The 288,358-nt window shown below is 43.2% G+C and overlaps 2 protein-coding genes across 4 annotated transcripts; both read right to left on the bottom strand.

Annotated features, from left to right (window-relative positions):
* Positions 1–58,458: 58,458 nt before the first annotated feature.
* On the bottom strand, positions 58,459–204,250 carry UVRAG (UV radiation resistance associated). Of its 3 annotated transcripts, XM_067466464.1 has the most exons (16): positions 204,058–204,125; positions 191,049–191,164; positions 188,257–188,374; positions 184,366–184,400; positions 181,240–181,401; positions 179,882–179,956; positions 176,975–177,060; positions 137,795–137,900; positions 133,247–133,373; positions 131,002–131,086; positions 130,285–130,372; positions 128,518–128,578; positions 123,300–123,465; positions 105,048–105,126; positions 77,760–77,851; positions 58,459–60,502 (listed from the first exon to the last, which is right to left on the bottom strand). In XM_067466464.1, exons 2-16 carry the CDS (start codon positions 191,127–191,129, stop codon positions 59,815–59,817), a joined length of 2,049 nt encoding a protein of 682 aa, XP_067322565.1. In that variant the 5' UTR covers positions 191,130–191,164; positions 204,058–204,125; the 3' UTR covers positions 58,459–59,814. The 3 variants fall into 3 exon arrangements, with proteins under 3 accessions (XP_067322565.1, XP_060627232.2, XP_060627233.2); XM_060771249.2 differs by lacking the exon at positions 191,049–191,164 and having other exon boundaries at positions 204,058–204,250; XM_060771250.2 differs by lacking the exons at positions 58,459–60,502; positions 191,049–191,164 and adding an exon at positions 75,513–75,617 and having other exon boundaries at positions 204,058–204,250.
* Positions 204,251–218,332: 14,082 nt separating this feature from the next.
* On the bottom strand, positions 218,333–287,432 carry DGAT2 (diacylglycerol O-acyltransferase 2). Its single transcript, XM_060771251.2, has 8 exons — positions 287,267–287,432; positions 249,034–249,153; positions 242,083–242,190; positions 235,555–235,625; positions 224,347–224,551; positions 222,587–222,761; positions 220,186–220,388; positions 218,333–218,600 (listed from the first exon to the last, which is right to left on the bottom strand). The coding sequence occupies exons 1-8, from the start codon at positions 287,304–287,306 to the stop codon at positions 218,446–218,448; spliced, it is 1,077 nt and encodes a 358-aa protein (XP_060627234.1). The 5' UTR covers positions 287,307–287,432; the 3' UTR covers positions 218,333–218,445.
* Positions 287,433–288,358: the final 926 nt, after the last annotated feature.

Raw genomic sequence — 288,358 nt, 5'->3', positions numbered from 1 at the left:
GGTGCTTGGAGCAGCCATTGCTAGACAGAGTCAAGGAGCATCAGAAAGGGAAAGGGCTTCCCAGGTGGAGAGATCTAATGCTGACCAAAGGCAAGGAGGGAATAATAACACATGTATAAATATGTGAGAGGAAGCCACAGGGAGGAGGGAGCAAGCTTGTTTTCTGCTTCCCTGGAGACTAGGACGCAGAACAATGGCTTCAAACTACAAGAGAGGAGATTCCATCTGAACATGAGGAAGAACTTGACTGTGAGAGCTGTTCAGCAGTGGAACTCTCTGCCCCGGAGTGTGATGGAGGCTCCTTCGTTGGAGGCTTTTAAACAGGGGCTGGATGGCCATCTGTCACCCCTGCAATATTCCTGCTTCTTGGCAGAACGGGGTTGGACTGGATGGCCCATGAGGTCTCTTCCAATTCTTTGATTCTATGATTCTATGATTCTACAGTCATAGAATCAAAGAGTTGGAAGAGACCTCATGGGCCATCCAGTCCAACCCCATTCTGCCAAGAAGCAGGAATATTGCATTCAAATCACCCCTGACAGATGGCCATCCAGCCTCTGTTTAAAAGCTTCCAAAGAAGGAGCCTGCACCACACTCCGGGGCAGAGAGTTCCACTGCTGAACGGCTCTCACAGTCAGGAAGTTCTTCCTCATGTTCAGGTGGAATCTCCTCTCTTGTAGTTTGAAGCCATTGTTCCGCATCCTGGTCTCCAGGGAAGCAGAAAACAAGCTTGCTCCCTCCTCCCTGTGGCTTCCTCTCACATATTTATACATGGCTATCATATCTCCTCTCAGCCTTCTCTTCTTCAGGCTAAACATGCCCGGCTCCTTAAGCAGCTCCTCATAGGGCTTGTTCTCCAGACCCTTGATCATTTTAGTCGCCCTCCTCTGGACACATTCCAGCTTGTCAATATCTCTCTTGAATTGTGGTGCCCAGAATTGGACACAATATTCCAGGTGTGGTCTAACCAAAGCGGAATAGAGCATGGGGAGCATGACTTCCCTAGATCTAGACACGATGCTCCTATTGATGCTGGCCAAAATCCCATTGGCTTTTTTTGCCGCCGCATCACATTGTTGGCTCATGATTAACTTGTTGTCCATGAGGACTCCAAGATCTTTTTCACACGTACTGCTCAAGCCAGACATTGTCCCCCGTTCTGTATCTCTGCATTTCGTTTTTCCTGCCAAAGTGGAGTATCTTGCATTTGTCCCTGTTGAACTTCATTTTGTTAGTTTTGGCCCATCATCTCTCTAATCTGTCGAGATCCCTTTGAATCCTGCTCCTGTCCTCTGGAGTCTTGGCTCTCCCTCCCAATTTGGTGTCCTCTGCAAACTTGATGATCCTGCCTTCTAACCCTTCATCTAAGTCATTAATAAAGATGTTGAACAGGACCGGGCCCAGGACAGAACCCTGCTGATGGCACTCCGCTTGTCACAATGATATAATAACACTTTATTTATATTTTAGCCTTCTCCCTAAGGGGACTCAGAGCGAATTATAGTATATAAACAGACACAGACAAACATTCAATGTCTTGTTACATGACATACAATGAGAGACGAATACAGAGACAAAGGCAAAGGCTTCTCCTTTCATTTCCGGCTCTGGAGGCGATGCTCATCTACAACCCAATGGGAGGTGTTCTTTCTCCATCAGAAAGGGAAAGGGCTTCCCAGGAGGAGAGATATAATGCTGACCAAAGACAAGGAGGGAATAATAATACTATAATAACACTTTATTTATATTTTGCCCTTCTCCCCAAGGGGACTCAGAGCGGATTATCTATATAAATAAAAATGTAATGTTTGTTTGTGGGATTAACAGAACTCAAAAACCACTGGACAAATTGACACCAAATTTGGACACAAGACACCTATCAGGCCAATGAGTGACCATCACTCATAAAAACACTGAAAAACACAGCTGAAGGGACTTAAAAAGCCAAAGAAAATACATTACAACACATGGGCAAAACCACATATATGTTCACAAACATACATATAGACGTTCAATGTATTGTCGAAGGCTTTCATGGCCGGAATCACTGGGTTGTTGTAGGTTTTTTCGGGCTATATGGCCATGTTCTAGAGGCATTTTCTCCTGACGTTTCGCCTGCATCTATGGCAAGCATCCTCAGAGGTAGTGAGGTCTGTTGAAAATAGGAAAATGGGTTTATATATCTGTGGAATGACCAGGGTGGGACAAAGGACTCTTGTCTGTTGGAGCTAGGTGTGAATGTTTCAACTGACCACCTTGATTAGCATTTGATTGCCTGGCAGTGGCTGGAGCAATCTTTTGTTGAGAGGTGATTAGATGTCCTTGTTTGTTTCCTCCAGGCATGTAGCCGGGGGGGGGGGGTGTTGAGGGGCTTCAGCCCCCCCCCCCCCAAATTCTCATGGTGGTTCGCAAAAAGGTCTTACTGGTGCATTATTTAAACTGTTATGTTTATTCATATCATGATCTGATCACCATACTCAATATATCCCATATGCATGGGAGTATTGGGGTAATGATACAAAAGGTTTGCTAGGCTAGACCCTCTTTCACTCAGACTTAGCCCCCCCCCCCCCAAAAAAAAACTTACCCCCCCACCCCCCCGAATCGAAATCCTGGCTATGGGCCTGGTTTCCTCTCTGTTGTTGTGCTGTTCTACCAGTATTAAAAAAACTCTAATATTAGAGCTGTGGACAAGTCTGCATAGGGACCCCCAAACGCAGCAGCATTGCCCAAACACAAATCAAGGAACATGAAAGGCACTGCAGACTACTTCAACCAGAGAAGTCAGCCATAGCAGAGCACCTGATGAACCAGCCTGGACACAGCAGATTAACACAGAAATGCTGGACCACACCAACAACCACCATGTCAGACTACACAGAGAAGCCATTGAAATCCACAAGCATGTGGACAATCTCAACAGAAAGGAGGAAACCATGAAAATGAACAAAATCTGGCTACCAGTATTTAAAAACTCTAAAATTACAACAGCAAAACAACAGAGAGGAAACAATCTGGGACATCTAATCAACTCTCAACAAAAGATTCCCCAGGCACTGTTGGGCCATTGTATGCTAATCAAGGTGGTCAGTTGAAACATTCACACCTAGCTCCAGCAGACAAGAGTCCTTTGTCCCACCCTGGTCATTCCACAGATATATAAACCCGTTTTCCTAGTTCCAACAGACCTCACTACCTCTGAGGGTGCTTACCATAGATACAGATGAAACGTCAGGAGAGAATGCCTCTAGAACATGGCCAAATAGCCCGAAAAAACCTACACAACCCAGTGATTCCGGCCATGAAAGCCTTCGACAATACATTCTCTTTGTTGTCAAAAGCAGCTTGGCAGGATCTCAAGAAAAAATGTGGATAAAAATTCCTGTTCTCAGATCAAGCACATAAGGGGGGGAAAAACATCTCTCTTTGCTAAAATACTTAAAATATCCTGGAAGATATCCAGGTGATGTGTAAGACAGAGCTTAATTTCTACCTTGACCCCACTCGTTTTGCAGACCATGAGGAGGACTATTCTGGGAATGCTCCAAATTATGGGAATACTGACCTTGTTTGATCAGGTGTCTCCTTGATAGCACTCTCTCTTTTCCTTTTAACAACTGCTTGGAGGAAAGGGACGTTACATCAAGGTCTTGTATTTAAGATGGATTCTTCCTTACTTTTACATCCGAGACAAAACAATATGTCTAATTTCAGTTTTGTTCTTGCGGTAATTGAAGAATACAGCTCCACTGCTCAATAAATTTTCACGTTATTCCCTTGATCCATGGCCTGCTTTTCATCAGACACTTGGACCAAAAAGGGTGTCGTCCAAAAAAGCCCACAAGCCAATGTGTTAAGGCAGTGGTTCTCAACCTGGGGTCCCCAGATTGAGTCGTCCAGAGGAGGGCGACTAAAATGATCAAGGGTCTGGAGAATAAGCCCTATGAGGAGCGGCTTGGGGAACTGGGCATGTTTAGCCTGAAGAAGAGAAGGCTGAGAGGACATATGATAGCCATGTATAAATATGTGAGAGGAAGCCACAGGGAGGAGGAGGGAGCAAGCTTGTTTTCTGCTTCCCTGGAGACTAGGACGCGGAACAATGGCTTCAAACTACAAGAGAGGAGATTCCATCTGAACATTAGGAAGAACTTCCTGACTGTGAGAGCCGTTCAGCAGTGGAACTCTCTGCCCCGGAGTGTGGTGGAGGCTCCCTCTTTGGAAGCTTTTAAGCAGAGGCTGGATGGCCATCTGTCAGGGGTGATTTGAATGCAATATTCCTGCTTCTTGGCAGGGGGTTGGACTGGATGGCCCATGAGGTCTCTTCAACTCTTTGATTCTATGATTCTATGATTCTATGATTCTATGTTTTTGGCCTTCAACTCCCAGAGATCCTAACAGCTGGTAAACTGGCTGGGATTTCTGGGAGTTGTAGGCCAAAAACATCTGGGGACCCCAGGTTGAGAACCACTGTGTTAAGGTATTTTATTTATCGTGTCATCAGCAACCATTGTATCACAATTCTGACAGAGCAAAACAAACACAGAGATTAAAAAGAAAAAGGAAAAAAACAGATTTTGCAAACTTGGTATTTGGTTAAATGTCCTTTGACCAGTATCTGGCCACTTGGAGTGCCTCTGGTGTTGCCGCAAAAAGGTCCTCCATTATGCATGTGGCAGGGCTCAGGGTGCATTGCAGCAGGTGGTCAGTGGTTTGCTCTTCTCCACACTCGCATGCTGGGGATTCCACTCTGTAGCCCCATTTCTTAAGATTGGCTCTGCATCTCTTGGTGCCAGAGCGCACTCTGTTCAGCGCCTTCCAAGTTGCCCAGTCTTCTGTGTGCCCAGGGGGGAGTCTCTCATTTGGTATCAGCCATGAATTGAGGTTCTGGGTTTGGGCCTGCCACTTTTGGACTCTCGCTTGCTGGGGTGTTCCAGCAAGTGTCTCTGTAGATCTAAGAAAACTATGTCTTGATTTAAGTCGTTGGCGTGCTGGCTGATACCCAAGCAGGGGATGAGCTGGAGATGTCTCTGCCTTGGTCCTTTCACTATTGGCTACCACTTCCCGGCGGATGTCAGGTGGTGCAATACCGGCTAAGCAGTGTAATTTCTCCAGTGGTGTGGGGCGCAGACACCCCGTGATAATGTGGCATGTCTCATTAAGACTTTTTTAGTGTGGTGAGATGTGTTCCACACTGGGCATGCGTACTCAGCAGCAGAGTAGCACAGCGCAAGGGCAGATGTCTTCACTGTGTCTAGTTGTGATCCCCAGGTTGTGCCAGTCAGCTTTCGTATGATGTTGTTTCTACCACCCACTTTTTGCTTGATGTTCAGGCAGTGCTTCTTGTAGGTAAGAGCACGGTCCAAAGTGACTTCCAGGTATTTGGGTGCGCTGCAATGCTCCAGTGGGATTCCTTCCCAGGTAATCATCCTCAGAGCTCGGGATGCTTGTCTGTTCTTAAGGTGAAAGGCGCATGTCTGTGTTTTAGATGGATTAGGGATCAGTTGGTTTTCCCTGTAATAGGCAGTAAGAGCACCTAGAGCTTCGGAGAGGTGTTAAGGTGAGCTCTGAGTTTTGAATATGACTTTAATGGAGCTCTCCAAGTGACTGAACCTGGTTTGGAAACTTTGGAAAACTTGGACTGGATTCGTTGCCCTGCTGGCATGGAGCACTTAATGCCATTTCCCCCAAACACTGGTTCCTAAGGCATCTGAAAGCTAGGTAATTCCTTGGTTTCTCTATCATCTCCTCTGGATTGGCCAGATGTCCTATATTTGAGGGAGCAGTTATCTATCTGAAGGAATCACGTCTTCAAAAAACTATCCAGTGAGCTTGTCTGTTGTAGTAGAGTCCGTTGGCAATGCTGCAACTGGTAGTAGGAGTGGTAGAGGAAGGAAACGAGGCACCCAGGTGTTAGGTGAGGAGCAGCAAAGGAAGAGGATCCAGGAGATATTTATGTCACCCACTGATGAAGAGTCCTTTGAAGGTTTCTCCAAGAGTGAAATGAGTGAGGAGGAAGAAGGAGATACAGATGGGAATAGAGGGACTAAGAGGATTACTCGAGAGCAGGAATCAGGCGAGGAGTCTGTTGGCAACACTGCAACTGGTAGTAGGAGTGGTAGAGAAGGGAAACGAGGTGCCCAAGTGTTAGATGAGGAACAGCAAAGGAAGAGGATCCAGGAGATACTGATGTCACCCACTGATGAAGAGTCCTTTGAAGGTTTCTCCAAGAGTGAAATGAGTGAGGAGGAGGAAGGAGATACAGATGGGAATAGAGGCACTAAGAGGATTACTCGAGAGCAGGAGTCAGGCGAGGAGTGTCAGAGAAAGAAGATCTTACTGCTCCCACAGAGGAAGAGGATTTCATGGGTTTTTCTTGGAATGATGGGTCTGGGAGTGATGGGGATGAAGAGGATTGGACCAAGGTACAGGAGGTTCAGAATGTGTGTACTCAACCAACGTCCAGTGACACTTTTGTGGAGTTTTCTGGTGGTGGGGATTGGCAATCTGGTGATGCCATGGAATCATGGGGAGACCTAAGTCTTGACAAGAGGTGGAAGAGTTGACGGGATGGGCGTTGGTGTTCAGCTATAGAAGCAAAGCCAGCTGAGAGTGATGAGGATGGGGTGGAGGGCAGCTCATCGGATGATGAGCTGTAAGATAAATGATGGCACTGGAATGATAGAACTTTGCAGTAGGCAAAGTGTTGGTTTCATGCCTTGGCTCTTGTCGCTGCCACTTTCCTGTTGGGCTTGGGTCCTGGATCTGCAGGTTTCTGTTTTGCTTCGTGTGCTGAGCAGCTTGGATTCTCGTAAGTGCGGATTTCCCCTCTCCTTGACTTTGGACTGCTTTTGACGACGATGCTGCCTTCTGGACTTTGGAACCTTCAACTGGAATTTCTTCGAGTTTGGACTGCTTCTGGATGATGGCTTCGCATCACAGACCTTTGTTTGCTTACCCTTTATCTGCTGCTCTATTTTGGGTGACTTTGGACACTACTCAGTTTAATCTGGATTATATCTCTAATCCGGATTATATCTCTGTTTAATCCGGATTATTTCCTAAATTTGTTTTTTGAGCTAATCTTTGCAGCTACTTTTGAGTTTTGACCAGAGGCACTGAAGTAAGTGTCTCTGAGTCCTTTTGTTTGATTCAATAAACTGTTTCTTTTGGACATATTCCTGAGTCTGGCTCTTTGGATATAGGTGAACTACAATTCCAAAACTCAAGGTCAATGCCCATCAAGCCCTTGTAGTATTTTATGTTAGTCATGGGAGTTGTGTATGCCAAGATTGGTTCAATTCCATCGTTGGTGGAGTGCCTGGCTGCTGTGACGGTCTGGATGAGGGCGAACAAATTGAAATTGAATCCAGACAAGACAGGTACTCCTGGTCAGTCGCAAGGCCGAACAGGGTATAGGGTTACAGCCTGTGTTGGATGGGGTCGCACTCCCCCTGAAGACACAGGTTCGCAGATTGGGTGTGATCTTGGACTTGTCGCTGAGCCTGGAGCCCCAGGTTTTGGCGGTGACCAGGGGAGCATTTGCACAGCTTAGGCTCGTGCGCCAGCTGCGCCCGTACCTTGGAAAGTCTGACTTGGCCACGGTAGTCCACGCTCTGGTTACATCCCGTTTAGACTACTGCAACGCTCTCTACGTGGGGTTGCCCTTGAAGACGGCCTGGAAGCTTCAATTGGTCCAACGTGCGGCAGCCATGATACTAACAGGAGCGGGACGCAGGGAGCATACAACGCCTTTGTTGTACCAGCTCCACTGGCTGCCGATTTGCTACCGGGCTCAATTCAAGGTGCTGATGTTGGCCTATAAAGCCCTAAATGTTCCGGACCAAGATACCTATCCGACCGCATCTCGACCTACGAACCCACCAGGACTTTGAGATCTTCCGGGGAGGCCCTGCTCTCGATCCCGCCTGCCTCACAGGCACGCCTGGCGGGGACGAGAGATAGGGCCTTCTCGGTGGTGGCTCCTTGGCTGTGGAACACCCTTCCCGTGGACATCAGACTGGCTCCTTCCCTGATGATATTCCGCAGGAAACTAAAGACTTGGCTGTTCAAGAAGGTGTTCAAACAAGAAGTGCAATAATTGGTAATGACGACAGGAATGGAACAACGGAAAATGATACTGGATTGTGGTTTAGACGATGAGATGATGTGGAATGGCTTTTGTAGTACTGATGATGTTTTTTGATGATGATGTTTTTGGTTAATGCTGGACTGATTATTTTAGATTGTGTCTTGAATTTTGAACCTTGTTCTTTCTATGTTGTACACCGCTGTGAGTCACCCCCGGGCTGAGAACAGCGGTATATAAGCAAAGTAAATAAATAAATGAATGAATGAATAAATTCTGGGTGCTGTAGTCCCAACAAAGGACTCTTCCCAATTCCAAATCAAAGAGCTAACTAGGTATAGTAACCCCTTGCAATGAAAGCACCAGAATCTAGCAGATTTATGGTGTCCATAAGTTTTCTGGACTTTATCAGATGACTGTGGTGCATAAACACTTACGAACAATAAATCTGTTACATCTTTTAAAAGACCATAAGACTTGTTGTTTGAATTTGACTCTGATAGTTTATGTTTCGGCAAGAGGATTTGGAAATTTGTTTAATCTCGGAAAAGAGTTGATGCTACTTCTGATAAATGGGTTGCCGGTCAAATACGTTTTCAGTGTTACACTTTAGATCAGCAATTCAGGATAGTTAGTGAAAGGGAACCCCAAAGCACTGCCAAGCCATCAAATGCTTATTAAGGTGGTCAGTTGAAACATTCACACCTAGCTCCAGCAGACAAGAGTCCTTTGCCCCACCATTCCACATATAAACCCATTTTCCTACTTCCAACAGACCTACTTCCAACAGACCTCATGGTCTAGAGGCATTCTCTCCTGACATTTCGCCTGCATCTATGGCAAGCATCCACAGAGGTAGTGAGGTCTGTTGGAACTAGGAAAAAGGGTTTATATATCTTGGAATGGTGGGGCAAAGGACTCTAGATTCACACCTAGCTCCAGCAGACAAGAGTCCTTTGCCCCACCATTCCAAGATATATAAACCCATTTTCCTACTTCCAACAGACCTCACTACCTCTGAGGATGCTTGCCATAGATGCAGGCGAAACATCAGGAGAAAATGCCTCTAGAACATGGCCATATAGCCCGAAAAACCCACAACAACCTATATATTATACTTTATTCTCAGATAATTTCCCCTTTTAATGGCCTCATATGTTCACATTTATTTCACTATATTTTTATAGAAATAATATCCCCTATATTGTTCATATTTATGGCTGGGTGCCGACGACACCATAATACGTGCGGAAAGCAGGAAAGCTTTGGAATGACTATTGATGAAAGTTCAGAAATAAAAGGAGGAATGTGTCGTTTCCGTTGAGTTTTAAGAGGACTAAATAATGACTTACATGACTTTAAAGTGGATAAAAATAAAAATAAATAGTTGAAGTAGTTGAAGACTTCCAAAAGCGTGACTCAGACCTTAACCAAATCAATATGGTAGTCCAGAAATGGGGAATCTAAAAAGGAGCAAAATATCCAGGTGTTTGTATGCTTGGCAATGGAAGGACAATTTAAGGATCACCTCACTACCTCTGAGGATGCTTGCCACAGATGCAGGCGAAACGTCAGGAGAGAATGCCTCTAGAACATGGCCATATGCTACAATAACCCGATTTAAGGATTAGCTCTTGTTTTCCACCCTACAATGGGTTGCATCTACACTGTAGAATTAATGCAGTTTGATACCACTTTTGGGCCCCTTGGGGATTCAGCAGATTAAACTGCTGAGCTGCTGAACTTGCTGACTGAAAGGTTGGTGGTTCGAATCCAGGGAGCGGGGTGTTAGCCCCAGCTTCTGCCAACCTAGCAGTTCGAAAACATGCAAATGTGAGTAGATCAATAGGTATTGCTTCGGTGGGAAGGTAACGGTGCTCCATGCAGTCATGATGGCCACATGAGTTTGGAGGTGGCTGTGGACAATGCGAGCTCTTCGACTTAGAAATGGAGATGAGCACCAATTCCCAGAGTCAGACATGACTAGATTTAATTTCAGGGAAAATCTTTACCTTTACAGATACCACTTTATCTGCCATGGCTCAATGCCATGGAATATTGGGATTTGTGGTTTGGTGAGGTACAGTACTCATTGGTGGAGAAAGCTATAAACCTGGGTCTTTTAGCAATTATGAAAACATGGTACAATGCTATGCAATCATGGAAGTTGCAGTTTTACAAAGTCTTTAGCATTCTCTGCCAAAGAAGGCCTCACCAAACTTACTTACTTGCTTAGGAGATCCCTCGTAGTCCAAGTAGGATTGTCTTCCAAGAGTGGCATCAAACTTCATTAATTCTTCAGTGTAGGGGCACCCACAGTTACTTAGGTGATCCCTCGTTGTCTGAGTAGGATTGTCTTCCAAGTTCGGTGTCCTGGCGGTGGGTCCGTAGGTGACTCTGGAGCCCTATTCTTGATCCACATGTTCTCCTGCAGTGAGGGCATCAGTTTCCAGGTGGAAGGCAGTCCCAGTTGGAGATGACTTGATGTGCCGTCCTCTTGGCACATTTCTCTCTTTCACCCTCCTTTCGTGTCTTTTCAAATTCCACAGCATTGCTGGTCACAGCTGCCCTCCACCTGGAGCGCTCAAGGGCCAGGGCTTCCCAGTTCTCAGTGTCTATGCCAGAGTCTTTAAGGTTGGCTTTGAGCCCATCTTTAAATCTCTTTTCCTGCCACCAACAGGAGAGCAGTTGCTCTAAACCAGCAGTTTAGAGCAACTGCTTTGGGAGATGGTGGTCGAGTATCCAGACAACATGGCCGGTCCAGCGGAGTTGATGGCAGAGGACCATCGCTTCAATGCTGGTGGTCTTTGCTTCTTCCAGGATGCTGACATTTGTCCTCTTGTCTTCCCAAGAGATTTTCAGGATTTTTTGGAGGCAGCACTGATAGAATCATTCTAGGAGTTGCATTTGATGTCTGTAGATAGTGTACGTCTCACAGGTGTATAGCAGGATTGGGAGGACAATAGCTTTATAAGAATGCACCTTGGTATCCCAACGGATGTCCTGGTCCTCAAACACTCTCTGCTACATTCAGAAGAGTGCTTCACTCAAAGAGCTCAGGTGTTGTTGTATTTTAGTGTCAATGTTGACTTTTGTGGAGTGGTGGCTGCCAAGGTAGCGGAAATTGTCAACATTTTCTAATGTTACACCATTAATCTGTATTTCTTGCATTGGAGAGGGTGATGACTGCTGGAAGAGCTTCTCATATGCTTCTGCGAAGTTGTTTAGAGTGGCTTGTAGGTCTTCTACTGAATGTGCACAGATGACTTGGTCATCAGCATATTGGAGTTCTATAACAGATGCTGTTGTAGCCTTGGTTTTGGCTTTCAGTCTGCTGAGGTTAAATAGGATGCCATCGGTCTGGTAGATTATTTCTACTCCAGTGGGAAGCTTCCCATCAACAAGATGAAGTATCATAGTGATGAAGATGGAAAATAAGTTTGGGGCAATAACACATCCCTGTTTGACACCTGATTCCAAACTATAATTCCCGGGAGCCAATCCTTAGATTGTCCCTCAACTTTGTGGTATACAAACACTCAAATATTTTGCTCTTTTTTAGATTCCCCATGAGTTCAAAACCCTATTAAATTTAGGTGATGCCAAACTGCAGAAATCCCACAGTGTAGAGCCAGCCTAGTGAAGGGCTGGGTCAGTTTTGTGTTTGATGCAAAACCTCTACATTTCTCTAACCTTGGCAAAGGGGTGGACTAGGTGACCTCCATGGTCCCTTCCAACTCTGAATATATGGTTCTGGGATTCTATAAATTACCAACCTACGTAATGTACATCGGCATACATCTTGATAACCCCTTCTCCATTTCTGCAACTCTGAAATGAATGTGGATATCTTCCTCCCTTCTTCAAATTGTTATCTGAGTGTAAATAATACCTTCTGAAGCGAACTCAGTGCAAAAAGGAGAGGAAGCAGGAGGAGAGAAACTTGAACATTTTCAAAGCTGCGACAAGAACTTCCTGACTGTGAGAGCCGTTCAGCAGTGGAACTCTCTGCCCCGGAGTGTGGTGGAGGCTCCTTCTTTGGAAGCTTTTAAGCAGAGGCTAGATGGCCATTTGTCAGGGGTGATTTGAATGCAATATTCCTGCTTCTTGGCAGGGGGTTGGACTGGATGGCCCATGAGGTCTCTTCCAACTCTATGATTCTATGATTCTATGATTCTAAGGAGTTAATTGGGATTGTCCCTGCCAAATTGGAGCATTTGGAGAGTGCAGTTCTTCAAAGTCTCCAGACAGTCTGAATCGAAGCTGTGTAGGGCTTTATGGGTCATCCCCAAACACTTTGAACCTGTCTCCTGTTCCAACCCACCCTTTCCTCCTGCTGTTAAACAGCCCGCCTTCCAAAGCAGGTAGGAGGTAGAGGAGACCATAAATGTCAACCTTTCTGATGTGACCTGGTCACCAGGGCTTCCCTTTGTGTTCAGTTTCCTTCTCTATCCTGTCATCATACTGTCTATATACTGTTCCCCGTGGTATATATTGCATATGGCTGGCATATGTTCAGTGATATGAGTGGACGGTTGACTTTCTGACCTTCCTTGAAGCACACTGAGATTTGAAAGCAAGAATCCACCATGTTCCAGCTCCGTTTGGTCACCGGTGGAATCAGGAAGACCAGCAGCAGCTGGTGACTTGTCTCTCAATTGGGTGAGGTTTCCATTCTGGGTTTTAGTCCAGATTTCAATCACAGAATCATATAGAATCATAAAATAATAGAGTTGGAAGAGAACGCATGAGTCATCTAGTCCAACCCCCTACCAAGGCTGGATCAAAATTGCCATATAATGCATTTTGAAACTACATTATATGGTCAGTGTAGACCTATATCACAACAGCATCTGTTATAGAACTCCAATATGCTGATGATAACATAGTCTGCGCATATTCAGAAGAAGACCTAGAAGCCACTCTAAACACCTTTGCAGAAGCATACGAGAAGCTCGGCCTCTCAATGAACATTGAGAAAACCAAAGTGCTCCTCCAGCAGGCACCAGCCAATTCTTCTGCAATGCCAGAAATACAGCTTAATGGTGTAATATTAGAAAACATTGACCCTTTCCGCTCCCTTGGCAGCCACCTCTCCACAAAAGTCAATATTGACACTAAAATACAACGCCACCTGAGCTCTGTGAGTGAAGAATTCTTCTGAATGAAGCAGAGAGTGTTTGAGGACCGGGACATCCATAGGAAGACCAAGATGCTTGTTTATAAAGCTATTGTCTTCCCAATCCTGCTATATGTCTGCAAAACATGGACTGTCTACAGACGTACGGTTCAACTCCTGTAATGATTACATCAGCATTGCCTCCGGAAAATCCTACACATCTCTTGGGAAAACAGGTGGACAAATGTCATCGTGCTGGAAGAAGCAAACACCACCAGCATTGAAGTGATGCTCCTATGCAATCAACTCTGCTGGACTGGCCATGTTGTCCAAATGCCCAATCACTATCTCCCAAAGCAGTTACTCTACCCCAAACTCAAGAACAGGAAACGTAACATTGGTGGTCAGGAAAAGAGATTTAAAGATGGGCTTAAAGTTAACCTTAAAAACTCTGGCATAGACATCGAGAACTCGGAAACCCTGGCTCTTGAGCGCTCCAACTGGAGGTCAGCTGTGACCAGCAGTGCTGAAGAATTCAAAGAGGAATGAATGGAAGGAGAAAGAGAGAAACATGCCAAGAGGAAGGCACATCAAGCCAACCCCAACTGGGACCACCTTCCACCTGGAAACTGATGTCCTCACTGTGGGAGAAGAAGCAGGTCAAGAATAGGGCTCCACAGTCACCTACGGAACCACCGCCAGTACACCAATCTTGGAAGACAATCCTACTAGGACAGTAGTCGTAGCAGTAAGTAGTAGTATCAGCAACATACATATGCATCCATTTGGGTCCACAAGATCTGAGAGGACAATTGTTGTTTGTGTGGAGGAACTTTGAAGATGAAGAAGCACATCCTCTGAATGTCCCCATTTGGCCAGGGCAATCCCCATTATTCCTCTACCCTCCCATTTTTTCAACTGAGGACAGAAACAGTAGAGAGTCCCTAGAAGGAAAAAAACAGGTTCTCTGCCAAATGCTTGACTAAGGAAAGAGGAATAAGGAAGAATAATGGATAGTCTACTAAAAACCTCTGAGGTCATTCACCTTAGATTCCCGAAATTTCAGCAGCGGGATCGGCAGATGTGCCCCTTCTTGCTTCCATGCAAAGACCTCCCCTTGAACAGCCAGGATTTGGCCCCCCGGTGCCTCTGAAACTCATAAGTTTGAAGGAAAAGAACTGAAACCTATAAAGTTTGGGTGTAATACAATACGCTCCCGTTAACCGCGTAAACATGTGTGTGTAATAAGCCGATATTAACAAACCGCAAGCCGTTGCGTCACACGGCTAGGAAGGGCTGGCACGTTTGGGCTTGTTTAATTTATACATATATATAAATTAAAAAGAAGTTTCCATCCTTCCCAGAAATGGCCTGCCAAATGTGGGAAAGGCTCCAAAAAAAGAAAAAAATGTACCATGTTGGCGCAGGGCAAAGGACGCTTCGGGAGGAGACAGTTGTCGACACTCAGACATGGGAGATGCAATCCAAAAAATATGGATGTATTCTAGGGAGCAGGAAACTTTAGAGATAGAAATGCAGAGGGTGATGGCCATTTCTGAAGGACAGAAATCTTTCCGTTTGGACCTGCTCCTTTTTTGGACTGCAATTCCCAAAATTCTCTGGCAGCGCATGGGATATGACAGGTCTAGCCTGGAATCCTGTTGGTGACATAACCCTCTATAGGTTTACCTATCTATCTATCTATCTATCTATCTATCTATCTATCTAGTTGTGTTGTTGTTCATTCATTCAGTCATCTCCGATTCTTCGTGACCTCATGGACCAGTCCACGCCAGATCTCCCTGTCGGCTGTCACCCCCCCCCCCCCCCAGCTCCTTCAAGGTCAGTCCCGTCACCTCAAGGATGCCATCCATCCATCTTGCTCTTGGTCGGCCCCTCTTCCTTTTGCCTTCCACTTTCCCCAGCGTAATTCCCTTCTCCAGGCTTTGCTGTCTCCTCATGATGTGGCCAAAGGACTTCCACTTTGTCTCTTGTCTCCTTCCCTCCAGTGAGCAGTCGGGCTTTATTTCCTGGAGGATGGACTGGTTGGATCTTCTCGCAGTCCAAGGCACTCTCAGCACTTTCCTCCAACACCACAGCTCAAAAGCATCTCTCTTCCTTCGCTCAGCCTTCCCTAAGGTCCAGCTCTCACATCTGTAGGTTACTACAGGGAAGACCATGGCTTTGACTAGGCAATGGATCTTTGTTGCCAGTCTGATGTCTCTGCTCTTTACTATTTTATCAAGACTGGACATTGCTCTCCTCCCAAGAAGTAAGCGTCTAGTTGTATGTCTTGGCTATTGTGAAAAGTCATATTCAATTCATGGAGACGCAAATAGTTCCACAATGTTGACTCTCTATCCTACATACAATTCAATGTGTTGACTCGTCTTGGGAATATCGCACAGGATCCAAGTCATGCCATTGGGTGTTTCCAAATGCTATATATGTACGAGGGTGTGTCAAAAAGTTTTGCCTCCTGTGTCATAAAAACATTATGAATGAACATATAACAGCAGAAGTTGCTACAGAGACTAGCCTGAAGTGTCCTCTATGCAAAGCTACCATTCTCCATAGTCACTTATACACATTTGTGCCATTGCTTAGCCCAGGCATCAAAACCATTTTGGAAAAATTCAGGGTTTTGCTTCATGACTCATAATTTTAAAGCTGTTTTAATGTCATTCAAGTGTTTGAATCAGAAACCATGTAGGTTGTCTTTCAGAAGTCCAAACAGGTAAAAGTCAGAAGGGGCCAAATCACATTATGGATTTCCTTAATTGCACAACCTGCTTTTACCAGAAATTCAATGACGACTCTTTCTTTTAGCTTCATATTCATGGTTCTAATCAGTCAATCAAAAAAAGAAAGACTATATCAGTAGAGGAAGGTTATTTCTATCTTATCATACATAGATAGTCTCCATGTCTTGCTGGAGCCTTCCTTGCAGGATCTTGAGCATTACCTTACTGGCATGAGAAATAAGGGCCACTGTACAAAAGTTTGAGCATTTTTTACAATGGGTTTACTCAACCTAAGAATAACCCACAGGTTCCCAGCCATATAGTAGTGTGCTTCTAAATGGCACATAAGTATTTCTCCAGGTCATAGGTACACTACCTAAATGTTGACTCTATATCTCATTGATTCAACTCTATTTGGAGTAACCCATAGGATCTCACTGCCTAAGTGTTCGGTGGAAGTTTCTTCCTTGGAAGCTTTCAAATAGATGTTGGATGGCCATCTGTCAGGGGTGCATTGATTGTGCTTTTCCTGCATGGGGTTGGACTATATAATTCCTTCCAACTCTATGGTTGCATGAACTCGTCCAATCCCGTTCCTTTCTCCACGTTTTGAAGTTGTTTGGACTGGATTCCTTGACACAGCTGCACGGAGAGGCAAAGATCTTTTGCCATGACCCCAAAAAAAGAAAGGCTGTGATCTAAATGAATCCGGGAATCGAGTTGACTTTCCTGGCAGGAGGCTCCCGAGTGACAGATGTGGGCACCGTTTTGATGAAGAGAGACTTCTTCATTACTTTTTACTGGAACGCAGATGGATTTAAAGCCAACCGAAACCTTGCTAACCCTGGTCACAGATAAACATCCCTTGTGGTGCATGATTCAGCAACGCGGGCGGTGTGTTTTCTCAAGGAATAACCGTCATGCAACTTCGTCTTAAGACTGCATAAAACCCACACATGGACTGATTTTGTGGGTGCCTCCTTCTGCCCCAAAGGGACAAAGTTCTCTGGCAAGGAAAAAGAAAAAGAAAGCGGCCGATCCCATATGGGATGCTGGAGCAGATCTTCCTAGAGCAGTGGTTCCCAACCTTCCTAATGCTGCGACCCCTTAACACAAGTTCCTCATGTTGTGGTGATCCCCAACCATAACATTATTTGCGTTGCTACTTCACAACTTTCATTTTGCTACTGTTACGAATCGTAATGTAAATATTTGATATGCAGGATTATTTTCATTCACTGGATTAAATTTGGCACATTTACCCGATACACCCAAATCTGAATACTGGTGGGGTTGGTGGTGGGGACTGATTTTGTTATTTGGGAGTTGTAGTTGCTGGGATTTATAGTGCACCTACAATCAAAGAGCATTCTGAACTCCACCAATGATGGAATTTAACCAAATTTGGCACACATAACTCCCATGAACAAGAGAATATACTGGAAGGGTTTGGTGGGCATTGAACTTGAGTTTTGGAGTTGTAGTTCACCTACATCCAGAGAGCACTGTGGACTCAAACAATGATGGATCTGTACCAAACTTGTCAAGAATATTCAATATGCCCAAATGTGAACACTGGTGGAGTTTGGGAAAAATAGACCTTGACATTTGGGAGCTGTACTTGCTGGGATTTATAGTTCACCTACAATTAAAGAGCATTCTGAATCACACCAATGATAGAATTGGGCCAAACTTTCCACACAGAACCCCCATGACCAACAAAAAATACTATGTTTTCTGATGGTCTTTGGTAGCCCCTCTGACACCTCCCTCATGTCCCCCACCCCAGAGGTCCTGATCCCCAGGTTGAGACAACACAACTGGTGGGGACAAGCTTCACAAACACAGCTGGTGGGGACAAGCTTCACAAACACAGCTGGTGGGGACAAGCTTCACAAACACAGCTGGTGGGGACAAGGGACAGGGCCTTCTCAATGGTGCCCCCCCCCCCCCCCCCGTGGAATTCACTCCCCAGTGAAATCAGATCGACACCCTCCCTCCTTTCTTTCAGAAGAAAACTGAAGACGTGGTTGTGGAACCGGGCTTTTGGCTAATGGATATAATGGCTCCTGAACATTGAATCAGACCATTGTTGTAATGGAAAAGGCTTTATGATTGTTTAACTAATGTTGTTTTAATTTATTGTATTGTATGTTTTTATCTTGTTATTATAATTGTAATTATTGCGGCCTTGAATCGTTGCCATTGTTAGCTGCTCTGAGTCCCCCTGCGGGGGTGAGAAGAGCAGGGTAAAAATGTTGTAAATAACATAAATACAATAAATAAATGCTGTCCTAGAGGATTTTGCTGAAGAGATTATGACTCTGTCCTGAAACATTCTCTGATGTCATATTTGGATGTTTAATAGGGACCAAGTCTTCTTCGTGGTGATACCAGGAACTCAGAATTCATTTTCTTGGGGTCTCTTCCTTGCCAACCTTTAGAAATACATTTCAGAGAACTTTCATTGTTTTGGTGTTGCTTGATCCTGAAAGAGAGACAGGTTGCATTTTTTCAGCTGATGTATCCGTACTCCCGACGGTTGTTTTAGATACATTTATTTTTTATTATTCCTGGATCAGATTCCAAACTGGGCTTTCCTAGTGTAAATATGTGCGTGCATAAAGCATATCTACATTCCAAATTTGCAACACTTTGGCATCATTTTAAACCACTCAGACCTCCCTCCTATGGAATTTTTGAATTTCTAGTTTCAGATGTACAGCAGTCCCTCCAATTTTGTGAAATCAAAAGGCACAAAATTCCCATGAAAGCAGGAAAATCACTTCTCGTGGTCCAAGGCACTCTCAGCACTTTCCTCCAACACCACAGCTCAAAAGCATCTCTCTTCCTTTGCTCAGCCTTCCTTATGGTACAGCTTTCACATCCGTAGGTGACTACAGGCAATACCATGGCTTTGACTAGGCAATGGATCTTTGTTGCCAGTCTGATGTCTCTACTCTTTACTATTTTATCGAGATTGGACATTGCTCTCCTCCCTCTGTTCCTTCGCTCAGCCTTCCTTATGGTCCAGCTATCACATCCATAGGTTATTATGAGGAATACCATTGCTTTAAATATGTGAATCTTCATTGCCAGTGTAATGTTTCTGCTCTTCACTCTTTTATCAAGATTGGTCATTGCTCTCCTCCCAAGAATCATAGAATCATAGAATCAAAGAGTTGGAAGAGACCTCATGGGCCATCCAGTCCAACCCCATTCTGCCAAGAAGCAGGAATATTGCATTCAAATCACCCCTGACAAATGGCCATCCAGCCTCTGCTTAAAAGCTTCCAAAGAAGGAGCCTCCACCACACTCCAGGGCAGAGAGTTCCACTGCTGAACAGCTCTCACAGTCAGGAAGTTCTTCCTAATGTTCAGATGGAATCTCCTTTCTTGTAGTTTGAAGCCATTGTTCCGCGTCCTAGTCTCCAAGGAAGCAGAAAACAAGCTTGCTCCCTCCTCCCTGTGACTTCCTCTCACAAGAAGGAAACGTCATCTGATTTCTTGGCTGCAGTCTGTGTCTGCAGTCATCTTTGCACCTAGAAATGCAAAGTCTGTCACTGCTTCCATGTTTTCTCCCTCTATCTGCCAGTTATCAATCAGTCTTGATGCCATCATCTTGGTTTTTTGGACGTTGAATTGCAACCCAGCTTTTCCTCTTTCTTCTTTCACCTTGGTTAGAAGGCTCCTCAGCTCCTCCTCGCTTTCGGCCATCAAAGTGGTATCATCTGCATATCTAAGGTTGTTAATGTTTCTTCCAGCAATTTTAACTCCAGCCTTGCATTTGTCAAGCCCTGCACATTGCATGATGTGTTCTGCATACAAGTTGAATAGGTCGGTGAGAGTAGACAACCCTGCCGGACTCCTTTCCCAATCTTGAACCAGTCAGTTGTTCCGTGATCTGTTCTGACTATTGCTACTTAGTCCTTATACAGATTCCTCAGGACAGAGACAAGGTGATTTGGTCTCCCCATACATACCACCAAGAACTTGCCACAATTTTTTATGAACCACACAGTCAAAGGCTTTAGAATAGTCAATGAAACAGAAATAGATGTTTTTCTGAAACTTCCTGCCTTCCTCCATTATCCAGCGGATATTGGCAATCTGGTCTCTGGTTCCTCTGCCTTTTCTAAACCCAGCTTGTCCATCTGGCCACTCTCTCTCCATGTCTTGCTGGAGTCTTCCTTGCAGGATCCTGAGCATTACCTTACTGGCATGAGAAATAAGGGCCACTGTACGGAAGTTTGAGCACCCTTTACCATTTCCTTTTTTTGATATGGGGATATAAGTGGATTTTTCCAGTCTGATGGCCATTCTTGTGTTTTCCATATTTGCTGGCATAGGGCATATGGCAGCTCCATAAAAGGTGCAAATTTGCAAATTTTATATGGATCTAAATCAGGCATGGGCAAATTTCAACCTGCAGGTGTTTTGGACTTCAACTCCCACTATTCCTAACAGATGTTCAAGCTGGGTTTAGAAAAGGCAGAGGAACGAGAGACCAGATTGCCAATATCTGCTGGATAATGAAGAAAGGCAGGGAGTTTCAGAAAAACATCTACTTCTGCTTCATTGACTATTCTAAAGCCTTTGACTGTGTGGATCATCATAAATTGTGGCAAGTTCTTGGTGGGATGGGCATCCCAAGCCACCTTGTCTCTCTCCTGAGGAATCTGTACAAGGACCAAGTAGCAACAGTAAGAACTGACCATGGAACAACAGACTGGTTCCAGATTGGGAAAGGCGTACGGCAAGGCTGCATCCTCTCACCCAACCTTTTTAACTTGTATGCAGAACACATCATGCGAGGATGTGCGGGGCTGGATGAATGCAAAGCTGGGGTGAAAAATGCTGGAATAAATATTAACAACCTTAGATATGCAGATGATACCACTTTGATGGCCAAAAGCGAGAGAAGCTGAGGAGCCTTCTAATCAAGGTGAAAAAAGAAAGTGAGCTAAACATTAAAAAAAACAAGATTATGTCAACAAGAATGATTGACAACTGGAAAATAGAGGGAGAAAATGTGGAGGCCGTGACAGACTTTTTGTTTCTAGGTGCAAAGATGACTGCAGATGCAGACTGTGGCCAGGACATCAGAAGACACTTACTTCTTGGGAGGAGAGCAATGTCCAATCTCGATAAAATAGTAAAGAGTAGAGACATCACACTGGCAACCAAGATCCGCCTAGTCAAAGCCATGGTCTTCCCTGTAGTCACCTACGGATGTGAGAGCTGGACCTTAGGGAAGGCTGAGCGAAGGAAGATCGATGCTTTTGAGCTGTGGTGTTGGAGGAAAGTCCTGAGAGTGCCTTGGACTGCGAGAAGATCCAACCAGTCCATCCTCCAGGAAATAAAGCCCGACTGCTCACTGGAGGGAAGGAGACTAGAGACAAAGTTGAAGTCCTTTGGCCACATCATGAGGAGACAGCAAAGCCTAGAGAAGACAATGATGCTGGGGAAAGTGGAAGGCAAAAGGAAGAGGGGCCAACCAAGGGCAAGGTGGATGGATGGCATCCTTGAAGTGACTGGACTGACCTTGAGGGAGCTGGGGGTGGTAACGGCCGACAGGGAGCTCTGGCGTGGGCTGGTCCATGAGGTCACGAAGAGTCGGAGACGACTGAACGAATGAACAACAACAACATTGACTGTTAGGAATTGTGGGCGTTGAAGTCCAAAACACCTGGAGGGGCAAAGGTTGCCCATGCTTGATCTAAATCCTACTGTTACAAGGTAGAACTATTAAATTGTTTCAGATTTACTAGTGTTTGGTGCATCACTTGAAATGTACCTTGCAGAAGTCCCAAACAGAAGATTCTCCTCCATCCAGGATGCTTTTTAATCTCTCAAAAATGGTGATTTGACCTCCAAATATTTCCAAATATTCTTTCCATCCCTGTCCTCCTGATGCCTGATGAGTTGATCATCCAGGATGGACATGTTACCTGTCAGATGAACAGCTCCTTCCAACGGATGGTGACCTTCTTGCCCTGCCATCCTTCACGAAAACAGGGAGGAATGGAGCAGGAAGGAAGGAGAAGGAAACCACGACGGGAAGAGGCAGGTGGTTGCCTCGCAAAACGGGAGGCCTGACGCCTGCAAATTCATCCTCCCTCGACAAGTGATTTGTGATCCTTCAGGGGAACGTTGAAGCTTCAAAGTTGAGATTAATGCAATGCAAACACGTTCCAGGTGCTGCTGAAGTGGTGCGGAGGGAGGGGTGCCATACTTCGGGGTGAGAATATAATGCTGAAGCTTTGCTTGACAATTTTACATGAGTTTTGTCGGGGGGTGTATTGCGAATGGGAGAAAGTGCCTGAAAGAGGACACCACGCCAGTCAAGGATAGAAAACATCCTGTCACATTTTCTTGAAAGAAGCCATATTCACAAATTTATTAAGAAATTGGGACCAATTATATCATTTATAAAGGAAAAGGAATAGGTAGAATGCTTGTGGGTTTTGAAGAGGTTTTTTTTAAATCGTGTCAGGAGAACTTGAGAAATTGCAAGTAGCTGGAGCTGACAAATTGGAGCTCAACCTGCTCCCTGGATTTGAACTTCTGACCTTTTGGTCAATCATTGGAGATAGAGAGTTTCACCTGCATCTATGGCAAGCATCCTCAGAGGTAGTGAGGTCTGTTGGATCTAGGAAAAAGGGTTTATATATCTGTGGAATGACCAGGATGGAGCAAAGGACTCTTGTCTGCTGGAGCTAGGTGTGAATGTTTCAACTGACACCTTGATTAGCATTTGATGGCCTGGCAGTTGTTTGGTGTGGCTTGCTAGTGCCTGGGGCAATCTTTTGTTGAGAGGTGATTATGTCCCAGATTGTTTTCTCTCTGTTGTTGTGCTGTTGTAATTTTAGAGTTTTTTAATACTGGTAGCCAGATTTTGTTCATTTTCATGGCTTCCTCCTTTCTGTTGAAATTGTCCACATGCTTGTGTATTTCAATGGCTTCTCTGTGTAGTCTGACATAGTGGTTGTGAGAGTGGTACCAGAAAAGAAAAATGGGTTCCCCTAACACTGTGGAGACCAAAATCCACTGATTGTGGTAATATGAAAATAACTAAATTAACTAAATGTATATATTACACATACACATATAAAAAAAACCAGGACTGCTACATTCACATTAAGTAGAAACACCTCGTCTTCTCTTGAAATATAAAACACAGTCTTCGTGTGAGTAAATGTCCTGTTCTTTATTCCATATAAGCTCAACGTTTGAGGTGAGCAATTCACCTAGTGTCTTCTGGAGGTGTGGATCCTAAGGGGACATAGATAGTGGCTAAAGGTAATATTACATTACAACATGAATTATAAACTATAGAGAAATACAATATCTATGAAACAAAAATAATATAATACTCACAGCTATTTATTTATTATTTTATTTACTGCATTTGTTGACCGCCGTTCTCAGCCCTAGGGTGACTCACGGCGGTGTACAACATATAAAAACAGTTTACAATAAAGGCATCAAAATATCAACATAACTATCAATAATATAACAATAATACAGTTACACTAAATCATCCGCGCCGTCTCATCGTAGAATCATAAACCAATCTCATAATCCATATTCCGTTCCAGTCGTCATTGCCAATTGTTGTAGCACTTAATTAAACGCCTTCTCGAATAACCATGTCTTTAGGCTCCTGCGGAATGACATAAGGGAGGGCGCCTGCCTGATGTCAACGGGGAGGGTGTTCCACAGCCGGGGGGCCACCACCGAGAAGGCCCTATCTCTCGTCCCCGCTAGACGTGCCTGTGAGGCAGGCGGGATCGAGAGAAGGGCCTCCCCAGACGATCTCAAGGCCCTCGTGGGCTCATAGGCTGAGATGCGGTCAGAAAGGTATTTTGGGCCGGAACCATTTAGGGCTTTGTAGGCCAGCACCAGCACCTTGAATTGGGCCCGGTAGCAGATCGGCAGCCAGTGGAGCTGGAGCAACAAGGGCGTTGTGTGCTCCCTGCGTCCCGCTCCTGTTAGTAACATGGCTGCCGCGCGCTGGACTAGCTGAAGCTTCCGGGCCGTCTTCAAGGGCAGCCCCACGTAGAGAGTGTTGCAGTAGTCAAGGCGGGATGTGACCAGAGCGTGTACTACCGTGGCCAAGTCAGACTTCCCAAACTAGTCTTTGTTGAGCAATATACCCTGCAAGGAGTTTTATTTTGTGGCGAGTATAGGATCAAAATAACTCAACCCATTACTGATATAGCAAGTCCATCGGTCAGGTGATAGGTACATTGTTAACAGTTAAGAATACATTGGGGTAAAACCGACTCTTATTCTTAACTGTTAACGATGTCACTATCACTTGTTGAGCTTTTTGTGATAATTTGAATAAGTAGAGTGTCTGTATATATTCTTACAAACTTGATATAACAAATTGTTCAAATGTATGTGTGTATTGATGATATGCGTTGTTTGTAGACCCAACCACCTGACTAAGGCTCTTGCGAGTCGAAACCGGTCGTAGGTTGGAGTCAATTCATGTGACTACTGGGGTCTACTCATATGGAATAAAGAACAGGACATTTACTGACATGAAGACTGTGTTTTATATTTCAAGAGAATACGAGGTGTTTCTACTTAATGTGAATGTGGCAGTGCTGTTTTTGTGATATGTGGTTTTGACAGTGGTCCAGCATTTCTCAAATAATATGATGTGTCCAGGTTGGTTCATCCGGTGCTCTGCTATGGCTGACTTCTCTGGCTGAAGTAGTCTGCAGTGCCTTTTGTGTTCCTTGATTCCAACAGACCTCACTACCTCTGAGGATGCTTGCCATAGATGCAGGCGAAATGTCAGGAGAGAATGCCTCTAGAACATGGCCATATAGCCTGAAAAAACCTACAACAACCCAGTGATTCCGGCCATGAAAGCTTTCGACAATACAAAAGGGAAACTGGTTATATGCCTTAAAATATTTCAAACTTTGGAATATTGCTTTTGAGAAATGGATGCGATCTCTGACAAAGTCCACCTTTTGTGCAGAAACGATTCTTCTATCGATTGATTTGTGTGTTGTTGGTTGTTTTTGTTGTTGTTTTTGAGAAAGTGTATAGTTGAGAGAAGAAATACAGGTTAGGAATGTGAAAAATTCCCTCAAATTTTCACCCAGTGGTGCAGTGGGTTTAAGCGCTGAGCTGCTGAACTTGCCAGGTTCAAATCCAAGGAATGGCATGAGCTCCCACTGTTAGCCCCAGCTTCTGCCAACCTAGCAGTTCAAAAACATGCAAATGTGAGTAAATTAATAGGTATTGCTTCGGTGGGAAGGTAACGATGCTCCATGCAGTCATGCCGGCCACATGACCTTGGAGGTGTCTACGGACAATGCCAGCTCTATGGCTTAGAAATGGAGATGAGCACCAACTCCCAGAGTTGGACGTGATTGGACTTAATATCAGGGGAAAACCTTAACCTTTACCTAAAATGAATTCTCCTCTTACAAAAAGCTCACATGTATTTCTTTCAGCAGAGATGGCCCCATTGTAACTCTTCCAAGCTCAGCAAATAACATTCCTGTTGTATACGGCATTAAAATTTGAGTGATGACATGATAAGCAAAAATGGCAAGGCAAAAAAAAAAAAAGGACTGGAGATATTTTTTAGATAGACATGATCAAGCAGTTTTAAGATTATCATAGCAAATGCTGAATGGAGACATTCATTGCTTATTCTTTTTCTTTGTGTGTCTTTTCTCTCTCTTTCTTGGCATGTTAATATTTGATTATCTGGCAAGCAAGAGGAAGTGGAGTAGATGACTTGGTGATGTGAATTCACCTTGCCAGAGGCTGGTGAATGAATCTGCTTCCAGTTTTGGAAAGTTGTAAAGGAGATTTCCAAGGTCCTGAAGGTATTTTAGGGTGAAACTCAGTGGTTGCTATCACAGGACATCCAATTCTTTGTTTGTCACGCAAATCAGATGTTCCCATCTCAACATCTTTAAACTAACTCGCCCAACAACATACAATACTCACAACAACACAATTACCATAAACAGCTTGCATTCTCTGAGGAATCTCCTTTGAGGTGATACCTTCCGCTGTCAAAATTCAATGCACATTGCTTAAGTCACATTGACCGACTGTCTGTACAGGGTTCCATACTTCGCACTTTAACAACACAACCGTTCAGTGCTAAGGCTTCCTGCCAATTTAGAACTGTAGAGGAGAGTCTACTGAACAAGCCAGTACCTGCCGCATACCAGTACTGCTATCTGTTGAAAAGTTACAAAGGTGAAGGCATTACTTTTCATTCAACCCTCATATGTTTGAATAAAATTTAGAAAGAAAGAAAGAAAGAAAGAAAGAGAAAAGGAAAAGGAAATAAGAAGTCTGTGTAGAAATAAAATGTAACTAAGGGAGAAAATAACTTAGCGAAAGGAGAAAAGATGGATTGGGCAGACATTATGAATCAACACCAGGATATATAACATACCGGGAAGACAAACTGGGATTCATGTTGAGGTTAACAAGTTTGGTAAACAAGATAAGGGGCTGAACATTAAGCCTTGTTGAAATGGCTGTGCGGTATGTCTAGCCATTCCTCGTCAATCTCCCACATTCCACCAACTTCGAAAGCACATGAATAATGGGAGTCGGAATTGTTCACATTCCTGGTGCTATGGCACATTTTTGGATCCTTGCGCTCACTCCACGTACATAAGAGGGAAAGCGTTCTGATGCATTTGTGCAGAAGACAAATGGACCTTGAGATCTTTTCTATCCATACTTCAAAGCCCCAAACTGATTGGCCTTTCTTCGAATCATAGAATCATAGAATCAAAGAGTTGGAAGAGACCTCATGGACCATCCAGTCCAACCCCATTCTGCCAAGAAGCAGGAATGTTGCATTCAAATCACCCCAGACAGATGGCCATCCAGCCTCTGTTTAAAAGCTTCCAAAGAAGGAGCCTCCACCACACTCCGGGGCAGAGAGTACCACTGCTGAACAGCTCTCACAGTCAGGAAGTTCTTCCTTGTATTTAGATGGAATCTCCTCTCTTGTAGTTTGAAGCCATTGCTCCATTGCGTCCTAGTCTCCAGAGCAGCAGAAAACAAGCTTGCTCCCTCCTCCTCCCTGTGGCTTCCTCTCACATATTTATAAATGGCTATCATATCTCCTCTCAGCCTTCTCTTCTTCAGGCTAAACATGCCCAGCTCCTTAAGCCGCTCCTCATAGGACTTGTTCTCCAGACCCTTGATCATTTTAGTCGCCCTTCTCTGGACACATTCCAGCTTGTCAATATCTCTCTTGAATTGTGGTGCCCAGAATTGGACACAATATTCCAGATGTGGTCTAACCAAAGCGGAATAAAGGAGTAGCATGACTTCCCTAGATCTAGACACTATGCTCCTATTGATGCAGGCCAAAATCCCATTGGCTTTTTTTTTGCTGCCACATCACATTGTTGGCTCATGTTTAACTTGCTGTCCATGAGGACTCCAAAATCTTTTTCATACCTACTGCTCTCGAGCCAGGCATTGGCCCCCATTCTGTATCTTTGCATTTTGTTTTTTCTGCCTAAGTGGAGTATCCTGCATTTGTCATTGTTGAACTTCATTTTGTTAGTTTTGGCCATTCATCTCTCTAATCTGTCAAGATTGTTTTGAATCCTGCTCCTGTCCTCTGGAGTCTTGGCTCTCCCTCCCAATTTGGTGTCATCTGCAAACTTGATGATCCTTCCTTCTAGCCCTTCATCTAAGTCATTAATAACGATGTTGAACAGGACCGGGCCCAGGACGGAACCCTTCTGATGGCACTCCACTCGTCGCTTCTTTCCAAGATGAAGAGGAAGCATTGGTGAGCACCCTCTGGGTTCATCCATTTAACCAATTCCAGATCCACCTCACCGTAGTTTTGCCAAACCCTCATTGGACTAGTTTCCTTGCCAGAAGGTCATGGGGGACCTTGTTGAAGGCCTTCCTGACATCCAAGTACGCTACATCCACGGCATTCCCCGCATCTATCTGGAAACTGATGTTCTCACTGTGGGAGAACATGTGGATCAAGAATAGGGCTCCACAGCCATCCACGGACCCAAAAGCAAAACAACACATCTGGAAGATCATCATCCTTGAGCTACAAAGGATCACATAGGTATCCCGTGGGGCACCTTCTCGAAGGCCTTACTGAAATCCAGGTACACTACATCCACGGCATTCCCCGCATCTACCCAGCTTGTAACTCTATCGAAAAAAGAGATCAGATTAGTCTGGCATGACTTGTTTTAGATAAATCCATGTTGACTATTAGCGATCATCCTTTGTGGTTACCGAAGCCTCATTGATGTAGCACTTCGGCTCCCGTGCCATCTGGTTCAAGGCAATGGCGTCCTCCTTCCCTCGAACCCTCTCCTTTTCCACTCCAACCGCAATGAAACAGTCTGTTAACCCCAAGTTGTTATTTTTCATGAGAAAAAAAGTTTCAGATTGTTATGCTTTGCGACCTCAAGTGAGCACGGTGCCGGCCCCAACGCTCCCTTTGCAACCGCGAAAGGTTGATTTTGGCCCACGTTTGGGTTGACAAGGAAGCGATTCCTCACAAATATTATGATGGGCCTGTCATGTCGCAGCCCATGTGGAGTGATATATGGAACGGCCATCCAACGGGCCTGCCAGGCCCCCAGCGCGGCGAGACATCTCCGCAGCCTCAGACGATCGATTCCGCACATGCCGGCGCATTCCCAGAAGCCCAGGAGCAAAGGTATGGGGAGGCCCTTGGGGACCGTGAAGGCATGGCTGGGCACGAACCATAAACAGGTTTCATTGCAAGGTATGTAACGGTCCATTATGCCTCGCACAAAATCAGGGTTGTGTTCCCCTCTTTTGACTGGAATGTATCTGGACCTCAAATGAACCTGCTAGGTCTTTTTCTCCCTCACAAATTTCGAACAGTAATAGGTTCAGTCTCTTAAATCAGAGTTTATAAACAACGTTTTGGAGGTGCTTTGGTTACGGGTTCCAGCCCTGGCAAGAAGTTGGGTTGCATCACCCTTGGAGTCGCTCCCAGTTGCAATCACAGAATCCTAGAGTTGAAAGAGACCCCAAAGGCAACCCAATCCAACCACATTCTTCCATGCAGGATGTCAAAGGGCTCTTCCACACGGTCATATAACTCAGAATGTCAAGGCAGATAATAATTAAAGGGGATTCCATCTGAACATGAAGAAGAACTTCCTGACTGTGAGAGCCGTTCAGCAGTGGAACTCTCTGCCCTGGAGTGTGGTGGAGGCTCCTTCCTTGGAAGCTTTTAAACAGAGGCTGGATGGCCATCTGTCATAGAATCATAGAATCAAAGAGTTGGAAGAGACCTCATGGGCCATCCAGTCCAACCCACTGCCAAGAAGCAGGAATATTGCATTCAAATCACCCCTGACAGATGTCAGGGGTGCTTTGAATGCAATATTCCTGCTTCTTGGCAGGGGGTTGGACTGGATGGCCCGATGGCCCATGAGGTCTCTTCCAACTCTATAATTCTATGATTCTATGAAAGCAAGCATGAATGTTGCAATTAGCAAGCTTGATTAGCATTGAGTAGACATAAAACTGCAAAGTCAATCAGTGAGAATATCTTCATAGAGGTAGCTTGGCCTTTGCTGCCTGGAGGCATCTTCTGTTTAGGAGGTGTTAACTGGCACTCAATTGTTTGCTGTATGGAGTTCTGCTGTTTCTGAGTGGTGTTCTTTATTTACTGTCATGATACATACAGGGAGCATACCACCAGCTCCACTTGGCCAGCTCCACTGGCTGCCAGTCCATCTCCGAGCCCAATTCAAAGTACTGGTGTTGACCTACAAAACTCTATACGGTTCTGGCCCAGCTTACTTGTCCGAACACATCTCCTTCTATGTCCCACCTCAGAGTTTAAGACCTTCTGGGGAGGCTCTGCTCTCGGCCCCGCCTCTATCACAAGTGAGGCTGGTAGGGATGAGGGACAGGGCCTTCTCAGTGGTGGCCCCTCGCCTGTGAAGTTCACTCCCCAGGGAAATTAGGTCATCAACATCCCTCCTCTCCTTCAGAAGGAAGCTGAAAACATGGATATGGGACCAGGCCTTTGGGTAATCTGGCAGACTGACAAGGTAATGACGACCAGAATTTGGAAAGGACTATGGCAATGCTGAACGGACTTATGGATTTTAGAACTCGGTGAACGTTGGCCATTAGATTGGCTTTTTAGTTGCTATTGTATTAATTGATTGTTTTTAACTATTGTGGCTATTGCTGTTATGTATTTTATCTGTTGAATTGTTGGTATCTAATTGTGCCAGTTGTAAGCCGCCCTGAGTCCCCCCTAGGGGGTTGAGAAGGGCGGGGTAGAAGTGCCCGAAATAAATAATAAATAAATATGTCCCATCTTGTAATCTAAGATCATCCGAGGAGGCCCTGCTCTTGCTCCCGTCAATTGCGCAACTACGTCTGGAGGGGACGAGAGACAGGGCCTTCTCGGCGGTGGCCCCTCGCCTATGGAACACACTCTCAAAGGAAGTAAGATCTGCTCCCTTCCTCCTGGCTTTCAGAAAGAAATTAAAATCATGGCTTTGGGAACCAGGCCTTCGGACAGTAAATGTTTGTAGAGTTTAAAAGACATGGACTAGAATGACAATACTAGTGTATTGAATATAGGAACATGGAACAACGGATTATGAGATTGGATCTTGATTCTACCTATGAGACGGTAATGAGATTTTTTATAGTTATGTTTAACTGATTGTTTATTATATCATTGTTTTTAACTGTTTTAAAACTCTTTTTATGATGTTGAGCATTGAATTTTGCTATTGTTAACCACTTTGAGTCGCCCAAGGGCTGAGAAAAGCAGTATATAAATGAAGTAAACAAATAAATAAAATGATTCTGGTGTGTTTCAATTCTGTTTATTTTCATGGTTTCCCACATATTACTCAAGAACACAGAAGTCCTAGACTGCTCGGACAACCATTATATCGGACTATACAGAGAAGCCAATGAGATCCACAAGGACATAAACAATTTCAACAGAAAGGAGGAAACCATGAAATCTATCCTATTGATCTATCCCTCAAAAAATGAAACCGACAAACACGAAGGACCAACTGCACATTAAAATCTTTGGGAAGCTTTGGGAAACTTGTTTAATGAAGGAGGATTGGAGATGAAAAAAAAATGTTAATTATGTACTAATATAGCCTAGCAGCCTTATGAACCTTCCAGGACTTTAAAATCGTCTGGGGAGGCCCTGCTCTCGATTCCGCCCTCGTCACAAGCATGGTTGGTGGGGACGAGAGAAAGGGCCTTCTCAGTGGTGGCCCCTCAGCTATGGAATGCCCTCCCTAGGGATATCAGATCAGCCCCCTCCCTTTTAACATTCAGGAGAAAAGTCAAGACTTGGCTTTTTGAGCAAGCGTTTGCAAGTACAGTGTAACTGACATAGGAAAATGGAACGATTAGACCAGCGGTTCTCAACCTGGGGGTTGTGACCCCCAGGGGGGTCGCCTGGCCATTTCAAAGGGTCGCAAGGCTGCCTCCACGGGCCAGGCGCAGGCCAGGCGCGGGCTCCATTGCACGATGCCTGACCTCGCACAAAGCCTGCCTCGCCTGCCACACACTCTCACCATACGGTGAGGCGGGCGAGGGGATCTCAGCCCGAGGCCTGGCCTTGTGCAAAGCTGTTGCGCAGAATCAATTTGTTGCAAAGTAGCAATGTCCAACATGTCCAAAACCCAATGCCAAAGACACAGACCAGTCAGAAGAAATAAAACAGTAGAGCTTTACTCTTGGTTGCAGAGTTGAAAACAAAACAGCTTGGCACACTTACAGAATAAATCTTCTGTGTTATAAATTATAGAGCATAATAAAAGTACATAGTTACTTCACCATAGCATAAGCTTCTTGCATCTGCTCTCCAGCAAGTCAAACAGCCAACTGCTAACCGTTTGTAAAAGCCTCAAAACTGTTACATTCAAGAGGCGTGGCCTAGCCTTGCTTAGCTGAGCTAGTTTTGCAGCACCAGTTGATCATTAACATTTTGCAAGGCTTTTCTGCAAGGCTTTCTTTAACACACACACTGGACTTGCAACAATATACAGGCGCAGGCCAGGCACAGGTTCTCAACCTGGGGGTCGCCAGCGGTTCTCAACCTGGGGGTCGTGACCCCCAGGGGGGTCGCCTGGCCATTTTGGAGGGGTTGCAAGGCCGCCTCCGTGGGCCAGGTGCAGGCCAGGTGCGGGATCCATTGCACGATGCCTGACCTCGCACAAATCCTGCCTTGCCTGCCACACACTCTCACCATACGGTGAGGCGGGCGAGGGGATCTCAGCCCGAGGCCTGGCCTTGTGCAAAGCCCCCTCACCCACCTCACATTTTCGCCATCCGGCGAGGGTGCAAGGCGGGCAAGGGGTCCTCAGTGCGAGGCCTGGCCTTGAACAAAGCCCCCTTGCCCACCTCGCACTATCGCCATCTGGCGAGGGTGCGAGGCGAGCGAGGGGATCTCAGTGCGAGACCTGGCTGTACATAAAACCCCCTCGCCCATCTCATGCTTTCGCCATCCAGTGAGGGTGCGAGGCGAGCGAGGGGGATCTCGGTGCGAGGCCTGGCTGTACACAAAAACCCCTCACCCGCCTCGCGCTTTTGCCATCGTCGGGACCCCTGAGCAGATTGCAAGAGGGGTGTCAGACGGGTCACCAAAGACCATCTGGAAACACAGTATTTTCTGTTGGCCATGGGGCTTCTGTGTGGTAAGTTTGGCTCAATTCTATCATTGGTGGGGTTCAGAATGCTCTTTGATTGCAGGTGAACTGTAAATCCCAGCAACTATAGCTCCTAAATGTCAAGGTCGATTTTCACCAAACTCTATGACTGTTCACATTTGGCCATATTGAACATTCATGCCAAGTTTGAGCCAGATCGATCATTGTTTGAGTCCACAGTGCTCTCTGGATGTAAGTGAACTACAACTCCAAAACTCAGTTCCCATCAAATCCTTCCAGTATTTTCTCTTAGTAATGGGGGTTCTGTATGACAAGTTTAGTTCAATTTCATCATTAGTGGAGTTTGATTGTAGGTGAACTATCAATCCCATCAACTACAACTCCCAAATGACAAAATCCCCCCCCCCCCCCAACCCCACCAGTATTCAAATTTGGGCATATCGGGCATTTGTGCCAAATTTGTTTCAATGAATGAAAATACAACCTGCATATCAGATATTGACATTACGATTCATAACAGGAGAAACATTACAATTATGAAGTAGCAATGAAAATAATTTTATGGTTGGGGGTCACTACAACATGAGGAACTCTATTAAGGGATCGCGGCATTAGGAAGGTTGAATCATAGAATCATAGAATCATAGAATCAAAGAGTTGGAAGAGACCTCATGGGCCATCCAGTCCAACCCCATTCTGCCAAGAAGCAGGAATATTGCATTCAAATCACCCCTGACAGATGGCCATCCAGCCCCTGCTTAAAAGCTTCCAAAGAAGGAGCCTCCACCACACTCCGGGGCAGAGAGTTCCACTGCTGAACGGCCCTCACAGTCAGGAAGTTCTTCCTAATGTTCAGATGGAATCTCCTCTCTTGTAGTTTGAAGCCATTGTTCCACGTCCTAGTCTCCAGGGAAGCAGAAAACAAGCTTGCTCCCTCCTCCCTGTGGCTTCCTCACATATTTATACATGGCTATCATATCTCCTCTTAGCCTTCTCTTCTTCAGGCTAAACATGCCCAGTTCCCTAAGCCGCTCCTCATAGGGCTTGTTCTCCAGACCCTTGATCATTTTAGTCGCCCTCCTCTGGACACATTCCAGCTTGTCAATATCTCTCTTGAATTGTGGTGCCCAGAATTGGACACAATATTCCAGATGTGGTCTAACCAAAGCAGAATAGAGGGGTAGCATTACTTCCTTAGATCTAGACACTATGCTCCTATTGATGCAGGCCAAAATCCCATTGGCTTTTTTTGCCGCCACATCACATTCCTGGCTCATGTTTAACTTGTTGTCCACGAGGACTCCAAGATCTTTTTCACACGTACTGCTCTCGAGCCAGGCATTGTCCCCCATTCTGTATCTTTGCATTTCATTTTTTCTGCCAAAGTGGAGTATCTTGCATTTGTCCCCGTTGAACTTCATTTTGTTAGCTTTGGCCCATCATTTCTCTAATCTGTCAAGATTGTTTTGAATCCTGCTCCTGTCCTCTGGACTATTGGCTCTCCCTCCCAATTTGGTGTCGTCTGCAAACTTGATGATCCTGCCTTCTAGCCCTTCATCTAAGTCATTAAGAAAGATGTTGAACAGGACCGGGCCCAGGACGGAACCCTGAGGCACTCCACTTGTCACTTCTTTCCAAGATGAAGAGGAAGCATTAGTGAGGTTGAGAACCACTTGATTAGACAATGTGATTGGCCAATGTTTTCATCAAGGAGATGCTAATAATATATGTTTGTTATTGACTTGACTATGGTTTTATAATATTTTAATGTTTTTAATTGTATTTTATGGTCTTCTTACCAACTGTAAACCACCCCAACATGCCTGCGGGCTGAGAGGGACAGTATATAAATATAGTAAATAAATAAACAAACAAACAATACAGGAATCTCTGAAAGGCCATGACAAATCCAGGCCCTAAAATTATCTCCTTGGGTCACTGCTAGTGTTGGATCGCATGTCACTGAAATGGGTTCAAAACTACGGCAGTCCATCCTTTTGCAGGCCTCTTGCTAATTCATTCCAGGGAGAGTTTGTTGCCCTCCGAAACATCTCTCTTGCGGCCGTGGGGCGGATGCAACATCTGTTCCTTGAAATGAACCCCAGCCGTTCTCTAGCGGAGCCCTCTGATCTCTTGCAGACGGGTGAATCAATTTTGCACTGTGGGGGTGAGCTATGCAAGGTGGCAGGAAGGATAACCAGCCCCGAAAGAGAGAGAGAGAGATTTATCCAAATCGAGACATCCAACCGCGTTGTCAATGTCCAGCAGAGACACTTTGAACTCTTCTGTAAGGGAGGGGGATTTTGAGGTGCCTTCTATAGCTTGGAAAATTGAGCAGGATTGCATTATCTTATATAAGGTATAAACAAATAATATCTATCTTGAATGCTTCTTTCTCAAAGCATTATAATAAATTTGAAGTTGTTTTGCTGTCAATGTTATCAAAAGAGCATACACCCCAATGAGAAAACCAAAGTGTTGTTCCAGCTAATTCCTCTGCAATGTCAAAACTACAGCTTCATGGTGTATCATTAGAAAATGTGGACCATTTCCGCTACCTTGGCAGCCACCTCTCCACAAAAGTCAACATCAACACCGAAATACAACGCCGCCTGAGCTCTGTGGGTGCAGCTTTTTCCCGAATGAAGCAGAGAGTGTTTGAGGACCGGGACATCCGTAGGGATACCAAGGGGCTTGTTTATAAAGCTATTGCCCTCCCAACCCTCCTATACGCCTGCGAAATGTGGACTGTCTACAGATGTCACATGCAACTCCTGGAACGATTCCATCAGTGTTGCCTCCAAAAAAATCCTGCAAATCTCTTGGGAAAACAAGCATACAGATGTCAGCATGGTGAAAGAAGCAGAGACCACTAGCACTGAAGCGATGGTCCTCCATCATCAACTCCGCTGGACCGGCCACGTTGTCCGGATGCCCGACCACCGTCTCCCAAAGCAGTTACTCTACTCCAAAATCAAGAATAGAAAACGGAATGTTGGTGGGCAGGAAAAGAGATTTAAAGATGGGCTCAAAGCCAGCCTTAAAAACTCTGGCATAGACACCGAGAACTGGGAAGCCCTGGCCCTTGAGTGGTCTAGCTGGAGGTCAGCTGTGACCAGCAGTGCTGTAGAATTTGAAGAGGCACGAACGGAGGGTGAAAGAGAGAAGCGTGCCAAGAGGAAGGTGCATCAATCTAACCCTGACCGGGACCGCCTTCCACCTGGAAATCAGTCAACACTGCGGGAAAACTTGGGGATCAAGAACAGGGCTCCACAGCCACCTACCTACCCACCACCAGGACACTGACCTTGAAGGACAATCTTACTCGGACAACGAGGGATCGCCTAAGAAGATAGCACAAATATGGTTGTGCTGGCACGACTGTGCCAGGAGATTTGAATTTCTTTTTCCTGCACTGCTAGTTTGCATGAATTTATTTAGTCATGCTTTTGCAATCAGGTAGCTTCCCCAGGTTGCAGTCATAGGGCCAGCAACCTGTCTATCATTGGTAGAATCTTTAGACCCACTCCTTTTCCCAGGCTTTTGGAGGGAAAGGAGGGCTTTGTTCAGTCTCACAGTTTGGAGCCTTACAGCAGGACATGTGGGCTTTCTCTGTCCCACCTGCAAAAGGCTTCACTTCTTACAGCTTTCCCTGGGGAAAAAGGAAAACCTCTACAGCTTTGCTGGGGAGTAAAGTTACAGTTCCACAGCCTTTGCTGGAGGAATACAGCCAGCCTTTGCTGGACAAAAAAAAATAGTTCCTACAGCTTTCATGGAGAAACTAAAAGGACACCAACTTGGCATATCTACAGCAACCATTACCTGGTAAGGGACCACTCGGGCTATCCATAACGCAGCTTGGAGCCTGGAGTTGGGGCCTCACGCCAGCAGTCTTCTTTATGGCCTCATAAATCAGTTAATTTAGCCTCCCCACACTTTAAGGTGGTACTTTATTTTCCTATTTGGCAGATGCAACTGTCTTTCGGGTTGCAAAGGTCAACAACAGGCTACACACAATTGGTTGGAAATCCACTCCAACCCGAGCTGGCTTCGAACTCATGACCTTTTGGTCAGAGTGATCTTAATGCAGCTGACACTCAGCCAGCTGTGCTTCATTTGTTCGAAGAACTTTGTTGGACCTATTTTGAGCCTCTACAGAACTTTGTGTTGGGAAACCTATGGGACCCTTTAGCTGAGGCACCCCGGCATCCCATTGGTCATACAGAAAGTATGTCCTGTAAACAGATATTGTCATAGGCCCAGCGCGCGACAGTACAGACTCTGAGAACTGGGAAGCCCTGGTCCTTGAATGCTCTCGCTGGAGGTCAGCTGTGACCATCAGTGCTGTAGAATTTGAAGAGGCACGAATGGAGGGCCAAAGAGGGAAATGTGCCAAGAGGAAGGCGGGTCAAGCCAACCCCGACCGGGACCACCTTCCACCTGGAAATGAATGTCATCACTGTGGGAAAACATGCAGGTCAAGAATAGGGCTCCACAGCCACCTACGTACCCACCGCCAGGACACTGAACTTGGAGGACAATCTTACTTGGACAATGAGGAAAACCTAAGAAGACAGCACAAATATGGTGTTCTCTCGCACGCTGGGCCTGTAAAGAATTTCCTTTAAAATAGAACGTGCAACCAGCGGGAAGCCAGGGACCCCAAAGAGAAGTTCTCAGGGATTTTTCTGAAGTGATGGTCTTTAGAGTCTTTGATAATGCAACAAAGTCTTTATTATGGAACAAACAACAAATCTTCAATGGTTCAAACAACACTTTAAGGCTTTCTCAGTCTAGTCCTCAATGGACTGGCACCTGACTTTGATCAATTAAACTTTCTCTGTAGAAAAAATCCATTTTTAACTTCTCCCAGGCTGACTGTAATCTAAGTCTTACTGACATGGGCTCCACTACCGGGTCAAACTGCGTCTCATACACTGAGTAGACCTACCAGTAAAGCCAGTAGATTCTCCAGCTGGAATTCTTTGGTCTTCCAAAACTGTTTACCCTCCGAAATTCTTCAAAGCTTTAGGGCTGTTTCCCTGGTAATCTTTGAAGACCATTGGATGCTCTTAAGACTGTTCTCCCCCGGAAAGTCTTAAGGGTTGAAGCTTTTGTACAGGAGAAGCTTGAACACATCCTGTACATTAGCTTTCCTTACTGAGACTAACTAAAAATGGCTCTCTTCCCTTCCCAATTGCCCTGAGCAAAGGGCAGAACCAAACCTTAACGATAATGGACAGGTGACTTGCCCTACGCCTGCAACCAAAGGAAGCCACCTTTCTGCAGAATTCCTGGAACCTGAAACCTTGGACTGCAACCAAACATTTAATACAAAGCAAATAAAGTTGGAGCTCCTGGTACAGTCTACCAGCACATATGGTACAGTTCGCTGTTGCAATCCAGAGCAGGAAACGAGGCCCTAAGATAACTATCTACCACACTTGACTGTGAAAAAACAATCCTTTTTTATTGAAGAAAAATGGTTACAGAATAAAGGAAAAATGCAAGTCAAAAGCCACAGCAAAATCAGCAAACATGAATTTAAATGGACAAAAACAAAACCCAAAGCCACACTGTAAAATACTGGAACCTGTTAGCAATCCAATAACCGTACTTGGTATCCTAGACATCTTTCAAGACGATGGCCAAGGAAACCGGGAGAACTGCCAAGGTCTTCATCAATCTGAAACGATGCCTGAACTGAGAAAGTCAGCCCGGCGGAAAGCACTTAAAGCCGAAGAATTGGTTCCGTGAACCGCCTCTCTGCTTTCAAGCCGTTGTTTGTATTTCTTTTAATCGGGAAGACCTTCGCAAGCTGAGTGATTTACTTCTGTCTTGCCAGATCTGGCCCCTTCTGTTCTCATTAAAGTTACCAGGTGCAGAAGGGAGTGAAAGGTCATGGCTTCCAACTGAAACATTCTCATGAACACTGGTACTTTCATTTTCCAAATCTACAGAAGTTCCTTCCTCACTAATTTCAGGAGCATTGGCATCAAAAGGTACATTTCCATTAGCATCAGTAAATATACTTTCATTAGCATCAGGAGGAACAAACAGAGAATCAGGTTCAAGTTCAAACTCAGGCTGAACCCGAACATGAAATTTCTCTCTGAGTGATACGACGATCATCCTGAATCAATCTGTCAACCTTTTGCTTGTGAAACTCGGTGGTTGCTGTCACAGGACATCTAAGTCTTTGTTTGTCACACAAGTCAGATATTCCCACCTCAACATCTTTAAACTTACTATCACAACGATGCACAGTATCATCAAGAGGTACATTTTCATTAGCATCAGGAAGTACATTTTCATTAGCATCAGTAAATATATTTTCATTAGCATCAGGAGGAACAAACAGAGAATCAGGTTCAAGTTCAAACTCAGGCTGAACCCCACCATTCGCATTGGAAAAGCAAATGCATGTCCGTCCACCCCATCCTTTTGAGAAGCACTGCCTGTGCCATCTAGTGTCATCTTTGGGAACTGTCCCATTCTCAGCACCGGACAGGGAAAAAAAGAGAAGAAATACAATCAGCACCATTAGTGGGAAGATTAATTACAATCACAACAGCGTCTGGGCCTTGTGATGAAATGTTTCGCAGGCGATTGTCCCCAGGAGGGAAACTCTGTTTGCTGATTTATTTTAAACGTCACCTTGGGCAGCCATGTTGTCGGAGCTGCTCCGGAGATGTTGGAGGCCCCGCTGAACTTGTTCTTGACCTTAACCCACCTTTCTTTCCTTCCTTCTTTCTGTCTTTTTCTCCCCACAAAGATGCTCTTGGCATGAGCAAGGAAAAAGGTTGTGGGCCATTAAATGGCACGGCACAACAATTCCAGCAGAATGCAGGCTGGTTGGAAAAGACTCCCAGCTCAAGCGAAGGAAGGGGACTCGAATGGTAGCAATTATTGAAGATTCCCCGGGGCGCCTGTACATTTCATGATAATAGATCATTGTCCGCCTGATTGTTCCAATTGCGGGAAGGAGGGAGAGGAGGGAGATGCCGAAAGACAGGAATTCATTCTAAGCAAGCAATGTCTTCCCCAAAGACGACGAAATCCATCTTGTATCCTAGAGAAGAGAGCATTCTGCAGCTCAGGAGGAAGCAGAGACGAAATAACATCACAATCCTGTGGCCTAGTTGGACTGATCAAGGATCTGGAGAACAAGCCCTATGAGGAGTGGCTTAAAGAGCTGGGCATGTTGAGCCTGAAGAATGATAGAATCATAGAATCAAAGAGTTGGAAGAGACCTCAAACGCATTTGCGATGTTGACTGCAGCGAGCGCAGGGCCTCCCCGGATGATCTTAGGTTGCGAGATGGGACATCAGCAAGTCCAGAATTGATTCTTATTGGATTGGTCCTTGCGTTTCTATTTTATGTATGCAATATAGGACGTAAAAGTAATGTGTGGATGGATTGGGTGAAGGACAGCATGGCAGAGATCCCAAACCCATGGGCTAAAGCAAACTAAATTAAAGATATAGAACTAAAGCAAAGATATACAATGGGGGATGCCTGGCTCGAGAGCAGTACGTGCGAAAAAGATCTTGGAGTCTTTGTGGTCAACAAGTTAAACATGAGCCAACAATGTGATGTGGCAGCAAAAAAAGCCAATAGGATTTTGGCCTGCATCAATAGGAGCATAGTGTCTAGATCTAGGGAAGTCATGCTCCCCATGCTCTATTGTGTCCAATTCTGGGCACCACAATTCAAGAGAGATATTGACAAGCTGGAATGTGTCCAGAGGAGGGCGACTAAAATGATCAAGGGTTTGGAGAACAAGCCCTATGAGGAGCGACTGAAGGAGCTGGGCATGTTTAGCCTGAAGAAGAGAAGGCTGAGAGGAGATATGATAGCCATGTATAAATATGTGAGAGGAAGCCACAGGGAGGAGGGAGCAACCTTGTTTTCTGCTTCCCTGAGACTAGGACGCAATGGAACAATGGCTTCAAACTACAAGAGAGGAGATTCCATCTGAACATGAGGAAGAACTTCCTGACTGTGAGAGCCGTTCAGCAGTGGAACTCTCTGCCCCGGAGTGTGGTGGAGGCTCCTTCTTTGGAAGCTTTTAAACAGGGGCTGGATGGCCATCTGTCAGGGGTGATTTGAATGCAATATTCCTGCTTCTTGGCAGAAGGTTGGACTGGATGGCCCATGAGGTCTCTTCCAACTCTTTGATTCTATGATTCTATGAAATTCAGGACTGGTCCATTGTTTACAAGCCCCAAGCTAAAGTCGGCTGGGGCCTGCTTAAAAGGGAGGGAGGTTTCCTCTGAAATCTAAGTAAACAGGGACTCTTTTGGCAGGGAAATTAGACGTGTCAGGCTTGCGACAGGGAGGGATTCCAGCTGAGCCTGTCTCATCGGGGAGAGTGACAGCCTAGGAAGGCCCTGCAAAGGCCATGGGGAGGGAGGATGATGGGCAGCGCGAGGGAGGATTGTGTGGAGGGTGTTTTCACCACTGCATCATAACTCAGCCACTGAGAAGGGCTTCCCACTAAATCTCTGTCTGTGCCTTGGCTGTGAACTTTTGCCCTGCCTTGGATGGCTGGGAGTCCAGGTAAGTCATAGAATCATAGAATCAAAGAGTTGGAAGAGACCTCCTGGGCCATCCAGTCCAACCCCATTCTGCCAAGAAGCAGGAATATTGCATTCAAATCACCCCTGACAGATGGCCATCCAGCCCCTGTTTAAAAGCTTCCAAAGAAGCCTCCACCACACTCTGGGCAGAGAGTTCCACTGCTGAACGGCTCTCACAGTCAGGAAGTTCTTCCTCGTGTTTAGATGGAATCTCCTCTCTTGTAGTTTGAAGCCGTTGTTCCATTGCGTCCTAGTCTCCAGGGCAGCAGAAAACAAGCTTGCTCCCTCCTCCCTGCGGCTTCCTCTCACATATTTATACATGGCTATCATATCTCCTCTCAGCCTTCTCTTCTTCAGGCTAAACATGCCCAGCTCCTTAAGCCGCTCCTCATAGGGCTTGTTCTCCAGACCCTTGATCATTTTAGTCGCCCTCCTCTGGACACATTCCAGCTTGTCAATCTCTCTCTTGAATTGTGGTGCCCAGAATTGGACACAATATTCCAGGTGTGGTCTAACCAAAGCGGAATAGAGCATGGGGAGCATGACTTCCCTAGATCTAGACACTATGCTCCTCTTGATGCAGGCCAAAATCCCATTGGCTTTTTTTGCCGCCACATGACATTGTTGGCTCATGTTTAACTTGTTGTCCACGAGGACTCCAAGATCTTTTTCACACGTACTGCTCTCAAGCCAGGCATCGTCCCCCATTCTGTATCTTTGCATTTCGTTTTTCCTGCCAAAGTGGAGTATCTTGCATTTGTCCCTGCTGAACTTCATTTTGTTAGTTTTGGCCAATCATCTCTCTAATCTGTCAAGATCATTTTGAATCCTGCTCCTGTCCTCTGGAGTATTGGCTCTCCCTCCCAGTTTGGTCCTGTCTGCATACTTGATGATCCTGCCTTCTAGTCCTTCATCTAAGTCATTAATAAAGATGTTGAACAGGACCGGGCCCAGGACGGAACCCTGCGGCGCTCCACTCGTCACTTCTTTCCAGGATAAAGAGGAAGCCTTGGGGAGAATCACCCTCTAGGTTCGTCCATTTAGCCAATTACAGATCCACCTCACCGTAGTTTTGCCTAGCCCACATTGGACTAGTTTCCTTGCCAGAAGGTCATGGGGGACCTTGTCGAAGGCCTTACTGAAATCCAGGTACGCTACATCCACGGCATTCCCCGCATCTACCCAGCTTGCAACTGGTCTGCTGGCTTCTCCCATTGCCTGGAAAGCTGCATCCAGTGTGGCTCCCATATAGGAGAACCTGGCCCGCAAGCAGAGCAGGAAGACAATTAGATGCACATGGCATTCCTCGGCATCTCTGTCTGGCCTTTAGACAACACAATTGCATTTTTTCACTCAAACACCCAGGAGACGTGAGTCCACGGACGCAGCTCTGGCATGGGTTGCTCGTCCATGTTGCGGCGGCGGCCAGGAATGATTACGGCTTCCCCGTTAGGAATTTCCACTCCATCTCTTCTGCCAGGCTGATTAATACCAGGGATGGATATTTGAGCAATCAGGTCATATCCAGAGCGTCACAACCATTTCTCGGCCAGCTTACCATGAGGAGCTCGGACAGGTATGCGGACCGCTGCCAAGCCTGCGCATCGGAGCTGGGCAAACAGCAAGGCTATTTGAACCTCTGCACTGGCCATTTAATGCAGTTCGAAGCCAGCTTCATAGAATCATAGAATCCTAGAGTTGGAAGAGAACTCGTGGGCCATCCAGTCCAACCCCATTCTGCCAAGAAGCAGGGAAATAGCATTCAAAGCACCCCTGGCAGATGGCCATCTAGCCTCTGTTTAAAAGCCTCCATAGAAGGGGCAGAGAGTTCCACTGCTGAGCAGTTCTCACAGTCATCAAGGGAACCACTGACTGCAGAGGGAAGCTGATAAGGAAACACAACATACAAACTTTCTACAGACCCACGAAGAAAATCCAACAAATGCTACCTACAGCAAAGGACAAGAGCAGGCCCATAGCCAGGATTTTGATTCAGGAGGGGCTGAGTTTGATTCGGGGGGGGGGGGCAGTTTTCCATGCAGGACATAATACCAAGAGCTCCTGTAGAAAGCTTCATCTTCTACGGCTTTACCGGGGAGATATACAGCCTACAGCTTGGCCGGGGTTATACAGCCTTACAGCCTATGTTTAAAAGCCTCCAAAGAAGGAGCCTCCACCACACTTCGGGGCAGAGAGTTCCACTGCTGAACGGTTCTCACAGTCAGGAAGTTCTTCCTCATGTTCAGATGGAATCTCCTTTCTTGTAGTTTGAAGCCACTCCTAAAAACTGCCAGGGCATCAAATGCTAATCAAGGTGGCCAATTGAAACATTTACACCTAGTTCCAACAGACAAGGGTTGATTCTCCCTCCCTGGACTTTCCATAGAGATATATAGCCAATTTTCTGAGTTTCCAACAGACTGCACAACCTCTGAGGATGCAGATGAAACGTCAGGAGAGAATGCTACTAGAAGATGGCCATACAGCCCGGAAAACCTAGAACAACCCAGTGATTCTGACCATGAAAGCCTTTGACAATATAGAAACATAGAATCATAGAATCATAGAATTTTTCCTACAGGAGTTGGCTATTTGTTTGAATTCTTCTTTGGTGATTTCTTCCTTTTTCCACTTCTTGTGAATGTCTCCTTTGAGTCTTAGCATAGTTAGAAGTTCTTTAGACATCCATTCTGGCTTCTTTGCACTTGGCCTATTTTTCCTCTTTGTTGGCACTGTTTGCAATTATTACGGCATTTATCACGAAGAGCTCCAAATATTATCAACCTCCCCAAGAAATCAACAATAACACTTAAGTGTCCCCAAAATGTTAAAATCTTCGGTATTTGGCAAGGTGGCTGAAGAAGTTTCCTCTGTCTGGAAAGGAAAAAAGCCATTAATTTTAGGAGCAGGAAAGTGGCCCTCCAGTGTTTATTTTAATCCAGGCTTCCTGTTGGCTTTCCACGCTGCTTAATCCCTTCTACTCCTTCTTAAACTCAGCCTTGAAAGAGGGGAAGAAAGAATGGAAAGGGGGACTCTTCAAGCCATTCCTCTGCTCCGCTTCAGATGTTGGCCTGGTGATTTTTTCCATATGTTTCATTGCATTTTGTACTCACTCCCATGGCCTGGCCGTTAGCCTATTGTCCCAAGCTCTCCATATTCTCCCCACCCCCTTCTCTCTTTTTGGTCATGGCTCACATCCAAACAATACGGGGACAACACCGATTATCAACTGTAAAACCTGTAATACCGACACACAAACACACACAGCTGTGCCATAATGCGCTCAATCGTTTCCATCAGTGGAGGCCATCAATATAGGGTGACTTTCCCAAAATATCTACCATTCCAAACCTACAACTTTTGCAATTTTGTCTATTCCAGTGGTTCTCAACCTGGGGTCCTGTGCCGTCATGCCTGGGGGCTATAGCTCTTAGTGAAAGAGGCATGGATGTAAGATCTTTCCCCCGGGGGATTGCTTCTTGCCCTCCTTTAAGAAACTGGAACTCTCAAAGACCCAAAACACTGTAGATAACTCAAAATAAGATTTATTGTTCACAAATAGTTATCCCTTTAAGGCAATAAGCTGGAAGTTTCAAAGGGGTGAAGGAAAATGTACATTACAGTCTCTGGTTGTCTTGGGTCCAAGGAGTTTTGCAGCTGAGAAGCTTTTCCAGGTCCCTCTTTCTCAATGGCTGTAAATGCCAGAGCAATCCACAACCCCAGTCTAAGTGGCCTATGTTTGAAGACTCAGGGTCTTCTTCTGGTGCCAAAAGAACTGGTTTGAAGGCGCTTGTGACTGTTGCATCCCAGATCAAGAAACGAGACCATAAGATTAAATCCACCACACTGGACTGTAGGAAAAACAATCCTTGTTTATTGATGAAAAATTGGTTACAAAAGAAAGGTAAATGCAGAGTCAAAAAGCCACAATAGAAACACAGCAGTCAGTAGAATCTCTGAACTTGAGCAAAATTCCAAAAGCCACAATACAAGAACCAGGAACCTGTTAGCCTCTCGCTAACCATGAACTTGAAAACTAGAAGCCTCTGGGATTACCGGCCATGGAACAAAGGAATTCTTCCAAGGCACAGCCACAGTCCCAAACGTTGCTTGATCTAAAGAGACACCCGGCAGGAGGCCTCTTAAACCAAAGAAGATATTCTTTGAAATGCCCCTTGACTTTGAAGCCTGGGCCTGTCTCTCCTGTAAACTATTTGACCTTCGTAGAAACTGTGAAACATTTCTGTCTCTAACTATCTGTTCTCTTTGGTCCTCATTAAAAAATCCCAGGTGGAGAGATATCACGGCTAGCTTCCAAAACATTTTCCTCCAGCTGTTGAGTTTCATTTTCCTCGTCGCTGACCTCAGCATCAACAACAGATTCCACACAGATCAGGATCAGGCTGAACCCCAACAGAGACTTCCCAACATCGTTCAGGTTGGTCTGAACATGAAGCATAAGTCTCAAGGGTAAGAACCTCAGAATTGGTGCTGAGAGGTAACTTAATCAGGGGCTTTTGGAGCCAAGTCTCTTACTCACGTCCATCTGGTAGAAAATCTGATGGTGGAATAAAAAAGGAAAGAACTCCTTTCCTCCAGGAAGAGGTGGAGTCAAACAATTGAGCTGAAAAAGCAATTCAACTGGTGCAAACAACACTGATTAACAGCTATAAATAACCAATCAATCCAATTATATATAAGCAGGGTAAAAAGGCAGGATTAAGCATGATACAACAGTTTAAATCTTGCAACTAACAGTTCTACACATAGGTGGCGCCACTCGCACCGTCACAGGTCCCCAGATGTTTTTGGCCTTCAACTCCCAGAAATCCTATCAGCTGGTAAACTGGCTGGGATTTCTGGGAGTTGTAGGCCAAAAACATCTGGGGACCCCAGGTTGAGAACCACTGGTCTATTCCTTCTTCCTAATTCCAAATTTTGGAAATGGCTGCTGAGATGAACACAATTGCTCCTGAATGAGTAATCCTACAGAATGGGACCAGGGAGCTTTCCAGAGACCTAATAGTGTGGAAAACAATTGAGACGGAGACTATGCCCTCTTCTTTCCTTTCTCTTATGGTCCATCTACACCAGTGTTTCTCAACCTGGGTGGTGGGACTCCTGGAGGGTTCGAGAGGGGTGTCAAAGGGGTCACCAAAGACCATCAGAAAACATAGTATTTCCTGTTCGTCATGGAGGTTCTATGTGGGACATTGGGCCCAATACTATCATTGGTGGGGTTCAGAATGCTCTTTGATTATAGGTTAACTATACATCCCAGCAGCTACAACTCCCAAATGTCAAGTCTATTTTTCCAAAACCCCACCAGTGGTCATATTTCTGCATATTGAGTATTCATGCCATGTTTGGTCCAGATCCCACATTTTTTCAGTGCACAGTTCTCTCTGGATGTAGGTGAACTACAACTCCAAAACTCAAGATCAATGCCCAACAAACCCTTCCAGTATTTTGTTGGTCATGAGATTTCTGTGTGCTAAGTTTGGTTCAATTTCATTGTTCGTGAGTACTCTTTGATTGTAGATTAACTATAAATCTCAGCAGCTACAACTCCCAAATGTCAAGTCTATTTTCCCCAAACTCCACCAGTTTTCAAATTTGCACATATTGAGTATTTGTGCCAAGTTTGGTGCACATCTATCATTGTTTGAATCCACAGTGCTGTGTGGATGTAGGTGGACTACAACTCCAAAACTCAAGGTCAATGCTCAACAAACCCTCCCAGCATTTTGTTGATCATGGCAGTTCTGTGTGCCAAGTTTGATTCAATTCTATTGTTAGTGGAGTTCACAATGCTCTTTGATTGTAGGTTAACTATAAATCCCAGCAACTACAAATGACTAAATCAATGCCCCCACCTCATCTCACCAGTATTCAAATTTGGGTATATCAGGTATTTTTGCCAAATGTGGTCCAGTGAATGAAAATACATCCTGCATATCAGATATTTACATTATGATAACAGTTATGAAGTAGCAACGAAAATAATGTTATGGTTTAGGGTCCCCACAAAATGAGGAACTGTATGAAGGGGTTGCAGCATTAGGAAGGTTGAGAATCAGTGATCTACACTGTAGAATTAATGCAGTTTGACTGTTCTGTCACGCGCTGGGCCTGTAACAGCTGTACTTTTCTATAGGATGTATACTTTAAGCCCAGCGGGAAGCCAGGGGGCCTCAAAGAGAGGTTCTCAGGGATTTTTCTGAAGTGATGGTCTTTAGAGTCTTTAATGATGCAACAAAGTCTTTATTATGGAACAAACAACAAATCTTCAATGGTTCAAACAACACTTCAAGGCTTTCTTAGTCTAGTCCTCAATGGACTGGCACCTGACTTTAATTAACTGAACTTTCTCTGTAGGAAAAACCCTTTTTAACCTCTCCCAGGTTGTTTTCTATCTATGCCTCATCGGTGTGGGACCTACTACCGATTCCAAGTGCATCTGGGTATCGAGTAGACCTACCAGCCGAGGCTTGAAGATATTTCAGCTGGAGTTCAGTGGATCTGTAATGCTGTTCTCCCTTCGAGAATTCTTAGAAACTTCAGGGCTGTTCCCTCTGATGCTGTGAGGCTGTGAGCTCTCAGCCAGAGCTTTTGGGACCTTTCTCCTGGAATTTCTGCTTCTGTATCCCGGATGTTCTTTTTCTCTGGATGCTATTTTTCTCTGGATGCTATTGAGAAAGGAAGCTTTTCCACAGGACGAGCTGGTCTACATCCTATAGCTTAGTTACCTTTTGTGAGACTGCCCAAAAAATGGCTCCTTTCCCTCCCAGAGCCCTGAACAAGGGGCGGAACCAAAGCTTAATTATGATGGACAGGAGGCCTGCCCTATAACTGCAAACAGATAACAGAAAGAAAATAAAGTTGGAGCTCCTGGTATAGCTGTACCAGCACATTGACATCACTTTAATTGCCATAGTTCAATGCTATGGGATCGCAGGATTTATAGTTTGGTGGGACACCAGTCCTCTTCTGCAGATAAGGTAAAACTAGAGCAGAAACTAGATCTGGTCCCGAGACTTTCTAATTTAACCCAATACTGAAATCACTGCAATGCACCAGCTCTTCCATCTACAAAGAAGAATAAATGGTTTCTGTTTCATGGGCTCAGTGGCAGCTGGAGCATAATAGACTGTGGTCTGAGAATAAGATTTCTTTTTCTTGATGGCTTTCCATTTTCCTCCTGTTTTGAAAGCCATTTACTTTGCAAGAATCAATGCAACGGCTGGAGTGATTATCATTCCTCGCTCTTGCCATCTCCTCCAGGGCCTCCGACGTCTTGGCTAGCTGTCTCCCCATGTGGCAACTTGCGCTGATGGTACATCTCAAACTGCCATAATTATGCCTCGGCAGCAACGGAGTGGGACGGGGAGCCAAAAGGGGCTCCGTGATTATTTACAGAGGCACTGGGAGCGCTTTCCTTCCAAGGTCTATATTTATTTTGTCGTATTCCAACTCTAGCAGAGGCCCCCAATGCATTTCAGGAGCGACGTTGGACCTGCTTTAACTCAGCCACACATCCACACTTTGGAAGTCTCGAAAACTCCTACGTCGATGGGCTATAGCACAATAATGCGTTGGAAGAGATCCCAAGGATCATTTTAATCTGAACGACGTGATCTACTCTCTCCTGGGACAGTGTTTCTCTAGATATCTTATGTAGGGGACCAGGAATTATTATTTCCAGTGTGCTGTATTTGTGCCCATTGGCTACAACTCACAGAATCATAGGGTTGGAAGAGGCTTTAAAGATGGAGACTCCACACACACCAAGGCAGCATATTCCTGTGTTGAACAGCTCTTACCTTCAGAAAGACATGATACCTGTGTATAAATATGCGAGAGGCAGTCATAGGGAGGAGGGAGCAAGCTTATTTTCTGCTGCCCTGGAGACTAGGATGCAATGGAACAATGGTTTCAAACTATAGGAAAGGAGATTCCAGCTGAACATGAGGAAGAACTTCCTGACTGTGAGAGCTGTTCAGCAGTGGAACTCTCTGCCCCGGAGTGTGGTGGAGGCTCCTTCTTTGGAAGCTTTTAAACAGAGGCTGGATGGCCATCTGTCAGGGGTGATTTGAATGCAATTTTCCTGCTTCTTGGCAGGGGCAACTATGATTCTATGATTCCATAATATTTAGGTGGAATCTTTGATTCCAGTGGTCCCTACCCTAGTCTCTAGAGCAGCAGAAAAGAATGGGACATACCGTACTTTCAAAGAATAGGACATACTGTTGCTAAGTAGCTCTTGCCATTAGGAAGTTCTCCTAATGTTTAAGCCAGTGTTTCTTAAACTGGGGGTTGGGACCCCTGGGGGGGTGGTTGAAAGGGGAGTGTCAGAGGGGTCACCAAAGACCCTCAGAAAATACAGTATTTTCTGTTGGTCATGAGGGTTCTATGTGGGAAGTTTGGCCCAATTCTATTGTTGGTGAAGTTCAAAATACTCTTTGGTTGTAGGCAAACTATAAATCCCAGCAACTGCAACTCCCAAATGTCAAGGTCTATTTTCCCCAAACTCCACCAGTGTTCACACTTGGGCAGATTGAGTATTTGTACCAAGTTTGGTACAGATCCATCATTGCTTGAGTCTACGGTGCTCTTTAGATATAGGTGAACTACAACTCCAAATTCAAGGTCAAGCAAACACTTCCAGTATTTTCTCTTGGTCATGGGAGTTCTGTGTGCCAAGTTTAGTTCAATTCCATCATTAGTGGAGTTCAGAATGCTCTTTGATTGTAGGGTAACTATAAATCCCAGCAACTACAATTCCCAAATGATAAAATCCATCCTCTCCCAAACCCACCAGTGTTCAAATTTGGACATATCAAGTATTTGTGCCAAATTTGGTCCAGTGAATGAAAATCCATCCTGCATATTAGATATTTACATGATGATTTATAACTACCAAAATTATGAAGTAGCAACGAATACTTTTATGGTTGGGGGTCACCACAACATGAGGAACTGTATTAAGGGTCGTGGAATTAGGAAGACTGAGACCTACTGTGTTAGGAAGAGGTATCTAACAATGGAGTAGACATCCTCTTAGGTTTTTGGACTCTTTTTCATGTTAAGTTCTGAACATGAGGAAGAACTTCCTGACTGCGAGAGCTGTTCAGCAGTGGAACTCTCTGCCCCGGAGTGTGGTGGAGGCTCCTTCTTCTTGGCAGAATGGGGTTGGACCAGATGGCCCACGAGGTCTCTTCCAACGCTGTGATTCTATGATTCTAAGTTTTGAAACAGAGGTTGGATAGCTTCTATCAGCCATGTTTTTAGCTGTGATTTCTTGCAGGATCAGAATTCCCAACTCTTCCCAGTTCAATGTATTGTCAAAGGCTTTCATGGCCAGAGTCACTGGGTTGTTGTAGGTTTTTTTGAGCTATATGGCCACGTTCTAGAGGCATTTTCTCCTGACGTTTCGCCTACATCTATGGCAAGCATCCTCAGAGGTAGTGAGGTCTTCCCAGTTCTATGATCCTAACAAACATCTCAGGGGATGTCGCATAAGGTATCCTGAATGACTTAGAAAGAGGATGAAAATGAGAAACTCTTTAGAATAAGAGAGTCGCTATAATATTTTCACTGTCCCAAGTTGAGCAGTAAACTTCATGGGGGAAATGAAAAAAGACATACGGTTCATCACAGGAAGTAGCGCAAGATTAGCAAAACCTGCCTCCATGTGCGAACAAGCCATTTCCACACTCCATAAAGCTCTATAAACCGAAATGCTTCGTACGTCTTGTTATTCCAGCTGTGGAGCACCTCTGGCTCAAGAGAATCTAAAAATTTGAGTATAGATTGAATTCCAAGAGGAAATGTTGAAAAACCTTTTTCGAGACCTGGTCAGTGGTCACCAGATTGACCAGGCAATGGAAATAAATGAAGAGCAACCAAAGAAAGACAGAAGCAGTGGTTGTCAACCTGTGGGTCCCCAGATGTTTTGGCCTTCGACTCCCAGAAATCCTAACAGCTGGTAAACTGGGTGGGATTTCTGGGAGCTGTAGGCCAAAACACCTGAGGACCCACATGTTGAGAACCACTGCACATGAGGAAAAGAAGATGCATCTGAAGATGCTGAAATATTGGTCCTGGGTAAGCCTTTGGGGCAGTGGTTCTCAACCTGTGGGTACCCAGGTGTTTTGGCTTACAACTCCCAGAAATCCCAACCAGTTTACCAACTTATTGTCGAAGGCTTTCATGGCTGGAATCACTAGGTTCTTGTGGTTCCCTTGATGTATGAAGATCCACCCAGAGGAAAAGTGTTCCTGCCATACATCAAGGGAACCACTGACCGCATAGGGAAGCTGATGACGAAACACAACATACAAACAATCTACAGACCCACCAAGAAAATCCAAGAAATGCTACGTTCAGCAAAGGACAAGAGGGATCCTCTCACCTCTGCAGGAGTCTACCGGATACCATGCAGCTGTGGACAAGTCTACATAAGGACCACCAAACGCAGCAGCATTGCCCAGACACGCATCAAGGAACATGAAAGGCACTGCAGACTACTTCAACCAGAGAAGTCAGCCATAGCAGAGCACCTGATGAACCAGCCTGGACACAGCATATTATTTGAGAACACAGAAATGCTGGACCACTCCAACAACCACCATGTCAGACTACACAGAGAAGCCATTGAAATCCACAAGCATGTGGACAATTTCAACAGAAAGGAAGAGACCATGAAAATGAACAAAATCTGGCTACCAGTATTAAAAAACTCTAAAATTACAACAGCAAAACAACAGAGAGGAAACAACCAGGCACATATTAACACCTCTCAACAGAACATTTTCCCAGGCTCAGCTAGGCCTTCAAATGCTAATGAAGGTGGTCAGTTGAAACATTCACACCTAGCTTCAGCAGAGAAAAGCTCTTTGCCCCACCCCAGTCATTCCACAGATATATAAACCCATTTTCCTATTTCCAACAGACCTCACTACCTCTGAGGATGCTTGCCATAGATGCAGGCGAAACGTCAGGAGAAATGCCTCTAGAACATGGCAATATAGCCCGAAAAAACCTACAAGAACCTAGTTTACCAACTGTTAGGATTTCTGGGAGTTGAAAGCCGAAACATCTGGGGACCCACAGCTTGAGAACCACTGCTTTGGGGCTTTTGTCTCGGCAACTTCAGATACCTCTCCTTTTTCTCTTGTGTATTGTCGCACCTCATAGTAGATTCACCTTGCTGAAATCACCAAACTGCACATGGATTGAAGTCTTTGTAGTTTATTGAAAAGTAAAAGATAAAAAAGTTCTTAAAAGCAAGTAATATTCCAAAAGATCAATAAAACTTAGCTCTGTAAAGCAGGATTCCAAGAGTCACCAACAAAACGAAATCTCATGAGAACATGACAAAGTCCCAAGACCATGGACATAAGAACTACAAGATAATCCAGGCAAACGAGCCCAAGCTGCTTGGTTGAGCAAAAAGTTGCTCTGACAAATGTTTGTTTTCAAACACACTGCTTAACACCCTTTGCAATACATGAAAGCATTTCTTTGGCCTCTGACCTCCTTCTTGTTAGCTATTCTCACACTCCTTCAAACTCTGAATTCCAAACGGTCAGCCCGATCTAAGGTTCCCATTTCATCAAGGTGAGGCTGCTCATTAGTGTCAGCCTGGTTGCCTTTTTGCTTACTATCAGGCTGAGAACTGTCCTCCTTTTCTGAGTCAATGTGCACCTGGCTAGTTTCAGTACCAAAAACATCTTTCCCTGCTGCGGGAAACTGAACTTGCACACCCTGTTCCTCATTGCCTAGAACAGGAACATTTTGAACCTGAATCCCATCATCCTCGTGAGAGTCAGTCTGAGACCCCATCTGAGTCACAACACTATCAGTCTGTGCCTGTGGTTCCAGCTGAGTCACAACATGTATGATACATATATTGGTTCTCAAGTTGAGGTATCAACCAAGAGGTCATAGAATCATAGAATCAAAGAGTTGGAAGACACCTCATGGGCCATCCAATCCAACCCCATTCTGCCAAGAAGCAGGAATATTGCATTCAAATCACCCCCGACAGATGGCCATCCAGCCTCTGTTTAAAAGCTTCCAAAGAAGGAGCCTCCACCACACTCGGGGGCAGAGAGTTCCACTGCTGAACGGCTCTCACAGTCAGGAAGTTCTTCCTCATGTTCAGATGGAATCTCCTTTCTTGTAGTTTGAAGCCATTGTTTCACGTCCTAGTCTCCAGGGAAGCAGAAAACAAGCTTGCTCCCTTTTTAGTTCATCCAAGAACATCACCTCAGCACCTTCAGATTCAACTCCATTTTCTCTTGTGTATGACATTTACCTTGACTCTCATATTGAGGTGTCACACAAAGAGAGTTATCTTTGGTGTTGTGTGGTGAATGTTACAACTGAAATACATTTAAATGCATTGGACCGGGCTGTGGCACAGTTAGCTGAGAGCTAGCTGCATTAAATCACTACTGACCGAGAGGTCATGAAGTCGAAGCCAGCCCAGGTCTAGCTTACTGTTGACCTATGCAGCATGAAAGACAGTTGCATCTGTCAAGTAGAAAATTTAGGTACCGATTATGCGGGGGGCCTAATTTAACTAATTTACGATGCCATAAAACCTTCCAGCAGCATGCAGAGGAATGAGGAAGTACTCCATCAAAGCACTTGGTGTTACAATGGATGATGAAGTGGCAGCTCCCCCTGTGGCTGGAATCAAGCCAGAATCCAGCAAACCCTCATGAAGCCGGAAAAACTTGGGGCACAGCTGGAATGTTAAACTGCCTCTGCATCTGTCTATATATGTTGTATGACTAAATGGCATTGAATGTTTGCCATGTAACCGCTTTGAGTCCCCCCAGGGGTGAGAAAGGCGGTATATAAATACTGTAAATAAATGTATATACGCATTGCAATCTGCTCTGAGTCCCCTGCGGGATGAAAAGGGTGGAAGATAAATACTGTAAATAAATAAATGAATGAATAAATAATTTCCATGTTATCGGAATCCCCTAAAATTCAGCTCTACTAGTGTGGAATCCACAAAATTAAAGGGTGAATTGTTGGTCCTGTATGTATTAGTCACTTCCACACATTTTTTTCAATATCCACAAAACCATATTTGACACAACTACCAGTAGACTTTGGGCTACTTCTACAGTTGGGTTTTTGGGTTCCTTTCAAACAACATGGTGAGATTGGAATTTGGCAACCCAGGTCTCACCCACTGGAGAAACACAGTCGGTCCTCCTTATCTATGGGGAATTAGTTTCACGACTCCATTTGCTTCCTCCTCAATACAACTCAAATATTTAAACATGGGTTGTAGGTTTTTTCGGGCTATATGGCCATGGTCTAGAGGCATTCTCTCCTGACATTTCACCTGCATCTATGGCAAGCATCCTCAGAGATAGTGAGGTCTGTTGGAATTAGGAAAAAAAGGTTTATATATTCCTAGTTCCAACAGACCTCACCAACTCTGAGGATGCTTGCCATAGATGCAGGCGAAACGTCAAGAGAGAATGCCTCTAGACCATGGCCATATAGCCCGAAAAAACCTACAACAACCCAGTGATTCCGGCCATGAAAGCCTTCGACAATACATTTAAAGATGGCTCTCATGTCCCTTCTTGGTCTTCTCTTCTCCAAGCAGAACCTACCCAGATCCCTAAGTTGCTCCTCAGATACATCCATAGTTTCCAGGCCTTTGACCACTTTGGCCACCGTTATTTGGACACATTTGAGCTTGTCCACAATGGATTTGTGCCAAGCATGACACTTGCAAGAGTTAATTTTTTTGACATTCTTTTTGTATTGTTATAAGAATTCAAATTTCACAAAGCTGCCAGACTGCCAAGAAGGCTCAAGTGGCATTCTTTCTATATATCTTGTGATAAGTCAGATAAATACCAATGGTTTTCAACAAGGAATTCAAGCATCTGTCTCTTTCCTGATTTTTAGCCAGTTATCATGCCATTTATGATAAATCTAAAAGCAGATGCATTATTTTCCCCATTACCAGGCTAGACGGGGATAAGCCAGCATCTGTAAGCCAGTGATAAAAAAAATACCAGGACACATGTCATTTGGAAAAGAATTAGGGAATCATCATCTGGAAAACCGTCCAGCGTAAAACCCCTTCAAATGCTTGGCACTCTTGTGCATTTCCCAGCTATCCGTATGTATCTTTCACAGGTGAAATTGCTATAAGGGTAATCTTTAAAGGCATTATATGGCTCTTCTCCATTGAACTCAAGCCAGTAGGTATGGCTCTGTCTTCTTATTTTATGCCAACAAATGGAGACTATCCCATGCAGTATAGATATCAAGAGAGACCTTCTGATAGTGTTTATGGCGCCAATCTCTAGTCCATTTTCTGTAATCTGGATTTCCACAAAAGCTGCTTTGACGAGAGAAAAAAGGAGAAACACAGGTGGAATTTCACCGATGTCAAACTCATATACCTTTCCTTGTATTTCTTGGGCAATTGCTCAACAAGTATACTTACTTACTTACTTACTTATTTAGGCGATTCCTCGTTTGCCGAGTAGGATAGTCTTCCAGGATCAGTGTTCTGGTGGGTCCGTTGGTGACTATGGAGCCCTATTCTTGATCTGCATCTTCTTCCGCAGTGAGGGCATTGGTTTCCAGGTGGAAGGTGGTCTCGGTCAGGGTTGGCTTGGCGTGCCTTCTCTTGGCACGTTTCTCACTTTCACCCCTCCATTCGTGCCTCTTCAAATTCTGCAGCACTGCTGGTCACAGCTGACCTCAAGTTGGAGCGCTCAACTGTGCTGCTAAGAAAAAGATCTACACCAGTGCAAAAGCTGAGGTCCAAAAAAAGAGAAGAGAACTCAAGTTGGACAAAGAAGGCAGGAGAAATCCAACACCTGGCAGATAACCATGATGCTCAGGGATTTTTCAAAGCCACAAAGGTCATCTATGGACCAAGAAACCATGGCATACAGCCTCTACGCTCATCAGATGGAACCAAACTCCTGAAGGACCAAAAACTCAATTGCACTACCTTGGAAAGAAGACTACCAAAGCCTCCTGAATCGCAACTCCAATGTGGCCGAAGAGGTTCTCTCACAAATCCCGCAACAACAAACCAGGCATGAGCTTGCAGCACTGCCTAATTTGGAAGAAGTCAGCAATGCCATCAACCAACAAAAAAATAACAAATCCAGCGGACCTAATGGGATCCCTGCTGAAATCTTTAAAGAGGGAGGACCTGAGCTGACACAACAACTCCACCAGCTCATAGAAAAAGTGTGGGTGACCGAGAAAATAAGTATATTCCATTAATGATATGCCTGTGAAAAGTGGACTGTCTACAGACATCATACTGAACTCCTGGAACGATTCCATCAGTGTTGCCTCTGAAAAATTCTGCAAATCTCTTGGGAAAACAGGCAGACAAATATCAGCATTCTAGAAGAAGAAGCAAAGATCACCAGCATTGAAGCCATGCTCCTATGCCATCAACCTCGCTGGACGGAATGCCACATTGTTGGAATGCCCAATCATCGTCTCCCAAAGCATTTACTCTACTTCCAACTCAAGAACACGAAATGTAATGTTGTTGGGCAGGAAAAGAGATTTAAAGATGGGCCCAAAGCCAACCTTAAAAGCTGTGGCATAGACACTGAGAACTGGGAAGCCCTGGTCCTTGAGTGCTCTAGTTGGAGGTCAGCTGTGACCAGCAGTGCTGCAGAATTCGAAGAGGCACAAACTGAGGGCAAAAGGGAGAAATGTGCCAAGAGGAAGGCGCATCAACCCAACCCTGACCAGGACCACCTTCCACCTGAAAACCGATGTACTCACTGCGGGAGAACATGCGGATTAAGAATAGTGCTCCACAGCCACCTACAGACTCATCATCAAGACACTATACTTGGAGGACCATCATCCTCGGGCTACGAGGGATCGCCGAACATGTGAAACTTCACGTGGATCTATTGTTAGTTGACTAGAGCAGTTTTATTTACCTATGGTTGTTGTGGAGTCCCTTCAAGATATTCCTGACTCTTGGCTACCATAACATGAACTTGTCACTGGGTTTTCTTGGCAAAAATTGTTCAGAGGGGTTTGCCCTTGCTTTCCTCTAAAGCTGATTGTAGCCCAGTGGGTTTCAATGACCAAACAGGGATTCTAATCCTGTTTCCACGGTTCAAACCAGTATACCACACTGGCTCTCCAACCTATGTGTTGACTCACTATTAAACAAATGAATGGATTTACTCTAAACCCATTGAGCCCCCGGTGGCGCAGTGGATTTTAGCGCTGAGCTTATGACCGAAAGGTCGCTCCGGGGAGCGGCGTAAACTTCTGCTGTCAGCCCTAGCTTCTGCCAACCTAGCAGTTCGAAAACATGCAAATGTGAGTAGATCAATAGGTACCGCTCCGGCATGAAGGTAATGGCGCTCTGTGCAGTCATGCTGGCCACATGACCTTGGACAATGCCGGCTCTTCGGCTTAGAAATGGAGATGAGCACCACACCCCAGAGTCAGACATGACTGGACTTAATCTCAGGGGACAAGCTTTACCTTAGAATCATAGAATCAAAGAGTTGGAAGAGACCTCATGGGCCATCCAGTCCAACCCCCTGCCAAGAAGCAGGAATATTGCATTCAAATCACCCCTGACAGATGGCCATCCAGCTTGTTTAAAAGCTTCCAAAGAAGGAGCCTCCACCACACTCCGGGGCAGAGAGTTCCACTGCTGAACGGCTCTCACAGTCAGGAAGTTCTTCCTCATGTTCAGATGGAATCTCCTCTCTTGAAGTTTGAAGCCATTGTTTCGCGTCCTAGTCTCCAAGGAAGCAGAAAACAAGCTTGCTCCCTCCTCCCTGTGGCTTCCTCTCACATATTTATACATGGCTATCATGTCTCCTCTCAGCCTTCTCTTCTTCAGGCTAAACATGCCCAGCTCCTTAAGCCGCTCCTCATAGGGCTTGTTCTAGTGCCTCTATCATAGTCCACTATACCACACCAGCTTTCTATTGTCTTGTTATGCAACTTTACAACTCGCTAACATTGTTTTCTAGCGTATCCAGTATGTATAAGGTTACTGTGATTGAGACTTCCAGACTTCTTGAAATGTACGGTTTCCATCGTGCACACAATTACTTTAACAATTTTTATTTCTCATATTTCAGTTTTATTACAAAATTTGTTCAGGATGTTGGTACAAAAGTCCAAAGAGGGGCCAAGCTGGGGGAAAGAAGTTATCAGACACCATGAAGTAAATTAAATTTTTATTCTGTAATACATATTTATATATTTTGTATTTATATTTATATATATTTATATATTTGTATTTATGAGCTCACCACTGAGCCCAGACTTTCGGTAATACAAGGTAGAAAGCAAGAGCCAGACGCATCCGAACTCCAAAATGCATATCGTCAGGAATCTCAAGCAGACCACAAAATCCACTCGTTACGTTAGTGCAGTTGGAAACTCGTGCGCCAGTGGTAAACTACCTCATCTAGAGTCAGACTTGCCCCATGGATCAGTGTTTGAAGACAACTGAATGGATGGTTTGGCTGATTCTAAAAAAATAGTCAACCCAACAAGGTGTCAATTTGAGTGTGGCTGACACCAGATACAAGAGGCTTGGTTTGCATCTCCATAAATCGTCCCAACATGGAGGGCATAAAATAGTAGTAAGAGTAATCATAATCGCAATGTGCCTCGGGGCTATTTCATTGTGTTCCCATGAGGCACACCACTCGTATTCTTGAACTGTCCCCCAAAAGGGAGGAAAAGATACCATAAGTTGAAAAGCAGCATCTTCCATAGCATGTCTGGACAGTCAAGACAAATCATATTTTTTTCCTAAACTGGAGATGAGTCGGTGACCCAATGGTAAGACTGCATTGATTCTTTTCACATGGTAACCCTCCTTGTCGTGGCATAAATTTTCTATCTGGCTGCAATTGGAGGAGTTCACTGGGCACATTTTGCTACACAACCCCCTAAAATGCCATGGGGGATTTAGGCAAGAATTCTTTCCTGGATGAATTCTTTCCGTTCATTTCCTTGGTGTGACTGCTGGACACAAGAGCGGTGTAGGAATGGAGAAACTAAAACTGCATGGAGATACAGGATTTTGCCAGGGCTTTCAGAGCAACGGGTCTCCTTGCGAAGTTTACCACTTGTTTCCTAAACGAAGAAAACTGCTTGCGCATGCTCCTGAGCCAGGAAGAGTTGCAAGACCTGGCCAAATGCAGCGAATGACTGAGAAGGGTAAGATAACGTGCATGCTTGCATCAGGGTAAACGCTGGACTTCGATAACTTCCCCTCACCCCTCTTTGAAAGGAATCAAAACAATAAAACCAAAGCAGACAATACACAAAATGGCCCAGTGCAACTGCTGGAGCATTTGGAAAATAAAACCAGGGTAGAAAGCACTAATTGTTTACCTGCAGAGTGGATATATCATGATTGTGTTTAATCAAATCCAACTTCCCAAAACCATAGTGAGCGTTCTTCCCCAACCCTTCCTCAAGTGCAAGTTTGAATCTTCCTTCCAGGTACATAGTTTCACCTTTGCGATGTGCCACCCTTACTCCCACCACGGTGTCCAAAACTCATTTGTCGGAACCCTTCCGGGGCCTACGGAAAGTGGGGGCATCCTTGTTCAGTGCACAGATCCTCCGGGAGAACTCCTCAAATTCTCCTAGGACTTGGTCGTCACACTCCACCGCCACGGCGTGGTCCACCGGGATGTAGTTAAAGGCTTCCAGCTGGTCTCCAGTGCCAAACCCAGTGGCTTCCATGCCCATGATCTCTTCTGCTTGCTCAACCGTGCAAAGGAGGTCAGCCCCGAGGGGGCCGCGGAAGGTGCACGATTGCTCAAGGGTTGCGCCGTGCGGACGCTCGCTGGGCAAGGCAGCACCGTTTATTGCACGAGAGGAGGCCAGGAGGGATTCCTGCTGATCTCGGGAAAGCTTCGGGCTCCCATTTCCCCCGTTTAAACTGTTACACAGATCCTCCTTTTTGCTTTCCTTCGAGAAGTCAAGGGAGGTATCTAATGAGGAGGGTAAAGACCCGACCTTCTTCTCAGCGTCTCCTACGATGGCAATGGGCTGGGTCAAAGCGGAGTTGTAACTCGGAGGGGGAGTCTTGTACTGCAGTCTCTCGTTCTCCGAGTTGGCCCGTTTCCGGAGGCTTTTGTCTGGGGAAGGATGGCTGCTGGAGAAGCCCACATCCAGGCCCCCAAAGGTAGAACTTTGTCTCTTTGGAACTGGAATGGCACTGGAAATGTGGTGTCGATCACTAGGCAAAGAAATAAAAAGATTGAATGTTGTTAAAACAAATTTCAACAGAAAGCTTCATAATCTGTACTCTCAGAAAAGTTGCGAAACTTGAGAGCTTCAGATAAACATAACTTTAGCTTCAGTAAATTTGTGATCATTGTTTTCTTAACAGATTGCTGTAGTTATTAATACTATGACTTGCTATTGGTCCTGCCACAATCACAGGCTCACTGTAGATCTTAAGGTTCAGTTAAAGTGAGATATGATATTTCAGAAGTAAATATAAAGCATTGCAGGGATAGTATGAACACCCTTCCACTGGAAGCAAGGCTGGTCCCCTCCCTGCTTTCCTTTCATTGGCAGAAAGGCTTTTATATTATTACTAGCTGTCCCCTGCCAGGCGTTGCTGTGGCCCAGTCTGGTGATCTGGAAAATAAAGTAATGAGAAAGTGTTGGTTTCTAATATATGTAATTTCTTTATGCTTGTGAGTAAACAGTATTTCTTGTTGTTTCTTTGTCTGTGTTGATGTGGAGATTGTCTGGTTTGCCTACTCTTGGAACATGCAACATATCATTGTCCTTCTTTAGGGGTCCCTTTCAAATCTATGATACTATATTTGTGTGTGTGTGTGAATCATATCTATCTATATCGATGGCTGGATGGCTCTTTGTCAGGAGGGCTTTGATTACATTTTCTTGCCCTGGTGAAGGGAGTTGGATTGGATGGCCTTAAGTATTTTATGTTGGTCCTGGGGGCTCTGTGTGGGAAGTTTGCCCCAATTCTGTCGTTTGTGGGATTCAGAATGCTCTTTGATTGTAGGTGAACTATAAATCTCAGCAACTACAACTCCCAAATGTCAAGGTCTATTTTCCCCAAACTCCATGTGTTCATATTTGGACATATGGAATATTTGTGCCAAGTTAGGTCCAGATTCATCATTGTTTTGAGTCCACAGTACTTTCTGGATGTAGGTGAACTACAAACTCAAGGTCAATGCCCACCAAACTCTTCTAGTGTTTTCTGTTGGTCATGGGAGTCCTATGTGTCACCTTTGGTTCAATTCCATCATTGGTGGAGTTCAGAATGCTCTTTGATTGTAGGTGAACTATAAATCCCAGCAACTACAACTCCCAAATGACAAAATCAATTTTTTTGAGTGGAGGACTTAAATTGGGTTGTTAGGTGTATCGTGTCCAAATTTGGTGTCAATTCCCCCAGTGGTTTTTGAGTTCTGTGAATAGAATCATAGAATCAAAGAGTTGGAAGAGACCTCATGGGCCATCCAGTCCAACCCCATTCTGCCAAGAAGCAGGAACATTGCATTCAAATCACCCCTGACAGATGGCCATCTAGCCTCTGTTTAAAAGCTTCCAAAGAAGAAGCCTCCACCACACTCCGGGGCAGAGAGTTCCACTGCTGAACGGCTCTCACAGTCAGGAAGTTCTTCCTCATGTTCAGATGGAATCTCCTCTCTTGTAGTTTGAAGCCATTGTTCCGCGTCCTAGTCTCCAAGGAAGCAGAAAACAAGCTTTCTCCCTCCTCCCTGTGGCTTCTTCTCACATATTTATACATGGCTATCATATCTCCTCTCAGCCTTCTCTTCTTCAGGCTAAACATGCCCAGTTCCCTAAGCCGCTCCTCATAGGGCTTGTTCTCCAGACCCTTGATCATTTTAGTCGCCCTCCTCTGGACACATTCCAGCTTGTCAATATCTCTCTTGAATTGTGGTGCCCAGAATTGAACACAATATTCCAGGTGTGGTCTAACCAATATCACAAACGAACAATACATTTTTATTTATATAGATTATTTATTTACAGTATTTATATTCCTGCCTTCATGCTTTTAACATGAAGGCAGGAAATGTTCTTACAGAGTTGTTTTATTCTTTCTAAACATGTATGCTTTTTAAACATGCTTTTATACAGTTTTTATCTGCACTTATATGTTTTTAAAATTTGACTGTGAAAATGTTTAATTGCTTTGGAAGCTGCCTTGTGAGCAGCTTGTTTTGGAAGCTGTCTTGCGGCAGTTAAAAAAGCCAATGACATTTTAGCCCATATAAATAGAAGTCTAGTGTCTAGAACCATGGGAAGTCAAGCCATCCCTCTCTTCTGCCTTGGTCAGACCACACCTGTCCAATTCTGGGTATCACATTTGAAGGGAAACATTGACTCTAAGCTGGAATGTGTCCAGAGGAGGGAGATTCAAATGATCAAGGGTCTGGAGAACAAGCCCTATGAAGACCTAAAAAACCAAGGGGATTTTGGCCTGCATCAATAGGAGTCTAATGTCTAGATCCAGGTAAGTTATGCTCTATTCTATTCTGCCTTGGTCAGACCACACTTGGAATCACACTATGTCCAATTCTCGGTATCACATTTGAAGGGAGACGTTGACTCCAAGCTGGAATGTGTCCAGAGAAGGGCCACTAAAATGATCAAAGGTCTGAGAACAAGCCCTATGAGGAGTTGCTTAAAGAGCTGGGCATGTTAAGCCTGGAGATGGCTGAGAGGAGACATGATGAGGGCCATGTATCAAGAGGTGAGGGGAAGACATAGGGAGGCAGGAGCAGGCTTGTTTTCTGCTGCCCTGGAGACTAGGACGCAATGGAACAATGGCTTCAAACTACAGGAAAGGAGATTCCACCTAAACTTGAGGAAGAACTTCAGGAGAGGAAACGTCAGGAGAGAATGCTTCTAAAACATGGCCATACAGCCCAAAATACCTACAACAACCCAACTTCCTGACTATGAGAGAGAGCTGTTCAGCACTGGAACTCTCTCTTTGCCCAAGCGTGTGGTGGAGGCTCCTTCTTAAGCAGAGGCTGGGTGGCCATCTGTCAAGGGTGCTTTGAATGTGATTTTCTTGCTTCTTGGCAGAATGGGGTTGGACTGGATGACCCACGAGATCTCTTCCAACTATTTTTTTTTGTCATGTCAGGAGCGACTTGAGAACCTGCAAGTCACTTCTGGTGTGAGAAAATTGGCCGTCTGCAAGGACGTTGCCCAGGGGATGCCCGGATGAATTGATGTTTTTATCATCCTTGTGGGAGGCTTCTCTCATGTCCCCATATGAGGAGCTGGAGCTGATAGAGGGAGCTCATCCGCCTCTCCCCGGATTTGAACCTGCAACCTGTCGGTCTTCAGTCCTGCCGGCACAGGGTTTTAACCCACAGCGCCATCGGGGGCTCTTCCAACTATGATTCTATGATTCTATAAAGCCATCGAATTAATGGAATACATAAATATAAGTTCTTGTGGGGTTTTTTCGGGCTATAGGGCATTTCTCCTGACGTTTCGCCTGCATCTATGGCAAGCATCCTCAGAGGTAGTTTCGCCTGACGTTTCGCCTGCATCTATGGCAAGCATCCTCACTACTTCTGAGGATGCTTGCCATAGATGCAGGCGAAACGTCAGGAGAAATGCCTCTAGAACATGGTCCTATAGCTCGAAAAACCCCACAAGAACCTAGTGATTCCAGCCATGAAAGCCTTCGACAATACATAAATATAAGTTTTGCTTTCCACAAAACTATGAAAAAGTACACATAAAGAAATAGTGATTACTATGGCAGTCAGCTTTGCTATTTGGAGAGGTCTGAATACAGGTTTTCTACAAAAAAGTGGTTTATTTGCCTACCCTCTGTATCAGGCTCTTTAAAAAGAAGATTATATTTTAATTCGTTTTTTAAAAATACATTCTATATTGGACTTGTGGACTGTTTGCCATGTGAGCTGATTATGTCCATAGACTGTGCATCCCTCGCACATTAAGTCAGAAATACAAGCTGTCCCGAGTGCCAAGTTCACTTCTGTGCCGCTGCCCCCCAACACCCCAGAATTTATGGCCTTGGACGAAGAAATGCTCCGGACTACATGTCCGTTTGCTAGAAAAGAAAGAGGAAATCTATCAGAAAACTCAGTTTTATTCATTTGGGTCTGACGAGGTGAGCTGTAAACCATTAACGTTTGCTCCCTCATAAATCTGTTACTCTATAAGGTCCTCATTCCCACTCTCTACAGGTAGTAATGTACTCAGCAAAACCGAGGTGACTGAATTAACACCTATTGCTGCTGCTGTGCAGGGTCATTGTGCACACATTTGAGCTCTAACTGAATTTCCAGAGATTGTGCTTTTTTTAAAACACCATCACTCCACTCCAACCTTAATACTCCTAGCACCAATTACGCCCATATTTATGTGTATCTGAAAATCCCATTCTATATTTTTGATGAAATGGCTTTTGACCAACACAAACTTTGCCATAATTTTCTGCCATAAACCAAAACCTAACCCCCAGAAAAACAAGCGTGCTATCTACAAACAGGGGGTAAATCAGCTCTTCCCAACCCTCTGGGATTTAAAGCTTGGTACCATGCTTGTCATATTTTGAAATTCTGCTCCACAGCCCAGCTCTTTATCCAAGTTCCAGGTATTACTCATTAGTCGAAAGTACACCAATTGTTTCTGCATGCTCTCTTTAGAATTGGATCTAAAGATCTACTTGGACTTCAGTTCTCTCCCAATTCACTCCAAAAAACACCCAAACTGGAAAGATTAGCAGTGAGCCTCAGACATACATACTTTTGTTTCGTGAATCTGAAAAATCTAAAGTAAGATATCCAAAATTTGGATCTGCTTAGAACCCAAGAAATCATCTATTTAAAGGGAGGATTGTGCATTAGAATAATTAGTTTTGTTCAGGTTTTTGCCTAAATATGGCAGTGCTAAATGGGGTAACAGCGCTCCATGAAGTCATGCTGGCCACATGATTTTGGAGGTGTCTATGGACAACGCAGACTCTTTGGCTTAGAAATTGAGATGAGCACCAACCTCCAGAGTCGGGACACAACGGGACTTAATGTCAGGGGAAACCTTTACCTTTACTAAAACAGGGTAGACTCTATCAGGAAATCAATGGTTCTAAGTCTGCAAAATCTGATAGGAAGAGTCAAGGAGGTCTTTCATTAATAAGGTTTGTTATACACCAGTGGTTCCCAATCTTTTTTTTGACCAGGGACCAGTTTGTTGAAGCATGCAAAAATCAGTTGGTGAGTGTGTTAACTGAAAAATGCAAAGCACAAAACTGATTGGTTGGGCCACACCCAGAAACTAGCTGAGCCTGGGTGTTTTGGCAACAGTTACGTGTTTAAGTTAGTCTGTGCAGGCAATATAGTATAATACTGGGTGAGGCAGCATAACTTCCTTTTTAAAAATGCACGCCATTCAGTCGGTTGAAGACATAGCGGAGCGCTAGTGGTCTCATTTGAGACGCGGGAGTATAAAGTTTTGTCCTGACACAGTTCAGTCACCATCATGCGTTGGAACAGTGAGGAGCTTGCTTTTGCCGTTGAGGCCTACTTTTCGAGTGGATTTGGAGTGGCTGGCCCGCTCTCCAGATTTGGCCCCTTGTGATGTTTTTCTATGGGGTTTTGTTGAAATCCCATGTTTATGTGAAACGTCCAAGGACCCTACAAGATTGGAAAACCAACATCCAGGAAGAAATTGCCAACATAATGCCTGCTATGTTGGCAAGAGTAATGACAAACACCAGAAATCGGTTTACTCAGTGTATGGAGAATGGAGAATGGGGGATGTCATCTACCTAATTTGATCTTCAAAACTACGTAAAACAAAACTTTAAGTATGCGCCTACATTATAAAAAAATAAAAAAATTCTGATTCATACAATGGGTTTTATTAAGTTTTGAAAAAAAAGGACGTTATGCTGCCTCACCCTGTATTTTTGCTTCTTGGCTGCTGGAAGGAAATCCTTCACATGGACAACAAAGGACCATTTGAATCTCTCTCAAAGGACACTGTGTGAGTCAATGCAACTATTTTCATGACTGCATCTATGTTGTTCTGCACAACAAATATTCTTTACTGATCATCTGTGTAGCATATCTTTTCTCTAGCAAGACAGTGTGTGGATTGGTAAAGACGTGAACTATGCGTGATTTCATTCTGCCACACATTTGACCAGGGACCACTTTGACCAGGGACCATTCTCCAACATTAGTACCAAAAGGGTTATGAATCAGTTTTTGTTCAACTTCTGATTTGGTTTGGTTATTTTGGGGTGCTGATTCAGAAAATTGCATTGGATAGATCACATCAACTCTAGTTTCTGATACAGAACATATACCATCCCGTAGTTACCATCTCCTTGCCCACAGAAAACCATATTTAATAATCTAGAGTTAATGTGGTAGTAGTAATCTTTCGTGGGCTGTCAGCCTCTCTCTGACCAACATCCCCATTGCCTTGGCACTACATTCCCATTGTCTTGGCACTACCATCACCAGGCAGCCAGTCCTCCTAGCATGCGACCCCCAAGTGAGAAAGTTTGCCCATGCCTGATCTAGCTCAATAAGTCACAGTGCCCTCATCAGACCACTACCTTCGGCACACAAAGATCTCAGCTATACCAAGATGCTGGAAAATATGCCCACCCATGTACCTGCCCCAGAGTGATGAAGACGGCTTCTGACATGCTTTAATCGAGGAGGGGAAGAAATCTGGCAAGCCCACAATCTGTTCCCAATTCCTTCTGAGGTATAATTTTGGCAGAAAGTAGCCCCATTGTATTTCTACTGAATGTTTCAATCTGGACGGTGTTTGAGAGGTTCCAAGTTTGGGAAGCTTTGCCAATTGTCTGCATTCTTCTTAATATGCCCATAGGATTTCTATTGCCTACATGAAGGAATGTCAACACAGGGAAGCCAACAATGCCATCCATAAAGAACAGTGCTATTCGTAAAGCAGAAACCAGGAACAAGGAATATGAGATTGGTTATGATTCCACTATGAGACGAAGCGGATTTTTAGTGTAGTTTTGTAATTGTTATGTAGTTTATATGTTGTTGTAATTGCCTTTTTGTAAATTGTCTTTTATATGTGTGTACACCGCCATGAGTCGCCCTAAAGGGCTGAGAATGGCGGTTAATAAATGCTTCAAATAAATAAATAAATAAATAAATTAAAGATGTATTAAAACTGAGCAACACAAGATCTATGCACTGCTTTTAGACCTCTTGTTTTTGCCCCAATATTTTAAGAGTTTTTGTTTCCCAGACTTTCTTCCTGGTCAAAACCCACTCTCCATTAAAAAAAAAAACCCTTTAAAAAATCTGAAATTATATTACGAGGCGTGTGGACTGACATGGATAAAAGATTGGATGACCCTTAGTAATGCAAATTTTTTTAAGGATTTGACCAAAGAATGAGCTGGCATTCATACTTTTGGTATGGAAAAAGAAAAATAGAAAAAAAAATCGGCAATCATTTTATAAGATTAACACTAATCAAAATTTGACTACCGAGTTATCTTGAACTTCCAGCAGTGTTGCTGTTTTTGTTTTATATTCTGTGGCTGAGTGCAATCTTTATGTTTTATATTTGGACTATTAAATCAGCCAGAAAGTAAGTGCTGTTTCAATTAAATTGTTTAACACAAACTGGGTATCTGTTTGGTTCATCTCTACCTGAATAAGGCAGAGCCCTGGCATCGTGACATGGACAAACTAAGCCAGTTATTCGGCAACTATCAAGACAAACCAAAGAAAAGAATGGATTGATCACCTTTTAAAGAGTACATGACAGGAAAAAAAAAATGAAATTGATAATATAGTAAAATGTAAGAGGGAAAAATGCCACACAAGGAAGAAGGATGAAGAGGGGAAGCAGAAATTAAAAAGAAATTTACACCTCCTTTTTTGACTTGGATGATGGTTGGAGTTTTTATGTAGATATCTATCTGTGTGTGTGAGTTTTCTGTAGATGGTGTGACTGCATAGGGAAGCTAATGAGGAAACACAACATACAAACAATCTACAAACCCACCAAGAAAATCCAACCAATGCTACGTTCAGCAAAGGACAAGAGGGATCCTCTCACCTCTGCAGGAGTCTACCGTATACCATGCAGCTGTGGACAAGTCTACAGAGGGACCACCAAACGCAGTGCCCAGACACAAATCAAGGAACATGAAAGGCACTGCAGACTACTTCAACCAGAGAAGTCAGCCAGAGCAGAGCACCTGATGAACCAGCCTGGACACAGCATATTATTTGAGAACACAGAAATGCTGGACCACTCCAACAACCACCATGTCAGACTACACAGAGAAGCCATTGAAATCCACAAGCATGTGGACAATTTCAACAGAAAGGAGGAAACCATGAAAATGAACAAAATCTGGCTACCAGTATTAAAAAACTCTAAAATTACAACAGCAAAACAGCAGAGAGGAAACAACCAGGCACAGATTAACACCTCTCAACAAAAGATTTCCCAGGCTCAGCCAGGCCTTCAAATGCTAATGAAGGTGGTCAGTTGAAACATTCACACCTAGCTCCAGCAGAGAAGAGCTCTTTGCCCCACCCCAGCCATTCCACAGATATATAAACCCATTGTCCTAATTCCAACAGACCTCACTACCTCTGAGGATGCTTGCCATAGATGCAGGCGAAACGTCAGGAGAAATGCCTCTAGAACATGGCCCTATAGCCCGAAAAAACCCACAAGAACACAGTGAAGGAGATTGGGAGTCCGAAAACTTGCTCCACCCATTCTTTATCTTCCCACAACACAAGATCATTCCTTTTTTTACCCCTTCCCATTTTTTTTACCTCAACCCCCTATGCCCTTTTTCCTATTTTAAACATATTATGGTAATCAATAAAAATTATTATTAAAAATATTTAAAAATTCAAACAGATTGACCTGTTCTTTTAAATATATTTGTAAATACCCCATGAAAACTTTTGAAAAGATAGAATGCAATTCACAATCTCAAATATGTATCTTTCCCACAATTTCCTCCTAGGGATATTACTTGATAGCACCTGGTTAAAATACTAAATTGGGATTGCCTGGCCACCGGCCAAAATGCACAGCTATAACCCAGTGGGATGAAAAATGCTTGAAAGAGGAAAAGCAAGTAAATGAAAGATTTGTTTTGCTTGTTGCAAACATGACCTCATGGCAGCAAGAAAGGAAGGTGTTTAAGTGGGTTTATAGCCACCCGAAACTTCTGACACTTCGAGCAAACCCTTTGGCCGATAGCATGTCACCTCTACTGAAAGGAAGGGAGGAAAAGCCCTCACACCTCTTTAAAGATTATAGCTTAAATAATGCAAAATTGTGGTAGGGTCAGCAAAAGGTGCCAGGAGGAGATGGATAGTACATAATAAAGCAAGTGGAATTTGGGGGATTTTGGCAAGTTGATGAAATATGACTTATGCTTTTCATTTAAAAGATAGAATACATCACGCTCAAATTCCACAGTTTTATACATGCACATCACTTGGCCAGGAAATACTGGCTTTCTACAAAGGCACCTTAGAAAGACAACTCCAAAATCACAAGTACTACCAAAAATCACAAATGTTCACTTACGGAGCTGCCGCAGCAATTGGAGCTGCAGCATGTATGGAAAGGGAGAGCATGATTTTATACATTACTAGATGGCCCTTGGGGTTCCCTTCCAAACTCTAGGATTCTGTGAAAATGTAGAATTGGTTTCTATTGGTTAATATATGAGAGGCATTCAATGAGTTAACTTGTTGTGGCTTTAAAAAATATAGTTTTTGCCAAAACTTTTTTTAAAAATCCCTAAAAGCAGAAGATGGATATTTGTGAAATTTGGGAGGAATTATCCCATTATCTTGTGTCATTGGATAGAAAATTCAAGGATATAGGCTCTTGTAGTATAAGAAGTATATTATAAGAGGTGTCTATGAACAACGCCGGCTCTTCGGCTTCGAAATGGAAATGAGCACCAACCCCCAGAGTAGGACACAACTGGACTTAATGTCAGGAGAAAATCTTTACCTTTACCTTAGTATAAGCATACTATTTTCACTATTATATTACATTTACTACCTGTCCCCTGCCACACGTTGCTCTGGCCAAGTCTGTGTATATGTGCATTGTGTGTATATATATTTGTTTATATGTGGAATATACATGTGCTTGCGTATATATATGTGGTTTTGCGCATGCGTTGTAATGTATTTTTAATTTTTTGGCCTTTTAAGTCTCTTCTGCAGTCCTTTTCAGAGTTTTTATGAGTGATGGTCACTCATTGGCCTGATAGGTGTGTTGTGTCCAAATTTGGTGTCAATTTGTCCAGTGGTTTTTGAGTTATGTTTATCCCACAAATGAACATTACATTTTTATTTATATAGATTTACCAGGTGATTCAGAAAGTCCATGCTGAAGCCCCCATCAGTCATGGGCTGGAATGGATCATCCTTTTGGTTAAATAGTGCATGATCCCAGTCACTGCAGCAATGGGACTCTTGTGGAAGCACTAGCTCATTCTCCAAGTAGTTTCGAGCCAGAGCTACTGAATATTAACAAAAACACTCCACAATTCATTCTGCCCATTTTGCTAGCAAAGGAACCACATTTACCATGGATGCCCAGAGGCAACATGGCATCTTGGAAGCACTAAAGCAAGAATAGAAGCAATACTGGAACAATTCCATCAGCGTTGCCTCTGAAAAATCCTGCAAACCTCTTGAGAAGACAGGCGGAAAAATGTCAGTGTGCTGGAAGAAGCAAAGAACACCACCACTGAAGCAATGCTCCTACGCCATCAACTCAGCTAGACTGGCCACACTGGCCGAATGCCCGATTACTGTCTCCCAAAGTAGTTACTATATTCCCAGAAAGAGAAACGTAATGTTGGTGGATGGGAAAAGAGATTTAAAGATGAGCTTAAAGCTGACCTCAAAAATGGTCAAGGGAGTTCTTTGAGGAGAACCGTCAAAAACGGTTCTCCTCAAGGGAGAACTGGGAAGCCCTGGGCCTTGAGCGCTCTGACTGGAGGTCAGCTGTGACCAGTAGTGCTGCAGAATTTGAAGAGGCACGAATGGAGGGAGAAAGGGGGGACCATGCCAAGAGGAAGGCATGCCAAGCTAACCCTGGCCAGTACCGCCTTCCACCTGGTAACCGATGCCCTCACTGTGGAAGAACATGCGGATCAAGAACAGGACTACAGCAATGGTTCTCAACCTGTGGGTCCTCAGGTGTTTTGGCCTACAACTCCCAGAAATCCTAGCCAGTTTACCAGGTGTTAGGCCAAAACATTTGGGGACCCACAGGTTGAGAACCACTGGACTACACATTGTTGTTCATTCATTCAGTCGTTTCCAACTCTTTGTGACCTCATGGACCAGCCCACGCCAGATCTCCCTGTCGGCCGTCACCAGCCCCAGCTCCTTCAAGGTCAATCCAGTCACTTTAAGGATCCCATCCATCCATCTTGCCCTTGGGTGGCCCCTCTTCCTTTTTCCTTCCATTTTCCCCACCAAAATTGTCTTCTCTAAGCTTTCCTTTCTTCTCATGATGTGACCAAAGTACTTCATCTTGGCCTCTACTATCCTTCCCTCCAACGAGCAGTCGGGCTTTATTTCCTGAAGTATGGGCTGGTTGGATCTTCTCGTGGTCCAAGGCACTCTCAGAACTTTCCTCCAGCACAGTCACCTACATATCCACTGCCAAGACACTACATTTGCAAGGCCATCTTACTTGGACAACGAGGGATTGCCCAAGTAAGTAAGTAAGTAAGAAGCAATACTGCCACCATTCCAATATTACTTCTTTAAAAGGTGACAGAACTTTCCTTTTTGTCATTCCAGTGTCTTACAGAAGAAAGGAAGTGATGCCAACTGGTAGCCAAAATGGTAGTCAATCCTGACATGGTTGTGACATGGTATTCATTTGTGAGCCACCTTCCAAGTTCAATGTGGGAGAAAGGTGGGATACAAATAAAGTGTTGAATGAATGGATAGGCATTGAAGAAGTGTCAGAAATTATCACTGGTGAGTGTTTATACATGTTCACACACTTTAGAGGTTACATCTGCCCTACACCGGAGTGACTCAGCCATTGATGAGATGCAAAAGAAAATGAAGAAATGGTAGCTTCACCTCCCTCCTTAAATTGATTTTTTTCTCAGGGGTTTGTTTATAAGAGAGTATATTCCTTGCATGCAAGCTTACCAAAAACCACGCCAACAGATTTTCATATTAAAAAGTTGGATAACTGGGCTCATGAAAGCTGAAAGGCCTTAAATTACCATAAGGAACGTGAATGCTTCCACATTCAGGACTTGTATAAGTGCTACCAGTTAGAAAGAAATGTGTAATGTATCATTCATTTCTAAGAATCTTGGAGGCTGGTTGAGAAAAAAAAAAGATAGAAGCCATAGGGAAAAGAGAGACTTACAAGCAAAAGGCAATGACATCTGGACCCACTGGAAAATTCCACGAACAAGATAGAGTGATTGCACAATAAAAGCTTCACCTGGAAGCATTCTTAAGACATATTTATTTTGGCATAAGATGTTGTGGGCCAGAATGTTCTTTTTTGGGGATGGGGACAAATAGTCAAACTGCTCATTGTAACCTGCCCTGAAATTTTGGAATAAGGTAGGAATGCACCAGTGAAGTCTTCTCATTTGCCCACTTGATTCTTGGGGTTCTGGAGGAGACTGGTTTACCACAAAATAGGGGATGTTGTTGTTTATTCGTTCAGTCGCTTCTGACTCTTCATGACTGCCAGAGCGCCCTGTCGGCCGTGGCCACCCCCATCTCCTTCAGAGTCAAGCTAGTCACTTCAAGGATACCATCCATCCACCTTGTCCTTGGTCAGACCCTCTTCCCTTTTCCTTCCATTTCCCCCAGCATCGTTCTCTTCTCTAAGCTTTCCTGTCTTCTCATGATGTAGCCAAAGTACTTCATCTTGCCTCTAATATCCTTCCCTGCAATGAGCATTCCTGGAGTATGGACTGGTTGGACCTTCTCGCAGTCCAAGGCATTCTTGGAATTTTCCTCCAATATCACAGTTCAAAAGCGTCTATCTTCCTTCACTTAGCCTTCCAACTCTCACATCCATAGTTACTACTATGGAGTGTGGTGGAGGCTCCTTCTTTTGGAAGCTTTTAAGCAGAGGGTGGATGGCCATCTGTCAGGGGTGATTTGAACGCAATATTCCTGCTTCTTGGCAGGGGGTTGGACTGGATGGCCCATGAGGTCTCTTCCAACTCTTTGATACTATGATTGATTCTACAGGGAATACCATTGCTTTAACTATGCGGATCTTTGTTGCCAGTGTGATGTCTCTACTCTTCACAGCCACAAAATTAGAGATAGTATAATAGAATCGTGGAATCACTGAGTTGGAAGTGACCTGGTGGGCCATCCAGTCCCATTAGGACTTTTGTATCCAGATAAGTCACAGAAGAATTGTAAATGAGAAGGCTCATAGGGGGACACAGTCTCCCCAATTGTATTCTGACCAGGGCTGGGGCCATCTGGCAATGCTTTGTCACTCATGTGGATGAAGAGATTTCAGTCAGTCAATAGTATGACCTATCTTCAGCACCTAAACCACCATAACTCTTAGCTGTAATTGCCATTCTGACCAGGGCTGGAGGCATCTGGCAATGCTTTGTCACTCATGTGGATGAAAAGACTTTGGCCAGTCAATAGTATGACCTACCTGCAGCACATAAGCCGCCATAGTTGTATTTGCTTGGGCCCGGTGGATATCAATTTAACCATCTGTGCACAAAGGCTGACATGCACACATTCCAGGGTTGCACATCTGAACGGGGCTCTCTCAGTCAAGCATGCTTGCGCCTGGCTGCCCGCGCTGGAAACGCGGCCTCCTAATTCTTCCCCCGAGGAGGGATCTATGAAAAGCCTCATTACCATTTATACTGTAAGGAAGTACCAGGAGGTACTGTTCAGAATCATCGGGCCTATCTGAGCCTTGGAGGTGAGAAAGAAATGAGGCATTGATATGCCCAGGGGGCAAATGCGATAGTCCCCGAGAAGGGTGGTTAATATCCACACGTGTTTTGAAATATTAGCCAGGCAAAGAATGTGTTTTGTCTTGATAATGAGAACATGCCACTTCTAGGAAGCACCCAGGGACAACCGTCTACCTCAAGTCAGAGACCCCGAATTCAACAATATGGAAAGCCATGCCCTGTACGTTTATGTTATTTTGGAGAGGGATATGTTGCCTTTCAATCAAATGTGATTCTAGGCTGCAGTAATAGGAGCAGAGTGCCTAGGATCAAGGGACCTTTGGGTCTGGGCATCACAATTCAAGGAGGATATTGACAACCTGGAATGTAGCCAGGGGAAGGCAACTAAAGGTCTAGAAACCATGAATCCCTATGAGGAGTGGCTTAGGAAGGTAGGGATGTTTAGCGTGGAGAAGAGAAGGTTGAGAGAGAACATGATAGCAATGTTTAAATATCTTAAGCAATGGCTTGTTTTCCACAGCTCTGGAGACTAGGACAGAGAGCAGTGGATTCAAACTGAAAGAAAAGAGCTTTCAGTTGAAAATTAGGAAGAATTTCCTGAAAGTAGGAGCTGTTTGACAGTGGGATACACTGCCTCTATGGTGGTGTCTGCTTTTCTGGAGTATTTCTAGCAGAGACTGGATGGCCATCTGTCAGGAGTGCTTTGATTGTATATTCCTGCATTGCGAAGAAGGGTTGGACTGGCTTATCATTGTGGTCTCTTCCAATTCTATGATTCTATGAAGTAATTCTCAAATCTGCTTACAAGCTGAGATAATGCCCTCTTGATGGACAAATACCCTACACCATTGGTTCTCAATCTTTGGTCTTCTGAGTGTTTTGGACTTCAACTTCCAGAAATCCCAGCTGTTAGGAATCATGGGAACTGAAGTCCAAAACACATAGACGACCAGTTTGAGAACCATTTCCCTACACCATCCCTTAACCCAGTAGTTCTCAACCTATGAATCCCCAAGTGTTTTGGCCTACAACTCCCAGAAATCCCAACCAGTTTACCAGCTGTTAGGATTTCTGGGAGTTGAAGGCCAAAAAAAAGTGTCTGGGGACCCACAGGTTGAGAACCACTGCCCAGCACATCTAGCCATGTGGCTGATGGATAGGGCTGAAGCATGCCGCAGGGCAACTAGAGTTCAATGTTCGTCTAAGGAAGAAAGGTGGAAACCTGCAGCAGCTTCTGTGGCTGACGAAGCAGGGCCAGGTTGGTCTTCTCTATGCCATGAAGTTCTTCTTGAAAGTAGGGGAGACAGCATCTGGATGGTGGTCAGTCCTAGCAGAGGACAGACTAAGGGGTTTGGGGAAACAGGAGGAAAAACACACAGAGATGGAGAAAAAAGGAAAGAAAGAAGTTCCAGAATAATGTATGGACTGGGAGGAGAAGACATTTATACAACAGATTACAAGTAGGAATAGAGAGGAGATAAAGGGATGGAGCAAAACATCAGATAAGGACAGAAACAATGATAAAATAGACATAACAAAAAGATGTGAGGAAGACTGTGAAAGAAATGAACAGCACAGGAGTGATCAGGATAAAATGGTGTATTGGGGACCAAAAATACGGAATAGTATATTACGATACTATTTACATTTGCAGATGTGGTGAGAAGAGGTTTTAAGCAAGCCTATTTAGCTCCAGAAAATAAAGATTAGTATATTAGTAAAACTATAACTGAAGATATGACCATAGAATCATAGAGTTGGAAGAGACCTTGTGGGCCATCCAGTCCAACTCCATTCTGCCAAAAAGCAGGACAATTGCATTCAAAGCACCCCTGACAGATGGCCATCCAGCCTCTGTTTAAAAGCCTCCAAAGAAGGCGCCTCCACCACACTCTGGGACAGAGAGTTCCACTGCTGAACAGTTCTCCCTCACAGTTAGGAAGTTCTTCCTCATGTTCAGGTGCAATCTCCTTTTCTGTAGTTTGAAGCCATTGTTCTAAGTTCTAGTCTCCAGAGCAGCAGAAAACAAGCTTGCTCCCTCCTCCCTATGACTTCTCCTCACATCTTTATCCATGGGTGTCATAATGTCTCCTCTTGGCCTTCTCTTTTGCAGGCTAAATATGCCTAGCTCTTTAAGACACTCCTCATAGGGCTTGTTCTCCAGACCTTTGATCCTTTTGAGTCACCCTCCTCTGGACACATTCCAGCTTAGAGTCAACATCTCTCTTCAATTGTGGTGCCCAGAATTGGACCCAGTGTGATTCCAGGTGTGGTCTGACCAAAGCAGAATAGAGCATGGGTAGCATCACCTTCCCTAGATCTAGACACTAGATTCCTATTTATGCAGGCCAAGATCCAATTGGCATGACATTCCTGGCTCATGTTCCCCTTCCTCCCCACGAGGACTCCAAGATCTTTTTCACACGTACTGCTATCGAGCCAGGCATCGTCGCCCATTCTGTATCCTTGCATTTCATATTTTCTGCCTGAGTGGAGTATCTTGCATTTGTCCCTGTTGAACTTCCATTTTGCTAACTTGAAGGTTTTTTTCTTATAAGAAATATACATACTGTGAATCTTATTAAACAGAATTGTTTTTGTGAGCATTAAAGAGAATTTCATTCCAAGTAGAATAATAGAATCATAGAATCCTAGAGTTGGAAGAGACCTCATGGGCCATCCAGTCCAACCCCATCCTGCCAAGAAGCAGGAATACTGCATTCAAATCACCCCTGACAGATGGCCATCCAGCCTCTGTTTAAAAGCTTCCAAAGAAGGAGCATCCACCACACTCTAATTATTCCAAATAATTTAATTATTTGGAATAATTAAATTAATTATTCCAAATATAGCCAAGTCGACCTGTTCAAATAGAAATCAAAATATTACAAAACTACTTACATACAATGTGAAGATATATCTAATAGTTCTATCATTTTTATGGATTAACTGAAATAGAAACACAGGTTTTCAAGACTTCTCATGTATTTTTTATACAATGATGTAAAATTGTGGTTTATTTTTATGTGTCTGTAAGTATGGCAAAGATCCTGTTGGAGACTTAACTCTTAAGTTAAGAATTAGAACTGAGTAGTTCTGGGCTGCCATGATGTTACTATACAGAGGAGCTGGTAAAGTGACTGATATAGAATCACAGAACCCGAAGAGACCACAAGGGTCATGCAGTCCAGACACACCCCTCGCCATGCAGGAACACACAATCCAAGCACTCCCAAAAGATGGCCATAAAGCTCTCTTCTAGAGAAAGAGACTCAATCACACTGTGAGGCAGCATATTGTACTGCTAAGAAGCTCTTACCACCATTGAATAGCTCTTACCATTACATATTTTCACAATTCACTAACAAGGTTTCTTAGCACCTCTGCTAAGTACGTGCAAAGCTATGTAATGTACTACAGCAGCCAATTTTCCTTTTAAAACCATTCATTTCTACCCACTCTGGATGAAATCAGTATTACTTACCATCTGACCATGAGGCCATGTTCGAGGAAGTTTTTCAGATTGGGGAGCGTTTGCCTTAAATCCGGCGTTCCCAGCCCGTGTTGGTATCTAAGCTAAAGAGACAAAAGAGTGAGAATTAGCAGGGTGTCCTTCTGAGCATCCAGGCATGCCCCAAAGGATTCAAAGAGTGTCTGCGCCTTTGCATGATGAATGCCCAAGAAGGAAGCATTTTGCTCTTTAAAGGTTTACATCCTCAATACATTTGGAAGGAACTGGACACCACCAGATTCTTTTGAATAAGTATTATGCTATTACTACTTACGACTGCTTTGGTATCTAGACAGCTACAGCAAACATTATTTTGTACACTCTTAGAAAGATAACCTATACTGATATCTTGTAGTCCTACATAATTGGAGACCCGTGCAAACCAGTATTATTATCATCATTGTTGTTTATATATTTATTTGTACTCTGCCTTTTTTCTTCACCAGGAGACTCAAAGTGGTGGTTTCGGGTATGTCTAGATGGGTTCTCATAAAACTGGCCTTTTCATAGATCAATGGTTCCCAACCTATTTTTGACCAGGGACCACTTTGTCCAGGGACCACACTCCAAAATTAGTACCAAAAGGGTTATGGATCAGTTTTTGGTGAACTTTAGATTTAGCTTTGTTAAGTGAGGTGCTGATTCAGAAAATTGCATTGGATAGACCACATCAGCTCTAGTTTCTGATACAGAACATATGCTATCTAGCAGTCCCCATCTGCTTGCCCACAGAAAACCATATTTAATAATCTAGAGCTGATGTGGTAATAGTAAACTTTTGTGGGTAGTCAGCCTCTCCCCTCCTGTCATCCTCGTTGCCTTGGAGCTATAAGAGGGTTTCACAAGACCAGTCTCTCTCGTTTGCCGTGCAGTGTTGAGCCAATGGTGTAGTCATGGTGAGGCCAAGGACCATATTTCTGTTCTTGCAAACCACTGGCATATATCAATCCCGAAATGTGTTTTTGCTTCTTCCACAGTAAGCCAATTTCCTTGGCTCAGCTCATTAGAGTAAAGCAACCTGAAGGGATGGGTTGGCAGAAAGTCGTTCCATTAAAACAATACATGTTTGAAGTGACATCATTAGGGTTGGTGTCACCCTGTGTGGTAACTCATGGTGTTACTCCCATAAACCTTTTGCCACACCAGACCATACAGAATCCTTACAAATATTTTTGAACTAGGGGAAAAAAAGGGGGACCGCTCTTTGGTTGCGTAAGGGGTCCCAAAGGGTTGATACCCTCTGCCCACAAATGAGACACTGATGTAGGGTGAAGAAAGGAAGGCATTGTGCTGAAGGAGAAATGTCGCAATTGTTAAAAACTTAAGGCACATCACAATCAGTGGCATGGGAAAGGAAACATGGGCAATTCTAACGCTTGCTGAAAACCTACATGTAGGAGAGGAAGAAGACGGAGAGGCACCGTTGATCTATATATATAAAAGTCAAAGCATTTATCTTTGTCTGTTTGTACTACTAAGGCTATTGATAGGTGAAGTGTCCCTCTGGGATGTCACTAGGAAATAAAAGAAACATGTACATGAGGGAAGGGAGGAAGGAAAGAGTCAAAAATGCTATGGAGGGAGCTGGGCAAGGGAAAAAATAGGCAGACAGCAGTCCCCACGACACCCGAGCAATGCTGTGTATGTATTCTAGTGTATTTGTTAAAAATAGTAATTTTTTGCTGAAAAACCACACAAAATGTTCTGGTACCATCCCTTTAATAGTGTCACCCAAAGCAGCCCAAACCCCTCGCATCCCATAGCGGCCACAGCATTTTTTTAAAAAGGGTGATCAGCCATAGTTGTCCTATACACAAAGAAAATAAAAATTCATTGTACTGTTTTGCCTCCAGACACTCGCTTCACTCAGTAACAGAAAAAGGGACAAAAATACTCCTTGATCTTTTGCAGTGTTTATTCAGGAGCAAGCCTGAGATTAAAAGAAAATTGACAGAAAGCAGACATGAAGACACTCTTAAACCACTGCATTTGAGCGGTGCTCTAACTGAAGTGCTTGGGGAAAGAAAAGCAAAAACCATTATTGTGAAGCCAAGCTCTTTTTTATATTAGGCAGAGCTGTGCGTTGTACAAGAATTCGCACAAGAATCACACTCCTCAGATATTCACACCAACTTCAGAATTTTGTTTTCTCAAATTAAGATGAGTTCCACTCTCATGCAAACTCCAGGCATTGTACCCAGAAAGCTCAATTTTTGTTTATATTCATCATTAAAGTATAAAAAGTGTACAATCCAAGCTGCTAACTGTTGTGATGTCCTTTGGGTGATCCTTTAGTTTAGTTTTTATGTTCTTATTGTTGGATTCAGAAACTATTTGCAGAGACTGAAAGCTGATTATTCTGTTTCCCCTCTTTTATTGCCACTTCTTTGGTTAATGCCAAAACTAGAAAAAGGGTGTGAAATAACTTCTTCCCTATCTGTCTTTACCTCTGGGTGCTCCTTCTATTCTGCTAATTCATTATGAGCTTCCGCGTTTAACAATAGGAGCTGGCATGGTATAAAGGTTGAGTATCCCTTAGTCAAAATGCTTGGAAGCAGATGTATTTTTGGATCCCCCCCCCCCATTTTTTTGCAATATTTGCATATGCATGAAGTATCTTAGAGACAGGATCCAAGTTTAAAAGCAAAAAAGTTATGCTTCATTTACACCTTATACAAATAACCTGGACATAATTTACACACAACATTTTAGACTCCTTATTGGAGACCCCAGTGGTGCAGTGGGTTAAACCCCTGTGCCAGCAGGACTGAAGACCGACAGGTCGCAGGTTCGAATCCGGGGGGAGGTGGATGAGCTCCCTCTATCAGCTCCAGCTCCTCATGCGGGGACATGAGAGAAGCCTCCCACAAGGATGATAAAAACATTCATTCATCCGGGCGTCCCCTGGGCAACGTCCTTGCAGATGGCCAATTATCTCACACCAGAAGTGAATTGCAGTTTCTCAAGTCGCTCCTGACACAACAACAAAATCAGGAAATCAAAAAACCTGGAGCAAATTATAGAGAGCATGCAACGCCCCTATTAAAACAGCTTCATTGGCTGCCGTTAAGTTGCCAAGCCAAATTCAAGGTGCAGGCTATGACCTATAAAGCCCTAAACGGTTTGGGCCCCACCTATCTTCGTGATCTTATGAGGAGTGGCTTAAAGAGATTGGCATGTTTAGCCTCAAAAAGAAAAGGCTGAGAGGAGACATGATGAGGGCCATGTATAAATATGTGTGGGGAAGTCATAGGGAGGAGGGAGCCAGCTTGTTTTCTGCTGCCCTGGAGACTAGGACACAATGGAACAATGGCTTCAAACTACAGGAAAGGAGATTCCATCTGAACATGAGGAAGAACTTCCTGACTGTGAGAGCTGTTCAGTAGTGGAACTCTCTGCCCCAGAGTGTGGCAGAGGCTCCTTCTTTGGAGGCTTTTAAGCAGAGGCTGGATGGCCATCTGTTGGGTGTGCTTTGAATGCAAATTTTCCTGCTTCTTGGCAGAATGGGGTTGGACTGGATGGCCCATGAGGTCTCTTCCAATTCTAGGATTCTGTGCTAGTGTTCGACCTAAGGTGACACCAAGATAATTAGGATGATTCTTGAGCTTTTCAGGTAACTTTCAATTTCCTGTTTGTTGATTAACTGATCAATACTTTGTTACTGATTTGAAATGTGGAATGGTCTGGAGTTTGTTGTTGTTGTTGTTGAAAAAAAAATACAAGGGCTTCTTTTTAAACGGAAAAGAACAGAGGTTCCATCTTAAGAAACAATTCCTCTTTTGCCTCTAAGGTAATGCCAGCTATGGCACACATGCAGAATAAAAGAAAAAGCATGCCATTTGTTTGAGTCACCAGATGAGATTGAGCCTTGCAAAATTTCATTGTATATTACAGCGATCTACACATTTGGCAATCAACTGCTCACTTATTTTAATAGACCCCTGGTTTTAAGTTACATGAGGCTAGATTTCAGCTAAACACTGGAAGGAACTTGACAGTAAGTGTAGCTTGGCAAAGGCACTAACTACCTGGAGTGATGGTGGGGTCTGGAGATCTCTGGAGATCTCTGGAAAGCTATCTTCTAGGCTTGCTTTAGCTGGAGACCCTGCATTGAGCAGGAGAGGGAATGGACTGAATGCCCTATTGGGCCCCTTCCTACTCAATGATTCATCTTTCCTTTACCCTTACCGGACTTGCTGCTACTGAGTATGCATGCCCAGTGTGTTCTACATCTCACCACACTAAAACAGTAGATGTGGCTCTTAATGAGACATTCTGCATTATCACGGGGTGTCTGCGCCCTACACACTGCTTAGCCAGTATTGCACTACCTGACATCCTCTGGGAAGTAGCAGCCAATAGTGAAAGGACCAAGGCAAACACATCTCCAGCTCATCCCCTGTTTGGGAATCAGCCAGCACGTCAACGACTTAAAACTAGAAATAGTTTTCTAAGATCTACAGAGACACTCGCTGGAACACCTCAGCAAACGAGAGTCCAAAAGTGGCAGGCTCAAACCCAGAACCTCAACCAATGGCTGATACCAAATGAGAGACTCCCCCCTGGGCACACAGAAGACTGGGCGACTTGGGAGGCGCTGAACAGACTGTGCTCTGACACCACAAGATGCAGAGCAAACCCTTCAGAAATGGGGCTATAAAGTGGAATCCTCGACATGCAAGTGTGGAGAAGAGCAAACCACTGACCACCTGCTGCAATGCACCCTGAGCCCTGCCACATGCACAATGGAGAACCTTCTTGCGGCAACACCAGAAGCAATCCAAGTGGCCAGATACTAGTTAAAGGACATTTAATCAACTACCAAACTTGCAAATTTTGTGTTTTGTCTGTTTCTTTGTTTTGTTCTGTTAGAAATGTAATACAATTGACTGGTTGCCCTGACACGACAAATAAATACCGGACTTGCTCCTTCTCTGTTTTCAGAAAGAGAAAGGCATCCGGAATTTGACACCTTTAGAAGCCTTTTTTCTATCAGGAGTGTATGAGAGATTCCTCTTCTCTATATCTCTCTGACATTTGGGTTATGAGCAAAACTATGTTTTGGCACGCCACAGGGCTGAGTCTGTTAATAAATATACAATACTATTATGGGGCCATTAAACTATTCCTCAGGATCTGGCTGCCTCTCGTTTTTCTGAGATGTTTGCCTACCACCAACTATGATACATATACCCATTTTTCTGACAGATGAAAGATAATCAGAACAAGAACATGCATCTTTGCAAGCCAGGTGAGAAAGCATCCATGAGACCCAGTCAGGGCCTGCATGTGGGGAACCCGAAAGGGGATTTCCAAATGTGCAAATAAATCCATGTTAGTGAGTCCTCTGGTGGGCGCACAGCTCAAAAGTCAATGCTCTTGGGGAGCTTAGATCAAGGAAGATTTAGTATGATTTAAGCAACTGTGCCTGCAGAGTGGTTACTGTTCAGCATGACTAATCCAGGGCTGCTGTTTGCTTACATTTCACAGACAGCAATTCTTACAAGCCACTCCTGTCTTGTGTAGATCTGCAGGAATCTAATCTCCTGTAAAAATTTCAGGCTGGATCTCAGAAACTCCCATAGACAGAAAGATTTGTGCAATTTAGGTGACCTCAAATGAAGTTCAGAGGATCTCTGGCCATTTGGTGTGTTTCATAAGCTCCTAGGAAAGGTAGTCTACCACTTTCAAAGGCAGCTCTCAAGCTTCTCTTACAATATTTAGTCACACATTTTTACTTACATTTTGAATTGATGAATTGATAAATTTATTTACTTATTGAGAAAAACGAAATGCAAAGATACAGAATGGGGGACGATGATGCCTGGCTTGAGAGCAGTATGTGTGAAAAAGATCTTGGAGTCCTCATGTACAACAAGTTAAACATGAGCCAGGAATGTGATGTGGCGGCAAAAAAAAAAAAAAAAAAAAAAAAAAAGCCAATGGGATTTTGGCCTGCACCAAGAGGAGCATAGTGTCCAGATCTAGGGAAGTCATGCTACCACTCTATTCCGCCTTGCTAAGACCACACCTGGAATATTGTGTCCAATTCTGGGCACCACAATTCAAGTGAGATATTGACAAGCTGGAATGTGTCCAGAGGAGGGCGACCAAAATGATCAAGGGTCTGGAGAACAAGTCCTATGAGGAGCGGCTTAAGGAGCTGGGCATGTTTAGCCTGAAGAAGAGAAAGCTGAGAGGAGATATGATAGCCATGTATAAATATGTGAGAGGAAGCCACAGGGAGGAGGGAGCAAGCTTGTTTACTGCTTCCTTGGAGATTAGGATGTGGAACAATGGCTTCAAACTACAAGAAAGGAGATTCCATCTGGACATGAGGAAGAACTTCCTGACTGTGAGAGCCGTTCAGCAGTGGAACTCTCTGCCCCGGAGTGTGGTGGAAGCTCCTTCTTTGGAAGCTTTTAAACAGAGGCTGGATGGCCATCTGTCAGGGGTGATTTGAATGCAATATTCCTGCTTCTTGGCAGGGGGTTGGCCCATGAGGTCTCTTCCAACTCTTTGATTCTATGATTCTAGATCAAAATTATGCTTGGCTTATCTACGGATCTGCTATGATCTGTGAATTTTGTGTGTGTGTGTGTCAGGAGCGACTAGAGAAAACTGCAAATTGCTTCTGTTGTGAGAGATTTGGCAGTCTGCAAGGACGTTGCCCAGGGGATGCCCAGATATTTTACCATCCTGTGGGAAGCTTCTCTCATGTCTCTGCATAGGAAGATGGAGCTGACAGACAGGAGCTCACCCTGCTCCCCGGCTTCGACCGAGGAGACTGCATGGTGCGCCGTTATATAGTAAGCCACTATTAAAAATGACGTTTGCTGTTCCACTTGATTTCAAGTGCCCAGGGAATATTCAGTACTGACTAACTCAACTGACCAACTCATAAGGACACAAATATGAATAATTTAAAAGCTTTGTGGGTATCATCTATGTTATGGCAGACAGCTCTATAAATTAAATTAATTCTGCATTATAAGAAGCTTCACTTTTCTGTTTGGTTTTGTGAAACACATTTGTTACCACTAACATTTAAGCTACCTTAATGCATTTTAATCAAATTTTAAGATGCCACACTGCATGCTTTCCATTTTTATGACTTCACACCATCTTCCACAGTGGGGTAGACTAAGCCCCAACATAATAAAAATATAGTGAGAACCAAATCACAGTAAACTGGAATTATATGTTAACTTAGGACAGTATTTTTTTATTAAATGAATCTTTACGTTTGCAATTTTATATAGGGTTTCACTGTAAACTGTTTTACGTTTCCTTTTTTTCCTTTTTAAAAGAAAAAGGCAGTACGTAAATGGATAAATAATCCAGTTCTGGGTGCAGATGGAGATTAAAATAATATAGCATGGATTTCACATGAGGTTATTTTCCAGACTTCCACTTCTGGAGGTGAGTGGCCCCTTGTACCAGGAGGAGCCAGGAAGCAAACATATGAAGAGAAATAAAATGGGAGGCAAGATGGAAATGTATCTTTATTAAATTGCTATCTACACATGGTCTCCATCAGGGAAAGCTTTTTCAGATTTGGTACAGACTAAGGGTTTGCAGCCAAACATGTGCCTGGCCCACGGCCCCACAGCTCCCTTGCCTGCCTCTCTATCCTTTCCAGCAAACAGCACAACCTCCATCTAATCAAGAATTTTATACATTTTAACCTGTCACAAATGTTGATCCACACTCTTCCTTCCCAACTTTTTCAGTCCCAGGCTTCTTCCTTTCCACTTCGGTACCAAACTTTCTCTCAGCCCATTATATATTTGTTATCTAATGCTTTTGCACATTATCCCCATTGCCTAGGCTCTTGTCCAACCAGGAATTCTCATTCTGGGCCATCTTTGCACTCTATTCGCTCATTTATCTGAACAATTGGAGTATTCAATCCTGATAAACTCCTAATTTAGCACTGGGATTAGCACAGCAGGCTAAACCTCAGAAAAATCCTACTGATCGAAAGTCAGCAATTTAGTCCCTGCTCTCCTGCCCGCCTAGCCGGTCCAAAGCAGAAATGTGAGAAGATGAATAGGTACTGCTTTTAGCGGGGAGGTAATAAAGGCACTCTTAGGACATCGATCAATCAGAAGAAAGATCTCGGCATGGAAGATGGAGCGATAGCACCACCCAGAGGCTAGAGTTGAGCAAAGCCTCCAAGATGCCAGAAATAAAGATAGAAACAACTGCCTTTACCTGTTTGTGTCTCTCTGTCCATGTTAAGTGTATAATTGTATAAAGTGTCTGATCGGCATTGCATGTTTGCTGTATGTGTGTGAAAAAGGAAAGGCAAAAGCTGCACATCGCAAGTGCTGAACCTGACTCAGCACATAGAAGATGGCTTTGAAAGGCAGCAGATCACAGGAGTTGTCTTCACAGACCTGTCAGCAGCCTATGATACTGTGAACCACCGCCTCCTCCTGAGAAAAATGTATAATATCACAAAGGACTACCACCTCACCCGCCTCATAGGAAACCTGCTACAAAACAGGAGCTTCTTTGTTGAGTTCCAGGGCCAGAGAAGCAGATGGCAGAAACAGAAGAATAGCCTGCCTCAGGGGAGCGTGCCTGCTCCATCCATGTTCAACATCTACACAAATGACCAGCCACGGCCAGAAGGGACAGAGAGTTTCATCTATGCTGATGATCGTGCCATTACTGCTCAAGCAGGGAGCTTTGAGATGGTAGAACAAAAGCTCTCTGAAGCTCTAGGTGCTCTCACTGCCTATTACAGGGAAAACTAGCTGATCCCCAACCCATCTAAAACACAGACATGTGTGACGGCGCGTGTGGCACCTCATATACTTAGAACTGTTAGTTGCAGGATTTTAAACTGCCATTTTATTTCTGTCTACCTTGTACATGTATAGTTAAATTTCATTGGTTACTATAGCTGTCAATTTATTGTTGTTGTTCACCAATTGGTTTGTTTCCCCAGTTCAGTTGTTTAGGCTCCGCCCCTTCCAAGGGAGAAAGGGAAGGTTTCTCCCTCACCCTTTTTTCCTCAGTAAAAGACTCATTGGATGGACGTGTCCAAAAGCTTGGCCCAAAAGCCCCTGGTCAAGGCATTTTTTACTACCAGTTCTTAAGTTTTACCCCTGAGTCTTATTCTTTATGTTCAAACCACCTGAACGAACATGTGAAGACTTCAGGCGCCCTCACACCAGTTCTTTGGCACCATAGGAAGGTCTTGTCCTTCAGTTTAGGCCACTGAACTGGGGTTGTGGTTTGCTCCGGCATCCATAGCCATTGAGAGAGAGGGAACAGGAAAAGCTTCTCAGCTTATTACTCCTGGGACCCTGGACTTAGAGTTTACAAAGTATCTTTTCCCAGTTGAAACATAAAGTTTGTGTCAAAGAAAGAGAACTGTTAACAATAAACATCATTTCGAGTTAACTGTTGTGTTCTGGTCCTTGGGAGTTCCAGTTCCCTAAAGGAGGGCAAGAAAGCAATCCCCTGGGGAAAGCAGTCACGTCCATGCCTCTTTCTCTATAGCCCCAGGCGCGACGGCACAGACATGTGCTTTTCATCTCAAGAACAGACAAGCATCCTGAGCTCTGAGGATTACCTGGGAAGGAATCTCACTGGAGCATTGCAGCACACCCAAATACCTGGGAGTCACTCTGGACCATGCTCTTACCTACAAGAAGCACTGCCTGAACATCAAGCAAAAAGTGGGTGCTAGAAACAATATCATACGAAAGCTGACTGGCACAACCTGGGGATCACAACCAGATACAGTGAAGACATCTGCCCTTGCACTATGCTACTCTGCAGCTGAGTATGCATGCCCAGTGTGGAACACATCTCACCACATTAAAACAGTGGATGTGGCTCTTAATGAGACATGCCGCATTATCACAGGGTGTCTGCGCCCTACACCACTGGAGAAATTACACTGCTTAGCCAGTATTGCACCACCTGACATCCACTGGGAAGTAGCGGCCAATAGTGAAAGGACTAAGGCAGAGACATCTCCAGCTCATCCCCTGTTTGGGTATCAGCCAGCATGTCAACAATTTACATCTAGAAATAGTTTTCTAAGATCTACAGAGACACTCGCTGGAACACCTCAGCAAGCGAGAGTCCAAAAGTGGCAGGCTCAAACCCAGAACCTCAACCAAAGGCTGATACCAGATGAGAGACTCCCCCCTGGGCACACAGAAGACTGGGAGACTTGGAAGGCGCTGAACAGACTGCGCTCTGGCACCACGAGATGCAGAGCCAACCTCAAGAAATGGGGCTACGAAGTGGAATCCATGACATGTGAGTGTGGAGAAGAGCAAACCACTGACCACCTGCTGCAATGCACCCTGAGCCCTGCCACATGCACAATGGAGGACCTCCTTGCGGCAACACCAGAGGCACTCCAAGTGGCCAGATACTGGTCAAAGGACATTTAATCAACTACCAAACTCACAAATTTTGTATTTTGTTTGTTTGTTTGTTTTGTTCAGTTAGAAATGTAATACATTTGACTGGTTGCCCTGACACGACAAATAAATAAATCGCATGTTTGCGGTATGTGTGTATTCTGTAAGCTGCTCTGAGTCCCCTTTGGGGTGAGAAGGGTGGGGGTGTAAATACTGTAAATAAATGAATAAAGAAATAACTACCCGAATGCTATCTCCCTTCCCCAGGTAACTTAGTTTAAAGCCCTTCCAACCACGTTTGTGAAGCTGTTAGCAAAAACATTCCTGCCAACCTCTGTTAGGTGAAAGCCATCCCTTGTAACAAGAACAACTTCACCAATTTTGAGACCATTGTCCCTGGCAGCACCATCTGCAAAAACAACTATTCACCTCTGTCATCCTTCTCTCCCTTTCCAGGCCACATTCTTGAAATGGATGGAGAAATGAAATGACAACCTGGCCACCAAGGTGCTTCAGCCACCAAGGTGCTTCAAAATGTTGTACAGAAAAGAAGAACTCACCATCAATCAAACAAAACAAAATAAGAACATATCACAATAAAACATAACGTCATAAAAACAGTACCATGCTGAGCAATAAAGTACAGAATTCAGAGGGCTCTGAGTTTGTGCAAAATTCCTAAATACGGCAATGAGAAAATGCAAAATTCAAAAAGGTAGGGCTGGGAGAATCATGTTCTTGGGCGTTAAAATGCTGGAATTATAGACTGGAGGGCCATGATAAAGTGTGGAAACAGGTAACATTGGCCAGTTCTTTGGAACTGCCTAATCAAAGGCACAGCGGACCATCCATGTTTTTAAGTTCTTGTGGGAGATTGACAGGATAGGTGCCCGTCTGATTTCCCTAGGTAGAGAGTTCCAGAGCCGAGGGGCCACCACTGAGAAGGCTGTCTCCCTTGTCCCCACCAACCGCGCTTGAGACGGAGGTGGAAGCGAGAGAAGGGCCTCCCTGGATGATCTGAGGGTTCGTGCAGGTTCGTAGGGAAAGATGTGATCGTGAAGATAGGTAGGTCCTGAACCATTTAGGACTTTGTAGGTAATCACCTGTACCTTGAATTGGGACCGGAAACTCACTGGCAGCCAGTGGAGTTGTTTATTTATTTTATTTATTTCGAACATTTCTACCCCGCCCTTCTCAACCCCTAGGGGGACTCAGGGCAGCTTACAATTGGCAATAATTTAATGCCGCATCATAAAATACAGAATACAGAATAACAAATATAACAATTAACATGAACATTAATAAATAAAGATTAAAACAGTATACTTACACTCTGATTAGCTATTGCCAGTCTGGTGGCTGTTTAGCTAGCCATCTACTAATGAATACTCCGCTTAACTTATCCAAATCCTCTTCCATGCCATAGTCAAACATTATCAATTGTCCTTTAACCTGATTGCCCGAAGGCCTGGTCCCAAAGCCATGTTTTAACCTTTTTTCTAAAGGTGAGGAGGGATGACGATGACCTAATTTCCCCGGGGAGCAAATTCCACAGGCAGGGGGCCACCACTGAGAAGGCCCTGTCCCTCGTCCCCGCCAAGTGTGTTTGAGACAAAGGCGGGGCCAAGAGCAGGGCCTCCCCAGACGATATTAAGCTCCGAGGTGGGACGTAGAAGGAGATACGTTCAAACAGGTACGCTGGACCGGAGCCGTATAGGGTTTTATAGGTCAAGACCAGCACTCTGAATTGTGCTTGGAATTGGGTCGGCAGCCAGTGGAGCTGGCACAGCAGGGGGGTGGTATGCTCCCTGTATGACGCTCCAGTGAGTAATCTAGCTGCCGCCCGTTGGACTAATTGCAATTTCTGAACAGTCTTCAAAGGCAACCCCAAAGAGCGCGTTGCAGTAATCTATTCGGGATGTGACAAGAGCGTGGACCACCGTAGCCAGATCCGACTTCCCAAGGTACGGCCGCAGTTGTTTGAATGGGGGCGTTGACGGTTCCCTGTAGCTTGAAAATATGGTTTTTTGTGGGTGACTACTGGATGGTGTATGTTCTGTATCAGAAACTAGAGCTGATGTGGTCTATCCAATGAAATTTTCTGATTCAGCACCTCAAATAACCAACCCGAATCTAAAGTTGACCAAAAGCTGATTTGTATCCCTTTTGATACTAGTGTTAGAGAGTTGTCCCTAGTCAAAGTGGCCCCTGTTCAAGTGGTCCCTGGTCAAAGTGGTCCCTGGTCAAAAAAAAGGTTGGGAACCACTGCTCAAGATGAACAAAATCTATTTTCTGAATGAAGGCATCATTCACCACAGAGCAAAATCTAGGACAGTGGGGAGAACATCAAAGCAAACTTAACAAAAAGGCCATTTCTTTACCCTTCTTTCTGGAGGCTGAACATTTCTTAAATGACTACTTTCTGTATTGTGCCTTCAAGGTATTTTTTTCCTTCCATGTTAAAAGGGCAAGCATTACATATGGGAATTATCTAATGCTGTACATCTTTTTAAAAAGCCCATCCTCAATTTCTAATGGTTTGTTAATGTACTTAAAAAAACAAGATTAAGGGCCTTAAGGAAGACATACATCAAATGCAGTATAGTCAGACTGGGAAACAATACAATAGGAAACGCACTATTCCCAGCATAAAAGTAACAACTATCACTATTTGCACTTAATCATTTTAATTCTGGAGTTGTCGAGGGAGTTCAACAGCACCATCCAAAAGAAAACTTCAAGTCAGATAATAGCTTTCTTGGCTCCATGTTTAAGATCATTTTAGCTTTCTCTGAGGTATCGCCATACAATCAGTGACTCTACTCGAGATGTAAGTTTCTCCTTTTACATGGAGTTTCTGGAAGCAGCAATCTTTTTTAAAGATAAGGGTGAGATGTAGTTATTTCACCGTCGGCGTACTTCAGGTGCCTGTGGAGGTACAGCTAGGGAAGCATGTAGGGTTCAAAAAGGTTCATCATTCTGATCTGCAGCTGCGTGCCGGCCACAAGGTGGAAAGAGTCAAATGCTGTGAACATGATCTCCAAATGCACATGCATTTGGGCTTCTATCAGAGGAGAGGCAAGATAGTGGCCACTGCTGAAAAAATGCTGAAGTTTCCCTGATTATCCCAGAAAACAATGCAAAAAAATCTACTGGAGAATGCTGGACACCAAGGGTTAACCCTCATTTAGTGGATTGTTTCATCTATGCTGATGATTGTGCCATTACTGCTCAAGCAGGGAGCTTTGAGATGATAGAACAGAAGCTCTCCAAAGCTCTAGGTGCTCTTACTGCCTATTACAGGGAAACCCAGCTGATCCCCAACCCATCTAAAACACAGACATGTGCCTTTCATCTCAAGAACAGGGAAGCATCCCGAGCTCTGAGGATCACCTGGGAAGGAATCCCACTGGAGCATTGCAGCACACCCAAATACCTGGGAGTCACTCTGGACCATGCTCTTACCTACAAGAAGCACTGCCTGAACATCGAGCAAAAAGTGGGTGCTAGAAACAATATCATACGAAAGCTGACTGGCACAACCTGGGGATCACAACCAGACACAGTGAAGACATCTGCCCTTGCGCTATGCTACTCTGCTGCTGAGTATGCATGTCCAGTGTGGAACACATCTTACCACACTAAAACAGTGGATGTGGCTCTTAATGAGACATGCCGCATTATCACGAGGTGTCTGCGCCCTACACCACTGGAGGAACTACACTGCTTAGCACCACCTGACATCCACCGGGAAGTAGCAGCCAATAGTGAAAGGACCAAGGCAGAGACATCTCCAGCCCATCCCCTGTTTGGGTATCAGCCAGCACGTCAACAACTTAAATCTAGAAATAGTTTTCTAAGATCTACAGAGACACTCGCTCAAACACCTCAGCAAGCGAGAGTCCAAAAGTGGCAGGCTCAAACCCAGAACATCAACCAATGGCTGACACCAAATGAGAGACTCCCCCCTGGGCACACAGAAGACTGGGCGACTTGGAAGGTGCTGAACAGACTGCGCTCTGGCACCACCAGATGCAGAGCCAACCTTCAGAAATAGGGCTACAAAGTGGAATCCTCGACATGTGAGTGTGGAGAGGAGCAAACCACTGACCACCTGCTGCAATGCAACCTTAGGAGCCCCCGGTGGCGCAGTGGGTTAAAGCACTGTGCCAGCAGGACTGAAGACCGACAGGTCGCAGGTTCAAATCCGGGGAGAGGCGGATGAGCTCCCTCTATTAGCTCCAGCTCCTCATGCGGGGACATGAGAGAAGCCTCCCACAAGGATGATAAAACATCAAAAATCATCCAGGCGTCCCCTGGGCAACGTCCTTGCAGACGGCCAATTCTCTCACAACAGGAGCGACTGCTCCTGACACGACCAAAAAAATGCAACCTTAGCCCTGCCACATGCACAATGGAGGACCTTCTTGCGGCAACACCAGAGGCACTCCAAGTGGCCAGATACTGGTCAAAGGACATTTAATCAACTACCAAACTCACAAATTTTGTATTTTGTCTGTTTGTTTGCTTTGTTCTGTTAGAAATGTAATATAATTGACTAGTTGCCCTGACACGACAAACAATAAATAGTGGATTGTTCCTTCAGTCGGCCAGAGAATGGAGAAAGTAGGCAACATAAAGCCACCAAACTCTATGGAAGAGTGGTTTAAACTAACAGAACTTCTTCTTTGCACTCAGCTAAGCTGCCAAAGTTCAACTTGTTATAATTATAATGGGAAGGTAGTGATTTGCAGAAGTTATAGGAAGATGAACAGAGGAGTGGGGTCACTGGACCATGTACTGGGAGCAGCTCTTCTTGGTAGTATTAACCAGATCGAACCATGCTTCATTTCTGAAATAAGACTATTATGCTAATAAGGGTGCTATGATAGTCCCTATTCATAATAGGTAGAGGTAAAGGTTTTCCCTGACATTAAGTGCAGTTGTGTCTGACTGAGGGTTGGTGCTCATCTCCATTTCTAACTCAAAGAGCCGGCGTTGTCCGTAGACACCTCCAAAGTCATGTGGCCAACATAACTTCATGAAGCACTATTACCTTACGACCGGAGTGGTACCTATTGATTTACTCACATTTGAGTGTTTTCAAACTACTAGGTTGGCAGAAGCTGGGGCTAATAACAGGAACTCATGCTGCTCCCCGAATTTGAACCTGCAACCTTTCAGTCAGCCACTGTGCCACTGGGGGCTCCTTCTATCCATAATAATGAGGCCTAAAATGGTTTTACAATTTCAGTGTCCAAATATACAAATATCTTGCACATACTTCCCCAAAGCGTAACAACAGATCTAATTTTAAGTTACAGTGGAGTATATAGTCTTCCCTCCACATCAACGGATTCAACCACCCAGGGCTTGAAAATATCCCCCCTCCCCATCTGCAAAATCCCAAAAGCAAGCCTTGATTTCACCATTTTGTATAAGCAACACCATTTTACTATGTCGCTGTATATAATGGGACTTGAGGGTTAATGGAGTTTGGCAATCACAGGGCATTTTTGAAACCGGGCTTTAGCACAGCAGGTTAACCGCCAGCCCAGCTGCAATAAATCTTGCCACCGAAAGGTTGACTGTTCGAAGCCTGGGTAAAGGTGAACTTCTGGCATTTAGCCCAGCTTCTGCTTACCTAGCAGTTTCGAAAAGAGCAATGTGAGCGGATAAATAGGTACCACTTAAGTGAAGACGTATTTAAGGCACCCATAAGGAAATTGCAGAAAAAAGTGGCGTCAATTCGATCAAGGAAGAAGTTTACGAACAAAGCTCTTCAGCAGGGAAAGTAGAGTGACAGCACCCCCCCCCCATGGCTGGAACCGAGAATAGCCCCCAAGATGCCGAAGATGGGAAAGCCTATGTATATACCTCTATCTATGTACAGTGCATAAAGGCATTAAATGTTTACTGTATATGTGTTCTGTGATCCACTCTGAGTCCCCTTCAGGATGAGAAGGACGGAATACAAATACGGCATAAATAAATAAATAAATAAATAAGCCAAACCCCAGTGGATACTGTGCTGGTACGGCTGTACCAGAAGCTCCAGCTTTATTTGCTTTGTATTAAATGTTTGTTTGCAGTCCAAGGTTTCAAGGACTCTGCAGATACTCTGCATCCTTTGGTTGCAGTCATAGGGCAAGTCACCTGTCCATCATCGTTAAGTTTTGGTTCCGCCCCTTGCTCAGGGCAATTGGGAAGGGAAGGGAGCCATTTTTAGTTAGTCTCAGCAAGGAAAGCTAATGTACAGAATGTGTGCAAGCTTCCCCTGTACAAAAGCTTCAACCCTTAATACTTTCCGGAGGAGAACAGTCTTAAGAGCCTCCAAAGATTCTAAAGATTTCCAGGGAAATGGCCCTAAAGCTTTGAAGAATTTTGGAGGGTAACAGATTGGAAGACCAAAGAACTCCAGCTGGAGAATATCTAAGCCTTTACTGGTAGGTCCACTCGGTGTTTCGAGACGCAGTTCGACCCAGTAGCGGAGCCCACATCAGTAAGGGTTAGATTACAGTCAGCCTGGGAGAAGTTAAAAAGGGGATTTTCCTTTAAAATAAAGAAGAAGTTATTGAAGACAGTTGCCTGTCCTTCGTGGGCAAGTTTAGGAGGCCGCCAGTTGCATAAAATCTTGGAAGCATTTGGTTAACTTTATCGAAGACAAGAAAAGTTTCTGTTTGATTGTTCATTAATAAATGGCTTGTATTGCATCATGCCAAGCTATGATGCAATACAAGCCATCTAAAGATCATTTGTGGTGGAAAAGGTCTGAGAACTTCTCCTTGGGCCCCTGGCATCTCACTGGGCAAAGATTGCACGTCCTGTTCTAAAGGAAATTATTTACAGGCCCAGCGTGCGACGGAACAGATACCAAGGACCCACTATATTTTGACTGAACATTAGAAGTAACTTTTGACTCTAAGAGAACTTCAGCAACGGAACCAATTGCTTAGAGAAGCCAATCGGTAACTTGATGGCACATTGCATACAAATCCAAGCTCTGTATCTTGCGATGTGCTGAAATTTCCAGTAGCACTGACTCCCAACCATTGGAGCTTGATCATTCCTGGATTTTGGTGGACCGCGGGCATCGGTTCAAGGCAAGTTTAGTCTGTTCATTAAATAACTTCCTTCTTGAGGAAAGTCTGTCACACTCTGATTTTATTTGGTATTGTAATGTAATGAAGATGTGGGAATCATTTCCCCGAGCAAAACTAATACTTGGTATATTTGCTCGAGTGAATTCTGATTTTAAAAGGGGCTGCAGGGAGACTCATAAAACGTTGCCTCGCTCTCCGCAATATATCATTTTATACAATCATCTTTTGGGAAAGGGCAATTTAGATGACAGTGCAGTCATTAAAGACTTCAAACCCAAACACACCAAGGCATATTATCAACATTTAACTCTTTTTACAGCCAGACCACAGCCTTGCATTATAACCTGAAACCTTCCAAAGTTTATGCCTTCGTATTTATTTAAACTCTTCAGTACCATGAAGCGATGTTTATCAGATTTCAAGACATGGGTGTATTCCCTTTGTATGACCTCACTCGGAGGGAACTCACACATTAATCTAACTATTGCATTGAGTTTTTTCCCCCCTTCTTCTTTCAAGGGTTAAAAGTTCATAAGCCCAATGAGTGGCTTTGAAGCAAAAGGACATTTGTTTCCACGGGAGAGCAGAAGTTTTTCATGTTCGATCCAAAAGCAAAGAAAATTTCTAAAAATCTCACAGTTTAAAATTCAGATTTAGCACTATCATTCAAAATGCTAACACAACTCAAATGAGAACCAGCTGGTTTACAAGCGATGCCAAGCTATGATGCAATATTATGATTGAGGTGATTCAATGAGCAAATGGATCCAGTAAACCAGTGAACCTTGAATGGGACAGGCACAGACTGATGGTCACTGGAAAAACTTATTGTCATTCATTCCACTAAAATTCTAGAGTTGTGCTGGAAACTCCTTCTTTCATGGAATCATAGAATCCTAGAGTTGGAAGAGACCTGGTGGGCCATCCAGTCCAACCCCATTCTGCCAAAAAGCAAGAAAATTGCATTCAAAGCACACTCAACAGATGGCCACCAGCCTCTGCTTAAAAGCCTCCAAATAAGGAGCCTCTACCACACTCCAGGGCAGAGAGTTCCATTGCTGAACAGCTCTCACAGTCAGGAAGTTCTTCCTCATGTTCAGGTGGAATCTCCTTTGCTGTAGTTTGAAGCCACTGTTCCGTGTCCTATTCTCCAGGGCAGCAGAAAACAAGCTTGCTCCCTCATCCCTATGACTTCCTCTCACATATTTATACATGGCTATCATGTCTCCTCTCAGCCTTCCCTTCTGCAGGCTAAACATGCCCAGCTCTTTAAGCCGCTCCTCATAGGGCTTGTTCTCCAGACCCTTGGTCAGTTCAACTGGGAAAAAGAGATGGCCACAGCATCGTGTTGTTATTTCATCTCTGCCTCCTCCTGAGCTGCAGAATGCTCTCTTCTCTAGGATACAAGATGGATCATAGGGCTTGTTCTCCAGATATCTCAAAGTGCTTGGTTTCTGCTTTTCCTTGGCAGATCTACGCAGTGGGTGGCTATGATGGCTTTTCCTCACATATTTATACCTAGTCATCATGCATAATAATAATAATAATAATAATAATAATAATAATAATAATAACAAATCGAGAGCCAAATTGACAAAGAAAAAACATGGCTGTGTCTCACAAATGGAACTTTGAAAAAGGAGACAAAGGGGAGCCTGATTCTGGCAGCCCAAGAACAAGCCATTAGAACCAATGCCATCAAAGCCAGAATTGAAAAGTCGACGACACATCACAAGTGTAAACTCTGCAAGGAAGCAGATGAAACAATAGATCACATCCTCAGCTGCTGCAAGAAGATCGCGCAGACAGACTACAAGCAGAGGTATAACACCGTTGCCCAGATGATTCATTGGAACTTGTGCCACAAATACCATCTGCCTGCAACAAAGAACGGGTGGGATCACAAGCCGGAAAAAGTTACAGAAAATGAGCACATCAAACTACTCTCGGACTTCCAAATTCAGACAGAAAGAGTTTTGAAGCACAATATTCCTGACTTCACAATCGTGTTAAAAAACCAAATATGGATTGTCGATGTTGCAATCCCAGGCGACAGCAGGATTGAAGAGAAACAACTAGAAAAGCTGACACGATGTGATTTAAAGATCAAACTCTGGCACAAGCCAGTCAAGGTGGTCCCAGTGGTGATCAGCACACTGGATGCAGTGCCTAAAGACCTTGGCCTGCACTTAAACACAATCGGAGCTGACAAAATTACCATCTTCCAGCTGCAAAAGGCCACCTTACTGGGATCTGCATGCATTATTCGCCGATACATCACACAGTCCTAGACAGGGGGAGTGTCCGATGTGTGATCCAATACAACTGCTAGCAGAGTGATCTTGTTTGCTGTGGACTCGTCTTGTTGTGTTTCAAATAATAATAATAATAATAATAATCATCATCATCATCATCATCCTTTATTTATACCTGCCACCATCTCCCAGAGGGACTTGGGGTGGCTCACAAAGCACTCAAAGGTGCAAACATGCTAAATACAAAAAGTACAAAGACAATAACACAAAAGCAACAATAACCAACATAAACATAACACAGAAACCTCCTCAGTTAAGATGCATCCTCTCAGCCTTGTCTTCTGCAGGCTAAACATGCCCAGCTCTTTAAGCTGCTCCTCATAGGGCTTGTTCTCCACACCCTTGATCATTTTAGTCACCTTCCTCTGGACACATTCCAGCTTTGGAGGCTAGACGGACAAATGTTGGGATTACTTTGTATTTTTCCTGCATGGCGTTGCCCATGCGGTCTCTTTCAACTCTATGATTCTAAAACCTAAATATTTCTGTTTTCGCAGGTAAAGAAAACGTAGGGTTTTTATGTCATTCCCTACTTTTTATGTCATTCCCTACTTGGGATGGGTCCGGCATCCCAACCGCAGCAATTGTGGAGGCATGACTGCATTAAATACATGCCAATGACTTGGTTTCCAAAGAGTTCTAAATAGGTGGAACATTTGCCTGAGATAATATGATATTTTAACTGGTCCGGATATCAATACTTAGGGCAGTGGTTCTCAGCCTGTGGGTCTCCAGTAGTTTTGGCCTGCAACACCCAGAAATCCCAGCCAGTTTACCAGTTGTTAGGATTCCTGGGAGTTGAAGGCCAAAACATCTGGGGGCCCACAGGTTGAGAACCACTGACTTAAGGAGTAGATCTCTCTGGTAAGCATATGACAAAATGTTTTAGATGGAAAAAAGTTTGCTCTGAATTCCTATTTCCTGCCAATCCTCCCCATAGGGCAGGCAGAGGGGTCTTTATTTATCAGTTCCTCCTACAAATGGGCATCACTTAGCTTCTCACAATAAAACAACATTTTTGTCAGTCTTTCTGGATAATCTTTCAGCTGGTTATTTAGTACCTTAATTTACTTCTACGGTACGTTTTATGGGTTTGTCTACCATCTGCAAAACAATTTAATTCCCAGAAGGAACACTCAAATGAAATCAGCAGAACTGTTTTCTTACATTAAGCAATTCAACTGGGGAGGGAGGGTCCTAGTCATTACAATTTGTCTCAGTTCTTAGCATGGAAGAACAGAGAATCTATATAAATAAAAATCTAACATTCGTTTGTGGGATTAACATAACTCAAAAACCACTGGATGAATTGACACCAAGTTTGGGCACAATACACGTATCAGGCCAACGAGTGACCACCACTCATAAAAACACTGAAAAACACAGGAGAAGAGATTTAAAAAATCCAAAAAATAAAAAATACGTTACAACGCATGCGCAAAACCACACACACATATATATGCAAACACACATTGCTCTGTCACGCGTTGGGCCTGTAAATTGTTGTCTTTAAAAGAGGACGTGCAACCTTTGCCCAACGGGAAGCCAGGGTGCCCAAAGAGAAGTTCTCAGAGGTTTCCACCACAAACAGTCTTTAGATGGCTTGAGAAGTACAACAAAGTCTTCTTTTAATGAACAATCAAACAGAAACTTCTCTTGTCTTCAGTAAAATTATGCAAATGATTCCAAGCTTTTAGATAATTGGTGAATTCCTAAACTTGCCCATGAAGGACAAGCAACTATCTTCAATAACTTCTTCTTTAAAGGAAAACCCCCTTTTTAACTTCTCCCAGGCTGACTGTAAACTTAAACCTAACTGATGTGGGCACCACTACCAGGTTGAACAGCGTCTCAAAGCACCGAGTGGACCTACCAGCAAGGCCTGTAGTCTCTTCAGCTGGAGTTCTTTGATCTTTAGGGCTGTTTCCCTGGAAAGTCTTTGGAGACTCTGTTTCTGTTGGAATTTCTGTAACCCCGGAAATTCTTAGGAGACTCTTAAAGCTGTTCTCCCCTGGGAATTCTTAAACGTTGAAGCTTTTGTACAGGGGAAGCATTACACACGTCCTGTACATTGGCTAACCTAGCTGAGACTAACTAAAAATGGCTCCCTTCTCTTCCCAATTGCCCTGAGCAAGGGGTGGGACCAAAACTTAATGATGATGGACAGTTGGCTTGCCCTATAACTGCAACCAAAAGAAGCCACCTATCTGCAGAGTCCCTGAAACTTAGAACTGCAAACAAACATTCAATGCAAAGCAAATAAAATTGGAGCTCCTGGTACAGCTGTACCAGAACACACATATATACACAGACTGGGCCACAGCAACACATGGCAGGGGATGGCTAGTACACAATAAGATGGCCTGTTCTGTTTAGGAGTACCACTAACCACAATGGTACTCCTTTTTGTGCTTGTCCCTGCTTTGATTTATTGAGCGCAGTAAAAGGAAATCGAAGCTTAAACCAGACAGCACTAAAACACAGCACTGACGTGGTATAACTATAGTTGTTTTTTCATAATTACAGAAAATACAGATGGGCATAAGTGTTAAACATGAAAACAATGCACTAGGCAAAACATGTTATTAACATGACGGGACTGGACATTGTTTTAATGGGTATTTATTGAATTATGTTTTATTGCAGTGTTATGATTTTATTGATGTTGACGTTTTATATTGTAATTGTGGCATTGAATTTTGCCTTGTAAACTGCCTCGAGTCGCCGGAAGGCTGAGAGGGGCGGTATACAAATATAGTAAACAAACAAATAAATAAATTTTCTGGCATAGGGATATGCGACAAGAATATATTAAGAATGAAAAAGTGACAAGCCCCAGTGTTTCAAAATGATATTACTAGGTTGTGGGCCCCATAGTTCATGCAGCAAAGCAAACACAAAGGACTTTTATGGACTAATGGGGCCAATTCGACAGGTATGTTTAGATTTCTATAACAACATGGAAAGTTTTAACGGCATCTAATAACAGATGGCTATATATAATTGTCAGTAAGGTCTTACAACCAGAGTTCTTTTAAAAACTTTTAGGGATTGTCAAAGATTGAAATGGTTACCTTTTCAAATTCTGGGGATGGCATTCAAGTATAATTCTGGTACTTTGGATGTATTAAGCAACAGACTTGTGGAGTAGAAGGAACAGGCAATGGACACTTTTAAACATCATGAGAAGTCAAGGCTCTGGTGGAACCCTATCTTCTTGAGCACTAACCTGTTTCCCCGAAAATAAGACATACCCATAAAATAAGCCGTAGCAGGATTTCTAAGCGTTTACGCAATATAAGCCATACCCTGATCGGTGTGGCTATGCAGCGTACAAGGTCAGCTCACTCTGGCAGGTCCCAGTCTTTCTGTGCATGCTGCAAACTGAGGCATAGAGGATGACATAGTGAAAGTAAACATCTCTTCAGTGAAATGAGGAGCAGGAGATTCTGCTTTTGGTATTGTGTGTCCTCAGGAGGAAGAAATAAAGCAGTGGCTGCTGTTTTACGCAACACTGGTAGTCTCTCTTCCCCAGCACAAACCAGCAACAGCCTGTGGGTCTCTCTCACCCCCCCCCCACAAACACCAGTAAAGTTGCTGCTCCCCAGCACTGACAATCAACATTTGGCAGGGACGAGAGATAGGGCTTTCTCAGTGGTGGCCCCTTGGCTATGGAATGCCCTTCCCAGGGATATAAGATTGGCTCCCTCCCTTCTAACATTCCGCAAAAAGGGTAAGACCTGGCTCTTCGAGCAAGCTTTTACTACTAGAGCATAATTAGATGAATATTAATATATGGAACGAATGACAATGCAATTGGACAATAATTTTAATAAGGAGATGCTGACGACTTTGTTTTTACAGGCTGTATTGTTTTTATATCACATTTTAAATGTTTTAATTGCTTTTATAATTTTTTAAACTGTATCTTTATAATTTTTATGGCATCGAATTGCTGCCGACTGTGAACTGCCTTGAGTCGCCTCTGGCTGAGAAAGGTGGTATACAAATGTGGTAAATAAACAATAAATAAATAAATAAATCAACAATCTGTGGGTATTTTTCATCCCGCAAAAACACCAGGGAAAGTGGAAAAGCTTCAGTAAGCAATCTGCTATTGAGCCCAGAGAGATCATCCCATAATTGCAGATTGTTGTGCCATGCATAATAAAAACATGACATCCCCTGAAAATAAGTGTGTCTTCTTGAGGAAAAATAAATATAAGATAGGGTCTTATTTTAGGGAAAACATGGTAGTAACTTGTTGATACATTCTGAGTAATCATCTCTACCTAAGAGGAGTGGCCGAACAAACCACAGGTTTGGTGTTGATTCATTATGATATGCAAGATTTCCTTTAGCTTGTACCTTCCAGACAAGGAAAGGAAGTGAATCCCTACAAATATGTATATCACAATAAATAAACCACCAAGGTCAAGCAGGAGTGATAAATGAGTGTGCAATAGCAGGAAGGCGCATCAACGCAAGGACTGTTGTGATGCCAAAATGCAGCCTAGGCTCAAGGGTTCTTTCTACAGTCCATAACATGGCCCTTCATGAAAATGGATTCCCTCTCACTTTGTAGCCAGAGGCAAACTGCGAGCAACTTATTTCTTCCTAGCAATGGTGCTGAGCTAGAAATCATTTGCCGTCGTAACACAAGTGCTAGTATGGAAGCAAGGCCAAGATCTGTCCTTTGTCCAAAATCAAAATCACTTAGATGGAACTAATAGACAACCGGACAACCAGTCATTGCTTTCCAACAACAAGGCGGATACCCTGATTTCCCAGTTTGCAGCCAAAAAAGCTCCCCATTTTGATAATGCACCTATGTCACCCTTATTGCCATACGAGAATATTTTCAAGGTAATGGTAGGTTAGGTAGACTCTCAGAAAAGAAAAAAAAAGCTCTGCAACCAAATAAGGAGGTTCTGGGTCTGAGGAAGGATTCGGCCACACAATGTACACAGTATGTTTCAAGGATGCTTTCCATGTGTGAGAAGATTCCTGCTTTATGGTCCTTGGTTTTAATCTCAACCAATTTCCAATTCCTAAAGTGATTCCTTGCACATCCCTTGTGAGTCTGCCTGAAACTAGAGAAATGTGCAACTCTTCAGTTCCAAATAGGAAAAGAATCTCTCTGTGTCTGTGATTAGTGATGACTTTTCAAAAAGGAGGAGGGAAAGGCGGTTGCGGCGATGGTGGGGGGGACAGGACCCAGATGAAACAGATGGAAGCCATTATCAACTAGCTGCAATAGAATGCACTGATATACCATTCCCAGTTCAAAACAACGCCCATAACGATCTGCAGAAAAGTGTATTGACCTGCTTATAATTCCACCTTACAATCTCCAAGGAGTTAGGCATGATTTTCATTGTTCTTCCTTTACCATTTTCAGAGAGATTCCATTCCTCCTCCTGGGACAAGTTTTGATTTTCCAATGATTTTTTTTTGCTTTGAATGCTTCAATCCTATTCCTCCCAGAGAGGACTCTACGAGCAAGACACGTATCGCAAAAATCCAACATGAAGAATTTCCCACTTCCGTTCACATTGCTAGCCTGACTATCGACAGATAACTTGAGCACATTATGTAACATTCATAGTCCTCATCCGGCCCATAGTCAGAAAAAAAATTGGGAATTGTATCGGTTTGAAACATTCTTTTTAGCGAATCATGAAGAGTAGCTCCATACCACAAAATAATTTTAATTCTATATTTTAATATAAACTTAATTAAATAAAAACTCTATTTTAGCTACAAAGTTTCAAGTCTAAAAAACCATTGAAAATAATTGGTAATTTCGTGGTTACAAAAGATTACCACATCTGTTAGAAACACTTGAAAACTGTGTCAATACACTTTGACAGAAATCAAGCTCCATCGATAAATTTTGTTGGACACTCAAGAGTGCAAGTCCAGCCAGTCTTTCTTGCCCCATTATACTTCTTAAATGTGTTTTCAAAAATTTTAGAGAAACTGCAGAAATCTGAAGAAGTTTCTTCACATTTGGAAAAAACTGTCTATCACAGAAAAGATATTCAAGTGTGCATTTGCTTGTTTTTCTGCAGGTGTAATCCTCTTTCATCTTCTACACCACAGGTCAAACTCTTCCATCAGTGTGTCAGTATCTTGAAGGTACTCATGGTAAAGTTCTGTGCACTTGTTCAAGTTGGGTTTAAATGACACAATTAACAGGGAGGAATACTTGCAGTTCCTGAACTACTTCCCTGTGCCTTGTACACCTTTCTTGAAGCTGACTGCATAAAAAGTCCAGAAATCACATATACACATTTAGCCTATAATATTCCATTGGTGTGGATAGAGTTGCCTGGATGTTGCTTTTAGAAGTCTGCCTGGAACAGATGTGAGAAATCCTAACTTGTCTAACCAGAGACTCCACCACTGATCTTGCTGTGTCAAAGTTCTCCTGATTTTTTTTCACAGATTCTGTGCACATCTCCCTGGCATTTACTAAGAGACTGTTGATGTGTTTCAGACTACAGAAAATGTTCATATATACTCTTTGTAATGTTTTGCTAAGCTTTTTAAGGATGTGTATGGTTACTACATATTCAGCTTTCAGAACAGCAAAAAGAAGATTGAGAAGAAGTTTCACTGTTGCATAGAGGGCTCTCTTTTAGTTCTTCAAGTGTTCTCAATGCCACGCTGTACAGTTCAACAAAAGGTAAAACTGCGTCATGTTGCTCAACACGACAGGTTTCACAAAGCAGCAACAGATTGTCTAAGATGTGGAAAGAATGTGTATATATTTATATGAATAGAGATTCTCTGCCTGTCTCTAACAGAACTCCATAATGTTCAGTTGCTTTGATAGACATTTAGACACTTTATGGAGCCAGATGGATGAAGAGAAATACTAACAGCAACTAACAAGGCTTTAAGTCTCAAAATAGCCATTCAAGCTAGCAGACAACTGCAGAGTAAGATAGCCTACACTGACCAGTTCTCTGATAGTAGATCCAGCCTGAGTCTCCAAGTAGGAATAATGAAAATTCCTGCCTTAAAACCTGCCAAACAAAGTTGACAATACTGGGCAAGATAGACCAATGGTCTGACCCAACTGTAGGAAATTTCTTATGTTTCCAATGTCAGCCTTCTCTTGTTATAGCTATGATTTGAGACTAGATTCCTTCCTAACCATAACAGAACATGCTGGGGAATAAAATGTGGGATCTTTTGTAGGCAAAACATTTTCTACCACTAGCTACAGTTCTTCCTTACTGACTCCATGGTAACTCTAGGTGGCTGGTCCAAGATGTGGAAAGAATGTGTATATATTTATATGAATAGAGATTCTCTGCCTGTCTCTGGGCACAGAAATCTAGTGTGCACAAAATGCAGGGAACCAACTGTTTACTTTCTCTCCAAAGAAGAACCATATTGTTCAGTCATGGAAAAATAATATTCTCCCCAAGAACATACCTGTGCAATGTTTTTGTTGAGAAGGTAGACGCCATAATCGAACTGCAGTTTCTCTCCTCCTTTTGGATATAATGGGAACCTAAAAGAAGAAGGGGAAAATATGATTTCACTTGTTTACACAAGTAATTCTGGAAAGCCATTTCTCCTGTCACAAGTTTTTTGTGATATAAGACACAGAAGCCTTGCTTCACCAACAAAGAAGCCAATACATACAAACTGTTTTTTGCATATTTTGAAAGGGGGGAAAAGTTTAGCCAGCACCGCCTGCCTCTTGACTGAGAACCACTGCAAATTTAAGGCACGCCCCACCCGCAGCTTTAAGTATTACAACAGTATTATTGTAATGCAAACCTAGATTTTCCTCTTAAACCAGCTCAAATCCTGAAGCCAGAAAACTGGCTAATGTTAAACAAGGCGGTTGTCAGTGCCAAGGGAGTTGGAAGACCATTACAACCAGTTGAGATCCTCAATTGACAGAAGGCCCATTCATTCCTTGCAGGCTTCATCAAAAGTGGGAGAGAGGTGTTTTTCACGAACACCTACTTCTCTGCAAACTTATAAAAGGCATCACTGAAAATAATATCTTTCTCCATTTCTGAGACAACAACTCCATGCTTTAAGCCAAGGGACATCAATTGAGTACACTCCATCAGCGTGCAAACCTAAACCCCATTACTTGTGAGGAAGCCTAGTGAGCTCAGTAAGATTTACTTGTAGCAGACATTTGCACCAGAAAGATGGTAAACTAAAGGAATATCAAAGAGCAGATGAACTAGGAAGAGAAGTAGAATCATAGAATCCTAGAGTTGGAAGAGACTTTATGGACCATTCAGTCCAACCCCATTCTGTCAAGCAGGAAAATAACATTCAAAGCACCCCTGACAGATGGCCACCCAGCCTCTGTTTAAAAGCCTCCAAAGAAAGAGCCTCCACCACACTCCGGGCAGAGAGTTCCGCTGCTGAACAACTCTCACAGTTAGGAAGTTCTTCCTCATGTTCAGGTGGAATCTCCTTTTCTGTAGCTTGAAGCCATTGTTCTGCATCCTAGTATCCAGAACAGCAGAAAACAAGCTTGTTCCCTCCTCCCTATAACTTCCCCTCACATATTTATACATAGCCCTCGTCACATCTCCTCTCAGCCTTCTTTTTTGCAGGCTAAACATGCCCAGCTCTTTTAGCTGCTCATAGGGCTTGTTCTCCAGAACCTTGATCCTTTGATTCACCCTTTTCTGGACACATTCCAGCTTAGAGTCAACATCTCAGAATTGGACACAGTATTCCAGATGTGGTCTGAACAAGACAGAATAGAGGGGTAGCATGACTTCCAGTAGCACAGTGGGTTAAAGTGCTGAGCTGCTGAGCTTGTTGACTGAAAAGTCGCAGGTTTGAATCCAGGGAGTGGCTTGAGCTTCTACTGTCAGCCCCAGCTTCTGCCAACCTAGCAGTTCAAAAATATGCAAATGTTAGTAGATCAATAGGGACTGCTCTGGCGGGAAGATATGGGCACTCCATGCAGTCATGCCAGCTACATGACCTAGGAGGTGTCTAGGGACAATGCTGGCTCTTCGGGCTTAGAAATGGAGATGAGCACCACACCCCAGAGTCGGACACAATTGGACTTAATATCAGGGGAAAACCTTTATCTTTACCTATGACTTTCTTTGATCTAGACACTATACTACTAATTATGCAGGCCAAAATCCCATTTACTTTTTTTTGCTGCCGCATCACATTCATGACTCATGCATAACTTGTTGTCCACGAGGACTCCAATATCTTTTTCACACGTACTGCTCTTGAGCCACGCGTCCCCCATTCTGTATCTTTGCATTTCCTTTTTTCTGCCTAAGTGGAGTATCTAGCATTTTTCCCTGTTGAAGTTCATTTTGTTAGTTATGGCCAATCATCTCTCTAATCTTTTTGAATTCTGCTCCTGACCTCTGGAGTATTGGCTATCCCTCTCAATTTGGTGATGTCTGCAAACTTGATGACCATGCCTTCAAACCCTTTGTCTAAGTCATTAATAAAGATGTTGAACAGGACCGGGCCCAGGACGGGACCCTGCTTATGGCACTCCACTCATGACAAGTGGAATAGTCAGCAAAGCGGCAACCGATTTACCATCATATTTGGAAACTTTTCTGGAAAAAGAAATAAATTAAATGTATAGAAATGATTACAATTTTCAAAATCAAACATAACAAAAAGGATTTGAGACAAAGGTGTTACATCCTTAGAATTCGTTTCTTGTTTACTCGTAAGCAATATGTGTTTAGTTCTGGACGAATCTGTAATGGTACGGTTAGGTCTTTGACTACCATAGAGGATAGAGCAGTCTTCCAAATAATAAACAGAGTATATTGAAGTTTTATTTCCCAGTGACCATTTAGAATCCTTATTTGAGTCCTAAGTTTTACTATCACACTGTTCCCAAAAGCCATTTTTTCACCACCACAAATAAATTATATCACTGCCATTTCATTAATAAGGACTTAGATAACTGACAACAGGAGTTTAGGTGACTCAAATGGTACTTAAATCTATGCATATTTCCTCAAGACAACCCATAAGTAGTGTAATGCAGTGGCTAAGCGAGTTGCAAGGCATGACATCCTGAGTTTGAATGTCACTTTTGTCCTGAGCAGTCTGAGATAACACTCTGCCTTCATTCCTTTAGTGCAATGTTCCATGATGAGGAACTTAAAAGTTTTCTATGGAAAATATTTCTAAAAATGTGTTGTTTCATGATACTAATTACTATCGTTAACTTTTTCTTCTAAGACTCTGAAAGGCAGAACTCTAAACAGATGGCTCCATAGAAATAACTATGTTAACTATTTTATTGTGCTCTCTTATTTCCCTTTAATTCAAACAATATAAGAAAAGTGTATGGGTCTGAGCTGTCCTGTCCTCCATGCAGTCATGCTGGCCACATGACCTTGGGGGTGTCTACAGACAATGCTGACTCTTCAGCTTAGAAATGGAGATGAGCACCAACCTCCAGAGTTGGACATGACTAGACTTAATGTCAAGGGGAAAACCTTTACCTTTACCTTACATACATTATTCACCTCCAAATCCTCAGGATAGGGAAAGATTAATATTTGAACAGAGATTTAGTTCAGAAATGAGATCGTTACACAGATGACAGGCATTATGTATTATTAAAACAGTTTCTTTAAAGCACCCAAGACAAAAACAACATTATCTCTATGCAGAACTACTAAAATGAAAGTTTTGGCAGATGTCATTACAGTGCCCCCAAATTGTGAGGGTCTCTGTTTTACAATTCTTCAAACTTTTAATGGGGGACTTCAAGTTGAGAAATATAAAATCATTCTAATCACTACACATATAAGCTCAGTCCACTTAACAGATCTATAAATCCTAACCGTTGGACAGGAAAATACAACACACTAAAATAAAGGTACTTATGAGCAGCAAAATTCCATTGCTCTCTGTTGCATGAATCACAGAGAATCAATTTCAACATCTACTGAATTACTTTATCCCATTGTAGCAGGATTTGGATTATAAAAGGATAACATTACAATTAATAACACAAAATGCATTCAGTCTGGGCAATAAATATGCCCTTTAAAACCAAAAAGTATGGTTTGTTACAATATAGTATTTCATTATGTTGTTAGAAAAAGTGTGGGATTTGCTACGTCTAGAAGAAAAAGCTGTAAAAAGGGGGGATGAACTGGGTTCATGGCTTCATAAAGTTTTTGTTTATTTTAAAGGTCTCTTTGTATTATCAAATGTAATAGAAATTGTTAAGGAAGCAGTGTCTCTTTTTAGTTCCACTGATTTTAATGTTGAGTAACAGTCTGCGTCCTCTTAACACAATTCTAATGAAAAGAAATCAAAAGTGTTCAATGTATTGTCGAAGGCTTTCATGGCCGGAATCACTGGGTTGTTGTAGGTTTTTTCGGGCTATATGGCCATGTTCTAGAGGCATTCTCTCCTGACGTTTCACCTGCATCTATGGCAAGCATCCTCACTACCTCTGATATCACTGGGGAGGGAGTCCCACAGCCAAGGTCCCACCAATGAGAAGGCCCTATCCCTCGTTCCCACCAGACACCTGTGCAGGTGGCGGGACCGAGAGCAGGGCCTCCCTCGACAATCTTAGTCTTCTAGGTGGTTCATAGAGGGAGATACATTCGGACAGGTAAGCTGGGCCAGAACCATTTAGGGCTTTATAGGCTAAAGTCAGCACTTTGAATTGTGCTTGGTAGCAAACTGGCAGCCAGTGGAGTTGATGCAATAGGAGGGGTTATACGCTGCCTGTGCGCTGCTCTGGTGATCAACCTGACTGCTGTCCGTTTGATTATTTGAAGCTTCCAAACAGTCTTCGAAGGCAACCCCTTATAGAGCACGTTGCAATAGTCCAATGGTTCTCAACCTGTGGGTCCCCAGGTGTTTTGGCCTTCAACTCCCAGAAATCCTAACCACTGGTAAACTGGCGGGGATTTCTGGGAGTTGTAGGCCAAAACACCTGGAGACCCACAGTTTGAGAACCACTGCAATAGTCTATTCGAGATGTAACCAGAGCATGGACTACCAAGTATGGGTGCAGCTGGTGCACAAGTTTTAATTGTGTAAATGCTCCCCTGGCCACCAACGAGAACTGGGATTCTAGGCTCAGCAATGAGTCCAGGAGGACTCCCAATCTTCGTGGGAGTGTAACCCTATCCAACACAGGCTGTAACCCTATACCCTGTTTGACCTTGTGACTGACCAGGAGTACCTCTGTCTCGTCTGGATTCAATTTCAATTTGTTTGCTCCCACCCAGACCGACACAACTGCCAACTCCCACCCAGACCGACACAACAGGACCTGAACAGCCTCCTTAGTAGCAGGTAGGAAGAAGTGATAGGGTTGGATGTCATCTGCGTACCAACACAACTGGACAAGACTGGAGAACACTAAATCATTAGCACCATCACCTTGTAATCATGGGTTTGGTTCACTGCACCCTCTTTTTGCTCCTCCCAAGGTGAAACCTCCAAATGTAAGATTTTATTGTGACTGTGATTGTAATAATAATAATAATAATAATAATAATAATAATAATAATAATAGAAAACTGCACTCCAAACCAGAGCTGACAGCTGGCACAACCAAGCCTTGTATGGGCAGTTCCTTGAGAAGATTGAAGGAAAAGTTGACAAGGAGAAGACCTGGTTACGGTTCACAAATGGAACACTGAAGAAGGAGACAGAAGGCCTGATTCTTGCAGCCCAGGAGCAAGCCATCAGAACAAAGGCCATTAAGTCCAGGATTGAAAAATCAATAGACTAAGACAGGAGTTCTCAACCTGTGGGTCCCCAGGTGTTTTGGCCTACAACTCCCAGAAAGCCCAGCCAGGTTACTTAAGCTGTTAGGATTTCTGGGAATTGAAAGCCAAAGCATCTGGGTACCCACAGGTTGAGAACCACTGGACTAAGAGTTATCTGATCACAACATTTTGGACTGAGTTGGATATTGTTTTTAACGTGATGAATTATTTTTATATGTATTTTAGAACTTATTTATTGTGTATGTTGTTTTATGACGTTATTTACTACATAGCATTGAATTTTGTTGTTAGCTGTTCTGAGTCCCTCCACGGAGGTAGAGAAGAAAGGGATATAAACGTTCTAAATAAATAAATAAATAAATAAATTTGGCAACATATTGTGTCAGTTTCATGGCATCTTACTTCCCCTGAGAAATGAAGCAAATTTGGTCAAGCAGATCCAAGCTCAAATATTACAAAATTAAGAACTAAAAGCTTACCTTTACCTAAGAAACATTTAGTGAACTCAAGCAGACTTGTCTACCTACACATATTTATTATTAACTAGCTGTACCCACCACGCATTGCTGTGGTCAACCCTCTCTCCCTCTTTCTCTCCTTCTTCATTTCTCTCCTTTCTTTCTCTCCTTCCTTCCCTCTTTTTCTTTCCCTTTGTCTTTCTTCCTTCTCTACCTGTGTCTTTCCTCGCTTCCTTTGCTCTTTGGTTCCATCCTTCCTTTCTTTCCTCCCTCTTTTTCTCTTTCGTTCCTTCTCTCCTCTCTCTCTCTCTTTCCTTCCTTCTTTCACTTTTTAATTTCCTTCTCTCCTTCTCTACACCTTTCTTTCTTTCCTTTTCTCCCTCTTTCTCCCTTCTCTCCTTTCTTCCCTCTCTCTTTCCTTCCTTCTTTCACTCTTTTATTTCCTTCTCTCTTTCCTTCTCTACCTTTCTTTATTTCCTTCTCTCCCTCTTTCTCTCTTTCTTCCTTCTCTCCTTCCTTCCCCCTCTCTTTCCTGCCTTCTTTCACATTTTTATTTCCTTCTCTCCTTCTCTCCTTCCCTCCTTTTTCCCCTCTTTCTCTCCTTCCTTTCTTGCCCCTTTCTGTGTATGTTTTGTGTGTGCATATATTTCTGTATATATTTCTGTATATATTTCTGTATATTTGTATATATGTATATCTGTGTGTTTGTGTATATATGTAGTTTTGCACGTGCGTTGTAATGCATTTTTTGTTTTTTGGCTTTTTAAGTCTCTTCCACTGCGTTTTTCAGTGTTTTTCGGAGTGATGGTCACTCAGTGGCCTGATAGGTGTCTTGTGTCCAAATTTGGTGCCAATTCATCCAGTGGTTTTTGAGTTATGTTAATCCCACAAATGAACATTACATTTTTATTTATATAGATATATTGTCACAATTAATTCCTTATCATCGTTATTTGTTTTTTACAAGAGTTTATTTTTACAGCTCAATATTTTGTAGCTTGGAGTTAACAATGATACAAGAAACTTTCCTAATGTTTGCCACTATGATAAATGGAGGACACCCTGTAGTATTCCTTGAAAGTCACCACTATCGCAATCCTAATAGGATACCTTTTAGCGCACACTATTTCCCATTAAACTCTTAAGCTCACTCCTACCCGTCTTCCCTCTCATCCTGACCTCAGACAAATACTTTGCAATCACATTCTCATTTCATTTCGCAGCCTCATGCTGTTCCTGGGCTAATCTCGACCTGTTCAGCATCACGGGACAGCTACAATATTTGAAAAGGCTGTAATGAGTCTCCGCAGGCCTCTTAGGTCCGTCAGATGTTAACTGTTAAAGCAAAGCTAAAAGGATCGAGATGCTTTTGAGAAAGAAGAAAAAGATTTCCTCTTCAGATACAAAAACTTCCTCATCTGGGTGCTCAGGTCTGAGCGTCGTTATTGCGAAGTTCTGAAATTTATGGACTTCTCTTTGTCTTTCAAGAGATCAATCTCGTATGTACCAATATGCTGGCGATCGGTTTTTCATATGTCCGCGCATAGCCACCTGCCTTCAATCCAAAGTATTCTTGAATCATAAGCAACCGATTGATTTTTTAACAGTCCCTCCCACCTGGACCTAATCTAACATGAAAAGCATGTGGTTTCGATCCCGATTTCCCTTTATTCGCTTACATTTCAAACTGAATTGCAAGAAACCCAAGCAAGGACGTGCAAATCCCCTCGACCCCAACAACACGCACACAAAAATGCGGTCAGATAAAATATGGCCGAAAACAGAATGCTTCCAGTCACGTCTTGGAAAGAAATTTTCTCACTAGAAGACCCTTAAGAAAGGGGGAAATTCCAATTTATGGCCAAAGGTGCCAAGTGAGAATGTCAGTGATTTTTTCTAGGGCTGCCTTCTCCACTTAAAAGATTTGGTCCGATGCAAAGAAAGCTGAACCTTGGCCAGCAATTAAAAAGACTGCTATGGTTTGAGCATTAGACCAATAAGCTGTCCATCTAGGTTCAAATCCCTGTTCAGTCATGGAAACCCAGTTGGCGAACTTGGGCAAATGATGCTATCTCAGCAAAAACCAAAATCAATCAAACAAACGAAAAACAACCCAAAAATTTGATACACTTTAGGGTTGCAATAAATTGGAAATAAGTCGGGTAACATGAAATTAGGCAGAAGATGTTGGCTCTGATGTGCAGAAGAGAAAACAATTCTGTACAAATGGCAAGATCTAACTATTTGTAATGAAACACATTTCAAAATAACTGTAAATATAAAGTCTCAAACAGTTTAGAACCATGTTAGGTAAAGGAATACTGTGCTGGTACGGCTGTACCAGGAGCTCCAACTTCATTTCTTTCTATTGAGTGTTTGCATGTATTCCAAAGTTCCATGCATTTTGCAATAAGGTGGCTTCCCTTGGTTTGCAATTACAGGGCCTATGACCCATCAATCATTGTTAAGTTTTGGTTCCGCCCCTTTCCCCAGGGCTCTGGGAGGAGAGGGAACCATTTTAGGTCAGTCTTGCATTGGAAAGCTTAGCTACAGGATGTGGATTAGCTCCACCTGTAGAGAAGCTTCGTTTCTCACAGCATCTGGGGGAAATTCCAGGAGAAAACAGTTCCAAAGGACTCCAGCTGGAGAATCTACAAAGTCTTGACTGGTAGGTCTACTCGGGACCCAAGAAGCAATTTGGAGCCGGGAGCAGAGCCCACACCAGCAAAGTTTAGAAAGTAGATTGCCCAAGGAGGGGTTAAAAGGGGTTTTTCTCTTAAAGAAAAGAAACAGTTCACAAAGCCAGTTGCCTGTCCCTTGTGGACAAGATTAAGAAAGCCACCAGTTGATTCAATGCCTTGAAGCATTTGTTTAATTTGTTGAAGATCTAAGAAGTATTTGATTGTTTGTTGAAGACTTAAGGAATAATAAAGGACTTTGTTAAACCTTTCAAGTTTCTAAAGACTCTGCATAGGAAAATCCTTAGGGCCTCTCACTCAAGGCACCCGGCTTCCCGCTGGACACAAAGAGCATGTCCTGTTCAAAAGCCAACTGCTACAGACCCAGCGTGTGACAGCACAAATACCTCTTCTCTACCAACCTGTTTGCAACTTCAAATCTTTCAGAAAAGCACTTAGATTATATCATCACCTAAGTGTTATATCAGGGCCGGGCTGTGGCACAACTGGTTAATCACCAGCAGCAATAAATCTTACCAACTGAAAGGTCGGCAGTTTGAAGCCCAGGGCAGAGTGTGCACCCAACCTTCAGCCCAGCTAAGTGTCCACCTAAGCAGTTTGAAAACAGCTGTGAGAGGTGAGTAGAGAAATTGGCACCACTTAAGCGGGGAGATATTTTACGGCACCATAAAAAGAAAATACCAGGAAAATGCCGGTGATCGAAGGAAGGAGTAGTCTGTGATCAAGGGCCCTTTGTCATAGAGGATAAAGTGACAGCGCCCCCCCCCCCCCCCGCCCAGAATCGAGCATAACCTCTAGGATGCCGAAGTTGTGAAAAATATCACAATAATATTTTTACCTGTTGTTTGTCTGATCTGTTTAACAGCATTGAATGTTTGCTGTGGATGTGTTCTGTGATCCGCCCCGAGTCTCCTTCGGGGTGAGAAGGGCGGAATATAAATGCTGTAAATAAATTAAAATAAATAACAAGGTCTGCACTGCTAACACTCTTAACAGGGCCTCTTTTGTGATATAACTTTGTTGTGTAACTCCCTTTCTCTGGAGATAATACTGAAACAAGCTCTGCCAGTCTTTGTGAAAATATAGTAAGACTCCATACGATGATTTCATTTATTCACGTCTGTGGGAAAAGCAACCTTTCTAAGAATTTGCACACTGGATGAGTATAGGAAACATTTGTCTTTCTGGTGACTTCCTTTCTGCTGCAAATCCATTCACCCCCCAAAAAACCTAAAATCGGAGGGTGGACGAGTTTGCATAAAGCAGGTTTATTCAAGGATTGAAGTCTACCTGCAATATCCAAGCACAGAGGTCTCAAATAGGCCTAACCTAGACATCAAGCGTATTTGATGTCTAGAATTTAAAGATAAAATTTATATTCTATCTTTCTCCCAAATGGGATTCCAGGTGGCTTACAATGATTTGAAAAGGTTCCACTAAAACATCAATTAACAAAAGTTAAAAAATGATCTGAGATGTCTATGTTTCTGGAAATTTGACAAGGCATTTGTCTCATAGCTGTGGTCACACAGTCAGAACAATCTGCTAATAGGGAAAGGTAACTTAGATACATACGGAGATGTTTCAAGACTTCTCATGGGCGCCTGAAGTGGATACTCGTGAACCCTGTATTTTTACTATACATGGATAGAATCACACCTGAGCAGTCAACAAAACGGCTCCGGAGGGAATATTTTTCGGAGCATGGGTAACTGAAACTGGGGATCATATCTATGGATAAGGGTGTCGTACTTTACATAACTCCATCTCATAAAACCTAAGTGCTGAATGAAGATGTGGTCCACAACCCACAACTGAAGGTGAGCCACTACCACCAACACAGCCAAATCTTTTCCATGTTGCTGTTGAATGCAGAGAAATTAAGTCTCACTCTATAACTTAAAACCACGGCACTCGTCTCAAGATATGTTTATGATTCTTAAGTGCAGCGTGAGTTAAGACTCTGGCAATTAGGGGAGCCAATTCTTCAGCAATAAATGAAAGGCAAACGTTTATACACTTGCACACACTTGAATTATACCAATTATGGATTGGTCCAATTCTGGGGCCTCTGCCAATTGACCTAATTACCCATGAAGCCTGGGAAAGCCGGGGCTCATTTCCAGTCTACAAGAGACCGGATATAGTTGAAATACCTAATCCCTGGAAGGTCACAGGGGTTAAAACTACTTAAGTACCAAATTTGGACTCACTCGAAAATTGCTATAATTCCTGATTAGTAGTACTGATACCGTGAGCGATTGCTTAGATTACACAAGAATTTTACAAACTGGGGTTAAGTAGGCCACAGGCACATTATTTTTGGATTGATATATTATACGGGCCCTTCGGCCTGTTTTGCTGAGGCATAGCATTTTGGCTCCCAGGAGATTTCAGAACTACCGAAAGAACACTTGCATTACCGCTGTCGAGTGTGTTGTTATTTTACAGTTTCTTTAATTAAATAGAAGAATTGGGTTTCCAAGACTTCTCCCAGAATGAACTCCAAGTAACTGGAAGCAGCTTGCACGGATAGGAAACTCTACGAGTTCAACCCCCCTTTTTGAAATGAGCTATGTTCCATAGTATTATTTATTTAAAGCATTTTTATTCCACTCTTCTCACCCTGAAGGGGACTCAGGGCATAGCACAACATATAAATGGCAAACATTAAATGTCGAAACATACTAGACCATACACATACAAAATCATTAAAATCACTTATTTTGAAGTTAAAATCTTGTAGTTAAAACTGTCTCAACAACCATATTGAATTTGGTTGGCACACTAAGAGTTCCTATTGCTGTCTCATTGCACAATCCCAATGCTCGGTCCCACAGCCACATTTTTAACATCCTTCTAAAGGACAAGAGGGAGGGGGCTGACATCTCATTAGGAAGGGAATTCCATAACCGAGGGGCAATTACTGAGAAGGCCCTGTCTCTCATCCCCGCCAAACGTGCCTGTGATGGTGGCAGGACCAAAAGCAGGGCTTCCCTAGATGATCTTAATCTCCGTGGTGGTTCATAGGAGAGATGCGTTCGGACAGGTAAATTGGGCCAGGGCCGTTTAAGGCTTTATAGGCCAAAGGCAGCACTTTGAATTGTGCTTGGTAACAAACTGGGAGCCAACGGAGTTGGCGTAACATGGGAGTTATGTGCTCCCTGTACTCCACTCCAGTAGCTACCTCTCGCTGGACTATTTGAAGCTTCCAAGAAGTCTTCAAAGGCAACCCCATGTAGAAGGCATTGCAGTAATCTAACCTAGATGTGATGAGAGCATGGACCATGTGGCCAATCCCTAGTATCTTCACATTACATTAAAAACCTGGTAGGAAATAAAGATGGATCAGAGCACTGCTCAGTCAAAATTATCTATCTATCTATCTATCTATCTATCTATCTATCTATCTATCTATCTATCTAATCTATCTATCTATCTATCTACCTATCTACCTATCTATCTATCTGCTTTTAGAGGATATAAATGCCACCTCACACTACCCACAAAATTTACCTCTCTCTTGCTAAAAATACAGCATATGTTGGTAGAAAATGCTAATGTGTGAAGCAGTCTGGAGAGTTATCTGAATGAAGAAGTGATATGTAAATTACAAATACATAGGCAAAATGTGACACAGAGCCATCATTTTAAAATATTCAGATGCATTCAAGAGATGAAGTCTTGCAAATAAAAGTTAAGATCATCCAAGCTGACAAAGTACATTGCAAATCAACAAATACATTTGCTCCTTTCTTAGGTGTCACCATCATTCGTTGTTTTGAGTATTTGTGCATTTGAAATTCTCTACTCCTGAAGTTGGGAGTAGAAAATGGCACAAGTCTCTCTCCAACCTGGGCAAAGGACAGAAAGTATATGACAGCCCTATCCTCTGAAAGTGAGCGACAGAGCTGTTTGGGAGGTTTCTGTGTCATGAATTTCTGTTCCGCCAGGTATCTCCCTCAAACCCAGAACCTCAATCAATGGCTGATACCAAATGAGAGACTCCCCCCTGGGCACACAGAAGACTGGGCGACTTGGAAGGCGCTGAACAGACTGCGCTCTGGCACCACGAGATGCAGAGCCAACCTCAAGAAATGGGGCCACAAAGTGGAATCCACGGCATGCGAGTGCGGAGAAGAACAAACCACTGACCACCTGCTGCAATGCAACCTGAGCCCTGCCACATGCACAAGGGAGGACCTTCTTGCAGCAACACCAGAGGCACTCCAAGTGGCCAGCTACTGGTCAAAGGACATTTAATCAATTACCAAGCTTGCAAACTTTGTGTTTTGTTTGTTTGTCTGTTTGTTAAAAAATGCAATGCATTGTTTTTGGTCTGCTCCTGAAACAATAAATATAAATAAGGTATCTCCCTTGCTTTCCTGGCCAAAACAGAGACTTGCGGCATGGATGTAAAAGCAAGAAGAGGCCCCACACCACTTCACTCATGCCATGGATCTGGCTCCTCTTTCTCTTCCTGTGTTCCACAAATCTTTTTTCTTCCCAAAAGAAGGGAAGTCCTGGGGGGAAGAAGGAACACGCAGCACAGAAGATGAAGAGGAGCCAGACATTGCAAGATGTGTGTGGCTGGTTTCTCCTCCTCTTCAGGTTTGTACTGTGATTCTGTCCCCCTCATTTTCTTATTTCCTTTTCCTATGAGAGTCTCGTGCCACACAAGAGAAGGAAAAGGAGAGGGAATCTGCAGGGCAAGGGAAGCGGCATGCGGGGCCAGCTCTCCTTTCTCCATATGGAACCACAGCAGTGACACCCCATTCCTCTCCTGGAGATATTTGTGATTTTCCCACTTCTACAGTGGAGCTGTGTTCATAACCACCATGAAAGTGGGGGAACGACTGCCCTGTAAAGCAGGAAACACAATCTACACAATCTTAAAACTAAGGAAGGCTAGCAGTGAGGTAGCAGCTCCTGGAGCGGCGAGGCTGAGAGATGGACAGAAAGCAGCACACACGAACACAATGCAGGCGTAAGGAGGCTAAAATAGCTGACCGCTCAACTCCCTTCTTTTTTTTTCTTCGCTCCTGTTTTTTCTTTTCCCCTTTCTTGTTGTAGAAATTGAAAAAAATATGAAACATTGGAATAACTCTGGAAAAGAATGGAGTATTATCTCAATTACTACAATGCCCCCCCCCCCCATGCTGTAGTCCATTATAATACAAATCCTGTGTACATGATACTCCCTTTTTACCTAGCATCTGATTATGCTCCAGACAGCTCAGAAGAGATCAAATTTACATTGGATCTATGGATGGGCTACGCTTCTCACTTTTGATATGAAAACAACGTAGACATTACTCAACTTGGAGAACAGAGATGTCGCTATTCTAAAATCCAATTATTTCTACCCAATGTGTGCCAATGTTCCCTTTCCCTTTCCCATTGTTCCTGGTCAATGATTCTGGGAGGGCAAAGGTGGTAGCAACAATCATCTTTGGGATTTCAAGCCAGCCTCAAAGTTACTCCAAAATGTTTGAACAGATACAAGTGATAGGGATGGTGGGGAGATCAAGGCATACAACAGAGTTGCAAATACCTTAGAGCATGGTTCCTAACCTTTGGTCTTCCTGGTGTTTTGGACTTCAACTCCCAGAAATCCCAGACATTTTAGCAGCTGTTAGGAATTTTGGGAGCTGAAGTCCAAAACACCTGGAAGACCAAAGGTTGGGAACCACTTCCACAGAGAGACTATTTCCCCTTGGGCAGGTGGAACCGCAGATATGGATTCCATGATTTCCCAGGTCTTACTATTATTTGCATAGATTTTACTGGTATGCTAGGTCCCTAGAATTGTTTTACATGGGACAGGCCAGGAGCCCCCGAACCCTTGTGCCGACAGGACTAAACACTGACAGGTCACAAGTTCAAATCCGGGGAGAGCACGGATGAGCTCCCTCTATTAGCTCCAGCTCCCTATACGGGGACAGGAGAGAAGCCTCCTAAAAGGATGGTAAAACACCAAAACATCCAGGCATCCCCTGGATAGCATCCTTGCAGACAGCGACCAGAAGTGACTTCCAGTTTCTCAAGTCGCTCCTGGCACACACAGGAGGGACAGGCTGTAAACTAATTAATAAATGACAAATATGTATCCTATCCAATTTACAGCATGCTAACACCCTGAATCATCCAATTCAATGAAAGAGTACACATCAGGGTTTCAAATGGCATATTGGGTGCTGTGCATGTTCTGGGTTGTTGTAGGTTTTTTCGGGCTTTATGGCCATGTTCTAGAGGCATTCTCTCCTGACGTTTCGCCTGCATCTATGGCAAACATCCTCAGAGGTAGTGATGATGATCTTAGTGTCCTAGCCAGTTCATAGGAGGAGATGCGTTCGGAGAGGTAAGTAGGGCCAGAACCGTTTAGGGCTTTATAGGCTAACGCCAGCACTTTGAATTGTGCCCAGTAGCAAACTGGCAGCCAGTGGAGCTGGCACAACAGAGGAGTAGTATGCTCCCTGAGTGCCGCTCCTGTTAGCAACCTGGTTGCCGAACGCTGGACCATTTGAAGCTTCTGATTAGTCTTCAAAGGCAACCCCACGTAGAGAGCGTTGCAGTAGTCTATACAGGATGTAACCAGAGCGTGGACTACCATGGCCAAGTCAGACTTCCCAAGGTACGGGTGCAGCTGGCGCACAAGTTTTAACTGTGCGAATGCTCCTCTGGTCACCACTGAAACCTGGGGTTCCAGGCTCAGCGATGAGTCCAAGATCACACCCAAGCTGCGAACCTGCGCCTTCAGGGGAAGTGTAACCCTGTCCAACACAGGCTCTAACCCTATGCCCTGTTCGGAATGATTCGAGTTAAGAATAGCTTGCACAGATTTTGCTTTGAAAATGTATTGAATTCTAGTGAATGGTAAAGTATGCTATACTTACTTTGCACAAGTTGCCATTTAAATATAGATCCAGACATGCTTCATTATTTTTGAATGTATATTTTCTGATTGTATATTAGATTGTTTATGTCAAACAATTAATAAAATAATTTTCAAAAGAAAAGAAAAGAAAATTTGAATGATGTATTTTGTGCATTTTAGTAGGTCTATAAAGGTACAGCTCTTTTGTGGGTTGTGTTTCATTTTGGTCAAAACAAGAATCAATAAGACCAAGTGTTTCCAGTGCTGTCTTGTCTTCCTCCACTCCACCATTTTTGATTGATCGTTTTGATTGTTTATCCTTTGCAAAGGCACAGTTGGTTCCAACTGAGACTAGATTTTAGATTAGATAAATTGCCTGAATCAATTCATAGCAGGAGCATGTTCTTAAACTTTCTATATTTTATGAGGAATTAGAAGAAAATATGGCAGGAATACAGACATAAACACTTGATGAAAACTATTTTTTTCCTTGGGGCACGCCAATTTCCAAGAACAAAAAGGGGGTGAGAATAGTGTGAATGAAATTAGCCTTGTAATTTTACACCAGCAGACATAAATATAAACATGAAGTTGGGTTTGCATTTAACTTTATCATGAACTATCCATTAAGGAATCATAACCTTCTGAGTAGGAGCCAAATGGGCTGTAAGAAGATGGGGAGCATACAGTAATTTATACCATACTTCAACACTCAAGATATGGAGATTTGTATGCAAGAACTGCACTTTAGACTCTATGCGGCGTAAAGAAATAAGCTTGCTAAACTGCCAACATATCTGTCAACCTATAGGTATTTTTGTCTTTAGGAAAATAGCACACAATGCAGCCCAGAGTGATAATTCAGAATCCAAATAGAAGAGCCACTGCTATCATTTTGGTTAAAATGTTCAGCTACAGTCCCTTCACCATTCAACACAAAAAGCAGAAGGATAATCTATTTTCATTCAAATTTCTCTCCTCACTCTGAGCATAAATGATTTGCCACAGTTTGAATGCTTATGGATAATCTATGACTACCAATAAAACAGCTTAACAGCAGATAATCAGACAATTCCACAAACAGTATTAAAATTATTATACTATCTGCTATCATCTGCAACTTTTGGACAATACGTCAGTCAGTTTCACGTAATCATATTTTTTTGCACCTGATTTAATAAAAAGTCAAGTTGAGCATCCCTTACCCAGAATGCTGAAATCCTCCAAAATCTAAAATTGTTCATACAGGTGACTAAGATAGTGACACCTTAGTTTTCCTATGTGGGGCAATGTACACAAACTTCACTCTGTGTGCAGAATGACTGTATTTCTTCAATTCTAAGAATTGAATTATATATAAGAATTTAATTTATATGACACTTTCCCTGTCATATAAACGTCTCTAAAAATGGGGTGTGCCTCCACCCACACAGACACACACTACTGTACATTAAGCAGTCTGGTTTTTGTTTTTGTTTTTTGCCAGTACTGAAATTAGCATGCATCTTACCATCAATAAAGTCTTAAAGAAATATAGCATTACTAGCCATCCCCTGCCACGCATTGCTGTGGCCCAGTCTTTGTATATGTGTTTTGAGTATGTATATATGTGTGTATGTGTGTATATGTGTGTATTGTTAATTGTTAATGTTTTTTGCTTATTTTGCATATGAGTTTTATGTATTGTTTTGTATAATTGCTGTTATTGTTTATTGTTGTATTGTGGGCTCGGCCTCTTGCACCGGTAGCGGGGTACAAATAAATTATTATTATTATTATTATTATTATTATTATTATTATTATTATTATATGTGTGTTTGCATATATATATATGGGTGTATATATTTGTGTATTTGTGTGTTTATATGTGTACATGCATATTGTGTGTGTGTGTGTGCTTGTCTATATGCATATTCGTGTGTACATATATGTGTGTGCATGTGTATATGTATGTGTGCATGTATATGTGCATGTGTATATGTATATATGTGTGTATGTATATGTATGTGTGTATATGTGTATATTTGTGTGTGTTTGTGCATATATACATGTGTGTATGAATGTGTGCATGTGCATATGTATATGAGTGTATGTGTCTATGTATATATGGTGTATTTTGGGGGTTTTAAAGTCTGTTTAGCTGGGGTTTTGTGTATCTCTGTGTGTGCGTGTGTGTGAGTGTTTATGGGTGATGGACACTCGTTGGGCTGTTAGGTGTATTGTGTCCAAATTTCGTGTCAATTTGTCCAGTGGTTTTTGAGTTATGTCAATCCCACAAATAAACATTGCATTTTTATTTATATAGATAATTATTGTATGAATTTACCTTCAGGCCATGTGTACAAGGTGTACATGAAACAAATGCATTTTGTTTAAGACCTGGGACCATCTCAAAGGTATCTCATTATGTACGTATATGTAAGATTTTCCAAAATTTACAATATCCTAAATTTAACATACTTCTGGTGCCCAGGATTTTAGATAAGAGATATTCAATCTGTATTTCATTTGCATTTTGGCCCTCCCCCACGAAATGTATATGATGGATGGTCTTATTTTCCCTCTGCAAGGATCTTAATTGGAATATGGAGCTGTCAAATCCAAGACTTGTTTTTCCAATTTAATTCCTAAAGCAAGCCAGACTTTTCTTGCATGTATCCAGAACGGTTTAAGTATTGAAGATGAACATTTTAAAAAATAATGTTTAAATGTTTACATCTAATATTTAGCTTGATGTACCCAGCTCAATCAGACATCAGTGCCAATATTATTTGAAATTACTGCTGAAAGGAGACAAGACCAAACTGAAATTATGAAATACAGTGGATGACATGCAAAATACAAGTTGCATAGCTTTTGATGGAGATTTGCAGTCTCCCCCAACCTAAAAGATAGAAACACACACTTACTCTCTTTCTTTCTCTGTCAGCTTGTCATTAATGTTATCTTTGATTGCAGACCTGGAGCCCTTGTGAATTATGGGATACCTGAGTGGCACTTGCAAGAAGAAGGAAATCATGGAGACCAAGTGAGCAGTGTAACCCAGCGCGACTGCGATGCTGCCATCATCTTTTGCTATAAGGAAGAACAAGGATACCATACTCAGTTTCATCAACAAATTCAAGTCTTCGGAGCTGGATCAATTGTTTTTTTAATATTCCCTTTTTCATTAACTTTCCTTTAAAACACGGAAATGGAGCAATTACAGTGAAGAAATTCACCTGATAGAATCAAACTAAGCTGAAAGATTAGAGAAGCATAGCTTCCAAGTTGAGACAAGTAATAGTCCCACTATATTTTGTGCCAATCACCTGAAGTCCTGTGTTCGGGTCACGATGCCTTATTTTAAGAAGAATACAGACACTTTGGAGCAGGTCCAGAGAAGAGCAAAGAGAATGATAAGAGGCATAGAGAACAAAATATATGAGAAAAGGTTGAATAGGTTTGGCATGTCTGGTTTGGTGACGCGAAGGCTGCAGGGATGCACTCTTCAAACATGCCAAGGATTACCATAGGGAGAAGTAGACAGGCAGGGTAAAACCAGGTCATAGAATCATAGAGTTGAAAGAGATCCTATGCACCATCCAGCCCAATGCCCTTCTGCTGTATAGGAAAAACACCATCAAAGCACTGCTGAGAGATGACCATTCAGCCTCTGCTTGCAAATCTCCAGAGAATTGGGACTCTACCACACTCTCGAGGCAGCACATTCCACTGTAAAATAGCTCTTGCCAGCAGGAAAATCTTCCTAATGTTTAGATGATATCTCTTTTCCTATAACTTGAATCCATCATGATATAATCATCATCATCATCATCATCATCATCATCATCATCTAGGAGCCCCCGATGGCGCAGTGGGTTAAACCCCTGTGCCGGCAGGACTGAAGACCGACAGGTCGCAGGTTCAAATCCGAGGAGAGGTGGATGAGCTCCCTCTATCAACTCCAGCTCCTCATACGGGGACCTAAGAGAAGCCTCCCACAAGGATGATAAAAACATCAAAATCATCCAGGCGTCCCCTGGGCAACGTCCTTGTAGATGGCCAATTCTCTCACACCAGAAGCGACTTGCCGTTTCTCAAGTCACTCCTGACACGACAAAAAAAATCAACATAATCATCATCATCTTTATTTATACCCCGCCACCATCTCCCTGAAGGGGACTCGGGGCAGCTAACACGAGGCCAAAGATACAATACAGCAACATAAAGTGCAAAATACAACAACAAAAACTGCATCACAATAAAGTACATACTGTGGCAAAATAAAGTAAACAAACAAAATAGCATAATAGAAAATCGAACACAATGGGCAGGCCAAATGGACAAGATAAAGGTAGGATGAGGTAGGAGTAGAAAAAGTGTATTTGAGAGGAGCTCAAAAAGAACAAACATCAGAAGGAACTGCTGGATAGTAAGACCAGCTTTTGATGGAGTAAGAAGGTTTGGCAATGGAACCAATTGCCTAGAGCAGTGTCTTTCAAACTCTGCTCCTCCAGATGTTTTGGACTTCAGCTCCCAAAAAACCTAACAGCTGGTAAGCTGGCTGGGATTTCTGGGACCTGAGGTCTACAACACTCGGAGGAGCAGTGTTTGAGAAACACTGGCCTAGAGAGATGATCAGGTTTCTTTCTAAAGATATCTGCAAAGTGAGTCTGGACAGCTCCCTATTGAGGAAGATCTAGCTCAGTGGTTCTCAATCTTCCTACTGCCACAACCCCTTAATACAGTTCCTCATGTTGTGGTGACCTCCAACCATAAAATTATTTCTCATTGCTACTTCATAACTGTAATTTTCCTACTATTTTGACTTGTCATGTAAATATCTGATATGCAGGATGTATTTGCATTCACTGGACCAAATTTGGCACAAATACCCAATATACCCAAATTTGAATACTGATGGTGTTGGGGGGGATGGATTTTGTCATTTGGGAGTTGGAGTTGCTGGGATTTATAGTTCACCTACAATAAAAGAGCATTCTCAACTCCACCAATAATGGAATTGAACCAATCTTGGCACAAAGAACTCCCTTAACTACAGAAAATACTGGGAGGGTTTGGTGGGCATGGACCTTGAGTTGTAGTTCACCTACATCCAGACAACACTGTGGACTCAAACAATGACAGATTGGACCAAACTTGGCACAAATATTCAATACGCCCAAATGTGAACACTGATGGAATCTGGGGACATTTGGGAGTTGTAGTTGCTGGGATTTATAGTTCACCTACAATCAAAGAGCATTCTGAACTGCATCAATGATAGAATTGGGCCAAACTTCCCACACAGAACCCCCATGCCTTGAAGGGACTCATTGGTGTGAGCCTACCTCCAGCCTCGCACGCTCTCCCTTGCACACACCATGCTGCCATGTGCTGAGCACACCTGCTGTCCCCTCCCCACTTGGAGTCTCAGAAACAGCCCTCCCTATTGGCTGAGAGAGGGCTTTTGGTGAGAGGGTTCACCATCTGTTTCCAAAAAGGAAGAGAAGGACAGGCTGAGAGATCTTCAGCCTTCTCTGCCAAAGGGGTTCCTAAGTCCATCAGGAAAAAATGTCTTTGGCGATCCTTCTTGAGTTTTGATCCTTTGGTCATCCCACCAGGGGTCTTGACCCCCAGATTGAGAAACGCTGCTCAAATTGAAGATCCTGAGCTGGGAAGAGCATTGGATTCAATGGTCTATGGGGCCCTTTCAGGGCTATGGTTCTATTATTCTAATTCAAGTGCTGGTGAGTTAATGTGTTATCCCTTTCCATGTCTACCTATTCCATTGTTGACTCCATGTCAAAGACCATCACACTTAACTTTAATTTCCATCACATCTCTGTTCAGGTGGAAGTTTTACCCACATCCCAATCCAACAAAGCTTTAAACCATCCCAGAGTCCTCATTCTCACTCATTATTATCTATCTGAATTCCTCTGGTGGAGTTGCCTCCTTCAACTCACACTTACCAAATGCATCTCCCCCATCTTATATCTCTCCCACTCTCTCTCTCTCTTTTCTCCCACCCCTTCCCATTAGGGCACATGAGCTAACGATTTTGACTAACAGATGTTCTCATATTCCATATATTTGGGCTTCTCTATAAGAAGAATAAGGGAAAAAAGAAAGCTTTTGGAGAAACATGGGAAGGCAGAGCCTATCACACCCCTGACTTCCATGAATTTGTGCCAAGCTTTTGGTAACAGGAGACAAGACACTGTAACTGGAAAACTATTTTTTCGGGGGAGAAAATCCCAAAGTCTTGCTGTAGAATGTGGGACGGAGAGGGGGAGGTGGACCGGGAAGCAAAAATATGTATTTCATTACAGCAAAGTATTTTGCTGTCATGGGTTAACTCCATCGTCTCCCGCTCAAATCTAATTTTCCACTACCTGTCTGCTTTAACTTCCAAGAAAATAAGATGAAAGCCACTCTTTGAGCCCAATTTCGTACTTTCTCCATTCAGTTTTCAGGTTTTCTGGGGAGTAGTCAGCCTAATTCTGTGAAGCAAGCTTGCCAAGAACAGCATTCGCTTTATTGGCACTCTTAGAGCAGCAGGTTGTTGAAGTAGGTCAAGGGGAGCAGTGGGTCAGGTCTTTTGTACAAAGAGCAGCAACTTTTTTATGAATACGAAGCCTACTATTTAGGACAATGGTTCCCAACCAGTGGTCCATGGACCACCAGTGGTCAGCAAGAACTAAAATATGGTCCGCAGCCTCACTGTTACTACATCGTTGCAACAAGAGCAACTAGTCTCGTGAAACCTTTTTATAGTGCTGAGGCTTATTAAATATGGTTTTCTGTGGGCAAGCAGATGATGACTACTAGATGGCAGATGTTCTGTATCAGAAACTAGAGCTGATGTGGTCTATCCAATGCAAGTTTCTGAATCATCAACCCAAATAACCAAAATGAATCTAAAGTTGACCAAAAACTTTAGAATCATAGAATCGTAGAGTTGGAAGAGACCTCATGGACCATCCAGTCCAACCCCCCTGCCAAGAAGCAGGAAAATTGCATTCAAAGCACCCGCGACAGATAGCCATACAGCCTCTGCTTAGAAGCCCCCAAAGAAGGAGCTTCCACCACACTTCAGGGCAGAGAGTTCCACTGCTGAAGAGCTCTGTCAGGAAGTTCTTCCTGATGTTCAGATGGAATCTCTTTTCTTGTAGTTTGAAGCCATTGTTCTGCGTCCTAGTCTCCAGGGTTGCTTGCTCCCTCCTCCCTGTGACTTCCTCTTACATATTTCTACATAGCCCTCATCATGTCTCCTCTCAGCCCTCTCTTCTTCAGGCTAAACATGCCCAGCTCTTTAAGCCACTCCTCATAAGGCTTCTTCTCCTCTGGACACATTGCAGCTTGTTAATATCTCGTTAATTTTCATAACCCTTTTGGTTGGAGAGTCAGCTCTGGCTAAAAAAAGATTGGGAACCACTGATTTAGGGAGTTACTTCCACTTGTACTTTAGTGTCCCAAAAAGGCCACACAATAGTTTTGTGTCTTCTTTTGGTCAATTCAGTACAGAAGAGGCAAAAGTGTACAACTTGGGTATGGCTTCATTGTTGTGGATTGCTCCTTCAGCCATCCTGTCTACTATGAATGGTCATTCTAGGAAGGCTGAAGGAGCAATCTGTTCCTTTTGGGGGCGTGTAAAAAAACCTCAAAGAAACAGGATATAAAAACATATACTTTCTTTGCCTATTTGAAGCAATGTTGAGTTTCAAAATGATAATGTGGACATGGCAAAATCTACCGCCAACTAAGAATGTAACCAGATAGAGGCAATCTCTCTACTTTGCGCAAAGCAAGAATGTTGTTGACAACAGTGCTATTTTTCTTTTGCTTTGAGGCTATAACTACCAAAGGAATGTATGGATGGATTAGCATGAGATATTATGAACTAGTAAGACTAGTAGATGTGCACAAAGAGGCTAATTATAGCAATGAAGCATAAAGTAATTCATTGCTAAGGGGTTTCCTGCCCTTAAATGTGAATATTCTTCATGAAACTGTCTGGGAGTGTTCCTTGTAAAACATCACCACACTTCCAACTGATTCTGTCATTTGGGTTATTACATTAGGTTGCTGGCACGCTGCAATTGGATACTGAAAATGAGCAGGTAAAAAAGGCCCAATTACCTTGAAAGTCTTCAGAATTGGGCAACTTGACTCCACAAATAAAATAATCCTTTTGATCATTCTGTGGATTTAAAAGCAGAAAGGGAGGTTGGACCGCAGCCATTGGAGAATAAAAGCTCAAGCCGTAAACAACAGGATCAAAAATGTAACATATAATGGGAGCAGACAGGCCTTCAAACATGTGTCCTAAATGTTTAACAGGAAAGCTAGGCAGAAGAAATCAAAAGTCATGTTCTATTTGGGTAGCAAAGTGCCGCTCTACAATTTGCCTTCTCTCCTCACTGCTTCAGAGATGGAGCTGCAAACTTAACCCTTGCCAAAGGAATACTTTGCTCTTGAGGATTAAGAGCAGTGAAGTTGTATTTGGCCCTTCTCTCCATTGTTTCAACAAAATTAATGGTACAGGGAGAGCCTAGAGAAGAACCTTCACCACTATAATAATGTAAACAAGATGTCTACCACATGTCCTAACTGCGACAATATGTTGTGCAAGGTATGGTCAAACTCAGGTCTGGGGGCCGGATGCAACCCCTTGAGCTCTTTTCTCAGGCCCTCCTCTCTCTTACCATCCTTCCTTCTCTATTGCCTTTCTCCTTCTCTCCCACTTTCTACTTCCCTTCCACCTCTTTGTCCTTCCTTCCTTCTTTCCCTCTCTCCCTCTTTCTCCTTCCTTCTTCCCTCCCTTCCAACCTTCCCTTTCATCCTTTCTTTCCTTCCTTCTCTTTCCTTCCTCCTTACTTCCCTCTCTCCCTTCCATCTCTCTTTCTCCTTCCATCCTTCCCTTCCACCCTTTCGTCGGTCCGTCCTTTCTTCCTTCTTTCCCTCTCTCCCTTTTTCTCCTTTGTTCCTTTCCTTTTGTTTTTCCTTTCTCTCTTTCCTTTATTCTTTCCTTCCTCCCTTTCTTCTTTTTCCTTCCACTCTTTCATCCTTCCTTCCCTTTTGTCTTTCCATCCCTCTTTCCTCCCTCCTTCCCTTCCTTCTCTTTTCTTCCTCCTTACTTCCCTCCCTCCCTTCCATCCCTCTTTCTCCTTCCATCTTTCCCCTCCACGCTTTCTTTCTTTCCTTCCTTCTCTCTTGTCTTCCTCCTTACCTCCCTCCCTTCAATCCCTCTTTCTCCTTCCATCCTTCCATTCCACCCTTTCGTCCTTCCTTCCTTCCCTCTCTCCCTCTTTCTCCTTCATTCCTTCCCTTTCGACTTTCTTTCTTTTTCTCTTTGCTTTATCCTTCCCTTCCTCCCTTTCCCCCTTCCTTCTCTTTTTCCTTCCTCTTTCTTTTCCTTCCACCCTTTCATCCTTCCTTCCTTCACTTTTGTCTTTCCTTCCCTCTTTCCTCCCTCCTTCCCTCTCCCTCTTTCCCCTTCCTTCCCTTCCCTTCCCTTCCCTTCCCTTCCCTTCCATCATCGAGAAGCCTGTCCTCTTAGCAGGGAGTGCTAGCATGAGGCCCCCAAGTTAAAAAGTTTCCCCATGCCTGTGCTAGATGGACCATGTTTTGATTTACAATCATCGTAATAACCAATCCAGCCTACTCCTATCTACTCAGACTAGCAGCATCACGTCCATGGAGCTTCCCAGCATTGATATCCAATATCTTTTTTAACAGAAATGCCACAAACTGAATCTGAAGAATCATGCTTACATAAACGTATACTCCAACTTTGGTACTAAGTGCTATCATTTTGCTTTTGAATAGTTAAGCTACTATTCAGAAAAATGCAAATAACAGTGGCATGCTTCTGGAGCTGGTATGGCTACAAAATCAGAAACTTACTGTATCAATAGGGTAAATATAGGAAAGCTCTGAAAGTAATTGCCTGCATCTGATGGTCAGTTGTGCATTCGTCTTCAAGAACTGCTCTCTGTAAAATAAGACAGAGACTGAAATGGTTAACCTCCCAATGATGGAAGCATGAAAGAACCCACACTAGTAATTAATTTTCCCCAGTTTAGATTATTTTAAATAAGACTCAAAATGGTAGAATAAAATACACTAAACATGACATAAATGATAGTTAACTTCAACAAAATTACCATTAATTATGGATTTCACCTTCTTAATCTATATTAAGACATTAATTCTGAGTAATTGGAAACCTGTAATACGGTTTTGTGTTTCTGAAAGAGTATACAGCAGACACAGGTAAACTCTGGCCCTTTTGGACTTCAACTCTCACAGTTCCCAACTGCTAGGAAGTGTGGGAGTTGAAGTCCAAAATACCTGGAGGGCCGAAGTTTTCCCATATATGGTATACATGTTGAAGCACCTGTTTTTCGAAAACGCAAAACACTCCAAAATCATAAACTGGACGTCAGAGAATGTGGCACTTTTGCTTTCTGATGCTTCAATGTACAGAAACTTTTGTTTCATACACAAAATAATTACTAATTATTGTGTACAGCTGAGGGGGGAATAAGCCACCTTTTCACCATTCTGATCAAACTGACTGTAGCTATAATGGATTACTTAAAGAACTGAGATTTCTCTTACCTTTTAGCAGTGCATTCTTTCCTCAACTCTTGAAGGGGTTCTTTGTCTAGCATGAGCTGCCGATATTCCTCCTCAAACACATTTCCTACCAAAGACATTTCAGGAAGAATGTATTTGGATTGTTGTTCCTTCCTTGGATGTAAATAGTGGCAACCACTGCAACACTACTGTTGGCGGTTCAAGTTTTAAACTACTCTTTACAATGCCAATTATGTATTCTCATAATTGTTGTGGCACAGCAAGTGGCTGAGGATTTGTTAGAGGATGAGGGGGATGCTGGGTTTCAAAATGAAGAGTCTGTGTGTGATCGGGAAGAATTGCAGGCCTCAGATAGGACAGAATTACAGACAAATGAGGCCGAGGCAGAAGAGGCCAATGTTTTAGATTCAAGTGCTTGTTCCCAAGCAACCGGGGAAAGTGAAAGTCCTTGAGCTGATGGGGAGTTTACCCGGGAAACTAGATTAGGCCTGAGAATGGAAGGAGTAAAAAACAGACAAACTAAATATTCTCACAAAAACTGCGAGAAGACCTTGAAGTCCAGGTGTGTTCGGCATGATGTCATGAGTGTCTGGACAGGCTTAAATTAAGTAATTTGGCTTCAGTACTCTCAAAGAAGAAAACATTGCTACAGGATGATATTACTGTCTCTGCTCTCAAGTTTATGATTCATGTTTCCTGTTCTGGCTCATGTATTTGTTCCTGGAAGGCTATGCCTTGGAAGAAGCTCCTGTTTTCTGGTTTATGGATTCATGTTTGAATAACTGCTATGGATTCTGGTTCTTTTGGCTTAATGTACCTTGCCATTTTTGGAATACTACTATTTTGTATTTCCTACTTTTGGATTACTGCTATTTTGTATTTTCTATTCTAGTGACCCTTTTGGAAATGCCCCCATTTCCCCTTTGTACCTGCTTTCCTTAAGAAACATTTCTAGATAGTATTACTGGACTCTGGTGTGGTGCAGACTGAAAGGGTGTTTCAGTGTTAGAGTGCAACAATAATCAGCAAATATGGTTTCAACCTCTATTTAAAGAAACCCTCATAGGTGGAGAGCCCACAGCAATCTATTCCACTCTTGAACTATGCTTAGAGTAAAAACAAACACCAAAAAAAAAAAAAAAAAACAATGTTCGCATGGAATCCTGTGACGATGTGTAATTTTATTCCTATGGTTATGTGTTGTTTAAATAGTAGTTAATAAATGTTAAGTATGTAGGATTATATTTTGTTAGAGATGGTGGCTGGCTTGGCTTGGCCTGAGTTGCCATACCAATGGGGTGGAGCCAAATGTCACCTAGCTGCACAGCTGTTTGAAATAGGCAGTCTGTGACCGTTACAGAAAGGACTGATTTCTCTAGTGGGAGAAACAGGGAAGAGTCTGTGACCATTAGAGTTGCAGGAAGGACTGATTTCTCTAGTGGGAGAAACAGGGAAGAGTCTGTGATCGTTAGAGTTACAGGGAAGACTGAAATCTCTGGGTGGAGATTCAGGGAACTAATTTGTGACCAAAGTGGTTACAGGAAAGGACCCGGTAGTGATAAAGCTACAGGGGGTTATTGATTCTGGGTTAAGAATCAAAGTTGGCTGGGAGCCAATTCTGTTAAATAAGCCTTTTAGCTTATTTGTTTTATTAGGACAGTTGTCCAGGAATGATACATCTGTTTACAGAAACCTCTTAAAGTCTGTACCTAAAGTTGCTCATGAAACCTTACTAATGTAACCTATCAAGATTTGTGCCTCTAGAGAAGAAACATCGAATCTGTTATACCTTGCTTGTTCCAATAAACTTGTTACTGTTTCTTTAAGCATTGCTTTGATACAGTTTCTCCTAAGTCAAACAGCCTGCATAAGTAGTAAAACCAAACCAGGGACAGTAAACACTACGCTATCAAATGAATAAATACTTCTGCAAATAATAGTCCCTTTATAAACCAGCTCCTAAGCTGATATTGATCATTGTCCGGCTTCCTCACAGATTTGGTGGCAGTAATTTTACGCTCCTTTACAAATCCCTTTTCTTGTAATTTGTATTATGTATTATGAAGTCCTCATGCTTCTTGACTTCTAGAAGAGCTTAGAGGAGAGGGTCTGGATGCTTGAAGAGACCTACGCAAGGAACCTACTGGCCTAGTGTTACAGTGGGAATGCCTCACCACCAAAGAACAAACTGGGCTGCTCTTGGACATCTCAATACTCCATGACCACCTGCCTGTCTGGTATAGAAAACTACTCTACTGACACTTACCTCTGTCAAATAGTGTACTTTGTTCCTTATGTAATAAGGCCACCTCTCGGCCCAGGGCTTTTTTCTGCCTCTCCAGCTCATTTCGAAGCACCAAAATCTTCAACTGTAAACACTCACTCTCCTTTTTCTATATAAAAAAATGTAAAAATAAGTGCTTAGTAAATACGTTTACACTTCTGATTTATGTAAAGTGCTGAACACAGCCTCCAACAAGCTGATGCACTAAAAGGTCATAACCCGTCCATCATAAAAAGACAAGCTTTTATGCAACAGCACCATGTTAAACTCAATTTAATCTGCAATAAACCATGTTCTGGTAACTGTACATGCAATTGTTGTGGGGTTTTTTTTAAAAAAAAATCACAATTTTCCCACTTTAATGGGGATCCTGAGCTTCCAATCCCATGGAGAAATACACAATCCTGAGCCTCAAACCTCAAGGGAAAATTGAGGGCTTGGTGCACTCCAAACTATGTAAGAGGGAGATTTTTTTAAAAGACTCTACAGAGAATCAATCACAGCGATTCCTAGTCTTGGTTTCTTTTTCTCAGTTCTTATGAGAGTGAGACCTTTATATCCAGGTTGTATTACATTTTTGCTATATATGATTCATGTGTTGAAAGGATTGTTTGAATGGATGGTGTGAGTTTTCCGGGCTGTATGGCCATGTTCTAGAAGCATTCTCTCCTGATGTTTCTCCCACATCTATGGCAGGCATCCTCAGAGACTGAGGTCTGTTGGAAACTAGGCAAGTGAGGTTTATATATCTGTGGAATGTCCAGGGTGAAAGAAAGAACTCTTGTCTGCTTGAGACAAGTGTGAATGTTGCAACTGGCCACCTTGATTAGCATTGAATGGCCTTGCAGCTTCAAAGCCTGACTGATTGCTGCCGGGGGGTGGTGGTTATTTATTATTTATTTGCAATATTTGTATACTGCCCTTCTCCACCTAGAAGGGGGCTCGGGGCAATTCACAGTGTTGGTGTCCTTTGTTGGGAGGTGTTAGCTGTCCCTGACTGATTCTTGTCTAGAATTTCCCTGTTTTTGCGTGTTGCTCTTTATTTACAGTCTTGATTTTAGAGTTTTTTTAAAAAACACTGGGAGCCAGATTTTGTTCATTTTCATGGTTTCTTCCTTCCTTCTGAAAATGTCCACATGCTTGTGGATTTCAATGGCTTCTCTATGTAGCCTGACATGGTAGTTCTTAGAGTGGTCCATTTCTGTGTTCTCAACACGGCCATACAGCCTGGAAAACTCACAGCAACCCAGTGATTCTGGCCATGAAAGCCTTCGACAACAGATTGTTTGCATATTACTACTCTTTTTCTAATCTATATAAATAAAGATGTAACGTTCGTTTGTGGGACTGACATAATATTTGCAAGCATTTGCAAATACTGAGTAACGGACATAGGAAAACAGAACAACTAAACGATGGAATTGGACAATGTTTTTATTCAGGATGTATTGACTTATGCTTTTATTGCGGTTGTTGTGATTTTATTGCTGTTAATGTTTTTAAATTGTACTTGTGTTTTTGTGGCATTGAATTTTTGCCTTGTAAACCGCCTCGAGTTGCCGGAAGGCTGAGAGGGGCAGTATACAAATAAAGTAAATAAATAAACAAACAAACAAACGCAAAAAACCCTGGACAAATTGACACCAAAATAATAAAGTAAAATAATCGATATAAATAAAAATGTAATGTTCGTTTGTGGGATTAACATAACTCAAAAATCACTGGACGAATTGACACCAAAATAATAGAGTAAAATAATCTATATAAATTAAAAATGTAATGTTCGTTTATGGGATTAACATAACTCAAAAACCACTGGACGAATTGACACCAAAATAATAGAGTAAAATAATCTATATAAATAAAAATGTAATGTTCGTTTGTGGGATTAACATAACTCAAAAATCACTGGACGAATTGACACCAAAATAATAGAGTAAAATAATCTATATAAATTAAAAATGTAATGTTCGTTTGTGGGATTAACATAACTCAAAAACCACTGGACGAATTGACACCAAAATAATAGAGTGAAATAATCTATATAAATAAAAATGTAATGTTCATTTGTGGGATTAACATAACTCAAAAATCACTGGACGAATTGACACCAAAATAATAGAGTAAAATAATCTATATAAATAAAAACGTAATGTTCATTTGTGGGATTAACATAACTCAAAAATCACTGGACGAATTGATACCAAAATAATAGAGTAAAATAATCTATATAAATAAAAACGTAATGTTCGTTTGTGGGATTAACATAACTCAAAAATCACTGGACGAATTGACACCAAAATAATAGAGTAAAATAATCTATATAAATTAAAAATGTAATGTTCGTTTGTGAGATTAACATAACTCAAAAACCACTGGACAAACTGACACCAAAATAATAGAGTAAAATAATCTATATAAATTAAAAATGTAATGTTCGTTTGTGAGATTAACATAACTCAAAAACCACTGGACAAACTGACACCAAAATAATAGAGTAAAATAATCTATATAAATAAAAATGTAATGTTCGTTTGTGGAATTAACATAACTCAAAAATCACTGGACGAATTGACCCCAAAATAATAGAGTAAAATAATCTATATAAATAAAAATGTAATGTTCGTTTGTGGGATTAACATAGCTCAAAAACCACTGGATGAATTGACACCAAAATAATAGAGTAAAATAATCTTCTATATAAATAAAAATGCAATGTTCGTTTGTGGGATTAACATAACTCAAAAACCACTGGACGAATTGACACCAAATTTGGAAACAAGACACCTACCAGGCCAATGAGTGACCATCACTCATAAAAATACTGAAAAATGCAGCGGAAGATACTTTAAAAAGCCAAAATGTAAAAAATACATTACAACACATTCGCAAAACTACAAACACACATATATACAAAAATATACACACACAAAACATATACACAGACTGAGCCACAGCAACGCGTGGCAGGGGATGGTTAGTTTGTATATAAACATCAGAGGGAAACTTGGCTATTGCCTCAACATAAGACACTGCTGCTAAAGGTAGAAAATTAGTTCTGTGTTGAAACAAACACACAAAGATATAATAATCCACTGACTAGAGAGCCAGCAGAATAACTCCTGATGTTCCTTAATATTTACAGCCAAGCGTTATGAAGGACTTGAATTTTGCACTTCATGTCAAGCCTTCCAAAACTTGGAGAATATCATCAAAATAAAATGAAGGAATCCTCACTCAGGGCTGATAACGATTTCATGATGAGAATGCAATCCAAAATGTCTTTTAACATTATCGATATGAGGCTCTAGGTGCCTACCAAGGTATGCTCATATACATTTCCAAATTAAGTCACAAACTATACAGGTCCCCATTTTAAAGCAAACCATGTCTGTTTTTCAAAAACTAGTTGGTGCCAATACATTGCTTTGTTCCAAAGCCTATAAAATCTGAGCCTGGACTGACAATTAAAATGTTTGTCTCCATGCCCAAGAAGTCATTACATGCATTTTGCTCATCCTCAAAAACTTGAGAGAGTGTCGGCGAGCTCAGCTATTACACTCAGCCCCAACAATTACAAGGTCCACCACACTTTCCACTGGTAACTCATTAATCCCAATCTGTTGGAGTTTGTTTTTCCTGGCAGCCGCTTTTTGCTCCTTTGCCACAAAGCCAACACCGATGCTTTATAACTGCACAGCATTAGGAGGCCTATTAATTTGCCTTTTTTTTCCTTCTCGGCAATTTAGGTCTAATTGAATACATCAAGATGTAGGGCTTTCCAGATAAATATTTCCATTTAATAATAATAGAAGGAGCTTGAGTTACATGCAAGAATGATGTTGCTTGAGAAAGTCCACATAGCTACAATTATCGCATAGAGATGGCCAATGATTTCCTCTACCTCTGGAAAGGTCTCGTTACAGATCAATCATTCCCAGCAGCGAAGGGAAAGTTGGGGAAAACAAAATTAATCTATTCTCTCAAAACATGAGGCCTTTTTTAAAAAAAATGTATCTGGAATACATTTTGCAAAGCTATTGTTTCAGCATCTTTGTTTTCCAAAAACAGCCCATATCAATTCCCAGTTCATATTTCCAAATATTTGATAGGTATTTCTGAATTGTTACTGTTATAAAATGGCGATTTTCTATAATGTGCTAGAGCTCACGAGATGGACTTCAAATTCCATCATACCATACACCTCAAATATTAACTGAGACCAAAAAACAAATATAGGAACCGCGGGTTGATTGCAAATGTTTAACAGAGGACACATGGTTGAAAGGCCGGCAACAACGAATGAGTTCTCTCTTACAGAAGATGAGGTAAGGCATGTGGAAAGCAGAGCCTGGGCTGAATTTGCAGCTCTGCATCAGCCCACATATCTCTAAAATGAGACCCAGTCCATGCTTTGCAAGTTCCCCGTTTGTATGTACTTGTTTCTCGAAGAAGCTTGCACGCACCCCATAACTTTCCTTCTGACATCTGCCTAAGCGAAACCAAAGCAAAAGAACTCCTCAAACCTACCAGCTCATTGCTTGTAGACGTAAGCCTCAGCTTCTCTTCGATTTCTCTTCCTATTTTCTGAACGGTTACCTGAGTCTGTTTGATTGCACATTGGGCCCGGTGGAGCCTGCAAACAAATGCACAGACAGGAAATTAAGCATCATTTGCAAATAATTCTACAGCATTGAATGCAGGAAAGCTACGTATCATTGAGAACTGGTGGAGCAGAATGGCCATCAGAAAGAACTATGAATCAGAAAATCCCAGGTTTGCAACTCACTTATACTTATAATTCATAAAGTGGCCTTTGAGGAGCCATTTATTCTCAGCAACTCCAACCCACCCAGCCAGCAGTACTAGGATATTAATTCTCAACTCCCATTGCAGGTGATTTTTAACATGAGAACCAAATGCAGATAAAAGCACATTCTAAAGTCCCTATTTTGAGACATGGGGAAAGGCAGCCCTCTGCACCATTGTCATACCAACTCTCGTCAGAGTGACAAAAGACATTTCTCTCTAATCATTTGCTCAAAGCAGAGTCTCCCAAGCTGTGGCCCTTGGACCACATGCAACCTCTGCTCCAAGATGTTTAATGGTCCTTGACAGCACTAGAATCCCAACAGACATCTTTTTCTGGCCAAAATGGAATGGGACGTGCTGCTCCTGAAATCCTGCAATTTAAACATTTATCTTTTGAATAGGTTACAAGGCCTCTTTGAGCAGTTTAACATAAAAAATGCCCTATTTGGGGATCAGATTACCGTATTCCAGGGGACTTTGGGTGTTTCATTTTATTCTTCATATAGTCTAAGTGATGTCTGCACCAGACTAGCATGATGTAGTGGTTTGAGCATTGGACTATGACTCTGGAGACTGAGGTTTGATTTCACACTTGGCCATGGAAACCCACTGGATGATCTTGGACAGAGGTCCTCAAACTAAGGCCCGGGGGCCAGATGCGGCCCTCCAAGGTCATTTACCCGGCCCTTGCTCAGGGTCAACCTAAGTCTGAAACGACTTGAAAGCACATAACAACAACAACAATCCTATCTCATCAGCCAAAAGCAGGCCCACATTTCCCATTGAAATACTAATAAGTTTATATTTGTTAACATTGTTCCTCATTTTAATTATTGTATGGTTTTTAAGTGTTTTTTTATACTAAAAATAAGATATGTGCAACATGCATAAGAATTCATTCATATATTTTTTTCAAATTATAATCCGGCCCTCCAATAGTTTGAGGGAGTGTGACCTGGCCCTCTGTTTAAAAAGTTTGTGGACCCCTGATCTTGGAGATGTCACACAACTTAGCCCCAGAAAAAAAAAACCATGACAGTTTACCTTGTCATAAGTCAAAAATGATTTGGTGTTGGAAATAGCAGCCTTCCAAGCCTCCACTAACTGTTTGTAAATGTATATAACTATTAACCTATATTGTATGTACATGTTGGTTTGCCAATTTGACTGTACTTCTTTGGTGTGGAAGGGGCTTCAGACACAGGACAACATTTTCGTATTTAATGCTTTTAGACCTCATTTTATTGGAGGTGGATGCAGTTTGTCTCCTTTCAGACTTCAGTAAGTACAGTTATACAGTTTGGACTATATCTATAAGCTTCAAGACATTTAACTATAAGAAAGGAGATTCCATCTGAACATTAGGAAGAACTTCCTGACTGTGAGAGCCATTCAGCAGTGGACCTCTCTGCCCTGGAGTGTGGTGGAGGCTCCTTCTTTGGAGGCTTTTAAGCAGAGGCTGGATGGCCATCTGTCAGGGGTGCTTTGAATGCAATATTCCTGCTTCTTGGCAGGGGGTTGGACTGGATGGCCCATGAGGTCTCTTCCAACTCTAGGATTCTATGATTCTATGACTATGGATTAGTATGCTGAATATATACGAGAAGTTTGTTAATAAACCTGATATGTTATTTTTCAAAGAAGACTTTGTTTTTTTAATCTCTGGGTGCATATTTTAACTAAGAGATTTCAAGGGAGTGTATATCTTTTGGGCAACTGCAAACTGCAGCTTCAAAGAAACAATCATCCTCTGATAACCAAATATATATTTGTAGTGGCATGTCTTTATCTTTGGCAGTTTAAGGCATGGTTCTTCAGTTTCACAGCTGAGTTACCTGTGTGCCATTACATGAATGCTTATGAATATAACTTGCTCAAAGAGTTGACTTCTAACAAAGTCATGCTTTCCTTGACTAGTGGTTTCAAAAGGTGGTCTCTATGTTCACATTTGCCAAACGGATGTGACATCATTTTTACCTTTTCAATAAGGTTATGGCGCACATATTTCCAATAGGTTATGGAATTTCCAATAGAGGGTGCATAAGAAGCCTGTGTGACACTACAGTAATGCTCTCCAACCTTTGGTCTGACAGGTGTTTTGAGTTTCAGCTTCCAGAATTCCTGATCATTGGGCAAGTTGCCCAGGGCTTCTGGGAGTTGGAGTCCCAAACACCTGGAGAGCCACAGGTTGGATTGCCCTAGTGCAGTGGTTCTCAACCTGGGGGTCCCTAGATGTTTTTGGTCTACAACTTCCAGAAATCCCAGCCAGTTTACCAGCTGTTAGGATTTCTGGGAGTTGAAGGCCAAAAACATCTGGGGACCCCAGGTTGAGAACCACTGTCCTAGAGGATCCCACCGAAGAAAGCTGACTTCCAATCTACTTCAGCTACCCACCCCTTGATTCCGGCCATGAAAGCCTTCGACAATACATTACCCACCCCTTGTTTAAAGCCAATTCTCGTAGTGATTGTAACAGCAATGCCTTTAGCAAGGCATTCTGCAGGTTAAATATAGTATTTTTCATTCTCACTCTCATCCATCTGTAGTCTACTATCAATACCATAAGTTAGGTGGACTACGCTTGACAAAAATCTCTCTTGCTTACTCTGCAATCTTCCTTCTAGGTGTCTAATTACTACAGGGATTGCCAGATCTAAGAACTGAAAGCCTGAGTATGGCATCTCTCCTACTTTCCCTGGCTAGGGATACTCTGACACTATCAGATGTGAACAGATCCAAGTGAGAAATCATATAACATATTACTAATGCATCTTCAATGTGCATGAACCTTGCCATGGATCTGTCTACACCAGGAGTTGGGGTAAGAGTGGGATTATCCCACCACCCTGTTGCTCATTAAACAAGTCCCTTCTCTGTTGCATGAAGATTGGCCAAAAGCTGACAAAGGGATGGAAACCTATCCCTAAAAAATGCCAAATGTATTGAATTTCAGAATAATTCTATTACACAAGATTCTGAATTATCTGTCTGAGATGGATATGCATTTTACAGTAAACTGCCTAGACCCCTGTATCATAAATCAGTTCAGTCTGCATATTACCGAGACACTTCCCAGACTCTACAAACCCCATGGTAAAAGGTGCCACCTGCAAACAGTGACATCCAGTTACTGTCAGAACATTTCAACTATCTCATTTCAAGGTTCATATTTCCTCCATACCTTCTCCTCTGACTTGCTCCAATGATGCAGTTTGGATTACTCTCAAATTCTATTAAAACGAACCGCAAGATAGGCTGGGTTTTGCATTCTAACAAAAAGTGTGATTAACAAAAACTCAACCGTCTACATACTCAATTTTCTGTTGCAAAACACAGACGTGACCATTTGAATATGTAGGCTAAACAAAGGTACTTTTTGAAAAACCATGGGCCATTGCCTTCAGAACCAAGAACAGCTAAAGCAACTACGCTTATGCTAACATAGAGGTTGCAACTAGACATGGCATGTCTAGGAGACATCCTCCCAAAATAAGAAAATCTGGGGGAAAGGATTTAATTATGTTTTAGGTAGGGTTCCTCAGTGGTAAATTCTCAGAGATTTTTTTTTTAAATTCTTTCCACATGCATTCCTGGAGAATAAACATGACTGTCAGGAAGAGTCAATAAACAAATGATTCATGACAACATTTAAAGGTAATCATTATCAACCATGGGGTAATTGTGACTTATGAAACATGCTCATCTGCAAGGCCTTTAATTCAAGAAAAAAGAATGTATTTTCTTTCTTTTCTTTTTTTACAGCATACAGTCACAAGTTCCAGGCCTGTTCTAGTTGAGTCTGCATCCTTCACATGCTCAGAAAACTATTTATTTATTAATTATTATTTCCGGCATTTCTATCCCGTCCATTTCAACCCCTGAAGGGGGGCTCAGGACGGCTTACATTCGGCAATAATTCGATGCCATAGATACAAAAAACGACAACATAACAATAGTTTAAAAACAATAGATAAATCATTAGGTTAAAAGCAGTTAAAACATTTGTCAACACCACGAAGCCAGTCCAGTTCAAAGCTCTGCTTACGAGGAAAGGGAAAGATATTCACCATGCAGCCTGATGTTCTATTTCACACACTTTGGTAACAAAATCCACCAGCTCTAGGTAGTCTGTTCTTTCAGATGCTTAACTTTCTTCACATCAACTACACTCACAACAATTTCCCTTCTGCAGACACTACCTACACTGACATAACTGTGCCAGTTATGCAATGCTTCAACAGAAATCTGGCCTTGGACTCTCATGTCAGAGCATACACCTCCACTAAAATATGCCATCGTTGATTATTATTAATTTAATTCCAGGCCAAACTCCATGTTTGTTGAAATAGAGGTCCAAGACCTTTGCAAAAGAGGAAAATTTGAATAAAAAGGAAGTATTTTCTAACCTGGAGAACATCTCTCTTGAAATCTCTTGGTCCTTCACCATTGTCACCTAAGGACCTAAAGCAGTGGTTCTCAACCTGTAGGTCTCCTCATGCTTTCACTTTCAACTTCCAGAAATCCTAACAGCTGGTAAACTGGCTGTGATTCCTGGGAGTTGTAGGCCAAAACACCTGGAGACCCACAGGTTGAGAACCACTGACCTAGAGTGTCCTACAGAGAACATTTTAATCAAATCCATGAATAATCAGATCAGCAAAAGTCTATTAAGCAAATGTAGAGGGTTGACTGTAATTTCATTACTTGACATAAGGAACAAACATATGAGTGGCAACCTGCTGCAGGTTCTCAGAACACATTTTCAACAGAGCCTTATAGTCAAGCAATAAGGATATCGGGAACACAGTTAGATGGACCAAGGGCTTGATGGACAGTGACACAAATAACTTATTTATCAGCTCGGTAAACCATCTCACCCCATCACAGGACTACATCCATCCTACTGTGGGCACACTAAGTTATTAAGTTACTAAGAACGTTTTGCACTTTCCTGATCCTCAATCCATCTGCTGACCTCTCTCTACTGGATGGATACCCCTTATGGGTGAGAACACACACAGGTTCCAAATCTGGGGTCCATAATTCTGTAATTCAAGCCTTGTTCTTTACACCATGCCAAGGGACCATTCCTTGTGGTTAAAAGCACAGAAGCAGGTGTAAATTAACACAGGGTGATGTACATTGACTGTGTAGGACATACATTTTCTCACTACTTCCTGAACACATTTTGGTCTTTCAAGGAAATGGGATTTTATAAAATCAATCCAAGGCCTTCACATTTGTAGAGCACTAGGCATACATGGCTGACTGATGGATTTGAGGTTGGAAAGGCATTTCCCCACCCCTGAGGTCAGTCTGACAGGTGACCCTGCAGGGCGCTTTTCTGGCCTTCCTGTATACCACAGTTCATTTGTGTGATCTATTGAGGCACGTTACGATTTGTCATATACAATGGGGCTTTAATCGTTCAAAATGCTTTAGAGACCCCATTTCATTAATCCTCAGCAACCTGGGAGGCAAGTCAACATCATTCCCATTTTACATACGAGAAACTGACAGGAGGTTGAGATTTACCCAGAGGTAACACAGACTTCAGAACCAAGATGAAATCTGAACCCAAGCCTTCTTGGCCAGGGCCCAAAGCTCTAAAGCACTGGACAACCGTGCTATTACCATCAAGGGTACAATTCCTTTGGCTGACAGTTGAGGCAAGGCTACTCTTCCCTTTCTGCTCTTTGCTTGCAAGCCTTGGGAAATCCAGATGTGAACTGTTCTGGACATGAATCTCATCATGGTATTTTCTGCATGGATGTAGCAGCTGGAGTAAGATCTGAAGGTCTTCCAGTTCACCAATGTAGAATCAATCACACACACACCAAGAACCCCTGGAATTATAAAGTTGAATGGCAGCAATTTCACCATCTTGCTTGGGCAGAGAACCAATGCCTGCTGCAAGCTGATCCCGTATCCTCCTAGATGGTACAGGGAAATCACCACTGCCCCATTGATAATGGAGTGGTTGCAGCTATCTAAGACTAGATTTCACCCCCCTTGTCTCTCCCAATATCTTTCCTCTTTATGTAATGACTAAAAATTATGTATAATAAGAGAAGACGGACTGTGGAAGTCACTCCATACCACTGTTTTTCACTAAACAGTGGTATAGACATCTTTCAAAAGAACAAAAACACTTTCTTGGTTTTGCCAGTCTTGGCCACATGGACATCAATGCTAAACTAACTTAAACAGTATATGAACTACTAAACGATACAGGCATTCATTGAGTAAGAACAATACGGTAGATTAAAGCAAATGTTCCACATAAGCAAGAAGCAAAGTGCAAAGTTCACTTGACATTTCAAAGTACTGTACTAAAAGGAAAATGAGCATGGCTTCGCATGTGCTCATCCACTAAAATGGTTTGAATTGTCTTGTCCTTTCTTCAGAAGAATACACCGACACTACAAAGGTTAGATGGGTGTTTCCTATTATATCAATACACTTGGAGTATGTAGCAAGGACTGGAGAATGGTTGCTCACCTTATAGGAGGCTATGCATCAACAACTGATACCTAGATGTCAAAACCTTGTTAGCTTTGTGGAATTTTCCCAGTACATGTGTCTGGGGAAGAAACACAGTAGAGTCTCGCTTATTCAACATAAACAGGCTGGCAGAATAAGCGAAAATGTTGGATAATAAGGAGGGATTAAAGAAAAGCCTATTAAATGTTAAATGACATTATAATTTTACAAATTAAGCACCAAAACATCACGTTTTACAACAAATCAACAGAAAAAGCAGTTCAATACATAGTAACCTTATGTAGTAATTACCGTATCTATGAATTTAGCATCAAAACATTGCAATGTATTGAAACAGCTATGGATCTGGGCAGAGGCAGATTGCGTTGGCTAAAACAACTCCTTTGTTACGCCAACTCCTTTGGCTACCTATCAGCTTCCGAGCACAATTCAAAGTGCTGGTTTTAAAGCTCTAAATGATTCTGGTCTAGATTGCCTGTACGAACATATCTCCGGCAATGAAGTTTAAGATCTTCAGGAGAGGCCCGGTTCTCAATCCCACCACTATCGCAAACGCAGTTGATGGGGACAAGGGACAGGGCTTTCTCAGCAGTGTCCCCCTGCCTATAGAACACCCTACGTAGAGATATCAGATTGGCCACCTCTCTCTTGTCTTTTAGAAGGAAAATCAAGACCTGGTTATGGGACCAAGCGTGTGATCAGTGAGCAGCAAGTGGAAGAAGATCACACAACTCATGGCAATGAATTGATCCAGTCTGGTTTTTGGATTTCGATTTTAAATGATGTGTCTTAATCAATTGTTTTAATTGTTGTTTCAATATTTTTAATATTTTGATTGTACTCTGGTTATTTTTTTGATGCTAGCATCGTATATTAGGCCTCCCTGAATCCCCCCTTCGGGGGGAGAAGGACGGAGTATTTATATAGGAAATAAATAAATAACAAATAAATAAAACAGAATGTTGGATGAGCGAAGGTTGGATAAGCAAGGCTCTACTGTATATCACTTAAGCCAGCTGCCTTCCTAGAGGTAAGAGGTCTTATTTAAAAATCCTCACTACTGGGTTCTTCTTCATCCCCACTGACTGTTTGTTCTGATGGCTGGAGAAACTATTTTCCAACCAACTGTGCTTGTATTGTCAAAGGCTTTCATGGCCGGAATCACTGGGTTGTTGTAGGTTTTTTCGGGCTATATGGCCATGTTCTAGAGGCATTCTCTCCTGACCTTTTGCCTGCATCTATGGCAAGCATCCTCAGAGGTAGTGAGGTCTGTTGGAACTAGGAAAAAGGGTTTATATATCTGTGGAATGACCAGGGTGAGACAAAGGACTCTTGTCTGCTGGAGCTAGGTGTGAATACTTCAACTGACCACCTTGATTAGCATACAATGGCCTGACTGTGCCTGGAGCAAACATTTGTTGAGAGATGATTAGATGTCTTTGTTTGTTTCCTCTCTGTTGTTGTGCTGTTGCAATTTTAGAGTTTTTTAATACTGGTAGCCATAAACCCTTTTTCCTAGTTCCAACAGACCTCACTACCTCTGAGGATGCTTGCCATAGATGCAGGCGAAACGTCAGGAGAGAATGCCTCTAGACCATGGCCATATAGCCCGAAAAAACCTACAACAACCCAACTGTGCTTGATGAATCAATGACTTGGTTTTCATCTTTGTCTTTCTGTTTCTGATTTCTGGCTTTCTAGTTTGGACATTGCTGGGTTTTTTTTATATTAAAGGTGGAGGCACTCTCCTGGCAGTTATAAGGCAACTGGCCACCAGCCCTTCCTATTTATTGGGGTAGAGAGAGTTGGGTGGCTGGGAATTACAGAACTGAATCACAGGTTGGATTCTGTAAGGGATCCCAGTCAAGACACAATGTAAAACTCCATGCAGAGTGCATCCCTTTTCAAATGCATACTGGGATGGGCTGCCTTGAGTCACAGTATTGGGTTGTTATAGGTTTTTTCGGGCTATATGGCCATGTTCTAAAGGCATTTTCTCCTGACGTTTCGCCTGCATCTATGGCAGGCATCCTCAGAGGTAGTGTGAGGTTGACCTCACTACCTCTGAGGATGCTTGCCATAGATGCAGGTGAAACGTCAGGAGAAAATGCCTTTAGAACATGGCCATATAGCCCGAAAAAGCTTTTTCAGTTGCTGAGCAGACTTCCAGATCCTAGAGTTGCAAAATAGGAGGTCCTGGCAGCTGTAGTGTTCCTGCTTTATATTTAAGAGGCAGGTTGCAGAAAATAATTGTGACCCATCCCTTGTTGTTCTTGTTATGTGCCTCCAAGTTGGCTTCAACTTATGGCAATCCCACTGTAGAGTTTTCTTGGCAAGATGTATTCAGAGGGGATTTGCCATTACCTGCTTTCAGCTGAGAGTTTGACTAGCCCAAGATTACACAGTGAGTTTCCAGGGCTGAGTGGGGATTTCAACTCTGGTATTCCAGAGTCTTGGTCCAACTCTTAAGCCATTATACCACACTGGCTCTCATTGCGAGTGAGATATTGTCCATATGTTTTTCTTAGGAAAGCTACATTCCATTACTCAATTAGTGGCCATTTGACTTGACAGCACTAAGAAGATGAGTGACAAATAGCTAAATCTTCTCCTTGAGTCTGGGAGGGACCAAGTGCCATTAGATTCCTCATGCCAAGAACACTCCATCAGTAGCCAATGTGCCTGGTCTATTTTTAAGACACAAGACTGGAATCCAAGAATTTTTATGGCTTCCTGTTCCATGGCCTGGTGTCTTCTTTGCTACTGCACCCTCCCTTCTGGCTTCCTCCCAAAAAGCTGCTCATGAAGCTTGGAGAAGAACCACAAGAGAAGCTTGCGCTGTGAAAAAAAAAATTAATGATTCCCGGGGAGCCATTTTCTCCTTGCAATCAGAGTCTCTAGAAGCTGGACGATGCCCATGAGCTCTAAATCTGTTTCTTTTCCCTCATGTTGCATCTCTTAGATTGTAAGCCACCATGGCAGGAAGCCACTCCGTTCGATCCTTTCTTTAACAGTTAACACCAGTGATCGTTCACTAGACAGTCAATTTAGGAGATACATTCGTGCACAGAAATTTGCATGACCAGGTAATTCTGAGCATACTGGGACAGTTCAGGCATACACACTGTTCTTGCTGCCAACAATGTTTAGAAATCAAAATGTTTACACATCCTTTTCCTATGCAATCTAAAACATTTCATTAATAGCAATTCAGATTATATCATATACATCATATTGTGTCCATGCTGCAAAATATATGCTAGCCAAATATTTAGATTCTTCATTTTAGCAAAACATGCCCAACATTGGTTGAAGGTATATAATTGGAAGACTGTTTTCTGATATTTTTGCTTTGCATTATGAACTTTTGTCTTTGTATATCTTTGCAATAAGGTATTTATTACATTCAGTTTCATAATGTAATTATCGGTTTTACACCACATGTACTGTAGTTGAATTGTTTATTATGGACTGTTTCTTAAATATGAAGAATTCTCTTGTTTTGTATATAATTATTTTCATAATATTACTGTATTAATAATGCTCAAAATAATGCTCAACATCTCTTTCAAAAAAGGATTCCCTGCATGATGGACACTCCCAACACGTTGCATAATTGGGAGGCATGAAACAGATCTTTCTTGGAGCAAAGCAAATACTGTTGCATGCTGGTCTTCTTTAACGACCGGTATGTTTATTTCACTGGGGAATTGCGCAATTGTTCCACCTGACAAGCCAACACACATTGCTAGAAGTCTGAACATTTGTTTGCTTCCATTCAGTTCTGTCTTTAATTTCAACCATTTAAGACTTTGGTGTTAAAGGATTTGAGGACACTCCCACCAATCTGATTTTAGCTTGTAAAGTGCTTTTCCAGAAACTGTCCCACATTTTAAGCTCCAAAAGCAGGATGAAGACTAGTTGTTAAGATGAAGAAAGCAGGTGCAAGTTGCTTCAAAGCCTCTGGGCTTCCTGCAGTAGATATGGCTTTTGAGGCCCACTGCTGGTCAGCTGGCCCTTTCTGATTTCAATGCATTTACCCAACTTTGAATAACATACTTACATCCTGTCGTGTTTGGCAAAGTTTCCATGTGATTTGCCAGAATGTTTCCAACAGGAAGGCTAAAAATAAAAAGCTTTGTTCCAGATGCAGCTAAGAGACCCATTAAGTAGTTAGATCAGAATATTACACTTTGCAAGAAGGAGTATCGTGTGCTCTCTCCCAACGCCAATATCAATTCTATTTATCAAATAATCCTGCTCTTACTATATGCCTAAGGAATTCACCATCTACAGTATCACAGCATACTCATTTCTGAGTACCTTGATAAATACTCTGTTGGGTGGCCCAACACATTTCCCATCTATACCTTGCACATATGTAATATCTCTATTTTAGCAATCTGAAGAGTTTTCAACCTCACTGACATGGTTAGTGAAATGATGCCAAACTGGATATTGGAACTCATTTCTATTCATAATGTGCATACTGCCTTTGCTGGAGAAGAGGGTCTACCATGGATTGCCAAAAAGACAAATAAATGGGTCCCAGAGCAAATTAAAACCAAGCTCTCCCAAAAGGCCAAGACAACTAAATGAAGGCTGTAAAACTTTGGCATCAAGAGAAGCCAAGATTTATCAGGAAAGGTAATAAGGCTTGGTTAGACAGTAGGCATTAGGAAAAGGAGGTGGCTGCATTCCAATTGGACAGAATCAATCTACAAAGCCATGGTTGCCCTTAGTCTGTAGGACCTAAATAGAGTTATTAAGGATATAATGACTTAAAGGTCTCTAAATCTTGGGGCTGCCAGAAGAAAACGACATTTAACAATAATAATATGGCATCTTTCTTCCAAAGAGTAAGAAAAAAAAATGTTAGGTCCTAGAGAACACGGGGTCTTGTCAGCTCCACAGAGGGTTCAGGAGAAGATGGCTGACACAGATCCATTTGTCTTGATTCAGATGGTTCTGGGAGGGATATAGAAAAATGTTGACCATTTCTGCTACTTTGGCAGCCACCTCTCCACAAAAGTCAATACTGACACTGAAATACAACACCGCCTGAGCTCTGCGAGTGCAGCATTTTTCCAAATGAAGCAGAGAGTGTTTGATGACCCAAACAACCGTAGGAATACCAAGGTGCTTGTTTATAAAGCTACTGTCCTCCCAACCCTGCTATATGCCTGCAAAACTGTCTACAGACGTCACACTCAACTTCTGGAACGATTCCATCAGCATTGCTGCCAAAAAATCTTGCAAATCTCTTGGGAAGACAGGCAGACAAAAGTCAGGATGCTGGAAGCATTGAAGCAATGCTCCTACGCCATCAACTGGACTGGCCACGCTATCCGAATGCCCAATCAACGCCTCCAAAAGCAGTTACTATACTCCGAACTCAAGAACGGGAAATGTAACGTTTTTTGTTTTTCATTCGTTCAGTCATTTCCGATTCTTCATGACCTCATGGACCAGCCTGTGCCAAAACTCCCTGTAGGTCGTCACCACCCCCAGCTCCTTCAAGGTCAATCCAGTTACTTCAAGGATACCATCCATCCATCTTGCCCTTGGTTGGCCCCTCTTCCTTTTCCCTTCCATTTTCCCCAGCATTTAATTGTCTTCTCTAAGCTTTCCTTTCTTCTCATGATGTGGCCAAAGTACTTTATCTTGGCCTCTACTATCCTTCGCTCCAATGAGCAGTCGGGCTTTATTTCCTGAAGTATGGACTGGTTGGATCTTCTCGCAGTCCAAGGCACTCTCAGAACTTTCCTCCAGCACCACAAAAGCATCTATCTTCCTTCGCTCAGTCTTCCCTATCGTCCAGCTCTCACATCTGTAGGTGATTATGGGGAATACCATTGCTTTAACTATGCAAATCTTCATTGCCAGTGTGATGTCAGTGTAATGTTGGTGGACAGGAAAAGAGATTTAAAGATGGGCTTAAAGCCAACCTTAAAAATTGTGGCATAGACAATGAAAACTGGGAATCCCTGGCCCTTGAGTACTCTAACTAGAGATCACCTGTGACCAGCAGTGCTGCAGAATTCGAAGAGGCACGAATGGAGGGCCAAAGGGAGAAATGTGCCAAGAGGAAGGCACGCCAAGTCAACCCTGACTGGGACTGCCTTCCACCTGGAAACTGATGTCCTCACTGTGGGAGAACATGCAGATCAAGAAAAGGCCTCCACAGCCACCTATGGACCCACCGCCAAGACACTACACTTGGAGGACCACCATCCTCAGGCTACAAAGGATCATCTAAGTAAGTAAGTAAGAAAACCCTACTGGGTTTTACCCATACTGGGTATGGGAAAACTTCAAGTTCTCCCATACAAGACTACAAAAGCCTAGGGATCTACAGAAGAGGGTCCTCTTTTTGATTCCAACATTTTCAGAGGCATGTCCGCTGAGTATTTGAGTGAAGGCCTTCTTGGTATCTGGTTCAACTCTATGGAACTCATTATACGTCTGCCAATCAGTCTTCAACAACTGGCAGCCTGATATGATCAGCCGGGCATTTTAAACTTTCCAGTGAAACTCTAATAACTGTGTTTTAAGGATTTATTTTTCATTTAGTTCTGACTCTTTCTGGCTACATTTAAAGCTATACTGGGTTTCATTTTTATTCATTTGTACTTTGTTCTGTTAGCTGCTCAGCTTGGGGAGGTGGAATCGATGTCCTAATAAAAATACATCAAATTTAGTAATTATGGCTTAATAGCACGTTGAAAACATGTGCGCCATACATTTTTCTGATTTTTTTTTAAAAAAGGCTCCTAGGTTAGTGGCAATCAAATAGTGTGCAATTTTATATATTAAATACATATACAGGCAGTCCCTGCATTACAAACATCCAAGTTACAAACAACTCTTAGTGAAGAACAGTGGTGATACAACAGGAAGTGAGAGAAATCGACCCCTTGGAAGGGATGTTCACTCACCCTTTATAAGACTTATCATGGGGGGGGGGGGGTGTGTGTGAAATGCACCTGTTCCAACTTACATACAAATTTAACTTAAGAACAAACCTACATAACCTATCTTGTTTATAACCTGGAAATTGCCTGTAGTAGTAATGTATTTACCATTATATTAAAACCAGAAGATTTTCCTTGTAAATCCCTATCAACACCTAAGTTTTAGTATTCAGAGGAGGAATTTATTTTCTCCTTATCCAGTTTCTTCCCATCACACACACTTTTTATGAACAACCATACTGTTCCTCAGTAATCTCTGCTGTACGTCTGATAAAAAGATTTCCTATTTGTTCGTAAAATACACATAAAAAATTATTTGCAAGTCCCTAGCTCTTATTAGACCCGTTTTAAAAAAATAATTGTGTTTAAGAGACAGAAACATATTTAATATCACCCGTACCTGAAGGTACCCTAGCACTGCTGGTCACAGCTGACCTCCACTTAGAGCGCTCAAGGGCCAGGACTTCCCAGTTCTCGGTGTCTATGTCACAGATTTTAAGGTTGGCTTTAGGCCCATCTTTAAATTTCTTTTCCTATCCAGCAACATTACGTTTCCCGTTCTTGAGTTCAGAGTAAAGTAACTGCTTTAGGAGACACTGATCGGACATTCAGACAATGTGGCCAGTCCAGCGAAGTTGATGTCGTAGGAACATCGTTTCAATACTAGCGGTCTTTGCTTCTTCAAGCATGCTGACATTTGTCCGTCTGTCTTCCCAAGAGATTTGCAAGATTTTTCAGAGGCAACGTTGGACTGGGTTCAGTGTTGGGTTCAATGGCCCTTTGAAGGCAACCATGAGGCTGATGTGGCCCTCGGTGAAAATGAGATAAATATTTCTGACTTATGGTGATGAAATCCCATTTCACAGGATTTTCTTAGGTGAAGAATACTCAAGAGGTATTTTGCTAGTTCCTTCCTCTGAAATCTAGCCTACTGAATGATCTGATGCCTTTAGGGTATTTGGAACACACAGGGCCTTCTCGGTGATGGCCCCTCAACTCTGGAACTCACTCCCCAGGGACATCAGACATGCTCCAACGTTAGCAGTCTTTAGGAGGAGCCTGAAAATTTGGTTGTTCCAGTGTGCCTTCCCAGAATAAGGAAACTCCCAGCAATATGTCAATAAACGCACTTTAGTAGTGATCTGCCCTTGCGCTGTGCTACTCCGCTGCTGAGTATGCATACCCAGTGTGGAACACATCTCACCACACTAAAACAGTGGATGTGGCTCTTAATGAGACATGCCGCATTATCACGGGATGTCTGCGCCCTACACCACTGGAGAAATTACACTGTCTAGCCGGTATTGCACCACCTGACATCCACCGGGAAGTGGCAGCCAATAGTGAAAGGACCAAGACAGAGACATCTCCAGCTCATCCCCTGTTTGGGTATCAGCCAGCACGTCAACGACTTAAATCCAGACATAGTTTTCTAAGATCTACAGAGACACTCGCTGGAACACCCCAGCAAGCGAGAGTCCAAAAGTGGCAGGCTCAAACCCAGAACCTCAACCATTGGCTGATACCAAATGAGAGACTCCCCCCTGGACACACAGAGGACTGGGCGACTTGGAAGGCACTGAACAGACTGTGCTCTGGCAACACAAGATGCAGAGCCAACCTTCAGAAATGGGGCCACAAAGTGGAATCCTCAACATGCGAGTGTGGAGAAGAGCAAACCACTGACCACCTGCTGCAATGTAACCTGAGCCCTGCCACATGCACAATGGAGGACCTCCTTGCAGCAACACCAGAGGCACTCCAAGTGGCCAGATACTGGTCAAAGGACATTTAATCAACTACCAAACTCACACATTTTGTATTTTCTCTGCTTGCTTTGTTCTGTTAGAAATGTAATATAATTGACTGGCTGCCCTGACACGAGAAATAAAGTAGTGATCTAGGATTGTCTGCATGCTCTATCCCTCTTCAAAATTTCTATCCTGTTTATATGTCACCTGGTCACGCCCAGCATTATTTTTTAAATTTTTAATTAGTACATTTGGCCCTGCCATAGGTTTTTAAATGCAGTTGTGTTATTGTTAATGTTTATTGCTATTTTCTGTTTATGAGTTTTATTTATTGTTGTATTACTGTTGCTATTGTTTTATTGTTGTATTGTGGGCTCGGCCTCATGTAAGCCGCACCGAGTCCCTTGGGGAGATGGTAGCTGGGTACAAATAAAGTTTAATAATAAAATAAAAATTAATAATAACACACACACACACACACACACTATATTCATATCCTCCCTCCAATCTTGTGCTGAGGCTGTATTCCAAACAAAGAAGGTATGTGCGATAAGGATTTTACTCATATTGGAACACCTAGAATTCTGGCTTTATTTGTGCCAGTTGTCATCAGGCAAATTTAACTAAAAGTAAACAGATTGAGGACTAATGAATACATGCAACATTTTTGGAGAATATTCCTTGCCCACCCCACAGACCTAGATGATTACACTCTTAAGTAAGCAACCTTTCCAATCCTGTCCAGATTATTTCCCAGAATAATTACACATGATTTTGTTCCACAATCAATTCTGCTTATGTTGAAGAAACGGGTCCTACTCTTAACAAAACACCAGGCAATCACCGTCAAGACTCCACCAGCGATTTCCTGACAGAAAATAATTTCCCTGATAAACAACGATGGCTTGGAAGGCAGCCCAACTGTGACCCAATGCAACTTAAGGAAGATATCACAGCTAAGATTTAATACTAATTGCATGGATTAAGTATATGAAAGGTTGTCATGAGCTGCCTTTATTTTCGTGTGAAAAGGCCCAGTAAGCTCACATCTGTGGGGAAAACGCCAAAAAAAGTTATTCCAAAGCGAAGCTATCAAAAAAGGTTTGAGAAAAAGTGCATGGGAACTAAGGGAGACACATCTACCGAGGTCTTAACAATGAATAGTTTATGCTCGTAATTGAAATATATACGGCAAAAGACGGCTGCCCAGACAAACTATGAATTAACGGCCGTGTGCCGACTTATTTTATTACCAGGCAGTTACTACATTTAGGCCAGGATCACATTCCACATTTTAGATTCAGAAGAAGAGCAAGAAGAAGAGGAGAACTTGGGCTAAATACTACACTAATAAAAATGGGCAAATGTCATTTTTTAAAAAATATATTAAGAAAAATGAAATTTTGCTGCATTTTTGTGTAGGCATTTAGTATTTGTGCTGGCACGACTGGAAATGTTTGTAGCTAAAACGACAAAGAAAAAGATGACAAAGAAAAAACTAGTTTGAGAGAAATGTTTCCAAGGGCACAATTCTGATTTAAACAACATTTAAATCAGCCACAGGGAGGAGGGAGCAAGCTTGTTTTCTGCTTCCTTGGAGACTAGGATGCGGAACAATGGCTTCAAACTACAGGAGAGGAGATTCCATCTGAACATGAGGAAGAACTTCCTGACTGTGAGAGCCATTCAGCAGTGGAACTCTCTGTCCTGGAGTGTGGTGGAGGCTCCTTCTTTGGAAGCTTTTAAACAGAGGCTGGATGGCCATCTGTCAGGGGTGATTTGAATGCAATATTCCTGCTTCTTGGCAGAAGGGGGTTGGACTGGATGGCCCATGAGGTCTCTTCCAACTCTTTGATTCTATGATTCCATATCTATGATTTCTGCTTTCAAAATACCTTTTGCACAGCTACTAGTCATGGGCACAGTATTTGTTTCATTCATTTCATTCAAGTATTAGTTTCGTACCGTCCATTCGGAAGGCACGAAACGAAAATACAATTTTCGGATGAAAACAAAGGTGACACAAAAGAGAAAGCTGCACAGTCACCGTTGCTTGCTTTCGTTTCCAGGCCACATGGCTTTCCAGAGGGAGTTCTTCCACACGCGTCAGAGGAGGAGGAATTTTAGACCCACCAAGAAAATCCAACAACGGCTACGTTCAGCAAAGGACAAGAGGGATCCTCTCACCTCTGCAGGAGTCTACCGGATACCATGCAGCTGTGGACAAGTCTACACAGGGACCACCAAACGCAGCAGCATTGCCCAGACACGCATCAAGGAACATGAAAGGCACTGCAGACTCCTTCAACCAGAGAAGTCAGCCATAGTGGAGCACCTGATGAACCAACCTGGACACAGCATTTTATTTGAGAAGACAGAAATGCTGGACCACTCTCACAACCACCATGTCAGACTACACAGATAAGCCATTGAAACCAACAAGCATGTGGACAATTTCAACAGAAAGGAGGAAACCATGAAAATGAACAAAATCTGGCTACCAGTATTTAAAAAAAAACTCTAAAATTACAACAGCAAAACAACAGAGTGGAAACAATCTGGGACGTCTAATCACCTCTCAACAAAAGATTGCCCCAGGCACTGACAGGCCATCAAATGCTCATCAAGGTGGTCAGTTGAAACATTCACACCTAGCTCCAACAGACAAGAGTCCTTTGTCCCACCCTGGTCATTCCACAAATATATAAACCCTTTTTCCTAGTTCCAACAGACCTTACTACCTCTGAGGATGCTTGCCATAGATTCAGGTGAAACGTCAGGAGAGAATGCCTCTAGAACATGGCCATTTAGCCGAAAAAACCCTACAACAACCCAGTGATTCTGGCCATGAAATCCTTCGAGAAAACATTGGAGGAGGAATTGTTTGGACCAGTCAGGGACTAAAAAGAGTATGACGTGGACAGGGTGTTTAAGGGGGCGACTGCCCCTAAAGCAGTGGTTCTCAACCTGGGGTCCCCAGATGTTTTTGGCCTACAACTCCCAGAAATCCCAGCCAGTTTACCAGCAGTTAGGATTCCTGGGAGTTGAAGGCCAAAAACATCTGGGGACCCCAGGTTGAGAACCACTGCCCTAAAGTGACCATTGCGGTGGTGTGGCGATTTCTGTAAAATGAGGAACAATGCTGCTGCAAAAGCTTTTAAAGGAGTTGCTTGCTATGGTTATTTTTATTAAGATAAGAAGTGAAATATTGGGGCTAGTCTCCCGGGCTGTGTGTGTAGTGTCGGGGTGGGGGCATCTTTCCCATTTGGCAGGCAGCTTTCTCCTGCTACTGCTGCTGAAGATAGAGACAGTTGGGCCAACTGGGGGAAAAGGGGAATGCTTGAACAAAAAACCTACAAATCAGGAAGACCCAACGTTTTAAAAGTGGATGTGTTAAAAGGGGTTGATATGCCCTCTATGGAGCAATACATGGAGCGAGAGTTGCCAGATGTTCAAGCTGGGTTTAGAAAAGGCAGAGGAACGAGAGACCAGATTGCCAATATCCGCTGGATAATGGAGAAAGGCAGGGAGTTTCAGAAAAACATCTACTTCTGCTTCATTGACTATTCTAAAGCCTTTGACTGTGTGGATCATAATAAATTGTGGCAAGTTCTTAGTGGGATGGGCATACCAAGCCACCTTGTCTCTCTCCTGAGGAATCTGTACAAGGACCAAGTAGCAACAGTCAGAACTGACCACGGAACAACAGACTGGTTCAAGATTGGGAAAGGCGTCCGGCAAGGCTGCATACTCTCACCCAACCTTTTTAACTTGTATGCAGAACACATCATGCGATGTGCGGGCCTGGATGAATGCAAAGCTGGTGTGAAAATTGCTGGAAGAAACATTAACAACCTCAGATATGCAGATGACACCACTCTGATGGCCGAAAGCGAGGAGGAGCTGAGGAGCCTTCTAATCAAGGTGAAAGAAGAAAGCGCAAAAGCCGGGTTGCAGCTAAACGTCAAAAAAACCAAGATTATGGCAACAAGAATGATTGACAACTGGAAAATAGAGGGAGAAACCGTGGAGGCCGTGACAGACTTTGTATTTCTAGGTGCAAAGATTACTGCAGATGCAGACTGTGGCCAGGAAATCAGAAGACGCTTACTTCTTGGGAGGAGAGCAATGTCCAGTCTCGATAAAATAGTGAAGAGTAGAGACATCAGACTGGCAACAAAGATCCGCCTAGTCAAAGCCATGGTATTCCCTGTAGTCACCTACGGATGTGAGAGCTGGACCTTAGGGAAGGCTGAGCGAAGGAAGATAGATGCTTTTGAGCTGTGGTGTTGGAGGAAAGTGCTGAGAGTGCCTTGGACTGCGAGAAGATCCAACCAGTCCATCCTCCAGGAAATAAAGCCCGACTGCTCACTGGAGGGAAAGATACTAGAGACAAAGTTGAAGTACTTTGGCCACATCATGAGGAGACAGGAAAGCCTAGAGAAGACAATCATGCTGGGGAAAGTGGAAGGCAAAAGGAAGAGGGGCCGACCAAGGGCAAGATGGATGGATGGCATCCTTGAAGTGACTGGACTGACCTTGAAGGAGCTGGGGGTGGTAACGGCCGACAGGGAGCTCTGGCGTAGGCTGGTCCATGAGGTCACGAAGAGTCGGAGACGACTAAACGAATGAACAACAACAACATGCCCTCTATGTGTGGCAAGTTTGGCGCATCAAGCCAACCGCGACCGGGACCGCCTTCCACCTGGAAACCAATGCCCTTACTGCGGGAGAACATGCGGGTCCAGAATAGGGCACCACAGCCACCTACGTACCCACCACCAGGACACCACACTTGGAGGACAATCTTACTCAGGCAATGATGGATTTAATATATAGATTTAATAATATTTATTTATTTTAAAGAACAAAAATATTCTAGGGAGTTTGAATGTGTGTGTGCCAAGAGTAGATGCTTTTTCCATATCCGAGGCGGCAAAATATGGTGAAATTGTCCTTAACACCTCCAAAAGGGCTGGGGTGCAATATTTAGCAAAAGCATGACTTTCCAAAAAAAATTAAAAAGCTGGAGTGGGCGGGGGGAGGAGGGGGTTTGGCAATGACCCTCGGAGGCCCCAAGCACTGCTTGCTACTTAAATTGCAATTGTAAATTCTTAATCTTTCAATTCAAACAACACCTGGAACTGACTTTTAGGCACACATGAATGGAAGCAATGGAACTACAGTAGGGAAATGTTTGTGCAAACCATGACTGGAAATCATAATGGAGAGCTTAGGTATTAACACCTTCTACAGACACCATGTATATCTCAAAAGCTTTTGAGTCCAGAAACATATTCAAATAACATTCTCAGGAGTCCAAACACGCCCAAAGAGTTTTAGATGCACAACAATGGAGAAGACAGACATTCCAATCTAATAAGAAATCACATTTCCATTGCATTGTCGAAGGCTTTCATGGCCAAAATCAATGGGTTGTTGTAGGTTTTTTCGGGCTATATGGCCATGTTCTAGAGGCATTCTCTCCTGACGTTTCGCCTGCATCTATGGCAAGCATCCTCAGAGGTAGTGAGGTCTGTTGGAACTAGGAAAAAGGATTTATATATCTGTGTAATGACCAGGATGGGACAAAGAACTCTTGTCTGCTGGAGCCAAGTGTGAATGTTTCAACTGACCACCTTGATTAGCATTTGATGGCCTGGCAGTGCCTGGGGCAATCTTTTGTTGAGAGGTGATTAGACGTCCCAGATTGTTTCCTCTCTGCTGTTTTGCTGTTGTAATTTTAGAGTTTTTTTTTAATACTGGTAGCCAGATTTTGTTCATTTTCATGGTTACGTTTCTGTTGAAATTGTCCACATGCTTGTGGATTTCAATGGCTTCTCTGTGTAGTCTGACATGGTGGTTGTGAGAGTGGTCCAGCATTTCTGTGTTCTCGAATAATATGCTGTGTCCAGGTTGGTTCATCAGGTGCTCTGCTATGGCTGACTTCTCTGGTTGAAGGAGTCTGCAGTGCCTTTCGTATTCCTTGATTCGTGTCTGGGCCACACTGCTGCGTTTGGTAGTCCCTCTGTATACTTGTCCACAGCTGCATGGTACACAGTAGACTCCTGCAGAAGTGAGAGGATCCCCCTTGTCCTTTGCTGAACGTAGCATTTGTTGGATTTTCTTGGTGGGTCTGTAGATAGTTTGTATGTTGTGTTTCCTCATCCGCTTCCATCTGCAGTCAGTGGTTCCCTTGGAAGTATGGCAAGAACACTTTTCTTCTGGGTGGATCTTTGTCTTGACTCTCGTGGCTTGTTCTTGGTCTTGCAGCTCTTCTGATGTCTGAGGTGGAATCTCCATTGGCCTGTAGAGCCCAGTTGAGGTGGTTCAGTTCATCTTGGAGGAGGTGGGGTTCGCAGATTCTTTTTGCACTGTCTACCAAGGCTCCAGCAGACAAGAGTCCTTTGTCCCACCCTGGTCATTCCACAGATATATAAACCCATTTTCCTAGTTCCAACAGACCTCACTACCTCTGAGGATGCTTGCCATAGATGCAGGCAAAACGTCAGGAGAGAATGCCTCTAGAACATGGCCATATAGCACATTTCCATTATTAAAACAAAGCAGATGATATAACAACAGAAATGCCATTGATCTTGGTATCTGTAAAGCTGGTTTGGTCATGTCGGTGAGAATGCCTTGGCAAGCAAATAAAAGTTCAAAAACCATGCAATATTTTAGAAAATGCTTTTAGAAAATGTCTAAGTCTGTGTCTTTTCGACATCTGCCATGGTCAATTGCCAGGAGTGAATGGCTGAATGGCTTGCCCTTTCCCTTTTTCGTCCTTTCTCCCCCTCGGTAACGGCATTTGTTTCATTCTTGGTCGTAAGCCATGAATGTACAGACTAAATACAACAGTCACACATCCTATAGCTATTTCTCACAAGAGAAATAAATACAAGGAAGGTCAGATTTGCTCAAACAACCTTAGTTTACACTGGGTTTATTTAAACAAAAAGTAATGGCCACTGGGGATTTGGAAAATAGAGCGAGAGCTTTTTGGCAACGCGAGAGATATGGGATACCCCAACTGCAAACACCCAGCGCCGTTATTAAAAGGGCTTCTATTAAACAGATTTTAAAATAAGAATATGAAACCTGAATAAACAAGTCTTTATGCTTGCCCAGAGACCAGATTCTGAAGAGGTGCTGCTACATTAGCCATGAAAACAATGCCTCCCATTCCCATCTCTTCCCAAGAACAAATAATCTGACCTTTTCGTTTTTGGAATTTTCTTTCTCACCGATACCTCCAAAAGACCTTTCTTCTTCTTCATATCCTCACCCAATTGTTCAAATAATGCAACTAACTGCTAATATCATGGTCAGAAGAGAAGAACAGAAATGGATGGACTGAGTAAAGCTTTCTCAACTCACTGCGAGCTTCTGGTATGACATGAGGCAAGTATCTTAATAGCAGGCATGGGCAAACTTCAGCCCTACTTACTTACTTACATACTCAGGCAATCCCTCGTTGGCCGAGTAGGATAGTCTTCCAGGAGCGCTATTCTTGTGGGTTCGCAGGTGGCTGTGGAGCCCTATTCTTGATCTGCATCTTCTTCCGCAGTGAGGGCATTGGTTTCCAGGTGGAAGGCGGTCTCGGTCGGGGTTGGTTTGACACGCCTTCCTCTTGGCATGTTTCTCTCTTTCACCCTCCATTCGTGCCTCTTCAAATTCTGCAACACTGCTGGTCACAGCTGACCTCCAGCTGTAGCACTCAAGGGCCAAGGCTTCCCATTCTCAGTGTCTATGCCAGAGTTTTTAAGGCTGGCTTTGAGCCCATCTTTCAATCTCTTTTCCTGCCCACCAACATTACGTTTTCCGTTCTTGAGATCAGAGTAGAGCAACTGCTTTGGGAGACGGTGGTCAGGCATCCAGACAACGTGGCTGGTCCAGCGAAGTTGATGGCGGAGGACCATCGCTTCAATGCTGGTGATCTTTGCATCTTCCAGCACGCTGACCTTTGTCCACCTGTCTTTCCAAGAGATTTGCGAGATTTTCCGGAGGCAGTGCTGATGGAATCATTCCAGGAGTTGTGATGTGGACGTCTGTAGACAGTCCACGTTTCGCAGGCATATAGCAGGGTTGGGAGGACAATAGCTTTATAAACAAGCACCTTGGTCTCCCTACGGATGTCCCGGTCCTCAAACACTCTCTGCTTCATTCAGAAAAATGCTGCACTTGCAGAGCTCAGGCAGTGTTGTATTTCGGTGTCAATGTCCACAGTGTTCTCTGGATGGAGGTGAACTACAATTCCAAAACTCAAGGTCAATGCCCACCAAACCCTTTGAGTATTTTCTGTTGGTCATGGGAGTTCTGTGTACCAAGTTTGGTTCAATTCCATTCCTGGTGGAGTTCAGAATGCTCTTTGATTATAGGTGAACTATAAATCCCAGCAACTACAACTCCCAAATGGCAAATCACAATTTTTGAGTGATGGTCACTCCTTGTGTTGTGAGACGTTTTGTTGCCAAATTTGGTGTGATTTCGTTCACTGGTTCTTTTGTTTTTAAGGTACCCATTATGCGCAGAGCATTTTTATAACTGTAATTCTCAATTCACTTCTAGCACAATAAACAAATAGCCTCTGTCTAAAAATCTCCTGTGAAAAGAGACTCTGCAAGCTTCTCAGCCACCAGTGGAACAGCTCTTCTGTGAAACAGCTCTTACCATCAGGAAGTTCTTTATCCCCACTCAAGTTTTCTCCCTCACAATCCTTTGCTCTTTAGGGCTCTATGAAAAGCATCTGCATCAGTGTGTGTGTGCGTGCATGTGTGTGTGCGTGCCTTCAAGTCTCGAGTTCATTTATGTCTATGTCATAGATTTTATAAGGTTTTTTTAGGCAAGGAATACATACTCCGATATGTCAGTTCCTTCCTGAGAAATACAATCTCTAGCACCTGGTATTCTTTGGCAGTCTCCCATCCAAGTACTAACCAGAGCTGGCCTTGCTTAGTTTCCAAGATCACACAGGATCTAGTACCTTTAGGGTATTTAGGCCACTTTACGACAATTGAAATACAGCCAAATATCACTCATAAACAACTGCTAATTTTTATACCTTTACATTTTTTTGGTTCTACAATCCACTTTACTAGCAAGAATGCCCCTTTTATTGTATTTGCACAACTGACTTTACATTTTTAAGAGCCAAACTTCCTAACATGATCTTAATTAGTCAGGCATGTTATATGGAAGTCAATAATCTGGTCCCAGTTATTAAAGCATCTGGTTCAAGGCTACTTATGGCTTTAAATCCCCTTGAACCCCATCAGCTTGGTTCTATGAATCCTATGGATAGCCCAAAAAGCAAATAATTGTGCCTCAGATCAAATCAGTCCTGAATTCTCAGTAGAAGTTAAACTGAAGCTACTGAACTCTGCAGATATAGTGAGAAACGAGGATTCATTAGGAAAGAGAAAGCATGGGAAAGCGGAAGGCAGTAGGAAAAGTGGAAGATCTCACTGCAGGTGGATTGACACAAAGCACACATAGCCAAAAGGTATCTCATTCACAGACTGCCATAAATCAACAGCAATTAAAAACAACAAGCTGCTGAAAAACATGACAGAATGAACCACAGTACCATCAACACATTTATTTTCTATCATTACCCAGATTTTAGAAGGAATATAGACCTTAATGATAGATACTGAAGAGGCATAGGTTTTCAGTTACAAGAAGCATAAACCTGTCTCAATGTGGAACAAACCATTTCCAAGATCCAGGGGGAACCCCCCCCCCCCCACCCCCCAAAATGTCCATAATTCAAGAAATATATTAGAACATATCTAGAGAAGGGCAACCAAAATAGTCAACATTAGGCACTCCTCCAGATTGAGAGGGGACATGATAACCACGTTTAACTATCTGAAAAGATGTCATACTTTTTTTTCATGTCAGGAGCGACTCAAGAAACGGCAAGTCGCTTCTGGTGTAAGAGGATTGGCCATCTGCAAGGACATTGCTCAGGGGACGCCCGGATGTTTGCCTGTGATAGAGGAAGAGGCGAAAGAAGGGCCTCCCCAGAGGATCAGAGGGATCGTGCAGGTTGGTGGTAGGAGATGCGGTCACGAAGGTAGGCGGGTTCAGGGCTTTATAGGTAATGACCTGCACCTTGAATTGGGACCAGAAGATGAATGGCAGCCAGTGGAGCTTTTTAAACAGGGGGGTTGACCGCTCCCTGTAATTCACCCCAGTTAATAATCTGGCTGCCAAATGTTGGACCAATTGAAGTTTCTGGGCCGTCTTCAAGGGAAGCCCCACGTAGAGTGCATTGCAATAGCCCACTCTAGAGGTAACTAAGGCGTAGAGCACCATGGTCAAGTCAGACTTCATGAGGTAAGGTCGCAGCTGGCTCACGAGTTTTAATTGTTATGCCAGCTCCACTGGCTGCCAGTTTGCTACTGGGCACAATTCAAAGTGCTGGCTTTGCCCTATAAAGCCCTAAACAGCCCTGGCCCAAATTACCTGTCCGAACGCATCTCTCCCTATGAACCATCGCGGAAATTAAGATCCTCCAGGCATCCCGCCATTGTTACAGGCACGATTGGTGGGGACGAGAGAGAGGGCCTTCTCGGTGATTGTGCCCTGGCTATGGAACTCCCTTCCTGGTGAGATCAGGTCAGCCCCCTCCCTCCTGTCCTTTAGAAGGATGGTAAAAACTTGGCTGTGGGACCAAGCTTTCAGGACAGGGCAATAAAGCGGCAATAGGAAAGATGACCAGGCCAATTAGATTTGATGCGGATGACTGGGACAGTTTTAAATGGTGTATTTTAATATTTTGAATTTTTTTTAATGTTTATGTATTGTATGTGAATTTGTGTCCCGTCATAGAATTTTGCCGTGTATATGCTGTGCTCCGCCCTGAGTCCCCTTCGGGATGAGAAGGACAGAATGTAAACGTTATAAATAAATAAATAAATAAATAAATAAATAAATAAATAAATTGTACGAAAGCCCTCCCAGCCACCGCCGACACCTGCCCATCAAGTTTCAGTGCTAAATCTAGGAGGACCCCCAAGCTGCGGACCTATGTATTCTGGGGGAGTGCGACCCCGTCAAGCACAGGTTACCATCCAATAACCTGGTCGGACATATGACTGACATGGAGGACCTATATAACCAGAACATCTATGTCTCTGGTGCTAAAAAGTTTAAACACCTCTGGCTCTACTCAAATATGGTGCCCGAGTCAAGTCAGAAACAAAATATCACAGGTATTTATTTATCGTGTCAGGAGCGAACCAAAACAGTTGTATTGCATTAAAAACAAACAAAACACGAAGTTTGCAGACTTGGTATGGTGTAGTTAAAACAGTCACTATGAAATAGCATCAAGGCATAGGCAAGTTACACTTTGGGATCCAGATGGAGCTGCGAGAAAGAGGCTGAAGACAGGATTGCGACTATTTCTTGCGATTGCATTTTTTATCATGTGCAAAAATGCTCTTAAAAGAAAATTACGTATGTAGATAAATTTTACGGAACCTAGATAACCGCTGCAACCGATCTACAACTTTCAAGTGGAGATCAGCTCAGTTACAATGCAAGGAATTTTTCAGCTAAAGGCTCACTTAAGCAAATACTACACGACAAGTTCTACGGCATTCAAGATGATACTTGCAGAAGAAGAAATTAAAAAGGCATGTTCAACAATTGAATAGGTTAAAAGAGGGGCTTATTTTTCCAAAATGTCAGAGTTCAATGTTGTAGGTATTACCTGTAAATATTGTTCTCATTAAAGCTCTATGGAAAATTAAGCCATCTTCCTGCAGTTTTCAATTTTCCCTCCCCTCATAAGCCCATGGTATTTTCAACATAGATTTTTCGATAGCCGCCGGCTAGAATTCAACACTCACTTGCCAGCTGTTAAAATTCCTGATCTAATCCCAAGCAAAATGTCCAGGGCCTGGTCACCCCTCCAAACTCCATAGAAAGCTGCACTGTCAGGAGTTATTAGTGAGAAAGAGGGTGAATGAAGGAAACAGCTCCGAGTCTGCTCTCTTCGGGCACATTACCAAGCTGGTCCCTATAACGCAGGCAAGGTTACTTCTCTCGAGACCCAGCGCGTACAATTTAGGATTCTTGGCAAGTTCAGTGGTCAATGAACAAGAGGAGCAGATTCCCCCTTGTTTAAAAAAAAGTTTGCATTTATTTAAACTCTTGAGTAGAGGCCACAAATTGGATAGAGGCATTCCCCACACATGCGTTAAAAGATTATAAGGGAGAGGGGAGGGCAGAGAGCAAAACCGATCTCAGGAAATGCACATTCCGAAACCTAATGTCAAAGCTCATTTTCCACACTTCCCTTTAAGCTCTTGCTTGCCTTCAGCCCCATTTCCAGTATACAACTCCCCAAGGGCCTGCACCTGGGCATTTCTATCTGCTGTGAACTTCCTGGAGCAGCAAAGAGGGGAACCAGCAGATGTGCAGCTCAACCTGATCAAGAGTTGGCTTGGAGGAAGGCAGGGGTGATTTCTACCTGCCAGCATTTTTCTACAATGCCATTGGCAACTAGGCATTCCCTATGTTCACCCTCCTTCCTATTTGAGCACACCAATTTTGCTAGCAAAAGACATCATTGCTTCAGTATGCTATGTTGTCCATTCCAAGAAATGTCAAGGCTAATGGGAAAAACAGTACCGCCAGTAACAGGCAAAGACTTTAATATCTAGAGCAGCGGTTCCAAAAACGGTGTTCAGAGGAACCCCAGGGTTCCACAAAAGCACTGTAGGAGTTCCATGAAAAATCCTTAAAATCTTTTTTTAATAGGTTCTTGTGGGTTTTTTCGGGCTATATGGCCATGTTCTAGAGGCATTTCTCCTGACATTTCGCCTGCATCTATGGCAAGCATCCTCAGAGGTGAGGTCTGTTGGAACAGTTCCAACAGACCTCACCTCTGAGGATGCTTGCCATAGATGCAGGCGAAACATCAGGAGAAATGCCTCTAGAACATGGCCATATAGCCCGAAAAACCCACAAGAACCTAGTGATTCCAGCCTTTTTTTTAATGTTAAGTCCGTGCCAGGGTATGACGACCTTATTGAAACTCAATGTACCACCTCTGCTTTAAAAACGAAATTGCAATATGTGCTGTTGTTGTTTATTCGTTCAGTCGCTTCCAACTCTACATGACCTCATGGACCAGCTCTTGCCAGAGAGCCCTGTTAGCCACGGCCACCCTCAGCTCCTTCAAGGTCAAGCCAGCCACTTCAAGGATAACCTCCATCCATCTTGCCCTTTGTCGGCCCCTCTTCTTATTTTTCTTCCATTTTTCCCAGCATCATTGTCTTCTCCAAGCTTTCCTGTCTTCTCATGATGTGGCCAAAGTACTTCATGTTGTTGTTGTTTATTCATTTAGTCACTTCCGACTCTTTGTGACCTCCTGAACCACCCACCCTAGAGCTCCCTGTCGGCCGTCACTACTCCCAGCTCCTTCAGAGTCAATCCAGTCACTTCAAGGATGCCATCCATCCATCCATCTTAATAATAATAATAATAATAATAATAATAATAATAATAATAAAGCTTTATTTGTACCCCACTACTATCTCCCAAGGGACTCGGTGCGGCTTACATGAGGCTGAGCCCAAAAACAACAATACAAGCAATAATAACAACAATACAAGTAATTAAAATAAAACATGGACAATAAAATAACGAAGCATAACAATAAGACAATACACAATTAAAACTAATGGAAGGCCAAATGTAGAATTAAAATTGAGAATAATGCTGGAACATGGGCGAAAAAGTGAAGGAGCATTTGTGGAAAACATACAAGCAGACCTAAAACAATGTAAAGTGCTTCGGAGGACAAAGTGCTATGGAATCATTATTCTGGGAAGGCACACTGGAAGAACCAAGTCTTCAAGCTCTTCCTAAAGACTGTCAGAGTTGGGGCCTGCCTGATGTCCTTAGGAAGTGACTTCCAGAGTCGAGGAGCCACCACTGAAAAGGCCCTCTCGTCCCCACCAATTGTGCCTGCGATCTTGCCCTTGGTCGGCCCCTCTTCCTTTTGCCTTCAATTTTCCCCAGCATCACTGTCTTCTCTAAGCTTTCCTATCTTCTCATGATGTAGCCAAAGGAAGGATCTTTGCCTCCAATATCCTTCCCTATAATGAGCAGTAGGGCTTTATTTCCAGAAGTATGGACTGGTTTAATCTTCTCACAGTCCATGGTACTCTCAGAATTTTCCTCCAACACCACAGTTCAAAAGCATCTCTCTTTATTTATTTATTATTTATTTGCTTTATTTCTATACCACATTTTTCAGCCCTTAACAGGCGACTCAATGCGGTTTACATGGTACAATTATCAAAGTGTCAGTGCAATTAAAACATAACAACGCAACAAACAGGATCAACAGCATCAATCCACAACAGTTAACAATCAACAAGACAGATCAACAAAACAGACATAACATAACGCCTCAGTTGAAATCAGATCCGTTCTCATAATCCTTGTGCCATTCCTATGTTCCATTTACCGTCTTCCTATGATTGGTTGCACTGCTTAACCAAACGCTTGTTCATAAAGCCAGGTCTTAACCATTCTCCGAAACGTCAGCAGCGAAGGTGCCTGTCTGATGTCTGCCGATAGGGCATTCCATAGCCGAGGGGCCACCACTGAGAAGGCCCTGTCTCTCGTCCCCGCCAAGCGCGCCTGTGACGCAAGCGGGATCGAGAGCAGGGCCTCCCCAGACGATCTTAATGTTCTGGTCGGTTCATAGGTGGAGATGCGTTCGGAGAGGTAAGCAGGGCCAGAACTCTCTTCCTTCGCTCAGCCTTCCTTATGGTCCAGCTCTCACATCCATAGGTTACTATGGGGAATACAATTGCTTTAAGTATGCGGACCTTTGTGGCTGGTGTGATGCCTCTACTCTTCCTTATTTTATCAAGACTGCCCATTGTTCCCTTCCAAGAAGGAAACATTTGTGATTTTCTGGCTGCAGTCTGTGCCTGCAGTAATCTTTGCGCCTAGAAAAGCAAAGTCTGTCACTGCCGCCACGTTTTCTCCTTCTGTTTCCCAGTCCGGTTGACATCATCTTGGGTTTTTTTATGTTTAACTGCAACCCAGCTTTTGCAGTTTCTTCTTTCACTTTGGTTAGAAGGTTCCTCAGCTTCTACTCGCTTTCAGCCATCCAAGTGGTATCATCTGCATATCTAAGATTGATAATGTTTCTTCCAGCAATTTTAACTCCAGCCTTGGATTCGTCAAGCCCTGCAATTCCTATGATCTGTGCTACTGAATGACTACTGGGTAGAACTGATAGACATACAGCTGTCAGTAGCCAGAAAGGCTATCTGAGCAGTGCTCCCCTTCATGTCCACCTGCTGATGCAAATAAGGATTTTCAGATTATGCTTACACCAAAGTAATTTAGGAATAAGATGGATACTACCCTAGATTTATGTATTCAACTGTTAGACAGAAAGCTCAATTTCAAAACTAGTACAAAAATGAAACAATTTCTTTGATCGCTTTAGGTGTGAATTTAATATTTTCCTGTACCAAAATAAGGCTTTGCAGTTATATGTAAAATATTTTCTCTTTATTTCCAAACATACCACATTACACAAAAAAGGCAACACAACTAGATGATAGAAGGAAGAACGTCATGTGTTCACAACACCTTAGGGACAGAGTTAGAGTTCTGGGGAAAAGCTGGGGACAAAAATTGGGCTTCTGGGGAAACGTAATGCCTTCTGAAAGGTTCTGTGACCACTGGAAATATTGATCTAGATAATTATAGCTTCTAATGCCCAGAAATATATTTCCCTTCTTCAAATGCCCCAAAGCAAAATATGTCAAAGATGTGCAACACTACATTATTCAAACTCTTTTACAGTAAGAGAAATACACTTTTCCTATCCAAAATTTTAGAGGCACGGAGCAACGCAGATAAAAAGTGTTTCTCTATGTATTAATGTATAGAGAATGTTGCCAGAATATATGAAAATGGACACTGGCAATAATGGCTCCAAAAGAAGATTCAGAAAATATTTATTTATTTATCGTGTCATCAGCAACCAGACATTTCTATTACATTTTTAACAAAAACAAACAAAAAAAACCAGACAAAACACAGAATGTGCAAGCTTAGTAGTTGATTAAATGTCCTTTGACCAGTATCTGACCACTTGGAGTGCCTCTGGTATTGCTGCAAGAAGGTCCTCCATCGTGCATGTGGCAGGGCTCAGGGTGCATTGCAGCAGGTGGTCAGTGGTTTGCTCTTCTCCGCACTCACATGTCGTGGATTCCACTTTGTAGCCCCATTTCTGAAGGTTGGCTCTGCATCTCTTGGTGCCAGAGCGCAGTCTGTTCAGCGCCTTCCAAGTCGCCCAGTCCTCTGTGTGCCCAGGGGGGAGTCTCTCATTTGGTATCAGCCATTGATTGAGATTCTGGGTTTGGGCCTGCCACTTTTGGACTCTCGCTTGCTGGGATGTTCCAGCGAGTATCTCTGTAGATCTTAGAAAACTATTTCTTGATTTAAGTCGTCGACGTGCAGGCTGATACCCAAACAAGGGATGGGCTGAAGATGTCTCTGCTTTGGTCCTTTCACTATTGGCTGCTACTTCCCGGCGGATGTCAGGTGGTGCAATACCGGCTAAGCAGTGTAATTTCTCCAGTGGTGTAGGGCGCAGACACCCCGTGATAATGCGGCATGTCTCATTAAGAGCCACATCCACTGTTTTAGTGTGGTGAGATGTGTTCCACACTGGGCATGCATACTCAGAAGCAGAGTAGCATAGCGCAAGGGCAGATGTCTTCACTGTGTCTGGCTGTGATCCCCAGGTTGTGCCAGTCAGCTTTCGTATGATATTGTTTCAGAAAATAGGGAAGGAGATATAATTCTATCTCATGGCCATGAATATGGAATGTTAAGCAGAGCTTCATTTTCACCTGAAACATGCTGCAAGTTGCTATGGTACCAAAAGAGCTAACCTTAAGAAACCTTAAGAAATTGGACACAAAGTAGAGTCCATGACATGCGAGTGTGTAGAAGAGCAAACCACAGACCACCTAAGACAATGCAACCTGAGCCCTGACCACATGCACAATGGAGGACCTTCTCACACCGACACCAGAGGCACTCCAAGTGGCCAGCTTCTGGTCAAAGGATGTTTAGCATAATGTCAAGGTGTTTTTTAAACTTTATTTGTGTTTTTAAATGCATTTTAACTGTACCCTCAACTTGCTTCTGATACAATAAATAAAAAAATAAATAAACTTGAAACATCTCCAAATACTGAGTGCTGAAAAATAAGGAAAATATGGAAAGGAAAAATAAGGAAAATAAACATTTGAATAAGAATTAGACAGTCTCTCTGCTTGATTTATGAGGACCATTACATTATTAAAGCTTTCGTACTTCCCCAGTTATTCTGTCTGAGAATTACAAGCATTCTGTAAAGATGGCTTCGTACACAAGTGAGACTCTTCTTTTAAGTATAATTACACAGTGCAAGCATTTGAGAATGTGACTTATTAAATATTTTTTCAGAACCATAAGCAGAATCAAGTTCAAAAATAAGACAGCTGAAGTTGGTGCAGTTCTATTGCTATCCTTTTCCTTGCAAGGCAACAGTGTCACCTCCTGGTAGATCTGCAATACTGACATTTCAGTGTCCTTACTCCAAAAAACAGAATTAGAAGGTGCCGGGCAACCAAAGCAAGCTGATTTTGCATTTCCTGCAGCCTCTCTTAAGTTTCTCTACACAGACACTATAATCCAGTTTGGAGGTACCCCCACACACATGCCAGGAAGCGGTTCAAAGTTGTGATGACTGTTGTCATCAAAGTTGTGTTGACTGTACATTGGAACCCAACTCAGGAACCACAGTATTCTCAGCTAGACAGATTCCTTGCCCATTCTGTTGAGATGTGCTAATGTGCATATCCATGTCCATTTGGGATCAGTACTGAACTAAAGCAGACCATAGGAAATCAGAACAAAAGGGCGGAAAGTGAGAATTCCCTTTTTTCGTATCAGGAGCGACTTGAGAAACTGCAAGTCGCTTCTGGTGTGAGAGAATTGGCCGTCTGCAAGGATGTCACCCAGGGAACGCACGGATGTTTGATGTTTTACCATCCTTGTGGGAGGCTTCTCTCATGTCCCACATGGGAAGCTGGAGATGACAGATGGGAGCTCAACTCACTCTCCCCGGATTCGAACCGTTGACCTGTTGGTCAGCAGTCCTGCCGGCACAAGGGTTTACTCCATTGCACCACGTGGGGCTTCTGAGAGTTCCCATGGGAATGGTGTGGTTTTCTCTCCTAGGGAAATAACTGTTCACTTTCTGGACATATTACATCGTACAACACAAGGAGTGAGCATCACTCAAAAAATTATGATTTTGTCATTTGGGAGGTGTAGTTCCTGGGATTTATAGTTCACCTACAATCAAAGAGCATTCTGAACTCCATCAACGATGGAACTGAACCAAACTTGGTACACAGAACTCCCATGACCAACAGAAAATACTGGAAGTGTTTGGTGGACATTGACCTTGAGTTTGAGAGTTGTAGTTCACCTACATCCAGAGAGCACTGTGGACTCAAACAATGATGGATCTGGACCAAATTTGGCACAAGCACTCAATACGCCCACATATGAACACAGATGAAGTTTGGGGGAAATAGACCTTGACAGTTGGGAGTTGTACTCACTGGGATTCACAGTTCACCTACAATCAAAGAGTATTCTGAACCCCACGAACGTCAGAATCAGGGCAAACTTCCCACACTGAACCCCCATGACCAACAGAAAATACTTAAGGCCATCCAGTCCAACTCCCTTCATCAGGGCAAAAAAACGTAATCAAAATCCTCCTGACTAAGAGCCATCCAGCCATTGAGATAGATAGATAGATGGATGGATGGATGGAATGATTCACACACACACAGATATAGTATCATAGATTTGAAAGGAACCCCTAATGAAGGACAATGATATGTTGCATGTTCCAGGGTGGGCAAACCTGACACTCTCCACATCAACACTGACAAAGAAACAGCAAGAAATATTGTTTACCCACAAGCATAAAGAAATTACATATATTAGAAACCAACACTTTCTCATTACTTTATTTTCCAGATCAACATACTGGGCCACAGCAACGCCTGCCAGGGGACAGCTAGTGTTATATTATATTATACTATATTATATTATATTATATTATATTATATTATATTATATTATATTATATTATATTATATTATTAGCATAGCACAGGAGACAAGATGGAACTGCCCCCTGCCCCCCCCCCCTCTTTCCACTCTGGCCCAGAGCAGTGGTTGGTGCTGGGGCGAGGGGTCCCCACCTGATGACATATGAAGGATACAAGATGGAACTGTCCCTTGCCCCCCCCCCCCTCTTTTCACTCTCTTCACGTGCATTTCAGTGTTTTTAAAATGCTTCAGAGCTAGCAATATCCTGACAAGCACTCTGCATCACTGTTTCGAGCCCTGCATGGGATACACCATGATGAGCTGCGGAGCTTTATCTGTCTTTTTCCAGACTTTCTGGGGATTTTTTAATGCACTGATTCTTGCTTGATCCATGTGTTTTGTGTCCTCAAGCCAGCTTCAAACTGGTTTATAGCATCTGTGTAGATGCACCCCTAGTCTTTGCTTTCCTAACCAAAGAGACCCTGGGCCTTCAACCTCTCCTCACTATCCATCTTCACTTCTTTCTTCAAACTCTTGAAAAAGAGACATTCATAACTGAATGCCACATCCTAAATGAGGTGTGACTGACGGGTGCATAATAGAGTGGAATGATGACATCCCATGACTTGTTAACTGCAATGCATTAATGCAAGTTAAAACTCCATTAGACCTTTCCTTGCAGCTGCATCACACTGTTGTATGTTGTACTCAGACAACCACAAGAACCTCTAAACATGTATTGCTGTGAAAATTCCTCCATCCCACACCTGAACATTTGGGTATTACCACTGTTATCTAAATGAAGAAGTTGACATTTCCCTGTATTTAACTTCCTCTTGTCCATTTCAAAATGTAACAAGCAAGACTCCGAAAGAACCAAGACCTTGGTAAGTTTCTGTTATGGTTACCAAGGGACAGATAATTGGTGGTTAAACAGCCTAGTGATTTGATCCTGTAAAGCTTGTTCCTAACCTGCTAAGAAATCTCGTGCATACATGGCAAAGTTTTAGGAATGATCTAAATTGCTGTTTTGCATTTCAGACATCTTTCTACACAGGCAGGACAACTAATTGGTATAATTTCCAGCCACTAACTCTGGTGATGATCAACCTATTCTTTACCACAAGGGTTGAATGAAAAGTAATGCCTCCACTTTCGTTACTTGGGTTTGGATGGGAATATTTTAATAAATTAAATGCAGAAATAATCCTTAGAATGTGCTCTTTAACTCCCACTATTCACTTTTCCACATAATCACCAGACAATTGGATACATTTCTGCCAATGATGAACACGTTTTCTGAAGCCGTCACGGGAAAATTTGACACTGTTTCCACAACCAGCGTCTCACAGTTCTCTCAACGTTTTCATCAGAAGCATAATGATGTCCCCACAGATCTTCTTTCATTATTGGGAACAGATGGAAGTCAGACGGTGCTAAATATGGACTGTATGGAGGATGTCGTACGGTGGTGAAATCCAGTCTCTGAAGTTCCAAGTCTGTGCGTTTTCATTTCAGGCGTCAGCATCCTGGGTACCCATCGTGCACAGATCTTCCGATAGCCAAGCAAAGCAATAATGTGACCCACACGTTCTTGTGAAATGCCGATTATGCTTGAAATTTCTCTCTGAGTGATATGACAATCGTCCTGAATCAATCTGTCAACCTTTTGCTTGTGAAACTCGGTGGTTGCTGTCACAGGACGTCCAACACTGTCATGCAAGTCAGATGTTCCCACCTCAACATCTTTAAACTTACTATCACAACGACACACAGTATTCACATCAACACAATCACCATAAACAGCTTGCATTCTCCGATGAATCTCCTTTGGGGTGACACCTTCTGCTGTCAAAAATTCAATGACTGCACGATGCTTAAGTTGCATTGACCGACCGTCTGTACAGGGTTCCATACTTCGCACTTTAACAACACAACCGTTCAACACTAAGGCTTCCCGCCAAAATGGAACTGTAGGGGAGAGTCTACTGAACAAGCCAGTACCTGCCGCATACCAGTGCTGCCATCTGTTGAGGAGTTATGAAGGTGGAGGCATTACTTTTCATTCAACCCTTGTATTTATTTTTTTGCTTAACTTGGAAAAGATTGGGGGGGGGGGAGAGGAATGGACAACAATGAATGGAGTATTCTGCTCCTAAATTAACTATTAAAACTATAACTAAATTAACTATATTAAAATGTAATGCAATTTTCAGAACAACATTAGGTAATCTTTCATTCTTGTACGGCTGGCTGTTCTTGACCATTGGCTATGTCAGCTAGAGCTGTTCAACTCAATGTGAAGAGTCACAATGCAGCCAGTCTTCTACTAGGGATAAAGCTACCATTCATCTAGCAGTAGAGTTACAAGATCATTTGTAATTGATTCTCTGTACTAGTAAGGGCGATACGACATGGTCATTCATTAGTAATAGAAAGATTTTCAGCAGTTAGTATCCTCTATAATAAACTTAGCCCCCTAATAGGTTTAATGCATTGTTGTTATCTGTTTTTTCATAATGGCAACATTAAGGCAAACCTATCATGGAGCTGTCTTCTCAATATCTGATCAACGTAAGGTTTCCAAAGCCTTTCTATTATTCTGAGAATTGTGCAATTTGCTCAGAGTCAAGCAATGAGTTTCCATAGCTAAATGAGGAGTTCATTTACGATTCACCTAAATTATTCAGGTGTCAAACAGCGATGTGTTATTGCCCCAACCTTATTTTCCATCTTCATTGCTATGATACTTCATCTTGTTGACGGGGAAGCTTCCCATTGGAATGGAAATCATCTATCGGACAGATGGCCAGCTATTTAATCTCAGCAAACTGAAAGCCAAAACCAAGGTCACAACAACATCAGTTACAGAACTCCAATATGCTATGATAACGTAGACTGTGCACATTCAGTAGAAGACCTACAAGCCACTCTAAGCACCTTTGCAGAAGCATACAAGAAGCTCAGCTCTCATTAACCATCGAGAAAAACAAAGTGCTCTTCCAGCAGTCACCAGCCAATTCCTCTCCAGTGCCAGAAATACAGCTTAATGGTGTAACGTTAGAAAATGTTGACCATTTCCGCTCCCTTGGCAGCCACCTCTCCACAAAAGTCAACATTGACACTGAAATACAACATCTCCTGAGCTCTGCAAGTGCAGCATTTTTCCAGATGAAGCAGACAGTGTTGGGACTTCCATAGGGATAGCACAGTGCTTGTTTATAAAGCTATTGTCCTCCCAACCCTGCTATACGCCTGCGAAACGTGGACTGTCTACAAACGTCACACTCAACTCCTGGAACGATTCCATCAGCGTTGCCTCCGGAAAATCCTGCAAATCTCTTGGGAAGACAGGCAGACATGTCAGTGTGGTGGAAGAAGCAAAGACCACCGGCATTAAAGCAATGCTCCTACGCCATCAACTCCTTGGGCTGGCCATGTTGTCCAAATGCCCAATCGCCATCTCCCAAAGCAGTTACTCTACTCCGAACTCAAGAATGGAAAACGGAATGCTGGTGGACAGGAAAAGAGATTTAAAGATTGGCTTAAAACTAACCTTAAAAACTGTGACATAGACACCGAGAACTGGGAAGCCCTGGCCTTTGAGCTCTCTAACTGGAGGTCAGCTGTAACCAGCAGTGCTGTGGAATTTGAAGAGCCATGAATAGGGGAAGAAACGTGCCAAGAGGAAGGCGCATCAAGCCAACCCTGACTGGAACCACCTTCTACTTAAAAACCGATGTCATCAATGTGGAAGAACATGCAAATCAAGAATCAGGCTTCAGTCACCTACATATCAACTGCCAAGGCACTATACTTGGAGGGCCATCATCCTTGGGCTACGAGGGATCATCTAAGTATTATTCTGAGAAGTGTGCAACTTGCTCAGGGTCACACAATGAGTTTCCATGACTAAATGAGGAGTTCAAGTCCGGAGTCGCAGTGCAGCACTCAAACCAATATTATTATTATTACAACCGCTGTGAGTCGCCCTCGGGCTGAGAACAGCGGTATATAAGCAAAGTAAATAAATAAATAAAATTATGCTAGCTCACAGGAAAAGTCTAAAAGTCAGACATCAAAAATACTGGAGTAGAAGTTTAGGACCAAGCTTCTAAACAACAGTACTACAGACAAAATATCATTCATGATGTGAAAATGTCTTGGGAGTAATACCCTTAATATCTACTGGAATTTACGCAGTTCCACAATCCCTGTGGATACCAAAGTCTGTGGACACAGAAGCCCCATTACGTACAATGGCATAATAAAATGATGTGCCTTATCTAAAAAGGCAGTATCAAGCTTTGCATTTTGAAAATCTTTGGAGTGTTTTCAAGCCATGGATAATTGAGTCCATGCATATAGCATCCATGGATACAAAAGGACAACTATATGCACGCACTGCAGAAGACAAGAGTTGTTTTATTATAACAGTGTCTGTGCCAAAAAAATTCTATTTCAGGAATGAAGGGAGAAAAAAAGGATTACCTAAGCAGGGAAAAGACATCATAGGAGTTGCGAACACAATTCTGATCCACCTGGAGAAGATTATTCTTCTGTGTTCCTGAGTGGCCCTTGGAAGATAAGCAAAGTCACACAGTAAATGCTTTTTGAATAAAATTGAAATCAGGTTCCATTTTTCTATTAAAAGCCTTTAAAAGGTGTGATAACCCAAAAGAATTATCAAAGCTCTCTGAAGCCATTGTCTTAAGATTGGCCAAGACCTTATGCTTATCCCAAAATGCTAAATAAATAGATCTCTGTGAAAATTGAGCCCTTTAAAGGACTTCTGGTATGTCTGTATGTGTGGGTACAACACTCTGCAAATTTAAGAATAAGCTCCCTGCTGCCTTGTGCAGGAATGCATGGAAAGAATGTTCCTTTCTAATCTACTTAGCTGGTCATTAAATACAATGGCCAAGAATTTCCCTAGTTGTGAAATAGGTACCTGAAACACAACTGAGGAGAGTTAGGCATCTCTGCAGGGGATTTTTATCATGTTAGAAGCAACTTGAGAAACAGAAAGTCACTTCTGGTGTGAGAGAATTGGCTGTCTGCAAAGACGTTGCCCAGGGGACAACCGGATGTTTTACCATCCTGTGGGAAGCTACTCTCACGTCCCCGCATGGGAAGCTGTAGCTGACAGACAGGAGCTCACCCTGTCTCGCGGTTTTGAACCGCCAACCTTCAGGTCAGCAGTTCAAGTGGAACTAGGGTTCAACCCACTGAACCGTAGCGGCTCTACACCTCTCTGCAGGTATAATGGCCTTAATGGAGCCCCCGGTGGCGCAGTGGGTTAAACTCCTGTGCCGGTAGGACTGAAGACCGACAGGTCGCAGGTTCGAATCCGGGGAGAAGCAGATGAGCTCCCTCTATCAGCTCCAGTTCCTCATGCGGGGACATGAGAGAAGCCTCCCACAAGGATGATAAAACATCAAAAAATCATCAAGGTGTCCCCTGGGCAACATCCTTGCAGATGGCCAATTCTCTCACACCAGAAGCGACTTGCAGTTTCTCAGGTCGCTCCTGACATGACAAAAAAAAAAATGGCCTTAATGACTAAAAAAACCCACTGATTACAGCTTTGCATGATCCTGACCCAGAGGTCTACATTCATATGGAATGCAAGCAAAGGATCTCTCAGAAATTACACACACTTACAATAATAATAATAATTATTATTATTATTATTATTATTATTATTTCATTTTTGTATCCCGCCTCCATCTCCCCGAAGGGATTCGGGGTGGCTTACATGGGGATAAGCCTAATCAACATAGTTAAAATATAAGACATTAAAATTCATAAACAGCATCATAAACAATATAAAACAAACAGATACATAGTACAATATAAGAACAACCATCGAGCAACAACCAGTGGCCTGAAATAGTAGCAGGTGGGCTGGTGCAAATCAATTGTGGGGACAGAGCTAATGGATAAAGGGCAAATACTAGATGACAAAATTAGGGATAAAGAGCAATATAGGGTGGGACATTATATCTCTGGGCGGGGAACAGTAGAAAAGTGAAAGGGCTAGATTTTAGGTCATAGCTGGGGGCCAAAATTTCATGGTGGGCCATCTAATCAAAAACACAGTGGAACATCCACGTTTTTAGTTCTTTGCGAAAGATGGACAAAGAGGATGCCAAAAAAAAAAAAAAACTAAGATAATTACCACCACCATCATATAATTATTTTATCAGCTGTGTTTATAATTACTTACAAATGAATCTATAACAATTAAATAATAATATGTATGTCTTTCTTTTTTGACCCACAACTTTTAAAAAAAAAGACACAGAGACACAAAGTCAGTGAAAAAAGGAGAGAGAAATGGTAATAGCAACTTAATCCAGGAGGGATCTGATTTTCGAGTAATGTAAAGGTGATGCCAAACAGATTTGCTTACATCTGATTGACAGGCTCGCTACATCTATCTGTACTATTCCCTTAATTTGTTTCTAGTTTTTGAGGTCCTCAAAATTCCTCTTTGGACTGAAATAAGATAAATACCAAACTGTTGAAATACACAATCCAAACATTTAATTGATTTCTTTCCTCAGGAATCTATGATTACAGTACTAGACCCCATCTTCCTAACCACCAAATTTGGCAACTATGACAAGATTAATATCTCAGAGGGCAAAGGCCAGAAGATGAATTTTATGGCACTTTAAGACTCAACTAGAATAAATATTTAGCTTTCATAAAGCAATTGCCGCAAAGTAGTGAAAAGATATGAATTTTTCACAACTGTAAACCACTTTGTACTATGAAACATGCATCAAAGAGAATATCACATATTATTGATACAAAGCCACTATGAACATATATCTAAATGGCTTAATAATGACTGTGGTGGTCTCTCCCACAGGATCCACACAACAGTGTCCAGATTTTGGCATTTTTCTTAGTTCCCAAGTCAAAGAATCCCATGTTACAGTAAGTCATAACAGGATCAAGTATGTGTGTGAGTGTGTTAAAGAAAATCTTATACTGTTTATTATTATGTGCAGCTGCTAATGTAGGTCAACTAGTAAGTTTGGACCACACCCGGTGGGGTATAACTGTATGGGTTTTAGAATACAGTTCAGCTTTTGCTCTGAGGAGCCTTTACTCAGGCATTTTGGTCAACCATTTCTAGTCCTCTCTCATTTGAATGAAGATGAAGAAACCTTATTCTGTATTGCTTACAAGGACTATGTAAGTTTGTTGCAGTTTGTTTTTGTTTGCAACACTGCAAGTTTATGTTTTAACTCTGCTGATAAGAGTAAAGTTTTTCTGTTCTTTTTCCTCTTGCCTATGTGCAATGTTATTGTGTCTTCTGCATTGGACCTCACTGAAACACACATTGCGCAATATTCCACTCTATACAAACAGGCATATACCTACCTTCTGTTCATACGAGGCTCCATAATAACCATCATTCAGCCCAAAAATTATTTCATTAGGGCTACGAGCACGGATCTGTCAATCAAAAACAGGGTCACAGATTCAATTATGTTATTTTTAACAGAATTACTTATTGTCGAAGGATTTCATGGCCGGAATCACTGGGTTGTTGTAGTTTTTTGGGGCTATATGGCCATGTTCTAGAAGCATTCTCTCCTGACATTTCACCTGCATCTTTGGCAGGCATCCTCACAGGTTGTGAGGTCTCAATAGATGAAGGCAAAACATCAGGAGAGAATGCTTCTCGAACAGGGGTCCTCAAACTAAGGCCCAGGGGCCGGATGTGGCCCTCCAAGGTCATTTACCCAGCCCTCAATCAGGGTCAACCTAAGTCTGGATCGACTTGAAAGCACACAACAACAACAACAACAACAATAACAACAATCCTATCTCATCAGCCAAGAGCAGGCCCACACTTCCCATTGAAATACTAATAAGTTTATATTTGTTAAAATTGTTCTTCATTTTAATTAGTGTATTGTTTTAAAGTGTTTTTTGCACTACAAATAAGATATGTGCAGTGTGCATAGGAATTCATTCTTTTTTTTTTCAAATTATAATCCGGCCCTCCAACAGTTTGATGGACTGTGACCTGGCCCTCTGTTTAAAAAGTTTGAGGACCTCTGTTCTAGAACATGGCTATATAGCCCGAAAAACCTACAACAACCCATAATTATTTATTATTTCACGTAAAGTTACATTCACGGCAGCAGTTGTGCATTTACTAAAAATCAAGTTCGTCACCACAGCACAGAAAGGGTGAGTAGGAATATGGTTCTAATGAAGTGACACTTCCAAGGAAAATTTCGCAATACACAAGAGTTAGCAAGTCGTTTTGTAATATCTAGCATCATAATAACTTGTGTTAGCCATTCAACATGCTACCAAGTTACACAAGAACTAGGAAATTAATTCACTGGTATAGAAGCAGTTGTCAAAATCTATAGCTAATCCATGTTTTCACAAATCTGCACAGGACTTCATAATTTTTACTCCTCACAATCCAGACCTTAGAAGGAATTCTGCTTAAATGCTTTTAAATAATAATAATAATAATAATAATAATAACAATAATACTTTATTTATACCCCGCCATCATCTCCCCAAGGGACTCGGAGCGGCTTACATGAGGCCAAGCCCAACAACACATCAATAAAAACAAAAAAGCAATAAACAAAAACACTACAATGCAATACAATTAATATAAATCTAAAAATATAAATATAAAAAGAGCCATTTGTTCAAAATGTATTTTGCCTAGTCAAGCCATAGTTTTAACAACACTCTTTTTATTTTACCTGCTGGCCCACGTATTTCAGTCCATCTAGATTGACCTTCCATTCAATCAATAGCTGGTAGGTGTCATTCTTGCCACCCCATATCTTCACCACAAAACAGGACACAGATGTATCAAGACGATCAGGTATTAAACCAAAGTCAAGGCTTCTCCATGTTGGGTTCTGTTGTTGCAAAACAAGAGGGATGGTACAGAAAATATGTTCAAGATTGTTTTACCTAGCTGTGCACTAATCAGCTTTCTACATTTGCTGACGTCAGAGGTCCTGGACTCTTGCAAAAAGTGAGAAAACTATCAATAAAACCCATTTTTGAAATCTAAGAGAAGGTCTGGAATCTCGGCATCTTCCAGTGGGGTCACCTTCTGCCTAATGATGATCCCAGAGTTGTGCTGGAGAGCCTAGAAATGTCTAGAGAGGTGCTCTTCCTAGAATACTCAAAGTTTCCCAGGAGAACTCTATCAACAACGTCTGGCAGAACATGACCACAGAGTTGCACTAGAAGAGCTAAACTTTCCTGTTAATCATATCCACAAAAGATAAACTCACAAATGTGTAGGGCCAACTATAACTGCAGTTGCCTTGAATTTTGGCTTTGAAGAAAAGATGGAAGTGTATACCAGGTAATGGAAGGGTAGTGGAATCCTATTGTTAATTTTTAAATCATTTGATCAATGATCAAGGGTCTGGAGAACAAGCCCTATGAGGAGTGGCTTAAAGAGATGGGCATGTTTAGCCTGAAGAAGAGAAGGCTAAGAGGAGACATGATAGCCATGGATCAAGATGTGAGGGGAAGTCATTGGGAGGAGCGAGCAAGTTTGTTTTCTTCTGCCCTGGAGATTAGGACGCGGAGCAATGGCTTCAAACTACGAGAAAGGAGATTCCATCTGAACATTAGGAAGAACTTCCTAACTGTGAGAGTTGTTCAGCAGTGGAACTCTTTGCCCCGGAGTGTGGAGGAGGCTCCTTCTCTGGAGGCTTTTAAGCAGAGGCCAGATGGCCACCTGTCAGGGGTGCTTTGAATACGATTTTCCGGCTTCTTGTCATAATCGGGTTGGACTGGATGGCCAACGAGGTCTTTTCCAGCTCTATGATTCTATGATTCTATGATTTAAATTTTAAATTACATCTAGTAGTCAATACAGCATGCGATCATGTATATCTAACCAGTCTAGATACTGGATTACCCCACAAAACTACAGCATAAGCAATTCTAACTTCTCCTGTCACACTCAATATCTTCCTATGCACTGAATGGAAGCAGCTAGCCACAAAACCATCCATAAGGATCTGAGAAGTCTACCAAAATGAGGCTGCCATGAGGTTGTGGATGCTGCCTTGAATCTAGAACTAGACTGAACTAGAATCCCAATTATAGAATCATAGAATTCTATGTTTGGCCATTAGCTTTGTCGGCAAATATTAATTAGAGACGGAATGTAAAAACATCTAGAGATACCTATTAATTTGCTTTTTACCACATTTGTAAAAAAAATCTCAGGTTGTTTTGATTGAATTTAAAAAATGCATGGATTTGGGCCAGGTACTCCGCTCTCCAAATTAATGGAATAAAATTGTCACACCCTCTGAATTGGCAAAATTTAACCTTTTAAGCCATTTCCAGAATAATGGGAGTTACCATATATACTCAAATATAAGCCAACCCGAATATAAGCTGAGGCACCTAATTTTATCACAAAAAAACTAGGAAAACGTATTGATTCGATTATAAGCCGAGGGTAGGAAATGCAACAGTTACCGGTAAATTCCAAAATAAAAATAGATACCAATAAAATTATATTAATTGAGGCAACAGTAGGTTAAATGATTTTGAATATTTACATAACACTGTAATTTTAATTCAAAATAAGACTGTCCAACTCTGATTATACCGTTATTCTAACCTTCTTCAATGTAAATGTGCTTATGTATCCTTCCAATAATAATAGAGTAAAATAATAAATGTAGTAAAATAATAATAGAGTAAAATAACAGAAATGAAATAATAAAAAGAATAATAGAATAAAATAATAAATGCAATAATAATAGAGTAAAATAATAAATGTAGTAAAAATAATAATAGAGTAAAATAACACAAATGAAATAACAGTAATAATAGAATAAAATAATAAATGCAATAATAAGAAGAGTAAAATAATAATAAATGTAATAATAACAATAAGTAAAATAATGTAAATATTATAATAATAATAATAATAATAATAATAATGTAATAAAAATAATAACAGAGTAAAATAAATAATTTTGACTCGGGTATAAGCCGAGAGGGCCTTTTTCAGCCTAAAAAAGGGCTGAAAAATCAGCTTATACTCAAGCATCTATAGTATGCTCTACCTGCCTGCCATTTAGGAGCTGCATATGAAGAGTCTATCAGAGAAAACCTAAGTCAAGTCACTAATAGGAATAAAAAGGGAGTCAAACCCCCTGCTGAAATCCCTCTGTCCATTTCAATTTTCTCCTGTGTGTGCACGTTTTTCTCTTTTCGAAAGCTCTAAGCCTTTCAGTACAAAATATAAAGAACTTCACAAATCTTGAAACACTCTTATAAAAGGTTAAAAGTAATAAAACTCACCCATCTCTAATCTGAAAGACCACCCCTACCTCTTCTGATATACAGCCTTAACATATTTTAATCAGAAGTAAGATTAGAACGGGATTTCGGATTTGGTTTCATCACAGGAAAAGAATGGCTGGAATCCAGTGCAAATAATGTTATCTTTGGGGACACCTAGTTCTGAATTGTGCACAAGAGAGCAAAACAAGGCAATTTTCAACAGTGCAACTGGCTGGGGACAGCAAAAATTTGCTCACTATTGCTTTCACAGCTGAAAGAGAATTCCAAATAGTTCAGTATTCCTCTGATAATATTATAGCAGATTTAAGCCAATGGTATAGCAGAACTGTGTTCAATGGGAAGGAAATTCCCTCAAAACACCCTATTGTCCACCCCCACCTTCAGAGAGCAATGAAAACAGCTTGCCAACTTCCACATATGAGGTCAAAGGGAAACAGCAAAATCTCTTAGGATTTAGGGAGAACAATGTTGAAGTAAATTATCTAGGTAAGGTAAGGGAAAAGATTAAGTACAAAACAATGAAGTCAACTTACCAGAGAATTCTTGATCACTTCACTTTTATAGAATTCTAGAAAAAGGGGAAAAATTAAAGAAAGATTGGAGGTTTCACCACGCAATTTTGAACTCTAAAACTGAGAGCTGGGTATGTTTAGTTTGGAGGAGAAAGCTGAGAGGAGACCTGATAGTCTTGTTTAACTATCTGAAAGGATGTCATACTGAAGAGGGGGTCAAGCTTGTTTTCTGCTGCTCATCGAGACTACGTCACAATGGAGTCATGGATTCAAAGAGCAGGAAAGAGATTCCACCAAAACATTAGGAAGAACTTCCTGATGGTAAGAGCTATCCAACAGTGGAATATGTCACTAGAATCATAGAATCATAGAATCAAAGAGTTGGAAGAGACCTCATGGGCCATCCAGTCCAACCCTATTTTGCCAAGAAGCAGGAATATTGCATTCAAATCACCCCTGACAGATGGCCATCCAGCCTCTGTTTAAAAGCTTCCAAAGAAGGAGCCTCCACCACACTCTGGGGCAGAGAGTTCCACTGCTGAACGGCTCTCACAGTCAGGAAGTTCTTCCTCATGTTCAGATGGAATCTCCTTTCTTGTAGTTTGGGACTCTGATGGAGTCTCCTTCTCCGGAGGTTTTAAAGCAGCGGTTGGATGGCTATCTGTTAGAGGAGAGCTTGGATTGTACTTGCCTACATAAAAGAATAGAATTACGACTGGATGACCCTTATGGTGTCTTCCAACTCTCTGATTCTATATACTTCAACCTGGCAAAAACCTTCATCTAGATTTTCAAGGGTTCAATTTTGAGGTGAGATATCCCCATGCTAAACAAAAGATTGTTCAAGAAGCTGGGGGACACCCGCTTGGACCCCTGGCCGTTGACCTGTGGGGTCCCACAAGGTTCCATTTTGTCCCCCCCCCTGCTATTCAACATCTACATGAAACCGCTGGGCGAGGCCATCCAGAGTTTTGGAGTTCAGTGCCATCTCTATGCGGACGACACCCAACTCTACTACTCCTTTCCACCTAAATCCAAGGAAGCTCCTCGGATACTGGACCAGTGTCTGGCCGCTGTGATGGTCTGGATGAGGACGAACAAGTTGAAGATTAATCCTGACAAGATAGAGGTCTTCCGGTCAGTTGCACGTCGGATTGGGGTATAGGGTGGCAACCTGTGCTCGACGGGGTTACACTCCCCTTTAAGACACAGGTCCACAGCTTTGGGTTCCTCCTAGATTCAGCACTGACGCTTGATGCTCAGGTGTCAGCGGTGGCTGGGAAAGCCTTAGCACAACTAAAACTTGTGCGCCAGTTGCGACCGTACCTCATGAAGTCTGACTTGGCCACGGTAGTCCATGCCTTAGTTACCTCTAAATTGGACTATGGCAATGCACTCTACGTGGGGCTGCCTTTGAAGATGGCCCGGAAACTTCAAGTGATCCAGCGTTCAGCTGCCAGACTTCTAACTGATGCGAATTACAGGGAGCGGTCTACCCCCCCCCCCCCCCCCCCGGTTTAAGGAGCTCAATTGGCTGCCATTCATTTTCCAGTCCCAATTCAAGGTACAGGTTATCACCTACATAGCCCTAATGGTTTGGGGCCCACCTACCTTCGTGACAGCATTTCTGTCTATGCACCTGCATGATCCCCTTCGATCATCGGGTGAGGCCCTCCTTTCACTCCGACCTCCGTCACAAGTGTGACTTGTGGGGATGAGGGAGAGGGTCTTCTCTGTGGTGGCCCCTAGACTTTGGAACTCGCTACTTAGTGAAATTAGGCAAGCACCCACTCTGGCAGCCTTCAGGAAGAGCCTAAAAACTTGGCTGTTCTGGTGTGCCTTCGAAGAATGAACAACAAATCCCTAACCTTGACCCACTCAGTACATAATGTCCTTCGATGCACTTTATCTCACTCTTCAGTGAAATAAATCCCATTGTTTGTCCCATCTGAACTTCCCATTAGATACATTACCCTACTAATCCATCTCACCAGGCTTTTAAAAATCCTATCCGTTGTATTTGGCCCTGCCCACTTGGTTCAATGTTTTGTTATTTATGTTATACTCTGTGTTTATTTTGTATTATCTTATTTTGATTTATTTTATTGCATTTAATTTGATGCATTATCTTGTGATTTTATGTTGTATTCTTTTGCTTTGTTGTAATTTGTTGGCCTTGGCCTCATGTCATCCGCCCCGAGTCCCCTTGGGGAGATGGAGGTGAGGTATAAATAAAGTATTATTATTATTATTATTATTATTATTATTATTATTATTATTTACACATACAGACAAGCAACTTGAATGTCTGTGTTATTCATCCCAATAATTTTAAACTTTAGTCTCTCAATAACTAAATTTGAAACTTGGTGAAAAGGCCACGATTCCGCACATATCTAGGAACAACCAGGAACACAGGCACTCAGGAAATATTCTATGTTGTTTACTGTTGTTCAAGGCTTAGTTACTATGGAGATAAGCATCTTAGAAAAATATTAAGAGAGCTTGTGCAGTCTGGGGACAGGTCGAGGGTAAAGGGGTGGGAAGGCGCACATTCCTGGCATTTGTAGTAGCAGGAAAGGCCAGTTACGGAAGTCGACAGCATCAATGAGATGAACTTTCATCCACTTAACAGAATACAACACCAAACAGAAGATTTTTTCCAGTAGTTAGGTGTGGAGTTTTAATGGATTTTAGCAATTTAATGTTCAGTTAAAGTTTTAATGACACAAAGGGTTTAACTGTTTTCAATATTTATATTTTAATGCATTTCAATGTTTTGATTTGCATTGTATCATATTTTTTGCTAGCTGCCTGGAATCGCTATATAAAAGTAAATAAATAAGATAAATTATGTTGGACATCCCATGCTTTCTCATTACTTCTGAAGGTGACACCACTGAGTGTTTGAGAAGGATAAAGACATAAGTGTGTTCAGGGTCAACACAACTGTATTGGAGATTATAGAATTCAGTAATCCTAAAAATGGCAGATTGACAAGTGCAAGTTGCTAAGGGCTAGATAAGGCTAAAGGCTGGCTGTTGAACCTCAAAAAATTTAACTTGGGCGCCTTTCTCCAGACTTAGGGAAGACACACCACAGGCTAAACAGGTTCAGGAGGACTAATGGGATATGCTATATGGTAATGCTGGAATAATGTTCCTTCAAAACACAAAATTTTATTAATTTATTTATTTTGAACATTTCTACCCCACCCTTCTCAACCCCCGGGGGGACTCAGGGCGGCTTACAATTGGCAATAATTCAACGCCGCATCATAAAATACAGAATACAGAATAACAAATATAACAATTAACATGAACATTAATAAATAAAGATTAAAACAGTATACTTAAAAACTAGCTAAGGCAAAAGGTAGGCTGTTGAACCCCAAAAAGTAACTTCCCCAGACTTAGGGAAGACACACCATGGGGCTAAACAGGTTCAGTAGGGCTAATGGGATATGTTATATGGCAAGACAGGAATAATGTTCCTTCAAAACACAAGCAAACTAGCTAAGGCTAAAGGCAGGCTGTTGAACCCCCAAAAAAGTAACTTGGGACATTTCTATCCCATTCTCTGAGAGCCAGAAGGGTCTTATTGTAATTCCCAAATTCTGGTCCTCTAGATATTTTCTGGAGGACCAGAACTCCCAGAGGCCTCAGCTGCCTTGGCCAACGATCAGGGATTCTGGGAGCTGAGGTCCAAAACACCTAGAAGACCAGAATTTGGGAAAAACTGGCCTAGTGGTTTAAATGCTTGACTACGACTAAGGTTTGAATCTCCACTCAGCTATGGACTCCCACAGAGTGACCTTGGGTAAGGAACACTTTCTCAGCCAAAAACAAGATGGGCAGTGAGGGCCATTGAATAAAGGAACAGGAAAAAAAATAGTAATAGAGCTATGTTTACCTTTACATATTTTTGCATTATCACACAAATGAAGGGTGAAGTAGGTATCCAAGAGGCAAAAACCATTCCTATTAACAATGTTCCGTGCCGCGATGTTCCGCAAGTGACGAAGGCGCCGCTGCAAAGAAAAGCAAACATTGATGAATTATAAAAGAAGAAACAGTAGGAACATCTTTCTGTGATAGTGACAAATTTTAGCAGCCCTTCCACAAAATACCAAGACTTTATTACATAATTACCTCACCATCTTTCATTATCCCAGCTTCGATTCACATTCTCATTTAATCATGACCTACTACTTTAAAACCAATTTACTGAATCCATGGATTTCAGCTTATTTCTTCTTTTCACAGACTCCTTACAACTGCCATCAACTTTTAACATTTTCAATTGCTTCCTACTTTTTCAACCCCTAAGTTTGAACAAAATCAATTCTAAGCAGTATATAAGAGGATCTAGTGACTTTAAGGTACAGGCTGAGCCTCCCTCAACTAGAATTCCAAAATACTGCAAAATCCAAAATTGCCCACATGGATAGCTAAAAAAGTGATTTTTTTTCTGATGCTTTGATGTTCATAAACTTGGTCTCATGCACAAACTTATTAAAATTTGTGTATAAAATTACTTTATGGGTATGTACATAACGCGTATGTTTTATGTTGATTTGGGTCCCAACTCCAGGATTTCTCATTATATACATATATGTAAATACAAGTATTCCAGAATCAGAAAAAAACCCAAACATCTCAGCTCCCAAGTATTTAGCATAATGGATATTCAATCTGGATTTTGTTACTGTTTGGTTTCCCTTCCAAATATTAACCACACCTTTTGCTGCTTAGCTTCCAGGATCAGACAATATCTGGCACCTTCAAAATATACATCCAATATTTCTCATTCCCATTTGTCTGTTTTGTTAATTATCCCACTTATCATACTTGTTTGTCTGAATGCAAGGTATGGATATAAGTAGGCAGTCATACCTGTACTTTCTCATCTGCTAAACTCACATATGTGATATTTCATAATATTTGTTTTAAGATGGTTTTAAACAATTGATTTTAAAGTGGATTTTCAAGTGGATATAACTGATTTTAGTGTTTGTGTATATTTACAGTTTGTTTTATGTTTCGGCATTGAATGTTTGTCATATATTTATTTATTTATTTATTTACGACATTTATATGCCGCCCTTCTCAACCCGAAGGGGACTCAAAGCAGCTTACAAGATATATATACATACAATATATATATTATTAGCATAGCTCAATATCAGTATTATATATTACTATATTGTGCTATATATAAGTTGTGCTCCGTCCTGAGTCCCCCTTCGGGGTGAGAAGGTCAAAATATAAATGCTTTTAATAATAAATAAATAAATATTTACCCATCTCTTTCTTTTGACGCAGAATAGTAATTAAAGTCATAATCTTCAAATTACCCTTTAAATTAAAATTCATGCCCTCAGTACAGATACTCTGGAAAAAATACCTGGAATTTTTTTCCGCCAATTTCTACTTTATGTTGGAGACATCTTTATTACAGTGATTGTTTCCACCTCCATACCAAACGTGTAAAATATAGCTTTCTTGATATAACTTGGATAGAGGGCACTTGGTATCTGCTGAAGTTTGGTTCCAGAACCCGCTGTGGATACCAAAATCCATGGACTTCCTAATTCCATTATATACTGTTGTGTAGTAAAATAGCATTCCTTATATAAAATGGCAAAAATAAAGGTTAGCTTTTTGGATTTTTAAAAATACTTTTAGGTCATAGATACCTGAATCCATGGATACTGACAGCCAACTATAGAGCAAAAAAAAATGTTTACCTCTGATCCATATAAATAAATCAAACCTTTTAAGCTTTTATGATTAATCAGATGTGAACATACTCATGTTGTCGCCTACATAGGCACAGATAATGGGGGCTGAGAGCAACAATGGCTCATTAAAAATACAATAGCTGTTCATTTATAGGACAAGTAATATTATTCTTAACTAATCTTTCAGCAGTTGGATCCGCCGATATTATAGCAACATTCTTGGAATGGCAGTAATCATCACCACAATGCCTTTCTGAAATGGTAAATCTTAGCTGCCAATCCTATTTTGACACATACCTCTATTATCCTAAGTTTTAAAAATCAATCTGAATGCTACAGAGATCAGAGTGATTAAGAGGATTGCTATTAAGTTGGAAATGACTTGAAGGTGGATAACAACAACACTTTCCTAGCAGCCACTAGTTTTGGAGTGAAATTGCACTAGATCCACTATATCTGAGAACAGCATGATATTCTAGTATTGATTAGTAGGATTCAGAGCCCTAAAGCTAATTTACTAAAATGAATAAAAAGCATTTAATTAACACAACTACAAGGAAGGCCAAGCATCAAGCATCAGGGCTCATGTGTTTCCAAGAGCGGTGCTTAGCGGATGTCAATACTTGTAGCACTCACAGAAATGCCCCATTCATAATCAATATAAAGACGTCGTACTATTGGACAGTTATCATTCCAGTACAATAAGCATTTAGGACTGGGATGTGATGCAGTTAATGAGACATTGCTTCACTCGAGAACATGATTCGGTAGTGGATTGTTCACAACAAACAGTGACATCACACTGTGACATACAGGTTTTATTTTAGAGTCGAGCAGTTAATTGGGACTGACACTTATGCACACACAAATCATTATTACTTGCCATGTTTAGTACCAAAACATCATGCCGGTTACTGGTGTGGCACTTCCAGAACCAATGCACTCCACTAGCACAACTCACCGAACACATGACCACTGGTACATCGTACGTCACCAATAGAAGTGGAGTAAACCCAGGAGAAGAATCATTACTGGAGTCCATTTGTTCATTCTCTTTGGATATAAGGCTAGTGCTGCCTGGGGTATCACAAAGTAAAAGGGAACAGTTAATCCCTTTTATCATCAGTACTGTGTAAATCCCTTCCTCCAACCCTTGCCTTCACCTGCTTTGTTCTTTTCCAGACAATAGAAACAACTAGTGCGTCGCATACACCTTTATGTTCAGGGCTATCAACAGAAAGCTGATACATACACCAAGGAGCAAAATATGGAGAAGTTGCTATTCTAATCCAGTTCTCTCTGTGATGTCCTTCTTGCCTACTTGCTTGGCAGTCACTGGCCCAAGCAGGATTTCACCCTGACATCCGCCAGGAAGTAGCAGCCAATAGTGAAAGGACCAAGGCAGAGACATCTCCATTCCATCCCCTGTTTGGGTATCAGCCAGCACGTCAATGACTTAAATCCAGAAATAGTTTTCTAAGATCTACAGAGACACTCGCTGGAACACCTCAGCAAGCGAGAGTCAAAAGTGGCAAGCTCAAACCCAGAACCTCAATCCATGGCTGATACCAAATGAGAGACTCCCTCCTGGGCACACAGAGGACTGGGCGACTTGGAAGGCGCTGAACAGACTGCACTCAGGTACCACAAGATGCAGAGCCAACCTTCAGAAATGGGGCTACAAAGTGGAATCCACGACATGCGAGTGTGGAGAGGAGCAAACCACTGACCACCTGCTGCAATGCAACCTGAGCCCTGCCACATGCACAATGGAGGACCTCCTTGCGGCAACACCAGAGGCACTCCAAGTGGCCTGATACTGGTCAAAGGACATTTAAACAACTACCAAACTTGCAAACTTTGTATTTTGTCTGTTTGTTTGTTTGCTTTGTTCTGTTAGAAATGTAATATAATTGACTGGTTGCCTTGACACAACAAATAAAACTTAAACTGGTGACTTACAAGTGATGGTGTCCTCTTTCTAATCTTTATTGCCGTGTTTTTGTTCCTCCTTTCCTGCACATCATGCTTCATTCCCACCCTTCATGCTCAAATACGTCAAGCATGTCCTAAAGGGCCCATGTTTCCTCCAACCAACTGCTGATTTATCCTGGCCTCTCTTTGAACCTCCTTGTGTCAAGTAAGTTCTCAAGAATAGCAGCAGATAAACCTCCCAACAGTCCTGGTTGACTGCATGATTCCTGGAGACCCAATTTTAAAATCCGGCAATCCCATGAATAGGCAGGCTTACAAAAAGAAGCCCAACACAAGCTTCTCAAGTATCCTCTTCTCTTAGAGATGTATATCTTGGAGGCTCAAATTAGTTCAAACATTTCCCCTAGATTATTCACATTACCTTTTGGCAAGCTGAAAGGGCACAAAGAATTCAGACAAAGCAGTTTGCATTCAGCCTTAGTAAATGCAATGTTTTGACATCGATAAGATGCACAGCCTTTCAATATAATCTTAAACCTCTCAGCTATAGATCCTTTCAATATAAATAAACTTAAAGTATAGGTCTGATATTTGGCATCTGGATTCCGAAGTTATGATCTGCAGGTAAATTTAGCACAACCTTTAAAAACAATGTTCAAGGAACAGAATGAAAAACACCAGCAAACACAATTTCCCCTTCTCTCATGCATTGATCCATATCTCCCAAGCTCTCCAGTCTGCTTTTTAGGGTCACCAGAGGCCACTTGTATTTATAACCATACAATTCCTCATGATTGTAGCTCCTTCTCGTGTTTTTAAATAATGCCAAACTGTTTAGCAATAACTCTGTAACAGCAGGATCTTATCACCCTGTTCTGCCACTTAATCCTGCACAATTGCAACACTTCTTTCCTGGAACGAGCCAATACTGGCAGAACCATTTTTCTTCAATTATATTAGTTCTCCCTGTTTCTAACATTCTTATGGAAACTTCCTGATGCCTCTGTAGTTAGAAAAACACTACATTTTCAGTACCTCCTTCCAGTCTCTCACAGCAGAAACTTCTATTAGTTATTATCCCTCTACCATCCCCTTTGCACGGCCCAATCATCTTTATCCAATCTGAAGCCTGAACCAATGAACTTGCATGAAATTGATTTTTTACGGTACAGAAGGCCTTCCACTTTCATGGAGGTCAGAAGAATTTATTTTATTTATTTATTTAAAAGTTTTGTATACTGACCTTCTCACCTCTCTTGAGGGACTCAGACTGGTTTCCAACCATAATATCACATACAGTTAATAAAACATCATAATTCACATTACAGTAAAATATTAAAACAGCAATTACATTCAATAACTACAATGGTCAGTCGTCACATTAAAATCGTTGTTCATCATCCTCCATCCATATCTCAGGGTGTTGGCTCACTCGTCGAATGCCTGTCTCCATAACCATGTCTTCACTTGTTTCCTAAATGTCAGGATAGAAGGGACGGTTCTGATCTCCAGTGGGAGAGAGTTCCAGAGTCGAGGGGTCACCACCGAGAAGGCCCTGTCCCTTGTCCCCACCAGACGCGTATGTCCAGACGAACATGACCCCACAAAAAAACAACAACCTAGAAATAAAAAAAAATCTCTAGGAAACTCTAGGTCCTCCAACATAACTCTATGGAGGACCTGAAATGCCTAGAGTGATCTCTCTAAGAACACCTAGCTCTTCCAGTGTGTCTCGATAGTGAACATCTGCCTCATGTTGACCATAGTCACTATGGAAGACTTTAAAAGTCCTAGAGAGGTACTTTACTCTTATTCTCTCTCTCCCCCCCCCCCTATATATATGGTTTTTTCCACTTCCGGGAAGGAGGGGGGGGGGTCCTGTGCCCCTAACTCTAGTTTTGGTGGCCCAAAACAATAAGAGCTACACAACAGAATGCTGAATAAACTGTCTCAGAAGATTGCAGACTATTCTTTTTCAGAGGTCATTTAAACGAGAGTCTAACACCAGTTTGCCAGAGGTGTTTTATATTCTGGTAGTGTTGTAAGATTGAACTAAAACATCCATTCTATGTTTTTAAATTAAAATTCCTTGTGTCTACATAAGGATATGCAAGGAATCTGACAAAGTGAAGCAAAACTAAGCAGGGAAGTGTGTAAGCTTCAGGTCTCATAAAGGCTCGTAAAGCTTTTGTCCACATAGCTAACAGAGAGGCAATATACAAACATTTTAAATATTTAATAATGTGCTTATTTTAGGTAGTGGGGCATAAAACTAGAAATACAACCTACGCTATACATGTATATAGAAGAGACGCCTATCTACTTGCAAAACTTTGGATTCTTGAAACATGAGCTGTCTAAACACGAAGACTAAACTACTCAGTAATTTCTACAGAAAGCAAATATTACAGATACAAAATATTTTGCTCAGGTGCAAGTTGTTGATTGTGTTCAATGTTGTTGGACTTTCTTCTTCCTATCAGAAGTCCTGACTATGCCTGAACATTGGCTGCACAAGCAAGCAGATACCAAACATGAAAGAATTTGATGAGGTAAGAATAAACATTGTTTTGACAGGTGGGAAGCATTGAAGCATGGGTTAATAGGTAAAAGTAGATATTTTACCCCTCTAGGCATGCAAATGTTACAAGGAGTGGAACAATTCTATGTTTTAAATAGTATAGGCAAACCAGATATTTCAGAAGTACAAGTTTAGTAGGTAACAACGAATTTAGCTCATAATGATGCACTATTGCCTGTGGGGTATCAGAAATACTGCATGTGAAAGCAAAATCCAAATATCAGGTTTCCCCAAAAGCTACTTCAATTGATCTGTTGTCAACTCTCCCCTTACATCTGGGCTATGACACTGCTCTCAGATCAGTAAAACAAAGACTGTGTGATATCACTTTCTGTAACCTTTGGACTAATTCCTACTCATCCTGCTCCCCGAGTACAGAATACATTGGGCCTTTCATCTAGCTGAGGACTGAATTAATTTTACTGTGGTTAATTGTCATCGGGTTTTTTACAGTCAAAATTTAATAGTTTTTGCTTTGAAAAGTTTTGAGATACACTTGATTATACCAAAAGTTATGTCCCTGCAGCAACTAAGAAATGGAATCCATGACATTGTCCTGTGCAGTCCATAAGCAGAATCAAAAAAATATGTGATTACTCCATTAATGGTTAATATGCCAGACAAATTGACCGAATTTAACATCAAATTCTTATTGCAAGATATGAATCCCACTGCAATTTTGGTTGTTGCCAAGTATTTGTCACAAGCAGTCAGGATTAGAGAACAAAGCTTCTAAATTAGGGGAAATGTCTGAAATAAACTGCCTATATGAGTTTACCAACTGTTCTTTCTATTCTTAATTTATTTTATACTAGCTGCACCCGCCACGCTTTGCTGTGGCAAACCTTCCCTCTTTCTCTCCTTCTTTTCCTCTTTCCTTCACTCCCTCTTTCCTTCCTTGCTTCCCATCTTTCCTTCTCTTCTTCCTTTCTTCTCTATCTCTTTCCTTCCTTCCTCTTTTTCTTTTTCTTCTGCTGTCTCGCTTTTCTTCCTTCTCTCTTTCCTTCTTTCCTTCCCTCCCTCTTTCCCTACATCTTCCCCTTCCTTCGCTTTCTCTTTCCTTCCTTCTTTCCCTTTTTTATTTCCTTCTCTCCTTCCTTCCTTCTCTAACTTTCCTTCCTTCCCCCTTTTCTTTCCCTCCCTCTTTCTCTCCTTTCTTCCTTCTCTACCTCTTTCCTTCCTTCCCTCTTTGCTTCCATGCTTCCTTCTTTCTTTCTCTCCCTCTTTCTTTTCTTTCTTTTTTTCTCCCCTTCCCTCCCTCTTTCTTCCCTTTTTTCTGTACTATCATTTAGCTTTTTGTCATTTAGCTTTTGGGGGCTTTTAAGTCCCTTCTGCTGTGTTTTTCCGTGTTTTTATGAGTGAAGGACATACATTGGGTTGTTAGGTGTGTTGTGTCCAAATTTGGTGTCAATTCCCCTAATGGTTTTTGAGTTTTGTTAATCCCACAAACGAACATTTCATTTTTATTTACATAGATATTATGTTTGATGTTGTGAATTTGAACAGGCTGGGTCTGTAGAAGAAAAAAGAATTGGTTTTGAATATTGAGTTCTGGCTTACCACTGACTATCCAGAATTTAAACTATAGTACAGAATTTAACTGTCTTGCTTGTTGTAGAGTACCACAGAGGTTCTTTTTCTATGTAATAGGCCCAGCAATAGGAGAGATCCAGGGGCATTGTGAATTTATTTCCTGTTGGAGATTTAATAGTTTTTCATGACAGAAATAGTATACACAAATCTAAATCAGCCTTTTTAGCTAATGAAGGCGTCAAACATTAAGTACTATTATGAATTCCCAATGGCTGATGATAACTGGTGCCAAGCACCACCAAACATTATAAAGCATGTTATAAAGGGGGGGGGGGGGAGTATCTTCAGTCTGTGAATCAATGCATGTCAAAGAATTGTGCTGAGAAAAGAAGTTGGCACTGATTTCTGTGTTCCTTCAGCACAGAGTATCACGCCGCATATCACATCAAAAGAGTTTTGATGAAAGACACTAGCTTGTGAAGCTACATACTAAGCTATATTTAGATAACCCACCAACATAAGATTTGACAGTTTTGCTTAATCTTCTGTGTGCCTTTCCAAACAAGCAATCACAAGACTTTTGAGAATCCCACCAATAACTCTGCTCTCCAGCAAGACAGCAAAAGGAGAGGAGGAGGAGGGGAGAAGACTATGAAGATGGAGGAAGAACATTTCTCTTATAAACAAAAAATAATGGGAATGTGTCTCTGCCCCCATTCAAAGACAGTTTTTCCAGCATACTAAGTTTATCTGATAGCAAACAAGATGAAGAAATAAAAATAACTAGTATTTTCTAAATAAACGCTTTCATTCATAGTCTACTGGAGCAATATATTTTGCTAAATATGTAGATATTGCCTTTGGCAGTGGCACAAGACACTGGCTGGTATCTTTTTAGTGACTTATCCAGGCCTGAATCCAACCTACATCTCCATAAGGATTGTCTCTTTTTTCTTTCTTACAGAATGAGAAACTCCACCTAAAAAAGACAGTTTTTAGCCGGTGCAACCTCCCCAATTTAATGCCCAGTGGAAAATGGGAAAACAGCATACTCGTAACTATAGACATGCTATAAGTGGAATCACAGCATCAACATCACTCTCCAGAACCCATAGTAGACCCTTAGGAAGTTCTGGAGGTTTCGTTGCCACTGTGTGTCTATTGTACAATTATTTACTCTGTAAAAGTAATGATGCACTCTGAATTAACTAGATTAACATATAGACTGTTCAACCTCACATATATCACAGCTGTTGCATTAGGGAAGAGACCCAGGTATAAATAAAATAAATAAACAAGCAGTTGGGATCTTGGAATTCTGAAAAAGACAAATTCCATTTTAGAAATCATCAGATTTAAAAAAAAACAACTTGTTAGTTTTGTACTGTCTCTATACAGATATGTGATGAACCCATGTCTTGGATACAGCATTCTTTCTCAGCTGCCAACAGTCAAAAGAATCTTGGAGAGATGGAGGAAGTACAGAAATGAGTAGCCAATATAATCAAGAGGCTAAAGAAACACCCTACAAGACAGGTTACAACATGCACAGTATTTAATTTAGAAAAATATAAGGAAGTGCTTGTGAATCTGTAAGATTACTTGTGGTGCGAAAGAAATTAGAAAGAAATCCATTCTCCTTCTCTCATAACAGAATTCAGAGCCATATTATGATGCAGGATAGTGGGAGATTTAACAGACATAAAATATATAGAGTTCACTACCAAAAGATGTAGCGGTCTGGGAATCATGTCTTATGTCCTAGGAAACCAAGCATGTTTAACATGAGAAAGAGAAGGTTAAGAGATGACATGAGAGCCATGTTTACATATTTGAAAATATGTCATATTGAAGACCAAGCAGACATGTTTTCTGCTAGTCCCGAGATTGGGACAATAAGCAATGGATTCAATTTCCAGGAAAAGATATTCCCATTTGAAAAGCACTTGTCTTGAGGAAATACTTTAAAAAGCCCTCTATCTGTTTAGGTGCTAATAGCATAAAATAAACTGTTGTAAAAACAAGGCAAATAAATCATCCTGGAACTCCGCAGAACAACTAACCGTTATAGTTAACAATACCAAGGTAGATGGATCAATAATCCGACACAATCTAAAGCTGCTTCCTGTGTTTTCAGGAAGATTTCAAAATGCTTATCTATGCCCAAGACTCCAGAAAACCACTGGCAGTGCATGCACCTAATATTGAAATATAAATACCAAGGACATCTGAGATCACTTTTCAGTAATGTTGCGCCTTTCTCCAAACTTACTAACCAGCAGAGTTCGTTCCTTCACGCCAGACTCGGAACCTGGAAATCTTCTTTACATTACAATCCTTCCCAGAAACCTCCATTAGCATGCCCAGATGTGTACTGTGGGAGATAGGTAGTAAAATCCAAAGGAGTAACTTTTACAAGCTCTGCCCAACAATAGCAAGAAATCGCTATTTTCACCATCACCTTTTGTGTTTATGTAAAAGAGATAGATATGGACAAAGTGAAATGTGTCCAGAGAAAGATGACCAAAATGGTCAAAGGTCCGGAAACCAAGCCCCATGAGGAGCTGTTTAAAGAGCTAATATATTTAGCTTGGGAAAAAAGGGGGTTGAAACTGGACATGATACACCACACAAATAGACCCAAAAAGGCAGACAACTCTATGTGCATGCATTTATCTGTGTGGTTGTTCATCACCATTCCACCTATAATTCTTGCAATTCCAAACAAGCAATCACAAGACTTTTGAGAATCCCACCAATAACTCTACTCTCTAGCAAGACAGCAAAAGGAGAGGAGGAGGAAGATGGAGGTAGAACATTTCTCTAATAAACAAAAAAAATAATGGCAATGTGTGTCTGTCCCCATTCAAAGACAGTTTGACCAGCGTATCAAGTTTATATGATAGCAAACGAGATGAAGAAATTTATTTATTTATTTATTTGGGGTTCTTGTACCCCGCCCTTCTCACCCCGAAGGGGACCCAGGGCGGCTTACAGCTGCAAGGCGCACTTAGACGCCTGCTACACAAACAATCATCACAAAAAAAAATATAACAGTACAAATTCCCACAATTCAACATTATCCACTAAAATCAGTAAAATGATAAAATCAGTAAAAACAATACAAACCTGGAACTTCCTCCTACCCATCAGTGTACAATTAACTCAAAGATCTGTTTTGGTTCCATTTCGACAATCCTGCCAATCTCACACATCTGATTGTCTTATTTGGTTGTCATTGTCTAATTGCCTGGTTGCCCAAAGGCCTGGTTCCACAGAAATAACGAGTATATTCTAAACAATAGAAATAACAATAGAAATAACGAGTATATTCTAAACAAACACCTTCCTCATTCATAGCGCATTATCTTCTTTACACTCGGGGCAAATCTATAATGTAGAATCAATGCAGTTTGACACCACTTGGTTCAATGCAATGGAAATCTGGGATTCATAGTTTGGAGATGCACCATAACTCTTTGGTGAAAGATACTGTAAAACTACAACTCCCATGATGCTGTAACATTGCTCCATGGCAGTTAGAGTGGAGTCAAACTGAATTAATTTTACAGTGTAGACCAGAGTCCTCAAACTAAGGCCCTCCAAGGTCATTAGAATCATAGAATCAAAGAGTTGGAAGAGACCTCATGGGCCATCCAGTCCAACCCCCCTCCAAGAAGCAAGAATATTGCATTCCAATCACCCCTGACAGATGACCATCCAGCCTCTGTTTAAAAGCTTCCAAAGAAGGAGCCTCCACCACACCCCGGGGCAGAGAGTTCCACTGCTGAACGACTCTCACAGTCAGGAAGTTCTTCCTCATGTTCAGATGGAATCTCCTTTCATTTACCCAGCCCTTGCTCAGGGTCAGGGTCAACCTAAGTCTTGAAAGCACACAACAACAACAATCCTATCTCATCAGCCAAAAGCATACCCACACTTCCCACTGAAATACTAATAAGTTTATATTTGTTAAAATTGTTCATTTTAACTACTGTATTGTTTTTATGTGTTCTTTGCACTACAAATAAGATATGTGCAGTGTGCATATGAATTCATTCAGGGTTTTTTTCAAATTATAATCCGGCCCTCCAACAGTTTGAGGGACTGTGACCTGGCCTCCTGTTTTAAAAGTTTGAGGACCCCTGGTGTAGACACACCACCACATTCCTCATCTAGAACACAAGACCTGCCCTTTTCTATGATTATCTTCAAAAAGCATCACACCAATTCTATCATTTGAAGGGCCATATCAAAGATGGTCTGAGGAGGCTGCTCCCAGTGCCCCACCATCCTTACAAATCCCTTTGGTGGAAACAAGAAAGACAGACGTCTCATCAACACTGATCATTTAATGAAGTTTCAAACCTGTACTGAATAAAGTGCTTTTGCTGTGTAGATGACTACAAAGGAACTCCTGGAACCAGTTTAAAGTCTGGAACATGATTACACACAAACCACAGAGCATTGGTGCACATTACGGGCTTTCTTTTGTGTGCTTTTGTGGTAGTTTGTTGTGTGGCTTCCACAATTTGAAGCCAACAAACCAACTACCCCAAATGGTCAGTATAGATGGGGCCAGGGTCTTCTCATCTGTTGCTCGCAGACTTTAGAACTCCAGCCCTTGAAGGGACTAGGATGGGAATAGCTACTAAAAAGTAATCTTGTATATACGTTGTCAGCCACCTTTAGTGTCCATATTGGGATAAATAATAGAAGTATAAATGAACTAACAAACAACAACATAGGGTGGAGCCAAAATCTGAAGTATCACACTTGTTCACACTGATGGCTAAAATAGAGACACCTTTGTTTTCCAGTGGTTCAATGTACACAAACTTTGTTTCATGCATACAGCATTATTAAAAATATTGTGTATAAAATTGCCTTCAGGCTATGTTTCTGGGGTGCATCTACAAATTTAATGTTAGCTCCCATGCCAAAGACACCTCATTATGAATGTACATATCACTATAGGTATTGATACGTACCACAATTCCAAAATCCTAAGCATTTTGGATCAAGGATACTCAATCTGTTATAATAACAGTAATTATCCCAGGATAAGGCCCCCGGTTGCCTTGATGGAAATCATGAGTGGATCTAGACCAGTGGTTCCCAACCTATTTTTTGACAATGCACCACCTAAGCATCTCTAAAATTCTGATGGCAAGACTCTAAAATTCTCCATGCCATAGAATTCTTATTATTCCTAAAATGAACTCCTAATCATGTGGAGGAAGCATAAAACTCTAAATACAAATTGTAAGTGTATCAGAATCATACAATCATAGAACAATAGAGTTAGAAGAAACCACACAGGCCATCTACTACAATCAAACATGCAGATCAAGAATAGGGCTTCACAGTCACCTACAGACCCCCGGCTGAGACACCACATCTGGAAGACCATCATCCTCGAGCTACAAGGGATTGCCTAAGTAAGTAAAAGCTTGCGACAACACAAGGGGCTGTCTATCTAGACTAGGGAGTCAAACACATTTTCACCGAGGGCCACATCAGCATTATGGTTGCTTTCAAAGGGCTGTTGGTCATTACAAGACTCTCTAAACATAACTAAGTTGTCCTGGCATTGAAAGCCTTGCAGGCCTCTCATGTGACTTGGCCATCCAGGCCTTGTTTAAAAGCTTCCAAAGAAGGAGCCTCCACCACACACCGGGGCAGAGAGTTCCACTGCTGAACGGCTCTCACAGTCAGGAAGTTCCTTTCTTATAGTTTGAAGCCATTGTTCCATTGTGTCCATAGATTTGAAAGGGAACCCTAAGGAACGACAATTATATGTTGCAGACAATTTCCACATCAACACTGGCAAAGAAACAAGAAGAAATGCTGGGTTGTTGTAGGCTTTTCTGGGCTATATGGCCATGTTCTAGAGGCATTCTCTCCTGACGTTTCGCCTGCATCTATGGCAAGCATACTCAGAGGTAGTGAGGTCTGTTGGAACTAGGAAAAAGGGCTTATATATCTGTGGAATGACCAGGGTGGGACAAAGGACTCTTGTCTGCTGGAGAACAAACAAGGAAACGAACAAGGACATCTAATCACCTCTCAACAAAAGTTTGCTCTAGGCCAGTGTTTCTCAACCTGGGGGTCGGGACCCCTGAGTGGGTCCCTAAGGGGTGTCAAAGGGGTCACCAAAGACCATCAGAAAACACAGTATTTTCTGATGGTCATGGGGATTCCATATAGGAAGTCTGAGCCAATTTTATTGTTGGTGGAGTTCAGAATGTTCTTTGATTGTAATGAACTATAAATCCCAGGAACTACAAATCCCAAAAGTCAAGGTCTATTTTCCCCAGGCTCACCAGGTTCACATTAGCGCATATTGAGTATTTGTGCCAAGTTTGGTCCTGATCCATCATTGTTTGAGTCCACAGTGCTCTCTGGATATAGGTGAACTACAACTCTAAAACTCAAGATCAGTACCCACCAAACCCTTCCAGTGTTTTCCGTTGGTCATGGCAGTTCTGTGTGGCAAATTAGGTTCAAATCCATCGCTGGTGGAGTTCAGAATGCTCTTTGATTACAGGTGAACTATAAATCCCAGCAACTACAACTCCCAAATTACAAAATCAATCCTCCCACAACCCTACTAGCATTTACATGTGGGTTCATAGGGTATTTGTGCCCAGTTTGGTGCAGTGAATGAAAATACATCTTCCATATCTGATATTTACATTATGATTTAGAACAGTAGTAAAATGACTGTTATGAAGTAGCAACAAAAATAATGTTATGGTTGGGGGTCACCACAACATGAGGGACTGTATTAAGGGGTCACGGCATTAGGAAGGTTGAGAAACACTGATCTAGGCACTGTCAGGCTATTATATGCTAATCAAGGTGGTCAGTAGAAACATTCACACCTAGCTCCAGCAGACAAGAGTCCTTTCTCCCACCCTGGTCATTCTACAGATATACAAACCCTTTCTCCTAGTTCCAACAGACCTCACTACCTCTGAGGATGCTTGCCATAGATGCAGGCAAGACGTCAGGAGAGAATGCTTCTAGAACATGGCCCTACAGCCCAAAAAAACCTACAACAAACCAATAAATATATTGTCGAAGGCTTTCATGGCCGGAATCACTGGGGTGTTGTAGGTTTTTTTCGGGCTATATGGCCATGGTCTAGAGGCATTCTCTCCTGACGTTTCGCCTGCATCTATGGCAAGCATCCTCTGAGGTAGTGAGGTCTGTTGGAACTAGGAAAAAGGGTTTATATATCTGTGGAATGACCAAGGTGGGACAAAGGACTCTTGTCTACTGGAGAACAAACAAGGAAACAAACAAGGACATCTAATCGCCTCTCAACAAAAGTTTGCTCTAGGCACTGTCAGGCCATTATATGATAATCATGGTGGTCAGTTGAAACATTCACCCCTAGCTCGAGCAGACAAGAGTCCTTTGTCCCACCCTGGTCATTCCACAGATATATAAACCTTTTTCCTAGTCCCAACAGACCTCACTACCTCTGAGGATGCTTGCCATAGATGCAGGCGAAACGTCAGGAGAGAATGCCTCTAGAACATGGCCATACAGCCCGGAAAAACCAACAACAACCCAACAAATAAATAAATAACCCTGAGAGGCAGCTTGGAAGGAAATAGGCCTCCCTTTTCGTCTCTATTCCATTTTGCAACCCAGGATTATTTGAAAGCACTCTCTGCAGCAGACCCAAGAAGCCTGACACGGATATGAGCACACACGTGTATCGCAGAGCGCGTTCACACGTTTTCAGCGTGCAGGTTGGCTTCCTTTCCCTCTCCCCTCGCCAGATGAAGGGGCCAAAGACACCCACGCCGCGGGGCATGACGGGAGACCGGCCTCCTTGCCCCAGAACCCCCTTCGGCACCCCTCACTGTCTGTCAGGCCTCGAGAGGCCTCCTCGGCCGAGACTCACCTGCTGGGAAGGGAGCTCCACATGCAGGGCGCGGGAAGCCGGGCCCGGCGGGGCCAAGACGGCGGCGTTGCTTTGGCTCATGCCGGAGAGAGAGGCTTGACGGCGGCCCGAGAGCAGGAGCGGCCTTGGCGCCTGCGCACTGAGCGCCTTCCCTCAGGGAGCCATGTTGTTACTCTTCACAGAACCGAATGGAGTGAAGGGCCGATGGACGAATGGGAGAGGCGGTGTCGAGGCCGGCGCTCCGCCCTCCGCGCGCGGGGACCAATCGGGGAGCGCGCGCGGAGGGCGGGGCGCCGGCCTCGACACCGCCTCTCCCATTCGTCCATCGGTCCTTCACTCCTCTTGGTAGGCGGGACCAACGCTTGAATCCCTTGGAAAGCAGTTAAACCCAAAATAAATGACAAAAGCGTCACGTGCCCTGTCTGTTGTTGTCACGTGGTCCCTCGAAACTGACATAAGAAGAGAAGGCGGGAGAGCTTGTCGCCATAGCAACAGGCCTTCTTCCTTAAAGGGACAGGCACACTCCTCTTTTTTTTAAGGCAGACTAGAATGGACTTGGCCTTTTTGGCTGCTGCATCACATTGTTGGCTCAAGTCTAGCTTGGGGGGGGTCTATTAAGACTTCTATATCCCTTTCCCAGGGACTGTTTTCAAGCCTATCCAACCTGTATGCCTATCTTCATCATTATAATCAATAATATTATACATATATATGTGTGTGTGTGTATGTATGTGGATGATGTCCAACTCTGTCACTCCTTTCCACCTGCTACTAAGGAGGCTGTCCAGGTTCTGAACCGGTGCTTGGCCGCTGTGACGGTCTGGATCAGGGCGAACAAATTGAAACTGAATCCAGACAAGACAGAGGTCCTCCTGGTCAGTCGTAAGGCCGAACAGGGCATAGGGTTACAGCCTGTGTTGGACGGGGTCACACTCCCCCTGAAGGCGCAGGTTCGCAGCTTGGGAGTGACTCTGGACTCATCGCTGAGCCTGGAACCCCAGGTTTCGGCGGTGACCAGGGGAGCATTTGCACAGTTAAAGCTTGTGCGCCACCTGCACCCGTACCTTGGGAAGTCTGACTTGGCCACGGTAGTCCACGCTCTGGTTACATCCCGTTTAGACTACTGCAACGCTCTCTACGTGGGGTTGCCTTTGAAGACGGCTCGGAAGCTTCATTTGGTTCAACGTTCGGCAGCCAGGTTGCTAACAGGAGTGGAGCGCAGGAAACATACAACTCCTCTGCTGCACCAGCTCCACTGGCTACCAATTTGCTACCGGGCACAATTCAAAGTGCTGGCGTTGGCCTTTAAAGCCCTAAACGGTTCTGGCCCAAGTTACCTCTCCGAACGTATCTCCGCTTATGAACCCACCAGGACTTTAAGATCCTCTGGGGAGGCCCTGCTCTCGATCCCGCCAGCATCACAGGCACATTTGGCGGGGACGAGGGACAGGGCCTTCTCAGTGGTGGCCCCTTGGCTGTGGAACGCCCTTCCCATGGACATTAGATCAGCCCCCTCGTTAATGGTGTTTCGAAGAAAACTGAAAACCTGGCTATTTGAACAGGCGTTCGGATAAGCAGTGCAATGAATATAATGAATATAGGAAAACGGAATTACGGATGACGAGTTGGATCACGATTCTAGTTACGAGATGTTAATGTGTTGTTTATTGATGTTAATTAGTATACTACGGTGTTAATTGTTTTTAAATCGTGTATGTTGTTAGCACTGAATTTTTGCTCTTGTTGTTAACCGCGTTGAGTCGCCTACGGGCTGAGAAACTGCGGTATACAAATAAAGTATATATATATATATATATATATATATGTAAGGTAAAGGTATATATATATATATATACACACACACATATATATATATGTATAATATTATTGATTATGATGATGAAGATAGGCATACAGGTTGGATAAGAATTGGTATGATAAGAAACAAAGATGGCAGGGACCTAACAGAAGCTGAAGAGATCAAGAGAAGGTGGCGAGACTATACAGAAGATCTGTATAGGAAGGATAATAATATCGAGGATAGTTTTGACGGTGTGGTGAATGAATTAGAACCAGACATCCTGAGGAGTGAGGTTGAATGGGCCTTAAGAAGCATTGCTAACAACAAGGCAGCAGGAGACGACAGGATCCCAGCCGAACTGTTTAAAATCTTAAAAGATGATGCTGTCAAGGTGATGCATGCCATTTGCCAGCAAATATGGAAAACACAAGAATGGCCATCAGACTGGAAAAAATCAACTTATATCCCCATACCAAAAAAGAGAAATGCGAAAGACCGCTGAAACTTTCGTACAGTGGCCCTTATTTCTCATGCCAGTAAGGTAATGCTCAAGATCCTGCAAGGAAGACTCCTTCAATACATGGAGCGAGAGTTGCCAGACGTTCAAGCTGGGTTTAGAAAAGCCAAAGGAACGAGAGACCAGATTGCCAATATCCGCTGGATAATGGAGAAAGGCAGGGAGTTTCAGAAAAACATCTATTTTTGCTTCATTGACTATTCTAAAGCCTTTGACTGTGTGGATCATAATAAATTGTGGCAAGTTCTTGGTGGGATGGGCATCCCAAGCCACCTTGTCTCTCTCCTGAACGAATGAACAACAACAGAATCGCCTTGGCCTTTTCGCTGCTGCATCACATTGTTGGCTCAGGTCTAGCAAGGGGGTCTATTAAGACTTCTATATCCCTTTCACAGGGATAGTTTTCAAGCCTATCCAACCTGTATGCCTTTCTTCATCATCATCCAGTGGTTCTCAACCTGGGGTCCCCAGATATTTTTGGTCTACAACTCCCAGAAATCCCAGCTAGTTTGTCAGCTGTTAGGATTTTTGGGAGTTGAAGGCCAAAAACATCTGTGGACCCCAGGTTGAGAACCACCATAATCAATATTATTTGTTGTTCATTCGTTCAGTCGTCTCCAACTCTTCGTGACCTCATGGACCAGCCCACGCCAGAGCTCCCTGTCGGCCGTCACCACCCCCAGCTCCTTCAAGGTCAGTCCAGTCACTTCAAGGATGCCATCCATCCATCTTGCCCTTGGTCAGCCCCTCTTCCTTCCACTTTCCCCAGCATAATTGTCTTCTCCAGGCTTTGCTGTCTCCTCATGATGTGGCCAAAGGACTTCAACTTTGTCTCTAGTCTCCTTCCCTCCAGTGAGCAGTCATGCTTTATTTCTTGGAGGATGGACTGGTTGGATCTTCTCGCAGTCCAAGGCACTCTCAGAACTTTCCTCCAACACCACAGCTCAAAAGCATCGATCTTCCTTCGCTCAGCCTTCCCTAAGGTCCAGCTCTCACATCCGTAAGTTACTACAGGGAATACCATGGCTTTGACTAGGCAATGGATCTTTGTTGCCAGTGTGATGTCTCTACTCTTTAGTATTTTATCGAGACTGGACATTGCTCTCCTCCCAAGAAGGAAGCGTCTTCTGATTTCCTGGCCACAGTCTGCATCTGGAGTCATCTTTGCGCCTAGAAATACAAAGTCTGTCACGGCCTCCACATTTTCTCCTTCTATTTCCCAGTTGTCAATCACTCTTGTTGCCATAATCTTGGTTTTTTTGATGTTTAGCTGCAACCCAGCTTTTGCGCTTTCTTCTTTCACCTTCATTAGAAGGCTCCTCAGCTCCTCCTCGCTTTCGGCCATCAGAGTGGTGTCATCTGCATATCTGAGGTTGTTGATGTTTCTTCCAGCAGTTTTCACCCCAGCTTTGCATTCCTCAAGCCCCGCACATCCTCGCATGATGTGTTCTGCAGACACGTTAAAAAGGTTGGGTGAGAGTATGCAGCCTTGCCGTACGCCTTTCCCAATCTTGAACCAGTCTGTTGTTCCGTGGTCAGTTCTGACTGTTGCTACTTGGTCCTTGTACAGATTTGTGTGTGTGTGTGTGTGTATATATATATATAGATATATATATACATATACATATACAAATCTGTACAAAGACCAAGTAGCAACTTTCTCGTTACTTTATTTTCCAGATCACCAGACTGGGCCACAGCAACGCGTGGCAGGGGACAGCTTTTGTAAGCCGCCCTGAGTCCCCTTCGCGGTGAGAAGGGCAGGGTAGAAGTAACCGAAATAAATAAATAAATTTGTAAGTCGGAAGTTTGTAACTTGTGGACTGCCCGTGTTTCGTATCTTTCTGTATTTGGGAAGTTGGATCACAATTCTGATTTTAGGACACTGGAGGTCAAGTGGCGCAGACGGCCATCGCAGCAACCCGGTTTCTGCTTGGATTAATCATTTGACTTGTAAGCACCGAATGAGCGAGAGCTTAAGAGTCTTATGTGTATGGTCACCCAAGGTTTTCGGACTAATCCTCCTAACTATGGAGATTCCTGCTTAATGGGGAAACTTAACCTACAACCTGCTGCTGGCTTTTGCTTTTTAAGAAATGAAAATTATGAAGAATAAAGTCATTGTTAATTTTAATGTTTGAATTTCAGGATTATATGAATTTTAAAGAACGGAGGGTTGTTTTTGTTCTATTTTTTGTAGCTATTCCTCTCATTTATTATTAACAAATAAGTATTGGAGAGAAAACTTTTATTTCTGCAGGATTACTTACTTACTTAGGCGATCCCTCGTAGCCCGAGGATCTTGGTCTCTCTCTCTGCTTCATTCGGAAAAATGCTGCACTCGCAGAGCTCAGGCAATGTTGTATTTCAAGGTCAATGTTGACTTTTGTGGAGAGGTGGCTACCGAGGGAGTGGAAATGATCAACACTTTCTAATCTTACACCATTCTTACACCATTCTGGCATTGGAGAGGGATTGGCTGTTGACTCCTGCAAGAGCACTTTGGTCTTCTCGATGTTCAATGACAGACCAAGCTTTTTGTACGCTTCTGCAAAACTGTTTAGAGTGGCTTGTAGGTCTTCTTCTGCATTTGCACATATGTTATCATCAGCATATTGGAGTTCTATAACAGATGTCATTCTGACCTTGGTTTTGGCTTTCAGTGTGCTGAGGTTGAATAGCTTGCCATTTAGCCAATAGATGTTTTCCACACCGGTGGGAAGTTCCAAGCTTCCTTGGCAGAGACAACTAACGGATTTGTAAAACTACAACTCCCACTGAGCCATTGCCAGTAGACTTGTGCATGGTCTAACCACTATTCTAACACATGGTCTAACCACTATACTTGAAGACCACACTTTGCAATGGTGGCTTATAGAGCATCCATGGGCCACTTGTTTGGCAAAATATATGTACACAAGCAGTCCCCAAGTTACAGGGACTCTCTCCCCCAAAGTGTGGTGGAGGCTCCTTCTTTGGAAGATTGAATCAGAGGCTGGATGGCCATCTGGAGACTAGGACATGGAACAATGGCTTCAAACTACAGGAAAGGAGATTCCACCTAAACGTCCTAATGGTGAGAGCTGTTCAGCGGTGGAACTCTGCCCCGGAGTGTGGTGGCTTCTTTGGAGGCTTTTAAGCAGAGGCTGGATGGCCATCTGTCGGGGGTGCTTTGAATGTGATTTTCCTGCTTCTTGGCAGAGAGTTGGACTGGATGGCCCATGAGGTCTTGTTCCGTCTTCCAGGAGCATGGTTTACATTACCTTTTAGCTACATGGGATAGCATTCCTTTGCATTTCCCCAGGGTTGCTACAATTTCAGCTGCACCCTGAAAGTCAACAGCATCAGAGGCTGGAAAGCCAGCCTGCGGGCCTTTTTGCAGCTATTGGTTTAGAAAGTATCTCTTTGGGTTTAGAGACCGCCTTTTTCCCTAGGGTTTGAGATCTCCATTTTGGAATCTTCCCTGCCTCCTTCAGTTTAGAGAAAAAGCCTCAGATGTGCTGTTAGGCCAGTCAGGGAGCTCTGAACAAACCATTGTAAATACAATTGAGTAATTGAGTTATTTAGATAAAGAAACAAACAGAGAGAGAGAGAGTAATTGAGTCTCAATTGAGTCTTAATTGAGTTATAGATAGATAGATAGATAGATAGATAGATAGATAGATAGATAGTAACTGAGTCAGATAGATAGATAGATAGATAGATAAGCTTATTGAGTCTTAATTGAGTTATAGATAGATAGGAATTGAGATTCTATTGAGCTATAGAGAAGCATATTGAGATTTTGAGCTATTTAGTATAAAGGACTATTGAGATAGTTATTGAGGGCTATTGAGATGGTTATTGAACACTGTTCGCTTCATCTCCAAAACTAACCTTGGGCTGGAATAGGGGAGGCCTACGCTTTCTAAAAGATAGTAGCTCAGGGTTGGGGTAAATAGATCTCAGGATTTTTTCTACCATTTGGAGGAAGGCAACTCAGCGACTAGAGGGGGAAAAAGAAAGAACATCTCTATGGTTTCACCAATTGACTGTTTTGTTTGTAACTTTGACAAGCTATGCCAAGTCTGCAAGGACTTTGAAGAAATAAATATTCTGTTTTTGGTGTTCAAAACCTGTAGTAGCCTCAGTTGCTGGGAATCTCAAGCTTTTAAGATCACTCTGACCAAAAAGGTCATGAGTTCGAAGCCAGCCCGGGTTGGAGTGGGTTTCCAACCAATTGTGTGTAGCCTGTTGTCGACCTTTGCAACCCGAAAGACAGCTGCATCTGTCAAGTAGGAAAATGAGGTACTACTTTAAAAAGTGTGGGGAGGCTAAATTAACTGATTTATGAGGCCATAAAGAAGACTCCAGCAAAGCATTCCAGGGGGGAATGCGGAAGTGCTTCATCAGCGTCGCAGATGGACGATAAAAGTGACAGCTCCCCTGGCGGCCAGAAAAAAAAAGTTAAATAGCCTCTGTGTATGTCTGTATATGTTTGTATGTCAAAAATTGGCATTGAATGTTTGCCATATATGTGTACACTGTAATCCGCCCTGCGTCCCCTGCGGAGTGAGAAGGGCGGAATTTAAAGCTGTAAACAAACAAACAAACAAACAAATAAATTTAAGAGAGACATCTGCAGTTCGCCCAGATATAGAGAGAAGCACATCTTAGTTTTATTTTTATAGTGTCTGGTTGTGATGGCACAGGTCTCTTCCAACAATGCTTCTATGACTATCAGAAAGATGTGTTTTCTGATAGTCTTTGGCGACCCCTCCGAAACCTCCTTGTGACCCCCTAGGTTGAGAAACTTAATCCTTAGCTTATAAAAATTCTGAAGGTCTGTCTCATAATACAAATGAACCACACACATCTGGATTGTTGTTTAGGATTCCTCATCGTCAGAAGGGGAAGGGGAGCAGGGAGGTGCTCAGGTCTTGGAGGGAGAGGAAGAACAATCCAACATTGAGGTTTTGCAGGTGCCTACTTTGGTAGAAAGACGGAGTCAGAGAACAGGCGGCGGTCAGCTTGATTAGCTGCTAAGAGATTGATGAGCTAATTGGGTGACGCCCTAAGCCCTCCTGCATGGGGTATAAATCAGAAGCAGGAGAACTTCGCTTTTCGCTGCTAACAACAACTCTGTTACTGCCGTGATCTACTTTGTGTTTAAGACTTTGTGATTTGTGCCTTCTTGTCTGCTGATTTTGCTGGGACTTTGCTAAAGACTTTCATTGGTGTTTGTAGTAAGACTTCCTTGTTTCCTTTTTCAATTGCATTTGCTTATGTTGTTTGCTGGAGTAAAGCATTTTTCTTTTACTTTCAATTTTGCATCTTGGCTGTTTCTTAAGAGCGAAAAAGGACAATTGTGACAAGACAGATGGAAAACGGAGACATTATTTTTCCTTACATTTATTTCTATAAATTTGTACAAAAATCTTTTTTTTTTCCTGATATACAATATTCCACGAAATGCCCCAAAGGTCGGAGCATCTCTTTTTAAAGATCTGTATACACTTCATGTTTTAAGATCACGGGGATGCAAGAGCCCCAGAACCAAAGCCCTGGCGCCCCGCATTCACCCGAAGGCACATTTTGAGCTTGGATCGTTATACCCACGATTAAAACAACGGAAGGCGGCAGGTTAAACATGCAAGTAGTGCAAAACATTTAAATAGGTATATAGATATGCGCACGTACGTTTGGGCTCTGAATATATTTCTCTAAAAAGCTTCAGTCGACTTCCATGTAAACAGTAAAAAATAAACAGTCAATACATTGTGCAGAAGAGCTATCGTTATATACATTCATTGCGGAACCGAGGAATCCGTAGAGTCTTCTTGAAAAACAGGGATTTCCAGATGCACAGGTAGGCATTGCTTGCTTCCTGCAAAATATTGTATTCCAGCTTAAGTTTTAAAGACAGTCTTTTCAAATAGTCAGCACCCCTTCTTCAAAAGGCTATTATACTTTTCATATTAGGTGTTCTGGAACCAATTCAGTCCAATGTCTAAAAGACCTTAGAACAGATGCTGAGGATGTTTGCTTTCGTCATGTGACTTGGTTGCAAATTTTGGTGGCAAATTGCAAAATAATAATAATCAAAAACATTTAAACAGAGCCCTTTTCCTTGATTTTATGATGATTTATGCTTTTCTCCTTTCTGACCCTCGACTTATCCATGGGTCATATCGCAACGGATTGTTTTGGCCCCAAAACCTGCCCTCTACTTATATAGGAGGTTGACTTATAGAAGAATATATATACCAGACATGGGCAAACTTCTACTTCATACTTCTAGCATACTTCCAGTATGCTGGAAGTATGCAGTAACTTCCAGCATACTGACATTATTTATAACATAAGCCATTTTTGAAAGTCAAGTCATTCTAACACAGTGGTTCCCAACCTGTGGTCCGTGGACCACCAGTGGTCCACAAAAATGAAAGTATGGTCCACAGCCTCACCATTACTACGGCGTTGCCTTAAAACCATGTGGCAATGAGAGCGACTGGTCTCGTGAAACCTTATTATAGGAATGTGACCTTGCTCAGACCTCTCTTCTGAACTTAACTCTGGCCCGGGCAAACCCACATTAACTGGCCCATCATCAGGGACATCATCCCCATTCCCATTATGCATATCAATATGAACATCGTCATGAGTATCAATGTATTGTCAAAGGCTTTCATGGCCGAAATCACTGGGTTGTTGTAGGTTTTTTCGGGATATATGGTCATGTTCTGGAGGCATTCTTTCTTGACGTTTCATCTGCATCTATGGCAAACATCCTCAGAGGTAGTGAGGGCTGTTGGAACCAAGAAAAGGGGTTTATATATCTGTGGAAAGACCAGGGTGGGACAAAGGACTCTTGTCTGCTGGAGCTCGGTGTGAATGTTTCAAATGACCACCTTGACCAATGTTTCAAATGACTGCCTTGATTAGCATTGGATGGCCTGGCAGTGCCTGGAGGAATCTTTTGTTGAGAGGTGATTAGATGTCCCTGATTGTTTTCCCTCTGCTGTTTTGCTGTTTAAATTTTAGAGTTTTTTAATACTGGTAGCCAGATTTTGTTCATTTTCATGGTTTCCTCCTTTCTGGTGAAATTGTCCACATGCTTGTGGATTTCAATGGCTTCTCTGTGTAGTGTGACATGGAGGTCGTGAGAGTGGTCCAGCATTTCTGTGTTCTTAGAGACATCTAATCACCTCTCAACAAAAGATTGCTCCAGGCACTGCCAGGCCATCAAATGCTAATCAAGGTGGTCAGTTGAAACATTCACACCTAGCTCCAGCAGACAAGAGTCCTTTGTCCCACCCTGGTCATTCCACAGATATATAAATCCCCCTTTCCTAGTTCCAACATACCTCACTACCTCTGAGGATGCTTGCCATAGAAGCAGGCGAAACGTCAAGAAAGAATGCCTCCAGAACATGGCCATATAGCCCGAACAAAACCTACAACAACCCAGTCATGAGTATCATTCCCATCATGAGCATCAGACACAATCACAGGCTGAACAGACTGACATACAACACACCCAAACCATGTTGGCTCTCTTTCCAAAAAAATCTATGATGTCCATTACTTTTAGAGCAGTGGTTCCCAACCTGTGGTCCGTGGAGCACCAGTGGTCCCCAAGAACAAAAATACGGTTGGTGACCTCATAATTACTACACCGTTGCCTTGAAACCACATGGCAACAAGAGCAACTGGTCTCGCAAAACCTTATTATAGTGCCAAGGCAACTGGGATGTTGGGAGGGGAGAGGCTGACTACCCACGAAAGATTCCTACAACCACATCAACTCTAGATTATGAAATATGGTTTTCTATGGGTGGGCAGATGGTGACTATTGGATGGCATATGCTCTGTATCAGAAGCTAGAGCTGATGTGGTCTAGCCAATGCAATTTTCTGAATCAGCACCCCAAATAACCAAACTGAATCTGAAGTTGACCAAAAACTTTTCGTACTAATGTTGGAGAGTGGTCCCTGGTCAAGTGGTCCTTGGTCATAAAAAGGTTGGGAACCACTGTTCTAGCAAGACCAAAATGAAGAAAGGGAGAACGTGAGGATACTGAGGAAAGCAATGATCCGAACCAAACCTGCTTTCAGACCTGGTCTTTGGTTCCCAGCCCGATTCGTACAACAAGATGAAGAAAGAAAGGGGAGAAAAACAGGAGGAAAAAATATGAGAAGTTGAGAAGTTGCATTGCTTGTGCTTCCAAGGAGAGACCTTTCCCAAAAAGAAATCCCCTTGCGCCACGTAACATCGATTGTGTAAAACAGAATAGACTACAGTACCACTGAAAGAGGGTGGCTACAGACGTGAGTATGCATTTCATGAAGTCGGAGAAATAAAAAAAACGTAGACTTTGGATTTCAAAATAAACAATCCCAGAAAGGTGCCTGTGCAATTCTAGCCTTTTCTTTGGAACCATGAGGACTAGCGACCACCTCCTTTTCCCCTCTAATTAAAACTTTGTTTTTTGCTGCTTCAATAACAAAGAGGGGATTTCTGCATGGCTTCTAGTCTTCCAGGAGGGGTCAGGAAACAACAATATTCCATTTTCTTTGGTCTCCTTTGTTACTGAAAGAGGACTCTTTTTTCCTATGGAAAAAAGTCTCCTTCACGTCCTTTTTTTTGGTGCATTTCCCATAAAAATGCTCCATTTCCATTCCCTTTAATCCTACCCACTAGTGGGCCCCTTCATGCCACTATTCCCTGTCTTTCCTTATGCCGTAAAGTGAATGCAAAAGAAAATATGAGGTGGTGCAATCAGCTCACACAAAAACGACAAAATGTTGGGGGTCCACTCTGAATCTGGTTGAGTTTTCCAATTTTTTTCCATGTCAGAAGCGACTTGAGAAACTGCAAGTCGCTTCTGGTGTGCGAGAATTGGCTGTCTGCAAGGACATTGCGCCCAGGGGCAGGGGCGGCTCAACCCATTACGCAAAGTAAGCATTTGCAGTATATTTGATTTTGCCCAGGGGCGCTCTTGAGGCGCTCTTGGGGGAAAATAGACCTTGACATATGCGAGTTGTAATTACTGGGAGGTATAGTTCACCTACAATCAAAGAGCATTCTGAACTCCACCAATGATGGAATTGAACCAAATATGGCACACAGAACTCCCACGACAAACAGAAAATATATATCAGTGATTGGTTGGGGGGAGGCGTGTTTGCTTACTGTTGAAAATTACCTAGGGCCGCCTCTGCCCAGGGGACACCTGGATGTTTGATGCTTTAACATCCTTGAACCTCCGACCTGTCATTCATCAGTCCTGCCAGCACAAGGGTTTAACTGGGGGATCACCACTGGGGGATCACAACCAGACACAGTGAAGACATCTGCCCTTGCGGTATGCTACTCTGCTGCTGAGCATACATGCACAGTGTGGAACACATCTCCCCATGGATGTGGCTCTTAAGGAGACATGGTGCATTATCATGGGATATCTGCGCCCTATCTCGCTGGAGGAATTACACTGCTTAGCCGGTATTGCACCACCTGACATCCGCCAGGAAGTAGCAGCCAATAGTGAAAGGACCAAGGCAGTGACTTCTCCAGCCTATCCCTTGTTTGGGTATCAGCCAGCACGTCAACGACTTAAATCAAGAAATAGTTTTCTAAGATCTACAGAGACACTCGCTGGAACACCTCAGCAAGCGAGAGTCCAAAAGTGGCAGGCTCAAATCCAGCACCTCAATCAATGGCTGATACCAAATGAGAGACTCCCCCCCTGGGCACACAGAGGACTGGGCGACTTGGAAGGCGCTGAAGAGACTGTGCTCTGGCACCACGAGATGCAGAGCCAACCTTCAGAAATGGGGATACAAAGTGGAATCCACGACATGCGAGTGGGGAGAAGAGCAAACCACTGCCAACCTGCTGCAATGCACCCTGAGCCCTGCCACATGCACAATGGAGGACCTTCTTGCAGCAACACCAGAGGCACTCCAAGTGGCCAGCTACCAAGGACATTTAATCAACTACCAAGCTTGCAAACTTTGTGTTTGTTTGTTTGTTTAAAATGCAATACAACTGTTTGGTTTGCTCCTGACACGATAAATAAAATAAACCCAGGCATCTAGTGTTTGCCAATTTTAGGTGTATAATTTGAATCTAGCCCAAAAGTACTGCTGGAATGTCACAGCACATGCAGCTTTGGAGAGGAGAGGACTGCTTGCAATGATACAGTGGGCCCTTGGTAGATTCACTAGGGCTTTGTTGCAAGATCCCCATAGATACCAAAATCAAAGGAGGCTCAAGTCCCATTATATACAATGGCATAGCAAAGTGACAACCCTTATAGAAAATGGCGAATATGTCAAATGAGTGCTAGAGAAAGCCTGTGAACTACAAAATGGGAACCTAAACAAGGAACCATGGTTTGTTGATGGATGCAGAATCCCTGGATAGGGACAACTGATTGAATTTCAACTTCTACTATTTGTTATGGAGCCCCAGGTGGTGCAATAGGTGGTGCCAGCAAGACTAAGGACCGACAGATCAGAGGTTCAAATCTGGGGAGAGTGCGGATGAGCTCCCTCCGTCAGCTCCAGCTCCCATGTGGGAACATGAGAGAAGCCTCCGATAGTAAAGGTAAAGTAGATCAATAGGTATCGCTCCGGTGGGAAGGTAACGGCGCTCCATGCAGTCATGCTGGCCACATGACCTTGGAGGTGTCTACGGACAACGCTGACATTAAGTCCAGTCGTGTCCAACTCTGGGGTGTGGTGCTAATCTCCACTTCTAAACGGAAGAGCCAGCATTGTCCGTATACACCTCCAAGGTCATGTGGCCAGCATGACTGCATGGAGCGCTGTTACCTTCCCACTGGAGCAGTACCTATTGATCTACTCACATTTGCATGTTTTTGAACTGCTAGGTTAGCAGAAGCTGAGGCTGACAGTGGAAGCTCATGCCGCTCCCTGGGTTCAAACGTGCAACCTTTCGGTCAACAAGCTTAGCAGCTCAGTGGTTTAACCCACTGTGCCACCGAGGGCTCCTGAAGCCTCCAATAAGGATAGCAAAATATGAAAACATCCAGGCGTTCCCTGGGCCGGCAGGACTGAAGACTGACAGGTTGCAGAGAGAGCAGGGATGAGCTTCCTCTGTCAGCTCCAGCTCTCCATGCAAGGGCATGAGAGAAGCCTCCCACAAGGATGGTAAAACATCAAAAAACATCTGGGCATCCCCTGGGCCGGCAGAACTGAAGACTGACAGGTTGCAGAGAGAGCACGGATGAGCTCCCTCTGTCAGCTCCAGCTCTCCATGAGGGGGCATGAGAGAAGCCTCCCACAAGGATGGTAAAACATCAAAAAACATCCAGGCGTCCCCTGGGCGCAATCCTTGCAGACCACCAATTCTCTCACACCAGAAGCGACTTGCAGTTTCTCAATTTGCTCCTGACACACAAAAATAACCCAAAACATTTCTTATATTATTACTTATCGCCACTTTGGAATGGCACTGGACACAATGCCTGCTCCATCAAGGCTGGCCAATCAAACTCCAGTCCAAATAAGTGCTTCGTTCCACAAACCCTGTTTCGTTATCAATTGACTAGGAAGGGCAGAATACATGGCTTGCCTACAGAAGCTTCCAGGCTTGGTCCCGAATTATCCCAGGCTAAATGGGTCTCAGGCTGATACACCTGAGAAAGGCCTCCTGGGGATCCCAAGCCAGCGATGGTCACTCAGTGGCCAGAATCAAAAGAAGGGCTCTTTTTTCGACCCCAAATAGCCATTTCAAAGGGCATCTCAGTGCCTTGTGGTCTCTTCCCATTCAATGTGGGGAGCGGTACCATGTCACCGAAAGAGCAGGAAACGCAAAGAAACCAAAAAAATAAAACGTTCCTAGAGAAGTCTAACATTTCGAATATTTAGACAAACATAATTTCCTTTTGTCCTTTTAAAAAGCTGACGCACACTTCCATGCTCACTTCCCCAGTTCACAGACAAGAGACCAAACAAAAAAAAACACACAACTTGGATTCCGGCAGGCGAAGAAAAAGTGTCTCTTTGCCAAGTGTCTTTTTGCCGCCGAAAACGCAAGACCGAAGGATCGTCTCTGGTGCCCGTCAATTGACTTCCAAGACCTCTGTTTCTGGCAGGCCAAACTTTGTCTTGTACTTGTCGAAAAGTTTAATCAGAGAGTTCATGTAGAGGCTGTGATAAAGGTCTATTTCCTTCTGGCTGGGATTTTCGATTTTGGGAATGGTGATGGGCTCCCCAACTGAAAAGGAAAAGGAAAGTGAGATGCATAGAATCATAGAATCAAAGAGTTGGAAGAGACCTCATGGGCCATCCAGTCCAACCCCCCGCCAAGAAGCAGGAATATTGCATTCAAATCACCCCTGACAGATGGCCATCCAGCCTCTGCTTAAAAGCTTCCAAAGAAGGAGCCTCCACCACACTCCGGGGCAGAGAGTTCCACTGCTGAACGGCTCTCACAGTCAGGAAGTTCTTCCTCATGTTCAGATGGAATCTCCTCTCCTGTAGCTTGAAGCCATTGTTCCATCGCGTCCTAGTCTCCAAGGAAGCAGAAAACAAGCTTGCTCCCTCCTCCCTGTGGCTTCCTCTCACATATTTATACATGGCTATCATATCTCCTCTCAGCCTTCTCTTCTTCAGGCTAAACATGCCCAGTTCCCTAAGCCGCTCCTCATAGGGCTTGTTCTCCAGACCCTTGATCATTTTAGTCGCCCTCCTCTGGACACATTCCAGCTTGTCAATATCTCTTTTGAATTGTGGTGCCCAGAATTGGAGTCCGAGAACCTCAAACAGATTTCCTCTAACTCAGAGCTTTCCAAACTGTGTGTCGCCTGCACGGCGTGTGTGTGTCACACAAACAAAACGAGAAACCCCTAAGTTAGTGTTTTCCCACCTTCCTAATGCCACCTCATGTTGTGGTGAACCCCAGCCATAACATTATTTTTGTTGCTACTTCATAACTGTAATTTTGCTACTGTTAGAAATCATAATGTAACTATCTGATATGCAGGATGTATTTTCATTAACTGGACCAAATTTGGCACAAAAACCCGATACACCCAAATTTAAATACTGGTGGGGTTGTGGGGGGGGGGGTGTTGATTTTGTCATTTGAGAGTTGTAGTTTCTGGGATTTATAGTTAACCTACAATCAGAGAGCATTCTGAATACCACCAACGATGGAATTGAACCAAACTTGGCACACAGTTATCCCATGACCAACAGAAAATACTGGAAGGGTTTGGTGGGCATTGACATTGAATCTAGGAGTTGTAGTTCACCTACATCCAGAGAGCACTGTGGACTCAAACAATGATGGATCTGGACTAAACTTGGCACGAATATTCAATATGCCCAAATGTTAACACTGTTGTAGTTTGGGGAAAATGGACCTTGACATTTGGACATTAGACATTGGCCCAAACTTCCCACACAGACCCCCCCCCCCCATGACCAACAGAAAATACTGTGTTTTCTGATGGTCTTTGGTTACCTCTCTGACATTCCCCCCCCGCCCCACGACCCCAGGGTTCTCAACCCCCAGGTTGAGAAATGCTGCCCTAAGTCTACATGAAATAAGCAATAAAAATAATCATATATTTTTGAAAAATATAAATGACAGATTTTCATGTCACCAACATGAAATCTATGGAAAGGTCTGCTCTAACTGGTGCTTTTCAGATTGTAGGACTGACCTCCTAGTCAACATATTATGCAGCTCAGCGCTTTAACCCACTGGGGACTCATTGATGAAATTACAAAAATAATAAGTAGATCAGAGGAAGGCTGCAGTCATGATATATACTCAGGGGTTGGGGAAGTCTTACCGACAGTAGTGATGGGTTTGGAATATGGCACCAATCCCCAGCTGGTGGAGGAGAAGAGGCCCCGTCCGTGGAAGACGCAGGGAGCAAAGCCGACGTATTTCTGGAACTTCTTCTGCACCCACCTGCCCCAGGAGCCTTCTTCAAAGATCACCTGCTCATAGACCTCGTTCTCGCCAAAGGAGTAAATGGGCACCAGATCCGCTCTGGAAAATGGAAACAATCCAGATCTCAGCACCTTCCTTCCTTCCTGGATGCTAAAGCCATTTGGGCACAGCTAAGAACATTCCTCCTTTTTTGGAACACAGCTTGTAGGAGATAAAGAACACACAAAGCTGCCTTATACAGGTTAAATATCACTTATTTGAAAAGCTTGAAACCAAAAGCATATTGGATTTTGGAATACCTAATTTATAAATATGTGCATAATGAGATATTTTGGAGATAGGAGCCAAATCTAAGCATGAGATTCAGTCATGTTTCATATACATCTTAGACGCAGAGGTATTTTGAGGCAATATCTTGAATACAAAGAAACTTAAAGCACATTCAGAGTATGTGCATCAAAGCACATTCAGCCATCTGAAAAGAAGATGGCAACTATTCCCAGGGTTCTTCCAGACAGGCCTTATATCCCAGGATCTGACCCCAGGTTTCCTACTTTAAACTGGATTATATGAGTCTGTACTGCCAGATAATCTGGAATACATAGAAAACCTGGGATCAGATCCTGGGATATAGGGCCTGTCTGGAAGGCCCCTCGGTCACCTATGTGGACATTTTTGGGAGTTTCCTTGAGTCTCCTTTGGGAGATATATAGTGGGGCATAAATAAATATAAGATATATTTTTGTTGTGTCAGGAGTGACTTGGTAAACTACAAGTCGCTTCTGGTGTGAGAGAATTGGCCATCTGCAAGAACGTTGCCCAGGGACACCCAGATGTTTTGATGTTTTATCATCCTTGTGGGATGGATACCCCAGTGGCGCAATGGGTTAAACCCCTGTGCCGGCAGGACTGAAAACCGACAGGTCGCAGGTTCGAATCTGGGGAGAGGCGGATGAGCTCCCTCGATCAGCTCCAGCTCCTCATGCGGGGACATGAGAGAAGCCTCCCACAAGGATGATAAAACATCAAATAATCTGGGCATCCCCTGGCCAACGTCCTTGCAGATGGCCAATTTTCTCATACCAGAAGCGGCTTGCAGTTTCTCAGGTCGCTCCTGACACGACAAAAAAAATCCTTGTGGGAGGCTTCTCTCATGTCCCTGCATGAGGAGCTGGAGCTGATAGAGGGAGCTCATTCGTGCTCTCCCCGGATTTGAACCTGCGACCTGTTGATCTTCAGTTCTGCCGGCAAAGGGGTTTAACCCACTGCACCACTGGGGGGCACCTCAATATAAGAATAATAATTTGGGAATGCAGTATTTTAAATTTTGGAGTTCCGAATGAGGGATGCTCAAGATGTGTTTTGATTATTGCTGCATTCATTGTAGTTCCATCTGATTCCACCAGGTAGCAATAGTTCTCCAAGTCCTGCTGGAATTGTCGAAGGCTTTGATGGCCGGAATCACTGGGTTGTTGTAGGTTTCTCCTGACGTTTCGCCTGCATCTATGTAGGTACCTCTGAGGATGCTTGCCATAGATGTAGGCAAAACGTCAGGAGAAAAATTGCCTCCAGAACATGGCCATATAGCCTGGAAAAACCTACAACAACCCTGCTGGAATTTTCTGCATATGTTGCAAACCAAATGCTCTCAATGTGGAAATTAGGATTAAACCCTTGTGCAGGCAGGACTGAAGACTGACAGGTCGCAGGTTCGAATCTGGGGAGAGCACAGATGAGGTCCCTCTGTCAGCTCCAGCTTCCCATGCGGGGGCTTGAGAGAAGCCTCCCACGAGGATGTTAAAACATCCAAAAACATCCCTTGGGCAACATCCTTGCAGATGGCCAATTCTCTCACACCAGAAGCGACTTGCAGTTTCTTAAGTCGCTCCTGACACACACAAAAATGCAGAAACTGTTCAGATTTTCGGTCCCTAGATTCCCTTCCTTTGTTCCTGCATTAATTTTGGACTACAGCTCCCAGAATCTCTTATTGTCAGTCAAACTGGCTGAGGTTTGTGGGAACTGAGGTCAAAAATACCTAGAATAAAGAAGAATTCCAATTTACGGAACAGGTTTGGAGACGTGAAACATTATCTTGTTTTTTGCTTCGCCAGGGATTAGACCAGGCATGGGTCAGCTTGGGCCCTCCAGGTGTTTTGGACTTCAACTCCCACAATTCCTAACAGCCTACCGGCTGTTAGGAATTGTAGGAGTTGAAGTCCAAAACACCTGGAGGGCCCAAGCTGGCCCATGCCTGGTCTAAGGGTTTCATCAGGAAGGCATTGTCCTCTCCTTACCCGTGCCGTAATGCCAGCTTCACAAAGCCTTTCCGGTTCTTGAGGGTGACGGAGTTCTTGCCCGGCGTGCAGTTCAGGGACTCGGCTGCGCCCCCCACCACGATCACAATGGCATTCCCAGTGCCGTTCTTGGAGAGGATGAAGTCTATGGTGTCGCGGTTCACTGGGCAGATACCTGAGCATTGTGAAGAAAAGTAAACCTTTACAACGACGTATTCATATATCCATAAAAACAACCACAGTACAATCAAAATATTAAAAATTAAAACAATTAATTAAGACACATGCATTAAAATCGAAATCCAAAAACCAGTCTGGGTCAATTCATTGCCATCTTCTTCTACTTGCTGCTCACTGATCAAACGCTTGGTCCCATAACTAGGTCTTGATTTCCCTTCTAAAAGACAAGAGGGAGGCGGCCAATCTGATATCTCTAGGGAGGGTGTTCCATAGGCAGGGGGACACTGCTGAGAAGGCCCTGTTTCTCGTCCCCATCAACCGTGTTTGCGATAGTGGTGGGATCGAGAGCAGGGCCTCTCCTGAAGATCTTAAACTTTGTGATGGTTCGTGGCAGGAGATACATTCAGACAGGTAGTCTGGGTCAGAACCGTTTAGGGCTTTAAAGGTTAAAACAAGTGTAATTAATTCTGCAGTGTAGATGCACCCTGAGCGTCTCGTCAAGTATGATGAATCTGTAATTGTGCACAAGACTTCAAGGGGATGGAGGAGTGAACATATGGAAGGAAGCTAAGCATGACCAAGGATCTGGAGAGCAAGCCCTATGAGGAGTGGCTTAAAGAGCTGGGCATGTTTAGCCTGAAGAAGGCTGAAGAAGGCTGAGAGGGCTGAGAAGCCTGAAGAAGGCTGAGAGGAAACATGATAAAAAGTAAAGGTTGTCCCCTGACATTAAGTCCAGTCATGTCTGACTCTGGGGTGTGGTGCTCATCTCCATTTCTAAGTCGAAGAGCCAGTGTTGTCCATAGACACCTCCAAGGTCATATGGCTGGCATGACTGTATGGAGCGCTGTTACCTTCCCACTGGAGCGGTACCTATTGATCTACTCACATTTGCATGTTTTCGAACTGCTAGGTTGGCAGAAGCTAGGGCTGACAGCGGAAGCTCATTCCACTCACTCCGCAAACCTGCAACCTTTCGGTCAACAAGCTCAGCAGCTCAGCGCTTTAACCCACTGGGGGCTCCATATGATAGCCATGTATAAATATGTGAGGGGATGTCATACAGAGGAGGGAGCAAGCTTGTTTTCTGCTGCTCTGGAGACTAGTAGGTGGAGCAATGGCTTCAAACTTCAGGAAAGGAGATTCCACCTGAACATTAGGAAGAACGTCCTCACTGTGAGAGCTATTCAGCAGTGGAACTCTCTGCCCCGGAGTGTGGTGGAGGCTCCTTCTTTGGAGGCTTTTAAACAGAGTCTGGATGGCCATCTGTCGGGGGTGCTTAGAATGCAATTTTCCTGCTTCTTGGCAGAATGGGGTTGGACTGGATGGCCCATGAGGTCTCTTCCAACTCTATGATGGCTTCAAGGTATATACAGATACACAAAACCCAATTGAGTTTTTTTAAATGTAATTTTGATGATGTAGCTTGTTGTTTATGTTTTGGTTTTATTTTGATGTAATATGGCTTGGCCCCATGTAAGCCGCTCCGAGTCCCCATTGGGGAGATGGTAGCGGGGTATAAATAAAGATGATGATGATGATTATTATTATTATTATTTGCACACGGGTTGTGGAATCCTTACCTCCGGACATTAAGTAGTCCCTCAAAATGGGCATCCGGAAGTTCCCGGCCAGTGTAGCAAGGTATGGTCGGATCCCAGGGAACTTCTGGCCCACGCCCGTTGCCTCCGTACTGAAGTTGCAGAAGGCACCCAGCCCCATGATTCCATGAGGATGGTAGCCAAAGATGTAGTTCCGGTTGGTCATCAAGTTGTGAGTTTTAACCAGCTGGGGAGAAGAAGGGAGGGAAATGCAAAGGTTACTTCAAACAGAATGGAAAGGACCTGGAAAAAATATAGAGTAATCCATACACAATACAGGTTAAGTATCCCTTATCCAGAATTCCAAAATCTGAAATATTCCAAAATTGCTGGCATGGGTGGTTGACATAGTGACTTATTTGCTTTCTGATGGTTCAATGTACCTATACTTCTGTTTCATGCACAAAGAGATTTTAAAATATTATTTATATACATATAAATGCTCTGTGCATAATGAGTACCTTACAATCAAAGAACCAATGAACGAAATCACACCAAATTTGGCAACAAAACGTCTCACAGCACAAGGAGTGACCATTACTCAAAAAATTATGATTTTGTCATTTGGGAGTTGTAGTTGCTGGGATTTATAGTTCACTGCGCCAACGGGGGCTCCATATGAAAGCCTGTATAATCAAAGAGCATTCTGAACTCCATCAACGATGGAATTGAACCAAACTTGGCACACAGAACTCCCCTGACCAACAGAAAATATTGTAGGGGTTTGGTGGGCAGTGTACTTTGGTTCTGGAGTTGTAGTTCACCTACATCCAGAGATCACTGTGGACTCAAGCAATGATGGATCTGGACCAAACTCTACATGAATACTTAATATGTCCAAATGTGAACACTGGTGGAGTTTGGGGGAAATAGAATCTTGACATTTGGGAGTTGTAGTTGCTGGGATTTATAGTTCACCTACAATCACAGAGCATTCTGAACCCAACCAATGATAGAATTGGGCCAAACCTCCCACACAGAACCCCCATGAGGGCCACAGCAACGCGTGGCAGGTTGTGTATAAAGCAGGCATGGGCAAACTTCAGCCCTCCCTCCAGGTTTTTTGGACTTCAACTCCCACAATGCCTAACAGCTGATAGACTGCTAGGCATTGTGGGAGTTGACGTCCAAAACATCGGGAGGGCTGAAGTTTGTCTACGCTTGGTATAAAACAACCTTCAGGCTATGTGTATATGAAACATTAATGAATTTCATTTACGGGTGGGCTGAGTGGGTTAAACCGCCAGCTGCAGAAAATATTACCGATCGAAAGGGTGACAGTTCAAGCCTGGGTTGCGGTGAGCTCCCAACAGTCAGCCCAGCTTCTGCTGACTTAGCAGTTCAAAAACAGCCATGTGAGTAGATAAATAGGCAATACATTTGGCAGGAAGGTAATACATTGTGGACATGCTGGCAATATGATTGGGAGAGTGTCTAAAGACAACAAAGCTCCTCGGCATGGACGATGGAGCAACAGCACCCCCTCTGGCCAGAGTTGAGAACAGCCTTTAGATGCCAGAGATGGAAAATGATGGGAAGCCTTTACCTGTATTTATGTACTGTCTGTCTTTGTTAATTGTATATAACGGCATTGAATGTTTGCCGTATATGTGTATTGTAATTTGCCCTGAGTCCCCTCAGGGAGTTAGGGAAGAATATTTTAAAAGTATATTACTATTAAGTGTATAAACCGGTGGCGCAGTGGGTTAAACCACTTAGTTGCTAAACTTGTTGACCGAAAGGTCACAGGTTCTTATCCGGGGAGTGGTGTGAGCTCCCGATGTCAGCCCCAGCTTCTGCCAACCTAGCAGTTTGAAAACATGCAAATGTGAGTAGATCAATAGGTACTACTCCGGCGAGAAGTAGTACTTATTGCCAGCCACATGACTTTGGATGTATCTGTGGACAACGCCAGCTCTTCGACTTAGAAATGGAGATGAGCACCAACCCCCAGAGTTGAACACGACTGGACTTAACGTCAGGGGGAAACCTTTACCTTTACCTTTGAAGTGTATATGAAACATAAATGATTTTCATGTTTAGATTTGGGTCTCACCACCAAGATATCTCATTATGTAAGTATAATGCAAATACAGGTCTTTAAAAAAATTAAAAAATGAAATCCTAAACCCTTCTGTTCTCAGGCATTTTGGATGAAAGATACTCAATTTATATTATTGCTTTCATAATATTTCTTATCTGCCTATGGCCAACATACAATTTTGCAAAGGCTGCAGATTGAGAAGGCAATACCCCCATAAAAGTGTGGTGAAATCATAGAAATCCAAAGGTATAAAATGAGAACTAGAGGGTATTAAATCATTTTCAGAAGTACAATGTGGAACAAAACATCATAAAGGAGACATTCATTTATTCAATGCACCTTAAGCTGCCCACCAATCAAAGTTCTCCGGCTTGTGCGCAATCTGTTAAAATACATTCTTTAAAAATACAGTTGGCTATCAACACTGACCAAGGTTAGGGGCACATGAACCTGGTGAAAATGAATGGATCGTGGAAAACACACATCTTTATGAATCCTTAGATCCACCAGCACAACTCTACTGAACCTGAAAACATGCACAATCTTCAAGTGAATGAACTCGCAGCAGACGAGTGTAGTGGTTTGCACATTGAGCTGCAATTCTGGAGACTAGGGTTCAAATCCTTGCTTGGCCATAGAAAACCACACAGTCTCCACGTGGTCACTGAACATGCTTGTCAGGAATGCTGTGCATTGTAGTACTAAAAAGGGGGGGGGGGGCTTTTTCCAAATTCCAACTTCTATAACAGCAAGCAGTTCTCAAGATAGTGGGGAAGAGCATTTGCTCTGGGTTTTAGGCCACTCTTTAAAGGGATTCCTGGAGAACTCCAGCCTTGAAATATTCAACATTGTTGAACACCTTTTCAAAACATCCACACCAAAATCTACAGCAAATAAACCATGTTAACGGCGCTCCATGCAGTCAAGCCAGCCACATGACCTTGGAGGTGTCTACGGACAACGCCGGCTCTTTGGCTTAGAAATAGAGATCAGCACCAACCCCCAGAGTAGGACATGGCTGGACTTAATGTCAGTGGAAAACCTTTACCTTTACCTATGGGCCTTCAAGTCGCTTCTGAGTTATGGTAACCCTGGTCAACCTACCATACATATGTTTATTTTTCTAAGGATGAGAGTGTGTCACTTGTCTAATGTCAACCAATGGGCTTCTATGGCTGAGTGTGAAATCAAAACCTGGTCTCCAGAGTTGGAGTCCAACAATCAAACCACAAGACCACACTGGCTCACCTACAACCTTCCAAAAAGATTGGTTTTTCCTTGGAAACCATTTTCAAAGCCTAGAGAGAAAATGAAGAACTCTCTGCTCTAGCCTCCACAAGCTCCACAGCATTTGGAGCGAACACTGCTCACCTGGGCAACGCAACAGAGAGAACGGCAAGGAAAAGTCATCCAAGTTGGAAAAGTAACTTGATCTTTGTTGTGAAGCTCAGCTTTCATGCCTGAAGGTTCACAAGCCCTGTATTGTTTCATTCCTGCCAGTTGCTTGGGCTTTTGAATCTCAGCAATGCAGAAAACAACAGATGAAGTAGCTAAGTAGAATTGCTCTCAGGTTGGTTGGTTGGAATGACAGACAGACAAATAGTTAAATCTGGAATTGTAAAACAGAATTTCTCTCTGGTTGGATGGATGGATGGATGGATGGATGGGCAGACAGGCAGATAGATAGATAGATAGATAGATAGATAGATAGATAGATAGATAGATAGATAGATAGATCTGGAATGGTAAAACAGAATTGCTCTCTGGTTGTTAAAATAATTATGGATAGATGGAGCTGGGCTTGAGCACAGCTGGTTCATCACCAGCAGCAATAGACCTTACCAATTGAAAGGTTGGCAGTTCAAAGCTCGGGTCGGGGTGAGCACCTGACCTTCAGCCCAGCTTACTGTCCACCTAAGCAGTTTGAAAACAGTTGTGAGCTGTGAGTAGAGAAATTAGGCACTGCTTAAGTGGGGAGGTATTTTATGGCACCATAAAGGAAATACCAGAAAATGTTGGGGATCAATGGAAGAAGGAAATCTGTGATCAAGGGCTCTTTGTTATAGAGGATGGAGCAACAGCACCCCCTGTGGCCAGAATCGAGCACAACCTCCAGGATGCCAAAGTTGGAAAAATGCAGACATAATACCTCTATCTGTTGTCTATCCTGTCTGTTTAACAGCATTGAATGTTTGCTGTGTATGTGTTCTGTGATCCACCCTGAGTCCCCTTCTGGGTGAGAGGGGCGGAATATAAATGCCGTAAATAAATAAATAGATCTGGAATGGCTAAACAAAATTGCTCTCTGGTTGTTAAGAGATAGATAGATAGATAGATAGATAGTAAGCCGCCTTGAGTCCCCCTCGGGGTAGAGATAGGCGGGATATAAATAAGGCAAAGAAATATCTAATGAATGATTGGGCAGCCCTGGAGTGGCTAAATAGAACTGCTATGTGATTGTTCAGAGAGATACATAGATGACTGGTAAGTATGGCTATTAGGCCTGGGTAACAACGCAAAAATTTGTTTCTAAAATCGATTTGTAATTGGGGTGTTTTTTTGTTTTGATATTTAAAATAATTACAAAATTTTCCAAAAAAAAAGTTCGGTATTTACGAAATTTCGTAAATATTTACAAAACATTTTGTAAAGATGGCGCCCTTTTTTTTTCAATATTTTTAAAATATTTTTAAAATTTAATTATTAATTTAGTAGAATAGGGAGGAGAAATTATTATTGAGGGAAGGCAGGCACTCACTCTGGCGGGCCCTCTCGCTCGCCGCTCGCCCTCTCGCTCGCCCTCTCGCTGGGATGGGTTCCTTCCAGGAGGGGCTCTTTTTCCAAGGCTGCCAAACTACAACTCCCAGGATGCTACAGCATTGAGCCAATGAAAGAAAGAGAAGGAGACCTCCCTCTCGCCCTCTCGCTCGCCCTCTCGCTCGCCCTCTCGCTCGCCCTCTCACTCGCCGCTCGCCGCTCGCCCTCTCGCTCGCTGCTCGCCCTCTCACTCGCCCTCTCGCTCACCGCTCGCCCTTGCCCTCTCGCTCGCCGCTCGCCCTCTCACTCGCCCTCTCGCTCGCCGCTCGCCCTTGCCCTCTCGCTCGCCGCTCGCCCTCTCACTCGCCCTCTCGCTCGCCGCTCGCCCTTGCCCTCTCGCTCGCCGCTCGCCCTCTCGCTCGCCGCTCGCCCTCTCACTCGCCCTCTCGCTCGCCGCTCGCCCTTGCCCTCTCGCTCGCCGCTCGCCCTCTCACTCGCCCTCTCGCTCACCGCTCGCCCTCTCACTCGCCCTCTCGCTCACCGCTCGCCCTCGCCCTCTCGCTCGTCGCTCGCCCTCTCGCTTGCTCAGCCGGCGCCGAGAGAGGAGAGCTCCCAGCAAGCCAGGCGGCCATCTTACGTATTTCCGAAATGGACAGAAATACAAAAATTTTTGGCGCCTGCCGTTTCGATATTTAAAAACACTTCCAGGTTTAAAAATAAGTTTTGTAATCATTTCATAATTCAAAAATTAACGAATTTTTTAACGAATTACAAATTAACGAAACGAATTGCCCAGCCCTAATGGCTATAAATGGGTAGATAGAGCTGGAGTGGCTAATATAGAATTGTTCCCTGGTTGTTAAGCATTAGACAGACAGACAGATGGATGGGTAGGGAAATGTCTTGCTTTATTTACTGGAAAAACTTATGCAAAGTTGCCCAAAGGCCTCTTCCCATATTGCATGTTTAAGGTTTAAATCTATTAGCTAAACTCTGACTGCCAAGACACCCACTGAGTCAATGAGATTTACAAAATGCCATTAGAAATAAATGTACAATCACCTGAAGATCACCTGGGAAGGGATCCCACTGGAGCATTGCAGCACACCCAAATACCTGGGAGTCACCCTGGACCATGCTCTGACCTACAAGAAGCACTGCCTGAACATCAAGCATAAAGTGGGTGCTAGAAACAATATCATACGAAAGCTGACTGGCACAACCTGGGGATCACAACCAGATACAGTGAAGACATCTGCCCTTGCGCTGTGCTACTCTGCTGCTGAGTATGCATGCCCAGTATGGAACACATCTCACCACACTAAAACAGTGGATGTGGCTCTCAATGAGACATGCCGCATTATCACGGGGTGTCTGCGCCCTACACCACTGGAGAAATTACACTGCTTAGCCGGTATTGCACCACCTGACATCCGCCGGGAAGTAGCAGCCAATAGTGAAAGGACCAAGGCAGAGACATCACCAGCTCATCCCCTGTTTGGGTATCAGCCAGCACGTCAATGACTTAATCTAGAAATAGTTTTCTAAGATCTACAGAGACACTCGCTGGAACACCTCAGCAAGCGAGAGTCCAAAAGTGGCAGGCTCAAACCCAGAACCTCAACCAATGGCTGATACCAAATGAGAGACTCCCCCCTGGGCACACGGAAAACTGGGTGACTTGGAAGGCACTGAAGAGACTGCGCTCTGGCACCACGAGATGCAGAGCCAACCTCAAGAAATGGGACTACAAAGTGGAATCCTCGACATGCGAGTGTGGAGAGGAGCAAACCACAGACCACCTGCTGCAATGCAACCTGAGCCCTGCCACATGCACAATGGAGGACCTTCTTGCAGCAACACCAGAAGCACTCCAAGTGGCCAGATACTGGTCAAAGGACATTTAATCAACTACCAAACTCACAAATTTTGTATTTTCTGTTGTTTGCTTTGTTCTGTTAGAAATGTAATATAATCGACTGGTTGCCCTGACACGATAAATAAAAGCCCTCCACATTCGCTGGGGTTAGGGACACATGTCTCTATGGATATGCAGAATGTGCAGAAGCAGATAGGACCCAATCTATTTTGGGATATTTTGGGATATTTGAGAAAAGGCCAGTAAAAGTTTTCCAAATCCCAGCTTCCATTGCCAGCATCAGGAACGGTGAGGGAATCTGGAAACTACATTTCAACAACATTGGGAGAATCACGTCCTTCCTGTCTCTGTCCTAACAGTTGAAGACCTTGGACCAGGCTCAGCCTTGAAGCTCTTCCCAATTTGAGCCAAAAGGTTATATTGGGCTCCGTTATGCAAGAAGTTGGCACTGGGAGAAAAATAATATCTAACCCGATGACCGCCTCCCATCTCCTCCTCCTTTGAGATAGATTATCTAAGCCATTTATCACAAATGCTGAAACAGCAACCGTTGTTCCAACAATGTGGTTGGTTTCACGGGACATCCAGCTCTTGTTAGAGTACAAATAAGGAACACGGTTGTTTTTTCCAGTTTCTGCATACAATTTGACTATTTGAGCTCTCAGTGTTGGAAAGAGAAGTCGGTAACAAGCACTTCCCTATAATCACGATTCCAAGGAAAAGATATAGAATCATAGATTCAAAGAGTTGGAAGAGACCTCCTGGGCAATCCAGTCCAACCCCATTCTGCCAAGAAGCAGGAATATTGCATTCAAATCACCCCTGACAGATGGCCATCCAGCCTCTGTTTAAAAGCTTCCAAAGAAGGAGTCTCCACCACACTCCGGGGCAGTGAGTTCCACTACTGAACGGCTCTCACAGTCAGGAAGTTCTTCCTCATGTTCAGATGGAATCTCCTTTCTTGTAGTTTGAAGCCATTGTTCCTTGTCCTAATCTCCATGGAAGCAGAAAGGAAGCTTGCTCCCTCCTCCTTGTGGCTTCTTCTCACATATTTAGACACGGCTATCATATCTCCTCTCAGCCTTCTCTTCTTCAGGCTAAACATGCCCAGCTCCTTAAGCCGCTCCTCATAGGGCTTGTTCTCCAGACCCTTGATCATTTTAGTCGCCCTCCTCTGGACACATTCCAGCTTGTCTCTTGAGTTGTGGTGCCCAGAATTGGACACAATATTCCAAGTGTGGTCTAACCAAAGCGGAATAGAGCATGGATAGCATTACTTCCTTGGATCTAGACGCTATGCTCCTATTGATGCAGGCCAAAATCCCATTGGCTTTTTTTGCTGCCACATGACAGTGTTGTATAGCAAGACCTAGTAGAGGTCACATCCACCTGAAAGATGGGGATCCACTTGCCCTGCTTAAAAGGGAGGACTATAGTGTACAAGGTCAGGAGTCATGAGCCAAAATCCAAACCTTGAAATGACAAAAACAAGCATGAAGAAACACCCAGGGTTATCCATGCTTTTTTCATATCTGCAAAGCATTCCGGGTAAAGGCTCAACCTACAGTAAGAAGCTCAATGACTAGACGGAAACTGCCATACTTTGGATAGGTCGTGAGATGACATGACTTACCAGAAAGACAACACAGTATGGCCCCCATATCCATGGGGAATATGTTCCCCGTCTTCGGATGGATACATAGAATCATAGAATCACAGAGTTGGAAGAGACCTCATGGGTCATCCAGTCCAACCCCATTCTGCTGAGAAGCAGGAATATTGCATTCAAATCACCCCTGACAGATGGCCATCCAGCCTCTGTTTAAAAGCTTCCAAAGAAGGAGCCTCCACCACACTCTGGGGCAGAGAGTTCCACTGCTGAACATAGAATCATAGAATCAAAGAGTTGAAAGAGACCTCATGGGTCATCCAGTCCAACACCATTCTGCTGAGAAGCAGGAATATTGCATTCAAATCACCCCTGACAGATGGCCATCCAGCCTCTGTTTAAAAGCTTCCAAAGAAGGAGCCTCCACCACACTCTGGGGCAGAGAGTTCCACTGCTGAACATAGAATCATAGAATCAAAGAGTTGAAAGAGACCTCATGGGCCATCCAGTCCAACCCCATTCTGCCAAGAAGCAGGAATATTGCATTCAAATCACCCCTGACAGATGGCCATCCAGCCTCTGTTTAAAAACTTCCAAAGAAGGAGCCTCTACCACACTCCGGGGCAGAGAGTTCCACTGCTGAACATAGAATCATAGAATCAAAGAGTTGGAAGAGACCTCATGGGCCATCCAGTCCAACCCCATTCTGCCGAGAAGCAGGAATATTGCATTCAAATCACCCCTGACAGATGGCCATCCAGCATCTGTTTAAAAGCCTCCAAAGAAGGAGCCTCCACCACACTCCGGGGCAGAGAGTTCCACTGCTGAACATAGAATCATAGAATCAAAGAGTTGAAAGAGACCTCATGCGCTATCTAGTCCAAACCCATTCTGCCAAGAAGCAGGAATATTGCATTCAAATCACCCCTGACAGATGGCCATCCAGCCTCTGTTTCAAAGCCTCCAAAGAAGGGGCCTCCACCACACTCCGGGGCAGAGAGTTCCACTGCTGAACATAGAATCATAGAATCAAAGAGTTGGTAGAGACCTCATGGGCCATCCAGTCCAACCCCATTCTGCCAAGAAGCAGGAATATTGCATTCAAATCACCCCTGACAGATGGCCATCCAGCCTCTGTTTCAAAGCCTCCAAAGAAGGAGCCTCCACCACACTCCGCGGCAGAGAGTTCCACTGCTGAACAGCTCTCACAGTCAGGAACTTCTTCCTCATGTTCAGATGGAATCTGAAAACTAAGAATAGTAAACCCCTATTGAAATAAAGGACGCCTGGATCATGAATACCATAGCGCCATCTGGGAGGACATAGAAAATGCCTAAAGAGGACATATTTTGTTGGGCGTGGATAAATGAAACTGCAGGTACCAATCCTGTGGATACTGGGGATTGCACCATAATGGATGGTAGAAAAAAAAGGAAGGAAGATTGCATTGCTGATGGATAGATAAACCCAAAAGAAAGCAATTATTTAATGTTTGCAAGACCTGAGCAGACTATTAACAGCTCGTCTTGAAGGTTCCTCATTCATAGAGTTGCCATAATTCAAAACTGATGAGATAGCAATTAGCCAATAGCTGTCCATAATAAATCCTTAGAGGTACTGATGAAACTGTTGATTTGCAAGCCAAGCAAACCTAGAAACAAGTTCCACACAAATAGAATGTATAATCAGAGACCTTTAGATCCAAATGATGTTGTCATCACCAAGGATGTCTGGGATGAGATCAGTACCTTTGGTAACTGGGCTATAAAAGCAGGGAGATCGGTGCCAACCTGCACCAAAACAAACCAGCTGCAGGCAAAAGTGCGGGGAAGAAACTGCAAGTCAACACGCTTCAGGCAAAGGACGCCCTTTGATAAGGAGTTCTAGTTCATCCACAGGGCAACCAACCTCACAGACAGGTTCAAAAGCAGAAAGGTGGTCAATACAGCTTACCTGTCCAAACATATCTCCCTCTATGAACCATCAAGGGCCTTAATATCTTGGCCCCACCACCATTGAAGTTGCGTTTGGTGGGGACGAGAGACAGGGCCTTCTCCGTGGTGACCCCCCGGCTGTGGAACTCCCTAAGGAGGTTAGATTTGCCCCTCCCCTCCTGACCTTTTGCAAGAACCTTAAATCGTGGTTGTGGTAACAAGCGTTCATGCTCAACATTGATGTCCTGTCTGTTTTTGGATGCTCTGCTATATTTAGGGTAGTTTCCCGGTGGTGCAGAGGGTTAAATGACTGAGCCACTAAACTTGCTGATCAAAAGGTCACAGGTTGGTATCCGGGGAGTGGGGTGAGCTCCCGTTGTCAGCCCCAGCTTCTGCCAACCTAGCAGAATGTGAGTAGATCAACAGGTACCGCTCTGGTGGGAAAGTAACGGTGCTCCTTGCAGTCATGCCGGCCACATGACTTTGGAGGTGTAATTGCCTCCTGCTAAATATATGGAGCACTCAGTGGCACAGTGGGTCAAAATGTTGAGCTGCTGAACTTGTTGACCGAAAGGTCGCAGGTTTGAATCCTGGGAGCGGCATGAGCTTCCGCTGTCAGCCGCAGCTTCTGCCAACCTAGCAGTTCAAAAACATGCAGATTTGAGTAGATCAGTAGGTTCCGCTCTGGCTGGAAGGTAACAGTGCTCCATGCAGTCATGCTGGCCACAAGACTTTGGAGGTGTCTATGGACAACGCTGGCTCTTCGGCTTAGAAATGGAGATTAGCACCAACCCCCAGAGTTGGACATGACTGGACTTAATGTCACGGGAAAACTTTCCCTAACAACTTCTCCCCAGAAGGGAGAAAGAGGACCTTTGGGAACCATCCTTTTGGCTCAATCCAACATATTCAGACAAAGTCATCTCAGGGAATATGCTGCAGTTGAAGAATACATTGCCATACTTACTCGGACTGGGAAGTAATCCCGGAAGTATCGCCACACGGCCCAGTTTCTGACCCACTGAGATCTTCTTCCTCCTGTCAGGGAAACAAGAACGTGTCAGAAAAGGAAAGAGAAGTGCAGAATACAGTAGTACAACAAGGCTTCTAAGGGAGGGAATTCACCCATTCAAAGAGGCTGGAAAAGGACATCAAAAATAGCCTTGGGGTCCACACTCAGCTTCTGTCCATAGCTGATCCCTGTTTTTTTAGATTACAAATACATAAACATCACTGATGGTAAGAGCGGTTCAACAATTAATATGCTGCTTTACATTCTCTGGAGGTTTTTAAGCAGAGGCCAGATGGCCATCTGTCAGGAGGGCTTTTTTCCTGTCAGAAGCAGTTTGAGAAACTGCAAGTTGCTTCTGATGTGAGAAATTGGCCATCTGCATTTTTACCATCCTGTGATAGGCTTCTCTCATGTCCCTGCATGAGAAGCTGGAGCTGAGAGATGGCAGCTCACCCTGTCTTACGGATTCGAACCACCAACCTTCAGGTCAGCAGTCCAGCTGGCACAAGGTTTGATGCATTGTGTCACCACGTCTCCAGTGGGATGTTTTTACCATCCTGCGAGGGGCTGCTCTCATGTCCCTGCATGAGAAGCTGGAGCTGACAGATAGGAGCTCACCCTGTCTTACGGATTCGAACCACCAACCTTCAGGTCAACAATCCAGCTGGCACAAGGTTTGATGCATTGTGCCACCACGTCTCCAGTGGGATGTTTTTACCATCCTGCGGGAGGCTTCTCTCATGTCCCTGCATGAGAAGCTGGAGCTGACAGATGGGAGCTCACCCTGTCTTACAGATTCGAACCACCAACCTTCAGGTCAACAATCCAGCTGGCACAAAGTTTGATGCATTGTGCCACCAAGCCTCCAGTGGGATGTTTTTACCATCCTGCGAGGGGCTGCTCTCATGTCCCCAAATGAGAAAGCTGGAGCTGACAGATGGGACCTCACCCTGTCTTACGGATTTGAACCACCAACCTTCAGGTCAACAATCCAGCTGGCAAAAGGTTTGATGCATTGTGCCACCACGTCTCCAGTGGGATGTTTTTACCATCCTGCGGGAGGCTTCTCTCATGTCCCTGCACGAGAAGCTGGAGCTGACAGATGGGAGCTCACCCTGTCTTACAGATTCGAACCACCAACCTTCAGGTCAACAATCCAGCTGGCACAAGGTTTAATGCATTGAACCACCCATGCCTGGCAGAAGAGGGTAGGACTGGATGGGCCTTGGGTTCTCTTCCATCTCTATGATTACATAAATCCCAATCATGGAACATGGTGCCAATTGGGTTGTTGTAGGTTTTTTTGGGCTATATGGCCATGGTCTAGAGGCATTCTCTCATGACGTTTCGCCTGCATCTATGGCAAGCATCCTCAGAGGTAGTGAGGTCTATTGGAACTAGGAAAAAGAGTTTATATATCTGTGGAATGACTAGGGTGGGACAAAGGACTCTTGTCTGCTGGAGCTAGGTGTGAATGTTTCAACTGACCACCTTGATTAGCATTTGATTGCCTGGCAGTGCCTGGGGCAATCTTTTGTTGAGAGGTGATTAGATGTCCTTGTTTGTTTCCTCTCTGTTGTTGTAATTTTAGAGCTTTCATGGCCGGAATCACTGGGTTGTTGTAGGTTTTTTCGGGCTGTATGGCCATGGTCTAGAGGCATTCTCTCCTGACGTTTCGCCTGCATCTATGGCAAGCATCCTCAGAGGTAGTGAGGTCTGTTGGAACTAGGAAAAAGGGTTTATATATCTGTGGAGTGACTAGGATGGGACAAAGGACTCTTGTCCGCTGGAGCTAGGTGTGAATGTTTCAACTGACCACCTTGATTAGCATTTGATGGCCTGGCACTGCATAGAGCAAACTTTTGTTGAGGGGTGATTAGATGGTGCCAAATGCTGATGGGAATCAAAAGGATGCATCTATGCTGCAAAATTAATGCATTTTGATACCACTTGCACTACCAAATCTCAAAGCTAAAGAATGCTGGGAGTTATAGTTTGGGGAAGCACCAGCATCCTTCGACGGAAAAAGTGAAAACCCTTGCAAACCTACAACACCCAGGATTCCATATTACCCAGCCTTGGTATTTAAAGTGGTGTCAAACTGCATTAGTTCTATAGTGTAGAGACACCTACGCTCCAAAATATCTTCCAAGTGCCAAACAGAGTGTGAAGTCTGCTTGACACCATTAAGGAATTCACCGGCCTTAACGTATGGTTCCAACTAGAGCAAACTCATTAAATCAGTGGAATTTATGTAAGTGTTGACTCACCATTCATTCATCTATCCATTCAATGGGTTCACTCTAGCACGGATTACCATAGTATTCAGGTCATTGCTTCCCAAAGCACAGGTTTTAAGTAGATACCAGGTAAGGACAGACAGATATTACTAATGACAAGTTCAGAAAAATGTTGCAGTGTAACCTCAAGAGGAATCAGAAACAGGGTTCAAAGAGACCCCCAAGAGGTCCCAGGGCCATCTACGAAAAGTGAAAATCCATGAAATAGGGACGGTATATATACACACACACACACACACATATATATGAGGGTTGAATGAAAAGTAATGCCTCCACCTTCGTTACTTGGATTTGGATGGGAATATTTTAAAAAATCAAATGCAGAAATAATCCTTAGAATTACCTACAAGAAGCACTGCCTGAACATCAAGCAAAAAGTGGTTGCTAGAAACAATATCATACGAAAGCTGACTGGCACAACCTGGGGATCACAACCAGACACAGTGAAGACATCTGCCCTTGCACTGTGCTACTCTGCTGCTGAGTATGCATGCCCAGTGTGGAACACATCTCACCACACTAAAACAGTGGATGTGGCTCTTAATGAGACATGTTGCATTATCACGGGGTGTCTGCGCCCTACACCACTGGAGAAATTACACTGCTTAGCCGGCATTGCACCACCTGATATCCGCCCGGAAGTAGCAGCCAATAGTGAAAGGACCAAGGCAGAGACATCTCCAGCTCATCCCCTGTTTGGGTATTAGCCAGCACGCCAACGCCTTAAATCAAGAAATAGTTTTCTAAGATCTACAGAGACACTCGCTGGAACACCTCAGCAAGCGAGAGTCCAAAAGTGGCAGGCTCAAACCCAGAGCTTCAATCAATGGCTGATACCAAATGAGTGACTCCCTCCTGGGCACACAGAAGACTGGGCGACTTGGAAGGACTGCGTTCTGGCACCACAAGATGCAGAGCCAACCTTCAGAAATGGGGCTACAAAGTGGAATCCTCGATATGCGAATGCGGAGAGGAGCAAACCACTGACCACCTGCTGCATTGCAACCTGAGCCCTGCCACATGCACAAGGGAGGACCTTCTTGCAGCAACACCAGAAGCACTCCAAGGGACCAGATACTGGTCAAAGGACATTTAACCAACTACCAAATTCACAAATGTTGTATTTTATCTGTTTGTTTGCTTTATTCTGTTAGAAATGTAATATAATTGACTGGTTAATCTGACACGACAAATAAATAAATAAAATAAATCCTTAAAATGTGCTCTTTAACGGTTCTGGCCCAACTTACCTGTCTGAATGTATCTCCCCTTACGAACCATCAAGGACTTTAAGAACGCTTGGGGAAGCCCTGCTCTCGGCCCCACCTTCATCACAAGTACGTTTGGCGGGGACGAGAGTAGGGGTGGCTCAACCCATTATGCAAAATAAGCATTTGCAGTAGCGTTGATTTTGCCCAAGGGCGCTCTTGGGGGAAAATAGACCATGAGATATGAGAGTTGTAGTTAGTGGGATGTATAGTTCACCTACAATCAATGAGCATTCTGAACTCCACCAATGATGGAATTGAACCAAATATGGCACACAGAACTCCCACAATGAACAGAAAATATATATCAGTGATTGGTTGGGGGAGGGGGCGCCAAAATACTGTTTGCTTACCATTGAAAATTACCTAGGGCCGCCTCTGGACGAGAGACAGGGTCTTCTCAGTGGTGGCCACTCAGCTATGGAACGCCCTCCCTAAGGAGATCAGATCTGCTCCCTCCCTCTTAACGTTTCGGAGGCAAGTTAAAACATGGCTGTTCAAGCCAACGTTTACAAATGCAGAGTAGCTAATATAGGAAATCGGATGATTTGACAATGGAACTGGACAATGCTTGAGAATAATGAGACGCTAATGATGTTGTTTTTATTGCTTTTGTGGTGTTTTATACTGTTTAATGTTTTAATCTATATTATGTTTTTATGTATACTGATTTGTTGGAAACCGCCTTGAGTCGCCGATTGGCTGAGAAAGGCGGTATACAAATACAGTAAATAAATAAATAAAATAAATAAACTACCACTATTCACTGTTCCACCACCAGACAATTGGATACATTTCTGCCAACCATGAACAAGTTTTCTGAAGCCATCACAGAAGAAGTCGACATTCTATTTCCGCAACCAGCATCAGCATCCTGGGTACCCATCGTGCACAGATCTTCCGATAGCCAAGCAAAGCAATAATGTGACCCATACGTTCTTGTGAAATGCCGATTATGCTTGAAATTTCTCTCTGAGTGATACGACGATCGTCCTGAATCAATCTGTCAACCTTTTGCTTGTGAAACTCGGTGGTTTGTCACTCAAGTCAGGTGCTCCCACCTCAACAACTTTAAACTTACTCACCCAACGATGCACAATACTTCCTTCGTTGTATTGTCGAAGGCTTTCATGGCTGGAATCACTGGGTTGTTGTAGGTTTTTTCGGGATGTATGGCCATGGTCTAGAGGCATTTTCTCCTGACATTTCGCCTGCACTTTGGCAAGCATCCTCAGAGGTAGTGAGGTCTGTTGGGACTAGGCAAAAAGATTTATATATCTGTGGCATGACCAGGGGACAATGGTCTGACTGTGCCTGGGGCAAACCTTTGTTGAGAGGTAATTATGCTAATCAAGGTGGTCAGTTGAAACATTCACACCTAGCTCCAGCAGACAAGAGTCCTTTGTCTCACCCTGGTCATGCCACAGATATATAAACTCTTTTTCCTAGTTCCAACAGACCTCACTACTTCTGAGAATGCTTGCCAAAGTGCAGGCGAAACGTCAGGAGAGAATGCCTCTAGACCATGGCCATACATCCCGAAAAAACCTACAACAACCCACTTCCTTCATTTCTACCCCGCCCTTCTCCCACAAGGGGACTCAGGGCGGCTTTACATAAGTGATGCTGTCAATATATACATTCAATTAAAAACAGTAAAACTTGATTAAAACATTATAAAAATCATCAAAAAATTCATTTAACAGTCAACTAATATGCCGCTAAAACCAAGATCCAGGCAAACAAATCCAATGTCGTAATGTTGTAATGTTCAAGTTTCCTTTCCAAGCTGCCATTGTCCTATGGTCAATGCCTCTAGTCGAATGCCTGGTCCCACAGCCAGGTCTTCAGTTGTCTTCTGAAGGACACGAGGGAGGTGGCCAGCCTGATGTCCTTAGGGAGGGAGTTCCACAGATGGGGGGCCATTGCTGAGAAGGCCCTGTCTCTCGTCCCCACCAACCGCGTTTGAGAGCAGGGCCTCTCCTGACGATCTTAAGCTGCGAGATGGTTCGTAGCAGGAGATACATTAGGACAGGTAAACTGGGCCAGAACTAAGTTCTTGTGGGTTTTTTGGGCTATATGGCCATGTTCTAGAGGCATTTCTCCTGACATTTCGCCTGCATCTATGGCAAGCATCCTCAGAGGTGCTTGCCATAGATGCAGGCAAAACGTCAGGAGAAATGCCTCTAGAACATAGCCATATAGCCCAAAAAAACCCACAAGAACTTAGTGATTCCAGCCATGAAAGCCTTCGACAATACATAGGCCAGAACTGTCTGGGCCAGAATACTCACATCAACACCATAAACAGCTTGCATTCTCTGATGAATCTCCTTTGGGGTGACACCTTCTGCTATCAAGAATTCAATGACTGCATGTTGCTTAAGTCGCATTGACTGACCGTTTGCGCAGGGTTCCATACTTTGCACTTTAACAACACAACCGTTCAATGCTAAAGTTTCCCGCCAAAATGGAACTGTAGAGGAGAGTCTACTGAACAAGCCAGTACCTGCCGCATACCAATACTGCCATCTGTTGAGGAGTTACGAAGGTGGAGGCATTACTTTTCATTCAACCCGCGTATATCGAGTTCCGAGAGTGAGGCAGAAGTGAGGAGAGATTTAAAGGCACCGCGTACCTTTTCCTTTTTTTGCTAGCTATCTCTACTTTGCAATCACTCTTGATTGGCTGCCTCTCTCCCAAGGGGGAGGATGAAATCCCCGTCCACACTCCATCGTTGCCAGGAGGTGGGATTAGATCGCTGCTCTGGGCAATGGCAACCATTCATAAACTGGGAGGCAAAAACCCGCGAAACAGTGAGTCCGCGAAAAGCGAACTGTGAAGTAGCGAGGGAACACTGCATAACCTGATATCCTCACAAGGTTGTGAATCAGGGTCTTTGTGCCCCATCTTACCCTTTTTGGGAGTGTTCCAGTCAAACACCAGCCACACCAGATAGACCGCCGCAATGACCCAGCAGTCTGTGCACAGGATGTACATGAGGATGACCGTGCAAGCCACACCTGGAGACGGAGAGAAAAGAAAGGGAAAGAAGACGAATTAACTCGTTTTGTTAAGAAGGGATTTGTTTGGGCATACAAATGCACACACAGAGGCACACACACGTATTATTTGCCTTTTGAACCTTGCTTTAAGGATTTCCCCCTCCACCCTGAGCTCAATCGGATTTCGTTGTTTACGGCTTAAGAGACATCACATCGGCCCCTAAGCCTGCCATGCAGCTCCGGCCAAGAAAAGCTCCCATGTTACTTGGAGCATCCTGATACAGAAGCAATCATAGAATCAAAGAGTTGGAATAGACCTCATGTGCCATCCAGTCCAACCCCATTCTGCCAAGAAGCAGGAATATTGCATTCAAATCACCCCTGACAGATGGCCACCCAGCCTCTGTTTAAAAGCTTCCAAAGAAGGAGCCTCCACCACACTCCGGGGCAGAGAGTTCCACTGCTGAACGGCTCTCACAGTCAGGAAGTTGTTCCTCATGTTCAGATGGAATCTCCTCTCTTGTAGTTTGAAGCCATTGTTTCGCGTCCTAGTCTCCAGGGAAGCAGTAAACAAGCTTGCTCCCTCCTCCCTGTGGCTTCCTCTCACATATTTATACATGGCTGTCACATCTCCTCTCAAACTTCTCTTCTTCAGACTAAACATGCCCAGCTCTTTAAGCCGCTCCTCATAGGGCTTGTTCTCCAGACCCTTGATCATTTTAGTCGCCCTCATCTGGACACATTCCAATCATAGTGCATCTATCCTGTAAAATGTAATGTGGTTCGATACCACTTTATCTGCCGTGGCTCAATGCTAGGGAATCCTAGGAGTTGTAGCTTTACATGGTCCACGGTTTTCTCTGCCAAAGAGTGGTGGGGCCTCAACAAAAAACACCCAGTACACCATAACATTGAGCCATAACCGTATTAATTTTATAGTGAGCTGTTAATAAACTTTCTCTCTTCTGGCTCAGGAAGCATATGCTTTGGTTCAAGGCCGTGTTTCTCAACCTTCATAATGCCGTGACCCCTTAGTACCAACCATAAAATTAGTTCCGTTGCTACTTTATAACCGTAATTTTGCTACTGTTATGAATCCTAATGTAAATATCGGATATGCAGGGTGTATTTTCTATGCTGATGATTGTGCCATCACCACTCAAGCAGGATGCTTTGAGATGGTTGAACAGAAGCTCTTTGAAGCTCTAGGTCACTGTTTCTCAACCTTCCTAATGCCGTGACCCCTTAGTAGAGTTCCTCATGTTGTGGTGACCCCCCAACCATAAAATTATTTCCGTTGCTACTTCATAACCGTAATTTTGCTACTGTTATGAATCCTAATGTAAATATCGGATATGCAGGGTGTATTTTCTGTGCTGATGATTGTGCCATCACCACTCAAGCAGGATGCTTTGAGATGGTTGAACAGAAGCTCTTCGAAGCTCTAAGTGCTCTTAACTGCCTATTACAGGAAAAGCCAGCGTATTCCTAATCCATCTAAGACACAGACATGTGCTTTTCATCTTCAGAATCATAGAATCATTGAATCCTAGAGTTGGAAGAGACCTCATGGGCCATCCAGTCCAACCCCATTCTACCAAGAAGCAGGAATATTACATTCAAATCACCCCTGACAGATGGCCATCCAGCCTCTGTTTAAAAACTTCCAAAGAAGGAGCCTCCATCACACTCTGGGGCAGAGAGTTCCACTGCTGAACAGCTCTCACAGTCAGGAAGTTCTTCCTCATGTTCAGGTGGAATCTCCTTTGTAGTTTGAAGCCATTGTTCCAATGCGTCCTAGTCTCCATGGAAGCAGTAAACAAGCTTGCTCCCTCCTCCCTGTGGCTTCCTTTCACATATTTATACATGGCTATCATATCTCCTCTCAGCCTTCTCTTCTTCAGGCTAAACATGTCCAGCTCCTTAAGCCGCTCCTCATAGGGCTTGTTCTCCAGACCCTTAATCATTTTAGTCGCTCTCCTCTGGACACATTCCAGCTTATCAATATCTCTCTTGAATTGTGGTGCCCAGAATTGGACACAATATTCCAGGTGTGGTCTAACCAAAGCAGAATAGAGCATGGGGAGCATGACTTCCCTGGACCTAGACACTATGCTCCTATTGATGCAGGCCAAAATCCCATTGGCTTTTTTTGCCGCCACATCACATTGTTGGCTCATGTTTAACTTGTTGTCCACGAAGACTCCAAGATGTTTTTCACGCATACAGCTCTTGAGCCAGGCATCGTCCCCCATTCTGTATCTTTGCATTTCGTTTTTCCTGCCAAAGTGGAGTATCTTGCATTTGTCACTGTCGAACTTCATTTTGTTAGTTTTGGCCCATCTCTCTAATCTGTCAAGATCGTTTTGAATCCTGCTCCTGTCCTCTGGAGTATTGGCTATCCCTCCCAATTTGGTGTCATCTGCAAACTTGATGATCATGCCTTCTAGCCCTTCATCTAAGTCATTAATAAAGATAAATACATTACAACTGTACCCTTGGTTGGCTTCTGATATGATAAGTATGCATTTCAAACCCAAACTCGGAATGGATGTTCCTCTGCTTTAGGTAGACCCATATTCATGAGATGAAGGCATCATAAAGCACACAAGCCAAGCAGGCCCTACACTGCAGAACTAATGCAAATCAACTTTAACTCAACAGTTCAGTACGAACTCTCCCTGTAATTCGAAATAGTCAAAGAGGGTAACAGCTTCACAGGAAAACATGACCATAACACACAAGCATGTGGACAATTTCAACAGAAAGGAGGAAACCATGAAAATGAGCAAAATCTGGTTAACAGTATTTAAAAACTTTAAAATTACAACAGCACAACAACAGAGAGAGAACAAACAAGGACACCTAATCACCTCTCAACAAAAGATTGCTCCAGGCACTGTCAGGCCATCAAATGCTAATCAAGGTGGTCAGTTGAAACATTCACACCTAGGTTGTTGCAGACTTTTTTCGGGCTATATGGCCATGGTCTAGAGGCATGCTCTCCTGACATTTCCACCTGCATCTATGGCAAGCATCTTCAGGGGTAGTGAGGTATGTTGGAACTAGGAAAATGGGTTTATATATCTGTGGAATGACCAAGGTGGGACAAAGGACTCTTGTTTGCTGGAGCTAGGTGTGAAGAGACCCACTCTACATCCTGGTGTGATTTGGAAGAAGATGGACCATGGGATTTACATATGGGAGTTGTAGTTCACCCACACCCACTGAACCCAGTCGACATTGGATCTAGACTAAACTTGGAGCACAAACAAACAATGCCTTTCTCAAATAACCCAGTCACTGCCAGCCCAACAAAATATGTCCTCTTTAGGCATTTTCTATGTCCTCCCAGATGGCTCTGTGGTATTCACGGTCCAAGTGTCCTTTATTTCAATAAGGGTTTACTATTCTTAGTTTTCAGATTCCATCTGAACATGAGGAAGAACTTCCTGACTGTGAGAGCCGTTCAGCAGTGGAACTCTCTGCCCCGGAGTGTGGTGGAGGCTCCTTCTTTGGAAGCTTTTAAGCAGAGGCTGGATGGCCATCTGTCAGGGGTGATTTGAATGCAATATTCCTGCTTCTTGGCAGAATGGGGTTGGACTGGACGGCCCAGGAGGTCTCTTCCAACTCTTTGATTCTATGATTCTAAGTCCCCAAGCTAGTATATAATATAAAAGGTTAGCTGATAGGGCTATGAAATTCTGGGAGTTGCAATTTGGCGAGGCACCAAATCTTTGGCCGAGAAGGGTAACCACCTTGCAAAACTACAACTCCCATGATCCCATAGCATTGAACCATGGCAGTTCAAGCGGTATCAAACTGCATTAATTATATCATAAAGGATCCATGTTCAAACCATTGCATAATTCCTAAATTACCAGGGCTAAAGTTTAGGAAGAGGTTCTGGTTGCCAGAATCCGTTCAGGTCCAAAAACTTGGCACACAGACCTCCCATGACAAACATCTTGATGTGCATAACCAAGAACCTAGCCATGCTCATCTAATTGTGCAAAGAGTGCTCCTTCCTGCAAAAAGTTTTGAAAAATCCTCTGTATTGATTAACGATTTCCCTTCTGCCTCCGGGAGGCACGTCCTTGGAGCCAGTGGGTGAAACACTTGAGCTGCTTTTCAATTGGATTAGAAACTGCCTCGTAAGCAGGTAGCACTAGATAGATAAATAGTGGGATGTTTTTGCAAATGCCAGGAGAGCAAACATGGTTGTTGCTGACCTAGTATGACAACCTGAGGTCACCCAGCGGTGTGCTTATCTGTAGTTGGGAGTTTCCTTTTCTGGAAGCTTTTAAACAGAGGCTGGATGGCCATCTGCCAGGAGGGCTTTGATGGTGCCTTCCTTTATGACAGAATGGGGTTGGACGGCATCAGGGGCGGCTCGTCTATTATGCGAAGTAAGCGGTCGCAGAACACTTTTTTTTTGCCAGGGGCGCAGAGGCGCCTCTGTAAATGCCCCTCGACTGCCACTTGAGGAGCGCCCCCTCAGCTCACAACAGCCCTAGCAGTCCGGGGGGAGCCTCGGCTTTCTTGCCTCGCTGCCGGCGATCCTCCTCCCAAAGGGGCCGGGCCCTTGAGCCTCGCCTCGCCTCGCCCCTCTCGTTCCTGCTCCACCCGGCCACAGGGTGCGCAAGCAGAGCCGGCGCTCAATCGTTCTCCGCGTTAGATCTCTTCCCCATGACCAGCTCCCTTTCCCAATCCCCCGGCACTCCACCCGCCTCCTCTCTTCTCCCCAATCCACAGGTGGGCCAAGAGGCGGAGCCGCCACGCCTGGCCCGCTTCGGGTCCAGAGGCGTATCTGAAGACCCCAGCGTGCACACCAAAAGTCGCCTCTTCTCCTGACTTTCTCTTCAGCCATTCGGACCAAGAGAGAGAGAGAGCCCCTCCGGCTGGAGGTATCTCCCACCTCCGCTCCCTCCTTTGTTTTTGCGCCTACCTTCAGGAAAGCTGCGCATCTCCACCTCTCTCTCTCTCTCTCTCTCTCTCTCTCTCTCTGTCCCAATGGTTGAGGAGAAAGTCAGGAGAAGAGGTGACTTTGGTGCACACGCCGGGGTCTTCAGGCATGCCTCCGGACCCAAAGCGGGCCAGGCAATGCGGCAAGTGTAGTTACTGAGATGTATAGTTCACCTACAATCAAAGAGCATTCTGAACTCCACCAATGATGGAATAGAACCAAATATGGCACACAGTACTCCCATGACAAACAGAAAATATATATCAATGATTGGTTGGGGGGGGCGCCAAAATAATGTTTGCTTACTGTTGAAAATTACCTAGGGCCGCCTCTGGACGGCATGGCCCTTGGGATCCTCCTCAAATGCTTCAGATTCTCTGATTCTAAATGTGCGTCCTACGGTTTGTCTGCCATCACTCTATTAATGCCGTCATCCTCCGTGTGCCATTTTTAGTGCAGAAAGTATTCTTGGTTTTCGGAGGAAAGTCTCCATAGCAACTAAAATGTTTTTTCAGAAAGCCTGTAGCAAAGCCAGCTATGTAAGATTGTCAAGATCCCATATCCCATTAAGCCACTTTCAATCTGTTCTGGTCATTGGGTTGTTGTAGGTTTTTTCGGGCTATAAGGCCATGTTCTAGAGGCATTCTCTCCTGATGTTTCGCCTGCATCTATGGCAAGCATCCTCAGAGGTAGTGAGGTCTCACTACCACTGAGGATGCTTATTTATTTATTTATTTACTTATTTACAGCTTTTATATTCCGCCCTTCTCACCCCGCAGGGGACTCAGGGCGGATTACAGTGTACACATATATGGCAAACATTCAATGCCAATTTTTGATATACAAACATATACAGACATAGACAGAGACTATTTAACTTTTTCTGGCCGCTGCGGAGCTGTCGCTTTCATCGTCCATCTGCGATGCTGACGAAGCACTTCTGCATTCCTCGCATGCTTCCCTGCTGGAATGCTTTGCTGGAGTCTTTTTTATGGCCTCGTAAATCAGTTAATTTAGCCTCCCCACATTTTAAGGTGGTCAAAGCCATGGTATTCCCTATAGTCACCTACAGATGTGAGAGCTGGACCTTAGGGAAGGCTGAGCGAAGGAAGATAGATGCTTTGGAACTGTGGTGTTGGAGGAAAGTTCTGAGAGTGCCTTGGACTGCGAGAAGATCCAACCAGTCCATCCTCCAGGAAATAAAGCCCAACTGCTCCCTGGAGGGAAGGAGACTAGAGACAAAGTTGAAGTCCTTTGGCCACATCATGAGGAGACAGCAAAGCCTAGAGAAGACAATTATGCTGGGGAAAGTGGAAGGCAAAAGGAAGAGGGGCCAACCAAGGGCAAGATGGATGGATGGCATCCTTGAAGTGACTGGACTGACCTTGAAGGAGCTGGGGGTGGTGACGGCTGACAGGGAGCTCTGGCGTGGGCTGGTCCATGAGGTCACGAAGAGTCGGAGACGACTGAACGAATGAACAACACCTTATTTTCCTACTTGACAGATGCAACTGTCTTTTGGGTTGCAAAGGTCGACAACAGGCTACACACAATTGGTTGGAAACCCACTCCAACCCGGGCTGGCTTCGAACTCATGACCTTTTTGGTCAGAGTGATCTTAATGCAGTTGACACTCAGCCAGCTGCGCCACAATCCCGGTGCTTGCCACAGATGCAGGTGAAACATCAGGAGAGAATGCCTCTAGAACATGGCCTATAGCCCGAAAAAACCTACAACAACACAATTTACTTTGCTGAAAGGAGATGCACATAATAGCACTGGAAGGGCAAAGTCCTCACATTGCCGAGTTTAAATGGGCAGCCCCTCGATGGCAAAAGTGGAGACACCTTAAACCAGTTCTAACTGCTACAGAGAACCCCAACTTTCTTCCTTACCCATGACGAGGAAGGACAGCACCCATTGCAGCACCGAGATCACCTGCAGTTGCTTCTCGACCTTGGACTTGGACAGCCAGGACAGATCCTGAAGAGCAGAAAGGATGCTAGACCCAGTGCCTAGAGAAAGAGAGAGGGAGAAGCCTGGGGTTATTATCTGGACCCATTCAGAAAGTGCTCCAGAATATCATAAAGACAGAGCAGCATACATTTGTATTGCCATCTTTCAACTTTCGATGTGCAGGAGTAAACACACAAACCGTAGACATATATTCCCTCTTCAGCCTTTGACATGGAGAATGCAAGCAGGACCTAGATAGGTCCAATGGTGTACATGCTTTTAACAATCTGAGCAGTGTAAGTCCATTTTAATATTGATTTTCTGTAGGTATTTAGCAGTTGTGGGGTTTTTATAATTATACAAGCTGCCTGGAGTCTCAATGTTGAGGAAACTAAGTAAATTGATGATGTGCAACTCCCATATCAGCAGGAGATACATTCCAAGACTTACTGCTATTGAAATAAATGACTCCTAATGGAAACATATCACAAAATTATGCTAGAGACCTAGAGTTTCCTAGAAAAAAACACCTTTCTAGGCATTTGCTAAGCCTTTTACTGTAGATATGAGTAAGTATCTGACTCTTCAGCTCATGTAAGACAACAGCAGCTTCCTACAAATTCAAAGACTTTCCAGAAAATCTATAATATGACCCCATATTAGAGCCCCCAGTGGGTTAAACCCCTGTGCCGGCAGGACTGAAGACCCACAAGTCGCAGGTTTGAATCTGGGGAGAGGTGGATGAGCTCCCTCTATCAGCTCCAGCTCCTCATGCGGGGACATGAGAGAAGCCTCCCACAAGAATGATAAAAACATCAATTCATCCGGGCGTCCCCTGGGCAACGTCCTTGCAGACGGCCAATTCTCTCACAGCAGAAGAGACTTGCAGTTTCTCAAGTCGCTCCTGACAAGACAACCCCCCCCCTCCCCCAATATTCTCAGGACAAATACCCCTAGTTCCATTTATCCAGGTCTGACAAAACAGGTCACATTTGGGCATTTTCTGAATCTAAGATTCCATGGCAAGTTTTGGATTGATGTTTTGGATCACATTGGAGAACTCAGTGGTGACTACAGAGTTGTCCTCTCCAGACATTTGCTAGGTCCTCCAAGACAACTCTGTGTCGTAAAAGTTGTTTGATCATTAGTTACTGTAACATTAGAAAATGTTGACCATTTACACTCCCTTGGCAGCCAACTCTCAACAAAAGTCAACAGTGAACATGAGGAAGAACTTCCTGACTGTGAGAGCCGTTCAGCAGTGGAACTCTCTGCCCCAGAGTGTGGTGGAGGCTCCTTCTTTGGAAGCTTTTAAACAGAAGCTGGATGGCCATCTGTCAGGGGTGATTTGAATGCAATATTCCTGCTTCGTGGCAGGGGGTTGGACTGGATGCCCATGAGGTCTCTTCCAACTCTTTGATTCTATGATTCTATGATACTGAAATACAACACTGCCTGAGCTCTGCAAGTACAGAATTTTTCTAAACGAAGCACAGAGTGTTTGAGGACTGGGACATCTGTAAGGATACCAAGGTGCTTGTTTATAAAGTCACTGTTCTTCCAATCCTGCTATATGCCTGTGGAACAATTCCATCAGCGCTGCCTCCAAAAAATCCTGCAAATCTCTTGGGAAGACAGGCGGACAAATGTCAGTGTGCTGGAAGAAGAAGCAAAGACCGCCAGCATTGAAGTGATGGTCCTCCGCCATCAACTTTGCTGGACCGGCCACATTGTCCAAATGCCCGACCACCGTCTCCCAAAGCAGTTGCTCTACTCTGAAATCAAGAATGGAAAACACAATGTTGGTGGGCAGGAAAAGAGATTTAAAGATGGGCTCAAAGCCAACCTTAAAAATTGTGGTGTAGACACCAAGAACTGGTAAGCCCTGGCCCTTGAGCATTCCAGCTGGAGGTCAGCTATCCTGTGGAATTTGAAGAGGCACGAATGGAGGGCGAAAGAGAGAAATGTGCCAAGAGTAAGGCGCATCGAGCCAACCCCGACCGGGACTGCCTTCCACCTGGAAACCGATACCCTCACTGCGGGAGAACATGTAGGTCAAGAATAGGGCTTCACAGCCACCTATGTATCCACCACCAGGACACTGAACTTGGAGGACAATCTTACTCGGACAATGAGGGATCACCTAAGTAAGTAAGTAAGTAAGTAAGTAAGTAAAGTAAGTAGACAAACAACAACAACAACAACAGTAACAATGCTACTAGAACCCAGGTATGCAAAGCCTCTGCTCCGGACACTGTGATTAACCTAGTTCAGAGGTCAAGTTTTGAACAACAGCAGCAGCAACAACAACAACAGCAACAGCAATCGTCTGGTCTACATCCATCTTCTAGGTAGAAGCAAGGAGGTAAGAATAAATGTCCCATTCCCCTCCTCCCTAAGTGATAGGGAAGAGTCCACTTATTTCACTTTGATTGGGGAACAACTTCTTAAGATCTTTTGATTTCCAAACAGCAAAAAATAAATGTCTATGCGTGCGTGCTAGAATGATAACCTGTAAGCAACTGTGGTCATTTCCTGATGATATCATCATTGGCCATCTCTTGCTCTCAGGTTTTGGTCCAAGTCAATTCTAATCTGGGACAATTCCGAACTCAAAGCCCCTCTCTAACCCAGAGCTGACTCTACAAAAGCCCCTGACCAAAAAAAGGAGCATCCATGTTGCACTGCAAGACCTGGCAACCCCAAGACAAACCCCACATATTATTTATTTATTTCGCGCAACCCCCAAGGGGGGACTCAGGGCGGCTTACAAAAGCCACAATTCGATGCCAACACAATAAGATAAAACATATATAAACAGCAATTATAAACAGTTAAAACAATCAATTATCCATCATAATCAATAAAACCAATCTAGTGCTCAGCGTTCGCCAGCTCAGAGTCCGTAAATTCACTCCACATTGTCAAATCCTATCAATTCTAGTCGTCATTGTCCTTTGTCTATCTGCCAGATTACCCAAAAGCTTGGTCCCATATCCATGTTTTTAATTTCCTTCTAAAAGAGAGAAGGGATGTCAATGACCTAATTTCCCCGGGGAGTGAATTCCACAGGTGAGGGGCTACCACAGAGAAGGCCCTGCTCCTCGTCCCCACCAACCTCACTTGTGAGAGAGGTGGGGCTGAGAGCAGGGCCTCCCCAGAAGATCTTAAACTCCGAGGCGGGACATAGAGGGAGATGCGTTCAGACAGATACGCTGGGCCGGAACCGTATAGGGTTTTGTAGGTCAAAACCAGTACTTTGAATTGTGCTCGGAACTGGATTGGCAGCCAGTGGAGCTGACATAATAGAGGGGTAGTATGCTCCCTGTATGACGCTCCGGTGAGCAATCTGGCTGCCGCCCGCTGGACTAACTGAAGTTTCCGAACAGTCTTCAAGCGCAACCCCAGAGTGCACTGCCGTAAGTGGCCAGATACTGGTCATAGGACATTTAACAGGCAAAAACCAAAGTTTGCAAAATCTGTGTGTTTTTTTTCTCAAGAAAAAGGAGAAAAAAACACACAGATTTTGCAAATTTGGTATTTGGTTAAATGTCCTTTGACCAGTATCTGGCCACTTGGAGTGCCTCTGGGGTTGCCGCAAGAAGGTCCTCCATTGTGAATGTGGGAGGGCTCAGGTTGCATTGCAGCAGGTTGTCAGTGGTTTGCTCTTCTCCGCACTCGCATGCTGTGGATTCCACTTTGTAGCCCCATTTCTGAAGGTTGGCTCTGCATCTCGTGGTGCCAGAGCGTAGTCTGTTCAGCACCTTCCAAGTCGCCCAGTCTTCTGAGTGCCCAGGAAGGGGGAGTCTCTCATTTGGTATCACTCATGGATTGAGGTGCTGGGTTTGGGCCTGCCACTTTTGGACTCTCGCTTGCTGGGGTGTTCCAGCGAGTGTCTCTGTAGATCTAAGAAAACTATGTCTTGATTTAAGCTGTTGACGTGCTGGCTGATACCCAAACAGGGGATGAGCTGGAGATGTCTCTGCCTTGGTCCTTTCACTATTGGCTGCTACTTCCCGGCGGATGTCAGGTGGTGCAATACCGGCTAAGCAGTGTAATTTCTCCAGTGGTTTGGGGCGCATTGCAGTAATCTATTCGGGATGTAACAAGAGTGTGGACCACTGTGGCCAGATCCGATTTCCCAAGGTATGGGCATAGACATGACTCCAGTTTCCTTGTGTTCATAAAAGAAACAGTCAAGCCACTTTGGACCAAAATGGGATCAAAACAGCAAGATTAATGATTTGCAAGTGTTCCAGGTGGGAGTGGTGAATTCACTCCAAAATCCCTCATCCGTGATGACCCATGAAAAAATCTCTGGGCACATCAGCAAAACATAAAAAGCCAACTTTTTCCTTTCTTAAGGTTACGAGAAGACACACTGCCTATCTGGCTTTGCTAGCTGGTGGACTTTGACAGAGATCGATGGGCACATTTTTTAATAAAAAGCTAAACACAGCCCTTGTTTACAAGCAGAGCTAAAGTTACACATTGACAGATTTCCAAAGACTGCCGGAAATTTCAAGCATCTTGGAAGGCTAGTTTTGTTTCTTCTTCTGGTGCAACACAAACACAGCAAATGTTTGTGAAGGCAGCCTTGAGATATAATGGGTCAAGAACCAGTAAGTCAAGAATGAGCAATATCTGCACATGAGCCAAAGCACAATCCCACCCACTCTCCCAAAAGGGTGCTGAAGTTGTCTCCAAACTCTGCAAAGTTTCATAAATTCCTGAAGTTTCATACAATCCATGAGATTTTGATTTATTTATTTATTTATTATTTATTTCACAGTTTTCTATACCGAGCTTCTCAACCTCATTGAGGGACTCAGACCGGTTTCCAGCCATAAAAAACATATACACTCATTAAAATATCATATATCACAATTACAAAAACAACTTTAAAAACACTATATATAAAACTACAGTTGATGTCATCATTTTAATCGACATGTCAATTTGTTCCAGGTCTAGAGCTTTTATAATTCAATTTTCTTTTCATAGAATCATAGAATCAAAGAGTTGGAAGAGACCTCATGGGCCATCCAGTCCAACCCCATTCTGCCAAGAAGCAGGAATATTGCATTCAAATCACCCCTGACAGATGGCCATCCAGCCTCTGTTTAAAAGCTTCCAAAGAAGGAGCCTCCACCACACTCTGGGGCAGAGAGTTCCACTGCTGAACGGCTCTCACAGTCAGGAAGTTCTTCCTCTTGTTCAGATGGAATCTCCTCTCTTGTAGTTTGAAACCATTGTTCCATTGTGTCCTAGTTTCCAGGGAAGCAGTAAACAAGCTTGCTCGCTCCTCCCTGTGGCTTCCTCTCACATATTTATACATGGCTATCATATCTCCTCTCAGCCTTCTTTTCTTCAGGCTAAACATGTCCAGCTCCTTAAGCCGCTCCTCATAGGGCTTGTTCTCCAGACCCTTGATCATTTTAGTCGCCCTCCTCTGGACACATTCCAGCTTGTCAATATCTCTCTTGAATTGTGGTGCCCAGAATTGGACACAATATTCCAGGTGTGGTCTAACCAAAGCGGAATAGAGGTTTAGCATTACTTCCCTAGATCTAGACACTAGGCTCCTATTGATGCAGGCCAAAATCCCATTGGCTTTTTTTGATGGGTAGTTTTGGCATCCCTTCACAGCCACTGACCCAATCCCAGAGTCACCTTGGCAAAGTCCGTCATCCTGAACCCATCTGCTATGCTTGGCTTCCACTTGCAATTTGCTTTGCTTGCAATATGCCACAAAAGCACTTCTCAGATATTTTGGAGAGGATTATCATGGTCATCTCCCCACTTCCCTTCCCTTTGGATATGGTTGGCAAAGCCGCCAACCGGATCCAAAGGGGAGACCAACAGCGGCAAATGAAGTTACTTTAGGAACTATCAGTCTTACAGAATTTGGAAGCAGGCTCTACAGTTTTTACAGGGAATCTGAGCTGGTGTCACCTTTTGCTTGGGAAAAGTTGTACCCAATATGAATATCTCATATTGGGTACAGTACACGCTCTGGTTACATCCCGTATAGCAGTGGTTCTCGACGTTCCTAATGCCGCAACCCCTTAATACCTCATGTTGTGGTGACCCCCAGCCATTCAATTATTTTTGTTGCTACTTCATAATTGTAATTTTGCTACTGTTATGAATTGTTATGTAAATATCTGATATGCAGGATGTATTCTCATTCACTGGACCAAATTTGGCACAAATACCCAAAATGCCCAAATGTGAATACTGGTGGGGTTGGGATGGGAGGACTGAGCACTGTGGGCTCAAACAATGATGGGTCTGTACCAAACTTGGCACAAATACTCAATATGCCCAAATATGTACACTGGTGAAGTTTGGGGGAAATAGACCTTGACATTTGGAAGTTGTAGTTGCTGGGATTTATAGTTCACCTACATTCAAAGAGCATTCTGAACTACACCAAGAATGGACTTGAACCAAACTTGGCACATGGAACTCATGACCAACAGAAAATACTGGAAGGGTTTGGTGGTCATTGAACTTGGGTTTTAGAGTTGTAGTTCGCCTACATCCAGAGAGCACTGTGGACTCAAACAATGATGGATCTGGATCAAACTCTACACGAATATTCAATATGCCCTATGTGAACACTGGTAAAGTTCAGGGGAAATAGACCTTGACATTTGGGAGTTGTAGTTGCTGGGATTTATAGTCCACCTACTACTAAAGAGCATTCTGAAGCCCACCAACTATAGAATTAGGCCAAACTTCCCACACAGAACTCCCATGACCAACAGAAAATACTGTCTGTGATGGTCTTTGGCGACCCCTCTGACACCCCCTCGCGACCCCTTCAGGGGTCCCGACCCCCAGGTTGAAAACCACTGCCGTATAGACTACTGCAACGCTCTCTACGTGGGGCTGCCTTTGAAGACTGTTCAGAAGCTTCAAATGGTCCAACGGGCGGCAGCCAGGTTACTAACAGGAGCAACACTCAGGGAACACATGACTCCTCTGTTGCGCCAACTCCACTGGCTGCCAGTTTGCTACTGGGCACAATTCGAAGTGCTTTAGCCTTTAAAGCCCAGCTTACCTGTCTGAATGTATCTCTCTCTATGAACAGCTAGGAGCTTAAGATCATCTGGGGAGGCCCTGCTCTTGGTCCCACCTTCTTCGCAGATGCGATTGGCGGGAACGAGAGACAGGGCCTTCTCAGTGGTGGCTCCTCGGCTATGGAACGCCCTTCCCTAGGGATATCAGATCGGCCCCCTCAGTCCTAACATTTCAAAAGAGAGTTAAAACCTGGCTTTTTGAGCAAGCATTTGCAAATGCAGTGTAAAAGACTAGTTTACGGAACAATTGGACGATGTGACGGGAAAATGATTTTAGTAATCAGACGCCGAGGACTTGTGTTTTATGGTTTTTATTGTTTCTACTACTTTTATATGGTCTATATTATATATTAATGTTTTAAACTATATTTTATGTTGGGGGCATTGATTGCTGATTGTAAACCGCCTCGAGCCGCCTTCGGGGTGAGAGAGGCGGTGTATAAATATGGTAAATAAATAAAAAATAAAAATCAACTGCAATGTGTATGTGTGTTGAGATGGGCGTGCACACACAATACAGTAATGTGATTAACAAACATAATTTTAAAAATAGTACAAGCAAAATATTTAGAGTTATACAATCACAGAATAATAGAGTTGGAAGAGACCACATGTGACATCTAGTCCAACTCCCTGGCTTTTGCATTCTTCAGTTGCAGAACGTCAAATTACTTCAATAGATATACAGGACATTATCTCGTATCTCAAATGCTTAGGATCAGAAGGGTTTTGAATTTTGGAATATCTGTATCTGCATATACACACATAAGGAGGCATCTCAGAGGTGGGACTTAAGTCTAAATCATGAAATTCATTTCCCTCTCGCTCTCCAAGTCAAGGATGTATCTATGTTTGCTTGTTTCTATGTTTGTACCACAAAACTAATGATGTCACTCTATGTCATGCGGTGGCAAAAAAAGCCAATGAGATTTTGGCCTGCATCAATAGGAGTCTAGTGTCTAGATCCAGGGAAGTCATGCTACCTCTCTATTCTGGCACACAGAACTCCCATGGCCAAGGGTTTGGTGGGCATTGACCTTGAGATTGGGAGTTGTAGTTCACCTACACCCAGAGAGCACTGTGGACTCAAAGAATGATGGATCAGGACTGAATACTCAATGCCCAAATGTGAACACTGGTGGAGTTTGGGGAAAACAGACCTTGATATTTTGGGAGTTGTAGTTGCTGGGATTTATATTTCACCTCCAATCAAAGAGCATTTTGAACTCCACCAATGATGAAATTGGGCCAAACTTGGCACACAGAACTCCCATGGCCAAGGGTTTGGTGGGCATTGACCTTGAGTTTGGGAGTTGTAGTTCGCCTACTCAAAGAATGATGGATCAGGACTGAATACTCAATGCCCAAATTTGAATACTGGTGGAGTTTGGGGAAAACAGATCTTGATATTTTGAGAGTTGTAGTTGCTGGGATTTATAGTTCACTTGCTGGTCACTTCTCACCATCTCACTACACTAAAACAGTGGATGTGACTCTTAATGAGACATGCCACATTATCACAGGGTGTCTGCGCCCTACACCACTGGAGAAATTACACTGCTTAGCCGGTATTGCACCACCTGACATCCTCTGGGAAGTAGCAACCAATAGTGAAAGGACCAAGGCAGAGACATCTCCAGCTCATCCCCTGTTTGGGTATCAGCCAGCACGTCAACGACTTAAATCTAGAAATAGTTTTCTAAGATCTACAGAGACACTCGCTGGAACACCTCAGCAAGCGAGAGTCCAAAAGTGGCAGGCTCAAACCCATGACTAACAGAAAATTCTGTGCTTTCTCATGGTCTTTAGTGACCCCTCTGACACTCCCTTGTGAGACCTCCAGGGGTCCCGACCCCCACATTGAGAACCACTGATATAGATGATAGTGTTTATATAGACCTTACATACATCGCCTGATACTAAGTTTATACATAATGTTTTCAATAACAACAAAATTTCATGTTTAGATTTGGGCCCCATCTCCAAGATATTTCACTATGTACCCATTTGGCATATCTGCCTAAGACCATGGCGACACTAAACTGAGGTTGTGTTCAACTAGAAGGAGTCACAAGACAGGTTTGGATCCAACACACAATCCGGATCAAACCATGGTTAAATGTTTTAAAAACCATCAAGAACATCTGACGACTCCAAGACTCATGTTTTATGGCTGAAAACCCCACTTATTGACATTCATTAACACTTTGTTTAATTTTCAGCTTAGTTCCCACAAGTTTGGTCTCATTAATCATTTTCTGGACAGTTTAAAAAGAAAACAAACCCATTAGATGTTGCAAGGCAGACACAAAGTAGCTGGTTCTCCAATTTCTAGGTTTCTCAGATTTCTAATATGACGCCACACTTGACGCTGGGAAAACAAACCCAAGGGAGGAAAAAGGAAGCTGCTATCCACATGCATCTCCCTCAAACTGAACATGTATTTCTACTAAACTATGCCATGATTGTATTGTCAAAGGCTTTCATGGCTGGAATCACTGGGTTGTTGTAGTTTTTTTCAGGCTATATGGCCACGTTCTAGAGGCATTCTCTCCTGACGTTTCGCCTGCATCTATGGCAAGCATCCTCAGAGGTAGTGAGGTCTGTTGGAACTAGGAAAATGGGTTTATATATCTGTGGAATGACCAGGGTGGGACAAAGGACTCTTGTCTGCTGGAGCTAGGTGGGAATGTTTCAACTGACCACCTTCATAGAATCATAGAGTTGGAAGAGACCTCATGGGCCATCCAGTCCAACCCCATCCTGCCAAGAAGCAGGAATATTGCATTCAAATCACCCCTGACAGATGGCCAACCAGCCTCTGTTTAAAAGCTTCCAAAGAAGGAGCCTCCACCACACTCTGGGGAAGAGAGTTCCACTGCTGAATGGCTCTCACAGTCAGTAAGTTCTTCCTCGTGTTCAGATAGAATCTCCTCTCTTGTAGTTTGAAGCCATTGTTCCGCTTCCTAGTCTCCAGGGAAGCAGAAAACAAGCTTGCTCCCTCCTCCCTGTGGCTTCCTCTCACATATTTAGACATGGCTATCATATCTCCTCTCAGCCTTCTCTTCTTCAGGCTAAACATGCCCAGCTCCTTAAGCCACTCCTCATAGGGCTTGTTCTCCAGACCCTTGATCATTTGAGTCGCCCTCCTCTGGACACATTCCAGCTTGTCAATATCTCTCTTGAATTGTGGTGCCCAGAATTGGACACAATATTCCAGGTGTGGTCTAACCAAACTTCCCTAGATCTAGACACTATGGTCCAATTGATGCAGGCCAAAATCCCATTGGCTTTTTTTGCTGACACATCACATTATTGGCTCATGTTTAACTTGTCCACGAGGATTCCAAGATCTTTTTAACATGTACTGCTCTCGAGCCAGGCATTGCCCCCCATTCTGTATCTTTGCATTTCGTTTTTTCTACCTTGATTAGCATTTGATAGCCTGGAAGTGCCTGGAGCAATCTTTTGTTGAGAGGTGTTAAGATGTGCCTGGTTGTTTCCTCTCTGTTGTTTTGCTGTTGTAATTTTAGAGTTTTTTTAATACTGGTAGCCAGATTTTGTTCACTTTCATGGTTTCCTCCTTTCTGTTGAAATTGTCCACATGCTTGTGGATTTCAATGGCTCCTCTGTGTGGTCTGACATGGAGGTTGTGAGAGTGGTCCTTCATTTCTGTGTTCTCAAATAATATGCCATATTTGTCACCTATAGTAAGCCAACTTTGACTTACAGTGACTTGGAAGGCACTGAACAGACTGCGCTCTGGCACCACGAGATGGAGAACCAACCTTAAGAAATGAGGCCATAAAGTGGAATCCACGACATGCGTGGGTGGAGAAGAGCAAACCACAGACCACCTACTACAATGCAACCTGAGCCCTGCCACATGCACAATTCTCACAGTGACACCAGAGGCACTCCAAGTGGCCAGCTTCTGGACAAAGGACATTTAGTATAATGCCAAGTTTGTAACTTTGCTTGTGGTGTTTCTATACAATACGTATAACTGTATTCTCAATTCACTTCTGACACAATAAATAATAAATACTGTAAATAAGCTGAGGAGCCTTCTAATCAAGGTGAAAGAAGAAAGCACAAAAGCTGGGTTGCAGCTAAACATAAAAAAACCCCCAAGATTATGGCAACAAGAATGATTGACAACTGGGAAATAGAGGGAGAAAACGTGGAGGCCGTGACAGACTTTGTATTTCTAGGTGCAAAGATGACTGCAGATGCAGACTGTGGCCAGGAAATCAGGAGACGCTTCCTTCTTGGGAGGAGAGCAATGTCCAGTCTCGATAAAATAGTAAAGAGTAGAGACATCAGACTGGCAACAAAGATCCATTGCCTAGTCAAAGCCATGGTATTCCCTGTAGTAACCTACGGATGTGAGAGCTGGACCTTAGGGAAGGCTGAGCGAAGGAAGAGAGATGCTTTTGAGCTGTGGTGTTGGAGGAAAGTGCTGAGAGTGCCTTGGACTGCGAGAAGATCCAACAAGTCCATCCTCCAGGAAATAAAGCCCGGCTGCTCACTGGAGGGAAGGAGACTAGAGACAAAGTTGAAGTCCTTTGGCCACATCATGAGGAGACAGCAAAGCCTAGAGAAGACAATTATGCTGGGGAAAGTGGAAGGCAAAAGGAAGAGGGGCCGACCAAGGGCAAGATGGATGGGTGGCATCCTTGAAGTGACTGGACTGACCTTGAAGGAGCTGGGGGTGGTGACGGCCGACAGGGAGCTCTGGCGTGGGCTGGTCCATGAGGTCATGAAGAGTCGGAGACGACTGAACGAATGAACAACAACTGTAAATAAATTCTCGTCATGCAAGGATAAGGCACATGTGACTTTGCTCACTTATGCATGTGCCATCTTGAGGGATCAAAACCCCCAGAAACACCTTGTAGGGAAAGAAACAACCCTCAAAAGCCATGTAATTGGGTTGTTAAATAATTACCAGATACAAAGTGTAAGAGGGATTTAGGTTCTCAAAGCTCAACTGCATGCCTTTTGTGGAGTTTGTTACAGTAAGTCGTAACAGGATCAAGTATGTGTGTTAAAGAAAACCTTATACTGTTGATTTTTATGTGCAGCGGACAAAATGTCAGCGTGCTGGAAGAAGCAAAGACCACCAGCACTGAAGCGATGGTCCTCCGCCATCAACTCTGATGGACTGGCCATGTTGTCCGGATGCCCAACCATAGTCTCCCAAAGCAGTTGCTCTACTCCAAACTCAAGAACAGAAAACGCAATGTTGGAGGACAGGAAAAGAGATTTAAAGATGGGCTCAAAGCCAACCTTGAAAACTGTGGCATAGACAACGAGAATTGGGAAGCCCTGGCCCTTGAGCGCTTCAGTTGGAGGTCAGCTGTGGCCAACAGTGCTGTAGAATTTGAAGAATAGCTCCCAAACAAGTAAAAAGGGGGGCTCTATTTTGCAACGAATGCAAAATCCTCACCCACCTTAATCCTCAATTGGCGGTGTCCAAGATGCCGTCAATGCTACACGGCGTATCTGGCACAAGTCTTTGCTTCCTAGCAACAGGCTCTGCTGCCTTACATTTTAGCAGCACCTTCACCACACAAACCTGCATCATGCACTTGGCTGTTTCCAAGCCAACCCTTCCAGCTCTGCATTCCAGCCCTGGCATATCGTTCATGCAGAGGAGGACTATGCAAAATGCAAAACATTGTAGCACACCCCTTGCAACGCTATGGTGTATTTAGTTGTCGTGTGGCCTCAAGTCAACTTTGACTTATGGCAACCTTGTCCTAGGGCAGTGTTTCTCAACCTTCCTAGTGCTGCGACCCCTTATTACAGTTCCTTATGTTGTGGTGACCCCCAACCTTAACATTATTTTCATTGCTACTTCATAATTGTCATTTTGCTACTTTTATTAATCGTAATGTAAATATCTGATGTGCAGGATGTATTTTCATTCACTGAACCAAATTTGGCACAAATGCCCATTGCGCCCAAATCTGAATACTGGTGGAGTTGGGGAGGGGATTGATTTTGTCCTTTGGGAGCTGTAGTTGCTGGGATTTATAGTTCACCCACAATCAAATTGCATTCTGAACTTCACCAATGATGGAATTGAACCAGTCTTGGCACACAGAACTCCCATGACCAATTGAAAATATTCTAAGGGTTTAGTGGGCATTGACCTTGAGTTTTGGAGTTGTAGTTCACCTACATCCAGAGAGTACTGTGGACTCAAACAATGGTGGATCTGGACCAAACTTGGCACGAATACTCAATATGCCCAAATGTGAACACTGGTGGAGTTTGGGGAAAATAGACCTTGGGATTTGGGAGTTGTAGTTGCTGGGATGTATAGTTCAACCACTATCAAAGAACATTCTGAATCCCATGAATGATAGAACTGGACCAGACTTCCCACAGATAACCCCCATGACCAATGGAAAATACCGTGTTTTCTGGTGGTCTTTGGTGACCCCTCTGACACTGCCTCATGACCCCTCCAAGGGTCCCGACCCACAGGTTGAGAAACACTGTCCTAGGGTTTTCTGCCATGTTCTATCAGAGACAGGTGGTCATGGCTTGTCTCTGAGAGAGTGGACTTTCCCAAAGTCATCTAGTGGAGTTTTCATGGCCGAGCTGGGATTCAGACCCAGGTCTTGCAGGATCTTAATCCAATGCACAACTCCTTTAGCATTTATAGTATGATGCTCAAACCACTATACCATGCTAGCTTTCTCAATATAAGTCATGCTCAATGCTAAATAATGCACACTTTTGCCCACATTTCATCTTGCAGAATGTTGGAAGCGAAGTGGTATCAATACTGATATACAGTATATAGTGATGGGTGAGAGCTATAGAGAAAATACCTAACATGTTATTTCTCCTCACTGTGTCCTTCTTAGATCTACACACTCAAGTCTTTTTGAGGCCTGCTAAGATAATTTCCCTCTTCTTGCAAGAGGTACTTACTTACTCCTTTGCCTGGGAAGGGAGCATCAATGAGAATCCTACCTCAAAAGACTTACATCCTTAAGGGTCCTCCTATTGAAATTGAAGTAATACTCTTTTGTCTATCTCTTTTCTTATCTCAAGATGGATTTCGTGGAACAATAAATACAAGAGCTCCTTCTTTAACCTTACAAAAGCAACCTGAGTAGTTTTGCTCCACAAGCTCTTATTGGACTAGCTATGCTGCACTCTACTTGATATTGACACCAAATAGTCTTACACAGAACAGGGGCAGTGAGTGGACCACAACTCTCATGGACTCTTGTGCACATGGCCAATGGAGAGAAATGATGGGAGTTGGAGTCTAATGTCTTCCAAAGCTATAGCATATAGTTCTATACTGTCTAGATCCAGGGAAGTCATGCTACCCCCCTATTGTGCTTTGGTTAGATCACATCTGGAGTACTGTGTCCAATTTTGGGCACCACAATTGAACGGAGATGTTGACAAGCTGGAATGTGTCCAGGGGAGGGCAACTAAAATGATCAAGGGTCTGGAGAACAAGCCCTATGAAGAGCGGCTTAAAGAGCTGGGCATGTTTAGCCTGAAGAAGAGGAGGCTGAGAGGAGACATGATATAAGTATGTGAGAGGAAGTCATAGGGAGGAGGGAGCAATCTTGTTTTCTGCAGCCCTGGAGAATAGGACGTGGAGCAATGGCTTCAAACTACAAGAAAGGAGATTCCATTTGAACATGAGGAAGAACTTTCTAACTGTGAGAGCTGTTCAGCAGTGGAACTCTCTGCCCCGGAGTGTGGTGTAGACTCCTTCTTTGGAGGCTTTTAAACAGAGACTGGATGGCCATCTTTCGGGGGTGATTTGAATGGGATTTTCCTGCTTCTTGGCAGGGGGTTGGACTGGATGGCCCAAGAGGTCTCTTCTGACTCTATGAACCATACGGCTTCATAATGTTGCAACACTCTCACAGTGAGATATGCTGGAAGCTGCAGTCCAACATAGAAGGTTGCATGAGTCCCATCCAAATCTAAATGAAGAGAAGCATCCCATGACCAACCATATGTCCCAGTAGCAGAGCAACTGGTGTTGTTAAGGTATGTCTCCCATCATCTGACCATGTTGGTTGACGAAATCTCAAGTCTAGAAGTTGTCACTTTTGGAGTCTAGATCTCAAGAACATTGGTCTTCCTAGTATCCCCTTAGGCCAGTCAGTGCCTCTTCACTGTATGATTCTATGAAAACATTGGAAATTGCATAAATTTCTACTCTAAAGACTAGGACATTATGGGGCAATGGGTTCAAATGTTAAGGGAAAAGATTCCACAAAAACATTAGGAAGAACCACCTGTTGGTAAAAGATGTTCAACGGTCGAATGCGCTACTTGGGAGTCTGATGGGGTCTCCTTCTTTGGAGGCTTTTAAGCAGTACCTGGATGCACTACCTCTGAGGATGCTTGCCATGGATGCAGGTGAAACGTCAGGAGAGAATGCCTCTAGAACATGGCCATATAGCCCAAAAAAACCTACAACAACCCAGTACCTGGATGGTCATCTGTCAGGATGGCTTTGATTGTGTGTTCCCACATGGCAGGGTGATTGCCATGCCCTTCCAACTGTATGAGTCTAAGAAGTCCATTATTTCCTGGATAATAATGTATGGCAATACTAATGTGTAAGAAGGTTGGGCCCAACAGGACAGAAGGTCTTCTCATCTCTGGAGCCTTTGAGGATTGCTGGAACACATCCACATCTTCCCCTTGCACTTCTTTGCCACTCAAAGTCCTGCACCACTTCCAGCCTGCAAACACTTTGTGTTTGGGAGAGTAAATATTGACATGAGCTCCAAGTTTTATTGCTTCCTCAACCACTTCTTCAGAGACAAGCAAAGAAGACTCAAAAAAGTCCTGAGATGGCCTCCGACCCTACTCTGAAGACTTCCTCCTGCCTTGTGCAAACACTTAGGAGATGCTTACATCACTCTGAAACCTGTTCCCAGGCCAGTTCTCACAAAGCTACTAGCAGACCTTTGACCAGCTGCACCATTTCAGATCACAACAGAGGCTCACTTGTTCAAACGTCTGCAGGTTCAGCTCCACTTTTGTGTACAGTCATCCTTCCACGTTTGCTGATATTAGGGGCATAGCACCCCCGTGAAAGTGGGGGAAAATGGGGAAAGGTGCTGCATTTTTACCTAGCATGACTTTCATTATACGTGACACTTAAACACAATTCAGTTAAGGTCTAACACAACGGGGATGACAGCATGGAAAAGGATGTTTTCACACAAAAAATACAAGAATGTTATTTTGCCAAGCACAACGGCATTCCTCTTCACCCATAGCTTGAAGCAGAATGGTGATTCCACTAACAGGAATGCTGCTATTGCTTTTTCTATGCAGATCCTACTACATTCCTGCCATTCAGTGTGAAGGGAAAATACATTTTGTGTGAGAGGTCATTACATCATCTGAGTGATAAAATCCCCTGCAAAATACCACTAACTGTATCACTCTCAACAGGAAAATTCTCTTTCCAAAAACTGCTCAAGAAGGACAAAAGTGCTGTTATCTACACTGCTTAAATGGCACACTTCTCGAGAAGTGAATATCACCCTAATTCTATAATACAAACACTGAATTTAAAAGGAATTAGGCAAGCACATCTGTATGTTGATATAGAATCATAGAATCAAAGAGTTGGAAGAGACCTCCTGGGCCATCCAGTCCAACCCCATTCTGCCAAGAAGCAGGAATATTGCATTCAAATCACCCCTGACAAATGGCCATCCAGCCTCTGTTTAAAAGCTTCCAAAGAAGGAGCCTCCACCACACTCCGGGGCAGAGAGTTCCACTGCTGAATGGCTCTCACAGTCAGGAAGTTCTTCCTCATGTTCAGATGGAATCTCCTCTCTTGTAGATTGAAGCCATTGTTCCGCATCCTAGTCTCCATGGAAGCAGTAAACAATCTTGCGTAAAAATGAACGTAAAGGGAAATCAATTTGGCATTACTTTCAAGAGAAACACAGCATTAAAATGGCACCCATCCCGAGGGTTATTATTGTGACTGTAAGAAAACAAAATGATCAAACTTTTGGGTTGTTGTAAATTTTTTGGGCTATATGGCCATGTTCTAGAAGCATTCTCTCCTGATGTTTTGCCTGCAACTATTTATTTATATTTTTTGACACTTTTACCTCGCCCTTCTCAATCCTTGGGGGGACTCAGGGTGGCTGCCAATTGGCAACTATTCAATGCCGCATAATAAAACACAAACAGCAATAATTATAACAGTTAAAAGCATAAAACATTAAAACAATATACTTACAGTCCACTGAGATATTACCAGTCTGGTGGCCATTATCTAGCCGTATACTGTGATTGAGTACTCCGTTTAACTTATCCATAATCCATTTTCCAAGTCATTGTCAACATTGTCAATTGTCCTTTCTGCCTAACTACCTGAAGGCTTGGTCCCACATCCACCTTCTTACCTTCTTTCTAAAGGAGAGGAGGGATGGCGATGACCTAATTTCCCCAGAAAGTGAATTCCACAGGTGGGGGGCCACCACTGAGAAGGCCCTGTCCCTCGTTCCCGCCAAACATGTTTGATACAGAGGCAGGGCCGAGAGCAGGGCCTCCCCAGAAGATCTTAAACTCCAAGGTGGGTCGTAGAAAGAGATACATTCGGACAGGTACGCTGGATCTATGGCAGGCATCCTCAGAGGTTGAGACCTCACAACCTCTGAGGATGCCTGCCATAGATGCAGATGGAATGTCAGGAGAGAATGCTTCTAGAACACGGCCATATATCCCAAAAAACCTACAACAACTGAGTGATTCCAGCGATGGAAGCCTTCGACAATACAATAACAAATCCAAATGCTGAAAGAGCTGTCAGATTCAGCACCTTGGAGAGTTCAATGGATGCAGCATCACTTTCGAATGATTGCAGTTTAACCTCACTTTAACTGCCATGGCTCAATGCTCTGCAATCCTGGGAGTTGTAGTTTACAAGATCTTTAGCTTCCTCCGTTAGACAGTGCCGATGCCTCACCAAGCTACAAATCCCATGATTTAATTCTACAAACAAACTAGTCAAATGTGGGCTAGGCAAAATGACGGTTAGGTGGATCTGTAATTTGTTAAGCGAACGAACCCAGAGGTTGATTCTCCCCAATGCTTCCTTTTCATCATGGAAAGAAGGGACGAGTGGAGTGCCATCAGCAGGGTTCTGTCCTGGGCCCGGTCCTGTTCAACAACTTTATTAATGGCTTAGATGAAGGGTTAGAAGGCAGGATCATCAAGTTTGCAGACAACACCAAATTGGGAGGGAGAGCCAATAGTCCAGAGGGCAGGAGCAGAATTCAAAACGATCTTGACAGATTAGAGAGATGATGGGCCAGAACTAACAAAATGAAGTTCAACAGGGACAAATGCAAAATACTCCACTTTGGCAGGAAAAATGAAATGCAAAGCTACAGAATGGGGAACACGTGGCTCGAGAGCAGTGCGTGTGAAAAAGATGTTGGAATCCTTGTGGACAACAAGTTAAACATGAGCCAACAATGCCATGCAGTGGCAAAAAAAAAGCCAATGGGATGTTGGCCTGCATCAATAGGAGCCTAGTGTCCAGATCCAGGGATGTTAATCTGCCCCTCTATTCTGCCTTGGTTAGACCACACCTGGAATCATACTGTGTACCATTCTGGACACCACACTTGAAGGGAGATGTTGATAAGCTGGAATGCATCCAGAGGAGGGCGACTAAAATGATCAAGTGTCTGAAGAACAAGCTCTATGAGGAAAGAGCTGGCCATGTTTAGCCTGAAGAGAAGGCTGAGAGGAGACATGATGAGGGGCATGGATTAAGATGTGAGGGAAAGTCATAGGGAGGAGGAACAAGCTTGTTTTTTGCTTCCCTGGAGACTAGGACGCAACTGAACAATGGCTTCAAACTACAAGAAAGGAGATTCCCCTGAACATTAGGAAGAACTTCCTGACTGTGAGAGCCGTTCAGCAGTGGAACTCTCTGCCCCATAGTGTGGTGGAAGCTCCTTCTCTGGAGACTTTTAAACAGAGGCTGGATGGCCATCTGTCAGGGGTGATATGAACGCAATATTCCTGCTTCTTGGCAGGGGGTTGGACTGGATGGCCCATGAGGTCTCTTCCAACTCTATGATTCTATGATTCTATGTATAAGTATGTGAGAGGAAGTCATAGGGAGGAGGAAGTAAGCTTGTTCTCTGCTGTCCTGGAGACTAAGACATGGAACAATGGCTTCAAACTACAGGAAAGGAGATTCCATCTCAACATTAGGAAGGATTTCCTGACTGTGAGAGCTGTTCAGCAGTGGAACCCTCTGCACCGGAATGTGTGGAGGCTCCTTCTTTGGAGGCTTTGAAACAAAGGCTGCATGACTATCTGTTGGGGGTGGTTTGAGTGCAATTTTCCTGCTTCTTGGCAGAATGGGGTTGGACTGGATGGCCCACCAGGTCTCTTCCAACTCTAGGATTTTATGAATGTAGAGACCCTTGATTATCACCAAAACTCTCCAGCTTGATGCCAAAGCAACCTCATGACTTGGGAGACATCAATTGTGATGTGTTGTTTTGTTCTTATTTTTATTTGGGGTTCTTTTACCCCGCCCTTCTCACCCCGAAGGGGACTCAGGGCGGCTTACAGAAGCAAAGGCACAATTTGATGCCTGCAGCACAGAACAATCAAGACACAAAATTACATCAATTCACAATTCACACTAGTTCATGCATTATACCAATAAAATCAATAAAATCAATAAAAAACAATACAAACCCAGTTCCTCCTCTTACATGGTCAGCGATCGCTAACTCATAGTTCTAGTTTTCCGTTCCACTTTAACAATCCTGTTGGTCTTACTCGCCTGATTGTCTTATTTAATTGCCAGATTGCCCAAAGGCCTGGTCCCATAACCATGTCTTCACCCTCCTCCTGAAGGAGAGGAGGGATGATGATGTCCTAATTTCCCCCGGGAGTGAGTTCCACAGGTGGGGGGCTACCACTGAGAAAGCCCTGCTCCTCGTCCCCACCAGCCTCACTTGTGACAGTGATGGGGTCGAGAGCAGGGCCTCCCCAGATGATCTCAGACTTCGTCCTTGTTCAGAACAGATCTTCCCAAACCAGCCTGGCTTCATTGTCTGCAAGTTGCCCAAGGGAATTTTCTCATCATCCCCAGAGAAGCGTCCGAGAGCATAATATGTATTATTGCCATCTGTTTACAACATGCAACTATGAGATGGCAGCCATAAGGATTGGGGAGTCATATTCCCAGCTTAACTAAAACACATACAGAGATATCAAAACAAGTTATTTCTCTAACCACCACGGAGCTTCACTTTCTAATGTAGTTTGGAACTGCATTATTTGTTCCATGTAGAACAGGCTTGGATGAGGGGGGAAAGGAAGGGGCATGAGGCTGTTAGGAATGGTGGGAGTTCAAGTCCAAAACACATGTCATTCAATGTATTGTCGAAGGCTTTCATGGCTGGAATCACTAAGTTCTTGTGGGTTTTTTCGGGCTATATGGCCATGTTCTAGAGGCATTTCTCCTGATGTTTCGCCTGCATCTATGGAAAGCATCCTCAGAGGTGAGGAGCATCCTCTGAGGATGCTTTCCATAGATGCAGGCGAAACGTCAGGAGAAATGCCTCTAGAACATGGCCATATAGCCCGAAAAAACCCACAAGAACTACATGTCGGTCAATTGCAACATTCACACTTGCCTCCAACAGACAAGAGTCCTTTCTCCCACCCTGGACATTATTCCACAGATATACAAACTCCACTTGCCTAGTTTCCAAAACATGTCACAACTTCTGAGGATGCCTGCCATAGATGTGGGTGAAACGTCAGGAGAGAATACTTCTGGAACATGGCCATACAGCCTGGAAAACTCACAACAACCCAAACTCTTGTTTGTAACTTGCCTGTATAATATAAATAAAGCAGGAAGACATGCAACAACCAACCATCTTTGGAGATCCACTGGTCTCTACTCACAACCCAAAAAAGGAGACTGTTTTCCTTTTCAAAACACTGGAGGTGAAAGGAAGTCTTAGCCCTTAAGTCCCCCTGACCTGGATAAGGGGCTATTTTTACAACTTAATCTTTAAGACGTTCCAGTTGCAAAGGGAGCGTAGATAGGCAAAGGATACTATTAATTATTTCCTTTTGTGCCTTTCACAGATCTCAAAGTGATGATTATGTTTTATGACTCCTGAGCACAGCGAGCTGGTCTGTTTCCATGCGCACACATATAGTTTGCCATGTGCAATATAGGAACTCTAAGGAGGGGCTGCAAATACGGAGGGTTTATGGAGCTTAACAGAAAGCTCCTTGTTTCCGACGCCTTGGGACATTCTGGTATTTTGCCAAGGAAAGCTCCGCAAAAGTTTAAGTTGCTCTGATGGACGGCATTCGGCTGCGCGTTGCAGTCCGAACCGGCTCCAAAAGCACAATTTCACAGCATTGGATTGCTCTATTTTACAAAATGAATTGTGGTTTCCAAAGTAACAACATTAGAGTGCCTGCCCCAAACAGACTGTAAGTGATGCTTTGTATATGGCAGCTTTCTCAACCTGGGGGTTCACGAGGGGGTGTTAGAGGGGTCGCCAAAGACCATCAGAAAACACAGTATTTTCTGTTGGTCATGGGGGTCTCTGTGTGGGAATTTTGGGTCAATTCCATCATTGGGAAAGTTAAGAATGCTCTTTGATTGTGGGTGAACTATACATCCCAGCAACTACAACTCCCAAATGACAAAATCAATCTCCCCCCAAGCCTACCAGTAAATACAACTCCCAAATCTCAAGGTCTATTTCCCCAAAACTCCACCAGTGCTTACATTTGGGCATATTGAGTATTTGTGCCAAGTTTGGTCCAGATTCATCATTGTTTGAGTTCACAATGCTCTCTGGATGTAGGTGAACTACAACTCCCAAACTCAAGGTCAATGCCCACCAAACCATTCCAATATCTTCTGTTGGTCATGGGAGTTCAGTGTGCCAAGTTTGGTTCAATTCCATCATTGGTGGAGTTCAGAATGCTCTTTGATTGTAGGTGAACTACACATCCCAGCAACTCCAACTCCCCAATGTCAATGTCTACTTTCCCCAAACTCCACCAGTGTTCACATTTGGGCAGAATGAATCAAGTTTGGTCCAGATCCATCATTATTTGAGTCCACAATACTCTCTGGATGTAGGTGAACTACAACTCCGAATCTCAAGGTCAGTGTCCACCAAACAGTATTTTCTGTTGGTCATGGGAGTTTTAGAATGCTCTTTGATTGTAGGTGAACTATAAATCCCAGCAACTACAACTACCAAATGTCAAGGTCTACTTCCCCCAAACTCCACCGGTGTTTACATTTGGGCAGATTGAATATTCGTGCCAAGTTTGGTCCAGATCTATCATTGTTTGAGTCCACAATACTCTTTGGATATAGGTGAATTACAACTCCCAAATTCAAGGTCAATGCCCACCAAACCCTTCCAGTATTTTCTGTTGGTCATGGGAGTTCAGTGTGTCAAGTTTGGTTCAATTCCCTCATTGGTGGAGTTCAGAATGCTCTTTGATTGTAGGTTAACTATAAATCCCAGCAACTACAACTCCCAAATGACAAAATCAATCTCCTCCCAACCCTACCAGTACTCCAATTTGGTTGTATTGGGTATTTGTGCCAAATTTGGTCTGGTGAATGAAAATACATCCTGCGTATCAGAGATTTACATAACGATTCAAAACAGGAGCAAAATTATAGTTTTGAAGTAGCAACGAAAATAATTCTATGGTTGGGGGTCACCACAACATGAGGAACTTGTATTAAGGGGACATGGCATTAGGAAGGTTGAAAACCACTGGTCTATGAGTACGGTCTAGATTAGATAGAAGGGAGGCAGAAAATTGAATGTAAACATTGCCTCAGGTCCCTTAGATGAGGAAAATACCAAGGATTAAACTTTCCTGGAAAGAGGGAGATTGCAAAAGAGGCTTGAAGGAGGAGCATTAAAAGCCAAATCCTCTACCTTTCCAAACAAGGTGATGAGTAGGTGGCAGCGATGTTTAGCTCAAGAGCTTAGACAAGTTTGCCTTGAGGAACTATATTTCCCAGGCTCTCCCCTGCAAGCAGCATAGCAAACTGTTTCAAGCTCTGGTTAGTTCCATCTTGGAGAACTCTCTTTATGTAGCAAGCACTTCAAGCTACACTATGATTAAAACACCTCTGTGGTCAACTTCTGCTGGAAACAGAGGACAACACAATTGAAGGGAGATGTTGATAAGCTGGAATGTGTCCAGAGGAGGGTGACTAAAATGAGCAAGGGTCTGGAGAACAAGCCCTATGAGGAGTGGCTTAAAGAGCTGGGCATGTTTAGCCTGCAGAAGAGAAGGCTGAGAGGAGACATGATAGCCATGTATAAACATGTGAGAGGAAGTCATAGAGAGGAGGGAGCAAGCTTGTTTTCTGCTTCCTTGGAGACTAGGACGCGGAACAATGGCTTCAAACTACAAGAGAGGAGATTCCATCTGAACCTGAGGAAGAACTTCCTGATTGTGAGAGCCGTTCAGCAGGGGAACTCTCTGCCCCGGAGTGTGGTAGAAGCTTCCTATTTGGAAGTTTTTAAACAGATGCTGGGTGGCTATCTGTCAGGGGTGCTTTGAATGCGATTTTCCTGCTTCTTGGCAGAATGGGGTTGGACTAGATAGCCCATGAGGTTTCTCCAACACTATGATTCTATGACAGACATTCCCAGGCAGGGTTGAATTGCCCATGGCCATCCAATGGGTTTTCAAAGTTGCAGGGGATCTTGAACTGTAGTCTCCAAATTTTATTTATTTATTTATTTATTTACAGCTTTTATATTCCGCCCTTCTCACCCCGCAGGGGACTCAGGGCGGATTACAGTGTACACACTTATATGGCAAACATTCAATGCCAATTTTGACATACAACATATACAGACATACACAGAGGCTATTTAACTTTTTCTGGCCGCGAGGGGAGCTGTCGCTTTCATCGTCCATCTGCGACACTGATGCAGTACTTCCGCATTCCCCGCATGCTTTTTGTTGGAGTGCTTGCTGGAGTCTTTTTTTTTTTATGGCTTCATAAATTAGTTAATTTAGCCTCCCCACACTTTAAGGTGGTACCTAATTTTCCTACTTGACAGATGCAACTGTCTTTCGGGTTGCAAAGGTCGACAACAGGCTACACAATTGGTTGGAAACCCACTCCAACCTTAGGGCACATCCAAATGCAAATCCAAATGCAACAACAACAATTTTATTGGAGTCCATAGAGCCATCATGGGCTGGTCCATGAGGTCACGAAGAGATGTCTGAAAGTCCACTGTACAAAATACATCTACATAGTTTCAAGTAATACCCATATCTGAGATTATTTGCTTTCTCAGCCTTGTTGCCAGTGTGAGGAATTTTGCCACTCCCTGTGGCTCTTGTCCTCTAAAAGATATCTAACAATCCTCTTCGGGGGGTGGCTCGTCATGTGGAATGGATTGGATATAAAAGTTGGATATAACAGTTTCATCTGTCAATTAGGAAATTTTGGTGCCGCTTTATGCGGGGAAGGTAATTTAACTAATTTACGACACCATAAAAAAAAACCTTCCAGCAGCATGCAGAAGAATGAGGAAGTACTCCATCAAAGGACTCGGTGTCACAAGTGGACGGTGAAGTGGCAGCTCCCCCTGTGGCCGGAAATGAGCATACCCACATGAAGCCAGAAAAGCTGGAATGTTAAATGCCTCTGTGTCTGTCTATATATGTTGTATGTCTAAATGGCATTGAATGTTTGCCATGTATAGGTGCATTGTGATCCACCCTGAGTCGCCTATGGGATGAGAAGGGTGGAATATAAATACTGTAAATAAATAAATATAGATGCACCCACAGTCTCAATAAGAGATGTGTAATCGGTCAAACTACACAGCTTGGCACAAAGGAGAGAAAAATATCCATGACCTGGAGCAGAGAAAAACATCAGAACCTTGAACTACTTATGAACATCCAATGGAGGTGCTCGTGTTCACCTTGCCTCCAGAAATAAACAAACAAAAAGGAACGTGTCCACATTACACAATGGCAGCAGTTTGATGCCAGTTTATTTGTCACTACTGTACCCGATATGAATTATCACTGCTACTGTTGCATACTTTCAAGTTACCATAGTTCTCATGTACGGAGACCCTATGGCAATCCTATCATGGGATTTCGTTGGGCAGATCTATTCAGAGGCAGTTGCCTTTCTCTGAGGCTGAGAAAGTGTGACTTGCTCGGACTACGACTCTGGACACCATGGTTTGAATTCCTATTCAGTCCTAGATGCCCAGTGGATGAACTTTGGCAAGTCATGCTCTTTCAGCCTCAGAGGAAGGCATTGACAAATCCCTTCTGAACACATCTGGCCAAGAAAATACACGCACATTTGTTGCAACCCAGATCAGGAAACGAGTCCATATGATTAATCCACCACACTTGACTGTGGGAAAAAACAATCCTTTTTTATTGATGAAAAATGGTTACAAAATAGAGGAAAATACAAAGTCAAAAAGCCACAGTAAAACTCAGCATAGAATCATAGAATCATAGAATCAAAGAGTTGAGAAGAGACCTCATGGGCCATCCAGTCCAACCCCCTGCCAAGAAGCAGGAATATTGCAGAACTAGATCAAAATTCCAAAAGCAATACCATAAAAACCTGGAACCTGTTAGCATTTCACTAACCGTACTTGGAAACTAGAAGCCTCTGAGAATGCAGGCCATGGGAAACAGGAAATCGGCCAAGGTATTGCCTCAGTCTAAACGATGCTTAGTCTAACCCATCTAAAACACAGACATGTACCTTTCATCTCAAGAACAGAGAAGCATCCCGAGCTCTGAAGATCACCTGGGAAGGAATCCCACTGGAGCATTGCAACGCACCCAAATACCTGGGAGTCACCCTGGACCGTGCTCTTACCTACAAGAAGCACTGCCTGAACATCAAGCAAAAAGTGGGTGCTAGAAACAATATCATATGAAAGCTGACTGGCACAACCTGGGGATCACAACCAGATACAGTGAAGACATCTGCCCTTGCGCTGTGCTACTCTGCTGCTGAGTATGCATGCCCAGTGTGGAACACATCTCACCACACTAAAACAGTGGATGTGGCTCTTAATGAGACATGCCGCATCATCACGGGGTGTCTGCGCCCTACACCACTGGAGAAATTACACTGCTTAGCCGGTATTGCACCACTTGACATCCGCCGGGAAGTAGCAGCCAATAGTGAAAGGACCAATGCAGAGACATCTCCAGCTCATCCCCTGTTTGGGTATCAGCCAGCACGCCAACGACTTAAATCTAGACATAGTTTTCTAAGATCTACAGAGACACTCGCTGGAACACCTCAGCAAGCGAGAGTCCAAAAGTGGCAGGCTCAAACCCAGCACCTCAACCAATGGCTGATACCAAATGAGAGACTCCCCCCCCCCCCCCCGGGCACACAGAAGACTGGGCGACTTGGAAGGTATTGAACAGACTGCGCTCTGGCACCACAAGATGCAGAGCCAACCTTCAGAAATGGCGCTACAAAGTAGAATCCTCGACATGCGAGTGTGGAGAAGAGCAAACCACTGACCACCTGCTGCAATGCAACCTGAGCCCTGCCACATGCACAAGGAAGGACCTTCTTGCAGCAACACCGGAAGCACTCCAAGTGGCCAGATACTGGTCAAAGGACATTTAACCAGCTACCAAACTCACAAGTTGTGTATTTTTCTGTTTGTTTGCTTTGTTCTGTTAGACTGGTTGTTCTGACACGACAAATAAATAAATAAATAAATAACTATGCTTGATCTAACGAGACGGCCCGGGGAGAAACTGTTTCGGGACACACCTCCAGACTTTGAAGCCTGTGCCTCCCTTTCCTTTAATTTGCTTGACCTTCGCAGACTCTGAGATTCACTCCTGTTTTCCCAAATCTGTCCTTTTCTATCCTCATTAAAAAGGCAGGTGCTAGCTCCTCTGGAGAGCTATCACCGCCTGAATCTGAAACATTCTCATCAGGCTGTGCAGTTTCACTTTCCAAGCCACTGACCTCAGAATCAACAGTTTCCAAACCATCAGGGAAAAATACATGTTCAGTAGCCTGTTCAGTTGCATCAGGAAATACAATCAGAGAATCAGGTTCAGGTTCACACGCAGGCTGAACCCCAACAACATTGGAGTCGCTATAAGTTGGAAATGAAGGATCTGTGGGTGAACTATAAATCTCAGCAGCTACAACTTCCAAATGACAAAATCAATTCCCCAAACCCCACCAGTATTCAAATTTGGGCGTATCGGGTATTTGTGCCAAATTTGGTCCAGTAAATGAAAACACATCCTGCATATCAGATATTTACATTACAATTCACAACAGTAGCAAAATGGCAGTTATGAAGTAGCAACGAAAATAATGTTATGGTTGGGGGTCACCACAACATGAGGAACTGGATTAAGGGGTCGCGGCATTAGGAAGGTTGAGAAACACTGTTCTAGATCCTGCAGTGCAATTTGATGGACAACATCTGCTGCAATCATACTGGAGGGCCTAGAGCAGGTATGGGCAAACGTCAGCCCTCCAGGTGTTTTGGCCCAAGTTTGCCCAGGTCCAGCTTAGAGTTTCCCTAGAAGACCCTAGCAATTCCAAGATAGAACATTTCCTTCAAATCAGTGAACAACCAAATCCCCAAAAGTCTAACCAACACATGTAGAGGGACAACTGTAATTCATGTACAACCTCCGCTTTTTTGCAGTCCATGCACTCTTCACCACCTCAATCCCTTGTGCATCACATTCATTCAACATGAAGGATACTAGAGACAAAGTTGAAGTACTTTGGCCACATCATGAGGAGACAGCAAAGCCTAGAGAAGACAATGATGCTGGGGAAAGTGGAAGGTAAAAGGAAGAGGGGCCGACCAAGGGCAAGATGGATGGATGGCATCCTTGAAGTGACTGGACTGACCTTGAAGGAGCTGGAGGTGGTGACGGCCGACAGGGAGCTCTGGCGTGGGCTGGTCCATGAGGTCACGAAGAGTCGGAGACGACTGAACGAATGAACAACAACAACAAAGGACAAAGAGCTCTTGAAGGCCATGGAAGAATAAGCAAAGACACCCAGGTGTCCAGCAGGAATGACCAGTTTGAAAGCCCTCTGAATGTTATTTGAAGGACACTGACCCTTCCATGGAAAAAACAGCAGCTGTACACAGACTATGTGATAACATTAATGCCACATACTGAGCCCCATGCGGACACTGTAGGTCCATGTTTTCAATAATAGAATCAGAGTTGGAAGAGACTTCGTGGGCCATCCAGTCTAACCAGTCTTTTGGGGATCAGTGCCCAATAACTGGTGCTAAATGGCTGGAAAGGGGTTGGACTGGATGGCCCTTGTGATCTTTTCCAACTATGATTCTAAGTTAGGATATTCTTCCTCATGTTCAGGTGGAATCTCCTTTACTACAGTTTGAAGCCATTGTTCCATTGAGTCTCCAGGGCAGCAGAAAACAAGCCTGCTCCCTCCTCCTTATGACTTCCCCCCAACCCCTTGATCCATGACCCTCATCATGTCTCTTCTCAGCCTTCTCCTCTGCAGGTTAAACATGACCAACTCTTTAAACCACTCCTCACAGGGCTCTCCAGACCCTTGATCCCTTGAGTCATCCTCCTCTGGACACATTCCAGCTTGTTAACATCTCCCTTCAATTGTGATGCCCAGTATTGGACACAGTGTGATTCCAAGTGTGGTCTGACCAAGGCAGAATAGAGGGTCATTTTGAATTCCGCTCCTGTCTTCTGGGGTATTGGCTATCCCTCCCAGTTTGGTCCCATCTGGAAACTTGACGATCATGCCTCCTAACCCTTCATCTAAGTCATTAATGAAGATCCTGAATGAAACCGGTCCAGGACAGAACCCTGCTGATGGCACTCCACTCATCACTTCTTTCCAGAATGAAGAGGAGGAAGCCTTGGGGAGAATCACCCTTTGGGTTCATTTGCTTAACCAATTACAGATCCACCTAACCAAATATTGGACTAGTTTGTTTACCAGGAGGTCATGGGGAACATTGTTGAAGGAAGGGCTTCCTTAAATCCAGATATGCTACATCCATGGCACTTGTCTAAACATCCCAAAATCGGGAAGTCAGATATTTGTTCAGTTCTTGTGGGTTTTTTCGGGCTATACGGCCATGTTCTAGAGGCATTTCTCCTGACGTTTCGCCTGCATCTATGGCAAGCATCCTCAGAGGTGAGGTCCTTGTCATAGATGCAGGCGAAACGTCAGGAGAAATGCCTCTAGAACATGGCCATATAGCCCGAAAAAACCCACAAGAACTGAGTGAAAGCCATGAAAGCCTTTGACAGATATTTGTTTTTTGTTTTCGGGGTCAAAAGATCCATTTTCTTTCGGCCCATTATTGGGGGGGGGGGCTTTACCCCTAGACCCAAAGCATCCAGGCCCACAGGGTCAGCCTTTGAGCCTATGCACCCGGGCCTCACAAGGCCTGCAGCTGAGCACACTCCTTACTTGGCACTCGATTGCAAGCCCTGTCATGCCCCAGGCAATCGATCCGAAAAGCAGACTTGGAGACGGTACCCACTCCTGCCTGCCTTTCGTATCGATTGCATTTTCGTTCCAGGAAGAGCTTTTCCTTTCTGTGCCATCCAAATGGACGGAACAAAATGGAAACATGAATCAAATGAATAGGAGTCTACCGTATACCATGCAGCTGTGGACAAATCTATATAGGGACCACCAAACGCAGCATTGCCCAAACATGAATCAAGGAACATGAAAGGCACTGCAGACTTCTTCAACCAGAGAAGTCAGCCATAGCAGAGCACCTGATGAACCAACCTGGACACAGCAGATTATTTGAGAACACAGAAATGCTGGACCACTCTCACAACCAACATGTCAGGCTACACAGAGAAGCCATTGAAATCCACAAGCATGTGGACAAGTTCAACAGAAAGAAGGAAACCATGAAAATGAACAAAATCTGGCTACCAGTATTAAAAAACTCTAAAATTACAACAGCACAACAACAGAGAGTAAACAATCTGGGACATCTAATCACCTCTCAACAAAAGATTGCCCCAGGCACTGCCAGGCCATCAAATGCTAATCAAGGTGGTCAGCTGAAACATTCACACCTAGCTCCAGCAGACAAGAGTCCTTTGTCCCACCCTGGTCATTTCACAGATATATAAACCCATTTTCCTAGTTCCAACAGACCTCACAACCTCTGAGGATGCTTGTCATAGATGCAGGCAAAATGTCAGGAGAAAATGCCTCTAGAATGTGAACACACAGCCCGAAAAAACCTACAACAACCCAGTGATTCCTCCCATGAAAGCCTTCGAGAATACATTAAAAGAAATTCTTGGCAAAAAGAGAACCTCTCTGCAATAAGCCAGGCAATTAAAACACGAAGCACCTTCCATCTATCATCTTGGAGGACACTAAAATAAATTAAATGCCTATAACCCTATGGAGCGTAACACAAGGAAAAGCCACCCTGAATTCAGAAGAGATGTCCTTCAGAGTATACATACATCAAACCCTTTGTTATGCAACCATTTGGAGAAGATTTCCACTTGCATGGAAAGCAGCCTATGGGTGACCTCAGTTGACAAAGCAAAACCCAAAAGCCAAACAACCAGCTTCAGGTATACATTTCCTTTATGGATGAAGCTGTTACTTTCCAGCTACTGTCAGGCAGCACTCCAAACCCCATCATCCCTAGGAAAAGGCTATGGAAGCAATAATTCAACAATAACTGGAATGCTACAAGTTCCTCGCTGTCCTGCAGGATTATACAAACCTAATTTTGGAGACTACAGCTTCCAGAATCCACCAGCAAACATGGCCAAGGTCTTGCTGGTTGTGGGAAACTGGAAGATGTGGTCCCAACAGGCAACTCCTCCAAGTTCTGATCACACAACCAGGCAGAAAGCAATACCAGGCAGCAAGAATCTCCTCCAGGAAAGGAGATTCCACCTGAACATAAGGAAGAACTGTAAGAGCTGTTCAGCAGTGGAACTCTCTGCCCTGGAGCGTGGTGGAGACTCCTTCTTTGGACAGACCACTTTACCTGGAATCACACTGTGTCCAATTCTGGGCACCGCAATTGGAGATATTGACAAGCTGTAATGTGTCCAGAGGAGGGCAACTCAAAGGATCAAGGGTTTAGAGAACAGCTTAATGAGGAGCAGCTTAAAGAGCTGGGCATGTTTAGCCTGAAGAAGAGAAGGCTGAGACGAGATATGATAGCCATGTATACGTTTGGAAGTCACAGGGAGACAGGAGCAAACTTGTTTTCTGCTTCCTTGGAGACTAGGATGCAATGGAGCAATGGCTACAAGAAAGGAAATTTCACCTGAACATGAGGAAGGACTTCCTGACTGTGAGAGTGTTCAGAAGTGGAACTCGCTGCCCCGGAGTGTGGTGAAGGCTCCTTCTTTGGAGGCTTTTAAACAGAGGCTGGATGGCCATCTGTCAGGGGTGCTTTGAATGTAATATTCCTGCTTCTTGGCAGGGGGCTGGACTGGATGGCCCATGAGGTCTCTTCCAACTCTAGGATTCTAAGAACTTCCTAACTGTAAGAGCTGTTCAGCAGTGGAACTCTCTGCCCTGGAGTGTGGTGGAGACTCCTTCTTTGGAGGCTTTTGAAAAGAGGCTGGATGGCCTCTAGTGCCTAGATACAGGGAAGTCATGCTACCCCTCTATTGTGCCTTGGTCAGACCACTTTACCTGGAATCCCACTGTGTCCAATTCTGGGCACCACAGCTGAAAGGAGATGTTGACAAGCTGGAATGTGTCCAGAGCAGAGCAACTCAAAGGATCAAGGGTCTGGAGAACAAGCCCTATGAGGAGCGGCTTAAAGAGCTGGACATGTTTAGCCTGAAGAAGAGAAGGCTGAGAGGAGATATGATAGTCATGCATAATTATGTGAGAGGAAGCCACAGGGAGGAGGGAGCAAGCTTGTTTCCTGCTTCCCTGGAGACTAGGACGTGGAGCAGTGGCTTCAAACTACAAGAGAGGAGATTCCATCTGAACACGAGGAAGAACTTCCTGACGGTGAGAGCTGTTCAGCAGTGGAACTCTCTGCCCCGGAGTGTGGTAGAGGCTCCTTCTTTGGAGGCTTTTAAACAGAGGCTGAATGGCCATCTGTCAGGGGTGCTTTGAATGCAATATTCCTGCTTCTTGGCAGAATGGGGTTGGACTGGATGGCCCATGAGGTCTCTTCCAACTCTTTGAGTCTATGATTCTAAGAACTTCCTAACTGTAAGAGCTGTTCAGCAGTGGAACTCTTTGAACTGGAGTGTGGTGGAGACTCCTTCTTTGGAGGCTTTTAAACAGAGGCTGGATGGCCTCTAGTGCCTAGATGCAGGGAACTCATGCTACCCTTCTATTGTGCCTTGGTCAGACCACTTTACCTGGAATCACACTGTGTCCAATTCTGGGCACCGCAACTGAAGGGAGATGTTGACAAGCTGGAATGTGTCCAGAGGAGGGCAACTCAAAGGATCAAGGGTCTAGAGAACAAGCCCTATGAGGAGCGGCTGAAAGAGCTGGGCATGTTTAGCCTGCAGAGGAGAAGGCTGAGAGAAGACATGATGGCCATGGATCATGATGTGAGGGGAAGTCATAGGGAGGAGGGAGCAGGCTTGTTTTCTGCTGCCCTGGAGATTAGGATGCAATGGAGCAATGGCTTCAAACTACAAGAGAGGAGATTCCACCTGAACATGAGGAAGAACTTCCTGACTGTGAGACCTGTTCAACAGTGGAACTTTCTGCCCTGGAGTGTGGTGGAATCTCCTTCTTTGGAGACATTAAAAGTGAGGCTGGATGGCTACCTGTTGGGGGTGCTTTGAATGTGATTTTCCTGCTTCTTGGCAGAATGGGCTTGGACTGGATGGCCCAAGAGGTCTCTTCCAACTCTATGAATCGCATGGCTTCATAGAATCAAAGAATCAAAGAGTTGGAAGAGACCTCATGGGCCATCCAGTCCAACCCCCTGCCAAGAAACAGGAATATCACCCCTGACAGATGGCCATCCAGCCTCTGTTTAAAAGCCTCCAAAGAAGGAGCCTCCACCACACTCCGGGGCAGAGAGTTCCACTGCTGAACGGCTTCATAATGTTGCAACACCCACACAGTGAGTTATGCTGGAAGCTGTAGTCCAATATGGAATGTTGCATGAGTCCCGTCCAAATCTAAATGAAGAGAAGCATCCCATGACCAACCACATGTCCCAGTAGCAGAGCAACTGGTGTTGTTAAGGTATATCTCCCATCATCTGACCATGTTGGTTGACGAAATCTCAAGTCTAGAAGTTGTCACTTTTGGAGTCTAGATCTCAAGAACATTGGTCTTCCTAGTATTCCCTTAGGCCAGTCAGTGCCTCATCACTAAATTAGGAGTCTCACAACTGATGTTCTTAGGCTCCAGTTGTCACTGGTGGGACTCCAAATCAAGGTATGTCTAAGAGTAATCCAACCAATTGTAGTCCCACTAGAGAGAATCATAGAATCATAGTATCAAAGAGTTGGAAGAGACCTCATAGGCCATCCAGTCCAACCCCATTCTGCCAAGAAGCAGGAATATTGCATTCAAATCACCCCTGACAAATGGCCATCCAGCCTCTGCTTAAAAGCTTCCAAAGAAGGAGCCTCCACCACACTCCGGGGCAGAGAGTTCCACTGCTGAACGGCTCTCACAGTCAGGAAGTTCTTCCTAATGTTCAGATGGAATCGCCTCTCTTGTAGTTTGAAGCCATTGTCCCGCGTTCTTGAGAGTTCTTGAGCTCCAAATCCCACCAAATCTCATCAACCAACCAATTACTCTTAGACAAACCTTGTAGTCCCACCAGAGAGTAGATGTCACTATTCAAAGACTTAACAGTTGCACAGCAAAACAATTCCAGTTGAAGAACTTGAGGTCACCAACTGGATTCAGGCTGACCGATCGGTAACTTCAAGCCAGCTGGACGACTCGAGGAAGCCAAGATTTGCAACTGCTTTCAGTTTTAAGGCAGTTCAATTGCTTTTTCACTTTTGCATGCTATGAATTTTTAACTCTATAGGCTGAGTATTCCTTCTCTTAAATGCTTAGAAGAGTTATTGTGGATGATACAGTTGAGCAAATACAACAAAAAGCTTGGGACTGGAAGTGTTTTGCATTGTGGAAAATCTGCAAGTACATAATGCAATATCTTAGAGATGGGACTCAAGTCTAAACCCAAAGTTTATGCTTTATTATAGGCACATAAATGAAAGTTCTGTACCTATGCAACCTACCTATAGCCTGAAGGTAAGTTTTTAGACTATACATTTACTAATTCCGTGCATGAAAGGACATTTGTACACACAGATTCATCAGGGGGAAGAGGTGTTACTATCTTAGCCCCCACTGGGATAAATTTTGGAGCATTCTGAATTTCTACATAAGAGTCAGCCAACCTGCACTTGTTTCAACTGTTAACCTTTGAAAAAGGCAGAACACCAAAAGCAATATAAATATGAAGTTACTATGAAGTTACTATGGACCGGGCCATGGCGCAACTGGTTGGGAGTCAGCTGCATTAAAATCACTACTGACTGAGGTCATGAGTTCACAGCCAGCCCGGGTTGGAATGAGCTTCCGGCCATTTGCCTAGCTTGCTGTCGACCTTTCCAGCCCGAAAGACAGTTGCAACTGTCAAGTATGAAATTTAGGTACCACTTATGCAGGAAGGCTAATTTAACTAACTTATGATGTCATAAAACTCTCCAGCAGCAGTGCAAAAGAATGAGGAAGTGCCTTATCGGTGTCACAAGTCTCTTGTGATGGTGAAGCGGCAGCTCCCCCGGAGGTCGGAATTCAAATAGCATACCCTCATGAAGCTGGAAAGCTAAACAGCCTTTGTGTCTCTGTCTATATACGCTGTGTGCCTATGGTATTGAATGTTCACCATGTATATGTGCATTTTGATCCACCCTGAGTCCCCTGCGGAATGAGAAGGACGGAATATATAAATACTGTAAATAAATAAATAAGTTACTATGGAGTTACTATGAACATACTATGAACATACTATGAACATACTATGAACATACTATGAACCAGATGGCATTTACTATGTATTTACTATGCATTTACTATGAAGTTACTATGCATTTACTATGACCTCAAGAAATGGGGCTACAAAGTGGAATTCTCGACATGCGAGTGTGGAGAGGAGCAAACCACCTGCTGCAATGCAACCTGAGCCCTGCCACATGTACAATGGAGGACCTTCTTGCAGCAACACCAGAAGCACTTCAAGTGGCCAGATACTGGTCAAGGGACATTTAATCAACTACCAAACTCACAAATTCTGTATTTGTCTGTTTGTTTGCTTTTTTCATTTAGAACATAGGAATGGAACAATGGATAACGGATCTGGATCATGTTTTTAGTGATGAGACGCTAGTGAATGGCTATTGGTGTTATTTGTATATTGTTGTTAATTGTATGCTTTTCTATAATATGTTATGATGTTAACTGTTTTTTATATCATGTGATGGTAGCATTGAATTTTTGCTGTTCTTGCTGTTAACCGCTGTGAGTCGCCTAAGGGCTGAGAACAGTGGTATACAAATAAAGCAAATAAATAAATAAATAAATAAATGTAATATAATTGACTGGGTGCCCTGACATGACAAATAAATAAATACTATGACGCTACTATGAAGTTACTATGAAGTTACTATGACGATCCCACGACACAGATGATATTTAAAATATTAAAATAATGCACTAGTCCTCAAAAGCATGTGCTCTTCAAAGCAGATAGCCTGCAATGACAGAGAGAAATGCCATTCTGCCAGGGATTAACCGTTGATCAACTATCCTCTGCAGCTATGCTTAATCTGATTTTGTAAAGCTGCTGTAAGAATGCAACTGAAGCGTGAGCCAGGAGAAACAAGCTAATATCAGTCGATAAATACTGCATAAATGTCAAACTCAGCGTTCCACTCCCTGGATACAAGTGCAGAGAAATCTAAGATGAGACTGAATATCCCAACATATGGCTGATGCCGGACTATTACACGAACAGCATGGTTTTGCAATATCAAAAAATTCGAAGAAAATAGCAAAGATTAAACCAGCCGGGTCAGAGAAAGAAAGGGAGAAATAATTGGGATATGTAGTTTTTCCAAGTATTCATTGCAATCCTTTGCCAGCATTCCTTGCAAAGGAAATCCTTTTGCTATGCAATAGAGAGATGCATCATTGTATAGCTTTCTATCAGAGACAGTCTGTAGCTTCTCAATGGGTCTTTAGCACCTGCTGGGTTTACAGATATATAAACCCTTTTTCCTAGTTCCAACAGACCTCACTACCTCTGAGGATGCTTGCCATAGATGCAGGCGAAATGTCAGAAGAGAATGCCTCTAGACCATGGCCATATAGACCGAAAAAAACTACAACAACCCAGTGATTCCGGCCATGAAAGCCTTCAACAATACAATATTTCTATTATATATTATATTTCTATTATTGTATTGTCAAAGGCTTTCATGGCTGGAATCACTGGGTTGTTGTAGTTTTTTTCGGTCTATAGGGCCATGTTCTAGAGGCATTCTCTCCTGACGTTTCGCCTGCATCTATGGCAAGCATCCTCAGAGCTAGTGAGGTCTGTTGGAACTAGGAAAAAGGGTTTATATATCTGTGGAATGACCAGGGTGGGACAAAGGACTCTTGTCTGTTCAGTTGAAACATTCACACCTAGCTCCAGCAGACAAGAGTTCTTTGTCCCACCCTCGTCATTCCACAGATATACAAACCCATTTTCCTAGTTCCAACAGACCTCACTACCTGAGGATGCTTGCCATAGATGCAGGCGAAACGTCAGGAGAGAATGCCTCTAGAACATGGCCATATAGCCCGAAAAAACCTACAACATCTTATGTATTTTTTTGTTGGTGGTGGAACTGAAATGAATGTGCTAAAACGAGCTCAAGAGCGCCCCTCGGGGATTGGCGCTATACGCAAATGCGTATCTTGCCTTGATAGACCTCGCTCCCTCTGAGGATGCTTGCCATAGATGCAGGCAAAACGTCAGGAGAGAATGCCTCTAGAACATGGCCCTATAGCCCCAAAAAACCCAGAAGAACTATATTATATTATTATATTAGACTTGAATTATTGTATCTATTTGTATCATTATTATATTATATTATAACATTTCTTTGTATCTGGACTGAGACACAAAGTATTTATTTACTCAGTAACACCATTATATAGATATATAGAGATATAAAGATACAGAGATATATAGAAATACATTGATAATAAAATATAAATATTTCAGAGAGATATAGAGATATATAAGTATAGAGTGATATAGAGATATAGAGATAACAGACAGATAATAATATATAATAAATATTTCAGAGAGATATAGAGATATATAAGTATAGAGTGATATAGAGATATAGAGATAATAGATAATAAAATATAATAAATATTTCAGAGATATAGAGATATATAAGTATAGAGTGATATAGAGATATAGAGATAATAGATAATAAAATATAATAAATATTTCAGAGAGATATAGAGATATACAAGTATAGAGTGATATAGAGATATAGAGATAATAGATAATAAATTATAATAAATATTTCAGGGAGATATAGAGATATATAAGCACAGAGTGATATAGAGATAACAGATAGATAATAAAATATAATAAATATATAATAAATATATAATAAATATATAATTAATATTTCAGAGAGATATAGAGATATATAAGTATAGAGTGATATAGAGATATAGAGATAACAGATAGATATATTTTAGAAAATAGAAATATTTTAGATAAACAGCCAGATAATAAAATATTGTTTTTCCAAAGGGTAAAAAGGTCACAATGAATCTGAATACACCCCAATTCAAAACTGATGCATTTCCTCCCCCCAAAAGGTCCTTTTTTGGCCCCTTTGACCCCCTTCTTCCCTGATGCTGCTCAAAGGGATGCTCTTTTCCAATCAGAAACCGGATTAGAAGCGGGTCTACCTCGCAGGACGCCGGAATAGGCAGCGATGATGGTCTTCATGGCTTCAGAGTCGCAGAAGCCTCACCGGCCTCCAGATCCGAGCCATAATCGGGAGGCGGAGAAGGAAGCGGGCGCGCACTAGGACCCCACGTCCTCGTCGTCTTCCTTCGACGCCTGCGGTAGACACTGGCTGCAGGAGAGAGAGGCTGGAGGTATTTATAGTACCTGGCCGGTGGGCGGGGCTAGGGGCGGGGCTAGGGGCGGGGCCATTGTGATGCTGCTGCCTCTCCTGTCTGCCAGCCAAGCAAAGGGCAAACATTCTTACCATACTAATTATATATATAAATAGCAATAAAAATGACAATATATTATTTTATTGTATTATTATTAGTATTATATTGTACTATGTTATAATACTTTAATAAACATTATAATATGAATATTATAAATATATATATATATTTATTTAAAAACAGAAATAAAAATGAGAATATATCATTATATTGTATTATTAGTAGTATTATATTGTATTACATTATTATATTATTATAAATATAATATTAATATTATATATATTAAAAACAACAATAAATTGACAATATATTATTATATTATATTATTATTACTATTATATTGTATTACATTATAATATTATTATAAACATTATGATATCAATATTATTATAAATATAATATTAATATTTTATATGTATTAAAACAGCAATAAAAATGGCAATATATTATTTTATTGTATTATTATTAGTATTATATTGTACTACAATAATATTATTATAAATATAATATTATAAATATATATATAAAACAGCAATAAAATGACAATATATTACTTTATTGTATTATTATTACTATTATATTGTATTACATTATAAGAGTATTATATATATATAAATATTATAAACAGCAATAAAAATGACAATATATTATTATATTATATTATGATTACTATTATATTGTATTACATTATAATATTATTATAAATATTATGATATCAATATTATATATATATTACAAACAGCAATAAAATGACAATATATTATTATATTGTATTATTATTACTATTATATTGTATTACATTATAATATTATTATAAAT

The sequence above is a fragment of the Anolis sagrei genome, chromosome 3, assembly GCF_037176765.1.
Source record: "Anolis sagrei isolate rAnoSag1 chromosome 3, rAnoSag1.mat, whole genome shotgun sequence".
NCBI lineage: Eukaryota > Metazoa > Chordata > Lepidosauria > Squamata > Dactyloidae > Anolis > Anolis sagrei.
Note: the sequence above shows the minus strand (reverse complement) of the source record. Positions and strands in the feature narration are given on the sequence as shown.

Excerpts from the sequence above, each read along its gene's own strand:
- DGAT2 (XM_060771251.2), bottom strand. The coding sequence starts at position 287,306 with ATGAAGACCATCATCGCTGCCTATTCCGGCGTCCTGCGAG. Across the intron at positions 220,389-222,586 it reads AAGCTGGCATTACGGCACGG|AGCGGATCTGGTGCCCATTT; the intron begins GTAAGGAGAGGA and ends TCCATTTTCCAG. Across the intron at positions 218,601-220,185 it reads CAAACCCATCACTACTGTCG|TTGGGGAGCCCATCACCATT; the intron begins GTAAGACTTCCC and ends TTTCCTTTTCAG.
- UVRAG (XM_060771249.2), bottom strand. The coding sequence starts at position 204,138 with ATGAGCCAAAGCAACGCCGCCGTCTTGGCCCCGCCGGGCCCGGCTTCC. Across the intron at positions 179,957-181,239 it reads TGAAATACGTGGGCCAGCAG|ATCCGTGCTCGTAGCCCTAA; the intron begins GTAAAATAAAAA and ends TTTGATTGACAG. Across the intron at positions 131,087-133,246 it reads AAGTACACTATTTGACAGAG|GAAATGTGTTTGAGGAGGAA; the intron begins GTAAGTGTCAGT and ends TGTCTTTGGTAG.